We start from the raw sequence: 257838 nt of genomic DNA on the forward strand, positions 1-257838 counted from the left end.
AGGTTAGATGCTTTTTAAGACGCCCTAAGGATAAGAATATAGTCATAATTTCATTGTAAAAAAACTTCATCCTGTTTCATATACTGCAAGTGAGATTTATAGTATGTGCACAGGAACTAACACTCAGACGGATGTAGAGGCTTGCTCAACAAGCTCAATCTTTTCACAGTGGCGAACCGTCAGGGCCTTCAAGGTATTTAGAGAATACCCTGGAACACTCAGATAAAACAAACAAAAATTCGATTTAATTATATAAATAAAATGTAATAAAATGTATATAAAATGAATAAATGAGAATCGTATCTGTGTGTTGATCTGTAATATTACAGTGTTACGTTGATTTGTTTGTCCTTCTCGGACCATGCACTACGCATTTCAGTGGTTTTGTGTTAGAAAAGAAAGCAACCAATCAAATCTTGTTCTGGGTCTCTGGGTAGAATATCCTTCAACTAAGGTATTCTACATCCTTGATCGAATTCCCTGGCCGTTGCACTGAATGAGAGCGTATGTTTGGACTGACAGTTTGATCAACCAATCATATATTGATTTGTAGCCAATGGGCGTGTTCTTTCAGAGTTTCCCTCGGTCCCAGGGTATTCTAGAACAGTGATTCTCAAACCTTTTTTCAATAATGTACCCCCTTTGGAAAAAAAATTCAGCCAAGTACCCCCTGATGAGCGCAAAAAAAATGCCTGTATAAAGAGGTACAGTACAGCTCTGCACCATCAGTGTCTGATTTATTAAAACAACAACCTTGTAACTGAGAAACACTTAAATGCTACATTTCAAATGTTTACAATCCATCACTAAATTCATGGCAAACCAATTTTAACATCATGCAATAACACTCAGACGACATTAGTTGCATTGAACTGATCTTTTAATAAGTTGTACTTACAATGTAGTGAGAAACATGGGGGTGTGCTTCACTGAGGATCTTTGTCATTCTGACAGGGAGGCAAACTGCAGTTATTATTATTGTGGGTTTTCTCCGGAAGTTTTTCCTTGTACGATGTGAGGGTCTAAGGACAGAGGGTGTCATATTGTCATACTGATATTCTGTACAAACTGTGAAGTCCACTGAGACAAATAACATTTGTGATATTGGGATATATAAATAAACATTGATTGATTGATATTATACTTCGTGTTTTGAAATATGTGTAACTCTAGTCTATTAATATAAAACCCACACTGCTCAAACTTCGTTACTTTTCCTAAAATTGGTATACTTTTTTCTATTAACATAAAATAAATCTCATGTACCCGCTGCAGTACTCCAACGTACCCCTAGGGGTCCGCGTACCCCCATTTGAGAACCACTGCTCTAGAAGGCCCGCTAGTTAACTGGCTCGAGACAGAGGATAGATGAATGCGACGAAGCAATTAATGCCGTTTTATTGTTTTTAACGTTGAAATGACAAGTGCAGCAGGTGAAGATGAAGTTGTTGCGGAATTGTTGTGAGTACCCTTTTCAAGACGACAATTCAATGAAAAGGATAGACACGGTTCGCCACTGTCTTTTCACCACCAAGTCGTTGATATTTGTTGTTTCTGTAAAATGTGTTTAATAAAACATTTATTGAATACTTATGTTCAGCATATTTTAATTAAGTATTCCTACAAAGATATTTCAACCAAACTACATTTACATTGTAATCATACAGTATGAATGGATGCTAGCAAACGATATGTTAACACAAAACACAACAACTCGCCGATGCAAGTCTGACCTTTACAGCTTTTACCACAACATAACCACCACATTGCTCATGCATTGGCATTAAACACTATTGGATATAAATCTTGATCAGCAGAATGATCCATGGACTGTTTCCTACAGGGGAACAGGGTTGATATTGTGGGAAATGCATTGTATGTCCACAGTAGAATCAACAATGTTCAGACAAATGCAAATTCATTCCTCAGGAATTTGTATTTATGCGAGAGAAGAACATTTGGAATCCTTTTTTTCCTAATAGTACGTTTCGCTGTCTGTTTCAATCAGTAACATTTCTCTGGCTTTTTGCACACAATAATTAATCTATCAGCAGGGGTTTGCAAGTACAGCTGCTCAAAGTCATTCACTTCTCTGTTAAATCAATAGCTGCAAGCTTTACTTAAACTTCAAGCGTTTTGAACTGGCAGGCTTGCTTGATTGTGTGAAGTGTTTGCTGGAAAATCCACTCCGAAGCCCCAATCAGCCCAATTCACAACCAAACCTAACCTTTAGAGCTATCCCACATGTGCTTTTTGATAGGCCCTATTTTTTACAGCAGACGTTATGACTTATCGTAGAAGAACAGGGGGAACCAATAATCTTAACGATGACGCTGTTCTATTTAAGTGTCCCAGTAAGCTGTAGTAGTTAGGAAGCACACACAATACCTGGACCCTGGAACTGTGCCAACTAATTGGAATTCAGCCATCGTTAATTTAATTATCCCCAACTGTGCTTTTCCTACTGTAACTTGTCAAATTGTCTGCTGTGTAAAAGGCATAATTTTGTAGTTCCTCTAAAATCCAAGTGCAGTGGAGTCAAGAGCAACAATTGCAAATCAAAAGGTGCTCTTGACATCAAAACACTGAGGCAGACTTGGCATTCCAATTGTTGATAAGCACCCTAAAACATTAGCCACATAAGCTAGCTAACTACCTAATGTTGAAGCTAAATATCAAAGTTTACACTGTATTTTTGTGACAATAGGACCTCAACCATTCGGTATGATATAACATTTCTGATGTCTGACGGCCCGTCCAGGCGTCCACACAGCGCCGTGCGTTGAAGCTTCAACGCTTCTGCCCGTTCACTTTGAATGGGGTGACGTCATGATTCGCCAAACTGCATTGTGGGAGCGTCGCTACGCGTTGCTCGCATTGCTCCCCTCAAAAGTTGAGCAATGTTCAACCTTTGAAGCTTGGGCGGAAGCGTCAGCCTATCAAAACATATGCCATTACAAGCTCTAGCTAGCCAATCAAACCGCGTGCTTGTGTGTCTGGGGCGGGAGATTCATGTGATTGGTTGTTGGTCGAGTTTCAGACACGCCCGCCGGCAAGCTTCATCGCACGCCACTGTGTGGACGGGCCGTAAGAGCTACCTGTCATTCTGCTCTACAAGTATATCTGTACAGCCGCTTGTCACAGATCCTACTTTTCAAAATAATGAATCAGTAGCTGTAAAAGCATGAGTAGTAGACATTGGGGTGACCACAATTATTATAATTGTTATATTTGATGTATTTTAAAGAAAACATTTAGAGACCATAGTGTTCAAATGACGAAAGGAAAGTGTGTTTAGTTAGTGAGTCCCCCGGCTCAATTGGAAGTATCATACATATTTTCTTTAACCTCCATTATCCAGCATGGTGACTTGACCTTATGGTGTGAGGTTACATTAGGTTTCTATTTTCTGCTGTGTGGGAGCCTAAGGTCTTAAGGTCAAAAGTGAAAGGAAATAATCAATGTCTAAATTGAGACGCAGTTGGGGAGGGGATGACCTGTAGTGGCAAAAGAGGATGTAGGGTAATATTAATGGCATTATTGATAAACCCAGTCATCTTGAAAGAAAGACACTTAAATCCAAACCGGGAGTCACACAGACTGTACATTTCTTAGATTAATAGTCTTGAAGTATATTTTGCTTTCTCAAACATTTAAACTTTAAAAATGAGAGTCTGATTAAAGATGAAACATATTTGTTATGTTAACTCATTCCCCATGTAACCATATCCTATTAATATAATCACTTTCAAACCCACAGCTGAATTATTTTTGCTTTGACCTATCAAACCACTGATGTGGTTAAAAGGTGAGTTAAACCACCACCTCTGAGATAAAATTCAAAACCAATAGGGGCTGATCCCATTCATATCCATTATGCTCTGAACTGGGTCGATAGTGACAAGGTCTGCAGCTCATCGCTCTGAGGCTGACAGCAGGGGAAGCCCTAATCTATGGGGAAATAGTTGGCCACCAGCGCAGGCTGATGAGGCACATATAAATGAAACATGGATGTTTATCAAGCTGGCCAAGATTTATTTAGATTTGTGTGTGATTAAGTGTTTGATGTTACTCTTTGAACACAATGTGAGCCAGGGGTTTATCAGATGGGAGGGGTTTGTGTGTCTGTGTGCGTGTGTTTGCGTGTGTTTGCATGTATGCATGTCTACTTGTGTGTGTGATAATGTGAATATGCGTTGTCTTTTTTCCCCCTCCATGGCGTTTGAAACACATTTTTTTTCCTTATTTAAACCATGTTGCTTTGGTACCCCCTGAGCTTTCAAACCCCTCGGTGGTCTATATGGCCTAGTTTTTGAATTTCCTGCTGCACACAGAGGCACACAAACAACCGGCACACATACAATGCACTGTCAGCCCCACTTGCAGAGCACAGAAACGGCAATACAGACCTTGTAGGTGAATCGACAAAACATGTATGAAGGAGCTTTTTTCGTTTTTAATTCTTCAGAGGAAGAAAAGCATCTGAGGAGGGAAAGGGAGGAGATGAGGAGAGAGGAAGAGGAGGAGAGGGGAAGAGAAGGTGGAAGAGGAGGGGAAGACAGAGTCTAATAATGTGTCACAGTATATGGAACCCAGCCAAAACACACGCTGTGAATAATCTGTGGTGGTTTTTTGCTGAGCCGGTTGTTGTAGCATTAAAAATATAATGCCAAATATGTCCCAGTGTCTGGCTTGCCTTAATGATGGCAGCCCAGGGGATGGGTAATTAAGAAAAAGGAAGAGAAGTTTCCCTCTATAGTTTTCCAATGGGGCTTATTTAGTGTTACTTAGTAGGATATTCACACTTTGACAAACTAAGGACTATGCAGAACAGAAAAATGGTGATCTGTTCAAAATTGCATATGAGCCATTCAACATGCCAGTTCATGTAACGTAAGTGCAAACTCTACTTTTTTCCATTTATAAAAATAGATTCTACCAATCTCTTAGGTCTGCACCAGCTTTATACAGTTAAGCACATGGACTGCCTGCATTGCAGAGCCTGCATAAAAACATAGACAACGAATTTCCTCTTATTATTTGGGTGAGTCATGAAGGCGAATACAGATGGACAGATGGATACAGATAGAACAGCAGGTGCATAGCAATCAGATTCATCACCTTGAAATCCAGGTTTAAACCAAAATCTACTGAAGTGTTGAGTCCCAGAGAGCCTTAACTAAACCGCTCTGAAGCCAACATAGTTTTCACAAAGAAAGTCTGAAACTTTAAATCCAGAAATAAAGGCTTTATGATATTCACTCCTGCCCTTCCTTTTGACTTCCTCTGTCTGCCCTTTGCAATGAAACATGAAAATGATCTGATTGATTAACCAATTATCTAACTGACCAATTGACTTATTGATTCATATACAGGCAAGTATCTTTTGACCGGTTGTCTCTTTTAGTGAACAGTTTCATGTGGTAAACATAGATATGTATACCACACAATGCACAGATCAATATTTCAACTTATCACAAAAAAACACTCCAAAGAACCTACATCCATAAACTGACGGATGCACAGAGATACACAAGTACAAAGATGACACACACAAATACACACACATTTCAACCCACATGCTCTGTAAATAGAGAGCAGGATGTTGCAGACATTTGGGTGCATGAACAAACAAGAGATGCTCCTAGAAAGAGAGAGGGAGAGCAGGGATGGATATGAAAAAAGGGGTAGAGAGACAGAGAGGACGAAGACAGAGAGAGAGATAAAAGGAGAGCTAGGGGTAGGTGGACAGATGAAGTGGTGACTCAGGAATGAGATATGAAAAGAAAAAATTCAGCACTTGGAATTATTCTTCTTCCTCCTCCGTTTTCCTCTTTTCCTCTTGCTGCAAAGATAGCACAAGACGGACACGGATCTCACCCTGACCTTTGCCCTTTTTCTACTCACTTCATCCATCTTCTCTCCTCTTTCTCCTGTAGTATATTGTTCTATTGTGTCAGGCCGGAGAATGTTGAGAAGCCTGACACCACTAAGTTGTGAGTCGCTGCATTTACCAAGCCGTCAAGATGGCCGGTAATGAAAAAGATGATATTCAGGAGTGGGACAAGAACCGTCGGCCTGCAGGATGTGTTTGAAAGTGGAATTACAAAAACAATAAAATAAAAATAAAATACCTATGTGGTTGGTATTGTGGCCTTACGTAAAAAAATATATGGTTATTTGTTATCCATCCATCCATCTTCTCCCGCTTATCCGTGGTCGGGTCGCGGGGGTAGCAGTTCCAGCAGAGAGCCCCAAACTTTCTTTTCCCTGGCGACATCAACCAGCTCTGACTGGGGGATCCCAAGGCGCTCCCAGGCCAGCGAAGAGATATAATCCCTCCACCTGGTCCTAGGTCTACCCCTTGGTCTCTTCCCAGCTGGACGTGCCTGGAACACCTCCCTAGGGAGGCGCCCAGGTGGCATCCTAACTAGGTGCCCGAACCACCTCAACTGGCTTCTTTCGACGCGAAGGAGGAGCGGCTCAACTCCGAGTCCCTCCCTGATGACCGAACTTCTCACCTTATCTCTAAGGGAGACACCAGCCACCCGGCGGAGGAAACCCATCTCGGCCGCTTGTATCCGTTATTTTTATTATGTTATTTGTTAATTAAATATTAAAACTACGCATTTTTCTTACCTTTTTAACTCCACAAGTATCACCTGTCTCATATTTGAGTTTAACTTTTCAGACATCCTTGTTTTACATTACATATAGATGTTGCCTACAGTATTTTATCATACAAAGTTTTGTAAGTGTAATTGGTTTTAACGCACACACAGATATACCGTACTTGACATATATCATGTTTGTTTGCATTTATATTTTCTCTGTCTGTCTTTCTTATAATATAGTAGAAGGGTTTCCTTCATGGTAATAATATAGCCGAGGTGGTAAGCCCCCCAGATGTAAACTTATCTCAATTTAAGTAGTCCTAAACAACTGCCCCTGCATTAAAAAAACATGACATTTGTTGTATAAAAGAGCACATCTGGTCGTACTACTGTACTACTGATTAAAGGCTTTAATCCAAAAAGTGTGTTCATTTCTAAAAACATGTCCAAATAATGGTCTTAGTTTAGACAAATGTGGCCCAATAGGCCTACTGCCTTAAAAAGAAACCTTATAAGCATATGTGTATTCAGTCACTCGTTTGTAGCAATCCATTTATCGAAAGGAATCTTGAATTTGTGGTTTTCACCAAATGAATGTGGATGATAAACACTGCAAATGCTGCGAGTCTCTAGATATGCCCGCGCCACCAGAGGTACTGTAAGTCTGGCTGGGAGCCAAAAAGTCTCCGGTCATCTTTTGAAAGCATCTTTGAGGATGCTTCTTTGTAAAGCATCATTGTAAATGTTGTTTGCAGTTATCATCCTGTCTCCTTCTTTTTGGCATTTTCATGTTCAAATGATCTTCAAGCCGCCTAAAACATCTGAAAGACATGCAGTGCATTTATTGTATAATACATCAGTGTGTGTGGCAGCAGGACCCCCGTCTTGCTTGTGGCTGTTAGCCTCAGGACATGTTGACTATATAGGAATTATAGTATTGTATTGCAACCATAAACCTTTGAGAGTTTCTGTAACATTGGGATTTTTCATGAATTAATGTGGTATAATTCATTTTACATAGGTCCTTTGTGTTTCATATTATGACCTAGTTGAATAACTTTTAAGTTTTGGATTGTTTAATTCAATTCTCTAAATCTGTCTACACCCCTGCTCTCCATCCCTCTCTTTTTTCTCTCTCTCCCTCCCCCCTCCCCTCTTCCCCTCCTCCGGAGCTTATCTCGGTGCGCATCGTCAGCATCAGTTTGAAGTCAAATCTGACAGCCGCTGCCTTGTCTTTTTCCGTCTCGTTCAATGGTGGTCATCTCGGCGCGTTTAAGAGGTACAGTCCCGGATTAGTGGGATAAATGTGTGTAATTATTGATGTACTTTTTGGGTGGTTGACCTCGATTGCCGCCCGGGATGTTGAGAGGCTGACGTGCTTTCTCTCAATGTGGTCTTACCTTTTCCTTTTGCAGTTCAGTCGGGACTGTGGGAGCGCGTCTGATCGCTGCCTTCAACTTGGGGTGAAGAAAGACAGGGAAACTCCTCGGGATTCTCCGTACACCGAGCTCTGATCCGTACATTCTGGTGAGCACACTTTTACCGAAATGTTACCTTGATTTTGTTTAATCATTTGGCAATCTCCGGGAAACGGTAAAGTGTCCCATGTGGCTTTGTTTTAATGATTTGAAACGGGCGTGTACAAAATACCCGGGCACTTTTGTCTTCTTTTAAATCACACTCAAAATAGCGTTACATGATTTGTTTGCTCATGAAAGCCCGGAGCTGAAAGAAAGCCCGCGTGGTGGCGAAGCTTTCTCGCTCCTCTCTTTAAAATGTTAGCCCATGGCAGCGAAGTTCGTGTTTATTATGCATGGTAATTAAACATGGCCATTTGTGACAATTATCAGTCAGTATTCCTACCACGAAGGGTGAATTGAGTAAAGTAGAGCCGGGCCGGGGTGAGGGAGTTGAGGAGAGATTATAGGAGTGAGGGGTGTGAGAAGAAAGACACATTTGAGGAATCCCTCAGGGAAGCTCGGCTCCCCTTATTTTACGAGGGGTTTTATTACTCTTTTATTTCTCTTCAATTATGTCTGATATCGTTCTTAATCCTCTACTTGATATGCTATTATTATCATTTCCATTACTCCCCATCATATTTATAGTGTTACTGACATCCTACAGTACTGCTGGCTGTGCTGTAGGCAGAAATCTATGGGGCCATTTGATGCTTTTATTGTCCTGTTTATCAATTAAGCTTGTCTATAATGGAGATATCACACTTCCTCCAACATAAAACATTACTCTCCCACACACCATCCGTTAGCATCTCACCTCCCACATAGCCACACTTGCTGTCCACAGCCGATTATCTGGTTATGTGCCACCATTTGCACTAATAGAGAGTCCCTATTTAATGTAATGACAAGTCGATCAGACAGCACACAACAGAGAGCTGCTTTAAGGCTGATAAGCAGTGTCATCAAGGGCAGATTGAGGCTCTGTTAAGAAACAGAGGACATGAGAAAGTGCTTGTGGAGGTTGTCTGAGTAGTTTGCTGATGTGTTTTATTGTCCATGTACAGTATGGGGCTGTCATTGTGAAGCATGTACCCAGGAGTGTGTGTGTGTGTGTGTGTGTGTGTGTGTGTGTGTGTGTGTGTGTGTGTGTGTGTGTGTGTGTGTGTGTGTGTGTGTGTGTGTGTGTGTGTGTGTGTGTGTGTGTGTGTGTGTGTGTGTGTGTGTGTGTGTGTGTGTGTGTGTGTGTGTGTGTGTGTGTGTGTGTGTGTGTGTGTGTGTGTGTGTGTGTGTGTGTGTGTGTGAGAGCTTTGCTCAGTCATGTGTATGCAAGTAAAGAATAAGTGAGCAGAAAGAAAAGAGGGACAGAGAGAGGGAGAGGGAGAGATTATGCTAACTCAAAGTATTGGAGGAAGAGGAAAACCCATGTAAGCAGTTTTTCTTTTAGCTTATATATTTATATATTTAGCTGTCAGGGCCTTCACTGATACACAGTAAGTTCTCCAGGCTTTAACATGCTTGTCACCAGTCTGAGATTTATATAAAAGAAGGCCGATACTTTTTTTTTGTTTAGCGATGTGACTGTAAGACAAACAAGGGGAGGCTAAGGGATGACCTAACAAGACCAGCTTCTTACAAGAAGTGTAAATGAGACTGTCTCATAACCCAGGTATCTTCCTGTACAACAGCAGGTCCCTCATGCCGCACTGTTTCTCTCCTCGGTTTTTCAGTGGCCCAAAAAGCTAAAGGTGAGAGTGGAGGAGAATATGATCACAAAAGCAGAATTTATCTCATGTTTCTAGCTATATTAAATGTAAACGTAGCTATATAACAAAGGAAATGTATTTCAAATGAAGAGTGCCCTGTGTCTTCCCATCTCAATTTACCTGCTCTTCTCTCTTCAGAAGGGTTTCAGTCTGCCATTCTCACAAATGCTATTGTAGAGATTTGCATCTCATTGTTGGCATGGCCAGGCAATCATGCAACAAAGTAATTATTTAGCCTAGACGACCCCATCAGTTTTTCGTCAGGTGAAAATTAGGTGATGTCTTATCAGATGATGTGCTGACATGGTGTCGCTGATGGCAGTCAAGATCATGATGACAGTGATCTGGCTCTTAAAAATCTGATTATCACATAAACTGATAAGGGACACTACATCATAATGATAATGATGTAATAATGTTGATGATAAAACATTACTGTAGTCTGGAGCAAGGTGCTGTATCTTACACCAGAACAATATCAAAAGGACTTCATTTCCCAGAATGCTCTTCACTATAAGAGCTGCATGACTTATATTGAAACAGAGGCAAACACCGGGTTAAGGGGCTTTTGCAAGAAAGTAGACACGTTGAGTATCTTTTGACAGCATGAAAGAATGAATCAACTTGTATTTGGTGTTGTTGTTGAGATGGTGGGCTGGCAGCATCATCACAGTCTTAAGAACATGACAGTCCGTGAAAAATGGTAGCGGAATACAAAGCCAATCCTGATTTTTCCATGTGACAGATTGTGTGTGTGTTTGTGTATCTGTGTGTTTCTTTCCTCCGATTTTTATTTGTTCTCTCGGACGCACACTTACAAAATCACACATGTACTCATTATTTTTTTAAGGTGACAAATTGTTCAACATATTCTCAAAATACCAAAATCACATTAGTGCAGGCCTGCAGTTACACTACTTACTCAGGTGAAACCCTATTGTGTCTTGTAGGTATCCATCCCTTCTGTCAAGCAGTACACGGCCTTGGGCTTACAAATATCTGACTACATACACATACTCGCAGACACACACAGTTTGAGAGGGACAGCCCTGGTGAGCTGGTATCAAACCTAAGAGCTGGTGTTAACGAGGTTGAAGTTAGTTAGGATTTTAGCTGCGCCTCAACCTCCTAAGACCCTTTCTAAATCTGATTCATCCCAAAATGAGATGTTTTTCCAAGAGAGGGAGATGAAAACATTCTATCTCTCTTTCTCTCTCCCTCCCTTCTTTCCTTGCCAAATACAGTTGAGCTCACTCCCCCCCTCCCTTTCTATTACTCTCATACTCTCCCACACTATCTGTTTCACACCCCGTTCCTCCCTCCCGTTCTCTCACATCTCTCTCTTCTCTCCTCCCCTGGCACCTCGATGTGTTTCTCTTTAATTGAGATGCATTTCAATGTGGTGCAAATTAGCTTTCGACAGCTACAGTCTAAACTTGCAACCTGTGCGTGTGTGTGTGCCCAATGCATGTGTGTGCTTGTGTAATCTATATATGTGTGTGTATGTGCCCGTGTGTGTGAAAAGAATTCCCACAGTTGAAAGTAAAGGCGCTACCCTCCTGTTCATTTCTTCAACGCGTCTTCCGATGCCTCCTCTCTCCCACAAACTTACATTTTTAGTACAGCATTAATAACATTCACTTTTTTGGACTTAGTTTGTGTCTCTTGACTGGAGGAATTTACTTGGCCCCCCTTTTCAGGATTTGAATTCAGATCTGTGCCTCTGAGAGATGACAATGCGTGGCAGCTCATTAGGGAGAGGGCCGGAAATCAGGAGGGTCAGGGGTTTTCTAAAGACATGATTCTGTTATGCTTGTCTTCCTCAGCTGATCTGATCTGGTTCTATTTAGCTAAAGGGGAAACGCTGGCTGGTGATATTATGTATACTTACTGCGCATGGTGAGGTCAAATCATGCTTTGAGAGTAAATAACTTCCTATTGATGGGTTCAAATGGGTTTTCTCCTTTTTTCTAAATTAAAACTCAAATTAGAAAACAGGTTTCTAACCTACTGTAGGGGTAACTCTGAATGATATTAAGCAAGAGATAGGATCAAACTATACTTAAAAAAAGGTGTGCTATAAAACTATTTCTGACTTTCAGCTTATCTTTGCTTTTATGTTAAATGCTGCATTTTTCTATTTGCCCCTGACAGAGATTATTCTTTGGTTAAAATGTCCAACAAATGTAAGGGATTATCTTGAAAATAAATACATCTGAGTTTCTTGAAGTATGTTTCGCCATGAGGTCTCCAGCATGTGCGTATGTATGTGTGCTTAAGTTTGGACATGGCATGGTGCACTTTTTGCCGCTTTGTCTGTGAGTGCGTATGTATGTGCACATGTATGAATGTGTGAATGTATGAATTTGTGCATGTGAGCGAGCGAGCAGTCGTTAGGGAGAGTGATGCTGACAGTGGGGTGACCTTGGGGCTCCCAGTCTTACTCCTGTCGATGAAGGGGATGACTTAGTGTCTCCCTCCCCACCCATGATGGCTCATTTATTATCATTAGGCACACAGTCAAAAGATGCTGCTCAGGCCCTCAAAACCGAGTGGTGTGTGTGTGTGTGTGTGTGTGTGTGTGTGTGTGTGTGTGTGTGTGTGTGTGTGTGTGTGTGTGTGTGTGTGTGTGTGTGTGTGTGTGTGTGTGTGTGTGTGTGTGTGTGTGTGTGTGTGTGTGTGTGTGTGTGTGTGTGTGTGTGTGTGTGTGTGTGTGTGTGTGTGTGTGTGTGTGTGTGTGTGTGTGTGTGTGTGTGTGTGTGTGTGTGTGTGTGTGTGTGTGACTGGTAGTGAGAGACAGCAAAGGAAGTCTTATCTCTAGTGATAAGTGCTGCACATCTGAGCATGTGTCTGTCATCCAGTGTTTGTCACAGGTGTGTCTGTCTTTGTGTTATCTTCTGAACACGGGTTTATCCATTTCTTGACGCATTGCCCATCAGTCCACATCTGCCTGCTTACCACGCAACATAAATAACAGTTTGTGCGATAACCCTAACCTTACGTCACCTCAGCAAGCCAGTGAGCAACATCAGTGGTATATGGGTACATCAGGGCTGCCTCTGTGCTATCGTTTCTCAGCGTGATGGATGGAGACTTCTGCAGGCCAGTCAATACCCAATCTGAGCCCCACTGTCCTGATTTAAGATACAGCAGCACCCAGGTGACACACTCAGAGGCACGCCACTTTAATCACTCTGAGCATCAACTCTGCACTGCCAAGATTGGTGTGTGTGTGTGTGTGTGTGTGTGTGTGTGTGTGTGTGTGTGTGTGTGTGTGTGTGTGTGTGTGTGTGTGTGTGTGTGTGTGTGTGTGTGTGTGTGTGTGTGTGTGTGTGTGTGTGTGTGTGTGTGTGTGTGTGTGTGTGTGTGTGTGTGTGTGTGTGTGTGTGTGTGTGTGTGTGTGTGTGTGTGTGTGTGTGTGTGTGTGTGTTTGTATTAGTATCTCACTCAGTCAAGAACTGCTGTAATCACACGGCGATCGCCAAGTGCCTGCACTTCTGACAGAGTTAACATTTCTTTGGAATTTAAAGGGAGTAACATAAATAACGTCCACAGGGGGGATTTGTGCTACGTGTAGCTTGAACGGTAACAAAATACTTACATACAGTAAAGAGCTGTCTCCAAGGGAATGAAAATTGTATGAAGCTAAAAGGAATTTTCTCATTCAGTAACCGTGCCTTCTAGAAAACATGTTATATACTTGTAATTGCTTTGACAAATGGAGGTAATGTAATTCTGCCTGGATTGGATTCAGGTTTTTTTTTCCAATCTATGAAGAGAGGAAAGAAGGGGGGTGATTTGCCATACCAAGCATATAGGACTCTAGAGTGGGATTTGTGTCCTGTGTCTCACATTTTATATGTTTAGACTGCAAGGTCACTTCGTTAAAGAGAGGGAAATGTTGTGGTATTCTTAAAAACATTTATTCTGTCAGCATTAGGGCTGCTCGATTATGGCAAATATCTTAATCTCAATTATTTGGCTCAATAATTGTAATTGCGAAAAACATCCATTTATTGGAGAAAAAAATGTGAACAGTATGTTTTTAACAGTTGATTACCCTGAACTTTAAAGGTGACATGTCATGCTTTTCCGATTATTGCCCGTCCCCTTGTGTGTTATGAAGGTTTGTATGCATGTAAACGGTCTGCAGAGTCAAAACCCTCAAAGTACACCATGTAGCGAGTAAAACTCTAAAACAGAAAATACCTCCCCAAAACGCATCGTTGGAGATACGTCACTGTCCATTTGATTCTTCCGGGTACATCATGATGTCATGTCGTCCCCGGAACAAAATGGACTAATCCGTGGAGCCGTTACGTTACGTCCGCGGAGCCGTTACGTTAAGCCCCCGCTGATTGGTCCAAATTGACCAATCCACGGACTTCCTCACACACTCAGTGCAGGCAGCTCTGCTGATTTCTCCTCCCTGGCTGCAGGCTGATAACAGACAGTTGGGATCGCGGCGAAATTCTCTCTGAAGACCCATTCTCACAGCGTTTATCAACCTTTTGCTTACTCAATATCAAGCCACACTTATTGTTTTTACTTCAGCTGTGACTTTGTGTGTGCTCAGGATGAGTTTGGCTATGTTTCGCTGTGTATCGCTAAACAAGGAAACAACACCTCCACGGAGCTCAGCGCGATTCCCAACGTCCCGACTGGTCCCGACCAATCGGAGCACACTGGGCTCACAGGGAGGGGGGGGCAAGAGCGGCAACGAGCCGTTTAGTGGAGAGAGTGAATACACATACTTTACAGAGATGCTGAATGCGAAACCAATGTGAGTTTGGAAAATTGCACAGTATAAATCTATTCTAGTAGACCACAACAATGGAATTATGATCAGTGGAAATGGCCATGACATGGGACCTTTAAGTATAATTCAACTGAAAAACCAAAAAAAAAAGTAATACAAAAATTATCGTTTTATGTCAATTACGTTGTTTTCGTAATCGTTGCAAGCCATAATCGTAATCACGATTTTAAAATACGATTAATTGAGCAGCCCTAGTCAGCATTATGTTGTATGTCATCCTTATTGTTGTTCTGTTGTTTTTATGTTACATGTGTAACTAATGTCCTGCAGGTCACCCTTGAAAAAGAGATCTTTTGATCTCAAGGGGCTTCACCTGGGGAGTATACTACGAAGCAGGATTTTCGCTTAGCCGGCTAAATTCAGGGGAAACTCCGGCTTTCCGGTCCTACGAAGCTGGTTCTCTTTTTAGCAGGCTAGATCTCCATGGTAATATATGCTTAGCGGCTAACCTGGTCGGGACCAGGTTAGGTTGCAGGCTAAGAGCTCAACTCAGTGAAAGCACCGCCTGCTGACCAATCAGAGCTCAGTGTGCGGAGTTTAAAGCGATCAAGTCATATTACAGGAGAAAGGAAATACAGAAAAGCTGCCGTTGCAGGAAAGACGGCCGGCAAAAATTACCGACTGTGTGAACGTGAACATCAATAGAATATCACCTCCATCTTCAGAGCAATCTGACTGTTATAACATTAGCGTTAAGAAAGCTTACTTAAATATCGGCCACAACATAAGTAACCGGATCAGAGTACATTAAGTACAGTCCGCGGCATATCACTTCATAATGTATCATATATCTCCTTATCTGAGTCAGCTGAGCCGTATCTGGCCGTGCAACACTCACAGTGTCACATACTGTATGCAGAAGTATTATTTTAAGCAACACATAAGTTGACGAAACACTCGAGACAAATGTAATTAAAGTCAGATCGTGTTTTAGACGGGGCAGTGATATCATAAACCTGTTAATGTACGCATTCAAACACTTTTTCTTTTGCCAGCTGTATTCACCTTGCAGGTGCAGCTATGTGGCTTTTATCCTGGATAAAGTGTTTAAGTCATGGATGTTTAAAGTTTAACTTCTTCATTTTTGACTAGTATTAAAGTTCACTTTTCATTCAGGAAGTATGACGCTGCGCTGTCAGTACGCTTCTCCATGTTTGTGATTGGTCGAATGCTCCAGATACCACCCCTTTCATGTGAACGCGCACCTAACTAGATAGGACACGGCTGGCTTGAGCGATCCACTTGATAACCAGCGTCGTAGTACAGTTTAGTGAGAGCGCGTATGTTTTGGATTAGGCCAACCGGCTAACTCAAACATATCCAGGTTAGGTTGAACCAGCTTCGTAGTATAGGCCCCTGGTTAAATAAAGGCTACAAACAAACAAATATTCACATTTTCCTTTCATTTCCTTCCTTTGCCTTAGCAAAACCTTTTAAAAATATGTAACATCTCCCTGCTGCTTGAGTTTATGAGCGCATCATGCAGGAGAGAACGCTTCAGCGTGTGCAGTAATCAAGGGAAGATTGTGTTTGTATGAGTGAACGGTGGGATATCGCTACTTTATCAGAGAGTAATCTGTTTGCACTGGTTCAAATTGTTCCCTCTTGACATGTCATCATTCACATACATGCACAACAAATACATACTTGTGTACACAGAGACACACTTGCACACACACACACGCATCCACAGCCCCTCCCCACCAGCCCCTCCGCTTTGGCTGTTAGTCTAATTTATGAGGTGCCGTTAATTTGGCCTAAACGTTCGTAGCGAGACCTCCCTCCTCTCTCATCCCTTCATCCCTGCATCCCTCCTTCTCATCCTGTCTCTCATCAGTCACTCGGCCGAGTAAATCAGAGGGGTGGTATTGCACAGCAGGCAATAGATAGACTGGACACCTTGAATAATATACCGCTGTCCTTCCCCCTCCCTCCCTATCTGTCGAACTCTCTCCATCTCTCTTGCTCCTCTCCTCTCATCTCATCTTTAACTCTTTTAGTTTAGCCTCTTCCTCATTACTATCACCACTTCTTCTCTCACCTCTGCTGTTCTTGTTTCCTGTGCAGCTTCTCTCCACCCTTCTCCTGTTGCCCCACCCACTGTCTGCTTACTTCTGTCCTTTGCCTCTCATCCTCCACCCTCCTGCTTCACTCTTTTACCTTGCTCATCATTGCCTCCTCCCCCGTTCTTCTGTTCTCATGTTAGGTGTACATTTAGAACAGAAGGCATGAGGGGATGCTGTTGTGTGTGTGTGTGTGTGTGTGTGTGTGTGTGTGTGTGTGTGTGTGTGTGTGTGTGTGTGTGTGTGTGTGTGTGTGTGTGTGTGTGTGTGTGTGTGTGTGTGTGTGTGTGTGTGTGTGTGTGTGTGTGTGTGGTGTGTGTGTGTGTGTGTGTGTGTGTGTGTGTGTGTGTGTGTGTGTGTGTGTGTGTGTGTGTGTGTGTGTGAGTGAGTGAGTGAGAGAGAAAAAGTCTACATGAAAGCTTCTCAGAGTCCCCATACAGTGCTCAGATGGGGCTCAAAGCCTTGGTTTTCATCCACATTTAGGATTCGCATAGCATCAGATACACACACTTAGATATAATATTCACACACACTCACGTGCCTTTCCACACATGAATTCACACATCAACACATGCCCTCCCCCCCTTTTCCCCTCATTATCTTCTTAATTTACTTTCTTTTTCTCCCTACGTTTTCTCTTTTTGTGTCTCACTCTCTCTTAAATACACACAAACAGACACTATAGGGTCCGGCTGAGGGTGAATCTTCTCGAAGTGAACAGGAAGAGCATCAGGCATCTGAGACTCCCCAATCGCTTTACGCCACATTGTTCTTCTCTAATTCCATACACTTGGGAGTCACTCTGAGCTTTATGCACTGACTGCCCGGCACACCTATACATCACTGTCCATCTCTCCACCTCTTTCTCTTGTCTGTTGCTGTCTCTTTTCCATCCTCCACCAGGCTCTAAATCATTCTGGGTTTCATGTCTATTTATTTTTCTTCTTTTCCTTCTTAAGTCACATCTTTCCTAGTGTCAGTCTCTCTCGCACACCCATCTACGGCCCCCTCTCTGTCGCTCTCCTCTCTCCTCTTCAAATTCCCATAGCGCAAAGGGCTTAGCTCCCTCTCAATAAATGTAACAACATCTAGTAGTCTCTTGTTCTCTACCATATACCCCCCCCCCTCCTTCCCCATATCTACCCCCCCCCTCTCTGTCACTTCTCCCTCTCTCAGCGGGCTTTGTACTAGTGCACACTTACAGCAGTCACAAGATAAAGCATGCTACCTCTGCCCTATCCCTCTGAGTATTATATAAAAACCACTGTGGTTTCATTAGGCAAGAACACCTTTAAACACTGCCTCATTCTATATAAAGATCAGACTCTCTTTAAAGCAAAACTTTGAATTAATTAGAATATAAATCGGCCAGAAATGAGATTTTCAAGGGTGATAATGATTTAAGAGTTTTCATAACATAAACACTCGTTTAAACATAGTAAGATATCATTATCCCAGCAAAATTGGAAACAAACTAAAAAAGTACCAAACTTACTTTCCTAACTACTTCAGGAGAACAAAGCATTTTCCTGATGTGAAATATATTCCAACCTTTTACACTTTCCAAAATGTCATTTCAATACAGAAAAGTTTGCCTCAGTGACTGCATCTCTGAGAATCAACTTTTTCTAAAAGGAAAATGTTTCTTAAACCTCTCTGTTCTCTAAATTGTAAAATTATATTTAAACTCGCTGTAATATATTTTGACAACAATACTTACCATCAAAATCAAAAGGAAAATTCAAAGATCCCTCAAATGTAACTCATAGTGAAGATATAACATGTTCTCACAGTCATTCTAACCAGCACATTTCAGTGGGAAAAAATTGTAAACATAATACCGTTTTGCAAAACTGAATTGAAAATGTTTTATGCTGCAGTAATTAAAAATAATTTCTTCAAGAAAATAAAATGACAATGTTTTTGATCCAATGTTATATTTTCTCTTTTTACCAATTCCTTCCAATTAGAAAGGAATCGTATTAAGTTGGATAGGTGATTGGACAAAACTATTGATAATACAAATATATATATATTTAGATATGCTGTAAGAAAGCATGGGTTAAAAAGATAAAATAGACATTGAAACAGTGATAACAAATTTGAACAGAATAGCCGTTTAGAAGGTTTTATACTGTTTAAAGGAAAGTTTTAGTGGGAGCTGTTAACTTGTAGGATATATTGCGCACTCGTCCTGACTTGTGAAATGTAATTCACCAATAAATGCATTCAGGTCATGTTCTTTTGGATCAGCAGCATAAATCAGGACTTATATGCTTCTGACAATACTGGCAGCCTGCTAAAACACTCAGGTATGAGCAGAATGATGAAATGTTATTATATAAAAGATTTTTCTAACTTGATTTTGAGGGATCACTGGACACACTCATTGTTTCATTCAAAAATGTAGGACATGTATAATAAATGTGATAATACATGGATGTAAACCTGTAAAGAAAACCTCAATACTACCCACACACCATCAGGGATACGACTTAAAGAGATCAAATTCAATGATGGACGGACATGGAACTAGCAAATCAACTAGGAATTTGGTGATTTTTTTTGTGTGTGAATCCATTATGTGGCTGTATCTGTGAGATCTCTGGGACACAGGCCAAGTGTCTCTGGCTGAGCCATCTCCATTCGTGTGTCTGTTCAGTCAGCCACACAGAAGACAGATAGAACCACCAGTCTGCTCACCCCTCCAGTTGCACCGATGTAATCAGACCTCAGCAGTCATAAACCAACGGCAACGGACACTGTGCCCGGCCCGCTGTCACACACACCCACACACACACTCACACACACCCACACACAGAAACACAATCCTACAAACACCGATACTCTAAATGAAGTGTAGACTTGTGCAAATGGACAGAGTACTATGTGTAAACTGGCACAAATGCAAACACAAATATGAGAGGTAGGACTATCACATTGGCTCGCACATGCATAACTGTATATGCTGACACATACATGCACACACTCACATGTTAAAGTGAGGTGTTATGTGCTGAGTGGTTGTCCTCTTTAAATTGAGGCTTTTTGCCCAACATGCCCCCATTTGCCTTAGCAGGAAGGATGTCTTCTGGCTCAGGGGGGGATCTTCATGGTGTTGCTCATCCTGCCACCATTAAGTGTGTGTGTGTGTGTGTGTGTGTGTGTGTGTGTGTGTGTGTGTGTGTGTGTGTGTGTGTGTGTGTGTGTGTGTGTGTGTGTGTGTGTGTGTGTGTGTGTGTGTGTGTGTGTGTGTGTGTGTGTGTGTGTGTGTGTGTGTGTGTGTGTGTGTGTGTGTGTGTGTGTGTTGTGTGTGAGTTATGTGAAAGCTTGTGTCTTTATCTCCCTCCCTCACTGTCTCTTCCCTTCCATCACTCTTTTATCACCTCCATCAGTGTCTGTTTCACCCCTCACCGCCGCCTGTGTCTCGGGCCATTTTGTGTCTGTTTGTCTTTTTGTTATCTTGTATCTTTTGTTCTCCTCCTCTACAAACTAACAGTGTCTCCCTCTCCGGTCTTCCCGTCTTTCTTCACCCTCTCTCTCCAGCTTTGTGGTGTGAACGATGGTGGATGACTGTGCTTTAGGAGATTTACTGCTGGATCCTGTCTCTGTCAGGTGTCGAGACCAAAAGAAAGCGATCAAGGAGGCGAGAGAGGGAGAAGCAGACGGAAGATAGAGCAGTACACAGGGAGATGGCGGAGGGAGAAAGGGGAAGCAAATGGAATGGTAGAATGGGGTCGAAAGAAAGGGGTGAGAAAGAGAATATTATGTATGAGAACATCGAACGAAGTAGAGAAACAAACATTTGAACGGGGTATCTGAACAGTCTCTGAATATAGTTTGACGGAATAGCTATATGTTCAGATATAACTATTTTCTCTCATACTCTCTTTTTCAGTTTCTCACCCAAACATAGACACTATTATTACAGACTAACAAACTCAGACAGGCACAGAAACAAGTAAGTGAACTCATGCTGTCAGTTCCAGGGGAAACTCACATTCACACTGACCAGAAACCATTTTGCCTGCCATGGTAAATGTGAAGATTTGCAGATCTCACATTCTGCTTTAACCTGTTAATCCCCAAAGCCCCCGCCGATGGGGCTTTTTCTTTTCTTCTTCACGAAACTGTGTCTCAGGGCTTCTTAAAATGTCTCACAAGAAGCGTCTAAACGAACCCTGAGCGAAAAAATTCTAACGCAGTTAGCACAGAACAGGTATAAATCGATCAATATACTTATCCGATATGCACAAACAAGCTTTGCTAGCAAGCTGAGATTCCACAGATTATAGAAATATAAGTATCATCACTGAGAAATTAGAACTCGCGACAGGGGAAGAAAAACTAGACCACACACGACGTAGCTTTAGGTAGCAAAAAACTGAGATATGCTCACCTTTTGCTGTTATTCTGATCAAAAGTTGTGTTCAATGGCATTAAAACGAGAAAAACGCGGCTGAAGGTTAATCCATAGGTTAATCCAATGTGTCTGTCACTTTGAAAAATGATTGATAATCCATAATTCCATTTTTATGTAAAAAACTGAGTTTTCATATTAGCTGCTAATGATAGCGTCCTAGTGTATGACAGCTTCCTGTTTTGGGTATTCTGGCTACGCGTCACTCTCACTCCTTATTTGGTAAAGTGTGTGTGTATGTGGAACTTCCCCTCGATTCCATTGGTTCTAACGGTTAAAAAGAGATGTCAATCATCAAAATCGACCAAGGGGGGCCAGAGATAGGTCAAATCCACCCAAATGACCCCATAAGTGTTTTTTTGTTGCTAAATCTCTCTAAAAAGGTACATTTTCACATGTTTTGCATCAATCTTGATACAGGGTACTTATTATTGTCATGATCTGTCTGTGTTGTGTTTTGTCTTGTCTAGATCTGTCTTTGGTTTCCTGTCTGTGTGTTCCCTCCTACCTGATTACCTGATTGTGTTCACCTTGTGCCCCTGTGTTTTCTCCTCCCTCCTCACCTGTGTCTTGTTTGTTTCATTAGTCCTGTGTGCATTTAGGTTCTGCGTTTTCTGTTTGTCTTTGTGAGATCCTTGTTTGTTTTTGAATGTGTTCACGGGGAAGAGCTCTGTATTTTTCTTGTAACCTTCAAATAAAGGTATTTCCTGTTAAATCTGCATTTGGGTCCTGCCTGCTTCGCTCAACCCTGACAATTATATGTTATAGTTTGGATTCCTAAAGCTTTTAGTCTACTATCCCATCATTCAAGGGTGGTTTTCACTATAAGTAATGTTTTTTCTTTGGAAGGACACACTATTTCTTACTATGTTCAATCTGAATTTACTTTAAAATAAAAACAATATATATTGATTCTGACTCTTCTACATCCGACTCACAGGTTTATCATTGCTTTGAGAAAAAAGATTATTAATTTACCCCTTTTAGAAGTGAAGTTATGGTCATTTGTTCTGGGAATGTCATTTTCGAGCCTGAGACCTGGAAAACAGGCTCAGGGCTTAACAGGTTAAACCCAACTCTCCCAACGGTTAAACTCTGGGGGTCTTGTGAGGGGTTAAAGTTGCGGCGGAAGGGTCAATGTGAATGTGTTTAACCCACTAAGAGTCCATTCGCAGTCTTTAATGGCTCCCAAGAGGAAACGCACACATACATCCTCAAAGATCAGGCTGACTGCCTCAGCAGAGAACATATATTCATAGCATACAGACGCACATTTCCCTTACTGTGCTGCTGAGGGCTATCCGTACTTTGCGTTTATGCTCTAATTCGAACACAATAGGTCGATGTAATTTAAATTAAATGTATTCCTAGATACAGGGAAACTAATTTGCCAACAAATCGACTCATACAGACAACAGACATTACATTAAAAGTTCACAAGAAATACTTACAACAAATAAATAATGAATACAAACGGAAATAATAACGCTTCCGATGTCAAAAATAATTTCACGTTTTCTACAGATGCAGGGATATTTGTGAGGATAACCTTTATAGAACCAAATCAGAATGAACCGTTTCGCAACTTACTCTTGATTTTACTAGTGGTGTTGGTAAATACTATTGTGACTGTTGACATAGATTCTAGGCTACAATTTATTGGACTAGATTATTAAAACAAATACATATTTCAATATAGTGGAGAGTGGACTATGTGCTACTAAAGGTATTCATTCACCATAGTGAATGGTTACAAAATAAGCATCATGTGGCTACAACATATTAAATCAATAACATTTGAAGATCCAGTTTGTCACATACAACTTCCATATTATTTGAATACAACATACATTAATTCCACTTGCAGATTCATGTTAATATTGAACTGCATATATCTATATTAGCTGTGTTATCAAGAATTTGCTCATAAGGCACAACTGCTCCACATCCTGTACGGCCAAAAATAGCCCTGCATCCAAACAACACATGGGGCTGGTGTGGGCGTGAGGCTGCAGGTACTGGAGAGAAGTTGAGATACAAACCAGGAAGTCACACAACACAACACAACACACCACACTGCAGAGCACTTTATACTCCTTTGAGGGAGGACTTTACAACTTTGTAAAGTTATCATATTAGCAATAACTTGCCCCTCCTTCTAGACGCTTTTATTGTAAACAGCTAAAATAGCATGTTGCTACATAGCACAACGCTTTAAACACTCTTCATTAATCACAGTCACAAAACATACATTTATGATGTGACTGCAACAGACTTGAAAAGTGACTTTTAATATTCAAATGTTGCCCTCTGATCACAACAGGTTGAATTTATCGTCAGGCTTTTACACTCTGGCGCTGGTGGTCAGGTTCACACTATGTTGGGGTGTCAGTGACAGCGTTGCTGGCAGCAGTGCCGGCACAAACCAGACACCTCATGTTGTTAAAACATGACTCATCTTCAGAATGCTCCTACTTTCAATGAACACTATTTAAATTAATAACAATTGATTTATTTAGACATTATTAAGGTTTGTGTTGACAATGTGCAAATAGAAAGTTGACCTCAAAACTCACTATATCAGTATAGGATTCAGAGCAATTTTGTTTATTTTAGTTGAAAAGAAAAAAAGAAAACGCCTGTTTTCAATCCGATTAGACCTCCAATGTTTTTGTGTGAAACTTAAATATCTTAGTCAATTAATTAATATCTGATCTTCAAACTGTCCATCCATCCATCTTCTCCCACTTATCCGTGGTCGGGTCGCGGGGGTAGCAGTTCCAGCAGAGAGCCCCAAACTTTCTTTTCCCTGGCGACATCAACCAGCTCTGACTGGGGGATCCCAAGGCGCTCCCAGGCCAGCGAAGAGATATAATCCCTCCACCTGGGGGGGGTCTACCCCTTGGTCTCTTCCCAGCTGGACGTGCCTGGAACACCTCCCAAGGGAGGCGCCCAGGTGGCATCCTAACTAGGTGCCCGAACCACCTCAACTGGCTTCTTTCGACGCGAAGGAGGAGCGGCTCAACTCCGAGTCCCTCCCTGATGACCGAACTCCTCACCTTATCCCTAAGGGAGACACCAGCCACCCGGCGGAGGAAACCCATCTCGGCCGCTTGTATCCGCGATCTCGTTCTTTCGGTCATGACCCATCCTTCATGACCATAGGTGAGGGTAGGAACGAAAATGGCCCGGTAGACAGAGAGCTTTGCCTTCTGGCTCAGCTCCCTTTTCGTCACAACGGTGCGGTAAAGCGACTGCAGAACTGTCGTTTATTTTTATTTTCCATTCCATTTTATTAAGTCTTACAGTTAATTAATATTTTGTTTTGCTTTTAATAAAATATTTGTGATTAGTGGACCAAACGTTTGCTCTAAAATATTATATATTTAATTCAACCCATAGAACTTAAATGTTGTCATTGTACTTCAACGTTTTGCGTCCCTATTGCAATAAACAGAAGAAGATTAATATTTAGTTTAATAATCTTTATGAATGAATTTTCTCCCAAGGACAGCCAAACAAAAACACATTTAAACACAGAGATGTTCAACATAAAAACATGGTAAACACGTGTGCATGCATGAATGGCCGCATTATTTGCCTTGGAGAGAACCTAAGATGTATTGAGAGCAGAGAAGGAGATGGTTTGAGGCACCAATCTGTCAGAGAAAAAGAGGAGAGAAGGACAGGAGTTGTTGAGAGAGGGGGGGGGGGGATTGACAAACTGCATGTGGATGTACAGACAAGGGCTGTGAGACAGAAAAATAAAGAGACAAAGGGGGGAAGCGTCAGAGCAGACTAGAGACAGAGAGGAGACAGGAAGAGGAAGTGAAAGACAGCCAGCCTGAGTGCAGTCCTGAGAGGGAGAGTGTGTGGGTGAATGTGAGAGCAACGCTGGCTAACTCGTCTGTCAATCTGAGTCTGTGATTGACACCTCGGGGTCTGGCGCTCCTCTCTTAGCCCACTGGCCCTTCCTGTCAGGATGTAGGGCACAGGGTCAAACACACACACACACACACACACACACACACACACACACACACACACACACACACACACACACACACACACAGATAATTATACCTACTGTGAGTTTTGTGACACACACACATTCTTGCATTATAGAAAATATAATGTATGTGTGCATATGTGCCTAGGAGTGTCCCATTGTAACTACGATAACACACACACACACACACACACACACACACACACACACACACACACACACACACACACACACACACACACACACACACACACACACACATTAACAGCAGAGACAGATGGAGGCGGGGCCGTTAGAGGAGAGGTCTCCTGTGGGGTACACTATTGCTGACTCGACCGCAACCTTTGACATTTGACCTTTGACCTTTACACTGTCAGCAATACATTTCCTCACTGCACCTTTCTTTCACATCGGACTGTCTGTGTTTGGGTGTGAGTGTTCAACTGGTTATTGTGTTAACTCGTTAGATCTGCTTACGCATTTACTTTGATTACCTCCTTCTTTTGCAGATGTGCGAGAGACTTTGAGACAGCAAACTGTGTTGAGTCAGTGCTTGAACGGGATGCGTGCGTGCGTGCGCATATCTCAACTTTGAAATTAGAACAGGAGTTAGTTTTTCCAATACTCAATCCATAAAGAACATAATGTCCACAGTGCAAGACAACGTATGCTCAAGTTAAATAATGGTTTTGAATTAGTTCTGAAATTGCATTATATTTGAATATCATTTACCGTGTCCTTGAAGGCGCACTGTAATTGTTTTTTTTCTTTCAGTTACTGTTTTTCTCACAGTTTGAAAGTCAAGTGAAATGTTCTTTTATGCTTGCATGTAGTTACAAATATCCATTGAAAGACATGATCAAAACCAAAGGACACATTTGTGCATATTAAATGAGATAATGTTTTGCATAAAATACTGCTATAAATAAAATAAAACCAGAAGCCTTTATATTCATGACTTTTCAAAAACATGTTTAGGTTTATTTCAATGTGAATAAGTCCAGAGAATGTTTTCTCTTAAAAACTCATCATGGATAGGTTTTACAACTAAGTGTTAAAGATAATATTGACCTGCTAAGACCTTTTTGCATTTAACCACACATATTACCCATTTTTATAATCAACACAGCTTATCAACTGCATTATTAGTGAAAGACAACATATCTGCCCAAGCAGCTTTCTTTAATGGATGGAGATGTGATGTGTTCTTACATTACATGTTGTATTCATCAGCATGTCTTTTTTTCACATATCACACGCGCGTGCGCACACACACACACACACACACACACACACACACACACACACACACACACACACGAACGCTAATGAGAGGGGGTGTGTGTGTGTGTGTGTGTGTGTGTGTGTGTGTGTGTGTGTGTGTGTGTGTGTGTGTGTGTGTGTGTGTGTGTGTGTGTGTGTGTGTGTGTGTGTGTGTGTGTGTGTGTGTGTGTGTGTGTGTGTGTGTGTGTGTGTGTGTGTGTGTGTGTGTGTGTGTGTGTGTGTGTGTGTGTGTGTACCAGTAGGGGTTTGTGACTAATGGGGTCATTATTTATGCTGAGTCAGGATTACCGCTGATTGCAATGGTTGGATACCGACCTAACGAGTACACACCTCACATGTGCGTGCACACACAAATTCCCTCTCTCTCTCTCTCTCTCTCTCTCTCTCTCTCTCTCTCTCTCTCTCTCTCTCTCTCTCTCTCTCTCTCTCTCTCGCACACACACACACATTTTCATTTCTTTCAGGCTCTCATAGGTGCACTTATGCACATAAACCTCCAACCTCAGCTAATAAACATACTCACCCAAACTTCCCTCTCTTACTCACACACATGCTCACATCGCCACACACGAGCTCGATATACCCAGGCAGGTGGCAGGTGCATTCATTTTGTTTTTTTTGACAGTTTTACAAATGATCTTTACACAGACAAACTGCTACATACTGTACATTAACATACAGTATACATAACACATTTACCAGACAGAAAACGGTTTGGTAAGAAACAGCTGTGAGAAAGAATTGACTCCATTAAGAGCGGCCAGGAACATTTCCCATGCTCACTCCAGCTGTGTTGCAAGCATTACATCAGACCAAACCTTTGAAAAAAACTAGGTCTTGAATAGTTAAGAGAACATGTGACATTATTCTTTTACTATAAAAAGGAATGAACAAATGGCAGAATATTAGTCTGACTTTAAAGGGAACCATAGAAAGAGTTTCCTGTTTACATTGCATGGCAGCAGGGATCTCTCATATCATGAATCAAACAACAAACAAACATATCAAGCAACAATGGCAGCATTGAGGTTAGCATCGATTCTGCTAGCACCAGCTATTACAGACTGCAGACTATTCTCTACAGGGAGAAATTAACTGCACTTAAGGTTTTTCTCAATGGAAACTATCTTCGTGTTCTTCTCCTGAGTGGCTTCAGAAGGAGTTTGATTGACAAAAGTTTAATACAATCACCTGCCAAGTACCTTTTACACTGCATTCCCTTCTCCAAAACAGTAAAAAAACAAACAATGACTGCTTCTCAGATGGTTTTGTGTACAAGCCATCTGGTGCGTAAGTAGTCTACTGTGACTGGAAGAGTCAAGTAAAACAAAAAAAAACCCTGACAGTTTCAACCTACCTTACAAACTGCCAGGCATGTATGGTGTAGCAAAAACATGTTGTTATTATCATCAAGGGACATGTAGAATTCAGTATTTGAGAGCATGTCTTCATATTTGCAGCCTCTGCGGCTTCAATTATGACCATTCTTGTATTTTAGCCATGATAGCATGATAACAGTTATTTAAATGTGTCTGCCCATTACTTTGTTTCTGGCTGAAATATCTAGCTACTATTACAACAACAACAACAACAACAACAACAACAACAACTGTTAAATGGATTGTCATTAAATGTGATACAGATATTCATGTTCCTCAGGGGATGAATTCTGCTGACTTTGGTGATTGCCTCTCTATTCTTCTACCTTCACTTTCAGCATATGCAGCAAACTATATTTTAACATCTGCAGGATGAACAGGCACACAGACATTTACAGACATTGATGGTACCTGAATGATGCCTGCTAATGACTTCTGGTGATCCACCGACTTAAAGCGCCACCAGTAGGTTGATATTTGTGGTTTGCAGTTTCTCAATCAATCAATCAACAACTTTATTAATCCTGCAAGGGGCAATTGGTTATGAGCAGCAGCTTATGTCATGTACACAGGAAGAAAACACACAGATACACCCGGGAGCACAGATGTGGATCATTCCAATTTACACAATAAATAGTTCAAAGCATCACAATAATAAATAAATAAATAATCAGGTTAAAAAAGCCTTTCAAGAAAAGTTTGAGTGCAGAGGGGATGAATGATTTTGAAAAGCGATTTGTCTTTAGAGCAGGGAGAGCATATCTACGCCCTGATGGCAACAGATGAAATTCATCTGCAAGAACATGATCTGGAGAGGCCAGAATGCTCTCTGCTTTCCGCAGAATCTGTTGGTTGCAAAACGAGTTTAAGTCTCTCTGTTTCACTCTGATGACCTTCGTGCAGGTTTTAACAACGTTGTTTACGCTGTTCCTGTCTTTCAGTGTAAGGCTATGGAACCAGCAGATAAAAGAAAAACAAATAAGGCTCTCAATGAATGCTTGGTAAAAACGACAAAGAATGAAAGGCCTGACAGAGAAAGAGTTCAGTTTGCGAAGAAGGTGCATTCTCTGTTGACCCCACTCTATCAATAGGTCAGAGTGTGTCCAGTTCCTGTGTAAGTCTCCAAAAAAATGGTTCACAATGAGCCTTACAGCCTCAAAGAGATAGCATCAATGTGTTGACGCTTATCTTTTGTTTCTCTTTCTGTTGCAGCATAAGTGAGTGTAAAAACAAGATTGCTAAAATTCTCTTTTTAATGTGAAAAACTAAAATGTATATACATTTTTTAGTTACAGTTTTGCCTGGTAGCATTGATTTAGCCAACACACTTTTGTCGAACAATAACAGGATATTATATCACAATCTATATTTTCAAACTTCAACTATTGCTGACCTTTGCCACTGTCTCTGAGGTCTGAGTTAATCATCCCTGCCTTCACCTTTGGGAAACACAGAGCTCAGGGAGTCTCAAGTGCTTTGCTGGTGATAAAAGTACAGATAGCACAGCTTTGAACACAGACTAAATGTCAGCTTCGTTATTTCCCTGCCTTAATATCACGGATAAACAAAATATTCACAGCCAGGTCATTCCGAACATTCAACACCCCGATAAGACATATGCTTTTTGCGTTGTTGCCCACAGGTGGCAACATCTGGTGTGTTTGTCCTCATTAAGTACCTCCAAGGAATGTCACACATATGTTTGAACCCTGAGCTGATGATTATATCCGTTTTAAGTGCAATACGTTGTGAGAGTAATCCATGTGATTGACACAAATAGTAATAAGGATTGGAGCAGCATGTGTTTAAATTGTTGGCTTTCATGGTGCTACAATATGCCTATATATTTATTTAGCTGTGAACCATCTTTTTGTGTCTCGTATTGTTTAATACTCTATAGCACACGAAATACACACACAAATATATATTTATTCTCAATAACAACTCTGCATTGTAGCCCCGGGTTTTAATCAAATCATGAGTGTGTGTGTGTCTGTGTGTGTGTGTGGCTCTATGTGCAATGTGACAGTATTCATTGTTCCTGAAAGCTACTGATAGTTTCTAAATCAAGTCTTTTATGAAGTTCTGCTGCTCTGGGCAGACCATTAACATTTCATGTCACCCTGGCTCACTCTCTTTTCACTCCTATGGGCATTGGGCAGAACTTCCCTCTTTGAATAATCCCTGCTGCAGTCTGCAAATCAATCCACCGTGGCCATGCTTTGTTCTTTGAGATCTTATATTAATTTATTTTTGAATTGTTGTTGTTTAATAAGTTAATATTCAGCTGGTAACCTTGACCCTGAGATTAGCCTTTACATATGAACCTAGCCATTTGAAATGCTCCTTTTCTTAATTCTGATATTTCTTTTTAAATCAGAGTATGTCCGTAGGTAGAGCGTTTTCTCATAAGTTTCATCACTTTGCCAACGTAATGGTCTCTTTCTCCCGCGATGTCCTCACTCTCTTAACATTCACCACTCACTTGTCAGATCAGAAGCGCAGCTTGCCTTAAGTATCGGGATTCAGCGTGTAAGCTCATCTCATTATCCCCGTTTGTGTGTGTGGATGCGTGTGTGTAAGGGTGTGTGTGTGTGTGTTTGTCTGCTTCATGTATGAGTGTATAACTAACTGTGAGAGTGTGAGTGAGTGATGGGTGTGTAAGCCCCCCTCTCTCGCGCTCTGTTTGAAATAAAGCGACAGATAATCGCAGGGCTCTGGCGAAGCGAGCTCATCTGAGCGCCAATCGATACGGGTGCCATAGCTTCAAAGCAACCCTTCAAAGAGGGGAGGAATAGCCATATGCTACACGTGCGTGTGTGTGTGTGTGTGTGTGTGTGTGTGTGTGTGTGTGTGTGTGTGTGTGTGTGTGTGTGTGTGTGTGTGTGTGTGTGTGTGTGTGTGTGTGTGTGTGTGTGTGTGTGTGTGTGTGTGTGTGTGTGTGTGAGACTCTCTTCCACCAAATGAAAACTGTTTTCATCTGCACAAACATCATGATATCACAGTTGACATGTGAATTGCTTGTGATGCAACTGATGTCGCTATTTAAATTGGACAAAATCATTGTTTTGTTAGCTGGTAATCTCCTGATATTATGGCTCTGTCATCTTTTATTCAGCAAACCGGCAGCAGCTGTGGCCTTTGTTGAGAAAATGGGCTGGGAGGAGACACAGACACATACTGTGACTCACACACACATACACTGAGAGAGAGTTTAAAGACCGGGAGATAGTGTGAGTGAAGCAGGGAATAGACTGTACAGTGTACCGAGAGACAGTGGGAACCGAATGCGTGCAGGAACGAAGGAGTGTGAGGACGGTAGAATGATGGGGTGATAAAGGAAGGAGGTGTACGAAGACGTGTTTGTATGAGAGACGAAGGGAGAGGGGGAGAGAGAGAACCTCGGAAACGTGCTGTGTTTAGCGGTGACATCTCACCTTCATCAAAGTGAAAATGAGAATGTATTTTTGACTCGTCGGTGTAAGAAAACTTGTCGGGAAGTTCGTGCTTGAGCCGGAGTGTGATGGAATATATGTTACTGCGTGTGCACAACTGCAAACGTGTGATTGTATGAAGTGTGCAACTCTTGTGAGAGTGTGTGTTTGCATACATGTTTGTGTCAGCATGTTTAATTAGCTGAGATGAGCAGGTGTAAACCAGTATTTAATGACAGTGACTTCATTATATCCACATGAGCTTCTTGTGCTGGTAAACACACCTCAAACAAAGCTTTACATTTTCAACATAATCCTGTTTGTGTGTGTTTGAGAGAGAGAGAGGCAGTGGGTTTTACATGTTTTACTAAAAAGAAAAAGAAGGCGTGTAAAGTAAGTGGACACAAGTATCACACACGTTGCCGTTCGCCACTCAAACACTCATTTAGTTTGCAAATGGAGCCATTACTAATGAATCACAAGCTGCTTTAGAGCAGGCTGAGCACACAGTAATGGTTTGGCCATTCTCCAGAATACAGACACTACACAAACACACTTACAGTCACACACACACACACACACACACACACACACACACACACACGCACACGCACGCGCACACGCACACACACACGCACACGCACACGCACACGCACACGCACACACACACACACACACACACACACACACACACACTGACAGAGATTGAGAGTGAGTGTCCAAAAGCCCCAATTACCTTCACATCCAATGTAAGAGAACGAGTTGGGGAGCTAATTACAAGTCCCACACATGTAACTGGGACACACACACACACACACACACACACACACACACACACACACACACACGCACACACATTTTGGCAGACAATATGTCACCAGTAATAGCAATGTTTTTGTTTGTGATTGTTACTGTTTACAACGAGCTCATTATGGGAAATATGTCATTGTATTATTACCATAAGTCATGATTACAACCCCTGAGACCAACAATCTTTATTATACCATCAATAAGGCTGTGTAATTGAGTAATTACAGCTTTAGGCAGATTGATTTACACTTCAGTACTCTGATGGGGTTGAATGAGAGCAAATCATATTAGATACCTCCTACAGTATGCACCATATTGTCATTCCATAAAAGGAATACATGTTTTTTTATTTATCATTCAAGTACTATCAATCTGTTTCCCATGGTGGGTTGCCAAGACATAAATAATGTTGATTCTCTGTCTCTCCCACTCCCTCTCTATCTGGTGAGTGAGTGAAATGGCAGTGATTGGAAAGAGTAATTGGACGTAATGAGTGTGTCAACTGCCTGCTTCTTTCTCTCTTCATTAAACACGACTGGATTAGATTTACTGCACTGGCTTACTCTAACAATTTAAAGACTCCATCAGTAGGCTACTTCTCACATACAAGCACTTTCACATTTCAACACACACACACACACACACACACACACACACACACACACACACACACACACACACACACACACACACACACGGATTGGCTTAGCTCAGTAGATCAATGGCCTCCTGGTCAATGTCTCCTTTGGGAGGGTAATCTATCTGCTCCTCACTAATGAAACACTCTGATAGCAGTGTGTGTGTGTGTGTGTGTGTGTGTGTGTGTGTGTGTGTGTGTGTGTGTGTGTGTGTGTGTGTGTGTGTGTGTGTGTGTGTGTGTGTGTGTGTGTGTGTGTGTGTGTGTGTGTGTGTGTGTGTGTGTGTGTGTGTGTGTGTGTGTGTGTGTGTTGGAGTTTTAATTTCTTTGTGCATTCACGGGTGTCAGATCTTGTCTAGAACATATGGATATAGTGTCTTGTTATTTGTTCTTAGCTTAATTACAGACTTAATCTAAATGTTGTTCAAGCCACACATTTACACAGCAAGATAACTTGGATTTGTAATATGCCCCTATGATCATTTTAAAAAAGAATTACCATTATGTAAATAATAATGAAATAGCACCTAATATAAAGATGCTTCCACAACTACAAAAATAATCCCATGGTACAATAAAAGGTGGTGATGACACAGATGTGTAAGATTGTCTAATTTGCCTGTCAAAAACTTTTTTAATCCTAACACTTTTTTATCTGTCAGCACTCCCCTCAATTGATTGAGAGATTCTCTGAAATAGTTTTACCAAAGTATTGTTATAGTCAAGACTAATTGTCTTTGACAGGTGAGGTGTTGGTGAGGATGTTGCTGCTGTTTCATCTCTTTTTTTGTTGAAGAATGCATTCTGAAGCTCCATGCTTAAATACCAATACCGAATGTGCACAGCTAGTGAGAGTGCAACAACCCAACATGATCCCTCAAAGGCAATACATTAATTAATGGCTGTCCTAAAGTGCTAACAAAAAGCGAAAATATCAATGTCTTGAACACCATGGTGGCCTGGTTCAGACGCTTGTGTGACCAGTTTAATGCAGGCCATGGATCTTGTTCATTTTTATCTACAATTATTTTCTGTATCTCATGCCCCTTGCTATTGCCATTTTCAATTACTTTATCTCTTATGTCCCTGAAAAAAATGCCTAAATATAGTATATGCAAATAGTATTCCGAGTATTCTGAGATTTAAACAATATGTAAAATAATGCATTCATTCCCATTACCACACCAAATACATTAGCTGTATATTGTATACCTTTTATTATATCTCTAAAAGTTGTGCCACAAAATAAATCCTCAGAAGAATTCACCTGGTAACATTTTGGGGACGGCCTCCTTCATCCTGCAATTTTTTTCCATTTAAAAACCTTTTGGTTGCTTGGCCTTTACTTAAATTTAGAGTGTATTTAAGTTCAAGTAAAATATCCAAATGTTATCTTGGGGAGCTTTTCAGAAACCAAGTTGAGTGATCATTGCTTTTCATGTAAGCTCAACCTCCACAATATGTCTGACAGCATTTTACATCTGCCAATCAAAAAGCACTTAAATTCTTTCTGACAGTGTGTTATGGGTGTGTGTTACTGTTAGGGTATGTGTACGTTGTTCAATCAAAACTAATTCATACATTGTCCTTATCAAGCGTGTTTATAGTTGTCCTGAATGAACGGCCACACGAGAGGGCAGGGTGAAAAGCCGGCAGTTATCCAGAAAGGGCAGAGGTGTGATATCTGTTAAACACACGGATAATGGTAAACAGTGTCGCCTGGAAGACATTCATAGTGTTGCAGTGACAAAAAATGACTAATAGAGAGAGTTGTAACCATGGCTCTTTTCTCACCTGTGCAGAGTTGTCCAATCAGGGCGTGGAGTGGGTGTGAATGACAGTTTTGGAAAGAAATCAAAGTAGTTGGACACAGCCCCCACCTTTTTGACACTGAATAGAGATGTCGGGGGAGGGGTGTCAGAAGTTATTCGACCATCCGACAAGCCCTTCTGATGAGCATACTGGCAGCTTCAGGGTGTTTGCATTGTCTCGTTCCAAGGCCGCCTATATCGCAGCCAGGAGAGCATAGTAGTGTGAAGTACAGTATAGGTCACTGGTTGGCAAGGGATACAAACCCAGTACAATCTCCCCACTTCCTGCTCCGCTCGATTGGGGTCTGATAAAGTCTGGTGCTGCAGAGTTAAAGGAGGAGAGGAATAAATATTGAAAAGGTTCCAGAGATTCAGCAAATCCATGAGGGCTATTTCGAGAATGTTTTTTTCCCTGGTTTGTTTATTTAAACTCTGCAAGTTCTCTCTTAAACAGCCCACTCAAAAGCAGATTTAAGAGCAGCCTCTTTTATGATTTGTTTTTAAATGATGAAACTGTCAAATGGTATTCAGTGCAGCAGAAAGTGCTTCGCTTTGCTTCCTCTTGTAGATCTACTGCACATTTCCATTCAAAGCTGTCAACAACCACCTGGACTGGCTTAAAATTATGAACAAATACACATTTCGGTCCATTTCATGAATGTTTACTGTATAAAATATGAATGGTTGCAATTTAATTTTTTTATTAATTGATACACTAATCTTAGCTCATTTAATTTGCATTGAGCAATAAGTCAATGTATTTCTTTGACTACTGTCATTATATAAAATGTTTGAATGTATTTTTTGGAAGTCTAAATCTGTGAAGGAATGACTTGGGAATGATATTACACCTTTTATTCTATCTAATAATAGAATAGAAGAAAATAGAATGTTTTTTGTTTTCACCCTGCTGAACGGCCTGTGTAGTAATAGTGGTACTTCTATGGGCAAAGAGGAAAGACATTGCAGCTAAAAGCGCATCATGCCTGTGTGTGAGATGACATCAACTCTAGAACTTTGAAATCTCTTTTGTTTTACCTCGCACATTCTACTGTGAAGTGTTCCGCTACTGCTCTCAACGGTAAACTAATCTGAATCTCTTTTCTCTCTTTTCCTCTCGTTCCTCTCCTCTGTCTCTCCCCTTCTTTCGCTCCTTCTCTTTGCAGTTTGACGTGTTGAAGTGCTTCTTAAGGTAAGAGAGAGTGTCATTTCATGTTTTCCCTCTCTTGTTCTTTCTTTCTCTGATTTTCTTCCCATAAAACACAGCATGCCATCAGAACTTGGCACAGCATGTGTATCACGGAACAATCTGCGTCCTCAAAATGTATTTGGCTCAGGATCCTGCTCACTGAAACACAATAACATTGTGTTAAAATAACAAAGAGACACTCTGGGTAACACTCCCACTGCACTCCCCTGGTAAAGCCATGATCACAAATGCACAGGACTGAACCAGCAGCCATTAGGAGAATCTATATGGGTCTAATACAGCATATGTGATACATTTACATCCTTCTATTAGTTATTAAATGCTCTAAATCAGTAAGATATATAAAGCGCTGTGTAGTCATTCTGCGCAGTACACACAAAGAGTAATAATATACAGTAAATCCTCTTCCACGCTGCCTTGGAAGTGAATCATCCTGTCACAAGCTGTTAGTCATAACCGGGTCTGTTTGCAAAAAAAAAAAAAAGGGTAAAAAAACAACGTGCTTTATAGTTTTTAAAAGGCAATGCCACGGTTATTGTTTATTTGTGGATTACAGGTTTTAGCCTTATTATATCTCAAACATATTACTTTCAGACTCGGGTGCTCTGTAATAATATCAGCAGACTCACAATACTTCTCAGAAGAAAATGAAATGTGCTACAGCCGTACAACTTGGTCTGACCTTGTGTTTGGCATGCAGTTATTATCTGACTGCAGTGTATCAGTGTGAGCATGGGCACATCTTGTGAGTGCATGCAGTGCTTTTATTTTTTATATAATCTTTGTGATTTGATAAGAAATATTTTTCATTTTAGAGCTCAGTGGCTCAGTTTTGGCTATCGTGCTGTGAAAAACATTAAATAACCCCTAATTTGTATAATTTCCTCCATGGAGCTTTTAAAAACAGCTGTAAATAAACATGTTTTGTTTTTGATTTTTATATGATTGTTTTTGACAAAATAAATAAAATACAAAACATTATGTTTTAAAGGCCTTCCACCTCCATGATACAAGAACGCCTAAAACAGACAGCATAACAACAACCTGAAATATGATAGAAGACAACACTATCGGAAATGTGGACCCACGGCCCTATCAGGAAGTTGCCATCAGAAACAATGACCGACTGTTTTGGAAGTAATATGGTCTGTGTTTACATTAGCAAGCTAATTTAAAATAGTCCTGTGTGACACGAAAAAAAAAGGGGAAAATCGTGTTGGTGAACACGAATCAATAGATTACATTTCGTGACTATAACACGAAATGCCGTGAGACTGGGTTGGACATACTGGTTAAGTTGTGTTTGTGCTAGCTTGGTGCAGGGGATAGACATGTGATGTTAGTTTCGGCAACAACAACAAAAAATGATCTGACTGAATAATTTCACAGTTGTCTTGTGTACATATTGTGTGTTCTTAGCTTTCTATGCTAACGCTAACAGTATCGCCATAGTTCTGACTGAGTTGAGGGCTAGCCTCTACTGGAGAGAGTATGTGTACAAAAGCAGGAAATAAAAAAAGGAACTCACCTTGTGGTAAACCCACAAGAAAAAAAGCATTTGAGCTCCATACTGTTTCAGAAAAATTCTTGATGTTGTTTGGAACATGATATGGCTTTTAATCACGGAAGCATTTAGCTTTATCTCCGGTAGAAATCTGAGCAGGCATTAGCTCCCCCTCCTCCTCTTTTTTTTTTTTTTCAAGCTAAGGTCCCCGAACCTGCAGTTCTCTAATGGCGTATTTCCACTACAGCGCGGTTTAAGCGTGCCGTGCCGTGCCCGGCCCGTTTTTGGTTGCGTTTCCACTAGGTTTAGTTCCGGCTAGCGGTTACTTTTTCACAGTTTTCTGGCTCTCCAAAATCGAGGTTCTTTGTTCTTTGCTCTGAGTATGCTAAACTAGTGAGAGAATCGCTGGCAACTACAACAAAATGAACATATTTTACTGTGATTTAATTGTAATACACGTTTCAAAATAATGCCGAAGTAACAACATACTGATACCAGTTAGTAAAAACCATGAATTAATGCTTTGACAAGTCTGCATACAGACGGCAGGCGAAAAACTTTTAAAATGCGTGTTTTCTGAATGGAGATTGGCTAAGCTAACGCAGTATATGCTCCGACCGTCCACACTCACAACAACGGCCTATACAGACATAAATAAACCAGCGACTGCATTTGCCCTCACACAGACAGTGTGTGGTTTGTACTTATTTAACTTGTCTACTTTCTGAACAGATATAAGGAGTTGTGAGCTCTGAGGGCTAACAGCTAACGGCTGATGTTGGTTTTCTGTTTCGCATTGAAGATGACGTCACGGGTTATTTTGAATTGTTATAGTTTACTGTATAGTTATAACTGCATACATTCATAAACAAAATTAATATAAGTTTGCTACAGCAATTCAAAACGTTTGGCACAAAAAGATTGTTAATCTTGCATTTTAATATGAAATCCTGCCACATATCAATTTAGCTGTGATACTGTAATTATAGCTGAATTTAGTCCAAATCACCCACACCTACCTCAGAACCAAGGATTAGTAGAAAAGGATGCCAAAGAAGTTAAAACATAAAAGTGCACCACAATTGTATCTGCAAGGCTTTTACCAAACACATGCCATGCTAATGTGCCCCTTATGGTTCGCTTTAGTGCCCAAGGTTGTGCTTCAGATTTAAAAATGTCTTTGATCTATGTGTGCTTGTTTGCCAGTGTGTATGCGTGAGCATGCGTCTACAGTCTCTGTCTCCTTCCTTGTGTTTGTCTGCTTCCTAGTGTTTGGAGTAGGCTCGGTGGGACTGTGTGTAGAGCCTCATTAGTGGCTAAGGTTTGGCTGGCCGTTGCTGCTGGAGACTTACTCGGGGGCACAAAGTCATATGTTACTCTATTGCTGGCCCATCTGCCACGTTGGCTCTATTGAGAATCTAACTTTTGTTTCTGTGCATGTGCATTTCTGTTAGCAGTGGTTGAAGGTTACTCAGTACATTTAAATGTATCTACCTATAGTTATGATGTACTTATTGTACGACCTTGAGCATCAAAGCAAAATGATATGTTATTATTTAAAGAGCCTGTGACACCATCCCAACAACTGTTGTGCAATGAAATATTGGGCTACTAGTAATCTCGAACCGTCAGTTTAAAAAAGAAAAAGCGATACCGTTTCGTTAAATATCAATAATTTCGAACATCGCGGGGAAATTCCTTCACTCATTTTGAAGTTTTGGGGGAAGCCGGAAGTGACGTCAATGCGGGAACGCTTCGAGAGCCAAACACGGACAAAGTGTGTTGTGTCATGCGTAGAAATGGTGAATTACTGAGTTTAGGCACGTTACTAACGTTTTAATGAAGTTGACTACAGTATATTCATATGTGTCAGTGCTTTCATGTCAATTCGGCGACATAAACATAGATGATCGTGGTGAAGATGATGATTACATTAGGATTAAAAATCGGGAGTGAGAGCTGCTGAATTTCCTCCCGTCGGATGTGATATAAAAACAAATCGATTATTTTTGTGGTTATAAACTCAAGTGGATGAAACTACATTTATTAGTGCTTTCATGTCAATTCGGCGAACATATGATACATTAAATGATGAGTGAGGATGATGATTAAAAATCGTTTGTTTGAGCCGGTCTGCATTTACTGATGAGAAAACAAACCCATGCTTTTTGTAGTTGTAGTAGTACACCAACGTGGATTAAACGTGTGGTTTTTTACCACAATGTTGGGGAAATTAATGGATAAAATGCACGGATTATTATTATTATTCCCACTCCGATCGGGACACTAGGTCCACCGTTTCCCCGCAGCGAGGCTCCCCCCGTTGACAGTTTACGTGGGCTGGGTGCAGTGGCGGACTGGCCATCGGGACGAATCCCGATGGGCCGGTACCGAAGTGGGCCGGTCGGATAAGTAACTAGCACATCCCCCATAGGCGGCGCGTGAGGCTCAGGTTTGAGAAGGCTAAATAACTTCTTTTACCTGACGCTGCCCGCCTCCGGTGGTGAGATTAACTCAGTGTGCGGAGTTTAAATCTCTCAAGTCATATTACAGGATAAAGAAAATACAGTTTAAACTGCCGTATGCAGAGAAGACGCCGACGTGTCGCACTTATCATTCATATTACATCATCAATCAGATCATCGATCATATAATATCATAATATATCATATATTTCCTTATCTGAGTCAGCTTCTCCAGCCTCATCTGGCCGTGCAACACTCACAGTGTCACAGACTGGATGCAGAAGTATTATTTAACACATTATGTTGACGAAACACTCGAGACAAATGTAATTAAAGTCAGATCCACTCGTGTACTAGACGTGAACTCACGTCTAGTACGTGAACTCAGCTGGAGAGAGAAACCCTGGCTTGATTTACCGAGTTGATAACCAGCGTCGTAGGACCGCTTAGCGAGATCTCGTTTGTTAGTTTGTTGTTAGTTTGTTTGTTACTCAAACATATCCAGGGTCTGTTGAACTGGCTTCGTAGTACAGGGCACAGGTGGCTAGCAGCGCTAATGTCAAAGACACAGACATTATACATTATATTTGTATTTTACATCCCCCGCTCCCCCCGTTGACAATTTACTAGCGGTACCGAAGTGGGCCGGTCGAGAGTCCCGGGATGATTTTTAGTCCCATTCCACCACTGGCTACATGACCATATGATCGCCCATATTGACGCACCTCATTCCTAAACTTCTAACAGATACTACAACATAAACCGATCCTTCAGCCTCATATGAGCTCTCAGACACGTTCAACATTAACCTGTCATCGCTGTCTGAGCTTGCTGCTGTGTGCACCATCGTGCGTTTACATCTGACTGTATATATATAAAGGTTTACATGCAGATGCTGGGATCCTGGACGGTGCAGCTGGAGCGCTGTGCCCGCAATGACGTCACCCATCATTTGGCGGGACTTGAAGAATCCGCGAGAAAATCCAGAAAATTGTCAACATTGAAGGCAGATTAATGGTTATCAAAGTACAAATATCCAAAATCAGTTCAGTAACGGTTTTCAAGGGGACAATATGTACTCAAATTGATGGGTTTGGATGATGGGGGAAAACCGTGTCACAGGCTCTTTAAGTCAATAGAGTAGTGCAGTGATGATGTATTTTTGTAGGCCGACCCGGAAGTAAGCTGCGCAAGGGTTCCCTCGACAAAAAAGCAACGGGATTTCTCCATAGGATTTTGGAATATTGTAAAAAATCTGATCTGTGGAAAAGAAACCTGTTTGATAAATGCACGTTTTGTTCAGCTGGATAATCTCCACATGTCTACCCTACTTTGATCATTTTCTAATCATATATCTAATCGCCAGAAGCAAAATGCTAACGTTATTGTTACGTTGAGTGAAGCAGGCAGGACCCAAATGCAGAAAATACCTTTATTTCAAGGATATGGCACACGGACAATCAGAACACTCCCCGGTGAACACTGTCACAGACAAACGACGAACCAACACTGAACACAGGAAGAGACAAGACTAAATACAGGGAGGGGTAATCACAAGACAAGAAACAGTCGGGCAGGGGAGGAGAAACACAAGGGCCACAGGTGAACACAATCAGACAACTAGGGACACCAGGGAAACTAACGACAGGAGGAAAAACACAGGGAAAAGGACCAGACAATATACCAACAGGAAAACATGACATGGAGAACAGCAAAACACCCAAAACAAGACATACAAAACGTGACAAAACACAATAATCGTAACAGAACCCCCCCCTCAAGGGACGGATTCCAGACGTCCCTAAAACACCAAAACAGTCCATTAAACGTCCAAAAAAAAACGTCCAGCAGGGTGGGTGGAGGGGGACCGAAGGAGGGACACAAAACTAGGGCCACCAGGGTGGGTGGAGGGGGTCAGGAGGACGGGTTTGGGCTGACAACCCAGGAGCACAGCGGAGGACCCGGAAGGGATCTCGGGCGGACGGCCCGGGGGCAAGGCAGAAGCCGAGAAGGGGGACCCGGGCGGACGGCCCGGGGGCAAGACAGAGTCCAAGGTGGGGGTTATGGAGGGCCGAACTCAGGGGGCCAAGCATGAGGGTGTGGACCACGGCCGGAAAAGTCAGGGGGCCGAGCATGAGGGTGAGGGCCGCGGCCGGGAAAGTCCCCCAGCGGAACCTCCAACGGCACTTCAGTAGGGACTTGAATTGGGACTGGAGAGGGAACTCGAGAGGGGACTCGAGGGGACTCGAGAGATGACTTGAAAGGAAACTGGAGAGGGGACTCGAGAGGGAACTTGAGATGGGACGAGAGTTGGGATTTGAGAAGTGACTAAAGGAGGGACTAGAGATGGGACTAGAGGAGGGACTTGAGAAAGGACTTGAGAAAGGAATTGAGTAGGGACTAGAGAAGGGACTTGAGATGGGACTAGAGTTGGTACCTGAGAAGTGACTAGAGAAGTGACTAGAGGTGGGACTGGAGAAGGGACTAGAGATGGGACTAGAGAAGTGACCTGAGGAGGGACTAGGGAAGGGACTAGAGGGGGAACTCGAGAAGAGACTAGAGAGGGGACCAGAGAAGGGACTAGAGAAGGGACTTGAGTTAGGACTTGAGAAAAGACTAGAGAAGGGACAAGAGATGACTATGGCAGCTGGGGCCAGAGCTGGGTCTGGAACCATGGCCGCTGGGGCCGGAATTGGGGCCGGGACCATGGCTGCTGGGGCCAGAACTAGGTCTGGAACCATGGCTGCTGGGGCCAGAACTGGGTCTGGAACCATGGCTGCTGGGGCCGGAATTGAAGCCAGAATCATGGCTGTAAGGTCCGGTTCTGGAGCCGGAAACATAGCTGAATGGGCCGGCTCTGGAGCCGGAATTGAAGCCAGAATCATGGCTTTAAGGTCCGGTTCTGAAGCCAGAAACATGGCTGCTGGGGCTAGGACCGGAGCCGGAACCATGGCTGCAGGTGCTGGAATCCTGGCCTTGCGTTTCCTTCCATGCTGCCTTGAAGCCTTGTGGAGGCTCAGAGGTCCTCCAAAAGCCAGACGAGACCCAGCGAAAGGGTCCTTGAAAGGAGCCTTGTTGGGAACTGTGGCCGGCAGGGGGCTAGCATGCCAGGAAACAGGTTTGACCTCAAAGCTACCGAAAAAGTCCTCCACCCACTCGGGAAATAACTCCTTTAACCAGGGCCTTGAGGTTACTTCTAGGCGTACCGTTGAGATAATTGACTGCCTCTCTTCACTACTGGAGGCATATCGACAGTCGATTTTAAAGCACATTAGGTTGTACGTCACCTCGTACAGGCTGTCTGCTGGGTCCATCTTTTGGTTGGTTCGTTCTGTTACGGTGAGTGAAGCAGGCAGGACCCAAATGCAGAAAAAACTGAAAATACCTTTATTTCAAGGATATGGCACACGGACAATCAGAACACTCCCCGGTGAACACAGACAAACGACGAACCAACACTGAACACAGGAAGAGACAAGACTAAATACAGGGAGGGGTAATCACAAGACGAGAAACAGCCGGGCAGGGGAGGAGAAACACAAGGGCCACAGGTGAACACAATCAGACAACTAGACACACCAGGGAAACTAACGACAGGAGGAAACACACAGGGAAAAGGACCAGACAATATACCAAGAGGAAAACATGACATGGAGAACAGCAAAACACCCAAAACAAGACATACAAAACGTGACATAACACAATAATCGTAACAGTTATGCTATAAACGAACTATAGCCGGGTACAGCAGGGCTGTACGACTTCAACGTCACGCCAACTTAAGATCGATATTAAAAGACACAGATTCTAAATTGTACAAGTTGAAGCCTTTGTTTTTACAGTTTGCAAGAGCGCAGGTACTTGCTTTCAAGCAGAAAAGGGGCAAACAAACTTAGCGGGAGTGTTTACGTGTTCCGCGTAATGACGTACAACGTCCTCGACAACCTCTGTAGTCCTATTCAGCCACTTGTTAACAACCATCGTTTTTCAGACACATAAACTCTTCAAAAATCACCAGTGGGGCCACTGCTGATGTATTTAATGTGGTAGAAAAAACATGTGATCTGTGTCTTAAATTTGTGTCAACCACAGACCTTATTTAGAGCTATTTTCCAAAAACTAGTTAAAAAAAAACATTGACTCTGAGACGAGGGAACCGGAAGTGGTAAAAATGCTAACTCACTTCCGGGTTTTAGGACTCATTCCTGCACCACTCGATAACCTTTATCCAGTGCTACACAGTATTTAAAGCAGGTAAAATTGGCTCCACCTAGACCAACTTGTTTAACAAAAGTTTGGATGGCAAGATTCAAAAATAAAAATAGACATGGATAGGCATAGGCATAATAACCTCTATAACAACTGGCTTACTGCATAATGTCCCTGGTTGTGTTCAACAGCTCTAAACAACCTAAGTTGTGTAATGTGTTGTGTTTGTGATAAAACGTGTTTAAAGCCTTAGCTTTAATAGCTCCGCTCAGCAGGAAAAAGGTTAATTATCACATCCTGTTACAGACAGACAGGACACCTCATCCTGTCAATCACACACACACCCACACGCACACACACACTGAACCACACAAACAAGCCGACCATCCAACAAACTGTGTGTGTATCTGTCATATAAAGATGTAATCTAGCATCTGTTCGTCCTCATTTGCCTCATCACTCGGTTGGGGCCATCATTCATTTTTTCTCATATCACTTCCTCCTACCTCCCTCCCTCCTCCTCTGCCACCACACATATTCACAATATGACAGGACGGAGTCCTCTTGGATCACGTATCTTTACTTTGATAAAATGTGTGGATTACGAAGGTTTATCACCTTGAAAAATGGGCCGCAATTGAAAAATGAAACGACAGACACGTGGACAGAGGTGTTCAGTGGGTGTGAAGCAGTAAACCACAGAACATGATTGTTGTTGTGCTCCTACAATTGAGAGCTGGGACAAAAACTGACAACTCAAAAGCAACCATTAAGAAGTAGTGGGATTTATTTTTCTTTAAAAATGAACAGCTCCACTTTAGATCACAAATCCTTCCAACAATATCTCTGCACTTTCTCATGTCATCCACTCGACACTTCTATCTACTTTATCTTTCTCCTCAAACACTCCCATCTTCTTCTTCCACTCCAACACTTCTCAGTGTCTCTTTTTTCCCTTACCCTCCTTTTTTGCACACATTCACCTCCTCCCTCTCTCTCCATCCTCAATTCATTGTAAGTCTAGACAGCTTCAGGAGCAGGTGCTGATGCTGGGAGAGGTGGGGAAAATGGGGTGAGAAGGAGGGAGGAAAGGAGCCAAGGGGATAAGGAAGACTAAGAGAGAACCGAGAGAGATTAATAGATCAAGCGGGGAGGCATATGATGAAAGTTTAGAAGAGTATGGAAAGGAAAGGAAATGAAAAGAAAGGAGAGGGATGGGTCAGGTTTAGGTAGGATTGGAGAAGAGAGAAGGGAGGGGGGGATATATGGGAAAGAGGAGATCTGAGTAAATCAGGTAGGTGCTCTGCTGAGGGGAGAGATTCAGAAGAGGCTATTTTAATGCAGGGTAGAAATCAGGTGCTGGAGGTGGGGAGAGAAGAAGAAAGGGGAGGTGATGGGAGTTTTGGAGGAAGGAGGTAAAGAGAGAAAAAAGACTGAAGAAGGGAGGGGAAGTCAAGATGCAGGGGAGGAGAAAAGGGGGAAAAGCTTCAAGAAAATGTGGGGGCTAAGTGAGAAAGAGAAGGAAGCAGAAGGATGGATAGATGTATGGGCAGAGCATGTTTAGGAGAGGGGATAGGAACAGTGTTGTTGAGCTTTTACGGGAGGACGCCCGGCTGCAAGGAAGTGAGGTGGGTAATAAGGCCATAGCTCATTCCTGTGGAGCAGCCTCTATCCTATTAGTGACTACCTCTCACTGGATGACTTATATGCACCTGGTTTTTCAGCAGCAGGATGACGGCAGATGCTTGGGAAGAAACAAACACACACACACGTGCACATTCATACAGACACCGGGCCGATGATAGGAGAGCTCTGCTCCTGTTTCCTCATGTGAACAGAGAATGGCATCAGTGACAGAGAAACCAACAGCTTACAGCAAATTGTCAGATAAAAGAAGATACTAAGTGTTTACGTCAATTAAGTAGTCACAGTACTGCTAATTACTCAACCGCAAAAGCAATTGGTTGCACGTTACATTACATTTCTTACTTAGCCTATAGCTCCCTCAAAGATGCCTGTAAAGAATGTTTAAAGCATCCATAGGAAAACATCACATCTGTATTTAATATGTACTGACCAACACCTAGCTCAGGGGTATCCAACCTTTTTGACTAAAAGAGCCATTTTGCCACCTTTTCCACCAATTTTTTTAGTCTGGAGCCGCAAAACGTATTTGATAGCTTGATAGCTTATAAAGTTGTATATATTGTTATATCATAGACAAAAACTACAGTTTTTTTAGTTTACTGTACCTCTAATAATAAACAAATAACTCTTCTAAGGAGAATCCAAAAAATATATACAGGCCAACTTTAAAATAAATTACATACAGCACTTGGGGAGTCCTCTGCACATTTGAAGAAAAATAAATCAAATTAAAATGTGCCCACTTTGAATTGAATAAAACATATAGCTGCACCCTAAAAAGAGTGAACTGATTGAATAATGACTAAAGATCGTCAGCTGTCTTACTCTTCCGTGTTTTTTCTCCCATATATGTAAAGGCTGCAGCGCCTTTGACAACTTCTCTCCACATATCAAACATAACTCAGATAACTCTGTCCACGCAGAATTAAATCCTCTGTGTTCCTCCGATACTTTTATTTTCTTTGATTTATCCATCGAGCCGGGGGTCAGGTTATTCGCCTGCAAGAAAAAGCGCTGGTGCGGGACCGTAGCAGGATATGACGCATATTTTAGTTGACCTAATTAAAACCGTTTTGTTTTTTATTTATGTGTCACAGTATCACCTCAAAATACAAGATAAGAAACATTTTCAACCGTGCAACAAGATATAAATAGTCCTACAAATATATATATTTTTTATTTCCTTAGTCTAAGCTCAAGGGAGCCAGAGCAGAGGGCTTAAAGAGCTGCATGCGGCTCGGGAGCCGCGGGTTGCCGATCCCTGACCTAGCTCAATGTTAGCCCTCAACTCAGTCAGAACTATGGCGATACTCTTAGCGTTAGCATAGAAATCTAAGAACACACAATATAAGCCTTAGCAGGCATAACTATCAACAGAATAGCGTTGCCAGGCAACAGCTTGGGTTCATGTTCATTTACAAACTCTTCAACTAGAACCCATTTAAAAACATTTTAGAAGGCCTCACAAAATACTTTAATGTAAATTTAAATTTAAATGTGAAGGAATATGTGTATAACAAAATACATCCGTCATAAACAATACCGGAAACAGACGTATTGCCTATATATGGGACATTTCGAGCGTCATTACGATACACCCACTGAACTGATTACCCAAGATCCTCAGCTATGGTTGAAGCTCGGTGATTGGATGTTTTAGCCGCAATGCATGTTAGGATATGGTGTTTATGCGATATGAAATCCGAAAACATTTAAAAAAAGAAAATAATACTTTATACTTTCTCTTTGAAAGTCATCACATAACGGAATTGTAATACACGGTTTGGCTACATTAAATATTACACATCTGCCGTAGTTCAATTCAGAACATGTGACACGTTGTTAATACCGAACAGACAGACCGCTGTCAAGGACTTATTATAAAACGGACAAGTCAAATCAAGCAATCTGATTGGTTCTTAGCCGTGATATACTGAGCGTATACCACGGGTAGAATTGTAAGTTACTTTTCACAACAAGTCAGTATCCCTCCGCGCCTGAGAAAAACAGTATACAGTTGGGCTGAAAAGCAAACTGCATGCAGTTTGCTTTTCAAACTGGAACAAGAAAGCAGCGGAGAAGTAACGGGGCAGAAACCCTCCTTTTTACGCAGCGGTCCAGACATAGAAATCAAACGGCAAAACATATTCAGTGTGCAGTTCCTTTGGCATTAGGGCAGGGATATCTAGATACTTTCCAAGGTTTGACATAATGAATTGTGCTACTTTTAAAGCAAGCAACGTTGTTTTCAAATCTGTAATCAAAGAGGTCCGCAAAAACGCTATCGACCAACCAGTTTTTTTTATTTGACTTCCGTTACGAAACAAATTTACAAAGCATAAGATGGAAACATTTAAGATTAACTTCGACCTCCGGGGGGGTCTTACTATGGAGGAGTGGATTGAGGAGTGCCTATCTCCAGAAAAAAAAGCACCTAAACTACGACATGCAGAGCTACGTGAAGAGCAGGTAGACCAACTGGAAAAGTACCACCATTCAAAAGCTTTCTGATGCGGGTCTTGAAACAAAGCAGAGAAATTGACCGTTAGTGGCCACAGGTGCGAAAGCTCTCTCCAGAGCTACTGGAAGCCCAATCTCGGGGACCGGAGAAAGTGGAGCAATATTCTCGCCACGCCAAGCAACAGCCTAGAACATGGGTTGGCAACAGGAGGCCCGCGGGCCATTGTTGGCCCGCCAGCAATAATATGTGGCCCGTAATTTTGAGAATCAAAAATAAAATATTATTTTGAGATTTTTTTTTTTTTTTTTTTAACAACATAGGACCGAGAGTCGCACATCAGGGTTTCCGTTACCCGGTAATTACCGGTTTTTATCTGGTAAAATTAATTAAAACCCGGTAAATTCAAAACCTGCTGGTCAAAATGTCTGGTAATAATTAGGGATGCTCCGATCGATCGGCCGCAGGTCATTATCGGCCGATATTCACTCTTAATAGTTTGATCGGTGCTCTCTATAAAGGCCGATCAGGAGAGCTGGATCTGATCGATATGGACAGAAACGCGAGTGAAGTATAACCGGACCCGAGAGAGAGATCAGATCAGCTGCTGCATAATCACCTGAATCCCCGCCCACTGTTGAGCGCGCTGCATGAGAAACTGACGGGCTGTCAGGAGAGAGAGGGAGGGAGAGAGGAAAAGAGAGGATCCGTTTCTCCCGTGTTATTATCCAAAGTTAATGTAAACTTTTGAATAATGTACTTCATCTACAAGTAGTTTGTTTGAATGTAATCATTTTGTTGTTTGTGGAACAATTCTTCTTATTATTATTGAAACATGACCGGTAAGTTTCAAATTTGTCCGTTAAAATCAATTCTGTCCCGACATATCCGCTTACATTCATAATGTCAGCGGAGGGAGGGGAAGCGGCGCTGTGGAAGAGCAGAGCGCGAGGAAGAGCTGTCATCTTCCCTTTACAAGCTTCAAACATGTATTTATCGAGTGATTTTGGAAATAAAAGTTCCATATTCTGAAAGCCAAGACTTTGTTTATTTAAAATCAAACAAAACATCCGAACCCCGAAAAACTAGTTTTTTATGCAAATCCACGTTTATTTTGAAATGAGCTGTTGCGACTTCCGACTGATTTCGATAGAGCGGGTCACATGTGGCAAATGTGTGGTTGGGGGGAACCAGGTCAATTAAAGTACTTATTTAACTATTAAATACATTGAGTTTGAGTAAAATACTTGGTTACTGATTCATTTAGGTTATAATATATTAAATTGCAAGGCAAAACATGCTGTAATTGATTTATTTTGTCCTTTGATATTTTTTAAAGGTTTTCAACCTGAAAGAATCCTAATGTGTCCTTGAAAAGTTGAAATAAAGAAAAGGAAAAAGGATTCCAGTTGTCCATGTGTCCTCTGTTACCCCTCAAGCCTCTCAAATGGGCAAACACTCAAATAAATGCCAAACACACAGAGAACTTGACAATACTTATCAGAATAAAAGTATGTTAAATAACACTGCTACCTATTAATAACTCTACTTTACTCAGTGGAGGCTCGTCCATTGAGGAAAGGGAGGACCATCCTCCCTACAATTTCAGAGAAAGATTTACTTTGAAGAGAACAATAAATACAAAGATAAGTCAGTTAAAATACAGATAATAGCCCTGGCTTTGGGACTGAAATGGGGCGAGAGAGGACGAGCCTCCCTTTGGGTGGGTCTAGCCAGAGGCTCTGGATTGGGCGCCTATATCATCAGTGAACCAATCAACGGATCTGACTGCGCATCTAGAGTATTGATGGGGAGGGTTATCAGCGATATCAGAGTTTTTTCTGAACCGGGGAACAGGGGCGCTGCACCCTCTTACCAAAATCAATTCCTTGAATTAGGCTTTGATTATGTTCTGGCCCGCCATCTTGCGGCTCAGCAAAAAATTGGCCCAAGGCCAAATTTACTTGCCTACCCCTGGCCTAGAACAACCTCAACCTGTACAAGTAACCACGTAAGCCATGCTACTGATGCTGGACAGTTTTTCAGTGGCTGCACCTCCGCTTCGCGTCGGGCCGAACCACGCCCCTTAGCTGTGATATAATGAGCATATACCATGGCCTGTCGTGAGCTATTGCTTAATTGACCGTTGTTAAGGACGCTCACATCTTCAGAAAGAAGTCCGGTCGATTTAACTGTATACAGTTGGGCCGAAAAGCAAACTGCATGCAGTTTGCTTTTCGAACTGGGACAAGAAAAACAGCGGAGAAGTAACGGGGCAGAAACCCTCCTTTTTACGCAACGGTCCAGACATAGACATCAAACGGCGACACATATTCAGTTGCCAGTTACTTTGTCATCATTAGGGCAGAGATATCTAGATACTTTCCAAGGTTTGACATAATGAATTGTGCTACTTTTAAAGCAAGGAGCGATGTTTTCAAATCTGTAATCAAAAAGCTCCTCAAAAACGCAAGCAGTTCCTACCGTTGGCTTTTCAAACTGACAAGACAAGAGACGCCCTAACTGTTTTTAAAATGTAACAGTTTGAAAAGCAAGCAAACTGTCTGATTGTCTTTAGTTTTCCGCTGTCGTGTGATAGCAACATGGAGGATTTTAACATTAATTTTAATATATTTGGAGAGCACAGTAATTTGGAGGAATGATTAGTGGCTGATGAGTCCCCAGTGAAGAAAAGAAAAAGACAAGAGGGACAAGAAAACAGCGGAGAAGTAACGGGCAGAAACCCTCCTTTGTACGCAGCGGTCCAGACATAGACATCAAACGGCAACACATATTCAGTGTGCAGTTACTTTGGCATTAAGGCAGGGATATCTAGATACTTTCCAAGGTTTGACATAATGAATTGTGCTACTTTTAAAGCAAGCAGCGATGTTTTCAAATCTGTAGTCAAAAAGCTCCTCAAAAACTCTATCGAAGCAGTTCCTGCCGTTGCTACGTTAGTTCTTCAAACGGTAACAACGGACTATTGTTCTTAGCGGATGCATGTCAATTTAAATCAATACAACTATTTTTTAAATCAATAAAATCATTTTCTAAATCCATAAAAAGCATTTCAATTAATATTGGGAGTCATAACGTTACTTTTGTTGAGAATGTGGCCATGTAATAAGCGGGATAATGTGCAGCGACTTGGTCATTATGGGGAAAAGAACACCGACAGGTTGATCAGGAGCCCGACGCGAAGCGGAGGGATCTAGATCAGCATGCACATTATCCCTTACATAGAGCCCTGATGAGAAGACGTTTGGACAAACTGGAAGAACTGCCACCGAAACTGAATACGTGACATGAATCATAAATATATCAGCAATTAAACAACATATTCAATTTCTCTTCACAATACGTCTCCTTGCAGTATCAATAGTAATTCGGCTGACTTTTATATTTGATCCAATTGGAAGATAGGCTTCAGTTTACACCATAACGTTGCACAGCTGATATACTGTACAGGGACTTGTAGTTTTTAAAGATATTACTGATTTTCTTTGAATATAAGAATATAAATACTGAGTTCAGAGAATAGTCAGGGGTTTTGGGTGATGGGAGACACATCTTTGGAATCAGAATTTCAATAGCTTACCATTAAATGATGGATATACCTTTCTGTCTGCAAATCAGATATTAACGTGTTGAAGTAAAACATGTGAAATAATAGCAATATCCTGTAAAATGATGTGAAAACATGAATAAAACTACACATCTTCAGATGTTATACATACGTGTCCTACACTAATAATAAAAAGTTATTATGGCATTGTATGCTGTGTGTATTATTTCACAAAAAAGTTAATAGTAATATTATGTTTGATATTATGTGTTATTAACTAGACCACTGGGTCATGTTAACACCAGCTTTTCTGTCGGTTTGGTGTTACAAATATCAAAAAAATATGTGTGGATAACAAAATACATCTGTCATAAACTAAAATGGAAACTTATACTGGAAAGTATAATTTATTGTGTTAACACTTTAAACTTGACAGTTTTTTTAACCCGTGTGTTTTTAACCCGCTAGTGGTTAAAGCACGTTATTGAATTTTGTTGAATAATGTTACAGTATATTTGATTAAAAAATATTAAGAGTACATACAACATAGGGGGAAAGTAGAAGGTCAATGATAGAAATATAGAATAGAAAAAATCAAGAAGATACTGTAAGTCTTTTATTAGACGCTTTTATCCAAAGCGACTTACATACATTCAGTACTGTGGACAATCCCCACAGGAGCAATTTGGGGTGAAGTGTCTTGCCCAGGGACACAACGACATGCTGACTGCAGTGGTATTCGAACTTGAACATCTTGAAATCTTGAAAGGGATGTGCAAAATAGCCATTATATACAGTCTTTAATGAACTATTAGTAGAGAATAACAAGTAATGAATATACTTTATAGGGATCTGCAGATAAATGTTTAGTCTTTTCAAGCACAAACTATCAAATATCTCGCCTGATTCTTGGCACTTGACGGGTGGGGGGGGGTTGGACTTGACAGAGCTTGAGGACTAATCACAGGGTTTGTAAAGCAAGGTGGATGTTGTAGTCCCAAACGATAGCTGAGGATTATGTATAGTGTAGTGTCTTGGGCCATCCTAAACTCCGAAAAACTATTTGTTTCTCCGAATCGAAGGGGAAAAACACAAAAGCATTGTACACAATTTAAACCAATCAATGTTGTGTAATTAACAAGGATAATCTGGTGTTTTTAATTGATGAGTACTACAGATATCACTGTAAAATAATTTGACAATGAGGGGAATACTTCCGGTTTTACTATGAAAACTTCGAGACCGGAAATACTGTTTTCACCCCAAGCTGTTGCCTGGCAACGCAATTATGTTGATAGTTATGGCTGATAAGGCTTATCACTTATTGGCTTATTACTTATTACTGTTTTTATATTTTAAACCCCAAACCGATGGAAAAATCCAACAGCAACGAAAAGACATTCATAACATAACCCCGCGCCCTAGTTAATAGACAAAATAATTTCATACATAATATTGTTAACGACTTTATTTTGAAATTCAGTTCCTGACGGACGGCAAAAAAGCCAGAAATTATAGAATTAAACAAATATATAAAAACAAGGATTAATTGTGTGTTATTGTTGAGTAAATAACAGTCTATTATTTATAAAAGAATAACAAATAAGAAGGAAAAAAAGATTTAAAAAATACATATTTCAGTATTCTGAGCCCGATTTATTTTCCTCACGGACGGCAAAAAAAGTCCGACATTATAGAATTTAAAATAAAAACAATAATCGTGGCTTGATATTGAGTAAGAACATGTTTTTATGAACCCCACAGCTTCCGGTCTTCCATGACCCGACCGGACAAAAAGACGTGGTGCAGGCACGAAACATACTACCAATAAAAGATTTGAAAAATACATTGCTTTTAAAATAGTTCTGTGTGACACGACAAAAAGGGGAAAATTGTGTTGGTGAACACGAATCAATAGATTACATTTCGTGACTATAACACGAAATGCCGTGAGACTGGGTTGGTCTGTCAGCTGAACACAGAGAGTGTACACTGATGTAAGCCTGTCGCTAATAGCAAAAAAGCTAACGGAGCATTACTGTGATTAGTACAGTTACTGTTTTGTATTTACTGAATCCCTTACAACAACAAAACAAGTTTACTTTAACTTGGTAGCAAGAAATGTATCACTCACTGTCCAACATTCGTGCGGAAATAGTTTAGGGAAAGGCAACAACAACCATACCAGCATGTGAACCAGAGACCATGATTTAATATACATTATAAGCTCACTCTGCCGGTTCAAGATGAGATTTATATTCACCAGCACCTCTGGATAGACTCCAAGCATGGAAACAGATCATCTTCTGTTCAGCTAACAACCTTGTTCACTTAAAGTGGGTGTCTGAGTGCTGTATAATCAGTTACTCCAGGGAATTTTTGTAATTGCAAGATATTTAACAAAATCCCCTTCTTTCTTCCAAGGGTTTGACATTTGAACCAGTCCCCACTATTGTACCTTATAAACACTCCTAACTCCTTTGAATTATTCTAAAATGGTGCCATTGTGTCAGAACAATCAAACCAAAGAGGTCTGCTGAACATTTAAAAATAATTAGCATTTTAACAGAAATGGGGAAAAAGAACAGTCTCATTGAACAGTTCCGCAGAAAAGCAACCAGGAAAAAGAGACAGCAGAGACAGAGAGGATTGGTACTTTACAACAAAAAAATAATAATAATTGCCTTGATACTACACACATACATACATACACACACACACACACACACACACACACACACACACACACACACACACACACACACACACACACACAGAGACTGTTAAAACATATTTTCAATCCCATCGTGTCCTTCAAAGTAAAAGTTCATTTGTGTTGTTATAATTTACCATCTCCATGGTGACATTTTCTCCCGAGAATGAAGGGTGACCCCGTCAGACTCCTCACCCGCTGAGTCCAACAAACCCAAGGAATAATGGTTTAGAAAAAGGGGATATAAGAATCTTTTCCAATCATTTTCTGACATTTTAATTACATTTATGCATATTCTTTCCCTGTGAAGAATTTGGGGCAGTGGCTGCAGAGAGAGGGGGAAGAGAAAAAAAGAGAGAGAAAATGGGTCACTTTGGCACAGGGACTGAGAGGCTTCATTTGGAAACCCGTTGCTGTCGTTCTGTGGCCGATTCTAATTCTGCTCCAGCATTCCCATGGTGCACTCGTGGGATTCCAATATCAGCGTGACACCTGTGACCTCGTCAAAAGCAAGAAATAAGCAGGTGTCAGGTCATGCTGGCCTCACCCGCCGCCACCTCTGTGACAGTCAGCCACCTTTCTCTATTTATTCTGCCTATATTAACATTCGCCTTCAGAGAAAAATGTCAGGTATTTTTAATTCAGAACTGTGCATGTTCTTAGTGAGAAAAGCTGAACACATTATCTTTGCCATTGAGAGAATAAGGATGTTAGCACTGAGAGAATTTGATGTTAACTGTGCAAGGAAATTAGATGACTTTGTAATTTTGCCTTTAAAAGATGATAGTTGAGCAGATAGAAGAGGGCAACACTCTCTCAGTGTCTCCACTTTAGAATCTTTCTCCCTCTTATATCTCATTTACCCTTTCTCATTTGCTATAATTCTCCTTATCTTCCTCTCTCTTCCTCACGCCCAAACACGTTCATTTTTCTTCCCTCCCCTCTGTGTTGTAGACACTTTCTTTCACTTTTTCCCTCTCTCCGTCAACTGTTCTCTTGGCCTGGAGCACAGTAGCGTCTAATATGTCTTAAAAAGTAGGACAGCACTGAGTAATTTGTTGCACCTACCAAATGATAATTCCGAATTGTCTCCATATATCCATGACTGCGGGGCCACCCCAAGCACACAATAGCATCTGCTTCTCAAGAGAACAGTCATCGGGATTTTTTTTTGTGCATTTTCGTGAATTGTACTGTTAAATGGAATTTGAATAAATAGGATTATATCACAAAGACATGACACCGTTTCACAGCGGGCTGCTTGTGTCCTTTGTGTAAGTGGCATCATTACACTTAGAATTGGCTGTGTTGTAGATTGCTTACAGCCACACTCTGCTGCAGCTTTTTCTTCCTTCCAGTAAGCATGAAGAGAAAACTTCCTTACATTTCAACCCTTTCCACTGTGCTGTTTCGGAGCGGTATAGGCAGCAGGAAGTGGTTTGGCAGAGAAGAACACTTCATGGCATCCATGTAATCGTTAAAGTGATTTACTGAAAGACCTTGAAACTTCAGGGACATTCTAACAATTGTACACATGAAGGTCATTTTACTAGCCTTAAGTACTACTTAGCCTGAAACATTGTTGTGTAATATCTTCTATGGGGTTGAAACTTCTCAGTGAAAAAAACCATAGTGATGTCGTCAGTGTTATCTCGGCTTGCACTGGGAGACTAGAAAGTTTGTAAGTTTGGACGCCTCGGGACGTAGAGTTTAAAGGACGTAGGCGTTTGTCAGACATGGAGCATGGATGCTGTCTATGCATCGTCGGGATTGTCTGACAGAGCCTGACCCATACTAGAGACTACAAGTCATGATGTCTCCCCCACTTTTGTCTTTAACAAGTTGCTAACTTGCGATGCTAAATCAGTGAACTACTTGTAATGTTGTTCTAGAATTTAAAACATGGGCATTTAAAGCTGCAGTTATTATTATTTTTGCCTGCGTGAGGACAAACACAAAATGTACAACAAAGATGATTTAGTGGATTTTCAGAACACACAGGATGTTTTGCTTTACCCTTGTATTTATGTTATTACCATCTCTAATGCCATTGTGTGCAGGGCTCGGAGTGTGCAGTGAGTTTTCTTGACAAATCTGAAAACTGCTGTCTGATGCTGCTGGACACACAACTCATAACTAACGTCTAAACTTGAATTCAGCATACATAAGTTTGAGAAACCGGCTCGAGATACACTTTTTGTTATATTCCATGGAATGCTCTTAACATCCCGATAGCAATGAATATCTTAAGTGCTTTGACAAAAAATCCATAACAAAATGTCATCTATGGAAGCCGTGGTGCTGTAAAAAGCACGACCAATCATCTGAGCCGGCCCGGCTAAAATAACTGGATGGCCTACCTGCCTGTCAGCCTTCCATCTGTGCACAAACTTACCTCGTGCCCTCATTGGTCATGTGCGCGTTCGTGTGTGTTGGAGGAGGGGCTCTGTAAGGAAGTGGCAGATTTGTTCCGGCTGTGTATTTTCAAATTCTAGCCACTCGAGCTGGTTTCTCCAAAATTACCTACCCCACCTTTAAGTTGTGCATTTCTGACAATGCATATCTAATTGTTCTTTTTCCCATGTGTGCTTTGAATAAATGTCTGCTGGAGAATGCCAATAAAGGCATAAGATTTCAGTCAAACTTTTAACTCCAGAAAAGTTGGGCTGCATTTGTTGAATCAAGACATGAATGCACACTAGAGCATTGTAATCTGACTTGATTAAAAAATGCCAGACGAAGCTGTACTTATCCTGCATTAGGTTTTAAGAGGAGCTAATTTGTATGTAGTTTAGGATTCAAGTGTGATATCTCTACAATGCGTCTCTTCTCTGTCTCCAAGTTATCTTGTCATTACACATACTGGTTGGTGGATGAGCACTTAGAGACCAACAATATAATAATCCTATTTCTATTTTATGAGGCTCAAGTGCAGCAGGTGCTTTTTAAGCTAAGTAAAATTAGGCAGACATTTCTGCATCATGTATCTTCCAGAAATTCTTCATCATCCTTTTGCGGGTTGCCTATCCTTCTCTGTAAACTCTTAAATGTCAGACACACACACACACACATACAAGTTGTAAACAAGTTCAAGTTGTTTACGCAAAATTGTGTTATGTCGCTCTGAGGGTCTCTGCTGCCAACTTGACCTGCAATAACCTCCTTAACATTTGGAGAAGACTTCATACACACCTCAAAAGAGTAAACATGTTTACAAAGTTACATTTTGCATATATTTTCTCTAGAAAATCTAACTAATATGAGAAAAATGATTCTGAAACACATGTGATGGTGCAGTTTGAGGAGGGTTGTGTCTAGCGATAACATTTGTAGGTAATAATGTCAGTGTTATGCATTGCCCTGCTATGACACTACAGTAGGGCTCATGAGATGGACCTCCGATACCCACTCTACTGCCCTGCTTACACACTTGCCTTGATGTTGAGTCCACTTGACAGGAACCTAAGAAGAGTGTTTCACACATGCTGAGTGAAGCTTAACCAAAGTAAACCACCGAGCTGCCCTGGTTAGGATTGGACATCAACAAATTATCTGGGCCATTGCTGTGCAGATAAATGCAGAAATAGTTTGGTTCATGGAGAGAAAAGGGGATGTGAAAGCACTTTAGTGACCTAAATAATATGCTGCTTTCCCCTGAATTATTTTCACCACTGGCAAAAACCTTTAAGGTGATGTCCAGACGGAGCAGCTGGAGTTGAATTCCCTTCAAATTACTCAACATTTGACTCTCACCGAAAAGTCATTTCAGCTATCAACATGAAAAGGATTCAAAGGCTGCTCTGAAGGGCTCCCATGGGAGTCCTCACAGAGATTCAAAGCAGCTAAAAGGGCTTGCAGAAAGACTCCCACCATGGGTGCCACTTTGCCACACATTCAGGGAAGACTGCAGTAATGCCGTGTCCACCGAAAATAGGACAAACATAACTTGTCCTAGCTTATTGTGCAAGACCTGTAAGCTGAAATTGCTTGCACCAACATGAGCTTTCCAAATGATCTAGTTTCCAAACTCTTCCTCTGCCGAGGCTGCCGAGGCTTTAATTACTTCTGCTGGGCCAGCGCAGGTGAAGCACATTCTCACTAACAAGGTGGTTTACAACGAGGGAGCACTGAAACCCAACAGAAAACAACATGATGGAGAGAAAAACTGGTGCCCACAATAGAGAGCAACTGATGCTTATAATAACCCCCCACCCAACTGATTTCACCAGCCATTGTCAGATTGTTACAGACGGAACATGGAACAAGTGGAGAGGAATCCATGGAAAATAAAGTGTGCTCTAGTTTTCACACATAGTGGACACACATATGCCACGGTGTGCATATGTGCATGCCTGGGTAGCACTAAAATATGTCTGATGTTAGGAACACAAAGTCTTCAAATGGCTTCTCATTATGTGAGATTATGTAAGCCATTATGACCTGAACACATGTTAAGATGTCAAGGGTCATACCAGCAATTACAAATAAATAAGTTATCATTTATAATTAAAGAACTCATGATCTTCACATCATCAGATGCTGCAGTTAATGTATTCTGCCATCATCTGATGTGTCTGCCCTTATTCAGTAAGTCGGTCAGCAGCACAAACACAGGAGTGGTTTAACAGCACAGACTAGTGGTGACTCTTTGTTATGGCTTCTCTCTCCACAATCACAACATTCTATTGTTAACATCTCAGTCCATTTCTCTGAAAAATCATGCTTGCAACTTGTTTGATCCAAAGTGTGTTACACTGTAAATCAGGCCTAACAAACAAGAATCAAGGATAGGATTTTACAATTACAAACATTTATAAACCGTATACTGCGGTGGCTATTTTAAAGCACTACTTTAGAAAGTTATTTGTCCAATGCCTCAAAGTTCAACAGTGGATGGATTTCATTACAAAAATAACTGCAAGTGCCCATGATCCTTTGAGACTCATCCACCAGCTAAATTATATTTTGCTCTGACTTCGTGCACGCTGCTGCACATAGATGGCAAAAGAATTCTGGTTGACAGCTCTGGGTCATTGCAGTCACAAATCATGGAGTGTGTGTGTGTGTGTGTGTGTGTGTGTGTGTGTGTGTGTGTGTGTGTGTGTGTGTGTGTGTGTGTGTGTGTGTGTGTGTGTGTGTGTGTGTGTGTGTGTGTGTGTGTGTGTGTGTGTGTGTGTGTGTGTGTGTGTGTGTGTGTGTGTGTGTGTGTGTGTGTGTGTGTGTGTGTGTGTGTGTGTGTGTGTGTGTGTGTGTGTGTGTGTGTGTGTGTGTGTGTGTGTGTGTGTGTAGGTTCTCTCTTTGCTTACGTTTCACACACCTCTGTGCTAGTATTTACACATGTGTCCTAATGCAACCTCCTTGATCTGTGGGAGTGTGTACTTTTCATACTGAGGTGTTGAATGCTTTTTTCCTACTCCGACTTTTCAGCCCCTCACAGCACGTATGGCTTGTATGTAGCTGGTATAAAAACCTTTAAAGACCCCAACATAGAAGTTGAGCTGGGGCTGTCTTTTGGACCAATCGTGCTTTTTGGAACAATAACCGCCCATTAATTATTTTTATGTCATAGCAATAAGTTTGACATTTCTAGTTATTGCACAGACACACTGATGCACAGGCAAATTCAAACAGAAGACAAAGGGTACTTAGTTGAAACCCAGGGTCGGCTTTAAGAGTATTAAGTTCTGAAAGGCTAAGGCTCTGCTCCTAATCCGTTTCCCACTTTTCCTCTTCTCTTCCCCATCCCTGTTTGCGCTCTCTGTATCCCTCCTTCTTTCTTTCAGGAGAATTCTGGGGAGATTTCTTACTCTTTCAATCCCCAAGTATGGAGCAGCCCAGTGGACCTGTGCACTAAAACAGGTACGTACTGAAAATCACAATGACCTTCAAACAAACACATGTGCACACATACATCCTCTTTCCCCCCTGCTGTCAAAAGCAAATTTGTTCTGGGCCACAATGGTGTATGATGTATGTAGTTAAAAGGCTGTGCCATGTCCACTGAGTAAGAGAGAGGGTGGAATCCTGCTTCTGAGAAAGAGAGTGAAGAAAGCACACAGAAAGACTTTTCCTGAGGGACGGAAAGAACTTAAGAGACTGTCGAGAGGATGGAAGTTTAACCAAAAATCACCTCCCCACAAGAGTGGCAAATATGCAGTGGACAGACTTGAGGAGGGACATGCAAAGAGACAGACCGGCAGACAGGACAAGACAGAGCGACGATCCCCAGCTGTTTTTAAAACACTGCCTCTGATACATTATTGAATATGCAGCTCTCCAACGCATCGCTGAGCTTTCCTCTCATGTTAGTTCACATAGCGTCACCATTCTAAATATAAAGCATTCGCTCAACCCCCTTCGGTTTGTTAAAAGATGCAGGGGCTGCACGTTGGCTGTGTGTGTTGCACCGAGTGGCACTTTCCTTTTCTGAAGCTGGCTGGAGTTTTGTGATGAGTTTGTGTGACTCATTTTTGTAGCAAGCCGTTGCAGACTTAAAAGAAGTTAAAAAAATAGATTTCATCCACATCTTTGAAAGTATTCTTAGATGATGCACAGAGTATACTGAGCCAAGTGAAGTGCTTCACTGGGAGTTGCATGTACTGTACACTGAAGGAAGTGAGATGTTGTCGAGGGGATTGATTTTAAATCAGACAGCATGTGGAACACTGCAGGTTTACGACGATTGAGTGCAGCAATATCTTTATTTGAATAACTCAAATATATCACATTTCATACCTCTTGTCCTCTCCATTTAAAAAGTTGGATTTGGATGGATTTTCTAAGGTCACTGTCCTAAGACTTTTGAAGGTGGAGTACCAGGTCTAACCTACAGGTGGCAGCAGAGCAACATACCCAGCAGGCATGTTTCTAAAGCAGACTTTACTGGCCCATTTTACCAGCAATGTAGGTCTCCCTTCATTTATATGTCATCAATGGCAGGTTGTCAAGCAAATGGTTCTTCCTGGCCATGATAAACTATGGAAAAATCAATATGGTATATTTGTGTTGATAGATCAAGAACTTACATGAAAAATGGTGTCCTTTCCTTTTTCAGCTCCCACTTTCAAACTTCATGTTCCAGGATGAACCATGAGCAAAGGTAAGAAACTCGTCTTCAACTTTTACCTAAGCGATAAGTCAAATGTAACCTTAAATATATGCCTGTTTGAGTTTCACTGGACACATGAGTGTGTAAAGATTCAGGTCTTACTCTATTTGCGAGGACGCGTGGACATATGGGCCCAAATGCTGCTGCATGTATAAGCAGTTGTATGAATGTTTGAAGGTGTGAGTATTTTCTGACAGATGTTGTAACAACATGATTAGCCCTCTGGCTGCCAGTAGCTCTGTGTGAGGTTGCTATAGTGACTGTGGGCTGAATGTTGGGGAGGCCAGAGTGGAATATGAGGGTGCCGAAGATGAGGAGAGGGGGTGGAATAGCAAATGAAGTGTCTGGTGCCTCCGGCCTGTGTGTGACTGCGTGTTTTTATTTCCGTGTTCAGGAGTGGGTGCATTCATGAGATGTTTATGCCTGCCTGTTTGTGTATTTCTATAAAGAGCACAGCATTGAAGAGACTCTCGTCTGTGTAATTGGGAATTTGATCAAGATAACTCGCTCACAGATTTATAATCACACACATACAAAAACGTGTTCAGTCTGTGTAGGAGCCACAGAGACAGGGTACCTGTGATGGCTGGAGCGTAGGTTGAGGGTAAGCTGCTCTGCTTCACAGACCAGCACCACGAGTTGAGCACTTTGTGTCACTTATCACTTAAATTCCCACGTCAACGGACCTTTTATTCAAATTGTTAAAAAATAAATGCCCGCTGCTTTTGAGAGCACAGGGCTCTAAAACGGTGTCATTTCAAGCACCATGCGGCTTTAAGAACATGGCTCAAGTTCAGTTTGCCTGTGTGGAAGTGCTTATAGGTAGGGTCACAACTCCCACAAGGCATTGTCTGATAAACCTGAGGGGTTTTAAGACTACCTTTTCTTTTGTTAAGTACCAGACAGTTTAAAAACCTACGCCGCTAAAAAGTTCAGTTTTAAGGGGTCACTTGCACATGCTGCCAAAGTTAGGAGCTCTTATGGCATTCTTTGTGTAGTATTCTGAAACGGTATTCTAGTTTTTCTCTCTTGAATCCAAATATAAAATCTCGATTCCTAACTCTGTGGAAGTTCATTGAATATTTATTACGTAAGACATCGTTAGGCCAGGAATTGCTGTTACTCTAAAGTCAAAGTTGGTGGCCAATTGTAACTGAGTAAATGCTGCAAATAATGTAACTGTGACAAGTTTACAACATAACAGAGGTACAAGAGGCACAATACTGGTGATATGTATATTCTGTTTTCTGAGGGGCAGGAATGTTGTTTTTCTTGTCTTTGGTAATTTTTTTGATTAGGTTTATTTATTAATGTTGTGTTAAAACCAACCCAGTCTCATAAAAAAACGTGTAATAACTACGTTGGTCCACAACGTAGGACGTAGTATTTCTACGAAAACGCCTCTGAAATTGTAAAATGCCTACGTTTTTTTTCACCATTCATTCCAATGGCTGGCGTCTATGTCACGTGATCTTCACATTTCTCCCTGCAGAAAAAAAAAACATGGCCGACATTCGTTTTATTCTCGGTGGAAAATGCCTATTTTAAGGTTAGTTTGGCGATTAAAATGCCCTTTGATGTCATTTGATGCGAGAAATATGAGTTGTTATTTCAGATTATGTGTGCAGTGGATGTACATGATCTTTAGTTTGCTAGTTATTACGAAGATTACTTCAAGAAATTGTGTCTATACAACGTTTTCATTGTTACCAAGGTGGTTGCTAGGGACGCTGCTATCGATATTATTTCTGTTATGTTGGGTAAAATGGTGTTATCTTTATTGCTACCCCCTTCCCCGTCAATGTATAGTGTTGGTCCACAGTGCAAACGTATCTAAAATTGTGGCATAGTGTGGTGCCGAGAGATGGGAGTCGGAGGCGGGGTATCAAAGGTACAAGCTAGACTTTTATTTAGCATCTCAAAACACATGTAAACAGCTTCATGCCCGGGAAGCAAAGACCGGCGGAGACAGGAAGTCCGGCTCACTAAAATGTCTGTGCAGAACAATACTATACTATACAATACTATGTTTGATTAATAAACACAAGTTGGAGTCCGTCAGGACCGAGGGTCGGAGCAGCTAATTTTCTTTACAGAATATTACACCCGGAAGTAAGTATTCTCTCCGCTTCGCTTGACAAACCCCGTGATAGTCCTCAAGCTCTGTGATTGGAGAGTGTGCAGAGCGTCGAACAGCACTTGAAATGGGATGGAACCACGGCAGACTGTCCAAAACTGGATTTGAACGGGTCCACCGCGTCCCCCTCCTCCCCCCCTCCCCCACCCCGTCCAGCTGGTCTTATGTCTGTGACTCCTCCTGTTGTTCATTGATGAGCCTGAAACATGCACTTGTCAAGGTTCAGAGGCACATTGTGCAAATATGGCAGTATCAATCAATCAATCAATCAATGTTTATTTATATAGCGCAATATCACAAATGTTACATTTGTCTCAGTGGTCTTCACAGTGTGTACAGAATATCAGTATGACAATACGACACCCTCTGTCCTTAGACCCTCACATCGTACAAGGAAAAACTTCCAAAGAAAACCCAGTTTAAAGGGAAAAATGGGAGAAACCTCAAGGAGAGCCACAGAGGAGGGATCCCTCTCCCAGGACGGACAGACGTGCAATAGATGCCGTGTGTAAATTGAAAAGATAATACATTTGCAACATAGGTAGTCCAGATGTTTGGAAATGCATGTGTGTATAATAGGAAGATGAATCCACGAGGATATCCATCCAGGACTTATGATCCAGGATCACAGCCACGACTCAAGATCCAGCGCTCGCGATCCAGGACACAGGACCGCAGGATCATCCATGACTCCGGATCCCAGCGTATATAGACACCAAAAGAAAGACATTTGGGGAAGCTGGGTTAATCGGAACATGAGAGTACACAGGTATAGACAGAGAGAAGGAAGAAGTAAGATGACCCCCGACAAACTAAGCCTATATCAGCAAAACTAGGGGCTGAATCTAATCAGCCCTAACTATAAGCTTTATCAAAAAGGAAGGTCTTAAGCGCACTCTTAAAAACGGATAGGGTGTCTGCCGCCCGAACACAAACTGGAAGCTGATTCCACAAATGTGGAGCTTGATAAGAAAAGGCTCTGGCTCCCATTGTACTTTTAGAGATTCTAGGAACAACCAACAACCCTGCATTCTTGGAACGCAATGCCCTAGTAGGACAGTAGGGTATAATGAGTTATTTAAGGTAAGATGGCGCCTGCCCATTAAGGGCTTTGTAGGCGAGAAGAAGAATTTTAAATTCTATCCTGTGTTCTATAGGGAGCCAGTGTAAGGCAGCCAGAACAGGAGTAATGTGGTCCCTTTTCCTAACTCTGGTTAGTACACGAGCTGCAGCATTTTGAATCAGCTGAAGCGACTTGATTGACTTCTTGGTACTCCCTGATAATAAAGAGTTACAATAATCCAGCCTAGAAGTAACAAATGCATGGACTAGTTTCTCTGCATCGTTTTGAGGCAAGATATGCCTGATTTTTGCAATGTTACGTAGATGGAAGTAGGCGGTCCTTGAAATTGATTTTATGTGGGCGTTAAAGGATAAATCCTGATCAAATATAACACCAAGATTCCTTACAGTCTCACTGGAGGCCAAATTAATGTCATCCATAGTTAGTATATCTTTAGATAATTTGTTTCGTAGATTCTTCGGGCCAAGTACAATAACTTCAGTTTTGGTCGTGTTTAACATCAAAAAGTTTAAGGTCATCCACGTTTTTAAGTCCTTAAGGCAGTCTTGAATTTTATTTAGATGATTAATTTCATCAGGCTTGATTGATAAATATAGTTGAGTATCATCCGCATAACAATGAAAGTTTACAGAATGATTCCTTATAATATTGCCTAACGGAAGCATATATAATGTGAACAAAATAGGTCCGAGCACTGAGCCCTGTGGCACTCCATGGCTAACTTTGGTTTGCGTGGAAGATTCATCGTTAACACGTACAAACTGAGAGCGTTCAGATAGATAGGACCTAAACCAGCCTAAAGCAGTTCCCTGTATGCCAACTAAGTGCTCTAGTCTTTGCAATAGGATATCATGGTCGATAGTATCAAATGCAGCACTGAGATCGAGCAAAACAAGAATAGAGACAAGTCCCTTGTCTGAGGCTATTAGAATATCATTTGTGACTTTAACCAGAGCTGTCTCTGTGCTATGATGTGTTCTAAAGCCAGACTGAAAGTCTTCAAATAAATCATTGTTTTTTAAGTAATCACACAACTGTTTTGCGACCGCTTTCTCAAGAATTTTTGAGAGGAACGGAAGATTAGAAATAGGTCTATAGTTGGCTAAAACCTCTGGATCGAGGTTGTGCTTTTTAAGAAGCAGTTTTATCACTGCTACTTTGAATGATTGTGGAACATAGCCTGATAATAAAGACATATTCATAATATTTAATAAAGAAGTGCTAATTAATGGAAAAACTTCCTTCAACAGCTTAGTTGGAATTGGGTCTAACATGCACATTGATGGTTTAGAAGAGAGAATCATTGAATTTAATTGTTCAAGGCTTATGGCTGAAAAGCATTCTAGTTTCCTATCTAGTGTAATATTAGAACTTACGTTTCCGGGAGCTGTTGATAACACTATACTGGTCAAAGGCAAGAGGTCATTAATTTTGTTTCTAAGAGTAACAATTTTATCGTTAAAAAAGCACATAAAATCATTGCTACCGAGTGCTATGGGAATAGAAGGCTCAATGGAGCTGTGGCTCTCTGTCAGCCTGGCTACAGTGCTGAAAAGAAATCTTGCATTATTCTTATTCTCATCTATTAATGAAGAGTAGTAGGCTGCTCTCGCTTTACGCAGTGCTTTCTTATATTCATTGAGAGTAATATGCCAAATTAAACGAGATTCTTCAAGTTTAGTGGAACGCCATATCCTTTCAAGTTGTCTAGACTTTTGCTTTATTTTGCGGGTTTCGGCATTATGCCATGGAGCTAATCTATGTTGTTTTATTTTCTTCTTTTTCAAAGGAGCAACAGAGTCTAATTTTATTCGCAGCGCATCTATAGCACTATCAACAACATGATCAATTTGGGGTGGTGTACATTTTGTATAAGTTTCCTCCCCTACATGCAGACATGCTATCGAGTTAAGTATTGGTGGAATCTCTTCCTTAAATGTGGCTATAGCACTAACAGATAGGTTTCTGCTGCAAGAGCTTTTGACTAATGCTTTGTAGTCTAGTAACAGTACTTCAAAAGTTACTAAGAAATGGTAGCCATCGATCATCTTAAGATAAGATATACTTTATTGATCCCAAGTTGGAAACATTTGCGTTACATCAGCATGTGTATAGTTGTAAATATGCAGTGGTGTTTATTTGTAAATCATTTAGTATAATCACACAAATTCTGTGTTTTATTTTTAATAATTCTGTGTTCTTTATTTATTGATTGTTCAATACCTGACAAGGTCGGAGATGAAAAACTTTGGTCACAGGTTCCTCAACAGTGCATCACAAGACATCTTTCAATATGTGTACCTCCACCATTAAATTGTCATATTCTGCACATTTCTTATACTATCTACATACATCTTATAAGAGTATAATACATATGTATAATATCAGTTAAAATAAGTGCTTCAACATAGTTAACATTGCTGGAGGTATGCACAAATATTGATAGATGTCTTGTAATGCACTGTTGAGGAACCTGCGACCCAAGTTTTTCATTCATTGCATAACTACACCATAGTTGTGTAGGCCTATATGATATGTCAATAAACCTTAGAAAATCTTGAAATCTTGAAAGGGATGTGCAAAATAGTCATTATATACAGTCTTTACTTAACTATTAGTAGATAATAACGAGTAATGAACATACTTTATAGGGATTCTATTAATATCTAATAATAAAAATAATGAAATTCAATAACATGCTTTAACCACTAGGTGTCCCTTTATATCAGCTGTGCACCTTTATGGTGTAAATACAGCCTATCTACCAATTGGATCAAATATAAAAGTCCGCCGAATTAGTGTTGATACTGCAAGGAGACGTATTGTGTGAAAAGAAATGTAAGATGTTGTTTAATTGTTGATATATTTATGATCCACGTCACGTTTCCAGTGTTGGCGGCAGTTCCTCATGTTTGTCTAGAAGTCTTCTCATCAGGGCTCTATAAATACCGAACTACGGCAGATATGTAATATTTAATGCAGCCGAACCGTGTATTACAATGCAGTTATGTGATGACTTTCAAAGAGAAAAGCAAGTACACTCGGAATAAAGTGTTTTCGGTCTGTTTCGGGTATTTGTTAATGACGATGTGATGTGAGATGTGAGACTGGAATTGCACAGGGGAAAATAACGATTCTGCACCATTTTAGATGCGGAATTTGTTAAACTAATACGTTTGCGCTGTGGACCAACACTATACTTTGACGGGGAAGGGGGTAGCAATAAAGATAACACCATTAAACAGTTACACAACATAACATAAATAATATCGATAGCAGCGTCCCAAGCTACCACCTTGGTAACAATGAAAACGTTGTATAGACACCATCATGTACATCCACTGCACACATAATCTGAAATAACAACTCATATTTCTCGCATCAAATGACATCAAAACACATTTTAATGGCCAAACTAACTTTAAATAGGCATTTTACACCGAGAATAAAACGAAGTTCGGCCATGGTTTTTTTTTTCTGCAGGGAGAAATGTGAAGATCACGTGACATAGAAGCCAGCCATTGGAATGAATGGTGAAAAAAACGTAGGGATCTTACAATTGCAGAGGCGTTTTCGTAGAAATACTACGTCCTACGTTGTGGACCAACGTAGTTATTACACGTTTTTTTGTGAGACTGGGTTGGTTAAAACTGTATGTTGTATTGTTTTGGTTAAATGGGCATATATATATATATATATGTATACGTATATAAAATCAATAAAAATGATTATATATGTATACATATATATATATATGTATACGTATTTTCTTATTAGTTGTGTTTTGTGTGGGTGAGCGTGTGTGCGTATTTTTAGGGTACACTTTTCTGATCTATTTCCTTCCTTCCTGAGAATTCATTATAAGAAAGGTACGAAAATGCAAATGTTAAATGTTAATGAAAATATGAAAGACTAGGAGACAGGATCATTAAAGAAATATGTGACCGGGTGTATTACAATTTCAATATGTTAATCACTAAGGTGAAAAACATCCCATCAGAGCTCTGAATTAGTTAATGTGTTCCTGGGGGTCCCACCTTAAGTGAACCAATATGATTTTACGTAACAATTTAAAGCAACCCTGAGGCTCTGCTACCAGCACACTGCCCACTGTCCTCTTGTCCTTCTGTATCTCCTGAGTGTGCAACCTGCTGTGTATAATAGTCATGGTGTGAACTATAATGCGCTGTACCATACAGGGCTGGCTTCACACAGGGATTACACCTAGATGATTCTTCAATAGAGAATTTAGTCTCGGATAGCCGAGCCTTAATCCGCGCCTGTGGAAGCGAACCACAGTGCTGTGGAGCTGTGGCCAGATATGACAGAGAACAGAGAGCAGCCAGATTAGTTCATACTAGGAAGACGGCTGAGCTTGAAGCCGCCTGACAGAGCGTCTCTTGACAGCTCCTCCCAAATCTCTCTACTGTCTCTAATGTAGTCTGAGGGAAACATTGTTCCTCTCTCTGTCTTTTGAGCTGTATTTTCTTTCCCTCGCTCTGTCCCTTTCTCTCTGTGTGAGGTGGGTGCGAGTCATAGAGAGAAAGAGAGTGTGTGTCTTATCGCTTCATTAGCCTGTAGACTTCTGGGTCATTCGTAGCCCTGCTCCCATTGTCTCAGAGGCTCTAATTACCCTCACGTGAGTCACGTCTGATAATTAGGACGGTCCGAGCAGGACACACACACACTGTTGGCGCTTACACATTTGGCACATATGCACACATACACACATCAGTCATTAGTGGAGAGCCTAACATGCAGTAAAGTGCTAATGGGATTATCATTGCTGAGGGTCCCTCTCATCAACCTCTTACTCCTCTCTATATTCATCGTAAGCACAATTCTGAGACACATAAAAGAACCAATTATTTCGATACGATATCTTCCCTTCTCTCTTTCTTTCTTTCTCTTCTTTCTCAATCTATTACTCATAATGTGCTCAATTGGTATATCAACATCAGAGGTACCATGTTGTTAAAACCAACTCAATGGTGCATCTTGTTGACCTGGGGTTTAAGCAACTGACCATGTAATTCTGATGTCTGTAGCTTGGTAACTTTATTGCGTGTCTCTCTCCTCATTTCAAATCTTATTTTTTCAATTTTTCATTTTTAATAATCATCTAGTGAACACTTCGAGGATCTTGAGCCCGCAGGTTGGAAACCGGAGTCAAATTATAACTAATTATAAACACTCTGCTTTGGAAATATGGTGTTGAAAGCTGGACATTAGAGAATTGAGCAAAAAATGTGTTTGGTATGCATTTAGGTTTTTCGTATAGTCACCATTTTAGCTTTTCTAGACTAACAGCTAGTCAATGATCCTTGCTAAATAGAAAACATTAAAATAAATTAAGGACCAAAAATTAAGCTTGTGATCTGCTGTTCTGCTCTTTTATCCTTTCGATGCTCTTGCATAATCACTTCTCTCCATCAATTCAATCTATGCCTCTCTCCATCGCGGAACACATTTCATCAGCTCATTTAAAACTAATATCAACCATAACCATTCCATTTTCACTGTGTTTATTCTTTCGACGGAAATGGTAATGGAGATATTGACAGCAGAGTGCATAGTGATTCTGTCCAGGCCATTGTGTTGAGTGGTTCGATGGAGAAAAGTGGATGACTGGAGGGCTGTCTATGGTATTACATATAGTATGGAAGGCATGGGAAAGAGAGGCCCTCTGAAAGCCAAAAGCTTAAATACCATGCCTCACATATACAGACGTGAAGAGACACCACTCTCTCTCTCTCTCTCTCTCTCTCTCTCTCTCTCTCTCTCTCTCTCTCTCTCTCTCTTTCTCCCTCACACACACACACACACACACACACACACACACACACACACACACACACACACACACACTGATGCACACAGAGGCAGTGGATTAGGATGGGGATTATGGATGCATAGCTGTAAAACAGGCAGAGACAGATCAGTGGCATACTTCATAAACACTCACATGCTGGATGTGTAGAGTCACATGGATTTATTCTGAGGTGGATGGTATGATGACATAGGTCCATGTGTCGTGATTGAGCACTATTCAAGCTTAAATAGAAAGACAGCAATGAAGTTTTTGGCAATCAATAATTGAACAGGAATGGCAGGAACTGAAAGCTACGGAGATGTGATGTCTGGATTAAAAAGCTTTTTATAAAGTTCAAAGTAAAGAATTACTATTTTCTACTGAATGACCTGCAGAGAGAGAATCTCTTGAGAATAAGGACAATACCATTTTTGTTTTATATCCAATAATCTACCATAACATACAATTAAAGACAACCTTGCAATTTGGCCTAGCAAAAATGTCTTAACCACAAAACCTCCAAAACGCAGGTAATGTACGCAAATAAAACCACCAGTTTAAATAGGTGGAGCCTTGTGAGTGTGTTAAGAACTTCTATTCTTTATCTCCAATGACAGATGTACATCAATGGCAAACTTTAGAGACCAGAGAGGTTTCCCAGCTCATTAGCAAGACACAAAGTACCGCAGAGTTTGATGGGATTTGTTGTTACTAGTTTTTTTGTATTCAGTCAAGTAAAATGATGACCCGATTATAGCACTGGATTAAAATTCAAGGGTTTCCTAAAATTTCTAGAGCTTGTAATGAAGGCAAAATTAATCAGTGCATTAAGTGTCATACCTAAACAATCTATTATAATAGAAGTGATTTCCTTTGCATATAAGGTAGCGCTACTCAAACTCATGGTGGCGTTAGAGGAAAAGTGATAGCTTGGCCGCTGCCTTTGGCAGATCACAACAGCTGAGATCGACCCTGTTTGAAAAGAGAAGGTATCTTTCACTTTTGCAGACAAGCGATTTGGAATGAACTTCATTTAAGGTGGAATCGACATTTTGTCATGAATAGGAAACAATGGAGGGTTTCATTATGTACTTATGTGCTTCAGGAAACAAAATGTTTATCAAGAATATAGATGAGGCTACATTATCCATGTTGTAACCCTGTGTATGTATTCATTGTACAGCTCACCTAAATAAAAATACAGTTATGATAAGATTACTGGTATCTACACGTAACCACATATTTTCAGTTTCATGTGCTGTTGATTTGAGGAAGCTGACAAATCTCAATTTTAAAAATTCAACAGCAATTTGTCATTCGTGTGGACCACTTACCGGTACTCTGAATAATCCGCAGTAACTGTAACAGTTTTCAATTTCTCTAGTCGGTAGTAATGGAAGTTCATTTAGTAGAAATGAGAATTGACTAAAGTCACTGATCAGTCTTTAATACTCAGTGTTCCAACACTCCCTGGAAAATATTAATTAATTCTACAGCTTTTACTGAGAAATAGTTAAATATCCACCTCTAATTTTCATAAGAGCTTTCTGCCATCAATGTGGCCAGATTAGCATCCATAATGGCTAGGACTTTCTAACTAACCGTAACCCATATTGTAAAAGCTGAATGCGGTGGACACATATACATGAGAAAATACAAGGGAAGAGTTCACTTCTCTAACTCCCACCTCGCTAATTCAAACAAATTGCCCCTGTTGATGAAAGCAATGCACCGCTGTGAATCTGAGCGGATGTATTGTAGTATATACGCCCTGCTGTGTTGTCTTGGTGATAAAATGTCAACTGATGCTTTAATGTCCGACATTGTCATATAATGTTTCAAAACCTTGTCACAGCTTGGACCCTCACTGCTCATACATGATGGAGTGCTAGTCATATGCTGACTGAGCGCCTCAATCTGTGGCGACCGCGATTCGGCCTGCTGCATCAGGCATGTCTCGGTCACCAGACATCTGTCATCAGCACGCAGCTCACTGGAGGTCTGTGGCTCCCCGTGCTCCCATCTTCTCTCCAACTGTCAAATATAATCATCAATCTCTTCTTCCCTTCCTTTAATATTCACTCTGCATATTCCTGTTCGGCCTCCTCAAACCTCTCCTCCTCCTCCACATTTCTGCTCCGTTTTTCCAGTACGCTGAAACATATAACCAGCAATTTGCGAATCTCTCCCACTATGACACACACATACACACACACATGCAGAGGCATCCAGACCGCGAGAGCTGCTGTGGTGTATAATGACAGATAATTGGCTATTGTGGGTTCGCCCTCGGCAGCAGGAACCAATCACAGTGACAGCCACTTCTCCATGACCCGTGTGTGTTTGTGAGAGTGTGTGTGTGTGCATGAGCATGACTATCTGAATGTGTGTGACGCACTGATTTTCTCTGTCTGCCTTTGTTGCTCTGTGTATAGATGTGATTGCCAGTCAAGCACTTTGAATATGTTACTGACAGCCCTCTTTGTAGTTTAGATCACTGTCATTGTTGCATTTATGTAAACATAAATAAGCTATTCACAAATATGGTATGTATTTGTTTCTGTGCACACACATAGAATATGAAAATCTATCACGTTCTGTGTGTATGCTAGACATTTCTACCGATTGCACTTCCTTATTAGGCTTGCACACAGGTATAACCTCAGTAAAATGTCCTTGTTTTTGAAAGATTACCACTTAGTGCTCCCCGTTTTACATTCTCAGGGTTTATGTACGCCGAGAGGATCCACAGACCCAAACAATGCAGCCTTGCTGTTCTCCACTAATGTGATAGTTGCTTAGCTCGACATTCGTCACTCATTTTGATGGACTCCGCAGCCCTGGTTAATGGTCTGCCTGCTCGCCATTTGTATGGAACCTGTTGACTCCAACTGCTCTAAATGGATCATATCTTTTTTTTTTTTCTTTCTGTAAAATAATCCTGATCTGTAGCCGCATCAGCAACAGCCTTTAAAATAACAGCCCGGTGCAAATGAAGGATGTCTCCCCCAAGCTCACCCTCTGTCTCTGCTTTTTCATTCTTCCCCTTTATCATTCCCTCATTTATCCCTTGCTTCTGTATTCAGTCTATCTTTCTGTGCCACTTCCTCTTCTCTTGCTGTTTTTCCCTCGTCCTTTCTCTCTCCTTGTTTGCCCCGATTCTCATTTCCGTTCTTTCAATTGTGGGGAGTGATCATCCAAGCCATGCATACAGACTAAATGAGATCTCTGTGCATGTAATGTGTGTGTGCAGCTTTGTAAATATCATCTTTTCTGTCTTGCTAATACGTGCTACCATAAAAAACGTGCATATTTGCGTGCGGGTGTAAACATTTAGTTGTGTACTTCATCATACTAGCCAGCTCAATGTTCCCGAAGACAATTTCCTCGCTGTGAAAAGAGCAGGCGGGATGTTCATCATTCTATATTCCCTTCTTAGTGTTCAATAAAAAGCTTCTTTAGGACTGCTAGGCTGCACGCTCTTTATTCTTTATTTGTTGTCCTGTCACTCACTCATTTTCACCCTTTCTGACTCTGCACACACACTCCTGCTTTTTCATGAAACCCTGCGGGTCTGTCTCCTGTGCATGACACAGTGTGTATCCCAGCATGTTCCCATAGTGTTTATTTGTAATGCTGCTTAACATTCTGAGCATATAGCATATAATTCAGCCTAGCTGAACTGATTTGCATTGTGTTAGTGAACATCAGTTGATGTGATGGAGATTTCTCTACAGTAATATGAAGATACAAATGTATTTTGAACGCACATCAATGATAATTTCACGCTTACAAATGCTCAGAATTTCATTTTTATTATAAAGACTTAGCCAGGTGGGGATTGCTATTGTTACGGCTAAAATCAACATGATTACAAGAAGAGAAGAAACGACTCAATCTGAGACTTAATTCACCTGAATAGCAAATAAACTATGAAAGGAAGGTTAGAAGTGAAGCTAATCCGGCTTTTAAAAAATGTTGTTATCTGTGTCTATCCTCAGATATTTTACTGAAGATTTAGGATTTAGCTTTCTAAATGGGCATAAAAAACCAACCAGCAGCCTCTCCCTCACTCTGATTGCGCCCTCCTTGTTAACTAAATTAGTGTCTCCCTATGAAATGACGGTTGTAATTTTGCAGGTGCAACTAGGGAAGGTGCCATCTCTAATAACAGCCGAAGCACTAATGGTAAGCAGCCCACTGCAGCACTTGCATGTCTGGGAAACGAACAAATGATTGGAGAACTGGCAGAATCCAAGTCAGTGCCTAAAGGAAGGAAGGGATAATGATGTGGTGTGTGTGTGTGTGTGTGTGTGTGTGTGTGTGTGTGTGTGTGTGTGTGTGTGTGTGTGTGTGTGTGTGTGTGTGTGTGTGTGTGTGTGTGTGTGTGTGTGTGTGTGTGTGTGTGTGTGTGTGTGTGTGTGTGTGTGTGTGTGTGTGTGTGTGTGTGTGTGTGTGTGTGTGTGTGTGTGTGTGTGTGTGTGTGTGTGTGTGTGTGTGTGTGTGTGTGTGTGTGTGTGTGTAATGCATCCATGTGTATATGTGTGTGCAGTCATATCACCTAAGAGAAAGGGTGTGTGTGTCTATAATAAAGTCATCAATCTTTGAAGCTGGAGGAATGTTTTTCTCTGTACATTATGTGTGTGTGTGTGTGTGTGTGTGTGTGTGTGTGTGTGTGTGTGTGTGTGTGTGTGTGTGTGTGTGTGTGTGTGTGTGTGTGTGTGTGTGTGTGTGTGTGTGTGTGTGTGTGTGTGTGTGTGTGTGTGTGTGTGTGTGTGTGTGTGTGTGTGTGTGTGTGTGTGTGTGTGTGTGAGTGAGCAAGTGGGAGGCACTGTGGCTCTCTATGATGCTGAGATTAGAGGCAATTATTGAAATGTCATGGCTTTAATGGGCCGCCGCTCTGAACCCCTCTCATAAGTCATGAGTTGAACTTTCAACGTGATGAAATAAGGACCTGTGTGCTGAGTCTTTCTGTTTTAAAAATGTTTTCACTTCAGATGATATTTTGAACTGTTATCCCACTTTCATTTTGCACAGTAGAATATCAGCACCCTGATATTAAAGAGAATTTTTATTATTAGTAAGCCTGCTAATTGTGTCCCTTATTGATCTACTTCCGCAGATAATACCCGGCTAAAGTGTTATTTCATTCATCCCTTATTATAGAAGATAAGAATATGTTTTTGTTTTTAATAATAAGATTATATCATTTTTTATTAATTATTCTGTATGCATTTGAAATATATGAACACAAAATGAACTATTTTTCATTTCTTCTTGAACTGTCATAGTTTATTCCCCTCGTTTCAATTATTGAGTGAAGTGCTTTTTTTTGTGAACAGTGAACATGTTGTTCAATTAACCTTCTTTTTGTGCAGGCGAACGCCATTTATAGTTATAACAAGGAAAAAATAGAAAGGTCATGAAGGTTTTCCAGTTTCAAGGCACAAGCTTTGTACGGGTTACCAACATTTTCCATTTTAAAATTGCATGCTAAGGGGTTTACAAACAAAGAAATAGTGGACATTATGTTTAGAACATTTGATCATTTAAGGCCCATATATGTATTGCTGTGTGATATATAAATCAAATGACTTACTATATTAATTTAAAAATAATTAAATCGATAAGTTAGCTGGATATAGTATATGTAAGGCATGTACTCTTAATATTCATTTCTAATGCTTCAGCCTGGAGTATCTTATTAAGCCTACATGCTAACCCTGTTATCTCCAATTAAGTAGAGAGGCAGTTTAAACTTGTCCCTCGCCCAAGTTTCTGATTAATTCAGGCTTCAAGAAACACTGAAGTGTTGGGCTTGGTTAGTGACAGTACATAAAGTATGCCGTGGAATGGCAGAGTTCATGCATGACTTAAAAAAACATTGAAAACTGATAAATTAGTAGGTTGACAGCACAGTGCATTATGCCTGTAGGGAGTGTGTGAACCAGAGTGAACATGTGTGTGGACAGTTGTGTGATTTCACATACAGAAAGCATCCATGCATTCACACGCATTGAATTTTCAACCCTTGTAGTATATCCATACATATTTATCAGTGGACAACTTGAATATTTAATCGAAAGCTGCGAGTGTAGATATATGTCAACAGAAAGAGTGAGGGTGTGAAGCCACAAAACAAAAACAACCACATCCTATGCAGCGAGATTTGCAAAACAGGACATATTTATTTAAAATCTCTACCTAAACTGAAAACATAGTGCTTTTTACGCCCCTTCGCAAGTGCATTGAGCGCGCGTGTGTGTGTGTGTGTGTGTGTGTGTGTGTGTGTGTGTGTGTGTGTGTGTGTGTGTGTGTGTGTGTGTGTGTGTGTGTGTGTGTGTGTGTGTGTGTGTGTGTGTGTGTGTGTGTGTGTGTGTGTGTGTGTGTGTGTGTGTGTGTGTGTGTGTGTGTATAGAGAGGATGATGCTATGTCATGAGGCCCATCAAATACAGCCCTAGATTCTATTTTAGCCGCTGAAGTTTTCTCGATAGCAAACCCCTTATCGCTTATGTGCTTTTAAGTGTCTGTGTGTGTGTGTGTGTGTGTGTGTGTGTGTGTGTGTGTGTGTGTGTGTGTGTGTGTGTGTGTGTGTGTGTGTGTGTGTGTGTGTGTGTGTGTGTGTGTGTGTGTGTGTGTGTGTGTGTGTGTGTGTGTGTGTGTGTGTGTGTGTGTGTGTGTGTGTGTGTGTGTGTGGCTGTGTGTGTGTGTGTGTGTGTGTGGCTGTGAGTGTGTGCACAACACATTCCTGTCTCTGGTGTGTGTCGGTGAGGGCTGGTGTGTGTGTGTGTGTGTGTGTGTGTGTGTGTGTGTGTGTGTGTGTGTGTGTGTGTGTGTGTGTGTGTGTGTGTGTGTGTGTGTGTGTGTGTGTGTGTGTGTGTGTGTGTGTGTGTGTGTGTGTGTGTGTGTGTGTGTGTGTGTGTGTGTGTGTGTGTGTGTGTGTGTGTGTGTGCAGCCTGAGGTTGTGTGTTTTATACTCACTGAGCTGAGGAGTTTCTGCAACAAAAGCACGTTTACACCCCTCTATCTACTTTACATTGCACTGATGGGAATCTGCTGCAACACTGATTGTGTTTGGTGTTCTAGGTCAGCACACTCAGATAAGTTAGTGTGCAGGTGAATATGTGTGCATGTGTATTTGTGTGTGTGTTTGGGTAGTTGGTGCAAGAATGTGTTTAAAGACTGAAAGTTGGTGTTAAAGCATATTTTCTGTCCTTTGTTCCTTTTTTGACACCTATTCATTCCTGACTTGTTTAAACATCAGACATGCATCATACCTAAAGCAGCTTTTGCCTTGTTTGAAATTGACAGACACCCATTTTCTTGAACCTCATGTGCTGTCATGCACATTTATTCCAGTGATATACCTACATGTATTATGTGATGATGCAAGAAATATTTATAAATGATCAATGATAAGAATAACATGTGAACACTGTAATGTTTGAAATGTCAACAAGGCTCATGAAGTATAGAAATACACACACCTTAAGCTCAATCACTTGCATGCATCTCTTGCATAATCATGTTGAGTGTCTTAAAGGCTCCAAGCAGTTCCATCTGGTAAGACAGAACGTTTCAGAATAAAATTACTCTTTTAGTGCCTTAGAACATATTCTGCAAAAAGAATAGTTCAATATGTCCTTATGGTGGACCTTTTAAAATGAACCATGAATTATTTGTATTCATACTGAGTACAATTTGGAAACTGTTAGTCTATAAAACAAGAGATGTTTAAGCAGTAGGCCTATCCCACTAAATCAAAGAGCTGCTCATCACTGAAGATATTGGATCGTCTTCACTTGATAAACCCCAACATCAGAGCCATTTAGTCTGTCAACAGAGATGTAATCCTGAATTGAGTTTCAATTTCAACAAAATATTTTTATTTTGTACTTTTACACATTCACTTTAGTTCTAGCAACATTTTATTTTTCCTATAAAATATACAGAACACATATTGAAAAGTTAATAGAGCAGTTAACCAAATCTTACTTGTATGACTTTATAACCTATGTTCATCAATCCACCTCGTCCCCAATCGTCTATCGGGACGAGTTCATGTTCTATCGGAGGGAATGATGTAGACCACAACCCTTTGGCCACTCTAGATTGCTCCACGCTGCGTTTGGACACCACACAAATAATGTCGCAGGCATGACGCGCGGCGCCTACAGCTTTACATCTGACCAACTTCACTCCAGCCACCATACCGAGGGATTTATACTCAGTTATACTCACCGGGTAGGAAATTATTGGAGCGAGAGATAGAGCGAGAGAGGGAGGGAGAGAGAGAGAGAGAGGACAACAGACGCACGGTGCTGGATTATTTGGGCAGAGCGGCTGCAGCCACGGTGGATGTTACACAGGCAGACGACAGACGGAGAGCTTGAATCTATTCAGACAGCGAGTTTTTCCAACGACGGCGCCGGGCAGGATGCTGATATGGTGAGCGCGTCTCCGGTTATTTTATGTGTAGTTTTGTTGTTGTTGACAAGCACAACAGAGCGCTAACTTCCTATGATCATGTATTCCAGTGCAAAGTGCCTCCACGCATCTGCGTTTATCCGATCAGATGTGTCTATGTACGCGAGTTTGTACTCCGGTGTCAAACACATATGACTGACACTTTATATCTGCCTTGTCTTTCCTTACCCAGCATGACCTGTTCGTTGTTTTTTTTTGCGCTGTTTCAGGTGGTTGCCTTGCCTTTGAATTAGCACTCGTGGAAAATCGCTGTGACATGTCTATGATATTTAGGACTTGAAGCGTGTCGGGGCAGTCAATAGAGAGTTCATATTGATTATAGCCTAATCAATAGGGTTTATTATTATCTGCCATGCCATCATGATGCTGTTTCTATCGGAGTTTACAGCACAATATGTCTGTGATCCACTTCTTAATTTCCTGTGGTGTCATGTTAATATGACCATACAGTAACAGTTTTGTCCATGTTATTGCACTGAATCCTTAACAATTTGACTCTGAGGTTATTACAGTTATTTTCGCTACAGGGCGGCTCTTGAAATTAGTTTTTTAATGCTGATGAGAGATTAAGAAGGCTGTAAACCGCTTGGTTTTCACTGGGGTTTGGTGCTCCCCCTCAAAACAAGCTCAGAGGTATTTTTCACAACTGAACCGATGTCACCAGCACAAAGCAGACTGGGTGGAGGTTTAAAGGTGTATGCAGACATAAAGCAATAGGATTTGTTAATGGCTGTCAGTCACTTCAACCTGCTTTGAATGGGGCTGTCTGTGAGTGTATGCAAATCTCCATGAACACTTTAGACTCCAATAGGCCACAGTGATTATATGGGTGGATTTCTGTGGGTTGTACTACCAGTTTCTACCCAATCCATTTGGACCCATTTGAGAGATGTTATTGGAAGTATAACATTTGTCATTGATTACCATTTAACATTTTTCAATCTACTGTATGTTGTCTACTTTCACCTGAGAGAGGTAATGATTGAATATGGGTTGTGACATTGACATTTCTCTTCCTGCCACTGGATAACTCAACCACTGCAATGTGCTGTAATGTGCTGTAATGTGCTGTAATGGCTGTGTGTGTACATGTGTTTGGCAGTAGTCAGCAGTCTTGCTCTAACACTGTCTATGGCAGCATTACAGACCTCACTAGCTAACAAATCAATCGTGCAGTTACTTTTACAATGCAATTACGTTTGAGTAAGTGAGAGGTTGACACAAGTATACTGTATATGGAAATCGAGCAAGAATTGTACCTTTATGTGCTTCCCTGATATTCCTAAGTATGCAAACAGTTTGTATGCTAAATACCTCTATATGAAGGGAAGCTATGCCATACTATATATATATGTCTCCAGAATTGGACATCTGCATGGTCACTTGAATTACCAAAGTGATTGATCCACATTGAGAATATTGGTATGGTGCATTGTCTTTGTGATACATTTAAGAGAGGATAATGGTTAAATAAGCTAGTTATTTTCAAAAATACCATTGAATGTTGTTGACGATCACAAAATACTTCTGCCACACTCTGTTGATAAGTTTGGGTACATCAAGCAAGTGTACTGCGACCTGTTTTACGACCATAGCCTGCTGCTCTCAGGTCACATGCCAGTCTGTGGTTCTGTGCTTTATCTCAACTGATCTTCCACTGTGTTAATGTGTGTTTGTGTGTTGTGTATTTGCGTGCTACTGCAGCTGTTCCTCCTCTCATAGAGATTAAGTTTCACAAGATGTGATGGATGCCAGTGTCTGCAGAGCCAGAAGTGTGTGTGTGTGTGTGTTTTTGTGTGCATTTGTTTATCAGCGCATTTCTGCATGTCTGTATAGCACTGTGCCTGTGCGCATATATTTTGGAAATGTCTATGTCATTGCCCTGAGGGTTGGGTCACGTTAGGAGAGGTGATGTTAAGGTCAGGGATGTTATGAATTTGGTTGGTAATTATAGAGACTGCGCCTTCAGTTCCCACAGACCAGGCCAACGCAGTCTAAACTAGGAAGACATGAGCAGGTCAACAACTTTTCCTGCAACAAAAAATAACTTGAATATGAAAAACATCTCATTCTCAAAACAGAAAAGTTTGCTCTTTTTTTGTCTCATACATTTGTCTAATGTATGGCCTGATCACACAGGGGAGTGGAAAACAACCCTAATTGTTCTTTATTTAGTGCGGCGATTGCAGTTTTGACGGTAATTTCTCAAGTCTCAAACTGTATATGTTAACGTTTTCAAAAGGCTATTTTGAGAGACAGCCTTCTGGTGAAACAGGTTGTAACAGTGAGAGTGTGCGGGCGGGAGGCTCCTGGTTAAGATACAGTTAGCCAACATCCAGCTGTGTTGGAAACGTGATAGGCAGTATAGCTTAGACGAGAGCAGGAGATGGACCAGCAGCTGAGAGAAGGAGGAGGCACACAGCGATTCTATTGATTTACCTGGCAGTAGGAAGGGACAGCTTTCAATCCATCTCGCCTCATCCCTATCATCTGTCCGTTAGATCTCTGTGTCTCAGCCTTCCTATCCTTTTCTCTGTCTGACTTTTAGATGGCCCCTTGCTCTCACTTTCCCATACTTCCCCAACGGCCGGCCTAATCAATAGTGTGTATTTCTGTCATCTCGCTGTTTGATTTGTGTGTTCATGTTACGCCTTTTTATCACTTTTTCTTTGCCTGCCACTGCCTTTTTCTCCTTTGTCACTCGACTCTCATTTGCTTTCTCTTTGTGTTTCATATATCTATCAGGCAATCCCACCCACATACAAGCTGTGAATTGGTAATTAATAGCTAAAAATTATTCACCTGTGGTGATGAGCATATGGTGAGAATATATTAAAAATGTAACTTAAGACTTCCCTCACTTCACATGTGTGCGTCCGTGTGTGCGTGCGTGTGTAGAGCTAGGCATAAGATATGGGGTATGTGTAAAGAGAAACAGATACAATAGGACAGATTCAGAGAGGGAGTGATAAATAAAAATAAAAATAAAGACACACAATGACAGAGGGAGACACTCTGAAGGAGCCAGGCCCAACCACAACAATTACATTTTCCAACCACGCTTACACAAACTCACACACACACTGACAGTCAGACACACAATCCGAGCCAAACTTGTTAAGACTTCAAATTAAGCTGTGTATAAGTGTTTCCCTCCTACTCTTACTTTCTTCGTCATATTTTGTGTCTTCTTCCCATTGTCCCTGCCCTCCTACCTCTCTTATCATCTTCTCCCTCTCTCTCCTCTCACCCAGGCTATGCTCCCTTCTCCCCCATCTTCTATCCCCATGGCACGCATGATGTTTTGACATAGCAAAACCTGTGCCAAACCACAAAGCCTTATTTTCTCTCTGCAGTTCTTTCTCCTGCTCTTTCTGACTCCCTCTCTTTTTCACTTCTTCTATCTGTCTCCCCCCTCCCTCTCTCCCCCCCCCCCCACCTTACTTTACAGTTTAATCTGCAGCGGGGGCTTAGTAGCACGGCTGCAGGACTTCCACATCACTTCTTTCTCTCTGCCAGAGGATTTGCTGCTGTTTACAGCCGTTCTCTTTTGGTCCTCTCTAACCTAGGTCCTCTGTTCTCTCCGTTGACTCAAACTATTTATGTCTTTGATAATGTATTCATTTTTATGAGAGGCCGTCTAGCTCACAACTCATACTTGGTCTTACAAACAATATCAGAATCTCACATGTACACCACCAGATTCTTTCACACACAGTATCATACCGTCTTTAATGTACTGTCATTCCTTCCTTCATTTACTATCATACTATCATACATAAATAACTATTCTCTCTCACACACAAAAACTAAATCTCTTAAACGCACCATCATACTCTCGTACACACACCACTATCGTCTTTCACAAACAACTATAATCTAATAGAACATTATAATAGTGTATGTGAAAGAGGATAGTAGTATGTGTGTAATCGGTAAACAATGTATGACAGAATAATAACCTATATAAGAGGGAATAGTATTTCATGTTAATAACAATAGTCATATATGTAAAACAGAATAGCAGTGAATGAAAGGCCGCATAATAGCTTATATAAGAGGTAATAATAGTTCATGTGAATGACTATATAGGTATGTGTATAAAACAGAATGATAGGGTGTGTGCATAAGAATAGTTATGTGTGTGAGAGAGTATGATTGAAAATTCTCAGTTCCTGATTGGCTCTACGTTTTTCGTTTGACGGACACCGCCCAAGAAAGGCAGTAGAATGCTACTAATTTTCCCTATGCAACCTGAAGAGTAAAAGGGTCAAGTCCGTCAGAAAGCAATGACTGTAACGGCCCGTCCACACGGCGGCGTGCGTTGAAGCTTCAACGCTTCTGCTCGGACACTTTGAATGGGATGACGTCACGTTTTGCCGAACTGCATTGTGGGAGCGTCGCTACGCGTTGCTCGCTGCAAAAGTTGAGCAATGTTCAACTTTTGAAGCTTCAACGGAAGCGTCAGCCAATCAAAACATATGCCAGTACAAGCTAGCCAATCAAACCGCATGCTTGTGTGTCCGGGGCGGGAGATTCATGTGATTGGTTGTTGGTCAAGTTTCAGACACGCCCGCCGGCAAGCTTCAACGCACGCCGCTGTGTGGACGGGCCGTAAGTGTAAGCCTTACACTTCAGGGCTCAATGCTAACTTTTAAAAGTGGTTGCCAGGCTGGCAACCAGGCATCAGCTTTTGGTTGCTAAAACTGAAAATAAATTGTAGTCACCTTATATTTGAAATAATTAAGATACTATACAGTTATACATCAATTTAATAATGAAAATGTGACACAAAAGAATGTTCAAATGCTTTACAATAAGTAATTAACACAATTATTTGAAACCTATTTGGTAGTAAACTTGTCCATCCTCAATTGCTGGTATACTAAATACCAGTAGTGCAGCTGTTGTCATGTTCTTCACAGATCCCTCAAAAATGAATTGAGCAAGTCACTAGTTTCGTCATCCGTTGTCTCCCTTTCAAATGTGGGTTTTCTTGACCTTTGTGCTGATCCCCACCATAGATCCATTGGTCCTTCAGCATTGAAGTCTTGATTGTGGTTCTTTCATTGGCCAGACTAATACATTTCTAATGTTAAATAAATGAAAACCATTCACAGTTAAGAATTAGATATTAATTATTAATGCTGTAAATTACCTTTAATATGTCTAACTATATTTAAAATGTGTTACCTTTTTATAGAAGTGATTATATTTGTATGCCAATATTTTCCTATTGTAAAGTTTCGTTTAGCACTTTTATTTTGGTAGTAATAAGATCGGGACTCTTATTTTGAAGGAACTTTTACCAGAAGTGAATTCACAACAGAGCAGAATGTACATATATATTTCGCCACCCAAGACTTTAGACATTTCCTCTTTGCTTTCATTCGGGTTCATCTTGCGCTTTATCAGTTGAATCACTTTGAACATTCCTTTGAGAAGTTGAGATGTTGGCTGCACTTTTTACCCCACAGTCAAAGAACTTAATTTGCTTCGCCATTTTTTGTAAAACAAACACACGGCGCACCCATGGATGTATAATAAGAACTGGATACAGCGTGGAAGGCGGGGCCTCATTCATTCCTATGAGAGTTGCTCATTGGCGCATGGATGACAAAATGGCCCAACTTTTGAGAGAGTGAAATGTCACAGATTACCCAGCATGCCTGAGAAGTACCCGTATGTGCGCTCATAGAGCATGCGCAACTTTAACCACGCCGCCCAAAAGGCTTGTTCACATCAAGTAGGTCAATTTGCGTATACGTAACAGCACCGCGCATTCTGGATTGTTATGATGGATTTGATATTAACGAATAACGAGGCGGCCGCGGCAGTTAGCGGCTAGTGGCTAGCTAGTGTAATGTCCGAGCCATTAGTAATTATGCTAATGTACACATCAATCGTTATGTACTTTTATATTACGCTGATGTAACAGGATCTAGTGATGGTTTTGTTCAGCATTGCCAGCTTCACTGTTGAGCTTTATGTTGTGCCCAGCATTCTCTTGTGCTCTGAAATCAAAATATGGATAAGCATAAAACAACACTAAAATAAATACTACAATACAACTTGTTATTTGACACACACAATGTTGTTCATTTGTGTGTATAAATATACAACACAGGCTATATACATGTATATATATATAAGTATAATTAATACAACTGTTAATTTGATTAGAGCTTTGACACATATATCTTTATTTATATATGTATAAGTATGACGACTTCCTCGGGCGATATCATATAGTATAGCTAATTAATCTGGGTCAAAACGTGTTGTGCCCACATGCAAAGGTTGTAAACTCTGGCTTATCCCTGCATGGTATTATAGTAATAGCAAACAGCAACGTTCAACTCCTTTAATGGTATATTGCAATTGCAATAAGAAGCTACAGGGACGTTAATCTACGTCGGTAATATTAACTTTATTTAATACAAGATTTACATCATACAGCCCATGTAGTATAATATTTTACAAATGATGAATTACACCAAACATGTGCAATATATCCATTATTACAGCTCCGTGGGATGGCAGTAAGGCGATATGGTCCGTTCTTATTGTGCATCCATGGGTAAAGGTAAAACTCGTGTAGTGTGCTGAACACGTAACATGAACGTGCCGGGCGGCGCGGTCTCGTGGGTTAGATGCGCGTTCATAATGCACAGGGAAATAACTCTCAGAATAACATTATTAGCACATTTTTACAACTTGAGGAACGAATGTTTTTAATAAGGGCTATACAAGTGTTCAAACTGGGTAGTTTATTTAGTTTAAAAAAAATTATCCAACGATTTACAGACCACTCTTTCCCCATGTAAGTCAATGGGAAAAAGTGTTTCCGGGCCTGGCAACCAAACGGAAGTGTAGTACCACCGTTTGGCCGCCAAGAATATTTTCATCTGAGTCCGGTGCACTTCCTGGGGGCTTGGCCGCACCATATAGATAAACACTAGATGACTCTCCCGTGCTGCTGGCCAATGGAGACCGACGTTGCCACATGGCGGCCATCTTGCCACAGGCAGCTCGCTCATTCATAACATTATGTCTATGGTGCACTATTGAAATAACCGTAGATTGCTCCATTTTCAAACAATTTTCAAACGGTTTGGTTTGTTATAAACATCAAAGATGTAGTTATGAAACTGCATACTTATAATTATAGTCATGAACTTTTTTTTTTCAACATGCCTTGTTGTCTCCTGTATCATAGCCATGCTAATAACGTTTATAATAAACTAAACCGTTTGTAAATCAGTCAAGAATTCAGCGAGTTAAGAGTATTTTTGTGCAGATCACTCACCTTACAACAGCTGTAGCAGTAGTTGTTGACTGTGGCAAGATGGCCGCCAGTGAGCTACGCTGGCGACTCCCCCTTGAGCTATCTTGTGTTTATATTATGGCTGTCAAGTTAACGCGTTAATAACGCATTAACGCCACTAATTATTTTAACGCGATTAACGCATGTGTATTTTTGGTCCTCGGCCGCCCTGTAGTTTCAGAGCGCATCGAGTTTAAAATACCATCTACAAGCTGATGCTGACAGCCCCGCTCCTGCCGTCCGCTTGCGGCAGACCACACTTCCACGCTCACCGGCAGGCACCGACTGGCCATCGGGAGGACCGGGAGGGTGTGTGTGTGTGGCGCGAGAGAGAGACCTTACGTGTATTGTTGTTGTTAGCATCTGGTGCTAGCTAGCTGCGCTAACGGATATAAGGAGCTGTTTCAATGAAAACAGAGGAGCGACATTTCGCCGACAACTGCGCCGAGCACTTGACTTTATGCAGGAAGCCAGACAGTGGGACATTGTACGAAACGTCAGCACACTCAGCACGGATAGTGCACGCAACATGATTGCAGCGTCCAGGCAGCTCCAGTTCGAGCACATGCCTTGAGTTGCACATAGCACACACACACACACACACACACACACACACACACACACACACACACACACACACTGTATTGTATTATGTTGAATTGAGGCGACTATTTTTAATGTTCAGAGGTTGTTGTGTTTAATATTCATGAGAATATTTGTCATTGTTCAAATGATAATAGACATTTGCATAAAGCATATTTGTCCACTCATATGTTGATAAGAGTATTAAAAACATGAAAAATATTCCTCTAAGGTACATTTAGAACAGATAAAAAATGTGCGATTAATTTGCGATTAATCGCGATTAACTATGGACAATCATGCGATTAATCGCGATTAAATATTTTAATCGACTGACAGCCCTAGTTTATATATATCTATGGGGCGCACCGCCCACAAGAGTGTTTAAACGTGCATCGCTTTCTAGCTCTGTAATCACACCAATGCCCGTGCAACTTAAGTATCAGGTTCCGACTGGTCACAACAATAATTAAATATCACTCTTAATACAACAAATATTTAACATTGATCTATTTTGGGGTGCACATTTAGCTGTTTGCTCTCCTTATTTCTTTATGTTAAAAACTGGTTGCCACTGATAGCAACCAAAGGCCAAGAAATGGTTGACATTTTTTCTGGATGGTTGCCAATGGCAACCTGGCAACCGTTACTATCGAGCCCTGCACTTACACTGTAAGGATTAGTAACATGTATTGTGTTTATGTGATGACATTTGGAGATGTTTAACCCTTAAGTGTCCCTTAAAAAAAAACGTATTTGTTCCTAAGACCATAAAATGCCACCTTCACAAAAATTGCTATAAAAATATGATATATTAATATTTATTTCCACCTTAAAAGAGTCAATCTTTTAAAACCACTCCAGCCTGACTAAAATGAATAATACAAGATCATTTTGAATCATTTCTGCTGCTGCCAGGATGGCTCGATTGATGTCCACAGGACGTAGGTGTTGTAATGGGAAATGTCAACCAGGTTGTGGAAGAGGGCAAGTGGCCAGCGATTTGTTCTCCTCCTGCAGGAGTAGGTGGCAAAAACCTAAAAAAACATAAAACAAGACAATTTGAATAAATGATTCCAAGCATTTTCTCTCATGATGCAAATATTAATTATTTTATAGGAAAATGCTCATTTGAAAAAAACCTACATATATTTCAGGCAAGAATATAAGAGTAAGAATACATGTGTGCCTACCTTATCAAGGTTGTCGACACCTCTTTTGCATCGGTTGTAGTCTTTGATTATGACTGGCTTTCTCTTAATTTCGTCGCTTACGTCTGGACTGTGGTGTTTCGTGCTTAGAAGCAGCACATTCCTGCCCCGTCGAGGGATGTAAGAGACCAGTGTGTGGGTCTTCGTAAAGCCAAAGGTGGAGGAGAGGATCGCTCTCGCTCTTGCCTGGAGCAAAATAGGGGAAGCTCAGGCTTGTTTCGGCTAATTGTGCCAACCAGGGCCAGTTTTCTCCTGAGCAGCTCCTCAGCCAGTGCGAAGGACGTGAACAAATTGTCACAGGTAATGATGTGTCCCTGGAGCCCCTCTGTCATCTCCAGGACCACCCTCATCCCCTGGTTGACTTCAGGACGACTGCCAGCTGCTTTGCCTGTATACACCTGCAATCGGGATAGCATGTCGTCGAACCGCAGTGTTCGGCTGAGTTGGTGAAACCTCTTGTGGGACATCGTGGCTTGGAAAATGCTCCGTCCCGATTTCTCACTCCAGAGGCTGACGGTACGTCCACACAGCAGCTTTTCAAAAATCTTGAAAATCTTGGAGCTGGGCGTGTCTGACAGCTTGGGGATTTTTTGCGAGCAATGCGACCAACAACCAATCACATGAATCTCCCGGCCCCGACATACAAGGCAAAAAACCCCGGGGATTTTATGCGAGCAATATATATATATATATATAAACTCCCCAAACAGGCGAAAACCTACCAGTTTCACCCACTGTCTCTGTCACCTCCCTCCATGCCTGGTTCCTCCGGTTTGTATCCCGTTAATAGTTCTGGTCGTAAAGAACCGGGTGATTTGCTACCGTAATTTCTCGTTTGGAATATGAGGAAATGAACTGCGGTCTGGTTCTCCCTGCTTACACGCGGTTTGATTGGCTAGCGCTTCTACTGTCAGATTTGCATAAACGTGTTTGATTGGCTGGCGCTTCCAGCTCAGCTTCAAAAGTTGAACATTGCTCAACTTTTGAATCCTGGAGATCCTGGACATCCTGGAAGTCTTTGCTTCGCTCCCCCACAATGCAGTTCGGCGAAAAGCGAGGCAAAGTGACGTCATCCCCATTCAAAGTCAATGGGCAGAGAAGCGGTGGAAGTTTCTTCTGAAGCTGCTGTGTGGACGTACCGTGAGGGTCGATTCATTTTTTTACCTGAACACAGGCCAAAAATGTGCAGCCCCACGTAAGCCTGCAGTTCCTCTGTGTCCATATCTCGCCACTCTGCAATTGACCGTCTCCCATGCAGGTTTGTCATGGACACAATATGCTGCAGGATGTCATCTGTCAGCAGCAGTGCAAAGCTGGATGCTGGGTCACTGATTCGAGCGAAAGCATAGTGTGTTGGTCCCGGGATCAAACTTCTGGCTGCTGGGACGTAGCAGAGCGTCTCAGTGTTTGTGGGAGACCAAAACACTTTACCATTTCTGCAGCTGCTTCCTCCAACTCCCCTCCGCTCTCAGTTTCAGATGAGTCTGAGTTGGACTCTAGCTGGTCTGTTCCCACCTCTGAGGCGTCCTCCGTGGACTCTGAGGCCTCTTCTGTGTCAGCCTCAGAGTCCACGGAGCAGGATGAGGAGCCATCCTCGCAATCAGAGTGCATGATGATGTCCAGAGCTTCCTGTGTGCTGTAATGCCTTGCCATCTCCAAAAAGACTACTCCTGCACTGATAGTAATACTTATAACCATGGCTGCAGTGCACCTGTATAAACAACCTGAGCTAGAACCAAAACAAAGTCCAATTTTGTTTTGGTTCTCGCAACTCATTGTTTTTATTATTGAATTAGATTATTACACAGTGTGGCCTTCTAAGAGAAAAGTATTTTTAAGTTGGACACACACACAAACACGCGCACACACACACGCACACACTTACCATTATCCAACATCAAAAGTGACACACATATATGGACATCAGAAATTGGCTTAAAAGGTCTAAGGATTTATTAAAACGAAATAGCGATGAAAGAACTGCAGCCGATGGTGCTGCTGGCGACCCTGCACCTGCCGTTGCAGCAGTACGCCTTAATGTCACAAGCTTGACCTCGGCAAACACCAGGGCTGAATTAGCGAGCCCAATCCTTGACTTATCAAAGCGGCCGCCACCAACGCTGTCCTCCGAGGCACAGCTCCTTGTGCCCCTACCATCACCACCTGCGTTGCCACACCCTGTACCACACCCGCCAGCATCCTCCTCTTCCGTGCCGGTGCCTCCACTACAGATGCTACCTTGCAGCACATCAACAGATACTATTGGGCCAGCAACCGCTCAAAGACCAACAGCCCCAGATGATCTTGGGTTTAATAAACCCAACCAGGTGAAACTGGATCGTTATCCAGGGAGATTGTTTTCAGGAAAGAAGCGCACTTTTGCCACTGCATGGTACAACAACAGACCATGGCTTGAATATTCGTTAAAAGCAGACGCAGCCTTTTGTTTCCCCTGTAGACAGTTTAAAGTAAATATGTCTTCATCTGATGCGGCTTTTGGTTTTTGTGAACTGGAAACACGCATTACAGACTGATAAAGGACTGCTAAGGCATGCCGCATCAAAATAACACATTTCATGTGAGAGTTTGTGGAGAGAGAGACAGATACGCGAGGAAACAAATAAGGAAATTAGTACTTTGGTGCAGATCAGCTGGCACGGAACCGTTATTACGTGTCAGCTGTCGTTGATATTATAGCTTTTTTAGCTGTCAACCAACTCCCTCTCAGAGGTGACCACGATTCACTCCACAGCATGTCCGAGTCAGGCAGTGGGCTCTTCCTATCACTGTTTGAGTATACGCTGCACAAAGATGCAGAGTTGGCCAAAATAATGTTCTAAGTTAGCTCGGCTGAACGAAAGGATGCACCTGCAGTGCATAGGAAAATAAACCATGCCCAAGGCGGGCTAAACAGTTCATCGTCTCCGTCTCTACTATTTCTCTCCGAGTGCAACGATGAGGAAGCTGCCATCCTTAACCAGTGTGCCTTGCTTGTGATTTACCAATGTATGAGCTGCCACGCACACAATGTTTCAAAAGTGGCTTCTATGTTGCCCTTTATAGAGTGGCGAAGTCACGCCCATCTACTTCTGGTCCATGGGACCTTATTTCGAAAAAATTATGTATTGAAGTCAATGGAGAGAGAAAACTTATCTTTCGATCCCGTTTGAATTTTGCCACGAATTACACATGATGTTTGTCAATCTTAAAAAATCATTTCCATGTCAAAAAAGTCACAGTTTTTCGTAAAACTGTTGAAATATAAGACTATGAAAAATACGCAACTAGAAAGACTACAAATCCCAGAGTCGCGTAAGTGATGTCATAACTGATGTCACAATATTTTTCCTCCGCTAAATATAAGAGATAGATAAGATCACTTTAACAAGATGCCTGTGTGCTTAGTACCAGGTTGTTATCATACCAGCAATGGGTCTTGCTCGTTCTTTCGCTTCCCATCTGATGAAAGGACCAGGAGTGGCTGGATCAAGTTAGCTACCTAGCTAGTAGCAAGCACGTTAGTTAGCATTACAGCCTTAGCCTTGTCATTTGTATTAGCCTTAACATGAAGTAACATTAAGTAACCCAAAATGTTAAACAGTGTCAGGGTTGAGAGAGGCAAGCAGGACCCAAATGCAGATTAACAGAAAATGTTCTGTTAATCTGTTTCTGTTTTCTGTTAATTCTGTTAATGTTCTGTTAGGAAGAGTTCTGTTCTCTTCCCAGTGAACACAGTCCAACAACAACAAGGAACTAACAAAGACTAACAGAAAACACAGAACCTAAATGCACACACGACTAGGACAGCCCAGGAGCACAGCGGAGGACCCGGAAGGGGTCTCGGGCGGACGGCCTGGGGGCAAGGCAGAGTTCAAAAAGGGGGACTCGGGCGGACGGCCCGGGGGCAAGGCAGAGTTCAAAAAGGGGGACTCGGGCGACGGCCCGGGGGCAAGGCAGAGTTCAAGGATGGAGACTCGGGCGGACGGCCCGGGGGCCAGGCATAGTTCAAAAAGGGGGACTCGGGCGGACGGCCCAGGGGCAAGGCAGAGTTCAAGGATGGAGACTCGGGCGGACGGCCCGGGGGCAAGGCAGAGTCCAAGGTGGGGGACTCGGGCGGACGGCCCGGGGGCAAGGCAGAGTCCAAGGTGGGGGACTCGGGCGGACGGCCCGGGGGCAAGGCAGAATCCAAGGAAGAGTCAGGGGGCCGGGCCCGAGGGCAAAGACCACGGCTCTCAGGGGGCCGGGCTCGAGGGCGAAGACCAGACAGCTCCGGAGGCCGGGCAGGACCCGGTGTCGGCCGGACAGGAACCGGAGCCGGTGGGACAGGCTTCGGCAGGATCCCCCACGGAAGAGGACCAGGAGTTAGCAGGACCCCGGCGAGACAGGTGACAGCGGGACCTCCAACGGAACAAGACATGGGATTGGCAGGACCCCCGGCAGAAGAGTCGTCGGCGGGACCCCAACGGGACAGGACACAGGGTTGGCAGGACCCCCGGCAGTAGAGTATTCGGCAGGACCCCCAACGGGACAGGACATGGAGCTGGCAGGAACCCCAGCGGAACCTCCAACGGCACAGGACATAGGGTTGGCAGGACCCCCGGCAGAAGAGTCGTCGGGTGGGACTAGAGAAGTGACTAGAGGAGGGACTTGAGAAGGGACTAGAGATGGAACTTGAGAGGTGACTCGAGAGGTGACTCGAGAGGGAGCTGGAGGGGTGACTTGAGAGGGGACTCAAGAGGGAACTCGAGAGGACACTCGAGAGGAGACTTGAGAGGGAACTCGAGAGGTAACTTGAGAGGGAACTCGAGAGGGAAGTCGAGAGGTTACTTGAAAGGAGGCTTGAGAGGGGACTCGAGAGGTGACTTGAGAGGGGACTCGAGAGGTTACTTGAGAGTGGACTCGAGAGGGAACTCGAGAGGTGACTTGAGAGGTAACTCGAGAGGTGACTTGAGAGGTGACTTGAAAGGAGGCTTGAGAGGGAACTCGAGAGGAGACTTGAGAGGGAACTCGAGGGGGGACTTGAGAGGGAACTCGAGGGGGGACTTGAGAGGAGACTCGAGAGGTGACTTGAAAGGGGACTCGAGAGGGAACTTGAGAGGGGACTCGAGAGGGAGCTGGAGATGTGGCTTGAGAGGGGACTTGAGAGGGGACTTGAGAGGGGACTTGAGACGGTCGGTTCGCCAACAGAACACGGGGGGCTGGAGTCGGCCGGAATGCCGACAGGGCATGGGGAGCTGGCGTCGGCCGGTACGCCGACAGGACACGGGGAGCTGGCGTCGGCCGGAGACGAGGGACTGGAGTCGAAACCATGGCTGCTGGGGCCAGGACTGAGGCTGGAACCATGGCTGCTGGGGCCGGAACCATGGCTGCTGGGGCCAGAATTGGGGCTGGAACCATAGCTGCTGGGGCCGGAACCATGGCTGCTAGGGCCGGAACCATGGCTGCTGGGGCCAGTACTGGAGCCGGAACCATGGCTGCTGGGGCCAGTACTGGAGCCGGAACCATGGCTGCTGGGGCCAGAACTGGGGCTGGAACCATGGCTGCTGGGGTCAAGGTTTAAAGACAGAACTCTTCCCAGTGAACACAGTCCAACAACAACAAGGAACTAACAAAGACTAACAGAAAACACAGAACCTAAATGCACACATGACTAATCAAACAAACAAGAGACAGGTGAGGAGGGAGGAGAAAACACAGGGACAACAGGTGAACACAATCGGGTAATCAGGGAGGGAAAACAGACAGAAACCAACAGGCAAAATAGGAGGTGAACACTTTTCAAAATAAAACAGGAAACCAAAGACAGAAAAAGACAAGACAAAACACAACACAGACAGATCGTGACAAAGAGTAAGAGTAGTAGTCATATTTCGTGAACCCTTTGAAGAGTACCGTCATACCGGTGTGATCATTCTATAATACACCATTTAAGCCCCAATGTCCAAAATGTTAAACAGAGTAGTAGTCATATTTCGTGAACCCTTTGAAGAGTACTACTACAGTCACACCGGTGTGATCATTCTACACCAGAAATGCTAACGCTAACGCTACATTAGCATCCGTGATCTTTTCTACTTCATGCTATCTGCACAAATGGTTGACATTAAAAAGATCAGGCAGTTCAGAGAGAATCAAAGGAAGGCAGGCAGGCAGGCAGGCAGGCAGGCAGGCAGGCAGGCAGGCAGGCAGGCAGGCAGGCAGCTTTGCATGACATTCTTCTGGACGTGTTTCATTGTGGTGATAGTGAGGGTAGTTAATCCCTTGTCTAGCAAGACAGTAGTGACGGCCATCTTGGTGACGTGTGTTGTTGTGCAAGACCAGCGATGTAGTTTATTGACCGTTTCACACAAAAAAATGTGTTACTTCACAGTTTTACGACACTTTTTTTTTTTTTACTGGCAAAATTATCTTTTAAATTGACAAACATCATATGTGTAATTTGTGGCACAATTCAAACGGGATCGAAAGATAATCTTTCTCTCTCCATTGACTTCAATACATAATTTTTCAGAAATAAGGTCCCATGGAGGTCCACCGGAAGGGGAGGGACTTCGCCACTCTATTTGTGTATGTATTTGCGATAAGTGTGCGTCTTTACGCAATGCTGTTGGCCTTGCTGTTTGATATATATTGTGCCGCAGGCCCGCAGCACATGACGGTTTTGTGTGCCCTCCCATGAAAATCATATGCCCTCCCTTTAGATTTGTTCTGGTGCTGGGTCTGCACCTATTGTGTAAGTACATATAAGCAGGTCACACAGTATGATCACAAATAGATAAACTCTGTTAAAAATCAGTTTTTATTTTATTTATTTGTATTGTACCATACAGGCTGCATATGTGTTCTCAGCCTTGGAGAAACTTGACATGTTTTGGTATGTATCTGAACCTCTCTTTAGTGGTTTAATAAAACAGATATTTCAACGTGTGCCTACTTTGTTCATGTGCTGTTGAGGTTAATTTCAGTAGTTGTGTGCTATAATGTATTTACAAAGTGTGAAGAGGAGGCAACTTTAGAATAGGGAACCTGTTCAGGTCAATTAGAGTCAAACTACTAGCTTATTGGTTATGAACAAGACTTCACTTTAAAATAGGTAACATATTCTTCGATAGAAATACCTAATTTTGAGTTATTTAGACTTAATGAAGACTTATAGTTTCATATCTTGTTGTTACATAAGGATAGATCAAATTTGTTAAGTGTTATTATGGGAGCATTACTATTCTTGTGGTACTACTGCCTTATTAGGCCCATATTGAGCATATTAAGACCAAACAACCTCCTTACTTGCAATAAATAAGCACCAAGTAGAGGGTTATTGACTCAACTAATGGCCTATTACTTGTAGAATATGGTCATGTAGAATAAGGCATTAATACGTGTTTTATAATGACTAATGACCAATATACTGCTAATATGCATGTTAATTAACAACTAGTTGATGGTGAATTTGTGTACCTTAAAGGGGACCTATCATGCAAAATGCACTGTTGTACGTCTTTTCTACATGAATATGTGTCCCCGGTGTGTCAGGGAACTCACCAAGTGTCAGAAAACACAACCCTCTCTCTTTTCCTCCATACCCACATCTCTAAAAATGGGGCTGCAACGCATCTGATACAGACTGTATGGGCAACTCTCCACCTATCAGGGGAAGGAGAGGTTGCGTGGCATGGTAACAGCATGGTAACAGCATGGTAACATGACACTCGTGCCTCGCCCCCCTCCTTTGCAGGGGGGCGTGGTCAGCTGCAGCTCATTTGCCACAGAATCAGCTCTTGTGAAGACAGGGCTGGAATAGAGCAAATAGAGCGAAATGAGGCATGGCTAAAATGCATGATCTGTTTGGTATTTTGAAAAAAAAACTTCACAGACATGTTTTGTATAGGTATGGCCAGGGCCGGCCCTCGGCATAGGCAGTATAGGTGAATGCTAAGGGCGCATCAACCCATAGGGGGCGCCGAAAATTGAAAAAGAAAAAAAAGTTAGAAATAAAAAAATATATATATATTTATATAACACAATTTCCCGATTTTGGATCAACAAAGTACATCTTATTATCTTATACTAACAGAACTAAGCCTATATTGCGTACAGCACCCATAAACTATGGCACACACCCCCCCCCCCCAAAATCAAGTTGAACTGCCCCAGTCCCAGTAAAAACCAAAGGTTTATGTGAAATTGTTCTTTTTTTGAAATAATGGTTTTAGTGTGCAATTATAGGTTTTAATTTTGTATTTGTATTCATTTAAAATAAATCAAACTCTCAAAAAACATACACAGCTTCTGTGTGCTTTTATTAACATTGAAATGTACTGTGTTAGCGGCCGCGAGGGTGAGAGCTTTAGAGAGCTCTCCTGAAAGACTGAGAGGCTCTGATAACCTCAGCTCAGTGAGGTAAAGGCACACCTTTATATGATCATTATAGTTATAAAAAAATAAGAGAACAACAGGTATAAAATACTGCCAGTACAAAAAAGTTGTTATTAATAAACAAGAATACAGTTTGAAAGGGGAGTGATTTGTAAAATATCCATAAAGAAAAAGAAAATCTGCTTACAGTTCTGTTTCATATGGGTGTTGAGAGATGTATCCATAGATCTCCTAATGTTGCTCTCAAAGTGCACCAGATTGATGCTTTTAACTTCAATATAAAAAAAAGTCTTCCCGGGGGTGAATGCCCCCGGACCCCCCTAGAGGAGCCCCCCCCCCCACTTAAATCATGTTCAAATGGATAGGAAACTAAATACAGTTGCACACATCTTGTGTCAATATCTTTGTTTTTGTGGTCATGCCACAACCATGCACGTGCGAATCATAGTGAGTGTCTGCATTTGGGGGGGGGGGGGGGGGCGCCAGCTAAAATCTTGCCTAGGGCGGCAAATTGGTCAGGGCCGGCCCTGGGTATGGCCCTACTATATATTATTCAAATATAACATGATAGGTCCACTTTAATATAAAGTGTTAACAAAAGTTCTTATTGCAGCTCAAATTTAGCTAGCAGTGCTCTGAGCAGCTTCAGGCTTTGTTTTCAAGGCTGTAAACCAGTCAAGGAATGAATATTTAAACTGGCTTCCTGTTGGATCAACCTGACTTCCTTTTAAAGTATACCCTCTCACAACCAGTACAATGTCCTCTCACATAAACTCATAAGCTCTCAAAAACACAAGCATTGTCTTTCACATACACTATCATTCTCTCTCACACACACACACACACACACGCACACACACACACACACACACACACACACACACACACACACACACACACACACACTACTATACCCTCATACATACTACAATTCCTCTCTCACATACAGTACACTATGATTCTCTCTCACACACACTACTATACCCTCAATACATACTACAATTCCTCTCTCACATACACTATCATTCTTTCTCACACACAAAGTTTTCTATCTTGCATACACTACTAGAGTATTATATTGTAGTATGATATTGTCTCTAAGTGGGAATAATAGTGTTTCTAAGAAAGTACAGTTTGGTATGTAAGTAAGTTTCATTTATGGCCCAGACAAAAGTGTGTGAAAGAGAGTATGATTGTGCGTGTAAAAGTGTTTAGCTATATGTATAAAAGAGTTGAATGGTGTATGTGAGATTCTGATATTGTTTGTAAGACCAAGTATGAGTTGTGAGCTAGACGGCCTCTCATACATTTTCGTTTCCTTTAGTTTTGGATTCACCCTCTTCACCCATCTTCTTACAGTATGCCCTCTCTTATCTCGTTCCTTCTCCACACACTGCTGCCTCTGTGACACGTGTTTGCATTACATCTGATTATTCACTCCTTTAATCACTGTCCCATCGACGCAGCAGTAAAACTGAGCTGATGTCTGTGAAATCGCTGTCATGGGTTGGTTTTTTCCACTGCGTGCAGATCCAAAGATAGGGCTCGCAGACAGTGTTTGCTCCATTTCTGAAGCGACAGGATATGTAACTTTATTCACTTCAATTGGCAGTCATCCCAAACTTTTGGGCTAAATCAATGGCGCAGGCGGTCACTGTTCGGGAATTTCCCATAGATGACGTGTCAGTCAAATGTCAAGGGCTGCCCTTTTTGTAGAATTCTGTTGAAAAGATGTCTGTAGGTGGAGCTCATCGACTTTATTCAGTTGTGAACTCCTTGAAACTCTTTTGCTGGCTCTGGAGAAGGATCTGTCAGTGCATTTGTTTTCCTTGGATAGAGCAAGACCACTCAAGGTGTTAAGAACAATAAATGCAAGAGCCTTTCATCTGAACCCAGAATGAGTCACTATATGTCATATCATTCAATAATGGAGTAGAAAAACAGACATTTATATAAACAGATACATTTTTCAAGCTAAAACGAGGCATTTTCCAGTCCATTATATGAGTCAAGAGGGTTTGCTCTTTATTCTCTGTGGGAGTCTTTACCATGGCAGAGCTTCAGTCCTTGGCCCAGTCTCACAACCTCTCCATATACAACACCATGGCCAAGCACAAACTGGACGCTTTAAAATGCCTCCGACCACACATTAACTATTTTAGTCTCTCACAGATTCTTATTTTTCTGCCTGTCAAGGATTAGTCCTCACCACTGTTTGTCTGTAGATTTGTAATTACTTTGATTGTCTGTTTTGTTTGTTTTTGCCTATTGAATCAGGATAAGACTGTTGAGCTGAGCTTTCTCTTTTGTGCCTTCATTCATCCTTCATCCTGTTGTTATTCGTTTCCCCTGTCCTTCTCTCTGGAGGGCTGAGAGCCCAACACAAATCCCATTTATTGTTGTTCGTGTTCAGGAATTATGTTCTGCATCCACATTTCCCTCAGCCTCCCTAAAGCACCTGGGATTAAATGACGTGTGATGAGTGTGATGGTGTGTGTGTGTGTGTGTGTGTGTGTGTGTGTGTGTGTGTGTGTGTGTGTGTGTGTGTGTGTGTGTGTGTGTGTGTGTGTGTGTGTGTGTGTGTGTGTGTGTGTGTGTGTGTGTGTGTGTGTGTGTGTGTGTGTGTGTGCGTGTGCGTGCATGTGTGTGTGTGGAGTTTTTCTCAGCCTTTACTGTTAGTCTTGATCGTGCGAAGACTTCCTGTGTGTAATGGCCACAGTGAAGACAGACCTCCAACCTAAAGGTTTGCCGGATTTGAGTATAGCTGTGTCGATTTGGCATTTGCGAGCGCTTGTGTGTCTAAAATTCCCTTGCCTTACATAAGACCATCCCTGTGCATGCGCACATGTGTGTGTGTGCATGATGAATAATCTCTTTACAAGCACCAAACATTTGAAATGACTAGATATGCTCTGTCCTTAGATGACTGGATGCCACGGGCTTGAATACAAATTCACCAATCTGACCTGAAAAATGTCCTTCTGTATCTGGTCGATTCAGTGTATGTGTTTTATGTATTTGACTCTGAGAAATGCACGTGTCGGCGTGTGTTAGCGCACATACATTGTTTGTTACTTTGTTCAACATAGAGCAGGTCCGCTCTGGAAAATGTGTAACGTTGTTCGTCTCTTTGTGGAAACTTGGTGGTAATGCAGTGGTTAATGCATACAAATGTAAAGTGTAGTTATATCTTAAGACAAGGCAATGCATTATATATAAACATACCAACAGACAGTCTTTGCATACTGAGCCCATCCTTCACCTTGTTAACTTGCACTATGAAATAATTTCCTTTCCTCTCTAATGTATCCCAAACCCCTTACTCTGCTATTCCACAACTACTCCATTCCTGGATGGCCTTTAGACACAGGAAGTGCCTTAGCAGGTCTCTCAATATTGCAATATTAAATTAGACCTGTCATTTAATACATCCCCTGGTGTAGAGATTGGCATCATTTTCCCCGAGCATCCTCTGAATCTCCCGGCCAAAGCAAAGAGACACCTAACCAACTACCGGCCTCCCCCGTGCCTTTCATAAGAAGCTCCTGTAATAGGTTTATTGAAAATAACAAGGTTGTCTTCTAGAGTTACAGACGGGCTCTGCTCCTGTCTCGGCATTAACATCAATAAACTGTGGAGTGTCTTTCAATGGACCTGTGTTCTTTTTTTACTTCTTTCTGATGCATGCAGAATACATCTTGACGCTGAGGTTGGTGTCACAGTGTCTCTGTGTCTTCCTTTTGATCATTTACCATTTTTTAAATCTAAGAAAGGAAGTAAGTAAATAGCAAACAAAAACAAAATGAAGAAAAAAAGGAAAGGAATTGTGCTGCCAGGATAAAAAAAAAACGTAGTTCATACTTATTTCAAGTTATAACACGCAACAAATTCCTCTACATCAGCTCTAGCTCTTTGTTTTGCTGTTCAAACCCCCAACACTGAACATTTAATTTGTTTATAAAACAAAGTCTTTGCTTTTATGTGAGACATTTAAGGAGACACAGTGAGAGCCTAATAAGCAGCTTCTGTTCATCAAATAAGTGAATTATATAAATGTAATTGGCCCTCAGTTGTGCTAGCAGTTTGTTTCTTTTGAGTGACACCCTGATATATAAGTCAGGTTCAGAATTCAGTCACAGCACTGATTGATCCCCTTCCCTCGTCTCCGCTCTGCCACCTACTGACCCGAAAACTGTCTGTTGCTCCCCAGTGAACGTGTGCATGTGTGCGAGGGTGTTTTTTCTTTCTTCCGTATGTGTGTTTATGCAGGCTTCTGTGTTGTCTCCATTTTTCAAAGAAAGGCAGACATAGGCCAGTGTCAAAACCATGACATGTGCACAGAGTTAAAGGCACTAAAACACAGGATTATAACGTAATCTGACATTTCTTGGCTGATATGATGATTCACCGATTAGAAAACATTCTGCCATGCCAGCAGTGTGTGTGTGTGTGTGTGTGTGTGTGTGTGTGTGTGTGTGTGTGTGTGTGTGTGTGTGTGTGTGTGTGTGTGTGTGTGTGTGTGTGTGTGTGTGTGTGTGTGTGTGTGTGTGTGTGTGTGTGTGTGTGTGTGTGTGTGTGTGTGTGTGTGTGTGTGTGTGTGTGTGTGTGTGTGTGTGTGTGTGTGTGTGTGTGTGTGTGTGAGACATAATGACAGATAAAGTGTTTGTGTGTGCAGGAAAGCTTAACGTATGCCACATGAAAACGAACAATCGTCCGAATGAAAAATGCAAAGCTACTACTTTCTGATTAAAATTCTACAAACCCTCCATATTGGCTACACAAACTCTATCACTCTCACACACACACGCATAAAAAACACCAGGCAGTGTATGATAAGCTTGCTTACCCTAAATGGACTGACCCACTCATGTATGCACACAAGTACACACAACCACACAAGGAGCATACATCAAGCTCGCTCAACAAATTGGCGGCCCAGCGCACACATACACTGCAACACAGCGATATTTTGTCCTTGTTGTGGCGTGTGCTCATTGTAAGCAGCCTAGCCATGCCGCTCTGCTTTCCTCATAGACTATTTAGCTGGTCCTCAACTGCGCTGGGTGGCAGCCAGTAAAATGGTGGCGCTCATTGTGGAAGGCTGCTGGCTGGCATTGATTTGTCCCAGCAGGTCTCTGAGGATACACACTGTTGCCCTGCCATCAGGCCCGGGGAAGAGGACTGACTGTGTGTGTGTGTGTGTGTGTGTGTGTGTGTGTGTGTGTGTGTGTGTGTGTGTGTGTGTGTGTGTGTGTGTGTGTGTGTGTGTGTGTGTGTGTGTGTGTGTGTGTGTGTGTGTGTGTGTGTGTGTGTGTGTGTGTGTGTGTGTGTGTGTGTGTGTGTGTGTGTGTGTGTGTGTGTGTGTGTGTGTGTGTGTGTGTGTGTGTGTGTGTGTGTGTGTGTGTGTGTGTGTGTGTCAGATATAAAGAGAGGGGGCTGTGAAGTGCATGGTGTGTACAGTGGTGCAATGTGTGATAACTGCTTTTCCAGTAAAAATCCTGCTCTGCTTTAACTATAAGCCGAACTGTTTAAACTCTTTTGGGAAAACTATGGAAAGGTCTAAAGCAATCAATTAGCCGTACTGCTTTTGATGTGATTTGTTGTGTTTACCAATAGTGAGAGTGGAAAAAAATGGTACAGAAAGAGAGTGCTATTTTCTGGAATACTCCATATTGCTCTGTCATCTATCCTTGTTTTTCACTCATTTTTTCCCACAGTTCAATTTCTCAGACAAGCTTTGAAAAACCCACACAAAGAGAAGCTAGCATCGGACTATAAATAATGCAACGACACAGATTGGGGTCAAATGCTTTAGATTCCACAACACATATGTACCAGCGCCTGAATGGGAACTCAAGCGCACACATAGGGAATCACTTTATACATTGTTTTTCATTTTCTCCTGTAAGCTATTTGTATTTCCTCGTGAGCAGTCATTGCGTTAATTAACACTCATCACGCCGTGTCACATTTAGAAGCATACTCTTATTGACACACTTTCTACTGTATATACACACAGGCTGTTTACTGCCTTGATGTCCCTCGATGACATGGCGTGACAAACGAGTCTGTTCAGAACACATTTTGGTCTCGTTGCATCTCCCCCCCACCACCATCCTTTCCCCTCTCCTTTTTCGTAACTCTGACAAGGGCAACTCAGTCATCCTCTCCATCCACATCTCCTATCCATCAACACACTGCCATAACCTGCCGCTGCTCCGTGATAGATTACTTTTCATCTGCTGATGTATCGTCCCATCAGACTCTGAGGAAGTGACAGATTAGATCATTATATCCATTTATGATTATGACTCTTGTTTTTTAATAAATATATTAGTGTTTATCTGAGGCAAGTTTGTATTTTGTTATATAAGAGCCATATTTTATTGTTTACTTCCAAGAAGGGAAGGAGTACTTTGGTCTTTATAAAGAGTGTCTTTGGAAGAGATGTCCAGTGCACAAGAAACATTTCTTTATGGAGAAGCAACGGAATTATAATTATAATAATAACTTCATTCATACAGCATTTTTCAAAACAATGTCACAAAGTGCTTTACATGGATTTCGAACAAGCTGTTCAGGCGGAAACAAAGCATGCGGACAAAAACTCCCAAAACCCACCCAATACAAAATACAGCATTTCAACAATATAATTGAACACATTTGCATGACCTTACAATGTATCCACCAGCTGAGTCAAACATGAGTGCAACATGGTGAGTGAGGAGAGACATTCTGTCCCTTTGATTCATAAAGACACTGACATTTGAGATTAATCATTATTTGTATGAAGGAATACAACACATATATGATTTAAATCTATTACACAGTTGCAGTTATGTACAGTATGTTCCAACTAGATGCCTCATCTTCTTCATTCAGCAATTGCAGTGTTCAGTTAATACAAGTTTTGTACCAAAAATCGAAGCTACATTGCAAACGATTGTTCATCGGCTGGATGCTAGATGATGACATTTGCTAAATTTGAAGGGCATTTCCTATACCCATAATTGATTTTAATGAAGACAACATATTTTGAAAAAACATACATATTTTGATTTACGTTTTATGATTGGCTGTGTGACCACCTTCTCCTTTAATAGAATATGTTTGTTTTACTTCAGTCCTTCATTGATTATAATCCCAATGACACAAAACATTATATTTGCCAACTTGGACAGAGCAATATTGTTTTAATGAACAAGTGGTGAACCGCACTGACATGCATTCATTGCTAATCCTATGATGAGAAACTGATGTAATGGATGCAAAAGACTTGCATTAGATAAGCTGAATCGTTCATTGTTGCCATGAAGTATTCTAATCTCTTGCGTGGTATAGATTACATTGGTATGATGGCATGCTGTAAAAGGCTTTGAATTGTTTATATTGATTCATATCTTTGGTCTCCTGATATATGTGGCTTTAGTAACCGCTCTGCAAAAATGTGTATCTTGAACGACCATGAGCTGCACATCAAACAGCTGACTCTCTAGCCTCAAGGTGCAGCATTTTAAAATATCTCGATGCAGCTGCTGCATGTTATGAAGTGATCCCTCATCGCTAACCCTGGAAAAAACAAGCACTGAAAATGCGACAAATGTAACGTCTTATAGCTTCAGTTTCAGCACATTATTGGATGAAACATAAGCCCTATTTTCTTAAGCTATACCTGAAATTAATTCCACAAGAAATGCACGGCTCAACCAGTCAAAGCGATTAAGCTGTCGTTCTTCTGTGGTAATAGTTTATAGAGTGGAGAGTATTTACAGTACATGTGTTGTGTGTTTCACTGCTGGTATAATTCAGCCTATAGGCTTTCTCCCTGACCCCTGACTCCTAAATCCCCTCCAATGGTGAAGTGTCATGCTATAAAGCACGTCATTAAGCATCAGTGAAACACAGAAACGAGGACACCCTCTGATAGACAGCGGCTTCTCCACATCAATCTTTCTCTTACATGTGTGTGTGGTACCACTATGCAACATTACAGCCTTTCTCATCATAGAAGTATCTTGTTATGGCCAACTAAGAAGATAGGTCTACTGCACTGCATGTCACATATCAGTCTGTGTACGTGTGTGTGAGAGTATGAAGGGTTGTGTGTGAGAGAAAGCTCCCCATGGGGCCCCTTCTCCTCCTCAGTATTCTCTCCGTGGCCCCCAGTCCCCCCTACTGTAAGACAGGCTCCGCCTTCAGATCAAACTGAGTCTCACACACACACACACACACACACACACACACACACACACACACACAGGGAGAATCTCACAATGTTCTGTATGTCTAGTGCCTTCTCAAGTTCGCCCCATTCATTCAAGTACTTTATTTAAGTCCAATGTTAAGGTACTTGTTATTAACTTCAGTAGTTCTAGTTCATACTACTCTAAACGTTATTACATTTCAGAGGGAATACCTGCAAATTAACTTTTTGGGTCTTGTGCAGGAAGCAACAAAGGAAAGAATGTTTTTTTTATTTTTGTTTCGATCCTCGATTGAAATGAGCTGCACATCAAACAGCTGACAGTTACCAAGACAACATAGAAAATCTGAATTGACTTATCTTTTTTTTTTCTTAACAGAAAATATCAAAAAAAGTTGAGCTAATGTTGCTCTATGAGGCCCATAGCTGTAGACATGTAACACGGTGGATCCTAGTTGCAACGTTATGAGTCCAACTGAACCATGAACCAAAACAAAAATCTAAAAAAGTATACATTAGTATAAATGAGTAAATTATACACAGTAGCATCTTCACACTTGTTTTTTTTTTACAGATTAAACAAACTAGACATAATATCTAAAGTGGTGAGTTCAAGAGGCAATGGTAGGTGGATTTAATACAGACATCAATCTATTCATATACCTCTACACCAGAAAATAAAAACATCTCCTATTGCTTTAAGTAAAATCTCAAGAACCACTGTGCTCTCTCTGAAAAATATTCTACCTTTATTCTCTATTTCACTTCTCTCTGAAAAGTCTAAACATATTTGCACTAATTTACATCACTAATAGATTAATCTCTGACATATTTGTTTGAAAATCAGTTTAACGCTACAGTAGTCCAATTGATGGACACTCAAAAAAGCGTCCTGCTGTTATATAAAATGCTGCAGTCTGATGGAGCTCTGATAGACGCTACCAGAACTTTTTTAGCTGTTTGGGAAATCATGTCAGCCTCTCCATCTCTTTTTCCTGTCATGTCTTTCTCACCCTGTCTCCCTTCTCAGTTTTTTTTTTCAAACACACACATCCTCAAACAGCACACACACACACACACACACACACACACACACACACACACACACACACACACTTCAGATTCAAACTTCCTTCCTCAATGACATCATTGATTTTGTGGTGCCCCCAGCAGCAGCGAGCCTCGTAAGTGTGGAGTCGCTGGCTCTAGTGTGCGGATGTCTGATTTGATTCACCCTGACAACCAAGGACCATTTGGGAGCCCTGTAACCACGGCAACTCCCATCACAACATTCTGGGTGGTTGGTTGACGGGGCCAGTCAGGGCCGGTGTTCCTTGCATCCATTTTTAATGACCAATGTACTTAGTCGTTCTTCCTGGGCCTGTCTCCCTGCGGTCCCATCTCCAAGAAGGAGAGGCAGCCGCACTTGGTGGAAAAAGCCCCCATTATATATTTATTGTCCCCAGTCTTAATTACAGAGCCAGAGGGGAAGTGGGTTTAGCTCTCTCTCTCTCTCTCTCTCTCTCTCTCTCTCTCTCTCTCTCTCTCTCTCTCTCTCTCTCTCTCTCTCTCTCTCTCCTCCTCTCTGTCATGTGTCTCTTTTTTAACTCGGAGGGATGAGACCTTCTCTTTCCTTCTGTCTCTATCCTCTCCTTTTTCACCCCAGCTTTCAGTTCTCTGTCCTTCTATGACATGCAACTTCATATTTTATTTAAAGTAACCACCAATGGAAAAGGTTGTGTGTACACTGTGTGGCAGCAAATGGATATATGTGAAGATATATCTACGTGTCACATACGTAGATATATCTTCACATATTCATACTTTCACTCAGAAACCTCATTCCAACTTTAAAATGTCACATCTTTCTGACATTATTCGTGTAACACAACTTTTAAATCTGATTCTTACTTGTACAGATATTAAACATTGTTCAGACCTTGGTAAAGAGGCCTTCTTCAGATTTTAGAGTGCGTGATGTCACAGCTAGAGTGGAGGACAGATTTAATTGTGCCTTCATATTTTCTTTTAAACCTGCCATAATTCCCAAACCCTACATTCCTGAGACATAATTTGTCATGAAAAACGTAGGAAAACATCTCGTAGCTTGAAAGATAAAAAAAATGAAGCAAAATAATTAAGCAAAATGCCTCTTGAGGGTATGAAGTGACAAAAACTTTCAACATGTCTCCATTAAAACCCATTGTAAATTCAGCCTCACCTTTCCCCACCACAGCAGCCGCACACCTTTAGTTAATCTGCCAAAAAGGCCATATTATTAACCCGAAAGTACACAAAAAGTACACTTCAGATGCTCAAGTTCCTTGACATGCTTCACGCTTTGAAATGTCACCGTTATCTGTTACGGTTCTTCAACAAAACGTTCACATGTAACAGGTTTATCTCTCATTCAGAACAATGAAAATGCTTTCCTCTCACTAATCACCATGGAAACCTTTGATCTCTGGACACGTCGTTAGCTCAAATATAAACACCTGTGTCATGGAACACGATGATGTCATAACTCCAATTGACATAATTAGAGCAGCAGACTAATGACGTGGTTGTCACTACCCGATATGCATTGCGCATGTGCGAGATGGTCCGCCATATTGGACAACTCCGTACGGCAACCCAAATAGGACACTTGACATAGTGGCGTTTGGCAAAGCACAAAAAAAAACGAGAGAGATGAGTTATTGTTATTACAACGTGAGTTATAGTTATAACAACGTGATTTCACTATTATTTAACAACTCTTTTTATTGGGTTCTTTTATTTGGGGTTAAGTACATTGTCAGAATAAGTGAGAAATTGATTTAACTTCTGTTAGACAGCTATCATACTGAATAAATATTTACTGTGAATGCATGCAAAAATGTATGGCATTAATAATGTATATATAATTACATTAACTGTGAATGTCTTTCATTTAATTTAAAATTAAATAAAATTTAACAAAGGGAGAAGGGGTCGGATTAAATAAGTGCAAACTTCTTCCGACCCCTTTTCGGACGTGTAATTAGCTAAAGATTTGTTGTTTATTGATATCAGACAATGATACTACAGATTATTCAATTATTAATTAAATATTTCGTTTTGTTATTGCATTCATTTTTTTCATTATAGTACTGTATCATATATGTATCATCTTTTGTTTCATTTGTATTTTCTTTGGTTTTACACGCTCGAAAAAATAAATAAAAAATAAACTAAACTAAAATGACATAAAAGATTTTCCATAAAAATGTTGATTCAAGAACAAATCTCTGTTATTAGATCAGTAATCACCTTTAGACATGTATTCTCTCAAATTGTTGTAAAATACAAAAGTCTTCATTCTGTCAGATGCAATGCAAATCGTGCATCCGTTTAAGTTTAAAACTTGTGCATGCGCAAAGCATATTTGCATATTGGTCAGCCGTCTAGATGTCAAGTGTCCTATGTGATTGCCTTACGGAGTTGTCCAATATGGCGGACCATCTCGCACATGCGCAATGCAGATGGGGCAGGGATGCAGATCGGGTAGTGACAGTGGTCACTGGAGTTTAACAGACTGTCTCAGCCTATTATTTTCCGTCTGATGGAGACTTCATACTGACTTCAACATGTTCCACATATTTTAGACATTATTGGTGACGTATGCTTTTAGTTCTAAAGTTAAAATATTCTGCTGCTTTTTCATGCATTTAGACTTTTATTTTCTTGTTCTTATTTCAAATTCAAGTCCCCTCTATTCATGAACCCTTTAAAGTACTCAGCCACACCACTTATATACCACGTGCGACTGTCAGTTAATCTTTCAAATACAAGGTTGCTTGTTTGATTCAAGCTCTTGTAGTCAATATTTCAAGGTTTTTATCCCTAACATTTTATCAACTAACTAATGACACACACTCAGAGGATCTTTATAAACGTTTTAAGTATTGCACATCTTTAAACATGACTCTTATAAATCACTTTTGAAACCAGCGATGCACTACAGTGTCAGCTTTTCTAAAATAGAAACTTCAATGTTCACATCTTTCTAAATGTTTCTACTTTTCAATTACCTACAAATAATCCTAATAATAATACCATTTTCAATCTTCCAACTGTTCATATTTTTTGGTCAATTAAAGGTGGGGTAGGTAATTTTGGAGAAACCAGCTCGAGTGGCTAGAATTTGAAAATACACAGCCGGAAAAAATCTGCCACTTCCTTACAGAGCCCCTCCTCGAACACACACGAACGCTCACATGACCAATGAGGGCACAAGATAAGTTTGTGCACATGGAAGGCTGACAGGCAGGTAGGCCATCCAGTTACTTTAGCCGGGCCGGCTAAAATGATTGGTCGTGCTTTCTACAGTACTACTGCTTCCACAGATGACATTTTGTTATGGATTTTTTGTCAAAGCACTTTGATATTCATTGCTATCGGGATGTTAAGAGCATTCCATGGAATATAACAAAAAGTGTATCTCGAGCCGGTTTCTCAAATTTACCTACCCCACCTTTAACAAACCTGTTACAAATGTGTTGTTCAACAAATTTGAGCCTTGCCACATTTATTTGATCACCATGGAAACCTTTGATCTCTGGACACATCGTTAGCTCAAATATAAACACCTGTGTCATGGAACACGATGATGTTATAACTCCAACTGACATGCTCAGAGCAACAGACTTCAGATAATGGTTAATGGTCCTGCCCTCAACAGCTCTACGTCAATTGTGGGGTGTCGTCATCTGCCGTTTCCATGGAAACGCATCCCTCGCCATAAAACACGATGTCGCTGTAACTCCAATGGACACGGTCCGATCGCCCCCCAAACTTCGCTTGTATATCACCGGTCCATGCCTCAACAGCTTTACGCCAAATCTGAGATCTCACCATAGGCTGTTGCCATGGAAACGCATCCCTCGTCATAATACACGATGTTGCTGTAGCTCCAATTAGGGCTGTGCAATTAATCGTATTTTAATCGCGATTACGATGATGCTTTGCGACGATTATGAAAACAGCATAATTGACAAAATACGATTATTTTGCTGGGTGCGCTTTCGCCCCTCCCTAAAAGCCCACTCGGCCACGTGGGAGTGACATGTGTTGTGAGTGTTCAGCGCGAGCGAAGATGTCAGAACAAGAGCAGCAACTCGTTAAAAAGAAGGGTAAAACTATTTCCACTAAGTACTTTGCCATTACGTTTCACATAGCTAAAGATATGTGCCCAGTTAGCACTGTTAGCAACCAGGGCTTTAAGCAACTTGTCAACACGTTGGACAAGCGTTACGCGATGCCGTCTCGGTATTATTTCAGCAGGTCTGCGCTGCCTGCACTATATGACAAATGCCGTGGGGAAGTTGAGAGAGATGTGGCTTCAGCTGACTACTTTGCGACCACAACGGACCTATGGTCTAGCCCTGGGGTGCCCAACCAGTCGATCGCGAGATGTGTCTAAAAATAGAACAACAATATTCTTTTTATCGTTTTATCGTTAATGTCCTGTAAAATAATCTTCCTGTGCCAGAATAATGCACTTGAACGCATCAAAGCTTTGTGATTGGCCGGCGTCACCCCATGTGTCGGGGCGTGGCTGAGGGTCTTCAGTACAGGTGGCTTGTCACCTGCCTGCGCTCATCTCTGAAACCAGACCATGTAAACAGGCTGGTGTTTCTTGCAAAAAATCTTTAAGAGATGACATGAGCAGCCCTACCAGCATTTGCCATGGTGGCCTAAACATTTTTATTTGGTCTTAAATTGTAGTTCAACATTTATTTCCTGTTACTTCTGGACCATGACGGTTGGCCAGCCTTCAACGTTTAACTGAGTGGAATATGTTGAATATGTTTTACCAAAATGTTGGCTATATGTTAAGGAGTTTTCAGTAGGTTGTGACAGTGCACTGCATCATATTTGATTTAATTTATTTTGGTCTAATTTATTTTTATTTATCATATTAATAATATATGTTTAGTAAGGTTTTGGAAGTGCGCTCCAACATATTTGTTGATCTTGTTTATTGGTAAAATATTATTTGTTTTAAAGTTCAATAAATGGTCAATGAATAATCGTCAAAATAATCGTGATATCAATTATTGACCCAAATAATCGTGATTATGATTTTTGCCATAATCGCACAGCCCTAGCTCCAATGGACACGGTCCGGTCGTCCCACAATCTTCACCGGTATATATCACCTCTCCATGCCTCAACAGCTCTACGTCAAATCTGACATCTCACCATATGCCGTTTCCATGGAAACGCATCCCTCGCCATAAAACACGATGTTGTCGTAACGCCTATGAAAAGGGTCAAAACAGCACCACACTTCAGATAATGGTTAACGGTCCAGCCCTCAACAGCTCTACGTCAATTATGGGGTTTCATCATATGCCGTTTCCATGGAAAACCCTCCCTCGCCATAAAAGACGATGTCGCTATAATTCCTATGAAAATGTTCAAAAAGTGCTCAAACTTCAGTTCACGTGTGCTAACAGTCCAGCCGTGAAGACATCTACGGGACAGTTTTGAGATTTCTTCAAATGCTGTTGCCATGGTAACATAATGATCGCCATGAAACACGGTTTTCTCATAACTTCAGTGGAAATGCTCCAAATGGCCCAAAACTTCACAGGTTTGGTAACGATGCAGCCATCAACACATCTAAGCGTATTATGGGATGTCATCAAATGCCGTTGGCATGGCGACAGATCATTCACCATCAAGTTAGTTCAAAAGTTTTCAGTTTAAATATTCTGCTGCTTTTCGAGGCCTTTTTACTTTATTTTCTTCTCTCGTCATCACACATTCAAGCCCCCAGTGGTCATGTATAATTTCAATCTAAATTCTTCACTTTCTTCTTACACATTACATTTCAGCATAGCAGTTTAGCGTCAGCTTTTCAGTATAAACCATTCCCACGAGCAATTTCTTCAGGAATTGCATTCTCTAGTTATGATAGTTATGGTTGATTATACACTTGGCAAGGATTCTGCTGTATGTTGCCATGCACTGCAGGAAACATTGCAGTCATACAAAAATCCATGTCTAGTGTTTGCGTCTTTGCATTTCCCTGCATGTTATTTTGAGTCATTCTCATGTACCCCCATTCCTCTGCTGGCCAAAATCAATTTGAGGAGAAAGGTTGTGTAACCCCATCCTTTTTCTCTGAGCCATTGTTAACATGACATTGGAGAAGATTGATCAAGAAATGTATTTTTGGCTCGATTGTCCACCGCCTCCCCTCTGACCTTCAAGAGCTCGCATATTTTTTTTCATCAACTATTTTTTTTTAGTTGACTTGTCAAATTCTTTTTGGCTCCATTCATGTGTTGTTACAAATGCTTCTTACTTTTGCAGTTTTCAATAGATTGTGGTAAGGTTATTTTTTTCAGCTTGCACTTGAACAGATGAAAAGAAGTGATGAGGCTTTGCTTTAATTTGCCCATGTGAAATCACCTTGAAGGAGGTGTGAAAGAAGTGTGGCTTCTTACATTCCCACAGAGCCCGTCTTTATCTGGCATACGTCAGGAGTCCTTTTCGTGCTCAGTGGAGAGGAAAGTGTTTTTCTTTCACAATTGGAAGGCCATCATTTGACTTGTGGTGCACTGTGGAATTCAATGAATGCATGAAGCAGGGTTTATGAACGGCTGCGTGGTTCATCCTCATTCCTCTCCTCCTCCTCTGACAAAGAAAACAGGAGGTCCAATCAGACACCGCGGGGCATTGTATGTGTTTGTGGCTGTTTATGTGAACGGGTGCATGCTTACTTCTTGCTTAAGAGCTCTGCTAAATGCATTCCTGTCAGGGGAAAATGAGGAAGGGAAAGGGATTCACTGCCTATTCCACACTGATGAGCCCCTACCTATTGAAGCCCCAGTCAAGAATGTTTAAGATAGAAAATGATGTGGGAGATGGGTTATAACTGGAGCACTGTGTGGATAAAAGGTACAGTTATTGAAGGTTTAGCATGCTTCTGGTCTATAGGAAATCCATATTTTATTTGACGTGAGAGCCGCTCAAGGCCTGTAAATTATTACTGGTGTATTCCACCTGCCTGTGGAGGTCACCCAGCCAGCTGGATCGGTAGGTGTGTGCGTGCGTGTGCGTCTATGTCAGCACACATGTTCGTCCCGGTGTGTGTCCAGCCCTGCAGCCCACAGTAGTATGTGCAGCATGTCACACCATAACCATACTGCAGGCTCATCCATCCATAGCTCTATCCTTCCCTTCATCCACCCATGTACTAAAACACATTACAGAGATGACTGCCTCCGATGTGCCACTTTCCCCCAGCACTAAAGGCTTTCTACTGTATGCCGCTGGAGGCAGGGTGTATCATGGTCACAATAAGAAACACAAATACACATGCAAGCGCACATGCGCAACCATAGCAGAGTATAAGTGCAGTTTTTATATTGTTATTTTACTCCAAAGCCTTTTACTCCAGTCCATTTTATGTAGTATTTTACTACATTATAGTTCAAATTTCCCAGCAGACTGAAATATGTAGAGCCACCTTGTCGATTCAAAACATTTAAATACACTTTTAACATTAACACATCAACAACTTAGCACTATAATGCGGATCATTATTCTCAATGAATGCACTTGGGCTGCAATTAATAATTATTTTCCTTTTCAAATTAATCTGCAAGTTATTTCCATTGTTTATGATTTTGTGGATCATCAAGAGAAAAGTGACAAATGTTCTACACAATTTGCCACAGGGGACATCTTTAAGTTGATTCTTTTTTCTTAGCCAACAGTCCAGGACATCCTCACCTTTTAAGAAGCTGCATGTTATCAAACTCCCTCATTTATAACATGTTTATTGAAAACAGACTTGAAAATGATTAAGGTACATTTTACTGCAGATCTTATCTTGTTTTTTCTACTTACTTACAATAGCTTGCCTTAGAGCCCTAGTTACAGTGAAATCATAACTTCACTCTCTCTCCTTCTCCCCACCCATCCTTTTTTTTATTCTACCATTCAGCTTCCGCCTCCCTCTCTTTAACCTTTTTGCCCCTCAGCTGGTGCTCATATCTCATCTTCCTCTCACTTCTCCCCTCCCTCCCTCTGCAGTCCTGCTGCTATCTTTACAAACCTCTCACTAATGCACCGCTCAATTAGCCTTCTATGAGGTTTTCAACTAAGGGCTGGGTAAATAGGTAATTACATGTTGTCATCCCCCCACCTCCTGCTAATCCACTCAACTCCACTCCTCTCAGTGTACCTCCCTCCTGCGCTCTCTCTCCCTCTACCTCTTGCTCTCTCAATATCATGGATGGCTGCTAGAGATGGTCCAATAGAGGCCCAGCGTGGGCCTGTTTGTCACAGTTGGCTTAACCCTTCGATTGGCCACATTCAGCACTTAGTGCACAGTTTTCACATTTTTCAGCCTGCACTTCAGCTATGTTACCCAGGACACTTTGTCATCAGAATGGGAAAACTGAAACCACCCACTGGCCAAGTGCTGATGAAGTCATGGCTGCTTAAAGAGATGTTAAACAGGTCTTTGATCACTTTGGCGGCTTAGTCAGAGAACGTCAGACAAAAAGGTGAAGTGAAAGGTGGAAAGAAGTAGTGGGAGAGATGTTTACTTTCTGTGTAACCGACACAATCAGAGATCAGCTATTGATGCAATCAAATTGCATTCTACAGTCTACAGGCAGTCAGTGAGTCGATGGAATGTTTTATTGTGCCATTGTCTGCTGAGGCCAAAAAAAGAAACAAAATATTTATCAGCTTTACCGCTGCTGAAGTAAATTGATGCAAGCGGTTGTCTTTGGGTTGTTCTCATCCTGTTAAATCAACAATAGCAATGTTTACCATGATAGATACAAGTCTATTCAACATAATCTATTCAGGCAGCCTCACAAATGCTGCCATTGTCAAGGTCTGTCCATTTATTATTCAGCAATGTCTTAACAATGTGGATTTTCATCTTTTATGTGTTGGGACCAGGCTGCTTTCATGTGACTTGCTGCTGAAAAAGAAAGGCTTCTTGGACTGAAAAGGTTTTATTCAAACATCAAGGAAAAATAACAGAGAGAGAAACAGAGTAATGCCTGCAAAGTGAACTTTGAAATCAAAATTAATTATGTATTCTGGATGGTAATGGAAGCTGGACTCACTATCTAAGATGACTAGACCTCGGCTATGGTATAAAGCATTGGTGAATTTCCTATTCTGAATTCAAGGTAATGTAATAACACGCCAACACAGGATATTTGATTGACTTTCCAGTCCCTCATATTCAGGAGAGAAACAAGATAAAGGTATGACAAAAAGTATGAAAATAAATAACTGTTTGTAAGGCCTTTGGAGATAGGACGGAAGACTGTGAAATAGACATACAGAGGAACTGATTTGTGGGAAAACAGAGGTAGAAAAAAGGGTGAGTCAGGCTGAAGGGAGGAATAAATGAAAGTGAATGGGAGAAAGGGATGGGAGATGGAGTGTTTGGGGAACCAGAGGAAGTGATGTGTTGAGCACAGATATACGGCCCTAATCTCAATCAATCACATTTTCCCTTCCTCTCCTCTCAGTTGGTCTTATTGATTTCTTGTTTCAGCCAGTGTCCTAAAAGCCCGACTCAAATGAATACTCAGAATATTTGGGACTCCATCTACCTCCGAAAACTACTTTTTGGTCATTTATTCTCACAGCTAAGGTGAGTCTTCAGCAAACGATGTAGCAGCCCTTTCTCCTGCAATGCCCTTTCATATAAACTACATTTATTGGTTGTGTTTCGGGGAGAAACTAGTGCTGGCCAAATTACACTAAGCACCCATTCATGAAATTGTTTTATAACTTAGGACTAGCTGGAGTCAAAGTGTCAAATAGGAAGTGCACATCTCTAATAATGAAATAGTACAGTTTAAAGTAAGGACGAGCAAGTTGAGGTGGAGAAAGTCCTTGCTAACAGAACTATATGCCACATTGTATGCCCTTCTTCAGTCTAGAAGCCATATCAGTCCTTTCGTCATCAGTTCATTAGTTCGAATTTGGTCGAAAGTTTGAAACTCATGAACCCTGGAACATAAATCTATTTCAAAGTTATGCGTATGTTTTGTTATAGGGCACTCTCATTGCCACGCCCCGCCGATTTCCAAGAACAAACACACCTATACACACCAACAGACTTGACCTCCATGTCGAATCGCATTCTTCTAAGGCTGCCAATTTGTAGGAAAATGTTTGTTATTCGACTGAGTGAAAAAAGCTGATAATTAGAAATAAAAAGCCAAAGTGAATAGGTGCGTTTTCAGGGCTTTTTTGAAGGATGCGACTGGGGAAGGAGTTCCAGAGGGAGGGGGAGTTCATTGAAAGGCTTTTTCTTTAATGAATGGAAGTTGTAGCATTTTGATATGGACATGTATCTTTAGAAAATACTGCTGATGAATATTTCAGTTGTTCACCTACACAAAGCCAGCATTTGATTCACTTTCATACAAAAAAAAGAAGTGGTTCAACAAAGAAAATGTCATGTCAACACACACAAATATAGAGTATACAGTGGTTGGTCTTGGGGGCTAAAAGTAGGCGAGTCATCTTTACAGGTACAGTAAAACCTCTTATCACAGCATGATGCCCTCAGCTGTCCCTACAGACACCGAGATGTGTGGCTTTAAAGATCAGAAATGTTCTTGAAAACATGTACAGGGGTTCTTTACCGAGTGTGTTTGTGGCGGGGGAGATGACAAATCACTGGTAATCTACGAGCTTGTGTGTGTGTGTGTGTGTGTGTGTGTGTGTGTGTGTGTGTGTGTGTGTGTGTGTGTGTGTGTGTGTGTGTGTGTGTGTGTGTGTGTGTGTGTGTGTGTGTGTGTGTGTGTGTGTGTGTGTGTGTGTGTGTGTGTGTGTGTGTGCGTGTGCGCGCGTGCGTGCGTGTGTGTACAGTAGACACGATTTCAATAGTCATATACATCAAACAAACCCTTTCCCTTTAAGCACATATGAGCTATGTTTTGTTTGTTTTGCTATTGGACGTTTTATATTGCTGGCAAGATCTTATTTTCATATTGCTTGTTTTCTATCTGTCGCGAGTGTGCAGCATCTTCAACTTCTTTGGTTGCTCCGATAGATAATCAAAGTGTGTAGTTGAAAATGAATAAAGAGGAAAGACTGTGTTTAGGAAAATGTACAGAAAACACTAGCCTTGTTTCTGAAACACTCAAGTGTTCCAGTGCTCCCTTACAAGATGGTTACAAAAGACAGCACTCTGAAAAATGGGACATGATGGCAATACATATTTGTCTTTATTTGTCTTTATTAGGATCCCCATTAGCACTAGCATGAGCATTGGCTATTCTTCCTGGGGTCCTCACACACTCAAAACATACATAAACATACATACAACAAAATTAAAACAAAACAAAACAGCTCATCATTTCATGCAATTTACAGTGAAATGAAGTGAAAACTAAAATGGTCATCCAATACTGTAAGGGCAACAGCTTTCAAAATAAATGAAAAAAAACATTTATCCTCTGGTCAAGATTGAGTAACATGCTGTGATACCAAGAGTCCTTTCAAACACTAGGACTGGCCAAAGAGAAACATTTTACAACTCTGACTTCTTAAAAAAACGAGACAATAAAAAGACATCTCGTAGACTTGTATTAAACACATCTATTTCCTTGGCAATGTAAGTCTGCCTAAACGCATCAATGTTTTAGGAAACTTTTACAACTGAAGCTTACGACCATCCTCTGTGGAAAAGAAGGAGGATGCAAAATGTGCTTTTTCCATTCAGCTTATCTTGTTTTATTCGTGTAGCGCTATGATGCAACAAATACAAATAGTCTCTCCATTGACATTTCTGTCAGTGTGCCACTGTTTCAACAGGCCAAATGGAATAAGTTAATTAGTATGTCTAATTACATTTGGTGGCTCAGCTTTGGGAATATCAAATCAAATTAGGATAGTCATTGTTCTTTTTTTCATGGCACACAGTTTGCCTTAAGCGATGCTTTTTAGGATCTGTCTTTTGTTTTTGTCTCTATCCTTCTTAACGTCCCTTCGAGCTGTACTGCACCTTCGCTTTGTAGTCTACCCTCAACTCTCTCTCATCACCACCCACACTTCCTCTTTTTTATTTCATTGCATTTTTGGATCTTATTCTTTTATTTTTACATTTCTTTTTTCAAGTCTTCCCCAACTAGAAACTTCAGCTCCATGTCCTGATAATTTGTTTGTCTCTTGCGCTCAGTGTGAAATGATAATGTAATAACTACCAGCAAATGTATATGTGTTAAAAATAAAATTACCCTCTTTATGGTTAAAAAATAAATAAGCTGTTAATCCGATAAACCTCCCATTAAAGCAATGACCATTTATAATAAATATTGCTTTTAACGTTGCCTCTTTATGATGTAATCATCGGTTTTAAGCATTATGAATATATTTAAGGGGATAACTATTACATTATTAGTGCCAAAAATGTCTTTAAGTCCCACTTACCAACTTTTCTGCCTCTCATTTCTTCCTCTGTTTCATCATCTTCCTCCTTCCTCATCTTCATCCCCATTGACATGCGTCCTTCTGTCTGTCATGTGAAAAAACATAAGCCAGTCTGTCACTGTTTGCGTCTGTCTTTGTTCTGTCAGAATCTATCTCAGAGATAAGTGTGACTGATCGCTGCAGGCCCGGCCAGACAGACGGTGTATAATTGAGTGATAGGGACTAATGTAAGTGAATGGCTTAGAGCGACAGTGATCCACAGCAGTGGCAGAAACGCAGGCTCCGAGGAAGGCTTTCTGTTAGGCCCGCCGTAATACCAGCAACAACAGCCACCAAGATAACAATCTGGTGACTACCTGGCTGTGTCTGTGTGTGTGTGTTTCAGGTTAACTTATTTTTCTCTTCTTTCCATCCTGTGTCTCTTTTTCTTTTCTGCTTAATTGCTCTATTTTCCACTCTACTTCCTTTCTCCCCACTACACACACCTTTAGCTCATCCCTTTCTCTCCCCGTTATCTTAGCCTTTTAATTAATGTGACATGCTGTGAAGTGAGATACTAAATAATGCAGGCTTTTCCAGTGACATTGAAACAGGCATAGTTATTAGTGGCCACACACACATTCCCACACACAAACACACTCACCAACAAACCAGGATAGATGCCATTTTAAACAGTAACCTACCTTTAATAGGGATATATATTTTGCAGCACAAATGTGGCTTATTAGAGGAGTATGACAATAATGGTCCCTTGGAGAACTGATAGTACCTGTATGCAATCGAAACAGCATTACTATTAGCCTACAGTAAAATGTACAGTACAATAGTAGGGTAAATAAGTAAAACAAAATGAAAATATATTGATTAAAAAGACCAGCGAACTTGTTAAATACTACTAAAGTAAAACTCTCTGATATAAAAGATCTTTAAATAATAATAAAATAAGAAAGAAAATAAGTAAGTTAAAGTTGGTGATTGCCCCTTGAAACCTAAAATCTAAATATAACTGAGGTCTAATATCCAGAACTAAATAAAACATGAAACTGTAATTTCCCTGTGTTTTGGATGGGTGCACAAGCTACAGTAAACTGCATGGCTGGGTTCCCATATCTACTGTGGCGGTGTAAATCACAGTGCACAGGACTTCATTTGTGCAGGGAGAGATCTAGGTTATCCCAAAGCAATTGTTTCAGACCAAACCAAGTGGAAAATCCAGTGTGGGTTTAGTTGTTTGCTGCCTTGGCTGCAGGGATGTTAGAGTTTGTCCCCCCCCCCCCCCCCCTTGCCTTTTTTAATCCGATGGCTTGTTCAGGAGTGGAGAGGATTAAGACTGCTGCTGATGATGACTCTGTCCAGTTTTGGAAAGCCCACAAACACATGCACGAATGCATAACACAGGACCACACAGCTGCAACATGGATACTCACGCTGGAGCAGCACAGGCAGTCAGCGGGAATATTCACATGCATGCTCATACAGAGGCATCACCATATGCATGAGCTAGCCCATATGCACGCACATACAGTGTCACTCCCCACATTAATTCATGCAAAGACGCACGTTACACATGTAAGCATCGTCTCTCTTTGCCCCTGCTCATTTTCACCGTCTCTCACTCATTGCTGTCAGTCTCTGGACAGCAGCAGTGTTCTGCCATGTCCCATTGTGCCATGTGATTTGAGCTGTGAGATTTCAGACACAGAGTGACGCCTGTCTCTTCTAATGCCAGACCTAACACCAGGCACTGCAGATGGCAGAGAGACAGCTGGACGGAAAGAGTTACAGAGAGAGAAAGTGAAAATGCAAAGAATATGACTGCTAGAAAGAGAGACATAAGGAAGAAATATTGTGAATATTTAGGAAACCAAAAACAGCAAAAAGTTACAAGAGACGGAGACAGGGGACAGAATAGCTAGCGATAGAGAGTCCAAAAATGAACGGAAGTAAGGATGAAGCGATAGAGACATTGAGCTGTATGTTGACCCAACACTGTTTGCAACGTAGCCAGTTGATCAGTCTCCTCCCACTTTAATCTCTCCGTCGGCCATCAATCCCTTGTTCAATCTTCTCCACCCCTCCATGTTAAAGCCATTCTTTCCTTTTCAGTAATATGAAATCATGCCGCTTTGACGTACATTTGAAAGAAATCCTGTATTGAAGTCTGCTTCAGAGATGTGTAGGGCACAAACTAAAGCCGGAAAAAAAATGAATCAGTTGCTTGCTCGGAGATAAAAAGTGAACTTTCGAAGCTGACTGATGTTTTAAAGCTAAATGTTTGCCATAAGTTGAAATTCATCAGCTACTTTGTGAACTCTTTTTTACACACACACACCAAAATACACCTCCGGCAATGAGTGTATGGTCCTAATGAAGCGAGAAGAGGAGAGGCAGCTGCATAACTGGAGTGTAAAGCCTAGAGGGAATCACACACTTCAAGTGTGTGTCTGTTTGTGTGTGTGTGTGTATGTGTGTGCGCACGGACTATATTATATCTGAAACTCTCTCATTTGGACGTGTTTAATGACTGCATTTCTTTTAACCTCCTTTCTCTCTCCAGGTTGTGAGGGCCTGTTTCTATCGTCTTGTTGTTCAGTGAGGCAGTGAGCTCACGGTGGAAACAGCATGCATGTGACGACATATCCCATGATGCACTCGGCCAGTCCAGGCCTGCTCCTCCTCAGCTTCCTCTTCCTCGCTGATGCCGACTGTGAGTCTTTCCCCACTCAGTTCCATGCACTTATTTTCTCTCACATGCCTACCCCCAGATATAGACACACAAAAAGAAAAACTGTTACATATGCATTCAATACCTTTAGAATCCACATGTACACAGGCACACTGAGTCGTACAATGACCTGATTTTCTCCTACAAACCACTCCACTCTTGATATAATATCGCTGTGTAAGTAAGTGCGTGAGTGTGTGTATGTTTGCAGGTTTGATATGAGGCCAGCTGTTTTTGTCCATCCAGTATTACTTGGATGGCTTGGCATGGATAGACAGTCCACATATGGCAAATCAGATTGTGTGTGTGTCTGATTTATGTCTCAGAAACATGAACATTAGTATTCTAGTTATGAGTTGTATGCTGGTTTTAATTAGGACATTCATATTTACTGATGAAATATTCCCTCTTTCCAACCCTTAAAGGGTGACGTCTTGATGTTGTTTGTCCAACCAACATTAAAACAAATCAAACAATATTTGCTATAAAAGAAGGATATCAAAACTGGAAGGCTGAAAAGGTTGGATTTCTGCTGTTTCTAAACCATCACGTTCAGCTTCCCCAAGAAAATATGTTATCTGTGTGAAGCCAGCATTTGATGAAAGAGATACTCCAAAAACATGACCATTTCTTGGAGCGAGATTTGCAAAACTATTTATTTAAAATCTCTACCTAAACTGAAAACATAGTGCTTTTTACGCCCCTTCGCAAGTGCAATGAGTGTGTGTGTGTGTGTGTGTGTGTGTGTGTGTGTGTGTGTGTGTGTGTGTGTGTGTGTGTGTGTGTGTGTGTGTGTGTGTGTGTGTGTGTGTGTGTGTGTGTGTGTGTGTGTGTGTGTGTGTGTGTGTGTGTGTGTGTGTGTGTGTGTGTGTGTGTGTGTGTGTGTGTGTGTGTGTGTGTGTGTGTGTGTGTGTGTGTGTGTGTGTGTGTGTGTGTGTGTGTGTGTGCATAGTTAAAATGGGTGTCTACCTGTGTCTATGCCAGGCATGGTGTCAATTTGTCAGGTTTACAAATGCGGCTTTGAATCTCCCAGCAGCGGTGATGAAACTGCCTGATTTGGGGTAAGACTAAGGATAAAAGAAATGAAGACAGAAGGGGAGTTTGGAACTAAAACATGAGACGATCTGAAAAAGAATATTAAAAGAGAAAGAGGAGGTCATTCAAGCTCACCATCCAGACAGTTAACATCTGGGAGCAATCCTGTTGGAGGCCTCGGTAACAGTGGTGTCTAGTAGAATTGTATTTGCATATTTGTTTTTAAAGTGTGTGCTGGATAAGTATACATTTTGTTTTGGCAAGTATTGTAAAAATAATGTATGTCAACCAGATACATTTGCAGCATGTTTGGTACATTCTGTTGATTGGAAGGAAAATTCAGCATAGCTCTGGGCTTGTGGTTGTACGGTATGATGCTGGACATATATCATCGCCACGCTGTAACACACACACACATGTACGCTAGCACAGGCTTCAGGCAACCATTCCAGCCCTGCAATGTTTTAAAACTGCACTGTCACACAAACCCGAGTTATAGCACACACATCCACAAACCACTCTTGTTTTCCTTTCAGCCTCCTGCCCTCTTGTCCCCTGTGTGAGTTCCAGGGTCGGTCAGTAAAGGCCCAGTCATCCATCAAAACGATGATGCTCCTAGACTTTCACGATAGCAGTTAGGAGAGCAGCGTAGACTCGCAGAGGGTGGAAATGATTCCCACTTTGTTTCCTCTGTCTATATTTTTATTTTTCCCGTGCCCTCGTCTCATTCGCTGTGACTTTTTCCATTGCTCTTTTCTTGCTCGCTCTCTGGGTCCTCTCCGCACATCCATATAATCTGGTGAGAAAGGAGGGACAGAGGGCTTTATGGGGGTAAAGGGATGAAAGGCTGTTCCTTTCTCCTTTTATATCGGTGTGTATGACATAAAATGCCTCTTTTAATACCAACATTGGGACTAAGAGCTCTTGAATGTTAAGAGTTCAAACATAGGCTCCAGGACCCAGACATCTTTGCTGCTCGTTGACATGTATTGAAATGTTAAATGTACTCGCAAAATTGCTTTTATGTGTGCTTATCTTTCCTCCAACTCAGTGCCAAAGAAATGGAATACATTTCAAGCATTATAGGGTTTTTACAAAATAGAGGCATCATTTTATTTTCCTCCTCTACTGTATGTCTGGAAAGAGGCATTATTTTGTATTCAACCATAAACACACATGCTTGTGTACACAACTTACAAACATACACACTAGGGCTGCACGATATATCGATAATATGCGCGATATTCACATCGCAGGAAGTGCGATTTTTTTATTATTATTTTTGTGATATTAAGTAGGCAAATTAACTCAAACACGTCATGTTACAATTCTTTTCAAATCAAATCAAGTTTTATTTATATAGCACATTTATAAACGATTTTTGGTCGAGCCAAAGTGCTGTACATATAATAAAAATAGCCTACAGTAGAGACACTTTACAGCAAATACAACAACACAGATTGTTCAGAATATCAGTATGAGAAAAACGACACTCTATCCTTAGACCCTCACATCGTACAAGGAAAAACTTCCAGAGAAAACCCACAGTTTAAGGGGAACAATGGGAGAAACCTCAGGGAGAGCAACAGAGGAGGGATCCCTCTCCCAGGACGGACAGACGTGCAATAGATGCCGTGTGTAAATCGAAGAGATAATACATTTTACAGCATATAGACCGAATGTTAGGAAATGCATGTGTCTGTAATAAGAAGATGAATCCACGAGGATCCCTTTTGCTGCTTGCTACAAAAGGAAAACTCTCATGTCAGGGGTACTTGAGTGAGTGACATGCAGGCTCTGCATGCACAGCAAACCACCAATCACAATCAAATCTCCAAAGCAAACTGACCCGGTGATTAAAGGTAAAAACACTGAATAAAGTAGTTTCATGTGTTTCTCCAGGGCAGTTCGGCGCTGCTAACCGAGCTAGCTCAGCTTGTTGTTCTGATAACTTAAGATCCAGATGCCAGAAGATAAAATCCTTCATCCGGTTAAATATAGTTAAAAAAAGATCAATTGTATAGCATTAAAGTTCAAGAAAGGATGGTTTGCGGACAAAAAAAAACTGCCTTTTCTTCAATTCCTGTATTTGTACATCAATCAATCAATCAATGTTTATTTATATAGCCCAATATCACAAATGTTACATTTGTCTCAGTGGTCTTCACAGTGTGTACAGAATATCAGTATGACAATACGACACCCTCTGTCCTTAGACCCTCACATCGTACAAGGAAAAACTTCCGGAGAAAACCCACAGTTTAAAGGGAAAAATGGGAGAAACCTCAGGGAGAGCAACAGAGGAGGGATCCCTCTCCCAGGACGGACAGACGTGCAATAGATGCCGTGTGTAAATTGAAAAGATAATACATTTGCATTTGTACATATCGCAATATATATCGCAGGGGAAGAAAATATCGCAATGTCAGTTTTTTCCAATATCGTGCAGCCCTAATACACACATACAGTAAACACATAAGTAGACTGAGGGTATTAGGATGCAATCAGATGGAACAGTATCCCATGTGCATCGTTGGAAACCTTGCATGGCACTGCACCATATTCTGCACAAAAGTACGGCGTAACAATACAAGCCCACTGAGCTTTGCGTGTTTAAATGCACGTTTTTTTTTCAAATTCCTATTTTATTCCCCCCTGTGTCTCTGGCTCTCTCTCTCTCTCCCAACCATGTTTGTTTCTCAGTGTGTTTGTGTGCGCGTGCATGCATATGACATCTATCTGGTGGATTACGAGTAATGCCCTGATCCCGTCGCAAACTGGGCCACCGCTCCATGTACGCAGTGAGATTCCCTGTGAGAGAAACTGCATTTCCCGGCGTGTCATTCAGGGCCACTAGAAACAATGCAACAAAAGGGTTCACTTGACTCGTTTGCCCCAAAACCAACAAGCTGTCATCCTTCTCTTTGCAGCTTGGATGTATCAATACAGTACAAATTCCAGCTGATATACAACTCGTGTGTGTGTGTGTGTGTGTGTGTGTGTAACAGAACAGAACAAAAAAATATCCTTTTTCAGAGGCTACAGGAAGCAATGCTGAGTTGCAACCCAGTGCTTCAGTACATTTTGAAAATGACAGTGGTTTAGGATTCTACCCAAGGAGGCTCTTGGTAATGTGAAACTCTTTAGCTTCTGTTTGCATCACATCATTTATGTGTTGTGCAATTCTAAATGTCTTTTTCCACCAAGTCTAAGGAAAAAAAACTAAAACAGACACATCATTAAAATACTGTTTTTCCCAGTTTCTGTCAATGACATTTTCAAACATGACAAGGCACCAGGGCAGCATTGAAAGGACAGAACTTGCACATGTGGTGACTGATCGACCTGTCAGCATCCTACCATATTGCCAGCACTCCCATGGCCTTGAGGTTGACTGGAATCTGAGAGGTGGTTGGGTCAATCGCCCACCGCTACTTTTGCTTACTTTGGAAGCCCTTGAGTGAGGAATGGATCAGTAAGAGCTTTGACAGCAGCCTTCTTTGGTTACCTGGAAGTATGTCATTCAGCTTTTACCTTAGGTTCTAGGTTTAAAGGTCTAAGTTGCTATTAAAAAGCAACATGTTCTTCCACAACACGTGGCAGGCTTCTTTTTTGTAACAACCCCTGTACTTGTGGAAAATACTCATACTTTGCCTTTTTCGGCAAATGCATCATAAGTGTTTTAGGGTTATATAATTAAATCTGATCGAGATGTTCCTTTTCTACCTCTGATGGCATTGGTGATTCTATGGTAGACCCTTAGAAAGGCAGTGAAGCAGTTTGTTTTTGTAAGCAAGCATGTGTAATGCTTAGAGTAGACAAGAGAGTAGATTGCTATAAGTATCACGTTTGTGCATGCTTCATGGCTTCTTGTTGCTGATGGATGAGGCACTGTCAGGATTCACTGGCATGAGATGAAGAGGCATGGTCACAGAGGTAAAAGGTTTTGGCCCCTGAGGATAAGTTAAGGGGGAGAAACACAGTCAAGCAGTTATTTTCTTAGACGGATTGTGTTTATTTTCTGTGATTGATTGATATTGCCTGACTCACAGAAAGTGTGAAGAAAAGGCAAGATCGCGTCTGACATTATTGCACACAATGACAAAATGTCAACATCTGCTCTTGGCAGTTTAGATCACGATGGAGGCAATAGGGGATTGTTCCTGTAGACTGGGAAGTGATGATGAAATCACCAAAAGGTCCCAAAGTGTTGCACTGGTCAACATACGTAGGTCTTTAGGCAGGATTTCTAAACGTTTCTTTAAATCCATGGACAACGACTACAGACACTTTGAAATGGTGCCTCACATACAACAGCATATTATAGATAGTTCATTTTATTTTGAGACAAGCATCAACATTTAATATATAATATGCTATTTCGCTTAAATGTAGGGAATTCCTTGAGATTATTTAGATTGTTATATATGTCCCTTCAATATGAATCTTGAACTAGAAGCAGCTTAGTTTAGCTTACAGATACAGGGGGCAACTGCTTGCCTAGCTCTGTCCGAATTGTATCCATTACCATATGATTTCTCGTTTGTTTAAACTGAACGACTGGACAAAGAAAAAATAGTTTAAAATCAGCTTGTGATTTGTAAACAAATTAGATAAACTTGTAAAGTGTTATAGTTGCACAAAAACAATATTTGTAAATTGATGATATAAAGCTTTTATATGAAAAGGGAGGGGGCAGGTGATTCACTTTTCTTAATATCGGGGTCAGGTAAAAGATATATGTATATTCAATTAATTTTGTTTTCTCTGCCAATCAAATTATAAACAAGACATGTTCAGACATTGGAATGGTTAACATGGTTAAGCTTCAGTGGTGTTGTATAAGTAATATAAGAAATGAGCATAACATTTTTCACACAATTGTCCTTTAATTTCCTTATTTTTAATTAACTTCCCGTTTATTGTCAAATTAATCTAATTCATTATCTAAATAATTCATGCTGTCTTTCTAGAATACTTTATTGCTTTGTATTCAAATGTAGCTCCAGTTGTAATGTGCCAGCTTATACTCTGCTGGTAATGTAAATGCTTAATGACCTCTTTCCATCATCTGCAAATAACTCTCCATAGAAGGTGACAGAAATGGGTCACATAAAAAAATCAGAAGTCGTATACACAAAATCGAAATGCCAATCAAAGCTATGTTATAATGCCAACTGTTTTCGGCACGATTTAGGAGCAGTCTACTGTTGATAACCTGGGTAAAGGACACAGAATATACATTTAAATAATATTCTCATACTCAGTTCAGTACCAAAGTGAGCGTTTGTACTTGTGCAATATTATCTTCAAATGTCAATCCATGAGTGAGGCAAAAAAGGCAGAGAGAAGGAAAGTCCATGTTGATTTGAAAGAGAATGAAGCCGTCCAGCTGCTGAAGCTTCTCAGTGTTCCCAGCCCACAGCACTAAGGTTATTAGCAGCTAGCATAGCTGTGCGTCCATCCATGAGTAAAAGGATCTGACCAGCGTTAGCTTAGCATTAGCTTAGCAGGTGCACCCGTCTGTGAAGAGGCCTGGATAGCTTCAGCTTAGCTCTAACTTAGCAGAGCAGTGGTGTGTGAGTAATACACTGTGACCAGCACTGACAAAACCCTCTGTTCATCTTTATGGGAAGCCAGCCCTGACCCAGTAAAGTTGTGCACCCAGTGGATAGGCCATGTGTTTCTAATGATCTGTGTATAAAAGAAGACCCCATTTGATGAAATCCTCCCGTTGTGTTTCTGACAAATTAACCCTGATTAACTCGTCACTAGCCTGGCCCAGGGGCAGCTATGGTGGGTAAGTGGCATGCTAATTGGACATGCATCACTATCGGCAGTAAAAGTGCATCTTATTTGTTTCCCATTGCATCATTGTGAAAGTGATTCTTGGTGACGTCAGATTGAAGTTGTCCGTACAACTGCAGATCTATAATCATACAGAAAGTGACAAAGTATCATCAATAAGCATGCAATTGTATATAAGAGGAAATCTGTTTTTGACAGCAAAATAATACATACAGATTATAGAGACACTGATGCAGATGGACATTCATTAAACTTGATAAATCACCTAATCTCCAATGTGAAGTATTATCAAAAATAAAAAAACGAAGGAACTTAATCATGTAGAATCAAATGTCCCATGTTAAAATGACCCATTTTTCCAAATGTTTTGCCATTGACACTTATAAGAGCAGAATGATAACTGTCTCTCTGTGTTTATTGGCCCTATAGCAAACCAATTTCATTTACAGGACGAAAGCTAGCAGTTGATAATTGCTCAGCCTCTTAATATGTCTGTTTGATTATAATGTGTTTTAAGTTATGGTTCTGGCTAGCTGCCCACTCACACTCGAGGCTGACTATCATGGCCTCGGATCAGGCCCTGGTATTGGCCTCGTTCCTCGACGTGTCTGACAAGTGTCACGATATTCATGTTATGTCACGTTTTTATGTCTAGGTTTGGGTGTTTTCCTGTTCTCCCTGTCATGTTTTCCTCCTGGTTTATTGTCTGGTCCTTTTCCCTGTGTTTTTCCTCCTGTCGTTAGTTTCCCTGGTGTGTCTAGTTGTCTGATTGTGTTCACCTGTGGCCCTTGTGTTTCTCCTCCCCTGCCCGGCTGTTTCTCGTCTTGTGATTACCCCTCCCTGTATTTAGTGTTGTCTCTTCCTGTGTTCAGTGTTGGTTCATTGTTTGTCTTTCCCTTCATGTCACGCTCCATGTTTGTCCTTGAAGTTTGGTCCTGGATTATTTACTCGTGCTCCCCTGTTTTTTGGTAATGCTAACTTTGTCTCGTTTTCTTTTGTCATCGGCTTTTTTTTGTAAATTAAAGCTCGCTTTTTGTTAATACTGCTTTTGGGTCCTACCTTTTCCTCACACCCTGACAACAAGCCTGACTCAGTTCTCAGTTCTAACATCAGCAAACCGCCCACCACCCCACTATGCAGCTTGATCTTTCTCTGGCAAGGGCTGTAAATTACTCATTACGTGCTTAACTATCGACATGAACACACACACGTAGGCCTACGCAGGAAAATGTGAGGCGCAGGCACATATGCTTGGCAAGTTGTACCAACATCCGGAGCAGACCCTTCAGATGTGATAACAACTTACAAAACGCAGACATGAATACTCACATAAGCTGTTTATCCACACCAACACTTGTCCACGCCAACTCAGAAACACCCAGGATCATCTATGAAGGTGTCTGAAGGCGATGCGCTCTATATTTATCTCGTCATTCTATATTCTTTATCTGTGATTTTTAGCTGAGTATCATCCAGCATCTCAAAGCTTTCTTGCCTAATGTGTTACTTGTTACTTGTTACTTACTTTGTTCATGAGAACTCTTTAGTTCTCATGAACTAAATACAGATCGCGTTCACCGGAATAAATCCCTGGGGGTGGATTAGGCAAATGAAGCCGCTGACATCACTTCTTCTTCTTCTTCTGCTTTGGGTTTACTGGCAGGCCGCTGTCACTACCCGATCTGCAGTGCGCATGTGCGAGATGGTCCGCCATATTGGACAACTCCGGACGGCAACCCAAGTAGGACAATATTGACACAGTGGCTTTTGGCAAAGCTCAAAAGGAAAACTCGAGAGAGATGAGTTATTGTTATTACAACGTGACTTCACTATTATTTAACAACTCTTTTATTGGGTTCTTTTATTTGGGGTTAAGTACATTGTCAGAATAAGTGAGAAATGAATTTAACTTCTGTTAGACAGCCATATGCCATACATTTTTGCACACATTCACAGTAAATATGTATTCAGTATGATAGCTGTCTAACAGAAGTTAAATCCATTTCTCACTTATTCTGACAATGCCAAATAAAAGAACCCAATAAAAACAGTTGTTAAATAATAGTGAAGTCACGTTGTAATAACAATAACTTATCTCTCGAGTTTTCTTTTTGAGCTTTGCCAAAAGCCACTGTGTCAAGTGTCCTTCCTGAGTTGCCGTCCAGAGTTGTCAAATATGGCGGATCATCTCGCACATGCGCACTGCAGATCGGGCAGAGCTGCAGATCGGGTAGTGACAGCTAGTGATGGCGAGATGAAGCCTTATGAAGCTTTGAAGCTTTCCAGCCAATTGGTTCGCAAAAGGGTTCATCTCATGAGGCTTCATCATGGGCTTCATCTGAACACAAACCCCCCTGTTGGTCAAAGTGTGTAAAACAGGCAGATTGGACATCTCAACAGTGTGCTCTATCTCATACCGAGTTCCCAATGAGTAAAGCCTTAGAATAACTCTAAACAACGAACATTAAATCATATTTTCATGTTAACAATATTGTATTTATTACAGTTTAATGATTGTGATTGAAAAGCCTAAGGAGGCTGCTAAACATTGCAAAGAGGGATTTGTATTCCTTAATAATATTCGTAAACTTAACCATGTTGTAGCCTGAGAAAGGCTAAACCATATCAAAGAATACATTTATTAACTACATTATCTCATTTAGCTGTATCTTTTATAAACAACAAAAAAGACGTATTGTTCAGTCGTCATGAGCAGTTGACTCACAGGTCATGAGTCAACTGCTTTCCAGCTGAGCCACAGCACACACACTAAAGCTCCTTAAAAACACTGTAAGATATAGTATTCCTGTATTTATTGATGTTTTTATTCCTACATTTATTTATGCTTGTATCTATTTATACTTATCACATGTTCCGACCTCTATATGAGTGAGGGTCTGAGCTCTCTTGATTCCATCGTGTCACCGGGCCCGGGTACAGGAGGGGTAATACGGTTCTTATTATACATCCATGGGTATTATGAGCGTTGTGGTTCAACAGTTCAACCGATCTGAATTAGTGATGTGTCGGTCCCGAACGACGCGAGCCGGCTCTCGCCCGCGAACGAGCCGTTTTTTTGGTTTTTTTGCGGCTTGAAAGCACATTATGCAATGTGCAATGTGCACATTATCCCGCTTATTACACATTATCAACAAAGTAACGATATAACTCCCAATATTAATTGAAATGCTTTTATGGATTTAGAAAATTATTTTATTGATTTAAAAAATAGTTGTATTGATTTAAATTGACATGCATCCGCTAAGAAAAGTAGTCCGTTGTTACTCTTTGAACTAAGGTAACAACGGCAGGAACTGCTTTGATAGTGTTTTGAGGAGCTTTTTGATTACAGATTTGAAAACGTCGTTTCTTGCTTTAAAAGTAGCACAATTCATTATGTCAAACCTTGGAAAGTATCTCGATATCCCTGCCCTAATGCCAAAGGAACTGCACACTGAATATGTGTCGCCGTTTGATGTCTATGTCTGGACCGCTGCGTAAAAAGGAGGGTTTCTGCCCCATTACTTCTCTTCTTACTTCTATAAGGATAAAACACGGAGGACGGAGATCTATTTTTCTCCCCCTCTTCTGACAGCCCAGCAGCTGATGATCTCAAAGCACGCTCCCCTCTCCTGCAGGGGGGCGTGGTCAGCTGCAGCTCACAGAATCAGCCCCCTGCAAAAACAGCGCTGGAAAGAGCAAATGGAGCAAAATGATCTGTTTGGTATTTTGAAAAAAAAACTATATTTATATACTTTATATAGGTCGATACAGTAGCCCCTTTTTTTTAAATAGTTTTTATAGGTGTTGCTATCTGTTTTGCGTAGCGTGGTTCTACAAGCAAGTCAATGCATTCATTGGGTGGTATCAGAGAGTTACACGGGTCTGTAAATGCAATGAAAACAATTGGCCACAGCAAATCATTTATATTAAACATGTAATGTTTACTTTTGAATACTTTAGTACAAAGGTTGTTTTGAATAATTTAAGTGATGTACACATATAATTAGTCAAAACAGGGCTACATTTGATTTAATTAAAAGGTATAATATGTGGTAAACTGAAGAGCCGTTTGGGAGCCGAAAGAGCCGGTGTTGTGTCACATTATGCCTCCCCGTCATGAAATGCCGTAAGGTGTAAACCTATGGTGTAAACGTGTCATTTAGAAATGCGCGTTCCCCTGACAAGGGAGGCATTTCATGACGGGGAGGCATAATGTGACACAACACCGGCTCTTCTTGGTGAGCCGAGCCAAATGATCCGGCTCACCAAGAAGAGCCGGAATTCCCATCACTAATCTGAATCGCTTCGTGAAGCAGTCACGTGGTATCGACAGGCAGCGAGGCTTCGTTTGTCATCGGTGACGTCACTGGCCCAAAACGATACAAGCCTCGATACAGGCTTCACAAAAAGCTTCGGGGATTACTCGACACACGCTCCGAAGCCTCGGCGCAATACGTAACATCACTAGTGACAGCTGTCAACAGCCGCAAACAACTTCACAGCGTATACTGCCGCCCAAAGTCCCCGGCCGGAAGTCCCCGGAGTTAGGGACTGGCTACTGAAGCCTTCCGAGTAAATCGCCAGAACGCCGAGACCTCCTCATCTCCACCGCTCCCATGTTTTATTTTGTGTTGCCATAAGTTAGTCTCTCTGCATTTCTGCGCTGGGCTAATGCTAATGGTAATAATGCAATGCGAGGATAATAAAATGGCGGCTTCACAAAACTTGTTGGGAGTTCTACGGGGCGTGGTTTGCAATCCGCCCAGCCAATCAGACATAGGAACCTTTTTCTCCCACGAAAGTACCTGCAGTCTAGCAGGGACTGAAAAGGGGGTAAAAAGGTTCTCATGAACTAATTTAGTTCCTGGGGCTTTTTGGTGTGAACGCAAATATATCGTAGTTCTGGTGAACTATTGTGGGAAAAGTACTCCGGTGTGAACGCGGCTATTTTGTGCCACTGCATCCATTGTGTTTGTTGGCTTGCTTTGTTGGAATATCATGCTTAATGCTTTCTTGCATCATGGAAACGCCTTATTTATCACTTTTAACTTATATACTTTTTGACTTTTATAACTCAAGACGTGCATCTGTATTTACTCCCAAATATGTCTTTCATTCTTAAATCTATACATATGTTCCATCTTAATACACTATATTCGTAAATCATACTCCCTGAAGGTTTGTGCTAGCATCTGTTCTTACAAACTGGATCTCTATCGCTTTGTGCCTCTAGGTTAAGACAGCATCTGCCAGTGTGTCCCTGACACTTCCTACAAAGTGTCATTAGCTTCATGTTGCAATTTGTCTTCTTTTCTACTCCAGTGAACCTCAATAGCCCCGGTACAGTTTGCAATTTAATTTAACGAGGATTATCAAGAAAAACTGTTGCATTCATACTGTATAAATGCACTTTAGTCATATTTGGAATATACTGTGTGAATGAAAAAGTCCATACCATGTATGCAATCAATATTTTTTTCAACATGCCACAAGACAGACAGTCTTTGACCTTGGAATCAGAGTTTATCACACATCTTCAGCCGTGACTCAAAAGTGATCCGGAGAGAGGAGCTGACTTTGTAATCCCTGCCATCTGCTGTTTAGATCAGATCCACTGTATGGTGACCTTTACAGTATGTAGGCCACTCCATCCGACGCACAAACACACACACAAACCAAGAGGGAAAAGATTGGCACTGTCTAATTCCATCTTAATCTCTTTCTGCAGACCCACTCAGTAGAGTTTCTCCACATTTCCATCTTGGGTCATATTGAGGGGGATAAGGAAGGCTAAGGCGACATGCAAGAGCACCTAAGCATGAGACTGCTGCAAAGTGCCCACCCCAAGTTCTCATATTCATTTGTCCAAGTAAAAAATTGTTATCTTAGGTCCATGAAATAAATAAACCATCAGGCATCCCTTCCCCCACTAAAAGGGCTACAAATATTGAAGTGCCCTTTTGAGCTTGAGCCCTCCCTAACTTGGCCTAAATGTCAATGCTTAATCTGACCAAGCAGCAAAACCAAAAAGACCTGATGATGTTGGCAAAAGACACAACTGTTTGGATCCTAAATAGAGAGCAGATAAGTGGTAGGAGGATAGAATACGGAGGCAAACAGGGAGGATGGATTTGGAGAACAACATTTGGAGCAGGGGAAGGGAGACAAGGAGTAAAGAAAGGGAAGATGGGAGCCCATAGAGAGAGGGGAGGAGAAGAAATAAGAAGGAAGAGAAATTGTGAGAGCGAGTTGGGAGAAGTGTGGAGCATACGGTTGCACCCCCAACCCCTCCTCATTAAGTCAGTCAATGTGACAGGAAGACTTATGTAACACCCCAGAGATGGAGGGAGGAGAAGGAGAAAGAGTAACAAGGAAGAGGATGAAAGAAGGAGCAAGGAGAGCAGCTGTGACGGGGGAAAGAAGTGATTCAGTGGCAAAGAATTAGGCGCGGGTAGAAAGATAGGGGAAATATTAGAAAGAGAGAACATAAGACAATTAACAGGAGATATATAAAGAGAGGGATCGTGCTAGAAAGATGAAGAGTAGGGGGAAAGATAAAAAAAAAGCAATTGAAAGATCTACCGTGCCTTTTAGTATGGCTCTGCTAGCTTTAGACTTTTCATTTGTTTTGTAAGGGAGAGATTAGCAAGAGGATTAAGAGAGCGATTCTCCCACTCCTCATTCTTTCTGTTTCCCTCTCTCTTTTTTATATCACTCTTTTTCTCCCTCAGATGGGCACACGCACATTTGTCGACTCGCTCAAGCATCACACACACACACGAGACTGAGCGTGTAGAGTTTGGTGGCATGCATTTAGAAATCGTGTGCATCCAATTATTTAATGAATATATCAGGACTGCAATTGAGCATTATTTCCATTCTTAGATGATCATCCGTTTATCTATTTTCTGATTAATCAATGGGTCGTTTTGATGCAATCAGAAAAAAGTTACCAATTCCCAAAGCACCACCTGACATCTTCATTTTGTGGTCAACCAAATGCCCAAAAATATGTTACCTTTCATCGATAAATCACTCATCACAATTGTTGTCAGTAATTGTTTGTTCATCGACCATTCATTGAATCAAGTAATCCTTTAGGCGCTAGTACATATCTAACTCACGCAGGCATGCTGACTTATGTGCACAGTTTGTGTATATATACTTAAGTTGGCTTATGCATTTGCGAAAGTAAGCAGATGTAGAAATGCAAGCACACACACACATACACACACTACTCGATTCACTGAGGAGTATTTGGCAATGAGCCAGTGAGGTGTAGAGGTGATTGGGCAGCTTGGGGCTCTCCCACCATGTTTGCAGTACATCTGGCGCTTCCTCCCTCACTCTCGCTGACTTTCTCTCTCTCTCTCTCTCTCGCTCTCGCTCTCTCTCGCTCTCTCTCCACTTCTGCCGCTCATGCAGTCTCCTCCTTACCCATTCTGCTCTCCATCTGTCTCTCGCTAGTTCCCTTTATCTCCCTCACTCTTCTGTTCAGTACTCCTCGCTCTTTTAAACGCACACGCTTTCTCTCTTTTTCTCTCCTTCCCTCAAAAGCTTTGCCTTTCTCTCTCTCTCTCTCTCCCTCCCTCCTTTCAAACAGCAAAAAGCAATTTCTCTCCCTTTGTCCGGGCGGTTGGCAGTAAGCCCTTAAGTAGGGATTTTCTGGTTTGGCTGGAATGCCATTAGGTGAGCTGGTGGTGACGTGCCGTGACTGACGTGCCGAATCTTTTTGATGTTGTGATGTCACAATCCAGCGGAGGCAGTGGTTATGATATTGTTGGCGTCCCCGGAATGAGGGGCTTTAGTGGTCATGTCAGAAGTAAGTCTTCATAAATCCTTTATGGCACAGAAATATTAAGCTTCTTTGGTGTTTCAGGGACAGAGGGAAACACATGGAGGATACGCACACAGACACAAAGCCCACCGTACTACTGTACTCCGAGAGAGAGAGATATAGGTGCATGCATACTCCAAGAGTCCACACACACACACACACACACACACACACACACACACACCCCGGGTCTCAGATATCACTCAAATAGAGCTACACATACAGTGTGTAAAATACAGAACTAGTAGTATAATAAACTCACCCTTGGGGAATAACCCATTGGAGGAAATGTGAATGTATGTGTGAATGCTGGTCAGATTATTATGAAAGGTAATGTCAATCGCATTAGGACCATTGACACAAACGGCTACATTTTGGGTTGGAACTTCACTTAACTTTTGTTTACATCTTTTCACACAGCACCCCCCAAGTTTACACGAACCCCAGAAGATCAAACAGGAGTCCAGGGGGGAGTGTCCTCCTTTGTGTGCCAGGCCGCAGGGGATCCAGAGCCCAAGATTGTCTGGAACAAGAAAGGCAAAAAAGTCAGCAACCAGAGATTTGAGGTATGCTCCTCAGACACTAACGATGGAAGATTAATTTAGTCCTTTTGTATGATAAAAGCCTACCGTCCGCTTCTCATGCTGAAATCTGCATAGGGAAATAGGACTAGGTTCGTATTCAAATACTAAACCACAACTCAGGTTCACTGCAGGATGAATGTTCTCAGTGGTTTATTAATGTGTGTTAAATATTATTTGTTTGCCTTTCTAACCTTTAACTTATAGAAACACGTTTTAACTCAAGCAATAATATTGGCAACTTAAAATGGGAGCTATTTTGTAGATTATTGATTTAAGGGTGGGGAAACCGGCTCGAGATACACTTTTTGTTATATTCCTTGGAATGCTCTTAACATCCCGATAGCAATGAATATCTTAAGTGCTTTGACAAAAAATCCATAAAAAAATGTAATCTCTGGAAGCCGTAGTACTGTAAAAAGCATGCCTACCATCTGTGCACAAACTTATCTCGTGCCCTCATTGGTCATGTGCGCGTTCGTGTGTGTTGGAGGAGGGGCTCTGTGAGGAAGTGGCAGATTTTTTCCGGTTGCTTATTTTCAAATTCTAGCGCTCTCGAGCTGGTTTCTCCAAAATTACCTACCCCACCTTTAATTAATCAAAATAAAACAAAATGGAATAATAATTGCATTAATCAAAGAATAATTTAAAGGAATGGTTTGACATTTAGGAACAATTAGGAAATAAATGATATTCCTGAATAAAAAGGATTTTCCAGGTAAGGCAAGCTTTGCTTTTAATAAAGTAAGAAAACACAACTTACTTCATAAACTTGTTGTTCTAATTTAAAAAACAATATTTAATGTGTGTCTTTGAGAGTTGTATTTGCGCTAGAAGTTGTTTTGACCTTTAGACAAAACCATAACTGTAACTTTGAATTGAAGAGTGGAGTCAATCTTATCATCTAACTCCCTACAAGAAGGCAAATAAGCCTGATTCTCAAAATATGAAACTATTATTGTACTGATTGAGGAATCACTGAGAAGTAATTATTGGTGTCTCCTTGGGTTCTGAAAAGTAATTTCTCCAGCACAATTGCCAGATATTTCTAGTTGCAGCTTTCCGTTTGGGATTATTTGCTGCTTCCTTATCTAATGTGATAATAAACTTTTGGGTTGAGACTTGTCATTTGGTTCTGTGTAATTACTCACCAAAATAAATAATCTATTTATCAAATGATCCACTAATCAAACTAATCCTCGGATAAATCGATAATGAAAATAACAATACAACAATAACAATAACTGGTTGACTGTTTAAAATAAACGGCTAACTCATAGTCATGACCGAAAGAACGAGATCGCGGATACAAGCGGCCGAGATGGGTTTTCTCCGCCGGGTGGCTGGTGTCTCCCTTAGGGATAAGGTGAGAAGTTCAGTCATCAGGGAGGGACTCGGAGTCGAGCCGCTCCTCCTTCGCGTCGAAAGGAGCCAGTTGAGGTGGTTCGGGCACCTAGTTAGGATGCCACCTGGGCGCCTCCCTAGGGAGGTGTTCCAGGCACGTCCAGCTGGGAAGAGACCAAGGGGTAGACCTAGGACCAGGTGGAGGGATTATATATCTTCGCTGGCCTGGGAGCGCCTTGGGATCCCCCAGTCAGAGCTGGTTGATGTCGCCAGGGAAAAGGAAGTTTGGGGCTCTCTGCTGGAACTGCTACCCCCGCGACCCGACCACAGATAAGCGGGAGAAGATGGATGGATGGATGGCTAACTCATAGCCCATTTCAGAGCTTAGTTTTGGACAGATACTTCATTAATGGTAGCAGTTACCATCAGAGTGCCCACAGAGAGAAAGGTGTATGTTGGCACTGTATTTATTGCAATTCAATTTTACATTTAAGTCAATAATTGAAAAAAGGGTAACTTCCTTTTTTTGGGGGGAGTGGGCTTGAACACCTACCAGTTTGTTTATAAAATCAAAGTTGTACTGTTTAAGATTTGATCAGTTTATCTGCTTTTCTCCATTTGTACTGCAAAAGTTATTCAAGTGTGTGAAATGCTATCTGCTCCAACACTTTCATATGTCAGAGGATGCCTTGGGCTACAGTGTATGAGATTCTCATATGATCAGCCTTATTAGTTTCCCTGAAGGCTCTAACCTTTGAATTATTTCCCCTCCTCACAAGTCACTCAGATGGAGTTGTTGCATCAGTGCCCCCCCCCCCCCCCCACCAACTCATTGTCACCCTGAGCCCAAGGTGTTTTTTTTCACTTTAATAAGTCGAGTTTCCTCCCAGGTTTGAGTTCATCATGGCGTCCTCCTGTTTGTGATTAAATCTCTCGAGGAGATATTTTATTTTTAATCCAACCTATATAAGCTCAGAATGTTTTTTATTCCCCATTTCTGTCCTGCCGGCCTGGAGTTGTTGAGGGATTTCCTTTTATTGGATTTCAGTCATCAGAAACCTTCTCAGAATTCAGAATCTGATACATGCTTGTATTTAACTTATGCAAGAGCATTCAAAATGTCCAATCCCTTATTTGAGAAAATGTCATGTTATAACATATTACATAAACATCAAATATAATGATTTTTCACTATCTCTTCTCCATTTAAATACAACAAATTGTTAAACGTTTTCTTTCAGTGGACGGCTTTTCTGGGGCTGCCTGAAATCTTTTTTAAATTGTGTGTAATGAAGCTGCAAATACAGCTTTAAATACAACATTAACATATTGCTTATCAGTGTTACAGTAGTATTGGCAAACATTTTCCCATTTAAACATCCACTGAGATACTTTAGCATTCCTTAGAAGTTGTGTTTCTGGACACCTGATAAATGCAAGTCGAATATTCACTGTCTTTAAGATGTATTTATTTGGTCTCTAACATCTGATACATATTTGGTTCTGTAGCTATTAAATGCTCTATTATGTTCACCAGCTAGTTGCTAACATTGTATGTTGCCTTGCGTTAGAAAGTTTGTCTAAAGTGAGTTTTTAAACCTTTTCACTTTAAATAAAAGTGCCAGCGGTAAAAGTTAACCATAACTGGTGGTAAAACCAAAAGATAAGCTTAAAGATGTAATAAAAGGAGGTTACTGCAGATTCAGGTGATCGTTTTCTGTCGGTTAATCACTACAGTCTTATACAGTATGTTTTGATAAATTGTTAGATATGTTATATTGACTTTTTCAATGTCTTTTCTCACTAACAGGTAATAGAGTTTGACGACGGGTCCGGCTCGGTCCTAAGGATCCAGCCGCTAAGGACCCCGAGAGATGAGGCTATTTACGAATGTCACGCCTCTAACTCTGCAGGAGAAATCACTGCTTCAACCCGACTGAGTGTACTAAGAGGTCAGTGTGAACATCCATGCAAGCTGTGATTCATATCAGCTGTCAATCACATTGTTTCAATAGCTGCGAAGAAAACAACAAAAGATCATTCTTGGATGTAAATCATCAATCACATAAAAACATTGTCTTTTAACCCTTGTGTTGTGTTCGAAAGCTGTTTCCGTTCATGGTGTTCGCATGATTCATCTAAGTCCAAAACACTCAAAAATAATGACTATCATCCAATATTGTTTTAACTACATCATCACTAACTTATTATGCATTCACAACCTCACAATCCTGTTCCATTTTATTATTTATGGCCCCAAAACACATATTTTTAAGAAGAAAATGGGATTAAATTCACTCATTATATTCCCTATAGTGAAGAAAGTGGATAATTATGTTATCTGACTATAATAGACTAATATTAGAATACAATTTCCCCCCCAGATTTTTTTTACAACTTTATATTATTAACTATAGTTCCAATAAAAAGGTAGGTGTCCCTTGAAACGGGTCACGGGAGACCCCAACACAACATAAGGGTTAACAACAAGTGAACATCCCTGTGATGTTATAACTAGTCGGATTAAATATTAACTGAACAAATAAGGAAGGTGGTTTATATTAAGTTATACACATTTTCAAGCATGTTCTTCAAACTTAAATGGAGAAGAAGTCGAGGCTTTTTGGATGTTTTCTCAGATGTAGATATACAGTATGTATAGGCAAGTGTAAGCCTGGGTCCACTGCAGTAGATGGTTTTGTTAGTGTTAGTGGAGTCCATTAATGCAGATAGTGATGTTAGTCTTAGTGGAGTCCATTAGGAGAACATTATGTACCGGGAGTTTGAAGCTCAAGAGTGTCTTAGTGAGTGAAGCTGCTCAAGTGTGGATAATCACATCACCTGCCTTTACAGTACATGCTCATGGGGAAAGGACGTGCAGCCCATTGTTCTACCATCTCGTCTCCCTCTATCTCGCTCTTCCCCTCTTGTCTCTCTGAGGGGTAATAACATAGTCTACAGTTCTTCCTCTCCACTCTCTTCTCTTTCCATCTCGTCTGTCTGTGTTTTAGTCTCTAAAGTTCATTCCCTGTTACGCTTTATTTCACTCTACACTTTCTCTCTGACTTTTCATACACTTTGCTCCTTTTTTCTCCCTTTCTCTCTCACTCTTTATCTGGCTGTCTGTCTCTTTTTCTTTCGTTCCCCCTCCATATGCTCTTAGGTCCACTACACAGCAACCTCTAAATTATTCACATCAGTCCACTCTTTGCATCTTCTTTGCCGTTCCACTCCATCCATCCAGAATCGTTCCTGTCTCACGTGGTTGTCTTCGTGCTTGTACTGTGTGTATGTGTGTGCAACTGCATGTGCTCTTGCTTACAGTATGTGTCCCTGCATCTATTTTTGATTTTTCCTTCCTCCCTTGATGGAAGCTATGGGCTCGTGTCTAATCTTTATTGAAAACGTAACCATTCATGCACGCACACATAGGAAAAAAAACACACACAAACCTATCCTCAATCTTAGGCAGTCAGTCTTTATGTAGTGATTATCCTCTTTCTGCACCTCTGAGGAGTCATTGTGTTGTGGATGAATAAGAGGCCACCTGGGAGCTGCTAATAGCCCCTGATACACTGTCAGTGCAAATGTCAGTGGCAAAGTACACACACATGTGATACCACACACACCTATACGAACACACACATACACACACATATTCACCCAACACACCGAGTCTTGTCAGTCATGTCTCCTTGTCTCCTCTGGATCTGTAAAGACACCGCTCCACTGGCTGAGTGTCTGTCTGTCAGACAGGAGGATCCGGTGTTAAGGTCAGCCAGCTTAATTACTGAGGATAAGAACCGGGCTAATTGAAATCTTGGCTTCCAGTAAACGGCCGTGATTGACAATGTCTGAAATAATAATGAACTTGAGAGCAATTATATGCTAGGATCCAGTGTTCATTCCCATACTGTATAATTCATGGTTCGGTAAAAGTGAAGCGTGTGTCTGTTTGAATTAATGAATGAGTCTCGGAAAAAGTAATACAGTCTAAAAATTGCAAAGTGAAGTTGTAAAGTTCTTTTTAATCGACATAAAGTCTGAAGGGGCAAGAAACTTGAGTGCTCAGATTATCAGAGAAGCGAGAGTGTGTAGACAACTTTATTTTAAGATAAAAGAGTGTGAGTACAGTACGGTAATATAATTGAAAGTTGAACAACAAAGTGGGTACACAGTAGCTCAACAGATAATACTTGGATTAAAAACGACGTCTGTCTTCTCACAATGTAGCTGCGACAAGATATTGTGCAGCCTACAAAACAACCTAATGACGTAATGAGTCATACAAAATAACCAGCTAACTACACCAGCCGCAATGCCACATCGGTCCAGGGGACTTCTTCCTACACCGCCACTTCCTGCATCCTTGCTTCGACCACACCCATTTTTAACTTAATGACTTGTGACTGTGTCTTAACCAACTCTGACCTCAGACAGAAATATAAGCACCTGGAAAAGTACTCAAAACCGATTCTGTGGTATTTCCCGCTACAGTAGGAATCTGCAGGACCACATTTTGCCATAGTGACACTCAAACACATGCACACACACACAGACTCATAAGGTCAAAACTAGACCATTCACACACTGTAACAAACCGTGGCTCCACAAACTTGACCAGACTTAAATCAACAACAACATTTTTTACTATGTAATAATCACAACGTAATGTAACAGTTCGTAAGTGTTAATGTTATTGTATCTATAACGTAACCTGTTTGTCCCCTGAGTCCGTGATGAATGACAGAAACAGGTTTGTTTGCAGGTGCTGATATTACAAATGAGCTTCTAATACGGTCTTCCAGATTTCCAGATGACAAATCCAGTGAGCTATGTGTGTGGATTTCTTTTTGGGTCTTGTATAAAGAGGAAAGTGTTCACGCGGCAGTTCCCATGATTGGGAAACCGGGCATTTCTATGAGCTGTGAAATGATCTGGATCTCTCACAGTGGAAACACTGAAGTGGGAGCACATCCAAAGGAAACAGTGGGATGTGTGGAAGGCTCCGTCAACAAGGGAGTGTAGGGTTTCGCATCTGCTCTGACCTCAGGGGGTACTTTACTGTTCAGCAGTGCGCACACACACCCTGGAGCAGCTTTGTCCCAAACACACGTTGGTGTTGCTTACACCTGTCCCCATGATGGATGGGGGGGAGCTGGTTACAGTGTGCATGCATCAACGTGTGTGTGCATCAGCCCATTCAATCAGCCCTCAAACATTTGTCCTTATATTTACTTCACAGCTTGTCAGCTTTAAATGAAAGAACCTTGTCGTATTTTTTAGCACCCTCATGAAAGTATGTGCGTTCTCCGTCTGTGCTTTTGGTTACCTTGTTACAGGTTCTTGCACACACCTCTACTTACACATCCACATCGGCAACTCTCGTTTTTTCTGTGCCGGTGAGTGGTTGTAGAAGAGGGGCCGAGAGAGATGCATGATCTCAGGGAGTAGCATTCTAACTGTGCATCCTCAACGTTCGGTGCAATGTCCCACCCCAGGTAGATGAAATAGAATGCGTTATTCCTGCCTACGAGGGGCTGGCTTTGAAGTAAGCGTTTGCATAATGAAAGCGGAGAGAGTCAGCATTGTTATGCTGTATGGGTCCCTTGTGTTCTCTCTCCCTTTCTGTCTGTTTTTCCTCTTCCCCACTCCCTTGTTCTCTCTCGATTTTCCTCTCTGTCACTCTTTTTTTGTCTCACTGAATTTCATTCTAACTCTCACTTTTGCCCTCTTTTACCACCCGCCCACACAGACACAGTAGTACACACAAACACCTTCTGATCTTGTTCTCTTGGTTTATTATGTCCATGTTTCCGTTTGTCGGCCGTTCTGATTGATTGAAACCAAAGCTGTTAAAAGGCCACACGCGCACTCGCAAAGCCAGTGTCTCACGACCCGTCGGCTATGGTTCGATGGGCAAGTACCATAATTAGCATCTCTTTGGCAAGGTTCAGCGCTAGGATTTCCCGTTAATGAGGCTCTGTGTGGTTGAGAGGGATAAAGTCACAAGGGATTCTTGGTTTTTTTTAAATGGGAGAAAATAGACTGCCTTCCAGATCAAATGCAAACACATGCAGGAACGTACGCTCCTTGCTCATCTGTCTTTTCACCATGTCTATCTTTATCCACGTTATTATGGATGACTCATGAATCTGACATTTTACCCCTCAGTTATAAAGTGTAGCGGTGAACAAAGTAAAGAATTATTTGTATCTAATGTATTTGCTTTTAACACGTTTGATTCCAAGGGTGAATACTGTTTTTTCCACCTAAATAAAGTGTAGGTGCCTTTGACCCCCCCACTCCTCGAGGTGATGTCCCCTCCTCTTCCCTAAGTCTTCTCCTTCAGTTGAATGAAGTTGGCTTAAAGGTCCCATGTCATGCTTTTCCGGTTATTACCCGTCCCCTTGTGTGTTATGAAGGTTTGTATGCATGTAAACGGTCTGCAGAGTCACAAACCCTCAAAGTACACCCTGTAGCGAGTAAAACTCTAACACAGAAAAGACCTGTCTATGCTGCCCCAGAACGCCTCGTTGGAGATTTCTCTTTTTCTTCCTGGGTATGGTGACATGCCCATACGTATGGAGCTCCTCACACACACACACATGCCTCACACACACACACTCTCTCTGCGGCAAAACTGTGACGCGCTGGGGGGGGGGGGTGCTAGTGGTGCCTCGCAGCGGCGAAACTAACTGTGGCGCGCTTACAATGTAGGTGCGCCGCGTTTGGGGGTGCGGGTGCTAGTGGAGCCTCGTAGATTGGGGTGCTGCAGCCCCCTCAGCATCCCCCCCTTCCCGCGTCCATTCGCGATGTCTCGCAATGTCCCGCCAACACCCAGACCCCACGCAGCATTCTCATCTGTTTGTCATTACTGGTGTCATTTTCTGGCTGCTAACGCCATTGTAACACATAATCAATGATGTTCCGCTGTAACGGTGGACTCATCAGAACAGAGTGGGCGAGCTGACCAATCAGAGCACAGTGGGCTCATAGGGAGGGGGGGCAGGAGCTCCAACAAGCTGTTTAGGACAGAGAGTGAATACACATACTATAACCAATGTGAGTTTGGAAAATTGCACAATATAAATCTATTCTAGTGGACCTCAACAATGGAATTATGATCAGTAGAAATGGCCATGACATGGGACCTTTATGCTTTGATTTGTGTTATCTCAGTGAAAGGACTCATCATGTTGGATCTAATTGCCTCCGATGTCTATGAATTCACATTTGATTTGCCAATCCCAAAAGGGTGCAAGTCCCAGTGGATGCCTAATTATTTGATTCTCCTATTTGATTCATGCAAAGTGCTTCCGGAGAGGGTTATGTGCAACAGACTGAGCAGCAGGACAAAAAGTTTAGCTCAAACTGAGTCCCAGCAGAATAGAGAGTATTTGAGTTTCCATTTATTTATATTTGAAGAGCCATTGCCTGAAGCTTTTTGAAGATAGTTTGTCATGGGGGAATGAAATGTTACTTATTATATTTGACCTTATTATGTATTCCTCAAAAGTCTTGCCTCCAGGCTCCTGGCCAGTTGGAAAAATATTTTGGCTCCAATTTGAATCTATTTTTGACCAGCCAGTTTCCTTTTTCACTCTGGACGAGTGCCTCAACCTGCTCGGTGTCAATTCAGAGCTGAAGGCAGTTGTGTATTAAGAATCATGTTTTGTCTTGTTTCGAACAGTCTATCTGCTTTAGGGACATGTCAGAAAACTCACTGCAATTAATTTGACATGTTGGGAAGATAGTAGAGAAACTGATACTGCTCTAATATGAATGTTAAATATGAAGCTACAGCCAGCAGCAATTCTACAGCTGGCCTGGCTACATCTGACAGTATCAACATCCACCAAACATACAATCATGCACATAAATAAACCCACTGTAAAAGAAGCAAAACCTTAAGATTGACAGGTTCAGCCTCATGGATATGTGTCACATATACGTTGTACGAAAGACTACTGTAACAATATAATATTGTATATCATATAAAGAAAAAACGTCCTGTTTCTAATCCATTCAAAATAACACATTTGAAATGTATATTTCCTGCTTTGTTTAACTTGTGTATTTCATCCTTGTAGAGGACCAGCTGCCCTCAGGGTTCCCCACCATTGACATGGGTCCCCAGCTGAAAGTGGTTGAGCGTTCTCGAACCGCCACTATGCTCTGTGCTGCTAGCGGTAACCCTGACCCAGAAATTACCTGGTTCAAAGATTTCCTGCCAGTCAACACGTCCAATAACAACGGACGAATCAAGCAGCTCCGCTCAGGTAAACAATTGTTTTAATCCTCCATTCTTTCCCTTGTCCTCAATCCCACGCTTTTATTTCTATTTAAGGTTTGTTCCCTACCCCTCTTCTAATATCCGCTCCTCGTTTCTTTTTCCCCCTACCCGTTTTGTTATGTTCTGTTCCTACTAAGTGTCTGTTATTCTTGCCCCCGTTCACCCCTTTTCTTATTGCTGTTCCCACTCCTCCTGCCGTGGTTACTGGCTGTGTTTCTCTGCTGCTGTGGTATGAGTTGACTGTGTGTGGTTGCCAACTTTTCTAAACTCTTCAAAGCCTTAAACAGTAAACTCCCAACTTCTCTCTGCTTTTCTCAAACCTCTGAGGTCTTCCCGTGCAAATCACCATCACGAAGGGTTTCATTGTTCACTTAGTGCAAACGTTATGAAATATTTGTAACATCACGCATCAGTGCGCACCATGTCTCTAGTCATAATAAATGTTCTCTACTGACTGAATTTGCAAGGTAAAACCCAGATGTTGGTGGCTTGCACTGAAGGAATGTCCTCTCTCAGATGGCTCACTGCTGTGACTAAACCAACAAATAACCTTTTGTTTTTCCTCATATTATGGAAATACGTGTGTCTTTTGTGAGTGTGAAATTGACTCACGGACATTGCATTTTATTTTGAGTAAATACATTGAGAGAATTTGTAAAACTCAAAGACAGGAGAACTGGGGAAAATACACAGAGAATAAATTGTTTTCCAGTCCAGGCACTCAATCTCAATCGGCGTTTCTATAGCCACAGTAGTGTGTAAAATCCCAACTTGTCTTAGAAAATGCCCCCCCCCCCCCCCCCCTCAGTCCTCCTTCTGCTTCCAGGGACCCTCTGGACCCAAAAACCTTTCTTGTGATTGGACACCCAACTCTCTGGCTTCATTATGGATAACAACCTTTCTGCTTCTCTCCCAAATTGTTTTTGTTTTAGTTCTCTGGCTCAACTCCCTGCTCAAACTCCCATTGTAACCTGTATTTAATCAAATAAAATATATAAAAGTAAAAGCATTTACAGAATTGTTAAACCTTAAAATGTCAAATATTTGTCATGTTAGCTTTGCTTCTTCTATATGATGATTACAACGTACTTTTACAAAAACAAAGTTTGTGTAGATAATCAATATTTGGCTTCTTCTTGGAGTTCCAGTGCTTTTTCAAGGTGTTTCTAAGTCAACTCCTCTGTGTAATCAATGGTCCGATTATAATGCCATGTCTATGCTGTTTCTTTTCTCTTTATATCTTTTTAACTACAGAGTCCTTTGGTAAGTGCTTCTGTTCCGAGGCCCACACCCTCACTGTCCACTTTTCTATATACTGTTCACTAATGCTGCTTCTGTTGCTGCTGCTGCTCACCTTTACAATACTGAAGTGTAATTCAAATGCATGGCATGCATTTAACTAACAGTCACACACAGAGATATAATGAGCACAGATGCACACACACTCTGCAGTCACCCATACATCATTTTGGATACAGACACATACTATAGATGCTATGAATTGATACAGAATAAATCAAATACACATGCATAAACACATATCTACACATATATATTACTAAATATACATGAATATACTCACACATATCTCTGTCACCCTAGAGGTAGCTGGCCTCACCCTCACCTGTGCACCTGCAGCCTTTCCACACCCAAATAATTACAATAACTTTCTCCTCACACTCACCTATTTACTTTTCCACTTATTAAATTATTCTCCCTCTCACTCACTCACTCACTCTGTCATTCACTCACCCACTTACTCTCTCCACTGTGCTGTATAGAGTTACAAGTCAATAAGCCATCAGCTGTGGATGGCTATTAGGTAGGCCTCTGGTGGAGCCACTGTAAGAAATCAATGGGACCAGGTTACAGACTTCTAGACGTTGCCTGTACAGTTAGTATGTATATATACCTGGTTACTACAGCTAAGAGGTAGTGAATGGACACGCAGTTTGAACATCCCCATAATAGAGTCAGACAAATAATGTAATGTAAAAAAATCCATTCTTCAATACCTTTTCACGCTCATATAAATCGTTTTTTTACATTAATGATTTAGATTTTGCAACAAAGTGCTGTGTTTTGCATTTCTTTGTTTACACTCACAGGTGATTTCCTTAATTATCTATTATTCTATTATGTGAGATCACACCTCTACAACTTAAACAAATATGTATTTATTTGTATTATTATTATTATTTATTTATTTTTGATTAGTGAAAAGAAATCAGCTATATTAGCATTGTAATAGTCAATTCATTGTTTAAAGTTCATTTAACAGTCTCTGGTTCTTTCTCCCTAAATGTGAGGATTTACTACATCAGTTTGTACCATTTTAAACTGAATATCTGAGAGTTCCATGGCTTTGGGATATTTTATAGGCTTAATTATTAGTTGATTAACCTGTCTAGTATATTAATCCCAAATCAAATCAATTATTAGTTGCACCCCACCCCTCTTCCAGTCAATGTATGTTGGCACCTCTCAAAGTATGTCGTTGGTGGTCGGTTTGAGATGTTAGGTCTAGAAATACAATATAACTCTTTGAGGGGTTGAGACATCAACTTGACATTTACCGTTGATTTTTTTAGATTGTTGAAAATGTGCCTGATGTCAGACTCTGTTTTAAGATAAAAAAAATCAATCCGAGTATATATTTGTACACAGTGAAAGTATTGGAGGGTGGATTATTTTCCTTCAGAGACAGATATTTAATGTATTTACTAAGGATATTACGAGCAGGATTACGCCTGCTTTTGATCTATGTGGAGGTTAAGTCTCAGGGCAGTTAAGTGTACTCAGAGTCTCAGTCCACCTCTAATAGACCCAGATGAGTGCAGTGCAGACACTACCCTACAGCCACTTCTGCCCCTGCTGCAAGTCAATGAAGTCAAATCAATAACCCATCTCCTTATAGCTCTGTCACTGTCTGTCACTCTGTCTATCTAGTCTCTGCCTTTCTCTTCTCAGGCTAATTCTGTCTTTATTTATTCTGTCTTTTTCTCTATGCCTCTCTCTTCCTCTCACTCTCTTAAGGAGCTATATTTTGAGTCTTCCTCTCTAATTTGATTCTTCTCCTTTCCAAGTTACCTCCCCAAGTCCCTCCCTTCCTTATCCCCTGCTCCTCCTGTGGTACTAACATTTTCTTCTTCTTCTCCTTCTCTAATCTCGTGCATTCATTGCCCACTCAGGTGGCACGCCCATACGAGGTAAGACTGCTGGGAGGACCAACATGACACAGTGGCCTGATTCCTTTTCCACCCCCGGTTACTACTTCACTTGCAGATCTGAAAAAAGCAGCTCTGGGTGGATTAATCAATACATGTTCAGTCCCAAAGACTGGTAACGCTCCTCCAGCTGCATCAGATCTGCAGTAGGTGCAAGAGGGGAGAAATTGGAATTGAGCAAGCAATTCATTATACTCTGACTTTTAATCACCTCTCTTCATCTCATCTCAGCCTCAACAGTCACTCTATAATACAAAAAGTCCATCGCTTCCTTCCTCACCATATTGTGGTCTTTCTTTTGTATCCACCAGTTTAACATCATTCAGCTCTTCACGTCTACTTTGTTTTCAGTCTAAAGCGTGATTTGTTCACAACTTGTATTTATTTGTAGTTGATTAGACTTAGGTGACAAAACGTACTATCATTTTACCTTTTTTGTGACCTGATTTCCTTTCTTTTTTCTTTTTTTTTGCCGGTGGGTCTTGACCGACCTAACCTCTCTTCCTTGTCTCTATTTGCCCAATCAAACGTCCCAGCTGTTATTCGCTCAGCCTGAAAAGTCCAGATGGCAAAGACTTAGACACACGCACATGTAAACACACACACACACACACACACACACACACACTTTTCTCCATGATCTTTACCATTACTTTCTCTTTTCTCTCTCATTACCGATAAAAAGCCCCAAACAACCACTTTTTTTATAAAGTTTTTCTGGGCGCTTTTTTGCCTTACCACCCCATCTTTAAAGAACCTCTGGTTTACTTTTTTGACAGTTTTTCTGTTTCCAGGGAGCGAGAAAGCGTCGATCCCTTCCCAAGGCTTTGCGTATGTCGTTCCTTTTTTTCAATCTGTGGCCTTGATGGAGGTCAATTGGTGTCTTTACCTCCTTATTGGGTGTGCTTTTAAAATGACTTCACACTCCTGATCCCATTGGTGGATCTGTAAGGGTTTGGGATATTTTCTTGACATGGCAATACCGTTGTCATATTTGACCCATGAAAACTGAAACATGATTTGCTCCCTGATAACTCAATCTTGATTTCCAGCAAAGATTTTTTTTTTTAACTGTATTGGTGACTGGATTTCTCCACATTTGAGTTGCTTGGTTTGTTGCTTTCTGCCTTGCATGAAGACTACATTCTCGGTTTTTCTAGGCTTTGTATCAGTGTTTGTTTTGTTTTTTTATTCCTTTTTTGTTTTCTTCCCATTTCTTAATCAGGAAGCTGACCCTTGTTTTGGGCAGATTCTTGCTGACAGTGGTAGAAACTTGTTAATAGATCTTGCCCCATTTTTATCCCTGTGTTCAGCTTGTTTTTGCTGAAAATGGTCTCAGATTCATTTACACTTTATGTAGTTGTTACCATTTCTATGTTGGTGTATTTATGGACTATACCCAATTATCTGATGTCTTCCACATTTGTGTAATTGCTCTTTGTTCCTCACTATCTTTCTGTGTGACTCCCTCTCCGCTCTCTCTATATTCTACTCTTCCATCTCTCAATGAATCCAGGTGCCCTCCAGATAGAGATGAGTGAGGAGTCCGACCAGGGGAAGTACGAGTGTGTTGCCACCAACAGCGATGGGACACGCTATTCCACACCAGCTAACCTCTATGTCCGAGGTAAGAGGGAATACAAAACCAGAGTAGAGCACTTACATTTAACGATTGGTGTATGCTCAGATTATGACATCTATTCTTAGAAGATATTTATATATTTTTAACATAAATGTCTTCTGCTAGCAATGTGCATTTATCATATTAATGTGATATGACGCTATTAAACCTTCTGTGTTAAAGAAATTCTTAGCCGTCGAGTCATAAAACTGGATGATTTTAAATAAGATTTCCTTTACATCAGCTCAGAAGGTTTCACTCGGGCTATTAATCTCTCCGCCCTCTCTTCTTAGCCTTTAGACCTCAGAGAAAATAACAAATCATTGTCTGGTTAAGACTTGTGTTTCTCCCCAAATCTGACAGGCATCTCTGCACCTCGGGCACTGTCTCCTTCAACAAACTCACATTCACACACATTCCCACCCAATGTTTGAGTCTTGGAGACATTTTTATTCCTGTGGCCTTTTGCTCTGTTGTCTGCCCACCCCAGAAAAAATAAATAAAAATAAAGGCTTTAAAGAGCGTAGCATGCTTTTCTGACTCCAACATTGCTCCTAGGGATACGAAGCAAAATCACACACGACTGGAAGCACACACAGCTATGCTAGACCAAAAGAAAATATATAAACACACGTTTATACACACACAAACGGCGCAGAGGCAGTGATGTGCGTCTAACAGTGCTTGCAGGGCCAGTAAAATCGTGCAGTGCTGCTCAGTGAGTGTTTGACAAGCAGTCTATGGAGACAGCCGGCTGTGGAGGCTGCTTTAAAAACAGGCTTTCACCGGCCATCTACGGACTCTGTTGTCTCTCTTTGCTCTCCTCTTCTCCTTCTTTCTTGCTGTGTGTTATCTCTCTTTCTATTGCCATGCTCCTTTGTCTAACTGGTTTTTCTCTGTCTCCCGTTTCTTCTCTTATATTTTCTGTTTTCCTTTCTCTACTCCTCCCGCCGTGCTCTGTCCTCCCTCCCTCTGCAGAGCTGCGAGAAGGTTGGTACAGTAACAACTGTGTGGCTTTTTCAGTCTCTCCCGAGTATATTCTCCTTTCTTCCAATAAACTGCCATTCGTGTTTGTGTGTTTTCGGCTGTTTTATGTGCGGTACTGAAGGTTTGAGCCCGCCTGTACAGTTCAGTCCTTTGAGAAATACTGTACCCTGTGTTCCTCTTTTCTCCGTGTGTTTGCTGTGAGATTGTATTTTTTTGGGAGTATCTTTTGTGTTTCAGTTCATAAAATATTGAATGGAGCACACCTAAAAACACCATGAATAAAACATTTTCATATCACATGCACCCTAGTGGTGATGTACGAGACTGTCTGAATGCTTGCAGTCTTTTTTGAATGCCATAAAACTTCATCTAAGAGAACATGGAACAAAAAAATAAAACCCATTCACTGGAAACACACTGATGTTCTTCACTTTACTGAGCAACACAGTCATGCATTTCTAATGGCCTCTCTTCTCCTGCCTTCCTGCTTCCATTGCTGCCTGGTCCAGTGCGTCGTGTCCCCCCTCGCTTCTCCATCCCCCCAGCGGACAGCGAGATCATGCCAGGTGGGAACATCAACATCACCTGTGTGGCCGTGGGCTCCCCCATGCCGTATGTGAAGTGGATGCTGGGAGCAGAAGATCTGACGCCTGAGGATGACATGCCCATCGGCCGCAACGTCCTGGAGCTGACCGACGTGCGCCAGTCCAACAATTACACATGCGTCGCCATGTCGACACTTGGCGTGATTGAGGCGGTGGCACAGATTATTGTGAAAGGTTTGTGGATTCATCAGCATGTACATGAGGTGTGAGGAGAAGAAAGCATGCGAGCAAGAGATGATTTGACCTTGCCTGCAGTGACAGCAGAGTGTTTTTAAGAGGACAACATCACAGTGAAGGTTGTCTTCTATGATGAGCATTTGGAAAAAATAGATCGCCATAGAATTTAAAAAAAGCTTGAAATTGGTTAATCCCTTTGCTTTACAAAAATGAGCATTAAGAAACATATTATAAAATGGCATTTAAAAACACTCATTTAAACACTCAAAAGAAAAAAGGTTTTACCCTGAAGTATGTCTTGCTTTATCACAGCAGTTCCCTCCTGACACTTTTGCAACACTAGCCTTTTTATGTCTGAATTTGAATGTTTCTTGAAAGAGAAGAAAAAGCTTGATTATTTTTTGTTAACCAGATAATGTTAATGGAATCTGTCAAAACTTTGTTTTCTATGGGGACTTGTTTCAGTAACTAACAAAATGATCATAACATTTGTAATTAATTTAAGTGAGTAATTATTCAGGCGGTTTAATCGCTGTAGAGAATATCTGAATTGTTTAACTCTTGGATATTTAGGTTGTCTCATGGTCTCATCCCTTACATTTTTTAAACAGCAGATTACATTTTTTTGTTTTACAATTTCAAAGTGATGTTATGAATATATTCAACAGTCTCTTATTTCTCTCTCTCCCTTTCAGCTCTGCCGAAGGCCCCTGGTAACCCTGTGGTGACGGAGAGAACTGCAACAAGCATCACACTCACCTGGGATTCTGGGAACCCTGAGCCTGTCTCCTACTACATCATACAGGTGTGAAACAGACACAGAAGCACTACTGCATGTGCACACAGGCTTTCTGAGACGCAGACCTTAAGATGAACTACATTTGTGTGTGAAAATGGACTATAGATATATATGTATATACTGTATATATATATATATATAAATATACATTTCTCGGCAGGTCAGGGTTTGATATGCTATATATATGTATTTGTTTTCTTTTGTAAAAGTAGGCTACTGCAGCTTGAAATCATTATGTTATCTTCCTCTGCTCTCTCTCTCTCTCCCTCTCTTGTTTCCTCAGCACCGTGCCAAAGGCTCTGACGACCCCTACAAAGAGATTGATGGCATCGCCACAACGCGCTACAGCGTGGGCGGTCTCAGCCCCTACTCCCACTACGACTTTCGGGTGGCGGCTGTCAACACCATCGGCCAGGGCCCCTCCAGCGAGGTGGTGGAGGCTCGCACAGCCGAGCAGGCCCCCTCCTCACCGCCCCGACAGGTCAGGGTTTGATTGCCTTTTCAACAGCAATAATGTACCAATCATTTGAGAGGAAAGTATAATGTGTGCCCTTTTGGGTCCAGTACGGAAAAAGGTTAATTGTTTTAATCTATTGTTATTGTTTCTTTTAGCAGATCGAAAGCGTTGTCATTATACAGCACAGTTCAATTAGCTGCCTATTATTTTAACAGTCCTACCAGTGTGTTATAGAAATGTTTTTTCAATATGTTTTCAACTTTCAAACACTAGACTTAATTAGCCTTTAGTTCTTTAAAAAATGAATCCCACATCTTCAACAAGGTTTGCTGTAGTTTAATTAGAGTACACTTTAAACCAGCACTGCCTTGTTGAACCTCTCTCTGTTTGCCTTGCAGGTCAGAGGTCGTATGCTGAGCACCACAACAGCAATCATCCACTGGGATGAACCAGAGGAGCCTAACGGACAGGTGGTGGGCTACAGAGTCTACTACACCTCTGACAACACGCTGCTTGTCAACCAGGTACCTGTTTATAAATCACTCCTGACAAGTTGTGTTGTCTGCACTTGTCTAATTCACAAGTGTGCATCAGTGTGTCTACTTGCTCTCATGCTTTGTGTTTTGTGTTGTGCAGTGGGAGAAGCAGATGGTGCGCAGCGCCAACTTCATCACCATCCAGAGCTTGACTCCTAACAAGACTTATTACATCAGAGTGATGGCCTTCACCTCTGTAGGAGACGGACCTCTGTCCCAGGACCTGCAGATTATAGCCAAGACTGGAGGTAAGAGACAGGAGGAAATAGAGCGATGTATCATGCTATGCTGAAAACACTCATTCAAGCCAAGAATTCTGTACAATTAGAGAGTGAGTCACAGGAGTCTTTCTCCAGAAATAAAAAAACATGTGGATTATTAGTCAAAGTCTTTGTGGGGATTATTACAAAACTGCACTAAATACATTTATGTAGCTCAGTAATCTCCCACTTTATATTAGGCTACATACTGTATATTTATTTAGAGATTTTGGAGTCAATTATTTGTACAATCACTCACTGTATGGATGTGGCTCAGGAGGTATGCGGTTTGTTCCCCAGTCCACATGTCAAAGCCTCAACCCTAAATTGCTCCCCAGGGCCATCAGTGTGTGATTGTGTGTGAATGATAATTAGATTACATTCTGATACAAGATTTGGCAGCGGCCATCAGTGTCTAATCGGTGTGTGAATGGGTATCTGTTTTTTTTTATTATTTTTGTTTAAATGTTAACATGTTATATGTTAAAAGCTTTGTAAAGCACATTGTATTTTAGTTATTATTGTGATTATTAATATGATTATTATCTTCACTTATAATCTGCAATCCTGTCTTTCCTCCACTCTGTAGTTCCATCCCAACCATCAGATTTTAAGGGTGAGGCCAAGTCTGAGACCAGTATCCAGCTGTCGTGGGTGGCCCCACCCCAGGGTGGCCCCGACAACCAGATCACAGGATATGAGCTGGTGTACCGACGAGCTGACGACACAGAGGAGGTGAGATAAGAGAGAGAGAGACACAGATTGGTAGCTGAGAGGACTGTGTTGCTGAGCTAATACATTCATGGATGGTTGGCTGCATGATAACAAATGAAAGGAAGGGTGTATGAATAGATGGATGGGCAGGCAAACAGCAGATAAATTGTATAAATATTTATAGTTACATTAATAAAGGATGCTTTTTTTCTACCACCCTGTAGAAATAGTAAATACGACCGGTTTTGTTTGTTTTTCTCACAACCTGATATCTCCCATTGTCCCATTGTCCTTTCAGAAGAAAGTAAGCTTTGAGCCTGTCACCTCCTACCTGTTGAAGAACCTGAAGCCTTTCTCCACCTACACCTTCCAGCTGGCTGCAAAGAGCAAGCATGGAATTGGGGCGTACACGAACGAAGTGTCCATCGACACACCGCAGACGCGTAGGTCCAACCACAAATACAGCTGTGTGTGTGTGTGTGTGTGTGTGTGTGTGTGTGTGTGTGTGTGTGTGTGTGTGTGTGTGTGTGTGTGTGTGTGTGTGTGTGTGTGTGTGTGTGTGTGTGTGTGTGTGTGTGTGTGTGTGTGTGTGTGTGTGTGTGTGTGTGTGTGTGTGTGTGTGTGTGTGTGTGTGTGTGTGTGTGTGTGTGTGTGTGTGTGTGTGTGTGTGTGTGTGTGTGTGTGTGTGTGTGTGTGTGTGTGTGTGTTGTTCTTGAGTGCTTGAGAGAGGGAGAGAGAGAGGCTTCAATTTTGACAATGCAAAAATAAAAAACGGACACAAAAACTGAACAACAAATTTCTGAAATGCCAGATCTAATCACCAAAGAACAGTATTTGATAAGACATTTGGCAGTTCGGCACTTTTTATGCATTGTCAAAAAGGGGCCGATATGAATCCAGACCTTAACTGACCTCAGATTTGATATTTCAACAAATATATCATCGAATAAATACCAGAAGTGTATCCCACATTAAATATTTCAGCCAAAATAGTACTTGCTTATCGATAATTGACCAAGTAAACTATACTGAATTTGTTGGCTACCAATCTGAGGTCTGTAAGAGAATGAGTAAGAACAAGGCAAAAAGACAGAGGTTTGTAGATAGAGATGAGAACTCCCTCATGGATCACAGAGGCTTGGGTAGGCTGTAAGGACAAGTAAGTTATGGGCAGGTATGTTTGTGTGTTGAAGCTCTATTCAGTGTTTTTGTGTTGCATCTCTTTTAAGTCATTCACTCGTTTTCATGAATTCAACATTTCTACCAAACAGAAATTGACACCCATCATTCAGTATCTTTGTTCGGCCATCTTGCTTTCTAGTCACAGGTTCATTTTCTCATAAGAACTTTTTGTTCTCCAGTGTTTTGTTTTCATTTTATGTTTTTTTGTCTTTTGTTCTTTGTCTCTCGTCAATTTCATCCCCATTCCTTCACGGCAAACCTCACTTCATCACCTCTCCATCCACCAATTACAACTACACACACAACCAAATCACATTTACCCAAACAACCCCTACTGTGGTTCCTCAAAACTGGCCGATCAGTTCCTTCGGCACCTCCCCAGGACATCACATGCACCAGTCCCAGTTCTACCAGCATCTTGGTAAGTTGGGCCCCGCCTCTCCTGGAGTTTCAGAACGGTGTCATTACCGGATACTCCATCCAGTACTCCACTACCGAGGGCAACAAAATGTCTAAAAGAGTTGATGGAGTTCATCCGGAAAGTTCTTCGTATCTACTGGAAAACCTAGAGAAATGGACTGAGTATGGCATTACTGTACGGGCTCTGACGGAAGCCGGGGAAGGACCAGAGAGTTTACAGCTGCTTATCCGCACCGAGGACGATGGTATGTTCCCAAATAAACCCCATGCCTGTCTTAAGATGGTCCGCCCCACTAACAATGGCTACCTCACTAACATAGCAATAATGATTTCAAAGCGCCCTAAACTAACAGCAAGCTTCTTTCACTGGCCATTAAAGGCACTTTGTCTATCCTTGAGCTGAAATCTAAATGGATGATGCATTTAGGAACCACTGTCAGATCTTCCAGTTTTGAAAACCTCTCCTTTATTCCTGCATACCCGCCAGAAACCTCCAACATCCGGAAACCTCCTCCTGCTTCTCCCTCTCCTCTGCTTTCTCTTGTCAAAAGCCACCCTTTTTTCTCCAGCAGACCTTTTTATCCTCAACCAGCGTTTTTCTTCTGCTCTTTTCCCTTTCTTATAAAATAACCTTTTTGGGGGGGAAAGGAATTGATGGGATTTCCCCTTGTATCTTCCACTAACAACACCAGAGCAAACCCTTTGGCTGTAGCTGTACCTTTTCCCCACCTTGGCTTTTCTAACTGACTGTCAGCTCCTCCAATCCCTCTCCAATTATTGAAATATCTTTATGCAATATTTTATTGTGTTTTATTGTGTCTTTTTTTAATATTCAGAATTTTTTTTGTAAATCATATTCTTTCATACTCCCAATGCCTCCATTTTTCCAGTTTGGAGACGATATGTATTTATATTTCTCTTTGGGAGATAGTTCTTGGCAGCATGAGAGAGGTTTTTCTTGATAACAGTATTTGCTCTTTTCAGCTTGCCACTGTTTATCTGCCTACTGTATGGCAACAAATCCTTTTCTATCTGCCATTCTTATCTTTTTATACATTTGCTTCTTATCGTCCACTGCTTTTTTCCTCCATGTTTTTCTCAAGCACTCGTTTTTTTTTACTATTTTGACTTTTTCCCAGATATCATGGCAGTTTTACACTTTTTTGGAGTGGTTGTATTTTTACATTTTTTTAGCTTTAGGTTTTTTTCATCTACCCCTAAAACCAATATATGTTTTATTATAAAAACTAAAGACCTTAACTTGAGAGGTTTGAGTGCACATCATCTGTGACCCTTGACCTCTATAAATGCATTTATAGTTCCAAGTGGTCCTCCGCGAGGGGTGGAGGCAGAGACTGTGAACGCCTCGGCCGTTAGAGTGAAATGGCGAGCACCAGCGGCCGAACGGCAGCACGGTCAGGTCCGAGGATACCAAGTCCACTATGTGAGGATGAACAACGGAGAACCTCAGGGTCAGCCGTTCATCAAGGACATCCTCATAGAGGACTCTCAGGTAACACTAACGCCTTATGATCTAATGAACTGTTATAGGAATGTTTTAAGAATGCTTAAAACCAATATTTTAAATGAGCCCACTTTTTTAAATACAGTCATATTAATTATAGATGATCATATTAAGTTCAAAGTTAAACATTAAAGCCATACAACGTTTTAAGCTCCCTCAGCATTTTCGTTAGCATGGATATTGAGCAAGAATAAAATCCTCTATCTATATAAAGAAAGTACAAAGAAAGTTGTATTATTTATTAGTTGTAATAGATATATTTATATATTTGTATTATTATATATTTAGTAATTACAACAGAGAAGTTATTGGTGATGAAGAATTATACAAAATTAACTGACAAATTAAGTAGAAACCATCTATAAAAAACATTTTGACGTCCCAGGAAATACTTTATGCTTATTTGCCTTCCTGCAGAGAGTTTAAATGTATACTTCGATGACAGCAAATATTTTGCATTTGACTCGAGTGTTCGGTCATTTAGATCATATCCCGAATACTAATTGTTACTCTTTTTTTCTTCTATTTCTCTCCTCCCTACATCATTCAGTGGGAATATGATGACTCAGCTGAATATGTGAGTAAAACAATCTTTAAGTCTATTATTTAATAGTTGATAACAACAAAGCACAGATAGTAGATGAGTCATATTTATGAGATTTTAGATTAAAAACCTCCTACGTCCAGAGCGAGGGCTTACAATCGAGCACAAGGCCCCTTTTTTCATTTCTGCAGTGTGTGTTCTGCAGGATTTTTAATAAAGGACCCTGGAAAAATAAGTGATGATATGAGTCATCTGTGGGGTATTGCCAAAATACCAAGGTATTAATGCTTTCCCGAGGCCAAAAAAAGAAGAAAATATAGTTGTTTAGTGCTTAGATGGAGACCAGACTAAATGAGTTTTGAATGTGTTAAATCACATTTTGTGTTGCTTGTGAACTTCATTTTAAGCTCTGAAGGTATAATTTAATAAAGCTGTTTTGATCACAAATCAACTCTACATTTGGAGAAAACAATGTGTTTATTGGATTCCCTGGCCTGTAGTGATGGTGGTTTAGAAAAGAGCTAAATATATCTGCCTACAAAGATACAGACAAAGAGGATAGAATTGTTTCTTTTACCAGTTTGACCCAGACTTTTTCTTAAATTGAAGCCCTGCTCCTTGTTCTGAGGGCACAGAGAAATAGGCTTTTGAAGCTGACAGTGCTTTTTGTTTCTCTGCAGGAGGTGATTCTTGGACACCTGAAGGCAGACACAGCCTACTCTGTATCAGTGGGGGCTTACACTGCTAAGGGTGATGGCGCTCGCAGCAAACCTGTTACTGTCTGTAGCGCCCTGCCATGTAAGTGTGTCAACACCAACTCTTACACAAACGTACAGACAGGCTTGGAGCTAGAATCAGCACTCACATAACTTGTAATGATCTTTGAGAATAAAGCTTCACTAACGGTCATTAGAGCCCATTAAATCATTGAATTGTTATATTTCTCACTCTGTAACACCTTTATATGCCAAAATGAAGCCAGTCATTTGTTGCCGCCACATTAATCATATTTTGCAGTTTTGCTTGAGGTTATGAATAATGTGATGCGCAATTATCCTCTAATTATCTTTTCATCATTCTCTCTCTTCTGCTCTTCCCTCTTTCTAGTGCCTGAAAAACCCAAATTGACGGTGAGTGCCACTGATTCAGGTACTGCTTTGCTTCAGTGGTACCCGCCTCCCAACCAGCCCACCCCTCTCCTCGGGTACCGCCTCACCTTCGGCCGCATCGATGTCCTTCCCTTCACGGTGGTGGAGTTCCCGACCAAGGAGAACAGCTACACCGCCCAGGACATCCACAAGGGAGCTAACTATGTGTTCAGACTCTCCTCCCGTAACAAAGTGGGCTACGGAGAGGAGGCTCTAAAGGAGTTGACTACTCCGGAAGACGCCCCAAGTGGATACCCAGAAAATATCATCCTGGAGGAGGCTTTTGCCACCTCACTCCGACTGGCATGGAAATCAGTCCCACTCATTGAGCAAAATGGGAAAATCATGAAGTACTCGGTGCTGTTCAAGGATATAAACAGTCGAGGGAACGCCTCAGAAGTTGTGGTGCCCAATCCAGGGTTGAGTGTTTTGTTCGAGGGTCTGAGTGCCGACACTGTGTATGATGTCAGGTTGTGCGCGTTCACAGCTGTTGGCCCTGGGCCGTACAGCCCCAGCGTTCAGTTTAGGACGCAGCGGCTAGACCAAGGTAGGACTCCCTTTCTAACAACCCATCATCATTGCTCGGGAAGTGCTTCCTAACAGCACATTTGTGCATACAGTACATTGTACACACTAAAACTCCACTTGCACACAAACACTGGTGACATCATCCTAAGTGTCATGTTCTCGTTGTCTTGTCACTGTAGTCTTAGACCCAACGTCCTTTTCCTTAACAAGGTAAGAGTCCCTGTCCAGTCACACTCGCTGTGGGTTGATCAGAGCAGATAGCTATCTTGAGATTAGTACTAGAGAAGGAACACAGGTAAGGCTTTCATTCTGGTTCAGTAGAGAGATGAATTGAACATTGAATCATATTAATAGTTTATTTCTTTCTCTACCTTAGTTTTTGCCACCAACTTCAAAGTGAAGGCTGCCATGAAGAACTCTGTTCTGCTGTCCTGGGAGATCCGAGACAAGAACCCTTCCCAGCCATTTACTGTGAGTAGATGTACTTTTTATCATATTAAATGTAGTAAAAAAAAAACTGATTTCAAATAGGACAGGTTTCAAATGATGTACAAACAAATGCCTGTGTTAGGTTGCCTGAAAACAAACTAAACATGTTCTGATTGATAATGATTAAGTCTGAGGCTTTTGATCTAAAATAAATAGAGATGTTTACAAGACTACAGGCAAAAGCATGGAGACTTTGTACTAAAGTATATTCAAATGTGAAAATAAAACAGCTACATTAAAAATGAATAGCCTCCTCGGGGCTGTTTGAGAACTTACAAAGTGTGTAACCCTATGTTGTGTTTAATTTAACTCTCAAACGATGTGACCTACCTTGTGTCCAGATCCTGTATGGAAAGGGCGAGTCTGTGGAAGTGGATGGGAAGCTGACCCAGAAGCTGATCACTGGCTTGGAACCAGACACGCAGTACTCCTTTTTACTCACTAACCGGGCCAACAGTGCGGGGGGGCTGCAGCACCGCGTCACCGTCACCACCGCCCCAGACATCCTGAAAACCAAACCTATGGTGGTGGGAAAGACCAACGCTGACGGCATGGTGACAGTGCAGCTGCCCACTGTGCAGACCACCTCCAAAGTCAGGTAGTGATGATGAATGAGAGTAAGAGAGTGAGAGGGGAAATTATTTATAATGATTAAATGGGAGTATTATTTAATAGTAGGCATTGCAGAATATACTCCAATTTCACTTGTTCCTCCTACTGCTGCTTTTCATTTATTGGTCCATCGCAGGGGATTTCTCTGAGCTGGCAGCAAAGCAAGTCTGAGAACTCCCACAACAGGCCAAATGAAAGCACAAAGCTGATAATCTCATCTCTCTTTTTTATAACCAATAACAAATATAGATATCACGTGGAAGCAGTCCTTGAGTCTTACAGCACAACCTGATTCCCTCCACTGCTACAGAACATGTTCTGAAAGCCACTTTCCTGCAGGTTGTTCCCGTACATCAGAAGTGTTCGGGGGATTCTTGTAGTCCCAAACAGCATTTTGCTCTTTCACTCTTTACAGAAACAAGAGTCCCCTTTCAGATGCCTTGATTCAAGATAGTAAAACACACTGTAAAAAACATCTGCAAACACTTTTTTTATTTGGTGAAGATGATCATATTGACCTAAATGTATTACCTCCCAAATTTGCCAAAAAATGCCATATTATTTTATATATATTTTTAAGCACAATTCATTTAATCTTGCTTGCATTACAGCTATAACAAACATACATAAATAAGCTTCTTTACTGTACCACTCGACGTAGTAGCATAGTCACTGCAGTGAGTCATCTGAGGACACATACGAGTTTGGTGTCAGTGCCCTCATCGCTTGGCGTCTGCTTATGTTCTGACTTCTTTCCCCGACCCTAGTGGTATTATTGTTCAGACATGGCCCTCTGTTCCAAAAACAGCCACACTGTTTAGATTTAGAGTGTGGTGTCACAGCTGCTGCTCTTGCTGCATTATATACTGTATTAATGATACAATACTCCCTTTGAAGCATATTATTTTGGGAACCGTCTGTATTCACTTTCCTTCTGAGAGTTAGACAGCTAAATCAATTCCACTCTCATGTGTGTCAGTAAGTTTGAAGATTAGATAAGATAAACCCTTATGGATCCCCAGTGAGTAAATGTGTTCTTGCAGCAAAAGGACAGCAATAAGAAGATCAATAGAGAAGTAAAATTAATACATAATAAGAGGTTTATACATCTCAAATGAGAATAAAAAGAAACTGTGATAAAGAAAACGAAAATACAAAATAGACATCTGTGGTTTTCATGGAAAAGTGACAGTTTTGTACAGTAAATATGAGACTGTCCTTAAACCTGAACCTGCTGTGTTTTAGGGGTTACTATGTGGTGGTGGTGCCGCTGAAGAAGCAGAGAGCAGGGAAGTTCCTGAATCCCTGGGAGGAGCCCGACCAGATGAACCTGGATGAGGTGAGACATGCAGCAGACAGGAGGTTATTTTAATAAACAGCTAAATAATTATCATATTAAAGAACCTATTATAAGGTAATGATGATTATGACATTGTTGACTTATGCCTTGTTGGTGTTGGATTTGATGTGCCAGCTATGGACAGGTCAATACCATTAAGCCTTAGTTGTTTTTTTGTATGCGTGTGTAAATGAAGTCTATTTGTACATTTGCTTGCAACATTTGAATTTTCCAGTCACCAACAGGACACCAGAGAATAATGCTGAGTTTACTGGCAGGATTTTTTCCACTCTATTTATCAGATCATTTGTGTCTTATTATGCAAAGGTGGATGACCTGGCCATCCATTGTTCTGTTTAATCCAAACAATACTTTCGCATAATATTTTCCATCTAATTTCACTTCCTGTTTTTTTCTAAAGACTTCCTCGCTCCATTACGCTGTTATGAAAGCACATTCATGTTTCAATAGAGGTCTTATGTGTCGGACTGTCTCAATAGATAAATGCAATCGCTATTTAGTTGATGATGAAGGCATTTGTGCTAAGGTGATAAAGCTCTTTACAGCCCATTGTTCCTCCACTGATGAGGCTTTTTGTGTGAGGTGAAATTGCTAAAATTGTAATTTTTTGCACATGTTTTTTTTAGTATATAAACACTTGTGTTATTTCCCCATTTTCTGTCATTTATCACCTTGTTGTTAAACTTTCAAAGTTTGTATCAATTATCTTGACTTCATCCCTCTCCTCTGTTTAACCCTGTCTTCCCATTTAGCTCCTGAAAGAGATCAACAGGACCAGTGTCAGTCGAGCCCTCCGCATCCGCAGACAGGCTGGCCAATCAGAACCTAGAGCTTATGTCAGTGCTCATTTTAAGACCCTCCCCCTGGAGTTCACACTAGGAGATGGCCGAAACTACGGTGACTTCCGCAACCGGCCACTGCAGAACGGACAGGAATATGTTTTCTTTGTGCTTGCGCTGCTCGACCTCTCTGAGAACGTGAGTGAAAACACAACCCCCACCCCCCCCCCCCGCAGTTCAATCATCTAAATGCAGTTTTTTATAAATGCAATTTTATTAACGCATAAAACCATGCTTTCCTCCAGACTATGTACTCCACCAGCCCCTATTCGGATCCTGTGACCTCATCGGATGTGGACCCTCAGCCAATCGTTGACGAGGAAGAGGGTCTACTGTGGGTGGTTGGGCCTGTGTTGGCTGTCATCTTCATCGTCTGCATCGTCATCGCCATACTCCTCTTCAAGAGGTAAAGACAGCATCAGGGAGGAAGGAAGATGTAAAACATGGTTTAATAAATTATTGTGACTGATGAGAGAAGGAGCAATGGAATTCAAAAGAGACAGGGTGAAGGATTCAATGTTCTTGTGAATACGAGATAAGACAAATAATTACAAAGTTAGCTTATGTCTTCAAGGGCAACAGATACTCTACTGGGATTTACTTGTTTTTGGCTCCTCTGTGTATTCAACAAAAAATATTAAAATATTTTTGGGTAACGAATATATGTTTTATTAATATTTTTAATATATTCATTACCTGTAGTTAGACTGTTCCATCTTAATCAGCAGTTTGTGAATCACCTTCGACAGAATAAGGTCCTGAACAAATAATGATCTCTCAGACAGGCGCGCACAACGTATTATCCTTCCCTAAACTGAAGTTGTCTGGAATATTGCTTTAGGCAGAGTTGTTCAAAGTCTGACAGTGTGGGCCCCCAATGAGATAAAAAAATAAGACAAGTGTGCCCCCCAACACCTCCAGTCTACTCTAATCTCAAAAGGTATTGACTCGGATACATTGACAAGGTTCATATTCATTTATTTGTATCACTATTCTTGTTAGTCTTCCTTCAAACCCCCTTAGAAACCTCTGCTTTAATGGGTAAATAGTTTGAACCTACACCTAAACTATCGGCAAAACATTTAGATTTACCTCAGAATCGAGGCGAGACTGAACAAAGCCCAGCTGTTTCATTATGTGTTTCCACTATTTATGAAACAAACATTAAGGTTTATTTATTGCTTGCCTGCGTTGCTGCAGGCGACACAATTAACTTCCCTATCGGTTTGTTTACTAATTGTTACGTGCATTTAATTGCATGTTTCTTTAATCATTTGTTCTTAAAATCTGTGTACAGGGAGCAAATTGTGCTCACAAACAGATAGGGGGAAATACCATTAGCACTCATTAGCGTTATTCATGATAATCATCTGTTCTGCGGGATGGAGCTTTGTTACTGCACATGAATAATTGCTGTGCAAAAGTATTAACCTTTATGGTAATATTCTAAAGTTCATAAGCCCTAAAGTGTAAACAGTCCTTAATGTCTCAGGAGTGGCTGAGCTGCAACATATTATTAGTATGCTACATTATAAAGTAGATGTCACAGTAATAGGGTGTGTAAATATGTATGCAGTGTTTTATGAAATCAGAGGAAGAGTTTTTGTCATTTAGGTTTGCTGTCATCTCTGTCTATATGAGGTGCGATTCATGTATCTAACATTGTAACATGAAAGTGATGAGTTTTAATGAGAGAACGATGAGATCAGCCTCAGTCCCTGATTGTTTTCTGATTGGACACTAATGTTATTCATCCTTGTCTGTCCTTTTATCTCCTCTTCTCCCTGTTTGGATCCAGCAAACCTGACAGGTAAACAAACACTGCCTATTACCATTTCCTCTGTCCTACAGGGGTGTTTTCCTTGAAAGGCCTTTGCAAAGAATGCTTTGGATAATGGATCCCAGTAGAGTCAGGATTACCTTGATGTTTCTTTGATGATTTTATAGTTACCTGCACTGAATAAAAAGAAATAAGGCATAAAAGCAACAATTATTCCGAGTAAAAGATGTAGACAAATGCTCTCCCGGAGTTTGTTCATGTCGGTGATTTTAGCATAAAAAGAAATAATCAAGTAGATGTTACTTTTAATTCCTGGGAGTGTGTGTGTATGTGTGAACAAAAGTATCTTCCTCCTTTAAGCAAAGTAATAGTCATATGAAAAAGCAGCCACACTAAACCAGCAGTCAACTAGAGCTTAGGCTAAGTTGATACGGAAACGTTCTGAGAATCAGTTACTCCAATATTTCTGGAAAAGACACAAATCCCCCAATAATTTGAGGTTATGTGTAAGATTACAATAAGATGTTATGCAGTGAAAGGTTTCAATTCATCAGCTTGAGGTACATGTTAATGCTGCGTGTTGATCTGTTTTCCAGGAAAAGGGCCGAGGCTGAAGGCAGGAAAGCCAGTTTCCCCTGCAGCAAAGCCATGTCGTCCCACAATCCCACTGATCCTGTGGAGCTACGCAGAATCAACTTCCAGACTCCAGGTACACTAGAGACATCTCTATACACATACTGACACTGGTTGGAGATAGATGTGTGACATATTAGTTGTTTTTATAAGATTAACTGTGGTGTTGTTTCCCTTTTCAGCCTACCGTGTATCAGTGTACCGCGGTTATCGCCGTTTGTCAAGTTAGTTGGTCTTAGTCCGCTATAGATCATAGATCTTCTTTCTGCTGTCATTGTTTTCCATATTACCGTATTCATATTATTTATTTCAATCTATCTCTACTTTCTTTCTTTCTTTCTTTTCTACTTTCTGTCCCATGTTCAGGCTAACTAACCTTCCATCCCATATAGGATGAAGCTGCTTGAATTGACAACATTTCATCAAAATGCCTCTGGAATATTTCTTTTTGAAACCCTAAAAAGATCTTCATGCTAAATGTTTAACCGCCTGTGTCACAGTCTTTTTTTGTCTTCACCAGCAGTGTGCATTCACTCTGAGGACATGTTATTGTGCCTCAGTAACTTTCAGAACACGCACATTGTTCTCTCTGTCCGCCCGGAGAGAAAATGGTCACTTAACACAAAAAAACACCTCCATTTGCTTCCTCCGCTGACTGTGGACAGAACACTAAACAACACCACCTCTGAGAATCCTTGCTCTTAACATTTTCCTCCCCAAACTTTTGTTGTACATGTATCTGAAAGGCCTCTTTTTCTTTTTTTCTGCACGGCAGGCATGGCAAGTCACCCGCCTGTCCCCATCTCTGAGCTGGCAGATCACACTGAGCGCCTCAAGGCAAACGACAATCTCAAGTTCTCCCAAGAGTACGAGGTAGGAATGCTGATTATGTGTCCCTGAATATCTTTCAACTTGGTGAATTCATCTGGTTTTGATGCTATCAAACACATATTTATTGTTGACTCTGCATATTTTATAAGCTCAGTTTGCCAGCGCTGTAGATTGAGCCTCATGCAGTGTCCAAAGTTAAGATGCACTTTGATTCATCCTCATTGAACGATACAAGATAACACACATTTTCCTTTCCTTGTCGGTATCTTTACAAATATAAGGGGGAAATTGAAATTGCAGGCTCAAAGAGAGTTTGCTTTCAGCCAGATGGTTATCTAGTGCTTATTTCTACGCTCTGGTAGAGGAAGAGGGGCAATAGAGATAGAAATAAAGAGTTTGCTTTGGAGAGAGAACACTCACCAAGAGATACATGAAGTCAGTGTTCTCTATTAAAAAAATTATTTCTGATTAGTTCTCTTCAACTTTTCGCACAGTTAATTTGGGACAAAACGGCATGTACTTAGAGACAACAACGTGCCTGAACTTGGTGTGCTGAACTGCTGGACTAAATAACAAAAACACTTCAGTAGCATATTACCCAACATGCTGACTGTGTAGCAAATGGTACTGGCATTGCATTGAACCCCACAGGGAGCTACTAAAAGGGTTCAAATGTTTTATTTTTGCAATAAAATCTAATCATTTTAGACCGACGGACACATTATGCAGGGGAGAAAGGATGTTTTTAGGGAGAAAAGGATAAAGGAGGGTGGAAGAGACAGTGAGGGAGATCTGTATGTAATTGTGGTGTGAGTTGAACCACTCTGTTGAGCCCCGCATTCTCTCTGCATGACTGTGTGCTTTGTTCGGTGCTGAACCCTCAACGAGGGAACGAGAGAGATGGATGGAGGAAGCACTGAGGGAGAGAGAGAGGCCAGAAATGATTGCGGTGTAATAATCAGACACACATGATGTTGGGCAGTGCGCGGAAAGCAGTCTCAAACACACACATACACGCATTCACTCAACCAGTACCACTCTGGTCCATTTTTCCCTAACCAAACCATAATTATGTGTCGTAAAATATTCACAATTGCTAAATTGCTCTGGCTCTCTCCTCTTCGTCCCTCTCCATTGACAGCCCAATAATGACCTCATGTCTGCTTCTTCCAGCTAACAGCGATGGTTACACTGTAATTATCCTCCAGGAACTTAATGTGTTGGTCTAACACAGCCATCCTTTCTCTCCCAGAGGAATTTATTGTGCTTTTATCATCTTTCTCTGGTAGAGAAAGCGGAAAGTCCCTACATCGCTGGTGTTTCTTGAAATGGGATATCATATTTGCCGACATTCCTGTTCAAGTTCAGTAATACCTTGTTAATGTTCAATTTGTACTTGGTTTCTGATGCTGTGATTTTTTGCTGCAGCAACATTGGACAATGTGCGTGTGAGCTTAAAGTTGCTTCTGGCTTTTCTCGATGCCATTATCTGAATTTCAAGGGAGATTTTAAGAAATAACAAAGTCTTTGCAGTTATGCATTTAGCATAAGCACGATATTATAACAGTATTCAATTAAATATACCAGAGGTTAACGGTGGTACTTTCCGTTATATACAGTAGTGTTGATGTTTCCTATTTGTTCTTTGACCTTGTCTTTTGTGTGTTGTAGTCCATCGACCCCTGGTCAGCAGTTCACATGGGAGAACTCCAACTTGGAGGTCAACAAACCAAAGAACCGCTATGCTAACGTCATTGCCTATGATCACTCCAGAGTCATACTCTCCAGCATTGAGGGTAAGAAACAGGTCATTATTAGGAAGTGACAGCATGTTGGCCTTTTTAAACAGGCGTTTGGAGGTTTATGACTTGGTTTCAGGATTCATATTGGGCCAAAGGTTTAGACTGGGCATGAAGTTGTGATAGGGTTGGAAACAGAGGCTATGGATTACATTTGTTCAATGAAAGTGTGTGTGTGTGTGTGTGTGTGTGTGTGTGTGTGTGTGTGTGTGTGTGTGTGTGTGTGTGTGTGTGTGTGTGTGTGTGTGTGTGTGTGTGTGTGTGTGTGTGTGTGTGTGTGTGTGTGTGTGCGTGTGCGTGTGCGTGTGCGTGTGCGAAAGCTGCAATCCATGACGGATGCGATATTAATAGCCCAAAGATGCATTTCATTGCCATTTCTCATTTTCACACAAAGGGCTTTAACTCCATCAGCCATAAACCATAAAAATATCATTTCAGGATAGCAATTGCCACCACATCATATATTTGATGCGGTCTCTCACCATTGTAATGTTAATGGAGATAAATGAGCTCACATTTTATTAATAATGTATTCACTAATATATTTTCACGGTATGCCCATTCGTCTAAATTTGGTCTTTTAAAACAAAACAAAACTCTCAGTCTTGCTCTCAGTGTGCGTTTTGATGCGCACTCACCCACCTCAGCTCGGAAAGACCTGAGGCAGAGAAACTGGCAGCTCGAAAGTGGAGAGAGGGAGGCAGTGGGAGGCCAAGCCCAAACAGATGAGCCTTATCTGGGCAGAGCATGTGTGAGCAGTCCTTCCACCCCCGTCTGTCCTGGAGCCCTGGCTGTCTATCTTTCTTTCAGTTTAGAAAACACATATACTCTTGAGCATGTCACACACAACCCACACTCACGTATACACACACTTTTCCATAGATTTAAAACACATGCCCAGGATTTGCACAAGCAAAGATATGCACTTTTGCTCCCAGTCTCCTGCTGCATGAACACACACTCTCTGCCAAGCCAGGGTGACCACCAAGAGACTGGAAGTGTGTGTGTGTGTGTGTGTGTGTGTGTGTGTGTGTGTGTGTGTGTGTGTGTGTGTGTGTGTGTGTGTGTGTGTGTGTGTGTGTGTGTGTGTGTGTGTGTGTGTGTGTGTGTGTGTGTGTGTGTGTGTGTGTGTGTGTGTGTGTGTGTGTGTGTGTGTGTGTGTGTGTGTGTGTGTGTGTGTGTGTGTGTGTGTGTGTGTGTGTGTGTGTGTGTGTGTGTGTGTGTGTGTGTGCGTGTGTGTTATCTGCACAGTGCTTCTGCTGTAGTCCCTTGCAATAAAGTTGTAGCACATCAAAGCATTAAGCAAAGCTGTCTTTTATAGACTGAGGTTGATAAACATATGTTAGAAGCTCGTCTTACCGTCTGTCCTCATCCCATTTAGAATAAATTGTGTAAAAACCCTGTTCTCCTTTGTCATTTAAGTGTCTGCTTGTTTGTGTGTGTGTGAGGCATGTGTGTGTGAGGTGTGTGTGTGTGAGACGTGGGGTTTTTGACTTTGGGACTGAATCGTGCTCTTACAATAGGCTGCAAGAGAAAAGATGAGCTGCATGAGTTTCTTCCTGTCGGGATTCTACTGTTTGCTCATTGACTTCTATCTTTTTAAGTGTAAACTGCTATTAGACGATTCAAAAGGAGTTTTGTGTCCCACTTCAGCAGAATCGGGTCACGGCTGAATGCACGCGTACACGTCTGTGTGTATGCCTGTGTGTGTACATTGGTGTTGTGGTGTATGTGTGCATGTTTGAGCTGTGACTCAGTGATTTTTGGGATTATGGTATTAGGCCCCAGATGAGTAGGACTGATCCTAAATCAAACACACACAGATGGTCTCTCACATCACACACACACTCACACACACTTATACACAATCCCTTCCAGGACAAGCAGTGTCAGCTGAGTCTTACACAGAGACGGCCTTACAGTCATATTGCCATTCAAAGCGACACATCCAGAGTGTAGTCAGATTAGGCCCATGATCGTTTTAGCATGTATTATAAAACAAGACGGCTGAACAATCCAACACCAAAGGACGCTTGGCCCTGTGGAAACATTAATCTCCCCGCCATGACCTCAGATGGTCTGTACCTTTTATTACTGAGACATAAACCTGATTTCATTGCAGCAGACTTTAAGCAATCCATATAGTTTATTTCACCGTAAATCATAGTAAGAATCGGGTTCAACTGTAAAGGAAATTACACAGACAGATACGATCTTCATGTAATCAGTGCAGAGACATTCCACCCTGATGCCATTCATAATACATATGATGCATTGGAAAGACATTTGATGTATATTTCAGCATCAGTGGCATCAACTTCACACACCTGTTCCCCTGTTTATTCTCTTCAACCTTCATCACAATTCATTCAACTTCTCACCTTGCAGTGCACACATCATTTGTTTCAACATTCTCCCTAACTTCAACTTTGTCTTCATTACGCAGGTGTCCCCGGCAGTGACTACATCAATGCTAACTATATTGATGGCTACCGCCGACAGAATGCCTATATTGCCACCCAGGGGTCCCTACCTGAGACTTTTGGGGATTTCTGGAGGTTGGTCTGGGAGCAGCACACAGCGAACATTATAATGATGACCAAGCTGGAAGAGAAATCACGGGTAAGAAATAAAGGGATGGAATAACATGGGAATATGGGACAGCAAGGACAGGGGTAGCACAGCACTGCACCACCACAATATTGATTTTCGAGAGAAGAAAAAGGGATGTAATAAAAAAGAATCAGGCAGAATAGGGAGGAGCAGGAGAAGATAGGTCAGTCTGGAAATTGGGTAAATGTTAGGATGCAATATTAAGTAGGTTTTTCTCTTGTCGAATGGTTTGGTAGGATTTGCACAGATAGCATAGAACACAAGACATTGTGGAATACATTGGGAAAAATTGAGAGACATAAGGAAGCATTTGTGTTGGGTATGGTGAGGTAATTTGGTATACAGTATATAAGGTAATAATACATGTACTAGGTTAAGGTCAATAAATATAAGAGTTTCCTCGAGTCATCATGTACTATTACCAGTTCAGGTTAGCTACACACTGGATAAAGCAATTAGAATCTGTATATTAATGATGTCCGAAGAAAAATGTTTTAAGCAAAAACTGTGAAGTGAAACATTATTTGAACACTACATATGTTTTAAATAAATGCCAAAGACCTCAAAAGGAGTACTCCTACTGCATTTTTTAAATCCTGACAAGCGTGGCACACCTTTTCTATCCTCGGTATGTGCCAGTGTACATCAGCAGGCAAGTTGCTTAGGTAGGCTACATGCTGTTCATGTAATCCATTATTTATTTGCCGCATTCTGCTTTTCAGATGATTGAGGAAGTGTCAGCAGTGACATGTAGTGTGAAGTGCAGCCGGACATCCCACAGTCAGCACAGTAAAGGGGGAAGAAGGTGCAGTGTCGAGTAAGACTGTTAGCGTGAGATAGGATTGATGGTCATTCAGAAAGGAAAGCGAAAAGTATGTTAAAATGAGGACTTGGGTACAGAAGGGTAAGATAATGTGTGTAAGAGAACAGGATGGGTTGTGGAAGAAGTAGAAGTCAGCTTGATTTAGTAGAATAGAGGTGAGAAGACACGGTCATAAAAGTTCAATTACAGTAAAGTAAGAGAAATAGAGAACAGTTAGGTTAAAGTTGAATAAGGCTAGAATATCGGATTGGATATGGTTGATTTGAGAGCAGTGAGGAGGAATGAGGCACGGCAGGACATTACACTTTTTTAAGATATGGAAGGAACAGGATAACCAAGAAAAGGAGCAAGACAAAAGACAAGGACGTGCCATAAAGTACAGAAAATAACCTTATTAAATAAACCAAAAAGCAACCGATACGATGACCAACCTTAAAGTGCAGTGGTAAAGTAAGAAATTAAATCCGTCATGTAGGTGGCATGTAGTTAATCAAAATAGAGTATAGTACAATATAATGGATTAGAATGGTGAGCAAGACCTAGGGGGATTACAAGAAGAATTAGATAGGGGTAGGTAATGAATTAGAAAATCATTTAGCTCGAAGGAATTGTTCTGTTGTTAACAGAATATACACTTGAGTAAAAATGCAATGTAATGAGCACGTCATGTTAGAATAAAATGAACAAGAATGGCTTGAGGTGTGAATCATGATTAAACTCTAAGCAATTATGTCCAGAGCCGTGTTCGGAAAATGATCCTTTCCTCTCCTCTGTGCTTCGTTTCCTACTAACCTGTGTCTTGTGTTCAACTCTGTTTCCTTTTCAACCTTTCCCAACTGTCTCTGTTGTGTCTGTTTGACCCTCAGATGCCCTCTTATTTCTTCTCTAAGGCAAGACCTCTCTTTCTTTCCTTTGCTAATCCCTTTTGAAATGCAACCTCACCTCACATGGTTTTCTCCTTACCTTTTATCCCTTTTCAGTGCCCTTTTCTCTGATGTGTTCTACCCTTGTTCTCCTAATGCCAATGTTTTAGTAGGAATGCAGGATTGTTTTCAACTCACCTAAAGGCACTCATAGTTAACTTGGTCCGAGATGTAGTTTATTGTAACCCACTCCAGGTCAAAAACAGTGCACATTAGTGTCTTCAGTTTGCATGATCACATGCCACTGTGTTTCTGTCTGTTGGCTATGCAGGATAGGATTTAGCTATTGAAGAAAGACTCGGTACATAATGAAGGACTGCAAATCACCTAATTGTAAGCTGTTGGCTGCCACTTGTCACGATCACAGGTACAGATCAGAACCCAATAGCACGACTCAGATACAACCAGTGTAGAGCAATGTTCAGTTTATTCAGGTCAGGGACAGGCAGGGTCAAAACCAGGAAATCCGTCAGACAGGCAACCAAAACCAGACAGGGAGCAGGCAGGAACTCAAGATCCGTAAACAGGCGGGCAGGACAATAATCTAGGCTAGAGCACAACACTCACTGGAGAGCTTGGCGGAAACGTCAAGACAATCTGGCAAAGGACAAGTGATAGTGAGGTGGTATAAATACTGTGGAGTGATGAGGGATTGAGTAACAGGTGAGGGGAAGGGCTGAGGAGACCAGGTGAGGGGAGGGAGCTGATCACAAGGGCCTGGAGGAAGGCGGGATCTGAAATGACAGGAGAGTTTAGATGAGCCACCAAACAAACAATAATAGAAGTGTCTAACTTGTGACACCACTGCCTCATAAATATGATTCATCTTTAGTTTGTGAATGACTGCTAAGCTTTAAATTCTCTCAATTCAATAAGGTAGTTACAACATGACGCAACGGCAGAAGCAGCCAATTTAACTGTATTTAACTGTTTATTATAAGCCCCCTACTACTATATCTACGGTTTGAGCGAGGAGTGAGCTGCTTGTTGGAGAAAATGATTTAATCTAATTTAACACCTCTCAACATTACGCGATTATGTGTTCACGCATTACAGAACAACAGAGATGATCACAGATGGTCCCACAGTGGGAATCTTGCCAGTATCCTTCCTTTTAGCACCAATCAAACCACACAAGAGCACGGCAGTTTTCCTTTAAGCAAATATACCGATGAATAATAAAGTCTTCACAACAGGCATTTACTGCGATCCTGTCAGTGTTTGGCAGGGTTTGGCCCCCCTACGTGGACAACCGTCCCTGTCCCCATAGTGTCTCGAGGTCTGGTGGGAAAACAACAGTTGAAAAGCTGTAATTACAGGCTGAACGTCCGGGGCCAAAACGCATAATCCCAAGTCTGGAGCAGTGGAATGCAGAGCGAGCTGAGCTGAGCTCCCTGCTGTCTTTGATGTGAGGACTGGAGGGATCAGCACATAACGTTTGGTTTGGCCTGATTCTGCCAAGGCCCTCCTCTGGGATATTTTCCTGTCTTTTCTGTGGTCTCCGAGGCTGAGGCGAAGAACTACAAATATGGCTGATTTATTCAAGGGAATCCTAGGTGTCTTGGTGGTCATGGAATCTGGGATTTGTTGTGCAGGAAGTATTTTTGTAGGGATGTGTGAGGTTGGAATGTAGTTTGATGTACAGCATAAAATATGTGAGGGCTCAGCTTGAGGTGTCAGTGGATTTTTCCAGCTCTGTGTTGGCTATATGTGAGAGCCCACCAACATATGGCATTCTCATGGAGTACAGCTCTCTAGTATTTAAAGCACAACGTATGCAGGACTCTCTCCCCTGCCTCTCTGTCTGTCACTCTTCACCCCACAAACTTACTAAAACCGCTGGGTTGTCGCAAAATGCAAAACATTTCCAAACATTACTATCTGAGTTTGCAGAAACTCTAACCGATAAGCTTCAAAACTCCCTTCCTTTTTGCCTCTGTACACAAGAACACAAACCAAAGTCAGCTATATTTCTTTCTTTTCCTTTTACAAACATGTGTACAGGCATATACAAACTGCTCTGCATCTCTCACAGCTGCTTACCTCTTCCCCTTGTAGGTGAAGTGTGATCAGTACTGGCCAACGCGGGGCACAGAGACCTACGGCCTCATCCAGGTCACTTTGCTGGACACAGTGGAGCTGGCCACCTACTCTGTCAGGACCTTCGCTCTCTACAAGGTAACATGACATGTGCAGTGTAATGGGGTTGTGTGTGTATTGATCTGTTGACATATTCATGCCTACTAGTTTGTGTGTTTGTGCTTTATGCTTTGGCCATGTCACAGTTTGTACATAACTATGCAGCTGCCTTTGTGACCCAGCATGGAGAACGACCACATTTTGTTTTAATGTTTCATACAATATTGATTTCCAATGAGATTAAAGCAATGCATCTCTCATGTCACCTACAATGGACCCCCTGTCAGCTTCAATAAACTAACTACTTTGTTCACATATACATGTTAGCCATGAGTTACTGTTGTACATTTGAAAGGATTAGTCTTGGGATCTTTTATATTATTCTTGTTGTCAACAAATAGCAGAAAAAACCAAGGCAAAGCCCAAAAGCCAAAAACCAACAATGAATTGATCCTTCTTACAAGTATTGGTCGTGTAGCTAAAGCCGGATACACTGCAGCTTATTCCTCTGTGCCGCAGACCTCTATTACTGCTCAGAAAGTATTACAAGCCACACTGTTGTGTTCTGTGTGATTCTTATTACCAAGAACATGGGCTCCACTTGCTTGGAACAATCTTCAGCAAGAATTGAAACTGAGCAATCGCATTCCTCTGCATGTTTTTAAAGCTAGGCTAAATGAAGTGCTCGTTGATACAATGGGCACTTGTAAATGTATCCTGTAAATATAATGTATGATGTCCTTTATTGTTTCATGTGGAACCTATATGCTGCAGGTCTCCCTTGAAAAAGAGATCTTTGATCTCAATGGGACCAATCTGATTAAATAAAGGTTTGAAATGGGCACTGTGGTTTTTAGTCAGTGCTCACACACTCATTCGGCCACCAAAAGTGTATTAATACATGACTATTAATACCTCAAGAAATAAACTATTGTTTTGGCAATGTTTTCCTGCTGTTAAGGGAAATAACTTTGCCTTTTCCTCTTATTCGAGTCCTGTTTTTCATAATCAACATTCCTAGTAGGAACAAATGTGCCTAGAGCTGAGTACCACAGACAGGGTAGGGAGGCTGAAAAGTACTGAAAGACATTGTGGGTTTTTTTTTTTTTATCAGACACTATATATTTGTGAACAACAACATAAATATAGAGTTATTCCAGCTTTATCTTAAACGTTTTTGACAGAGCGGCTCCAATGAGAAGCGTGAGGTTCGTCACTTCCAGTTTACCGCCTGGCCAGACCACGGGGTACCTGAACATCCCACCCCCTTCCTGGCCTTCCTACGCAGGGTCAAGGCCTGCAACCCACCAGATGCGGGTCCCATGGTCGTCCACTGCAGGTGTGTGTGTGCGTGCGTGCGTGCGTGCGTGCGTGCGTGCGTGCGTGTTTATCAGTGCTTGTGTTTTTCTAATTACTAACTTTAAAAAATCTTTTACTGTACTAAAAGCATTCTTAAAATCCCCAAGAAAAGTGGTCCATGACCACAAATAAATTCCATTTGGTCCTTGATTGTGTGTGTGTGTGTGTGTGGGCTTTCATGAAACACTTATGTGTTATTTTGGGTTTTACTTAGCAATGTCATTCTTTCTTATCCCCAGGAGTCTGTGAAATTCAAAAAGAGTCCAAGAACACTTGTATACAATCATTCATAGGTCCTGAGCTGAAATGAGATTGACCTGCCATTATGAAAACCCCAAACCATCCTCAGTGGCTTAGACACCCACATTCCGCACTTAACAACCTCACTTTACAACAACAGCGGCCGCCATGCTTACCCTCTTTTCCATAAGTAGCTTTTAGTGTTCGCTATTTACAGTTTAAGCTGGTGGTAGATCTGGGTTCATGAGTTTATATTCAAATGAGCTGCCATCTCAGCAGCAGCAGGAGGCTCACATGCTGGTTGGAGAAATAAATCTGTCAACCTGTCATTGCATTCTCGGCACAATGTTGATCTTCAGAGCTCGGCCCAAGTCCTGCTTGCTCTACCAGGGAGTGAAGAAGAGAAGATAGTGGGTAGCAGAGGGAGAGAATATGGAGCAGAAGCTCTTGGGAGGGAGCATTAGTGAGGTAAAGATGGTGGAAGGAGAAAAAGAGAGTGAAGAAAGGGGGATGGAGGAATGATTGAGAGGGAGAGTTGGCTCCTGGGAGTTAAAGGAGGAGATATGTGCAGCATGAGAGAGAAGGTGAGGTCAAATCCAGGACAGTGAATGGAAATGATGAATTAAAGAAAGGGAAAGGTGGAGAGAAAATGGCGTCTAAAAAAAAATGCGAGAGTGAAAACGTGGTGGGGCAGGTGTGAGAGTGTTGTAAGGGTACTTGGAGAGAAGATAAAGAGAGATGAGGCTCGGGGTGGAGGGGAGGGGGTTGAAAAGGTTGGCAGGAGAGGAGCTCTTCCTAATCTTCCGTAGCAGTCAGATGGAGTATCTAACAGGATTATCAGTCAAGTTTAATTATCCCGGAAAGACTCCATCATAATGTGCCTTAACATATGAACCAGCCTCTATATCAAACAATGGACCACATCTCATTTCACCTGAACAACACGTCCAAGCCAGCGTGCACATACACACTGATATTCATTTAACCATATAAAGAGGTTTTTATTCGCTTGCAGGAAGTTGCTTGGTCAGGCTGTTTCAACATTTAGGGACTTGCACAGCATAAATGTGAAGTGTTTAGGTGGGCAGCTAAATGTATTATATTTCTGGATTGTATGTCGATAGGAGAGGATATCTACCTAATGCCAGTCAGACGGTGATGCTGACTCATCGCTGATGTCAGTTTTTACATCCTTTGTTGGAAATATTGCTTGCTGGCATCTTTGTGATACTTAGTAGATTTAGGCACAGTATGTTATTGCTTTTGCAATATGCAACAGGACTAGATTTGGACCGAATTTGAAGGCATAGCACTAACAATGTATCTCCCATAGGTTGTTGAGAGTATAGCATCACCATGTGTTCCCTGTTTTTCTCCCTCCCTCGTTTTGGCTCAGTGCTGGAGTGGGTCGCACAGGTTGCTTCATAGTAATCGACGGCATGGCCGAGAGGATCAAGCATGAGAAGACCCTCGACATCTACGGCCATGTCACGCTGATGCGCTCCCAGAGGAACTACATGGTCCAGACGGAGGATCAGTACATCTTCATTCATGACGCATTGCTGGAGGCCGTGACCTGCGGGAACACGGAGGTCCCGGCCAGGAACCTGTACTCCTACATCCAGAGGCTGACGCAGATCGAACCAGGAGAGAATGTCACCGGCATGGAGGTGGAGTTCAAGGTGAGCACTCATCAACATGTCTTTGAAAGTTGTCAAATTTGGTCCAACTGATTTATGATGGTTCATAAAACCGATTAAAAATTACGATGTGACACTCCACTGGTCTCTAGAGAGAGAGTCAGCTTTGTCTTGCCCCTCACTACATATAAGGCCAAACAAAGGGTAAAGCTGCACTATAGCTCCACTGAATTTAGTTCTGTCGATATTCAGTCCTTTCTCACACTTAAGAATAAACCAGGGTCTACAGATGGGCTCTCTTCATGCTGGTAGACTGTGTTTGATATATAAAACATCAAAGGCATGAATATGGGGTTTGAAGTGTGGTCTGGATACTGAAAAACAAGGTGTGGAGGTTGTTAATGGGATAGTTTTGTTTTGAAGGGGGGTTTTATGAGGTACTTATCCATAGTCAGTGTTTTACCTACAGTAGAAGGCTGTCGGCGAGCCACCGGTTTGGAAAATGCTACACAGAAGCAAGCAATCTACTGATGTGTGTGGATATGTTTTGGACACCTAAAACAAAGGCCCACCTAAAAGATAGATATCATTTTGAGTATATACTGTATGCTGTATTTAGAATATTTGTATCGCTTGATCTCACCGTCAGACAGCCCTTCCTGACTGGGAACTGAAGCCATAATCTATGCTCTCTTCAAAGCCACCAGACTACATTGACGTTTGGTGATTTGGTTAGATCAGATTCACCCAAGTGTAGTAAAAGTACGTTTTTTGATAATGGAGTTTTTTATTTTATTTACACATGTGTGTTTCCTACTGGGAGGAGTCAAAAAGGCCTTTTTGCTGGACATGTTCACATGAGAAGGTGGTTCTCTCAGTTTGAGAGCAAGCTTCTCCACAGGGACATACAGTATTTATGAACCTGCAGTTCCTGACCTTGATAGTCACTGAGCGCCTTTCCCAGGGCTGTTAGCATTCCCCCTCTGAGAGTTTCATATACCCAGGATGGATAGTTGGATTTGAAGGGGATTATGGGATTGCACCGTTTGAATCTAAGGTAAGAGAGTTCTACTGAGGATTTAAGAGAGCATAGTCGTTTTGGACATGTGATGGCTACAGAAATACTTAATTATGTAGGGCAGGAAGTCGCAGTTTAAAATAAAATGACATACGGCTGCTTTCAAGCATTTAGGAAGCTGATAAGAATTTAAAGTGAGAACACAGAACACATTCATCGATACACAAGCAAGAAGAGTGAGTGCAACAAGGGAGTGTTATTGAGTAGTGGTATTTTCACTTTATTCTGTGATATTTACCTCTCGCCAGACGAGTTTTCAGCAGAACTGTCTGGTTTTGCTGGGTGAATAGAATATTTAGCCATACAGACATATATTGAAAGCAGGTGGATTTTATTTTCCTGGAATGGCTTATGTCTGCTCTGACGCTCAGAGGGCAAAGTAAACACAAAGCCACTCTGGCCAGATCTCCTTCATCCTTTGCTCTGGCTTTCCTGTTCTAATGGCAGCAGTCTCCTCCGAAAGACAATGAACTGTGGGCTGAACTGTTTGTTCAGCTTTATATTGTTCTCACACATGAGCCAGTGGTGTCCCAGTCATTAGCATACATTTACATTTACAAGACAGAAACTGAACTTTCCAACCTCATCAACCAAACACCAAATGGATGGAATTTCTCACGGAGGAGCAGTGTGTTCCTCAAATAAAAGAAAGTTAAAGCATGTGTGAGAAAATAACAATTTTAAGCTTTTTTGGCAGCTTTTGGTAATCCAGCACTCTATTACTGTAGACACGCTGTTTTTGTTTCCCTTCGCTGAGAGTTTGCTATGGAGGTTAAAGAGGTTGCCAGCAGGGCATGATTTCATCCAAGTTTAACAGATGGTGAATATAATGGCCATGTGTAAAAGCAACACAAATGTTTTGTCTGTGCCAGACTTTATTGATAAGATTCAGCCAAATTGAAATAAAATCAAATGAAGAATTACTATTGTTGGCACTGGAACCTTCGGTACAGACTACCAAAATGAACTGGTGAACTTGTGGTTTCTCTGGGATTTTCCAGCTTGGTCTGTCTGTAAGTAAATAGGTTTCTGCTGTTTCTCCCACAGCGCTCCGGTAGCCAGCGATGGTCGAGGCTCAGTTCATGAGACCCCATTGTTTCCCCCTGCGAGTCTGCGGTTTCCTTGCTGCCTATTCCCTGTTGTTCTGTCTTTCCTTTTAAGCCATGTCATCCAATGGTCGAGTGTGAGCGAGAGTGTAGAGTGTGTGCTAACGTCTGGCTGTCTGCACGTATCCATACAAATGTGTGTGTTCCAGTGTGTGTCCCTTCGCTAGTGAAGGATAAACTGTGGTTCACATATGTGTGTTGAGACAGTGTGGGGCCTTGTGATTTCCTGCCCTTCTTCCTCCTCTAGTTCATTTTATTATATTTTCTTCTCCCAATCCTTACCGCTTCCATGGTCCCCCTATATTGCCCCTCTTTTGTTTATTCAATGAAAGACGTCTGACTAAGTATCCTCAGGCCTGCCAAGTCAAGCTGATTTTCTAATCTCACTTGTCCAGTATGCCTGCGGGAAACAGGGCTTGTGCTAAATACATCTGAATCCTCAAATTTGTTTGAACTTTCCTCCTTCCTTTAATTCATCCTTCCTTGTTTCCATTGTTCCCCATATTGCTTTTCTTGTTTTCTACCAATACTACACGACTTCTGAGGTCAATATCAAGGTACCTGTGAAAGTTTCTTCATATGTCAGTCAATTTTATATTGTAAAATATTGATTTTGTTTCAGCGTCTGGCCAGTGCCAAGGCCCACACATCTCGGTTTGTGAGTGCCAACCTGCCATGCAACAAGTTCAAGAACCGGCTGGTGAACATCATGCCCTACGAGACCACACGTGTGTGTCTGCAGCCAATCAGAGGAGTGGAGGGATCTGACTACATCAACGCCAGCTTCATCGACGGATACAGGTCAGAATAAACTGATCCGAACTATTGTTTCCAATGTTACTGTTGACTTTTATTTCAGGCATGGCATTAGTTTATTCAGTTACGGTTATCAGTGTTTTGTCAAATCTTCCCCACAATATGTATTTAATAGTATTTAATTTACCTATTTGTGTTTTTAGGCAGCAGAAGGCCTACATAGCAACCCAAGGCCCGCTGGCTGAGACCACAGAGGACTACTGGAGGATGCTGTGGGAACACAACTCCACCATCGTTGTCATGCTAACCAAACTGAGAGAAATGGGACGGGTACGAATACTAATGCAAATACACAGACACACATTATTGTGTAATCAAGTATACAGGGAACAGTTGTTAGGGTGGATTTAATAGCCAGCTATTTTTATACATACATCTGAAAATAATAAAAAATTATAGTCATAACTATTAAAAACAGCATATGGAGCATTAAAAATGCAAGCAACACAGTGATGGAGTGTGAAAGAGATAATTGTCTGAGTTATATCTCATGGACATCATATCTCATCTGGCACAAGACTATCTCCAAGTGAATAATGAATTTCAGTCAGGAAGACATTTTCATGACGAAGTATCCAGAAATTGTTCCTCATGTGAATGAAGTGAATCCCTCAGACATGATGTACAGCTCTGAAGGTTAGTCTCTGTGCTGTCCTCCTGCAGGAGAAATGTCACCAGTACTGGCCCGCAGAGCGCTCCGCCAGGTACCAGTACTTTGTGGTGGATCCCATGGCTGAGTACAACATGCCCCAGTACATCCTCCGAGAGTTCAAAGTCACTGACGCCAGGGTAAGTCATTGGTTTGTCTGTGTTCATGTGGGTAAAAGACATCATGTGTACTGCTTTTACATTATTTCTGTGATTCAAAATAATCAAACTCATTCTCTTCCTCCAGGACGGCCAATCGCGGACAGTTCGTCAGTTCCAGTTTACTGATTGGCCAGAGCAAGGAGTGCCAAAGTCAGGGGAGGGATTCATTGATTTCATTGGCCAGGTGCACAAAACTAAAGAACAGTTTGGTCAGGATGGGCCAATTACTGTGCACTGCAGGTAAGACCCATTCCTCGTATTAACCCCTTTATTTTATACACAGATCAAGGAGTGACAAATTAAAGAAAAAACCTAATTTATTAACGGGAGTAACATAACAAATGCTGAGAAGAATGAAAATAACATGAATTATCTCACATAACTGACTTTTTATGCCTGAGAAAGCACCTTTTACTACTATCATAAAAGCACCAAATGAGGGATCATATGTTTTAAAGATTGGTTTTCATGTTTTCAGTTGAGCTCAGAGATTTGTGGTGGCCTAAGATCTTACTAAGATACTCAGTGCTGTTTTTTTACTTTAATCTATCACCCATATGTACATGTGATCACTGTAGTATTTATCTGAATGACGTCACTGCTAACATAGCCATTGAGAGGAACATCTACAGTATATAGGATTGTGAACATGGCACTTCGGTCTATTATGCATGACTACAGGTTTAACAGTTCCAAATATATCCAGCTCTCAATATGTTTCCATCTGTCCGCCCACAGTGCTGGAGTAGGGAGGACCGGTGTTTTCATCACCCTCAGCATCGTGCTGGAGAGGATGAGGTACGAGGGGGTGGTGGACATTTTCCAGACAGTCAAGATGCTGCGCACCCAGAGACCAGCCACCGTTCAGACAGAGGTGAGCTCCCACGCTGTTATCCTTCTGTTTCCCTGCTACATCATGCCCATTTTCTCTTCTTTTTTTCTGTCACTGACTTTACATTATTCTTCCTCCCTCCAGGACCAGTACCAGTTCTGCTACCGGGCCAGTCTGGAGTACCTGGGAAGCTTTGATCACTATGCAACATAAACCCGAGTGGTCATCTCTCACATGCCACATCCCACCCAGTGCACTTTTCTTAGGTCACATGCGGCCTGATTTAATGCACTAGGCTGCGATGTGTCTATGAAGATTTTTGCCACCACATGCAGAGTGAAGGGGGACCATCGGCTTATCCCGTACCCAGAAACAGCACCTCTTACTGAGCCATAGCAACCTGCTTGACAAGGGTGTTTCCTTGCACCCTCAGCCCAAACACACCCATTGGTCAGTCTGAAGAAGCAACTTCAACCACTGTTCCAATCAGAATACTTGATCAAATATTTTTTTCTATTTGTTTCAGTGCTTATGTGAGCACCCAGATTGCTTTACATTGTTTGGGTGTGGAACTCTCACCTCGTCCACCACCAGTGTAGCATCACCAACCTAAATATAGGAACCGGCTACAGTATTTAGCTGTCACAGGAAATTTAGATTTTTCTATTTTGAGGACTGTCTAGAGGGAGTCTACAAATCCATGTTATGGAAGCCTTGTGGACTGAATGAACTGGGACTTTTGAGCACCAGAGAATTGTCAACAGGAGACTGAAAACACAGAGCACACAGAATTAAAAAGACAAAGAACACACATCCCAAAAAGAGGCACCAAGAAGTGTTTTTTTCTGTTTTGTTTTGGAAACAGACTCTTGTTTCTTTTGAATGAAAAAGAAGATATTTCTACCATACAGTAATAAAAACCACCAGTTCAACCTTATGCTTCACGGTTAAAGATAAGGGAAACTTGAAAGCGGTTTAAAATGCATACCACAAAGTAAAAAGTTGATTTAGTTTTTTAGAAAAATATATAGATATGTGACTATGTTGGGTTGTTTTTTTTACTTTATGGCACGTTTTTGTTTTGTTTTTACAGATTTCTGAATTTGTCCCCACTGACCATACGAAAGCAAAGTTGTATTTCTTTATCTGTGTAATCCAATGAGCTGTAGCTTTTTTTAAGTGATACAGTACTGTTTTAAAGTGTACAATCAAAACTAGTGTGGAAAATGTTCACAATTCTATGGAAACACCACCATTGAGTGTCACTCCTGTATTCTCTACCCACTTTTGACCACACACGCGTTTCGCATGCACACGGGACTCTCAACCTCATTTCTATCTGGCCTGTGGTGTCAGAGAAGAATTCCCAGGGGCCGACAGAGGTGCAACATTAACCCTGCTGATGCCAGGACGTCCCGAGGATAAACTCGCCAAGTTGTTCTGTGTGCACGTTCAGAGGAAGCCAGATAGAACTACAGAGAGTATGCACAGAAAGAATAGTATTAAAAAGTATTTATGTGTCCAAATAAGCTTCACAAAGATTTCTCAAGCAGGGAGCACGAAAGGGATGTAGAATAATGGGGGCGGGGTCTAAGGGGGGGGGGGCTCAGGGAAGGAACAATTTTCTCACTGGAATGCTCACCTATGATTTTTCTCTCTGTCTGATTCAGTGTGCAATAAGTAGATGTATTATATATTTTTGTGTCAAGTCACTAACTGCAGTTATATGCCATTATGATGACGATGATATTGATGATGGTGCATCATTTTCGAGACACAAAGATGTTACGCTTGATATGATTCTCGCCACCGTTTAAATGTGTCCAAACAGAGGGTCCACCACTGACCTCTTAGGAAGTAGATCTTTTATTATGTCACAACTCCAGTAGATGATGTCATCCTTCTGTGTGTCACGGCAACCAACGAATGATCGAACTCATACTTCAAACAGCATCTAATAAGTATTTTGATTTTAGATTTATAGTGCCTTATATTACACGCCTATTTTGATAAAGTTACTTTAAAGGGTTTGTTTGTGTACTTTATGTATGTATGCTCGTGCGTATGTGACCTGAATGTCGGTGTATATTATTTTGTTATGTTACAGTGTGTCAAAGTGTGATCTGTTGTTGGCTGTGAAATGTTGTGTGGAAGGCTCTGTGTGGGCTGGATAGTTGTACTAATCAATTTCAACCCAGCAACAATAATATCATATCTCTTCAAATCTGAAAGAATATCTTACATGAGACTTAACTAAAGACAATGTGGTTTCAAAATAGGTTATGAGCAGGATGATCATTTTGATCATGACCATACTGGCGACTTTGGCACCGACTGTGAGCTGGCTCAGAGAAGTCATACTTCCTCCGCTATTTAGAAATCTATAAAAAGCTGAAAGGCAGTGGCAATCTTTGTCAGTTTGGAGAAAAGGTTAAATAACAAGATTTCACCCTATCCCACCGAAGCCCTAAACTTACAATGAGTCAAACTGCGCAGCTTTTTTCCTCATCCTGATGTATACAGTTATATATTCCTTTAATGACAAAGGCTGAAAGAAGATCAGGTGCTACATCTCCAACAACACAAAACCCACATCATCTTCTTTTTTTTGTATGCTCTTTAACGCTTCACCATATAGGCTAAGAGATCGCTGACATTTTTTCACCCTCTTAAAGTAACCCTGTTGTTGTTTTGTATGCATGGTACCACTTTTGAGATGCCCCTTTGGTCACACCTGTTATGGGAAGACTTGCACTTTCTCTCTTTGTACTATGCACTAATACTAGTATCCTATTATCTCTGAAAGCCCCTCCCCCCTCCCAAAGGAGTTTTACTTGAACTCAGTAAAGATGGACCCTGTAATGCTCACATGGTTGTGTATATGTAAATAACACAAATCACAGAGAGTAATTGAATATTGCATAAATTAATTAATAAATAGATAATGAATAAAGTGAAGAGTGAATAAGAATGTATCAGATAGTGATATATTAAAAGGATGCACCTGAAATCACAGTTTATGGCACAGCAGTATGTGTGATACATCACATTGTGGATTTGTTGTAACACAAAAGAGAAGTTTCACAAAGAAGTGTTCTATTTTATCCCCTCCCCCAAATGTATCATGTAGATGGATAAAACTGGAGTTTATAAATTGTATAAAAACGAAAATATGGTGTGTTACTTGGACCAATTACCTCTAATTGGTCTGTAAATGTAAACTTATTTTTTTGTTTTGTTTTCTGCTCCGAGTCAACAAGTGCTTTTTATTTTTCTTACAATGGTTCTCGGAGCGCGTGAAAACCGAAAAACAGTTCTGTTTGGATTTCTGTTCTCTGTCGACACAAGTTTCATTTGTTACAAATAAACTCAAGTGAAATAACTGCTACTGCTGTCGTTTTTAATAATAAAACGTCTAAAAATGTGTTAGAATAATGAAAATCCCAAAACAGAAGATTCTATAATTATGTTAAAAAATAAAATAAAAATGTAAAGCAGACTATTGGCTTCTACTTCAACGATTTATCGATCAAATTAGGGCAAGAATTGTATTTGTTATGTTGTTTAAAAGGATAACAAAATATAATGTATCTTATATATATATATATATATATATATATATGTATATTATAGTGTACATACATATATCAAAACTGACTAGCTTAGACTTTAAACTTGCTGGAGATCCATCAAAAATGAAAAACAAGCCTTTTTTGTATTTGTGTGAAAGTATGTAAGATAAAATGCCATACTGAAGTCACATTATAGAATATCAAAGAAATCATAAAAGGTCATAATACAGAATGTCACAAAATATGTCATGACATATTGTAGTATTTATTTTGTCATGAAAATGTCATTAAAAGTCATGTCAATATGTCATTAAAAAAGGTGGCTAATGGAGAAGAACCTTCCTTTGTGAAAACATCTGTACGTTGATTTGTTTATTTTATAAGTATAGAAAGGAAAGGAATTTCTCTTCGGCAGCTTTGTGTGTTTTTACCTCCTGTAAAAGTGCAGTTTCAGTGGTTCAGTTAAGAACGAGAATGAAAATGTTACTAAAAATACCTGCTCTATTTGTCTCTCATTTTATTCCAGCATCATCCAGTGTTTTTTCTGAAACGTTTTGTTGGCAGTGTAATGAGCGTTCCAGCCTCACAGGGCTACTTGCATCGCTAACAACTTGTAGTCTTGATGAATCCATATTGGAAAACAGATGGAGGCTCCAGTCTGCAGTGAGTGGACAGTTGCTGCTGAAAGGGCCTTTCTCATTCATGTATGTCTTGTCATCGTAAAGGCTCAGCAAATGATCTTCCAACGCCTCATCCAGAGAGCTTCTTGCTTCTGGGCTTCGAGCAGAGCGTTTCAAATCAGTCGTCTACTCCCTGTTGAAGCTTCTGAAGCTCTGTTGCCATGAGCTCAGTTCTCAACAGTTCCTCCAGACTGTTTTCACTTTCAGAGCAATAAGCTTTGCAACTTTGTTTCAATCATGATCCAATGCTGCTTCATTCTGTATGAAGTAGGCCTACTCAGGAAACGCATCCTTTTTGTTGAAGCTCAGGGACAAACGTTGCTTTTGTGATAGACACATAGAGCAAATTACGTTTTACGGTCCTGAATTACAATTTAAATGAGAAACAAATCACTTTGAGTAGAGAATGATAATAGCAGGCAAAGTAAAGCAGCCATATTCAACCTCCTGTTCTAAATACTGCATTGTTGCACATACAATTACACAGACAAAGCTTTGCTAAGAAAAATGCTTCACTAGATAAATCGTTGTATTGCAATAAGAGCTACAGAAAAGACTGCAAGTGGTGAGAGAAGTATTCACTTTGTTATTTAATTGTTCTCACTAATACCGCAGTATTGCTACTCTGTTAAAAGGTGATACATTCCAAAACCAAGTATTAGCAATAACATGTGATTGAAGTATCCAGAATACATGTCACATTTCAGAATACTGTATTTGATATTATTATCATTAATGCATACCTCACTTTAATAGGGCCGCTATTAATTAAGTTAATTTATTTTTGACATACTGCTGGCTGGGTAGCTTGTGGTAATCTTAACTTAATCTATTATTCATCAATGAATGTGTCCCCCCTTATATAAAAAATTACATTTTTGATAAGGTTCCCTCCTATATAAAATGTAAATGTTTGTACATAATAATTGTTGTGTTGTTTCCAAGGAAGAGGTAGTCACCCTAGAATCTACAATATAGGCATTTATTTCCCCACTTTGTTTGTCTTTGCTTGTGTTCTAAATTGTTGTTCAGTGTTGAAACATTCATTAGCTAACAATGACCAAATTACAATTTGAAATGGAAGACCTTTAATGTTCTATTAATATAAAGTGAGGTCCAGTTACCAGTTACTCTATGAAACAACTGGTAGTTATGAGTCCTTTTTACTCAAGCACATTTTGAAGCCCATACTTTTTTACTTTTACTTCAGTAAAGAAGTGGTCAGTACTTCTACCAAGGTATTTTTAAACATGAGTATCCGTACTTCTACTTAAGTAAAGGATGTGTGTACTTTTGCCATCTCTGCTTCAATAGAAGTTTCTTAAAAGTATAGTAATGTTATTGTAATTGAAGGCACGTCGAGGCAATGCTCACAATAAACGACTTGAAAATCATTTATCTGCTTTTAGGGGAATACAATCTTCTCTGTGGCGACGTGTTTGTTTTGCATTTTCCTCAAGAACCATTTATTCCTTTGGCTTCTACATCACAGTCTGAAGCAGGCTGTGACGTGGTCTCCATGGGAGTACAACACTTTTTGCAGCCTCGCCATGACTACTTAAGATACCTCCTGGATTTCACTTCCTGCCAGGCTCCTGCAAATCAGCTGGAAACAATATGCCTTATATCCTTAGGTCCAAGGCAGACGTTTACTGGTAGCTCTGATCACGGAGTTTTATTTATTTTATTATCATCTTTCATTCACTTTTCAAACTTATTTTATCCTTAACATGATCTACATCTATAATGGATAAAATGTCACAATTTATTGTTAAAATATATTGTTCCAATTTCCATTATAAGCATCTCATTTTGTATAACCGAAATGTATTTAGAGACACAAACCACCTTTTTCACAGCTGCTGCAATGCAAAGGCCCCCTTAGTGGAAATAAGTTGACAATTTCATAAGAAAACATAACATAAGTCATTTTTTATTTATTTTCCTTACAGCAGTTAGCAATATTTTAACTATAGCAAGCCAAAAATAAATACAAATTTAAATTATTTCAACAATGTGTTTCATTTAACAGAGCAACAGTAGCATTTCACGTTAATAGTGCACAGAATCCAATCCCAAGGCATGGCTTCCCGTCTGAACCCGTCCCTTTATGAAGGGTTTAAAATGTTGTCAATTCTATATTTTGCTTATCCATTTCATAATTTGTCCATAACGATGAAAAACAGACAGAGGGGAAGCCATTGTAGTGTCACTGGCCTCCAGCAGGAGCAGTTAGGAGACGATGTTTAACATGCGATCAGAAACAGTGAGACATGAGGAAAATACAAGCAAAGTGCATAACTATTCAAAACAATAATAACATAACCGCAAAAAGCTACCATCGGCAGGCTATTTAGAAAAACCTCACATTTAAATTGTTCATGTACAAAGAAAAAAAGTGTCATTTATTTCCAAAAAGGGTGATGTGACAATTGTAAGTCACGTTTATTTTCCCTGACGGATGTGAAAGCAATAGGCAACTGAGGCGACAATGTCCTCTGTTATCCTGTTCTATGAGAGTCCAGCTGCCCCATCACCAACGTATAATGTACAAGCAAGTTATCATCCATCTCACACAAATCTCCCATAACGTTGATTCCTCTGTTCCTCTAGTTGTTTGGGCATTTAGTTGAGATGAAAGTCCAAAATACCAACACGCAAGCATCCACACACACACGCAAGCATCCACACACACACACGCAAGCATCTCCACACACACACACACACACACACACACACACACACACGTAATTCAGAGCATTCATTTGTCATCGATCCTTCTCCATGACTTCATTTCCCTTTGTGGCTGCGCTGCTCCCATGTGCTTTTGGCAGTTGTACGGAGGCCTGGCAGGGCCACATAGTCTTTCTGGAAACGTGAATTAGGCGTTCTTTGTCTTTTCCTCTCCCCCTGCGTGGTGAAGAAGGCGTCCTGGAAACGCATGCTTGAGGCCGTGGACTGCAAAAATGAGACATGAGAAAACACCGCATGAGTAAGCAAGAAATCCCTCCAGGTGGGAGATAAATTCTAACCATGTCAAACGTGTGCTTTACAGTTTCTGCTGCCCAGTAAGTCTAATACTTACAAGTCTACGTTTCACCTTTTTAGGCAGGTCTTCGTTTAAGGTATAGACATCTTCTCTTTTTGCCAGCACCTGAGAACCGTCCTCAAATTCCACCTGAACATAAAGGGAAAAGATCACCAGCTCTTTACACATTAATATGATAGGAGCGCAACTATTTAGCGCAATTTCTTTTTTGCAATATATGTACAAAGCATAAGGCTAGAAAATCATTTTCAAAATGTAATATTTGTATTGTAATTAATTTATCTCTGAAAAGGATGTTTGAATTAAACATCAATCAACCATAGTGCAAACTCAACACTGTCTATTAAAGTGTGTATCAGGTCTCAAGGAAGTAAACATAATACCAAAGAGAGAAAGTCTGTATCAGACTTCTTATCTAAGAACACTGAGGCGCGGCACTGCACGCGACTCGGGATCGGGAGAGAATGTTTGTTTGTTTTCTAAGTCATTCATTCATTACACGTTTGTTTTGCCAAGTTTTTCTTTCGTCAAGTGTGCTGTGTTGTTTTGTTTGTTTTTTATGGAGCCTGGCAAGCTCACATAAGTGAACAATAAGGCAAGATGACGATGGGGAAGAGGACTGCTGTGCTGCTTTTGCTAATGCTAATAACATCTAGCATTCGCTGTTTACAAAGCGAAGCCAACGCCGGGATAGCCGTGGGAAGCGAGCAGATGCTGCGGCCCTATGACAGGGAATGTCTGCTGTCCTTACGGAGAAGAGCCGCCCCGGAACCGGGCCTGCTGGACTATGTCCCGGAGGAGCTGCTAAAACGGCCGCGGAAACGAGGGAGGAGAGGCGGCATTAAACATCGACTCCGCCGGAGATGCAATAAGCCGCCGTTACCATCAATACTCTTCAGCAACGTCCGTTCCCTTAGAAATAAGGTGGAGGAGCTACGCCTCAACACTAGGATTTTAAACGAATACCGTGAGTCATGCATGATGATCTTCACTGAGACCTGGCTTCAGGAAGACTTCCCAGACTCATTGGTTCAGGTACAGGGCTTTTCAAACGTTCGTATGGACAGGAACAGTAACTCGGGGAAAGTGAGGGGGGGAGGCATTTGTGTTTATATAAAGGAGTCTTGGTGCAGCAATTACACAACAAAAGACACTGTGTGCACTCCCGATATCGAACTCTTATGCCTAAATCTGAGACCATTTTACCTACCTAGAGACTATGGGAACATTTTTATCTGTGCTGTTTACATCCCACCCAATGGTAACGCATCAAAGGCTGCCTCACGTGTAGCGGACTGCGTGCACGAGCAGTTAAAGAACAAACCTGATGCACCTATATTTGTTATTGGAGATTTTAATCACTGTAAGCTAGAACCAGCACTTCCGGGATTCCAGCAATACGTAAAAAAATGGCACCCGGAAAAATAACATACTGGACAAATGTTATGGCAACATCAAAGATGCGTATGCTGCTCGGATTAGACCCCCCCCCCCTTTCAAATTCGGACCATAACACCGTCCAGCTAATCCCCACCTTTAAGGCTGCCATCAAGAGAAGTAAACCTGTCTCTAAAACTGTCAGTCTATGGCAGGATGAGCATAAAGAAAAGCTAAGTGGCTGCTTCCTGGCCACAGATTGGGAAGTATTCTACCAGGACAATGACACCGATACCATCGCTGAGACCATCACAGACTACATTCATTTCTGTGTCGATACTGTTGTGCCAAAAAAGACCATTAGGATATATCCAAACAATAAAGACTACATCTCATCGGATATTAAACAGTGTATCCGACGAAGAAATATCGCTTTTCAAAAGAACGATGCTATACAACTGAGATCAGCTCAAAGAGAACTAAAGGGGAAACTTAAAGAAGCCCGAGAGCAACATAGTCTGAGTGTCCGAGAGGCTTTCTCAACCAAGAACTCGAAAGAACTGTGGGACTCTGTGAAAGAAATTACAAATATGAACTCCGGCAAGAGGGAGATGCATGTTCTGGATGAGCTTAACAAAGCAAATGAACTCAACAATTTCTACAAACGTTTTGATATTAATTCTGCTTCCAACATTGATGCATGTAATAACTTGTCAACCTCTTTAACCTGTGACCCAATACACAATAGAAGAAGAATAATAATTGATGATACTGCTGTGGCCAGGGTTTTCAAACAACTGCATACTAAGAAGGCCAGTGGGCCAGACGGTATTTCGGCACTCCTGCTGAAAACGTTTGCAGACGAGCTCACCCCTGCCTGGAGTCCATTATTCCAGCTCTCTGCTGACTCGGGAAGCATCCCTCAAATATGGAAGAAAGCTGTCATCATACCAGTTGCAAAAAAACCATGCCCACATGACAACAACGACTTCAGACCAGTGGCTTTGACCTCAATAGTTATGAAGTCACTGGAACGGATTATTGTAGGGAACTTGCGAACTGAGGTGCAACACCTCTTGGACCCCTACCAGTTTGCGTACAGCGATGGTAGAGGTACAGATGATGCTCTGACCTCTACAACTCACTTTATTCTAAAACACCTGGAAAACCCTTTAGCTTATGCTAGATTAATGTTCATGGACTTTAGCTCAGCTTTTAATACTATTCTTCCCCAAATCATGTTAAAAAAGCTCAAACAGATGGATGTGAACCCTTACTTGATCAGATGGTACCACTCCTTCCTAACTGAAAGACAGCAGCAGGTGAAAGTGAACTCGACCCTCTCTGACACACAGGTCATAAGCACAGGGGCACCGCAAGGCTGCGTTAGCTCGCCTCTTCTCTTCACACAAATGAGTGTAGGAGTCAGCACACACACAACCACATTATAAAGTTCTCTGATGACACAGCCATACTTAGTCTACTGACTAGAGACTCAGACATTTCTCTTTATAAACTTGAGATTGAAGAGGTTGTGAAGTGGTGTGAGGCGCACAACCTGGTGTTACATGTTAAAAAAACAAAGGAAATGATCTTTGACCCCAAGTCAGTAGGTGATCACAGCCCCGTCCTTATCAACAGGGAGGGAGTTGAGCAGGTTACACGTTTTAAATATTTGGGGATTTATTTTGATGCTCAGTTAGGCTGGGCCCATCAGGTGGATCAGGTATGCTCAAAGATAAGCCAGCGCCTGTATTTCCTGCGTCGGCTCAGGGTTCATGGAGTGGATAAATGCATCATGTTAATGTTCTACAGGGCAGCAATTGAGTCTATTATTCGTTATGGCATCACAACATGGTTTGGTAACTTGTCAGTTAAATCTAAATCACAACTCCAGAGCTTGATAAAAAGGGCTGGAAAAATAATTGGCATGCTTCCACCATCCTCTCTTCAGGAGATATTTGAGGAGATGGTGAGAAAGCAAGGCCGTAAAATCACATGCGACCCCAAACACATCCTGTATAGAGAGTTTGAGTTGCTGCCCTCGGGCAGAAGGTATATATTACCAAACTGTAAACTGAACAGGTATAAGTTTTCCTTTGTTCCGCTGTCAATCAAGCTGCTGAACAGTCATAAATAACTGTGATTATGCTGTGTTAGGAGTTGTTGGAAGGTGCAATGTTTACAGTGTAGTTTGTGCAATCGAGAAGGTTAAATAGGGAAAGTGCATTGTGTGTAAATATGGACACAATAGGGATATGTGCAATTTGACGGACACTATGCATAGGTGAAATAGGGAAAGTGCAATATTGATTTGTGTATGAATACAATAGGGGAAAGTGCAATATTTGATTTATGTATAAATACAATAGGGAAAAGTGCAATATTTGATTATGTACAGTATGAATGCAATAGGGAAAGTGCAATTTGATTATGTATGTGCAATAGGGAAAGTTCGGTACCTGTATGTTTCTTGTTGTTTCTTTGCCATGTGATATATGTGATCTCTGTTCTGTATCTATGACTGATTGACCTGAATGTTTTTTATGTGTATTATCTCGATGCCCAAGACAAATTTCTCCTAAGGGAGACAATAAAACTCTATCTAATCTAATCTAATACAATATCATAAATTGAAAGTCATTAAAAACCAATATTAAAACTTTTAATGGATCAGAATTTTTGTATTCTCAATGATGAAACAAATAGCTTTTACTAGATTTTTAATAGAAGCCATTTCCATGTTACCACCGCTCTCAAAACAAATGTTTTCTGCTAAAGGTATTAAGGTTTTTCATCGCTGTGCGCCTTGAAGTAAAACTATATCCTACCTAGACACACCTTGACACTGGAAAGTTCTTGTTAAGCTTTTTTATACAAATCTAACGCATCTTTTACTGAGTTTGTGCGTCACAGATGCATTTGTGCATAACTAATGGTTGACGCCCAGCTTGACTAAATAAAGCCTTAAGTGGAAGCTGCATGACTTAGCCTGGTGAATATTTCAGTGAGTTTGAATAATGCAGATTGTCACCTCCTTCTCGTCCTCCTCTTATCGCTCTCTCCATCTGCCTCCACTGTGTCTGAATAGCTTTTGCTTCCAATACATCTCTATTCATCCTCCTCCAACTCATCTCCACGCCACTTAAATGTCCTCTTTCTTAACACGATTTTTTTCTCTCCTCTCGGGACCTTGACAACGTCAGAGAATTCACCATGACTCTGATGTTGAGGGAGTTCAACAGGTTTACCGCCGTCTCGCTTTGACCCACAGCTTAGCTTGCAATTTAATTCAACTTTCATAGAAAAATTATTAAATCTGCAAAACCGGGTCAAACATCGCTCTCATACATTTGTTATTTGTCATTATTGTGTGTTTCTGCAGTGCAGTGTGAGTGAGTGAGTGAATGAGTGAGTGTGTGAGTGTGTGTACCTGATACATGTAGGATACGTTGGATCCAAGGTATTTGGCACCATAGAACAGCCCATCGGGCCACTTCACTTGAACAGCTTCCCCAACTTCAGGAGGGCCCAAGTTCATACAATCTCTGCTCTAAAGATACAAGGGGATAATGGTGGTTCTGTGTAAGAGTGTGCGAGTCAAAAAGCTCTCAAAAAAGGAGAAAAGTCACTTAAATGTAATGTTTGATGAAATAAAAAGGGCTCTTCATTGTGTGTTCAATAGTTACATGTATGGTTAGACTTGATTCTGGCTTCTAACCTGAATATTGGTAAAACGAATGTATAGGCAATAGTTACAACATCTTATTTTTCACACGTGTGTATAATCTAAATATATAGGCAAACAATATCAAATATCACTTTTTCTTTTTTAAAGACTGTTGTCCAGCCTCTCATACAGACTGTTTTCACACTACAACACTTCCTTATCTACATGCTGCATTTATTTTAGATTTTCACATTCATCATATTGCTTTCTGGTTAAAAGATTTAACAACAACTAAAATCTTAAATTTGAATAGTCTATGTTTCAAACATGTAGCTTACAACATGATAAAGATATGAAATGTTGACAAAATATTTAATTTCATTATCGTCTCCAAATTTAAAAAAATGTTTTTTACAAGAATTAAAAGGATTGTACAATTTGCTGCACATCTGAGGAAGACTTGGTCAATCGAGGCTGGGGCTCAGTATTTAATGACATTAGGAGAACCTGTAACACACAGATGTTACAGCTCACCCAGTGAGCCTCAATCATTATTATAATCACTTAAGCAAATCAATGAATTACAACTCGACACGAACGGTCATATCAGTGATAATGTGGTGTTACCCGACAACCTGGCAGTCCCTTTTATTTTTAATTTGATTGGCCTTTGTCAGACATCCATGTCGTTTCATAGCAATTGCAGAAAAGGTTCATAGTGACACACTTTACAGTAAGACATTTAAACAAGATTATATGTAATCCCTTGTGCAATTTAGAGAACCAATAATCCTGCTTGAAAAAAAAGAAGCTCCTTTCAAATGAGAGGGTTTTAATATCGGATATGGCCTCATCCAACTGGGAGATGACCTCTTGAGCGGGCCGCTAATTAAACATATCCTCACCACTATATCCTCAGGGTACGTATCGTTGGAGAAGGAGCCGTCGTCGAACATGACCTCGTAGAACATCTGGGAGGTGATCTGCGTGACCTTTGAGCTGTAGTAGCGCAGGTTTTTATGTTTGGAGATCACCGTCTGGCCCAGAGAGATGGACGCTTGGCATGCCCGCTGCTTCTGGTACAGACAGAGAGCAATTAGAGCAATGTAGGACAACAATACAGTAGCTTTTCAAACTAAAACTCCTAGAGTAGTACATCATTATTATTTCGTTTTTTTAACATTTGTTTAACTACAAACACTTTTTTTCTTATATAAAATAGCATCTAGCCATGCAGATAGTTCTGATTGTTCATGGTCGAGAAATCTCAGTGATTCTGCCACTCATTCTGAAAAATGACAAATACGATTCTAAAATTGGAGTCTTTCCAGAAACATATTACTCATTAAAATGTGAGTAGCATTCACAGTCCCATCTGACAGCAATAAAGTGTTGTTTGTAATGTTGTAATGATTTAGAAAATATATTGCACTAGAACCAATAACACCTATTTTCTTTAATTTCGTTACAGTATAGTATCATCGTTTTCCAAGTGCAACACACTGCCATGTCCATTCTCCCTTAGCAAGACCTGGTTCATAACACCTCTGGAAAACGCCTGTCCTATTACTTACAGCTGACGAACTGCGCAACTGATGTCTATGGCAGGTGATTGACACGACATATGGCCAATCATCAGGCTCCAAGATGACCCCAGCAGCATGGGCACAGGTCACATGAAAGGAGGTGGGACACCGGCCACATGAGCACTGGATGCAAGCACCTGCCTTCCTTCTCCCCACGCATCGCTTACGACAATAGATGCACTTCTGTAGACACACACCGGAGAAAACTATCAACACCAACGCCTCACCCTTAGCAGTATGTCACATTAATACTCAGAAAATACAAAGTCAGTTAAAAGTAGGGTTTTGCACCATTTGGTAATTGAACGGTTCAAATAAATGTTCTTGTTAGATAATAATGAAGATATATGATGAAAATAGCATTATTTCTTCATAGAGAAACTTCAGTTTAGTATAAATGTTGAATAATACATTGTATACACTGAACCGTGTAGTATGTTAAATGCAGCACATCAAATATGCATGAATGTAGAATAAAATTAGTATAAGACCATCCAACATATCTTCCGCTTCTTTGTAATCTTTCCTGGCAAAATGGCAAACATCAAGAGAAATTGTCATCGAGTATCTTTATTACCCGAAGGAAACCAAGTGTAGCCTTGGAAAGCAGTAAAAAGCATTGAAGCAATTTAAAATCTGAATTTCAATTTGAGAGACCTTGAATGTGCTCAAGAAAAAGTGAGTGAAAGACAAAAGGCTGCCAAGTGAACCAGAGCAGGGTTGTTCCATGAAGCTCGAACATAATTTAGAAACAGTATGTCCTCGAAATCAACTTTTTTGTAAAACTACACTGTTATTGGATACGGTGGAGTAAACAAAACTAAGACACAAAAGAATATAATGGGGCCAGTCAACATAAACATGTTATTTTTCCTCTACAACACAAGGAAACCCTCTAAATGGTCCAATCAGATGACATCATTTGAGGTTTCCCCAACAAACCAGTGCAGCAATGCCTGTGTTGGTGCTTTTCCCCTCCATTGGAGTGCACAGTGAAGGGTGAAATACACACACATATCCTGCACCGAACACTGCCATGCCTAAATGCACAAACACACTCGCACCTACATTTTTAAGACTACCCCTCGGTTTTCTGCCCCCTCTCCTCTGCTCCCACAAATCCTCATCTCATCCACTAAAGGGAAAGAATGACGACATCCTCCCATTATATTCCTACTCGTACCCATTCCTCTTTCACCCCTTTTGCATCCCATCTCACTCCATTTCCTCCACTCTCCTCCTAATAAAACATCCATCTACGCTCTCGTTTTCGCTTCGCTGCCCTGTTTTCTTCTCTCTGGTGCGGCTTCACATCTCTTTGAAGGTAATTTATTCATTAATGTAATTCCTTAGGAATCCATACTGAAATATCCACACATGCTGGCAGATAATAAGCCTGTGGATAGACAAACTCCTTAGAGGATGTTCCTCAGCGGAAAGTGGGAATTACCTGGTTTGTAAATATGAAGTAAAGCCTATAAAAAGAGTCTCATGATATACTGTCATATCAATATCTTATCATCTTCATGGAAGAACACGATGTGTCTAAACAGCATGTGTGGGAGTATGGACATGTTTCATTCTTAAATAGGAACTGATGTTTAAATTCTCTAGTGCATATCTGGGAAATATGCATCGCCCCAGGTGAAAGAGCATAGCCTTTGTTGGATAGATAAGGAGGTGATGCTGTGCCAATGCTAAACTTTTCTTAAAAGTCTCTGTTCTTAAAAACAAGTAATATTTGATAACTATGTAGATCGTCTCCGTACAGGCACTGTTCTCTCTGAAATGTAATATTTGTTGTGTGTAATTGTACCTTGTGAAAAACTCAATAAAAGAAAGTAATAAAAGAAAAAAGAGTCTCTGTTCTTATCAGCTAAGCCTCTGAAATAAGTGCCCTTTGTTCATTCCTTTGAAATATCAATATCTGATCTAATTAGTTGACCTATGCAGCATTAATTAAATGTAACCTCTATAGCGGAGCTGGCTTCTCCTTTACAATTATCAGCTTAGCCTACTTTAATCAGATATCACTTGAGGATCAGGGGGTATTGTGTAATGAGCGGTCATCTTCCAAACTTAAAAAGGCAATGGTTAATTTAAAATGGCTGGTGAAAATAAGTCATTGTATCCCTTTTGTATTAGTATTAATGAAGCCTCTATTGCTGCACAGTTCTTTCTGTTGTATTAATGGAGCATCTTTTGTTTCACAGTTTCTGAACTAAGGCACTTTTTTCTCAGTGCTTTTCTTGGTGACTAACATGGCCTACATTTCATAAACCCCTTTCCCATATCTCGTCCATTATGGACAACATTGTGGTGCTGATGAACTGGCCTGACCGTCTCGTCCACCTATCGGGGCCAGCATGACAAGATCCAGACTGGCATGCCACACAACCTGTGTTAACTGAGGGACGTGAGTGTGTGAGTATATTTATGAACATATATCGGTGGGAAACAACTATTGTAAATAGTGTTCACTTTGTGTGAAAACATAAAGTACTTTAATACATTGATGACGGCATAGTTTTATGTTTCAATGTGTGTGTGTTTGTGTGAGCCTAACCCACTTTACCCCATGCCTGTGCCCTCTCCGGGGTGTATTTGGGAGCCTGTGTTGAGCCATGCGTTAAGAACATTCCCACAGTAAATTATGAATGTGTTCAGTCTGGGATTGTGTGTGTGCCATATTCAATTATAAATGTACCAGGCAGCTGCTGGGGCATCGGGTCCAATGAGAACTCGTGGCTCACGGAGCCAACATACAAATGATGAAGTGGACAAAAGAAAAAAGGTAAAAGACCAAGAATATCTCTTAATTTAAATGTAAATGAAGATACCAACCTGTCTTTCTGTTACATTATGTGCAATTGTTTATTCAAGCATGCTGTGGAGTTTATCATGTGTTTACCTTCATTTAGATGTCAGAGTTTGTTGAAAAGAGGGCCATCCGTTTTATCAACAAATGCATGCGTCTGTCCAAAAGGTGCTTGTATCAGCGTATTCATTATTGAAAATTGGCAGGTACTTTTAGCTGCATTGGTAGAAAGTGTATAATCTGTGGTGTCAAGCTACAATTGGCACTGCTGCAAACTTTATATAATCAAACAGCTAAAGGAACGAAGCATTGGCAAAAGAAAGAATTCTAGTCATTACAATATCTGGAACATTTTGGCAATCATCAGGGTAATGTCACAGGCATTTTATGAGCGCCTGCCCTTTCCTGTCTGGACTCCACTTTTAATTTTGTTCAGATTTTAGCCCCTGGGTATGGATTCTGACACTTTGTGGTCTGTGCTCTCATATTCAAAATGAGCCTCATATCTTTGTGGCATGAGCAGATATGAACCATATCTCTGTGCTGTGGGTAACTTCTCCCAGTGTAAATGCAGTCGTATCTTTTCAACTATTTTCGGGGATGCACTCATGTTACCGTTATTTTAGGAACACCTTGGAAAATGTAGGAGGTATTTTAATATCAATTTGAATTATTTTACACTCCATTAGTTTAAATTAGGACAATAAAAAGAAGGTGAGAAAAAGGGGATCCGCTTCCTCGACTAACCCCTCTCCACCAGGATACACACTGCCAATGAGTTTTGACTGGAAGGGTTGATTACTAGAGACCTTTAAGCATAATGTAGCACAGATGAATGGCACCACAAACTAAATTCGCCATGGCAATTATTATTACAGGTGAATCAACACCTCTAAAACAGTCAGGCAGGCAACCAAGTTGACAGTTACAAAACCTTGATGATCAAATGCAGCAAATATTAATAAGGTCTAAATGTCTGTGTCAGTTGCTGTCGATGAATTCAGCTGCAAGGTTGTCACATGTATGTCTGCTTGGCATAACGTTACTCAGTCATGGTTTCGGGTACGGTATTGCAAGCCCAGAGGCCTGTTGTGTGTGTGGGTTTTGGTGTGTTTGAAGTAAGCAGTAACGTTAAAGTTGTGAAGTAGCAGGGGCACTGTGTTTGTAGCCTTTATTTAACCAGGTGAAAGCCCCTTGAGATCAAAAATGCCCATCTAATTGTCGGTAAATCAATGCTACTACATTCCAAGTCCCAACCCGTGCCTTGATCAATCATATACGATTCTTTAAAAAGTTTTCATTTACATGCTATACTTTTTGCTGAAACAATAAAGTAAGCAGGGAATGGGCAGGCCGCTTTGGTCTCTGTTATCCATCTTGCGCTCGGTGTTCCTCTCCAACACTGTGGTTTCTGCTGAGCTATCATGGTGCCTGCAGCAGAGAGCTAACTATAGTGGCAACATGTCAGGTCTGCTGAGACACACTCCAGCTCTCATTAAGCAACGCACGCATACACACAAATGCATGCACTAAGACACAGGCAGACGGACACACAACCCCGCATGTAAAGACAAACGCCCACACACAGACAGCCCTACATACACAAACCCCCCCCCCCACCCACCAGTGGTTAATTATCTAGCTTTGATTGCGGGCATGTTCTTCTCACATTGTTAATTAGAACTCTGAACACTTCATTAATTGGACTGAGCCAGTCCTCAAGGACCTGGGGAATTCCAGCACTGCATGAGTGTGTGTGTGTGTGTGCGTGCGTGCGTGCGTGCGTGCGTGCGTGCGTGCGTGTCCTCACCAGTTTAAATCGCTGCATGGGGATCCTACTGGTGTCAATAGGACTCCTCTTGGCTTCGTCTCTGAACCTTGCCTCTGGTAGTGCCACCGCACACATCACATGAGCCCATCTATATACATACACAATAACAAATTAATACATCATGATGATTAAGAAGCACAGACAATTCTCTGGGTGAGCTCTGGAGATCAGAGATGAGCTAATCTGAGAACAAAAGCCTGTCTCACTTGTCGTTTTTGGTTTTCTTCAGAGCTCCACCTCGGAGGTTACAGAGACAGCATTCCTGAAAAAACATAAACGGGAGTCAGAGAGGCAGAAAAGGTGTCATTTCACACAGCAATACCATTACACATGTTTACATACAACACCTGCATTGTGTGGGGAAATAGGTCAAATTGTTGTGAAGTCTTCTGAGAAACAAAAAGGCATTTACAATGCGACTGCGGAACGGATATATTTTCCAGTGTGTTCATCTTCTAAGTCAAGCAAGGTAATGCACACCAAGTAATGAAACCATAAAGTAACTTCACTTGTTCACTAAGCAACATCGTTTTTTTTAGAGGAACACTGAGGCTTATATCAGAGTCCGTCTATCAAGCCTACATTCAAGATGTTGGTCTTTTTGATCAATGCTGCTCTAAAATAGCAATGCCCCTATTAGGAATGTGCGTATAACTACATTCCATCTACAACTACAATTGTCACACAAAGAGAAAAATGATCTTACTGCAGTAAAGCTGCCTTCTGTACAGCGATCACATGACCACTGTTCACCGACATCATCTTCGGCAACACCGTAGCAACCTAAAGGAGGAAGAGATGGATAACAATAATTGGTAAAGATATAACTGAACAATTTCAATCTTTATCACTGACTCAAATACCGCCAAACCGGGTGGCATGGTTTGAAAAAAACCATAAAGAACACAGCAGGTGTGAGAGATAATGGTAAATCGCTACCATAGAACAGAATTAAGTGCCATGAACAATTTGTTCCCAATGATTTTCAACAGAATGGTGGAATTGTATCGTGCAGAAACGCACAGTATTGCAGAAACAGTGTAAATGGAGAGAGCGTGTGTGTCTGTGTGTAAGGGAATGGTTGTGGTTAAGCCAGAAATGCAGACAACAAAAGAGGAAGAGTTACATCTATACATCTTTGTTTAGAAATGCATCTGTTAGTGTGTTCATCTGTGTATCAAAAAGCACTTTGTGGAAAGCCAGACTTGCACTGGCGTGACAGTGTGCCTTGGTTTCAGACCCTTTGTCACCCCAGAAACCCCAACACATACACAGTAGTATGAATCAGCAACATTTAGTAAATATGTGTGCCTTTCTTAGTTCTCGTCTGTGCTCTTGGTGTGGCAGAGGATCAGAAATGTTTTATAAAAAACAAACACTTGTGGCTTCAAACTAAAAAACATTTTGACTTTATAAGCAAGACAAATGGAATTCTGTTCAAAGCCGACAGCTGGTTAAACTCCATTCCTAGAGGTTTTAGACACATACGCTGGGGGGATTGTTTCATTTGTAAGAAACACTTAAAGTCTGTTTATGTGTATGTTTCAGTTCTTTCCCTCCACTATCCATCACCAAACCAAACATCAAATCTAAGCTCACCTCTCTTCCTTTCGCAAGTTCAAATAACAGTAGGGGGTGGGCAGCTACATCAACTTGTACTTACCGTCGGTTCTCCAAACTAAACGTGTGGCTTTTTCATCCGTTTCAAATGACATACTCTTCAGCTCCTGACCCCACACTGCTTTACCACACACACACACACACACACACACACACACACACACACACACACACACACACACACACACACACACACACACACACACACACACACACACACACACACACACACACACACACACACACACACACACACACACACACACACACACACACACACACACACACACACACACACACACACACACACAACACACACACACACACACACACACACACACACACACACACACACACACACACACACACACACACACACACACACACACACACACACACACACACACACACACACACACACACACACACACACACACACACACACACACACCGCCTAGAGCCTCCAAAGTAAAAAGTGAGGTAGGATCAACACTACAGGCCGGAAAGTATAAGGGTTTGAAAGTGACTGGGAGAAGAAAAGTCATTTTAAAGCTGTGGATTCCCCGACAGTGTGTGAGACCTTAAAAGTGTGCTTGTGTGTGCCTGCATGCGCATATCTGTGTGTGTCTGTAGAAAAGACCGGCTGAAAGCTTAAGATATTGGGAACATGTGCATGGCTTGAGAAAGAGTCCTAGGGCTGTTTCAGTGTGTGAATGTGGGATTAAGATAATGTACCGAGTATTGCGGTCCAGCGGAACAGAAAGGCTCTGGGTTTTTTTTTTGGTTTTTTTAAAGAGTGTGTTTGTGAGGCCTTGTTACACTGGCTTGGGGCTTTTGGACAGGAAGTATGTGTGGTGAAGACAGAGGAATCAAACTCATTCGGCTGACGGGGGAAATAAAATACTCCCAACCACAGAGAGAGAGAGAGAGAGAGAGAGAGAGAGAGAGGGAAACAGAGAGCGGATGGAACATTGAAACAGGACTCAAACCTGACGACCCTATCACAATGACATCAGAAAAACAAGCACAGAATATAAAAACAAACAATGCAGTTTGGTGAGGTATCTACAACACCAGTATCAACCTTCACACACACTATCTACACGTTAATACATACTTGCGTGGACTTGCAGGCAACAGCCCTGGCAGTAGAGCAGAGGGGAGGTGGCGTCTTCCTGCAGCAGAGGGTTTGTGGGAGTTGGGGGGCAGTTCTGCTCCCGGAAAGAAAAGCAGATCTCTGGGATAAGGGGCTTGGTTCTTCTGAGACCACCACAGGGATGTGTGTGTCCCTCCATTGGAGAAGAGGGTGTGGGGGTGTCCTTGGCTGTGAGAGGTGTGTCGTCCTCTGCTTTGTCTTCAACCTTAAAAACAATTTGAATGATTTTCATGTTCTTCTTAAGAGGTGGTTAATAAAATATTTCCCCACTAATTTGCTTTATAATTAAGGTTGCCGCTCTGGATGGCATTTTAGCCCGTGGCAAATTACAAGAGCTGGTTCTGTAATAAGACAATGATAAGCTGCAGGAAAACCACATTCATCACAAGCGGGATTAGTATTATTTTCAATATTTATTTTATTCGCCTGTAATTATTCAGCTTTAATTATTTGCAGAGACAGCTGCAAACCACTTAACTATTACTGAGGCTTTGCTTTCTTAATAAAACAAAGGCCATCGTGTCTTCAACAGTTTTATATCCAACTACTAACACAGGTTATATTTGAGTTGAACTCTGCTTTACCTGATAATAGGGCATGAAGAGTGTGCACACGGCACAGTGGGGCTGCATGGTGGCTGCATGAGCATTGTACTCCCTCTCTGATGTGAAGCATCTCTTCTTGTTCTGCCACAGGTAGATGAGGGGCTTCGCCCACGCCTCCATTTCCTGCTGCTCCTCCTCCTCCTCCTCCTCCTCCTCCTCCTCTTCCTCTTCCTCTTCCTCCTCTGCCAAGCTTGCTTCAGGGGGCTCTAAGTGGAGACAAAACAAAGCTACAACATGGAGAGCACTTATCTATTCCACTGTAACCTTTTTTTATACTATGGCCCAGATGATGATGATTCATAAACTATAGAGTGCATATCTCTTGTCTGGTAGTATGTTAATTAAGCCTGTTCTCAATCAGAAACAACTGTGTGCCCTAAATATCAAAAACATAATATGCATTCGGCGCACAACAGACTTTAGCACTATACTGTATACCAAAGCTAATTCCTGGTATGTGTGAACCTACTTCGTAATAAATCTTATTCTGAATAATAGATTTGCTGCGGCATTAACACCAACTCATGCGGTCCAGCATTAGCTGTATGGTTATACCAAATGGCCAATATTTGTGAACTTTAACACTCCGATGTAAAACAAGTACACTTTTTATTACACGATTATTTGCTCAGGCGTCTTTATTCTTTTGAGGGACTGAGCCTAGTGCTGGAGCTTGTTGCGGGAAGCACGCTATCAAGTTCCCAACAGAGTTGCTAAAACGAGCATCAATGTAGTCAGCTGTTACCCCCAACCGCCCGGGAGTTTGTGTAAGTGCTTGTGTTTCGTTTTTGTACCCTTAACTTTCAACAAAAGTATTTTTCGGCACCCATCCCCATGGCAGAGAGAGAAAGCAACGTTTACTGTACTCTCTCACCGACTTACTGGTTACGTGACTGGCCAACGAAATACGACATTGGGCTGCGTTTCTCAAAATGTTTGTCGGTTTCAAATGTTCTGCCGCACACCGCTGCATTGTTCCAGAATTCCCAGCCCGAATTCACTTCCCACTCTCACATGACTGGAAGGATGTGTGTTTTCGCCAAACCGCCTGATTTGGTGTAAAGTCAGATCTAATCTATCCAGTGGTGACAATCCTCAAGTGACATGAAAACTATTTGCAATGAATAGAGAGGCCTGCCAGTTTATACAATTACCAAAAATGATTAAGAGCTCTCATCATCATGAAATAGGCTCCTCACAGCCATGGTCATTTCATGGTAATTTCTCAGGGATAAACAACTAAAATGCCTCCTGAATTATTCATCCCTTTCACAGCCATAGAAATAATGAATGTGACTGTGTGCGTGTGTGTGCGCTAGTAGTTGTTAATTGAGGCTCCTCCCACCCACCCTGTTAAAACAAATAGAGTATCTATCTCTAGGTATTTTTACTGTGGTAAGCCTGAGTTACATCCGTTTAGTTTATGTGTGCATTGACGTCAGTCAAATCATTTTGGGAAACATAAAATGAGAAAAGGGAGAAGTGACCTCAGAGTGGAATGAAATGATGGTTATAAAAAGCTACGCTGTGGGAAAAAACTAATGTTACCTGAAGTGTTGATTACTATGTCAAAGTTTGTTTTAACGGTAATAAAACAGCAAAGTGAATTCCAGTCCTCTCTTGGCTTATAGCATGAACATGTGTCACTCCCTGAATGTTGGGAGAGTTTTTTTAAGGCGCGTGCGTGCGTGTGTGTGTGTGTGTGTGTTCCCACCATCATCACTGGCATCCTGTGGTTTGACAGCCCTCGCCATGGGTTTCCTGAGTGGGTGACGCCAGCTCTTCGTGGTCCTCTTCACCGACAGGGCAGGGTACTGGCAGGAACAGGCATCAGTGAAAGGCATTAGAGTGCAAATAAAATGTATTTCTTTCAAACTTCAGCTAAAGACTGAATGTGTATGACTGTGTGTAAAAGAGCACTCACTGCACAAACCTCCCCAGGTTCCAGGCCTGATTCATCACACTCGCAGTTACTTGTATCATTTTCCTCCTCTTCCTCTTCTTCTTCTTCTTCTTCTTGTTCCTCCTCATCAGATGAGTCACTACTGCTCTCTCCCTTCACACTACATTGCTGCTCCATCTCTTCGCCATCAGATCCCCTTTCATCCATGTCAGACACCACATCCTGTTCACCTCCTGCCATATTCAGAGGTGTAACAGCAGTATTGGAGTGAAGACTCTCCTCTGTGTCCCTATGTCTCCCCAGCTCCCTGCACAAGGAGAGGGCGTCAGACCCATCTGTGTCCCCTCGGTGGAGCTCATAATCCCCACAGAGGCCCAGGGACTCAACAGCACCAACTGAAACTAGTGAGGTGGGCTCGAGCTGGGCCCAGGTGAGAGGCCCCCCTTCCTCTTCCTGGTTCTCAGACTCACGTAGGTCTTGTTCTGTGACCTCCAGGTCTGTGACTTCTTTGCACTGAGGTTCGGTCCACATGGTGTAAGGCAGCGGGTCGTGGGTGAAGTCAGAAGGGAGTTCTGGGTGCAGACTCTGGATGAGTACTGCAGGACCCTGGGAATTTAAGTTTTTCCAAATACTGCTGGAGAAAGGTTTGGGTTCCATGTATGAGTTCTCAAAAGTACAATGGGAAGGGGAGTATGTGGTGTGGTGGTGCAGCTGTAGTGCCGAGTCACCTTGAGTGCATAATGGCGTATGGGGGTTATAGTTTGAGGTACCAGTTAAAAAAGGCAGACCATTGTTCAGACTGAATGCATTGTCCCTATGAGCCGGGTGCTGTGAAGTTTCTTTGCTTGCCAACTCTAATAGGCTGTACTGCTGCTCTGTTTGAGGTGCATTGCTCTTAACTAGCTGGAGAGGGGAAGCATCAGTTCGTCCAGTGGGAACATTTTCCAGCTCCTGTTCCGCAGCAATTCCTGACGCTTTTAGCTTTTCATGGACAACACCAGATGTTATGTTGTGCATAGCATTGGTAGTTAAATGAGCCGCGTCTCCTTTTGAACCAGACACTGCTGCCCCTTTACAGCTATATGAAGACTCTGACTTCCACTTGTTGGCACGTTCTACAGAAAGAGGTTCTTTTGACATCTTTAAGTTGCTTTTTAACTCCTGTTTGGCTCCATTTGAGGACAGAGAGCTAGTTAGCGTCTCCCTATGAAGCACAGGTGCAACCTGGTGACTGCCTGATGTAGCTTTGGGGACATTGGTTAGCCCATACTCAGCCGGGGTGAGGGAGGGCATCTCTTGGATCAGTACAGGTGGCAAAGGGCAGATTCCAACCGTATCCGCTGGCTCCAGAGTGAGTTGTGGCATATCTACTGCATTCCTCTGCAGCAGAGGAGGGCAACGATTTCCCTTGGTGATGTTTTTCTCCAAATTGCAATTTTGTCCTGAAGGGGAAAAGGAGCAACATGATGTGCTACTACCCCCCTCTACTGGCTCAGATTTAAGATCGTAAAGTGCTTTTGTAGTGGAGTGTGGATTGGTATGTTTGGTATCAACAATTGTGTTTATTTTCTCTGCTTTAGCGATGTTGTTAGTGTAATTCTCAGTACCTGTGTCCATGCTAGTGTCAGTGTTTGGTGACAGCCTTAAAGTGTCTTCTGCACATGAGAAACTCGATGTTTGAGAGTTATAGTCAGGCGGACACGAGCTCATCTCAGTCTCAGCAGAGTTGGTTTTTGTGTTGGAGGACGAGCTGAGTGTTTGAGCCTCCAGGGGAGAGACCCTGATACAGCAGTCCTGAGAAGGTGAGAGGTCTTGTGGTTCAGGAGAGCAACACCGTGGCTCATTAGTTCCCAGATGCATCGGCGTATCCCCAGGCCCTTGTCTGAGTCCATCGGGAGTCCTTCTCGTGACCCCTGACCCTGAGAGGTGTTGAGGGTCAGTGTGAGTGACCGTCTCTGCCTTTAGGTCATTCTTCACTGGTGCAGCAGGAGAGGGAATGGGGTTGCAGTAAGAGTTATTCGAAAGACTTAAACTATTACTCTCTACACGATTTACCTTGACCACACACATCTGTCTGCAAGGACCTGTTGAGGATAAGGAAACATTAATATAATGTACCACAAGGTAAACAGCAACATAAGCACGCGGTCAAGCTGTTTAAATCACACCCACGCATACAGTATACTTGATGTCTCTTACCAGAGAGCTGAAAAGGGTTCTGGTTCTGTTTGTGCTTTGACTCGGCTTCCATTTTCTTCTCTTTTTCCTCCTCTTCCTTGCAGCTTGTCCCCGCAGCAGACTTTCGCACCTTGGGCCCAGTCGGACTCCCCAGGCCTTTCCTCTTGCTGCTGGTCAGCGCTGTGCTGCCATCCAGGGCAATGGGCTCCTCAGTGGTTCTGAGGCGCTTGGATCGCATACGAGAGTGGGTGCTGCTGTGAGGAAGGAGTGAGATAAAAGAAGATTGAAGCCCAAAATTAAGGAAACAAATGTGGAAGTTTGTGACTTTATTATGTGTGCCAAATGCCATTGTCTCTTCACTATCCAATGCACTAGGGCCACAATTACAGGCATCATCACAGACTGATGTCTCTCCAAATGTTGCATTGGACAAAAACGAAATGGGATCTTTATTAACAATGATGAGGACTGTGTATGATTTCAACAATATGATGTCATCAATATACAAACAGCACCACTTGTACTCCCACCATCAGCTGCAATAGACTCTTCTCTTTAACCGAATTGCATGGAAAGCAGAAGAAACTGTGTTGGAATATGAATACAGTACCCTTTATTCAAAGTAGCTTTGTTCTTGCGCCTCCTCTGCAACCAGCTGTGCAGCTCCGGTGTTGTACTGGGAGTGGCGAGTATGTGATCAAGAGGTGCAGAATCTTTGCCCACCATCCAGTTGGCGTAGCGGTCCGGTTGAAACTGTTTCACAAACGGTTCCATGGATATTTTTACCATGTCCTTGCTACAAGTGCACTGGAAGAAAAAGATGAGTATGAATATTCTGTCTGCTTTGGAAAAACATAAAGAGGCATTGCAGTGCAAACACAATTATAATCGATTCTGTTTGATACTGTATGACTATGATTTTTAAGCATGAATTGAATTGTATTCTGTGGCACTTTGTTGGATGTTCCAAAGACTTGAAGCATGTGCATGAATGTTACCTGTGTGGCTACTTTGCCATAGTCTATCCAACGCAGAGTGGCGAAGTTGGTGGACTCCGCACAGTTGAAGCCATGATTGAAGCCAGCATGGTAGCCATAAGGGAAGGTGATCATGAACTCTCCAGCTTCCTGAGTAATCTGGCAATTTATTATAAACATAGGGGAAGAGATTGGTTTGAAAGAGTAAAAGAAATGTGAACTCTCCTCCCAATTTCTTTTCTAAATCAGAAAGTAAAAGAGAATGAATTAAATCCTTTAATAAGTTACTGCAGATTTCTACATTTCAGAATGAGCACTGCTAATTTCACTGGCATGAAAAGCCATCTCAATAAAGTTGGTAAATAAAGGGCGTATAAAAGGCAAGAAGAGTCATTTTTCAAAGGGGATGAGGGCCTACCTTATCAAAGGGAATGCCATACTTCTTCAGTATGGAAGGGGAGATTAGAGTCATCTTGTGACGAAGAAAAGCCTCACACCCCTTGAAGCTGTTAGGAAAGAAACCTGACAAAAATGTGCACAAACACAACATTAACATAGAGTGTAAGCCAGCGGAGAAACATGTATAACATGCATAATAAAAAGCTTGACTAAAAAGTGTTTCTGTGGTCACCTTTTCGACCTTTACAGATCTAATTAACAGATTACATTTACAATGAATCTGGGTAAATCACAAAAGCAGCATATTTTCAGAATATGTCACCATGAAAAGTTTCTCTTTCTATACCTAACCATTAACATTAAAATAAAAGTGTACACTTGTTTTAACATGTATTTATATATAGTTCCTTTTATATAGGATTCTACTGTAATTTGTATCATTAGTTTTACATTTGTGGATTTCCATTTATCCAGAGAAGTAATCAGCATTGCAATCTTAGACCTAATAGCCCATTTTAAATTGAAATTCAAACACTTTAATAATGACTAAGTTGTCAAATTAATCTTATGCATTACGGTTTATTTAGTCTACTTACAATATGGATTTTTCTAAAGAGGTTTGTCACTACATTAAACCTCCTTTTGCATTTACATTTCTACTAATAGCAGTTTTTGCACGTAAGTATTCCGAGCTCATTAGCATGCGGCATCCTTAGCTTTTCCATTACCACTATTGTCATCTCATTTCAGAATTGAATTGATGTGCTGTTCTTTGTTGTTAAATGCAGACCTGGTTCTGAATGCTGCATCATTATTTAATAACCGTTTAATTATTTCTCCCGCCTTAATTCATATGTAGAATACAAAGAGAATATAAATGATTATTGTACCTGTAGCCAGACGCTCCAGTCTCTTCCCGTGCTCAGGGGGGATTGCATACCTATTAGAGATAAGAGATAAATATGAAGCAGACAGAAATAGTAGGTGAAATTCTCCACATGCATTCTTCATTATGCCTAAACTGTATAATACAAGTTTTCAAGCAAAGCCTTTACAACTTCAAGACTGCCATCAAGTGGTGGATGAGCGAATAATTGTAAGAAGGCTGATGGGACAGAAAAGTTGTTATGTCTTATTGGAAAAGTGTATTCAGGTGCACAGTATAAACCCTTCAATTACCTTGGCAACTTCTGAGCCTGAACATTTAAAAGGTTACCTATTATGCAAAATCCACTTTTTCATGTTTTTTTATACATAAACATGTGTCCCCTCTGTGTAAAGAGATTCTGAAAGTTTCAGGAAAAAAGATTCGCTCACTTTTTGTCCTGATCCATTTCTATAATATGTCTATATATGCGTCCTTGCGGTGCTTTGGACTCTTTTCGGCCGTATGACATGGGGACTCAGCGGTGACGTGCTAAGTCACAGGCTCATCTACAGCTGCTGCTGGATATAAGTTCACTGGCAGCAAGTAACCCTATTCCGCCTATTCCCCACTTCCTAAGAAGTAGTAGTACAAATTCTTTACCAGGCGGGATGTTGCCCAAATATCATCGGAGGAAGAAAGGAAGGAGAGGAGGCGTTCAACGCAGACTGAGGACAAACGAGCTAGACAACCGACGCCGGCTCCCCCCGCTCACAACTATCCTTCTCTCCAATGTTCAATCCCTACGGAACAAATTGGACGAATTGGAGGCTTGTGCTAAATTCAAGCGAGATTACAGGGACGCGTGTCTGCTGGCATTCACTGAGACGTGGCTGAAAGCCTCGGACAGCAACGAGGACCTACACATCAGCGGTTTTGGGTACCCTGTTTGGATGGACCGGTCGCCTGTCATAAAAAACAAATCCTGCGGGGGTGGAGTATGCTTTTATATCAACAAAAGGTACTGTAATTCCTTCACAGTTCGGGAGGAAATATGTACTCCGGATCTTGAACTGTTATCCATTTCGCTTCGCCCCTTCTACTTGCCTAGAGAGTTCCCCCAGCTGTTTTTCACTATTGTTTACATTCACCCACGGGCAAACACCTCAGCAGCCACTCAGCTGATTGAGGAAGTTACTAACAGACTGGACTCCCTCTCCCCCGATGCTCCTACATTTATTTTAGGAGATTTTAATCACTGTCAGGTGCATAAGACCTTAAAAACATACGAGCAGTATGTCACATGTCCTACAACTTTAAATAAAACCACTATTGACTTATGTTACGGCACGGTGCCTGGTGCGTTCAAGTCCCTGACCATGCCCCCTTTTGGAGCTTCATACCACACGAGCGTTCTTCTGGTGCCGATCTACAAACCCATCTGCAGAAAACAAGTGTGCACAAAAAAAACTGAAATGTTGGACAGAGGAAAGCATTGCCACCTTACTTGTTTGGACTACACGGATTGGGATGCGTTTTATAGCTCATGCTCTGATCTCAATGAACTGACGTCAACTGCCTCATCCTACATATCATTTTGTGTGGAGTCTAACATTCCTTGTAAAGACATTACAGTCTTCCCTAATAATAAGCCGTGGGTCACGAAGGAACTAAAGAGTGTTATAAATAGAAAGAAACGTATATTTTATACTGGAAACAGTCAGGACAACAACAAAAATTAACAGAGAATTAAGAAATGAGATAAGAAAAGCTAAAATAGCTTATAGGGATAAGGTGGAACTCAAATACAGCAGTGGAGATCTTCGGGAAGCCTGGAGGGGAATCAAATCAATGTCCTCCATCTCCCAGGGTAACAACAATGACAGGGCTAGGAATACCATTAGCATTGAGGGAACAAATGAGGCAGACCTCCCCAATGCTTTTAACATTTTTATTCTCGATTCGAGAAAAATGATTTCTCCATAAACACTGCAACCAGTCTCTCTCACCTATCTCAGAAATAGTCATTGAACAGGATGATGTTAGGAATCTCTTAAAACGAGTCAATATTAGGAAGGCCCCCGCGCCTGACCATATTTGTGGGCGTACACTCCAGTATTGTGCTAGCGAACTCTGTGGTGTTTTCCAGCATATATTCCAATTGTCACTTGAGAATAGCAAAATTCCAGATATGTGGAAATCCTCAACTGTAATTCCCATCCCTAAGAAGCCTCATCCTAAAGTCCTAAACGACTTCAGACCGGTGGCTTTAACGTCATTGGTAATGAAAATGTTTGAAAAAATTGTAAACGGCCTTGACATGTAAGTAGTAGGCAGGGAGAGGCGTCGAGGATGCAAAGCTTTTTATACTGCACACCCTCCACAAACACCTTGAAGAGCCACAAGCCCATGCCAGGCTTTTGTTTGCTGACTTTTCTTCAGCATTTAACACAATGCAGCCGCATCTCCTGGTAGAGAGCCTATTATGTCATTTTAAACTGCCCGATCAACTTGTTTTATGGATTTTAAACTTTCTAACTAATAGAGAGCAGAAGGTGTCTGTCAATGGACGCCTCTCTGACTCTGTCATCACTTCCACGGGCTCGCCTCAAGGATGCGTTCTTTCGCCCCTACTTTTTATAATGCACACACTGATAAATGCAGGAGCATGCAAGACAATAGCTACTTGGTTACATTCTCTGATGATACCGCCCTCTTGTCCCTCCTTAGCGGCTCAGAATCAGGCCACGAGTGTGCTCTTGCCGATTTTATTTCCTGGTGCGATGACAGTTTTCTGGATTTAAATGTCTCCAAAACCCAGGAATTGATCATTGATTTTAGACGTCATAAGGATGTTTCTAAGGAGTGCATCATACACAATGACAAGGTAGAAATTGTCACATCATACAAATACTTGGGCACCATTTTCGATGACCACCTCAAATTTGATGTGAATACTGAGTGTATTTTGAAGCGGGGTCAACAGAGAATGCACCTTCTTCGCAAACTGAACTCTTTCTCTGTCAGGCCTTTCATTCTTTGTCGTTTTTACCAAGCATTCACTGAGAGCCTTATTTGTTTTTCTTTTATCTGCTGGTTCCATAGCCTTACACTGAAAGACAGGGACAGCCTGAACAGCATTGTTAAAAAAGATCATCGGCGATGCTTTGAACTATTTATAATGTAAATTAGAATTATCTACATCTGTGCTCCCGGGTGTATCTGTGTGTTTTCTTCCTGTATGTTCCTGCCTGTGTACATGACATAAGCTGCTGCTCATAACCAATTGCCCCTTGCAGGATTAATAAAGTTGTTGATTGATTGATTGATTGATTATAAAAACCGGTCTGTAAATGAGCTGATCAGATTTTGGCCACTTTAAGATGTCATGATTGTTTGGCTTGTGTAACCATTAGCCAATAACCAACCAAGGTAACCCCCCCCCCCTTATCACCTGAATCTCCTCCTAGAGCACCATTGTGTTATTTTTAACCAAATCTCTCTCAGAGGGGCGTGGCTCCTTATTTTCATCTAAAGTAACAGACAGAATCAGCACTTTTGAAACAGGGCTGAAACAGAGGGGATTATGGGATGCTACAATGCTCGATCTGTTTGGTGTTTGGAGCCAAACACTTCAGAGACATGTTTTGTATATATCTGAGACCTATAATAAATTGATGGAAAAAAATTATAATAGGGGAGCTTTAAAAGTGAATGCATTTGGTCTTTGATTCTGTTAACACCGTTTAAAAATACGGAGTCGAATTCAATTTCTAAAAAAAAAAAAAAAACTATTGCTGTAAGTTAAGCGTTAATCTTGTTTGGCCTTATCCTGCATTATTTCTTATGCTACACTGCTGACGCAATTGAATTGAAACTATTCCCGATGTTCCCGGTGACAAACCCGGCTCCTGACTGAACTCCCACAAGGTTTGACGAGGCGCTCCATTCGACTAGCAGCATCTGCCCTCAGGTCTGTGGCATTTCTATCATATCATATCACCTGTCAGCTTAACAGAGCAGTGAGAGGGAGAGCCATCCTCAGGTGGAGGTGACATGGCAGGTGGGGGGGGGGGGGGGTAGGGGTTTGAGAAGAGGTGAGGGAGGTGCATCTTAAAGCTGCTCCACTCCAGGGAAGAGATGTCAAAATAAAAGCATGATGAAAGAGTCTACCCCTGTGTGTGAGAGTGTGTTAGATTATAAGGGTGTGCGTGCGTGCGTGCGTGCGTGCGTGCGTGCGTGCGTGCGTGCGTGCGTGCCTGTGACACTGATCCCTGTGGGTTGCAGGGCTCACTGCTCTAATGAGCAGAACTCCCTTCAGGGCAAGAGGAGAGGAGAGAGAAATGGAGCAAGCCAAGCTGACAAAGAAATAAAAATAAACCTACATTTTGATCTACCTGCATTCTTCACTTCAACTTTATCATTTTAACCCGACACTTCTTAAAACCCAGCTTCTCTTCTATAAAAACATGCAAGAGCTTGAACAAATAAACGTTTCTGTTTTCTGTGACAAGGCGTTTATTTCGGCACCTACTTTTTGTTTTGATCTTAATCCTTTTTTTAGATCATCACATTTTAGTTGACTAGGAATATTGGCATTTGAATTTAATTTAAGTCAAATAAATCCTATACCATTTCCTTATAGTATCCTTTTGGATAATTGTAGCTCAAGTTTAAGGACTGAAAATTGAGACATCGAAATAGAGATGGACTGAGTGCTGTGCCGAAAAAATGACAGAGGAAGGGTAAAATAATAGTTTGCATTAACTCAGTTACACCACTTGCTCTGGTCAGTACAGTATTATAATATCCAACAAGATATTATGGAAAATTCAAAGTGTGTAAATCTACCCAAAAGAGTAACTTAACACTTGAGTGACTTCTTTAGTTAGTTAATTATGTGTTGCAATCAGCTTTTACCTATTACACTAATTATTGATGAATTGTCTCAGAGTATCTCTGTCCTCTAGAGCAGTGGTTCCCAACCTGGGGGGTGCCAAAGATCGCAGGGGGGGCGCCAGTCCAAATATCATATTTAGACTTTTTTCTTTTACATATTATTGTAACTCAATACATGATTGTTACCAAGAGCCTTGTCTCTTCATTACAATACAACTAATTATTGATTAATTAATTTGAATAAAAAGTCAAGTTAGTAGCTATTAAAGGCATAAAAATACAAAAATGTATACATTTTTCTTTGATAGAAATGTTTCTTCTGCTCGTAAAGTGTCCAAACCGGGCTTGTCTGGATAAGCGCATTTTTTAAAACATAGTCATTGTCCATGCCGGTTTCAGTTGGATTATTTGTCACAGTTGCTCCGATCAGATCGGTCTCCTCCATTTTGTAGATATTTACGACTTTTGAATCCACATAAACACATCGGCAAAATCCGGCTTACTTGGAGCATGTGTTTTAAACAGTTTAATCCCTTTGTGAATTGTTTCCACTTGCGGCGTCCTTTCATTTCTTCATACAGCGGGAATCCAAATGAATTCATCCTGAGTCCAATAACCATCAAAGTCACTCCAATAGTGCTCCTTAATTACGCTTTCATCCTCCTTTAACAAAATACTTCACATTCATCCAGTTTGTGACAGTAGTTGTAGCATTTTTGAGACTTTTAAACTTTAATTACCGCTGTTGCGTTGCGCAGAACAATATGCATCCAAAACATTAACAACGTTTTTTGGTTTTTCGGAAAACCAAAAAACCGACATTATTCAGTTTTTAAACCAAAATGGGAAAACATATAAATCAACGTTTTGGTTTTGTTTGTATGATTTACGGATAATCCAGTGAATGCTGGGAAAACGAGGAGAAGGCGCATTATGAAGGAGATGTCCGGTCGCCAGGGTGTGTGTGTGTGTGTGTGTGTGTGTGTGTGTGTGAGACTGGCATTTGTTTTCAGAAGATATTATGATAGTGTCGTTCGTTCCGGTGCACTCCGACAGCATTTAAGGCCCTGTCACACTGTCCCGAAATTGACACCCGATGGACACACGATAAAGGAAATGTTCAAATTCGGCTGTGATCGTAGCAACATCGGGCCATTCGTGAGGGCATCTAAGCCATCGTATGACCGCCGGTGGAGTTTCTCAGGCTCCGGCAGCAACTTCGTGAGCGGCAACTTCGTAAGGCACTCGTGAGGGCATCTTGCCAAACGTGTCATCTTCGGTGCATTCACCCTCACTCTGATCGGGGTGAATGCCCGATGGCACCGAGGATAACAAGATGCCCTCACGATGGCCTTACGAAGGGCAAAATTGACACACGAATTCAACACGAAAATGAACCTTCGCAAGGTCCTTCGGCAATTTTTTGGCATGCCAAAGATTTTGCCTCCGCTCACGAAGTTGCTGCCGGAGCCTGAGAAACTCCGCCAGCGGTCATACGATGGCTTAAGATGCCCTCACGAATGGCCCGATGTTGCTACGATCACAGCCGAATTTGAACATTTCCTTTATCGTGTGTCCATCGGGTTGTTTTATTGCACAACAAAATCATGTAAATATATTATGTAAATAACCCAATTTGTGTTCTGTGAAACTAAAAAGGATATAATATATTATTTTGAAGGACAGTTGACAGGAAATTGTTGTTGTTATGGAAACAACATTACGGAGAAAACGTAATATTTTCTACATATAAAGACGGATAAAGTAAAGAACAAAGTCTGAAGATATCAGTACAGTATCATAGTACTTTAACATAATTGTTTTTGGTACTTTCGTTGCAGTTGTATGTCTTAAATGTAATGTAAATGTTGCCTTCGTGTGTGGTTCGGGGCCATCTTCGTGCGAAATTCACAATTCCATATTCGTGTGTGCATCGGGTGTCAATTTCGGGACAGTGTGACAGGGCCTTTAGCACTACATCGAGATTAAGAATAAAGATTAAACTTCTTTTGGGAACACCCGTATATACCTATGGAGTTAGCCAGATGTGTGTAAATTACTGTTCATGGTCATTTGAAAACAAATGCCGGTGTCGGACAGACACAAACACACCGAACACACTGAGCTGAGCTGAGCAGAGCACATACACACACCAGTGGCGAACCGTCAGGGCCTTCAAGGTATTCAGAGAATACCCTGGAACACTCAGATAAAACAAACAAATCTATTTAATTATATAAATAAAATGTATATAAAATGAATAAATGAGAATCGTATCTGTGTGTTGATCTGTAATATTACAGTGTTACGTTGATTTGTTTGTCCTTCTCGGACCATGCACTACGCATTTCAGTGGTTTTGTGTTAGAAAAGAAAGCAACCAATCAGATCTTGTTCTGGGTCTCTGGGTAGAATATCCTTCAACCAAGGTATTCTACATCCTTGATCGATCCTGGCCGTTGCACTGAATGAGAGTGTACGTTTGGACTGACAGTTTGATCAACCAATCATATATTGATTTGTAGCCAATGGGCGTATTCTTTCAGAGTTTCCCTCGGTCCCAGGGTGCTCTAGAAGGCCCGGTAGTTCACTGGCTCAAGACAGAGGATCTAGAATGAATGCGACGAAGCAATTCATGCCGTTTTATTGTTTTTAACGTTGAAATGAAAAGTGCAACAGGTGAAGATGAAGTTGTTGCGGAATTGTTGTGAGTACCCTTTTCAAGACGACAATTCAGTGAAAAGACGGACATTATTATGCCGCGGAGGGGGGGAGGGGCGGTGGCGGCGGGGGTGTGTGTGTCTACAGAAGGTCCAGTTGAGATAGACACAGTTCGCCACTGACACACACACATCATGCGCCTTGGTGACCGGACATCTCCTTTATAAAACTAATAAATGTGTGTGTAGAGATGCGTGTAGAGATGTGTGTAGAGGTGTGTGTGGTTAACACGTAACAGCCTGCAGTCACTCGCTGTTCTGATGAAGGTAAACACAGCGAAGGCGGTGCGTAAAAAGGCACATCTTTACCCGCTGGTGCTGCACTTCTCAGAGGCGGAGTATACGTCCCGCTGCCTCTTGATGCTGTAGTGAAAGATTAACTAGGCTACTGGATTAAATAATATCACTGGTATAGGTGCGAAAATGAAACACTTTTTGAAAAAAATATTATGATAAAATATTTTTATATATTTATAATTCTGCAAATATTACGATAAATTCACAGCTATTTGGGAACCCCTACTCTAGAGCTTCCAAAGACAGTTCAAATGGAGTGGGGAAAAAAGTTAGTCTGCAGCTTAGCTACATCAAGTACAAATAAGTTGGCAATCAGAAACAATGTATAGTGAATGGTAACTGGTTAAGATTAGAAATGTGTCCATTTCTCACAGTGGCCATTGCGTAAACCAAACCATATATAGACCTATAGTCTGATGATGGCTAAATGCGTGTAGCCATTTTTTCCAATGCGTAGAAAAGTGGATGTGAACATAAAAGTGTCACTAATGGTACTACTAGTGGTACTAAAGTATGTGTCTTACTTAGTATGTGTCGCAACTAGTAAGACACATACTTTAGTGAATATTATACAGTTGGTTTCCATTGAGTGTTAAAAGTATTTTTCAGGCAATCTTTCATTGCTTCTTTGTGCGTTTACCCCCTGTCCCATACTAACCATGACTTGGGCTCTCCAAAGTGGAGGTAGTTGATGCTGTACAGGTCCATATCCTCAGTGTGCCACGAGAATGTGGTCTTCCACATGCCAAAGTATAGGTATGGAGTGTTCACCCCCTGGATGGACACACCGCAGTCCTCCTCGATAACATCCAGGATAGAGTTGAGGTGGCCAACGTTCCACTCTTCCACATCCTGGGAGATTAGAAACAATTGGATGTCATAAGTGGATCTAGCATCTTAGTATTGTGGTTGACAATGACATTTTTAAATCCAATCAGCTACATTAAGGAAGATTTTACTCATTGTGCCACCAGTTAGCCAGCTGTCAAATCCCCTATCACTATTATGTGGATGAGCTTCAGTGGCCTACTTTATCAAAGCTGGGAATGTGTTGCTTTCAGTCAATACATCTTTGTGTCCCAAATTTAGATTTTTCTTTTGTCCTTAAAATGACTCCAAAAACCTGTTTTCCAAAGACCAAACTGCTAGATTTAGGTAAAAGTAATATGATATAAAGTCCACCAAAGTCATTTCTACCGTTTGATAAAGACACAGAGATTAACACATGTATTAAAATATGTGAATAAAAACAGGGAAATCAACAAAAGAAGAAGAAGGCTCATCTACCTCATCATAGAGACTGCCACTGACATCAGCACCATATATGGGTGAGACAAAAGTCAGGTTCTTCCAGTATTTCCTCTCCAGATCTTCATAATTCAGGTAGCGTGGTGTACAGTACCTGTGGAGGAGAAATAAATAACAATTGGTAAGGTAAACTACATTGCAGCTAAATGTAGAACCTTAGCACTTTTAAATCATTTATCCAAATCCCATCTTTAAATAAGATTTGGGATTAGGAAAACTAGCATTAGAAATGTACACATGGCTTACTATCTCTTTACCAATTTTCAGACTTTTTTGTTAGATAAGCGGTAAAATTCTAATTATTATTTTAATATGAACAGTTAGGTTTTCTTTAAATTAGGTCAAATAGGGCAGCAGCATTACTTCCTAGATAAAATGTATGTATTTAGTACTCACATGTCACTGTTGGCCAACCGCCTGAACTCCTGCACGCTAAGAGGCTTCTTCTGGATATTGTATTGAGTGAAGAGCCCTGACTGGCCAGCCATCATCTGCTGGATGGGAGCATCAATCATGAGATCATCTATGTCATCATAGGTACGACGGGGCTTCCAGCCTTTAGGAGGAATCACCTGGGGGACAAACAGAAGAGGAGAAGTTTGGAAAACAAAACAGGAGTGGAGTAACCGAGTACAAATAGGGTCTTGCTGTTAGAGGAACACATTAGAGGAAACTTTGACACACCAACTAAGTGGACATCATGAATTCCATAACTCACAGACAAGACAAAACTTATGTTGAAACTGTTTCCAAGTTGAAATTTGAAAAAAGGCTCCCTACCTTAGCCAGACCTGCGCGATGTGCACCCTGAGACTCCATATAAACCAGGTACTGGTTGAAGTCTTTGAACTCCTCCATGGTGGGCCTGAACGTCATGATTTTGCAGGTGGGGTTCGCTGGGGTAAACACCTCTGCCCCCGCCATCCTGCTGCCTCACCAGATATAACCTGGAAAAATAAAATAAAGACACCAATTTAAATGTGCTCAAAGGGTATAATAATAATAATAATTACCAATTTCCAGATGTAAATATAGCCAAAAAGTAATTTGTGTTTGCTTAATTTGTCAATAAGTTGTTAAGTCGATGGTCATTGTGTTTTTGCATTTAACTGCTCCCAATCAGCTATTTTTCCTTACATTTTTGTGATACCGATTGAAGATATAACTCAATTTAAGACTTAGTACACATTGTATAGACCATTACAAAATATAAACCACTTAATGTGATTTACAGGCTGTAAGAAATATTAACGTGTGGTTCAAATGTACAGATGTAAAACTTGACTAGAAGGCAGTGGTTTATGATCACCGCTAGATGGAGGTAGAGATTCAACGAATGTCGATTTGGCCCTATGATCTTTTCTAACAACCCAATTCAGATGTTTGTCCCATACACCCATCCCACTCCCAACTCTGACTTTATTGTTCATCAGACAAAGGATCACATTGCCCGAGTCATGATATTGTGATTTTCAACCATATATTTCTTCATAAAGCTACTTCACTGCAAACCATATTGAAATGGCATTCAGCCCGATTATGTAACAGACAATTGCAAGCTTAAACAAGTTTGTGTAATAAATCAGCAACAGTGTTCAGACACTATGTGTTTACAACCTTACTCCTGTTTTAAGTACTAAAACAAACATTTCAAAACACGGATAACCTAAATCGTGCTTATTCTGCCTACTATTAATTGAAATCAACACATTAGAACACTGGGATAAATAAATATCCCCCGAGTTGTGGTTTCGCTTTAAAAACTGGATTTGCGTCTATGGCTTGGCTGAGCTTTGTTGTCTGTCAAGCCAGCTAACTAGCCAACTAGCCTACGTTTTGTTATGATGCAAAGTAACGGCTGAACAACTAGCACAGCTAGCTTGCTTATATTAAGACGTTATAATAATTTGGCACTCTGATTTGTACGTTGTGAATTGATTCATGGTACCGGACTATAAAGCACTTGCAGCTAGCAGGTGGAAAATAAATGCATATGTAGCCGTTTAGCTAACCTAGCTAGCACCCCAGCTAACTCCTTAATGCACAAGTGAATGGGGTTTAAATGCCCCTCGCAAGGTGGCTGCAGAGAGGCCCGTAGCTCCTTCGCTCTGTGACTTTGTGTGATACTGAGGATTTACAATGATCTTTTGTATCGTGTATACATTATTGTATCGATCCTGAAAGACCTCTGACAATAGACATGGGAACAATGAGAAACATAGTCCGAGATGTCCACTGGCATGAACGCGTGCCAACTTCTTAGGCTGGCAACGCTAACGGTTAGCTGTTGATATGTAGCTTAGCTAATTTTGCACTAGAGTCACATAATGCAGCACACCGATTGCTGTCTAACTGGATCAAAGCTAGCTTACATGCATCGTTTTTCGCTGGTATATCACATGTTGTTTCAATAAAAGCAAAGAGTATTTTACCTTGATTTAGAAACACAGCGCCGTGTTGTTATCTCTTCCTTGTCCGTCCAGCTGATTCACATGACAGCTGCTGGTGCTGCTGCTGCTTGCATTGAGATTAAACCATGTTGAAGACGGTCTATACTCCACAAATGCGTGTCAGTATGCTAACGTGATCCACCGAGATGAGAGGCAGACCGTGGTGGGGTGGATTTATCCATGCACTGTGAGATCTGCGAATTAGCAGGAGAGTGGAAGAACTGCAGCTCAGCCAATGTTGTGTGAACCTGTTCAACAATGTTGTCTTACAGACTTGGCCATCATTCAAAGGAGTAGTTATAAAAGAAAAACATATGGAATTTCTGGTTAAAAATTTGATTTTTTTTTAAGCAAACACTTTATACTTAAATGCAAATATCTTAAGGTTAAGCCATCACTGGATGGAAGAACGAACTTAAAGGTCCCCAATTATACTGTTTTTCATCAATAGGTCTCAGATATATACAAAACATGTCTCTGAAGTGTTTGGCTCCAAACAGATCATGCATTGTAGCATCCCATAATCCCCTCTGTTTCAGCCCTGTTTCAAAAGTGCTGATTCTGTCTTTTACTTTAGATGAAAATAAGGAGCCACTCCCAACGCCCCCTATTTGGTTAAAAATAACACTATTTGGTGCTCTAGGAGGAGATGCAGGTGATAAGGTGGGGGGGGGGGGGGGGGGTTACTTTGGTTGGTTATTGGCTAATGGTTACACAAGCCAAAAAATCGTTATGACATCATAAAGTGGCCAAAATCTGATCAGCTCATTTTCAGACAGGTTTTTATAGAAATGGATCAGGACAAAAAGTGAGCAAATATTTTTTCCTGAAACTTTCAGAATCTCCTTACACAGAGAGGACACATGTTTATGTATAAAATACATGAAAAGTGGATTTTGCATAATAGGTGACCTTTAAAATATTTGCAGTCTCTTCATTACATAAAGGAGATAAACATCCAGAAATTATTCTCATTATTTGACTTATTCGTGTTACTTGAATAGACCCGTACTGTGTTGTTAATAATTGTTTGTTTTGTAATTTTTATTTGTGTAATATGTATTCTGCTTAGTTTGATTTTATATATACTTTATTTGCTTTATTGTTTGATTTTTGGTATTTGTAATTTGTATTGTTGTGTTCTGTTTGGTTTTATTTTATCTATGCTGTATTTGCACCATTCAATGTTATTGCCTGAAAATAAGTGCCTTAAAGGTTTGTAAATGACTCGTGATTAATAACGTTTTTTATTTAATGAAGGAAAAACACAGTCAATGTTAGTGGAAATTGCATTGCATCTCCAGCGTTAACTCTTTTTTTGCACATCAAATGTATTATTTGTCTTGATTTGTTTATGTTATTTTGTGTATACTCTTGCATAAAGATTAATTGTTTGCATTTGTTGATTGAAACAGTTTTTTTTTTAAACAACTTTGATTTACTTGTACTTATTAAAGAATAACATTCAGATTACATAACATATATATATACAGGAATAAATAAAAAATATAAAAGCTGAGAATAAAACAGAACATAATTGATTGGTTGATTGATTGGTTGATTGATTGGTTGATTGATTGATTGATTGATTGATTGATTGATTGATTGATTGATTGATTGATTGATTGCAATCTTTTTTTAACTATATAGTTAAAGAAAGGCAACAATTGAAATTAAGCTACATGGACTTGAGTGCTACTAGATGTAATGGTTTTAAAATTGTAGTCACATTATTGGAAATTAGTGTTCTTGTTTATTACATTTCTTTGTGCACGCTATTTTTCAGAACATTTATAAGTTATACTTTTCAAAAGTGGTGGGGACAAAATTGGCCATTTTCTTGAAAACAATGTCCTTTTGCCTAAATCTGGGGATCTTTATGTGGAAGCTAATGAATGACTAGTCTAGGCTATGACGATAAGAGCCTATATCCGTCCAACTCTAACTTTGCAGAACTCATTGCTGTATGGTAGTGATGGCGAGATGAAGCCTTATGAAGCTATGAAGCTTTGAAGCTTTCCAGCCAATTGGTTCTCAAAAGGGTTCATCTCATGAGGCTTCATCTGAACCCCCCTGTTGGTCAAAGTCTGTAAAACAGGCAGAAATCTGAACAGTGTGATTTTTCTGTGAGTTCCCAATGAATAAAGCCTTAGAATAACTCTAAACAATGAACATAAAATCATATTTTCATGTAATACATTTGTATGAATATTATATATATATATATATATACCTGCCCAGTTATTCAAATTAATATTGAAGTAATCAAATTAGTAATCTGATACTTGATAGCCACGAATACAAAATACGTAAAAAATGATATCACCTATGATATAGTCAGACACTAACATAATTTGTTCAAAACTAGCTTTAATTGCTCCTTAGAATGTACTTTTCCTCTGTGGTTTTCTTTGCAACACATTTTTGTATTGTAATGCCACTCGTATGTTGTTGATTTGTGTATTGCAAGGTGACATTGAATGTTTTGAAAGGTGCCCTCAAAAATAATGTATTATTGTTATGGTATCTGTGCCTCTCACACTGTTAATGTTCTTTTTTTCCCGACAAGGTTCAACCTGGTGTCAATAGGGAAGATCTGCACGGTTCTCTACAGCCCATGTTCAGCAGAACAGGTGGTGCCGCTGCCTGGTTTGGAACCCTCACTAACTTTGTCCAGGGTGGTCGTACTCCCACCAAAATCACACTGGTGTTTGCTGTCCCCCTCTAGTTTGTGCACACAACAGCATTTTACTCTGGGCTCATTTTACTTCCTGGCAATGCCAAATCCCTGCTTTTATATGTTCAAGTCTTTCAACTACGGGGGACAGGGAAAAAATCATAGGGGTAAACAAATTAAATAAAAATACTAATAATAAAATACAATTTAAATTACAACAACAAATAATAATAGATTCAATAATTATAATTCAAATAAAAAAGGTGATATAAATTCGTAAAAAATTATAATGACAATAAAAAAATTACAAGTAAAAATACAATGAATAAATAAATCAAATACAAAAATGATATCAATGCATAAACAATGAATAATTAAATAAAAATGTATATTGATAAAATATTAATAATATTTAAATAAATAAGAATAAAAATAAGAATAATAAAACAATACAAACAATTATAATAAAAAAAGAAAGAACAAAATGGAATAAATACAAAAAAACAATAATGAAATAAAATAAAATACAATTATATAAATACATTAATTTGTTTTATAATAAAACAAATTAAGATCCACGCTCCGAAGCCTCAGCGCATTACGTAGAATCACTCCTGTAGGGGTGATGAAGGAGTGATGAAGGAGTGGCACCACCGAGTGCAGTGACACTAAGTAACCTGCGTGGGGCGCTAATAACTTTCTGCAAACATGGCTGCCCAGGATGAACTCAGTAAGTTTCTCTCTGCGTTTTTGGTGATTCATTTCTCCTTAAGTGTCGTATTTGTTGTTTTTAAAAAAAGTGTGAATACTTGGCCTGCTTCATTCTAGCGAGTGGGATGTTTTTTACACTGACAAAAAAGCGTATTTGAGTAAAAAATGGTGAAGGAACGAGAGCTAGCTACTCAGCTATAGCTAGAATGCTAACGTCAGTAGGCCGTGTGCCCAGTCATGCTCAAAATGAATCTATCACGCAGTTTATTAATATATTTCTATTCATCAAGCTTCTGAAGTGTTGGTTTTTCAAAGGGAGTGTTAAGAGCATTTAGGATGATGTAGCAGAGTGTCGGTGGTAGTGTAAAGCAAGTGGTAAAGCGTCAAAATGACATGAAATGCGTTGATAGTCTGTCAGTTGTTAGCTGGCTGGTGAACCATGCTAGGAGAAAGAAGGCAGGGCTGCTGATGGTTTCAACACATCAGCAGCTGACGAGATGAGCTTTTAAGCAAAACAGGGACTGTCTGTTTTTACTTCACTGTTTTAATATTGTGTGATGTACTGCCTCGGTGCCTCTCTTTGAAGTTAAAGGTCGCACATACTGGTTGTGCCTGTGGTTGCTACTCCCAATAGGTGATCCTTCCATATTTGAATGGAAAGCTGATGTCAAATTAACTGCTCCCATGTTCTGTGTTTTATCGGGGGTTATGTATATGTATGTAATACCACTCGTACAATTTTAAATATAAGAGTTGATCAAAATGTTTCTCCTGGGGTATATCATGTAACTCATTAAAAACAGAAATCAAATATTAAAATTAACAATTTTTTTCAAAAAACAAAAGTTAAGTAATAGCTGACTGCAAACCAGAGCTGTTTTGGATGATTGTACTTTAAGATACCAAGGTGTATGGTTTGTATATTGAGGTATGATATGTGGTTTTGTTAAACTGCTGTATATTTTAATACATTTTTGCATGGTCAAATCTAGAGACATGAATAGCTGTAAACTCTTTGTGAAGCACATCAATGTTGTGCTCAGTATTGGAATCAAGGTTCATTGTATCATCTCTAACAAATAAAATACATTTGATTCAAATGTATTTCTTTTGTTTTAGATCAACTGGAACGGGTGTTCCTTCGCCTGGGCCATGCAGAAACGGATGACCAACTACAGGACATTATCTCAAAGTTCCTACCCCCTGTGCTCCTCAAACTCTCCAGCGTTCAGGAGGGTGTGCGAAAGAAAGTAAGACGGGTGTCTATCTGTGCCTAAAGAGATTACAATGACTCATGAGTGTGTGCTCTGTATATACCATAGACTGTATATGGTATATACACATCATAACAATTTCAATTAGATTCAGCCTAAAGCCATGAGAACCTACACCTCACATATTGGTTTATTTTTACAGAAACATAAGAAACATACAACTTCAATTGCATAGATACAGACATACTACCTCCTGATTCAAGATGCCTGTAAGGAACCTGGATTTTCTTAATTGTTTTGCTTGTGTGTATTTATGCATTTGTTTATTAAATGTCCAAATTACTTTGTCTTTTGGTTGACAGGTAATGGAGTTGTTGGTCCACTTGAACAAGAGGATAAAAAGCCGACCTAAGATTCAGCTACCTGTAGAAACACTGTTGGTGCAGTACCAAGATCCCTCAGCGGCCTCCTTCGTGACGGTAAGAATAAAATATTTACAACCCTGTTTTTAATTTAGCCAGAAGTTTTATTTATTTTTTACTACATTTATGCTTAACCTTGCCTGAAAAACGTCAAACGCGTCATATTACGTCACATGGGGGAGCAACTTTCTCGGACTCGTTCTCTGTCCATTTCACGGTAGTAGTTGGTAGTTGGTTTGAGCGGTTGTGATTTAGTGAGCTTGTATTTTTTCGATAATTTTACATTGCATTTCACCATTTTTAATCATGGTGAGCTGGAGTTTGTGCAGGTTGCACAAACTCCAGCCTGTCAGGACATCGAGTCCACAGTTTCCCTAACAGGAAAAGGACCGGAGCTAGCTTTCGTTCCTGGGTGCGTCGTGCATCCACCTCCCTGCAACACATACTCTCCACAGCTGAGGCCATGGGCTGGCATTTCCCACACAAGCACCTATCAGACAAAACGTATTACATCTCTCTCCCCCCCTTTGCTGCTCTCTCTCTCTCCCCCCTTCACTCCTCTCTCTCTCCCCTCCGGTACAGCACCGTAAGACGTAGTGTGGAGTTGCATTAGGTAACGCGAGATACAGCTGATACTTTCGCATTAGTTTCTGTTATGGATCAGTATCAACAGTCCTGCCAGTAACGTTACTATATTATCAATACTACTTTAGTTATAGCCTGATATATGATATCTAACTTTACAATGTTGTGATGTGACCGACGTTAGCTAACATTAACTGTAGCTAACGTCGGTCACTCACCAAGACAGCTGCCCAGTTCTCCACACACCACAGCTCCATTTCTCTCCGATGGCCGTTATTTCTTCTAATCCTTGGCTGCTCCTGGTCTCATGGCCGACTAGCAGGCTCATAATTATAAGGTTGTGGTCCGTCATATGCATATAAATATACATGTTCAACCTCTTCTGTGTCAAAACTAGCATTGTGATCCATGTTTATGAATACGTTAGACTGGCCGCTCTCCCTGATGTGACGTGGTGGTCTTTTTTTTTTATGCGGAAGTAAAAATGTCTTACAAAAACGACGCTAGATGTCACTGTAGTGTATATTTATGTATATCTTTTAGAAAATCTAGTGTATACATCATTTTCCTACACATTTGTTCACTGGGGTCTCTAGCCTGCAAGTTGCTCTTTAAATATACACTGCTCTTAATCCAATCAAGAAGTCGCTCTTGTGTAGGTATAATGCAATCTCTATTGAGAGTATAGTGCAAAAAGTAGTTCTGAATGTTTTCAGGTAAGTTAAATAAAAAAGAAGTTACACTAATTCATATTTACCTGTTACTTTCCTGAGTGGTGCAAAATATAAAATGAGCTGTTTTCATGTGTTGGGAGAAAGGAGGTGCCTTTGTGAAAATAGTTAGTGTGGAATATTCATCACAGCAGAATTTAGTAGTAGTTGGAAAAAAAACTATTTATATTTAGTACAAGTAGTTACTTGAGATAGGAGTGATGATTGTTGTTTTTGTGGATATTTTAGAATTTCACCATCATCTACATCAAATTGGGCTACCCACGGCTGGAGGTGGGAAAACAGTGTGAGCTGGCCCCCACCCTTCTCACTGCCATGGAGGGCAAGCCACAGCCACAGCAGGACAGGTGAGGGGACAAATACACTCTATGATGCACAGCAATATTTACTATCATCACAAAATCGACCCAAAAAAAAGCATGTTCTTTAGTTACACTTGAGTTGTGCTTGATTTCTACATGAATATAATCAAACACACATACTGCCTCAGTCCTTTTTATCTGGGGCTGACTATCTGTTCTTTGTCAAATGTAATATCATTTTACTTCACACTCTATTTCTTTCTTCTCTTAGCCTGATGCACCTGCTGATCCCCACCCTTTACCATATGAAGTATCCTGCCGGCATCTCCAAGGTTGCGACTCCATTTAACTTAACTGAGAGGCCAAAGACAGTGCAGCTGCTGCTGGAGTTCATGTTGGATGTTTTACTGATGCCTTACGGGTGAGTTTATACTATGTGTTTGAGCATTGCTAGGTTATATAGCCCTACTCAAAGCATTTGAACCAGAATGTTGACTGGTTCTCTCTTTCTGGCACCTCTAGTTTTGTGCTGAATGAATCCCCGACTCGCCCTGCTCCACCCTCCCAAGGAAGCCCTGCAGAGGTCGCTGCAGGTGGGCAGGGTCTCCCCCAGCCCCCCCCTGGGATGAGTGTCTATGCTGCCAAGAGGGTGATTGGAGAGGCCCAGTGGAGCGCTGAGCAGCTAGAGCAGGTACAATAACTGAGTTTGGGCAGGTTTTATATGTCTATGCTTTTTAAATGGCTAGGCTAGGGCCATGTTTGAAAATAACAGACAATAAAATTATTAAAATAACATGTCTAACTATTGAGACTAAGTTTGACAATAAACAGAAGAACAAAACTAAACACTTGAGACAAAGGCTGTATTATACCACAATATTATAGTCTTAATAAGCACACATTTTGTGAAACTAGACAATGCAGACCAGCATGCACTGACGTACATGTAGTTGATAAGTGGTTGCCATATTTGACAGAATTGCTATGTTTCCTTATTATCCTGTTTCTGTTTTACCAGTGTAAGCTTGGCATAGTGAAGTTCATGGAGGCGCAGCAAGTCCCAGAGGTGGAGTCGGTGGTGCACCTGGTGGTGGCGTCCAGCGACACCCGGCACGGTGTGGCCACTGCTGCTGACCTGGAGATGAAGAGCAAACAGAGGTAGGTGGAGCAGCTTGAGTCATTTCCTGTTTACAGTTTACAAATTATAAATTATAAAGTTATTCACATGTTCTCACTGACTGGAATTAGAATAAAATACTGAAAGTACAAACTTGTATTCATGTACTTCTTCGTGTGTTATCCTCCAGCATCGTTGATTGGAACAATCCTCTAATTATCAACAAGATGTACAAGGTGTATCTGGGGGATGTTCCTCTCAAAACAAAGGTTTGTAAAACTGACATTGTTCTTACAAAACTAACCTGTGATTAAAATATATATATATTATGTATATAATACTCTTCTTTATGTGCACTAGGGAGGCAATTTGAAGCAAGAGCTGAAACACGAGCCAGTGAGCACGAGAGTCAAGCTGAAGATCCTGCCACATCTCTTACGATCACGCTTGGCTGCAGAGTGCTTTCCAGCTAACATCCAGGTAGGCTCTTTGACCCGACTGAGGTGGAGTCTCAACTGTTCAAAGAAAGTCTGTTGATAGGCTTTTCCTTTCCTCTGTAGGTTGTGTATGATGGTCTGTTTGGGGCCAGCACCAACAACAAGCTGCTCTCTCTCACCTTGCAGTTTGTCCATCACATCTGCATGATGTAAGAAAAGTGTACTTTCTAGATGCATCCATATTTAATTTCTTATTAAAAAGTGTTTTTGTTAGCATTTGAAAGATAGTAATTGGCTTTTTCATGTTTTTTTCAGATGTCCTGACACTAATAAACCTTTGGGATTAATGCTGCTTAATGGTCTCACAAAGCTCATCAATGAATACAAGGAGGTAAAACTACAAATGACACACATTTAACTGCATTTCATGTTCCATTATCTAAATATACCTACTTATAACTCATGTGCCCTTGCAGGATCCTAAATTACTATGCGTTGCCTACTCTGCTGTTGGAAAGCTTTCAAGGTATATTGAAATAACATCGTTCTTTTTGCTTACATTGCCAGCTTGGTGTAGGATTTTGAAATAAAATGCAAATCTGCATTTTGTCTCTCTCCTCTAGCCGCATGCCACAGCTGTTCACAAAGGACATCGCACTGGTTCAGCAGTTTTTTGAGTCCATGTGCAAGGTAGGTTAAACATCTGTAAAGATCTCTGTCTAAATAATTCATCAAAGTTCATTTTCTTCGCTTTAATTCTAAGAAGAGCACGACAATGTATCTGATATTGATATTTCCAAATTCCATTGTTGTCTCTAGGAGGAGTCTGATGTCCGTCTTGCCATCCAGGAAGCGTTGTCCATGATGGTCGGAGCTTACGCCAACCTGCAGGGGGCTCTGCTGAACCTGATGGAGGCGCTGGTGGCTGCTTACATTGGAAAGGTGAGTCTTTGCAGGCAAAACAGATATTTGGTTTATATGACGCATGGATTTATTAATGTTGACTAGCTATGGAGGTAACTACGTGAGGCAAATCATAACTCTTGATTATTCTTTCTGTGGCAGCCGGAGGTGCAAGTTCGCCAGGTGGCCATGAAGTTTGCCAGCACAGTGTTTGCTGCGGATCACGTGCCAACAAGATACTTGCTGCTGCTGGCTGCTGGAGACCCGTAAGTGGATAAAACACAGAAACACTAACAAACTGTCAGCCTTTCTGTCAGTCATTCATAATGTTCACATTCAAATTCTAAATCTACCTACAGATGCTGTGAATTCATTCTGTTTAAACTCACTATTTCTGCACGGTTGAAGTTTACTCTACACCTATTACTTTTGATACAATATGAATAGAATTGGATTACAGTGTTTCCTGCCATGGATTGTTTCCAATTCTGTCATCCAAACCTTTCGATTTGTAGCAAAGTTCACAAGTCAAAATATATTGAAAAAAATAGATATAATCAACAAATATTCTTTCTTAATCTATATTTTTTTGGTTATTAGTGTTTGGAAAACCACATTTTCCAGCATTCAAAATACGGTTTCATCTTTTTTCCGCACACAAAAGGAGGCGCACGCCTGTATTAACAGGGTGGCGTAGAAGCAATCTAACGGCACAATAAATCACATTTATATAAACACCGTTGTGATATGGCATCATAAAATATGATGTTTCACTTAAAAAGCTCCAATAAGAGCTTTGATTAACAATAAAAGAAGACATTTGGTACAGCCCTCGCACACACAAAAGAAACCAAGCAACATGGAAGATGGTTAAAGCTTGAATGAGGCTGTTAATGGTTTACTTTCCTGAGTGGTGCAGAATATAACACGAGCTGTTTTCCTGTGTTAGGAGAGAGGAGGTGTCTGCAGAGGCCAAGAAGGTGCTGAGAGCTTTTCCTACCAAGAGCTCAGAGAAGGAGGGACCAAAGCCAATGCCCTCTTTTCCTGACATGGTGGCATATGTCCAGGAGAAGGTGAATCTTTGGGCCTATTTTTCATTGATTCACGTAAAACACCCACTTTTGCTAAAACTAATTCTTAATCTCAAACCTTTTTATCTGGTCATTATCAGGCTGCTCAGAGGATGAAGACTCCAGCTAAGTACACTGTTGGAACGTACACTATCCCTTTCAACCCATCTGCATTTGGGGAGGTACATATTAATTGGGAATCATGCCTATGACATTCATAAATTGTAACATGGCTTTGCAAACTCAGAGTGTATATTAGTTATTTTGCTGCAGGCACCTTACTACCCCCTGTCTTCTCAGATCGTGCTCTACCTGAGGATGTGTTTGGCGCACAGTGCCGGGGTCAGGCCCATCTCCACACGTCCGGCAGACATGCAGGATGATGCTCCAGCCATCGGACGCTACGTCCACACACTGCTGTCCTCTGAGTCTCAGTCAAAGGGTTCTGAGGCGAGCCCTGTTCATGTCTACATGGATCTGCTGCAGCAGCTGCTGTCTGCTGTGGGGGGTGAGACAAGTGAACCTGCCATTACCATTAGTAAAGGAAGCCCTAGTTTTGTTGATTATTCAAAGTGATTAAGTCTATCATTATATTCTTTATTTATTCATCTCTGTGGTGCAGTGTTGTGATTAAGAGAATCATTGACATGACAGTCATCGTTGGAAACTCTGTTGTTTATTGCATCTGCTTTACTAACCCAACAGGAATCCCAGTGATGTACTGTCTGCTGGAGGTGGTGTCTGTCTGCCCTGAGAAACTGGCTCACAGATTCATAGAGAAAATCGACTGGATTAAAGTGAGTATTTCATTTATGTTTTATTTAGACGTAGGGTAAGGGCAATTCTACATTGAGATGTGTGGTGCTCTACTCCATCAGTGAGACAAATATCAGCACTACTGAACAAGTAGTCCTATCACTTGGCTGTCCTGTGTTCAGCCTAACTCACATTTCTCCACTGAGTGCATTCAGCTGTAATGTGTTCTCCTCCAGAGTCTGATGAACACCAATAAGGAGGACATGAGGGAGCTGGCAGCCCAGCTGTACGCTGTGGTGGTCTCCACCATGACTGGCAGCGAGCTGCAGACGGCTGTGCACAACCTGCTCAAAATCACTAAAGACAACCACGTATGGCGCTTTGTCTCTTCGGAGCACTTAGCAATTCAAGAGTGTGCATTTGGTACTTTGTGTTAATGTTAATTGCTTTTGTTGAACCACAGAGTCCTGAGACTCAGCATGGCGCCGTCTTGGCTCTGGGCTACATGGTGGGACGCTACATGAGCAAAAAGAAAGCCGGGGACTCGACGCACAACATGGAGCAGCAAATGTGCATCACCTCCCAAGGAGATGATGAACTCGTTGCCATGGCCACCAAGACAATTGGTAAGCTTTTTTTCTCAACATTTTCCTCCAGTTTAGGCTTCGCTTAGACTGTTGGACTGCAATTAAATGATGTGAAAATGCTATTTACTTGCCTAGATTGTGATGGGGTGTATATCACAATCTAGGTGTTGTACTTTATTTCCATCCAATCAATTGCTGTCTATATGGTCCACCTAGGTTCCTTCCTGGACAGCAGCAGTGCTCTGCTGGCGGTAGCAGCGTGTACAGCTCTGGGGGAAATCGGCCGTAACGGCGCCCTGCTGATCCCTGATGATGGAGCCGGCTTCACCAAACTGTCGGCCATGGAAAACCTGCTGGCTCGCATCCCCTCTGGCAAGGAGAGCTCAAAGGTAACCAGGGACTGCCCCAAAGGAAGGGGTTACTCAGATATTTTGTCCAGGGACCATCAGTATGCATTCATGTGTTAATCATGCCTCAGATCTTCACATATCAAATGAACCTTAATTATCTTGCTTGTATCCACGTGGTCCAGATGAAGGAGAGATCAATCCAGACCTTGGGCTACCTTCCTGTGGGAGATGGAGACTTCCCTTACCAAAAGAAGCTGCTGCAGGGTCTCATGGACTCTGTAGAGGTATGAAACATATTGACTGACAATACCACTAACAGTAGTAATGCAGGGCTTTACAAAGACGACCCCAAAAGTAATTGTAACGCAATGTTTTAAAAGTGCTAGTGTTAATAGGCTCAAACTACCTGATGTTTGTAATAAACGTGTATTATTTTGACCTAATGTTTTCTGATTCTGAAAACTTGTTAGATTTCTCAAACTGATGAATCAGGCCTTCAAGTGTTGGCAGAAGTGCTGTTTTTTGCACTCTGGTATTTTGGATATGTATCAACATGGTGCGCATTCAAAGCTGTTGTTGGGTGTGTCTAATTGGTGACAATATCTCTCACATCTTCTTTCTAAAGGCCAAACAGGTGGAGCTGCAGTTTACGGTGGGAGAGGCGATAACCAGCGTTGCCATCGGCACCAGCTCTGGAGCTGCCAGAGACCCATGGACCTGCACCGAGGAAGAGTACAACCCCCCACAGAGTGAGTGCTTTCTGTTTCACTCCTCAATGCTGCTCTATTCTGTTCACATGTATTTCATTCCCTCCTCAGCTGCTCTTCCTAAGGTTTTTAAAGGTAAAGGTTTGAGGACAGAGGGGGGAAAAAACGGTTCAGATTGTAAATATATAAATAAATTGACTTTAATTGTACTTGTTTGTACAGTTTGGAGTGCAACTCTAAACATCTTTAAGAACTAATGGATCATTTCTCAAGCACTTACGACACATGTTCTAGATCTTCAAGTGAGCAGGTTTGTCGGGCCTGCCTTGTGTCGATCAGCTTTTTATATTTTGCGGCGGCGGCCTCCTACAGCTTCAATTGTATTCAATGGGGATGGGAATATGTCCCTCAACAACATTTCTACTCTTCCTTTCCCCGTTAGACGTGAAAAATAATGACGTGGTTCCGTGGGTCCTGAAATCCGTCCTGGCCCGGTACATACCGAGCCAGAACCCCCACGTCCGACAGGCAGCCTGCATATGGCTGCTCTCCATGGTCAAGAAACTCGGCCAGCACAAGGAAATCACGGTGGGTACAACTATATTCCTCTGAACTGTGTTCCTGTTTCTCCCTAGACTTAAAGAAAAGAGGAAAAACACATCAACAAACATTATTATTATTTATTTATTTTCTATTATTCTTTATCTTTTCTTCTTTCCCTCCTATTAGAAGTTTCTCATTGTAATGAGGTCACATCTCAGGCCATTATGATTATAGTGTGCTATTCTTATACATTTTCTCTGTGCTTTTATTGAACTAATTGGTATGTGAGCTGAGATATACATAGATATCTTGCTACATGATTAAGGTGACATTGTCACCCATGGAGAGATGTGTTATATGCGCAATACCTAGTCTGCACACATTGGAGTAGGTATGCGGTTGTATGTATGTTATGTCTGAATGTTTACAAATATTACAATAAAACGATATTAAAAAAAACATAGATTTATGCTTATAAAAGTCTGCCTTGGCGTGCATGTCAAGTCCCTTTTTTTGTTTGTAGTACTAATATGTGTGCCTTCACTCCGACAGTCCCATTTGAAGGAGATTCAGGTGGCGTTCATCTCTGTTCTCTCCGACCCTGACGGTAAGAAGACACTTCTAACAATGACGATCTGTTCATTACTTCCAGGGCTTTTTGAATATGCCCGTCCAACATTACAAAACAAATGCTCTATCCTTCCCGGTTCTTCATCATCACTTTTTTGAACTTCTTCTTTCCTTATGTGATCTAGACTTGAGTCAGGATGTGGCGTCTAAAGGTCTGGGCCTCGTCTACGAGATGGGAGGAGAGGCTGACCAGCAGGAACTGGTTTCTACCCTGGTGGAAACACTCATGACCGGCAAAAGGTGAGTGGGTAGTTAAATAATGAAGAAGAAATCAAACAAGAGAAAAGATTCACAGGATTGTTTTCCTATGTTTGCAACAGAGTGAAACACGCAGTTTCAGAAGATACAGAGGTGTTCCAGGGAGAAGGCTTGGGGAAGACCCCTGATGGGTGAGTCATGTGTCACCAATATTAGAATGAGTTTTTGCTGTCCAAATGTACTGATAAACGCTAACAACTCTTTGTGTGAAATTGACATCAATCTCTCACTTGCAGTCACGGCCTGACAACATACAAGGAGCTCTGCTCATTGGCCAGCGACCTGAACCAACCAGATCTGGTCTACAAGTTCATGAACCTGGCCAATCATCATGCCATGTGGAACTCCCGCAAGGTATCATCCTCTTTCCCCGTCCAATACATGCACTATTTTCCTAACTATCTGCGGTTGTCTCATTCCTCTTTCTTTCCGACCTCTCCTCCTTTCAGGGAGCAGCGTTTGGTTTCAACATGATCGCGTCTAAGGCAGGCGAGCAGCTGGCCCCCTTCCTGCCCCAGATCGTGCCCCGCCTGTACCGCTACCAGTTTGACCCCAACCTGAACATCCGTCAGGCCATGACCAGCATCTGGGACGCCTTGGTCACCGATAAGACCCTGGTAGGAGTTTAATGTTGTTCAACACACACACACGTAAATAGATACTCATGGATGTAGACATAGATGTTAACTATGTAGTTGGCAGTATTGTGAGCATGTCTGTTTGTTCTGTTTCAGGTGGATAAGTATCTTCAGGAGATCCTGCAGGACGTCATTTCCAACTTGACTAGTAACACCTGGAGAGTGCGCGAGTCCAGGTACATTATAAATACATTGAACTGCAAACCCCTGGAAATGAAGATTAGTTAGACTGTTTTATGTTCTCTCCTAATTGTATTTATTGGATTTACTTTTTGTAATATATTTTTTGATAAAAGATAAAGATTCCAAAAGTATTTATTTTTGTTTCAAACTTGGTGAGTAGGTTGATATGGGCCCCACAGTATTAGTACAGGAACTAGGTATTCTAACTGACATATATCAGAGTATAACAGTTGAAGTGTTTTAAAAGCTGGGTTAGTTAGATATGTTAATGTTGTGTTTTGCTGCTCACATTATTATACTGTAGGTAAGGACCTTAAAGGCCTTCGCTGTAATACAAAATCTGTTTCCGATTCATTGATTTTCCATCAGCTGCCTGGCCCTGAACGACCTGATTCGTGGCCGCCAAGCTGAAGACCTCATTGATCACCTGGCAGAAATCTGGGAAACGCTGTTCAGAGTCCTGGACGACATCAAGGTGAGCGGGAAATGATCTCAATCAATGTTGCTGTTATTCACCAAGAGCATCACATGGAACCCGTTAAAGATAGCTGCCATCGTGTCGAGCAGACCTTGCTGTTGTTAATAATGTATCGTCATGTTTCAGGAATCTGTGAGGAAGGCAGCAGACATGACCCTGAAGACCCTCAGTAAGGTAAAGCTGTTTAGCACTATAATGGGCTTTGTGTTTATATTTGTAATTGTTTGTGTACACATGCATGACCCGGGCTGTCTCCCTGTGTCCAGGTGTGTACTCGTATGTGTGAGTCTACAGGCTCCGCAGCCCAGAGGACTGTGGCGGTGATGTTGCCCACCCTGCTGGAGAAAGGCATCGTCAGCAGTGTCTCCGAGGTCCGCTCTCTAAGGTAACGCCTCCCTCCATAACTGTTGTCTTTGTTTCTGCTGTGTGGCCTTCCTCTTACTTTGCTTATATTGATGCAACTTATGCTGTATGTAAAAACAAAGTTGTATTGATTTTTTTTAGAGCATGACAGTTTAAGTTCAAAGTAGATTTTAAGTTATTGAAGTCCTTTTCAATCCAAATCCCCGATGCACCAAATGTTTTCTATGTCAGTGTTGAGCAGTAACGGCCCGTCCACACAGCGGCGTGCGTTGACGCTTCACCATTCTCTTTGAATGGGGTGACGTCACTTTTCGCCGAACTGCATCGTGGGAAGCGACGCGGAGCGTTGCTGGCGTGGCTCGCTGCAAAAGTTGAGCAATGTTCAACTTTTGGCTCCTCGGCAGAAGCGTCAGCCAATCGAATCATATGCCAGTACAAGCTCTAGCCAATCAAACCGCTGCTTGTGTGTCAGGGGCGGGAGATTCATGTGATTGGTTGTTGGTCGAGTTTCAGACACGCTCGCCGGCAAGCGTCAACGCACGCCGCTTTGTGGACGGGCCGTAAGAAGCTTTTATCTGTCTGTACGTCGCTACATTAGCAGGTTGCCATTTCGAGCCATAGCTTAGTCTGCCTCTTTCTCTCTAAACCCATCCGTTGTATTCCCTCCCAGTATCCAGACCCTGGTGAAGATCAGTAAGACGGCCGGTGCCAGACTAAAGCCCCACGCTGCCCGGCTGATCCCCGCCCTGCTGGAGGCCCTCAGCACCCTGGAGCCGCAGGTCCTCAACTACCTCAGTCTCAGAGCCACAGAGCAAGAAAAGGTAACCACAGTCTTCTACTGCGTCTTTACCAAAAGTATGGCAACCAGATCATGTACGCTTTATCACCGGTAAGACTCCACATGCTCATGAGTTGTGTTCTTCTGCCTCTCTAGAGTGCCATGGACGCTGCCAGGCTGAGTGCCGCCAAGTCCTCTCCAATGATGGAGACCGTTAACATGGTAAGAAGAAAACACTATATAACTAGGGGTTGAAAATGAAACATTTTATTGATACCAATGGGATTATGGACTGAACTGTCTGACTCTGTATTTATTCCCCTATTGATTCCTGATCAATATATTTGAAGTGAGAAGCATTTACTTTCATTTAGAACAATTTGGAGCTGTATTTCAAATATCATACTTAATGACAAAAACATCATAAATACTGAGTTTAACCTTCTTGACCTTTAGTGGTTTTATTCCCAGTTTCAAGGTGTAACAGGAAAGAAAGTAAGATTGACAAAACATGGCAAAAAAAAACCAAGGTCTGTTGTGTTAAGATCCGTCTTGTGTCCCTGTCCTCAGTGTCTGCAGCACCTCGATGTCTCCGTGCTGGGAGAGCTGGTTCCCAGGCTCTGTGAGCTGCTCAAGAGTGGAGTAGGCTTGGGCACCAAGGTACACACACTTCTGTAGTCACTCATTTGCAGATTGTCTTTAAAGAGTTTATACTTGATTTATTTGAACCCACCTGTTATAAATGCAGTGTATTGAGACACCGGTTTATGTTTGTTTTCTATTTTCGACACAGGGTGGCTGTGCTAGTGTCATAGTTTCACTCTCAGTGCAGTGCCCCCAGGACCTCACCCCATACTCGGGTAAAGCACAATTGAACTTGTGTTGTTTAATGTGTTTCTATTTAGTGCAAGTGAATGAATGAACCATCTATTTGTTATTGGCAGGTAAACTGATGAGTGCCCTGTTGAACGGTATCCATGACAGGAGCACTGTGGTACAGAAAGCATTTGCCTTTGCTTTGGGACATCTTGTCAGGGTAAGCACCACTTCTGATAAGTAATCCTATTATGTCATCACACCAAAGGTTGACTTGGTAAGCATGTGTTGTTTCTATGTTTTATTATAGACAGCCAAAGACACGAGCATTGAGAAACTACTACTGAAGCTCAACGGCTGGTACTTGGAGAAAGAAGGTAAAACAGCAGAAAATCTTTCTTCAAAAGATAATGATTCTGTTTGTGTATTAAACCAAACGGTAACTTTCCGCTCTCTTCTACTCTTTCTCTCTCCCAGAGCCGGTGTACAAGTCATCGAGTGCGTTGACCATGCACGCCATCAGCCACTACAGTCCTGACGTGCTGAAGGGCCACGCAGGAGTGGCCCTGCCGCTGGCCTTCCTGGGGATGCATCAGGCCCCGGGGCCCGATGAGGAGGGGGAGAGCCACGACGCCACGCTGTGGGCCGAGGTGTGGCAGGAGAATGTCCCCGGTGAGGAACACTCAAACACTAAAGATGTTTTTTTATACAATTGATAAACAGAAGAAAAAACAAATACTTTTTATGACATTTTGAAATATTGGCACTAACAGTCCAATCAACATCTATATTTGTCTTTGTAATAAGCTTCTTTTATTTCTTTGATTCTAGGGAGCTTCGGAGGTATCAGACTCTACATGACCGAGCTCATTGCTATTACCCAGAAGGCCCTGCAATCCCAGTCCTGGAAGATGAAGGCTCAGGGTGCAGCTGCCATGGCCACCGTTGCCAAGGAACAGACAGGCTCATTGGTTGCCCCCCACCTTGGCATGGTGCTCACAGCTTTAATTCAGGGACTGTCCGGACGCACATGGGCTGGCAAGGTAACGGCTGTCAATACAACAGTACCACAAAAAGTAAGAGATTTTTGTTACAAATGTACTTTTGTTTTGTTTCTTTTTTGTCTTTCTTGATTTAGGAGGAGCTTTTGAAAGCCATTGGATCAGTTGTCTCCAAATGCAGGTGAGAGTCCTTGCATAACTTTATCCTCTTTAATTACCAGTTTTATTTTATGTGCAATATTAACTAGGGGTGTCATGATTCTCCAACTATTTAATTTAACTTTCAATTTGGTGAATTGTTGATTATTCTATCGATCTCGAGGACCAAAATTAAGCTCTAATTCCGATAAATGTTCAATTGCCAGACAGAATGATCACACCCCTTTTTAATTTCATACTGAATCTCCTCCATTGTTCCCATGGCGTTCAGCCCTGAGCTGAAGAAGCCTTTCGCAGGCCAGCCCACCATCTCTGAGGTGCTGGAGGTTGTGTTGAAGGAGTGTCGTAAGGAGAGTCTGGTGTACAAAATGGCCGCTCTGCGCTGCGCCGGAGACGTGCTCCACAGCAGCGAGGAGGACCGCTTCAGCGACATGGCGGAGATCATCATCCCTCTGATCAAAAAGGTGAAATCACATCTACTCATCTGATAGTGCCTGTTATTATAGTGCCATATTTTAAGATGGCACTACATTTTCTACGAGTTCTCTTAACCTGTGTTTTAATGTATCTCCTTGATTTCCAACAGAACTGCCCAGAGAGCGGCCGTGCTTCACTGAGGTCTCGGGAGGATGATGATGATAAAGATGTGAAGGAGAAGGAGCTGCAGACTGAAGCTCTGCTCTGTGCTTTTGAGTGTCTGGGAAAGGCTTGGCCCAGAAACCCTCAGACTCAGGGTGAGTCTCAGCCTCGACTGGATCAAAGATCCACATGTTGTTACTTCTGTATGGTGGACACTTATTGAGCACTACGTGGGCAAGATTTAAAGCTGAGAAAAGAAGCGGAATCCATACTTGTAAGATAAGAAGTACTTTGTTGATCCCAATTTGCACGGCAGTGGCTCAGTCAGTAGGGGCTTGGAGTGGGAGCTGTAGGGTCGCCGGTTCAAGTCCCCGACCAGACCAAAATATGGAGTGTGGACTGCTACTTGGAGAGGTACCAGGTCACCTCCTGCCCTGCCGTGGTGCCCTTGAGCAAGGCACCAGACACCCCCCTTCCCCCCTCACTCCCATTGCTCCCCGGGTGCTGTGCAATAACTGCCCACTGCTCCTAATACTCGACTCCTGGTACTGGGATGGGTTAAAAGCAGAGAACACATGTCACTGTGTGCTGTGTGCTCTGCATGTGAGACCATTAAAGAGGGGTTCATCCCTCCCAGTTCTATTCTATAAAGAGAAATGGACAGCCAATATGTCTTACCTTTTCAGAGACTCAGCACTGCATTCTCAGGGGCTCAGATCAGTGGCAGAACCGTTATGATATAGTTATATAATGTCTGTGTGCAGCTCGCTTCCAGGTGGAGGTGTGCAGTCTGATGTGTGAGAAGCTGAAGCTGAGCACCTGGAAGGTCCAGCTTGGTGTTCTGCAGTCCATGAAGGCTTTCTTCAAGGGGTAGGTGCCAGACAAACAAACCGTTTCCTGTAATTGTTCAGAGTAATAAAACTTGAACAAATCAAGCAGATCAAAGAGTGTTCATAATAAACATTTCGAACTTAAGTTTATGACTGTTTTTTCTCTGTAGGTTGTTGCTGCTGGAGAAGGGGAGTGAAGACCCTAATGCATTGTCTCAGATCCTCACGGAGACATGTGCTGCTCTCACTCACCCTTTAGGTAAGAGACTCCCAATGTCAGGGTATTTGTATATGAGTCTTTGACTCAGCACTTCATCACCATGTTTGTGTTGTGTTTCTGCCCAGAAAACAAAAGTTACTCCTCCGTGAGGACAGAGGCCTTGTCCGTTGTGGATCTGATCGTGAAGAGAACTGGAGGTATGTTTTTACTCCTGAGATTTTCATAAAGCGTATTGCTGTTTATTTGTATTTGAAAACTAAAACTTGAACCCAGTTTTTCTTCAGGGGTAGAGGTTCTCTTCTAATCTATCTATACCATTTTTTTGTATTGCATCATATGTCAGGAAGAAACGTAACCTTGGCGTCTGATTCGTGCAAAAGGAATACCTCAGGAACATTTGCCATGATACTTTAATCCTACATACGCTTAATTTACTTAAAGCTTTACTTTTATGTAGGGTTTTAAAATATATATGAGTGTCTTCTCCTAACTGAGAACAGTTTAAGTCCGGAGCATCAACCTTAGTTATTAATCAAAACAATAATAACACATACATTAATTAATATGTAAAACAATGGATAAATGTGTATTTCAGCATGACAAATATGTAGATACTCCTAAATCAATTGATACGTGTAAAACAAAATGTATTATAAGGGAATATTGTAGTCCCTATAAACTTTAAATCTCACTATAACTCAGGATCGGCTGTAACTCCCTGTAGGAATGTTACAGCACCGTATCAAACTGATTCCATAAAGAGCCCAGAAGGATAACTGTAAATATGCCTTATTATAGGTTCCCTTTTTAGAAATATCACAGAGATAAAATGCTGTTAGGTCATATAACATTTACCAAGTACAATGTATTACAAATCTGTTTTATAGGATTAGATTTATGGTAGGAAAAAACAAGTCCTAAGTGTCACTGATGACATTCTCCTGTGTGTCTTCCAGAGAGCGATCAGTGGGACTGTGTGTGTGTGAAGACCCGGGAGCAGCTGCAGCGCTCCCTCTCCACGATGCAGGCCGACAGCAGGCCGGACCTGAAGGATAAGGCCCAGGAGCTGCGCAGGCATATCCAGAGCCAACCCTGAGTGTGTGTGTGCGCGCGCACACACACTCTCACACACACACACAGCCCACCATGCCAGAAACACGCAGTCACAGAATCAAGCATCAACCCCTTTTTACTTTATCAGTGAAACAAATCAACGACTGCATCCGAGTGACCTCTTTGATATAGATAGCTTCTCACCTACATGTCCTGCCCATATCACCTGTGAGCTTTGACACACTGATTCACATTGATTGGCTGATCAAGCTTGATGTTGGTCTCACAGTGAGAGGAGGTGAAAGGTGAGGTTATTATTGTAACATGTCAAGTTTTTATTTAGTTCATTTAAATGGACAGTAACATAATAATAAATGCTATATAAACCAATGTGTTGGGTTTGTGGATGCTGTATATCTATAGCCCCAAAATGGGGACTTTTACTACTGTTGTGGGTTTGCCTACTTATTAAATATCAGAACAGCAGGTGGTCCAGCTTGGCTAACTCAGGTTTAAAGTTTCACTCGTACGGGGTGTGGACTCTTCCTCTCTGTTAGTTACAGCTGCTGAGATGTAGTAGAATAGCCGAGTCATTGAAGATCTGTCTCCTGTAAATGATGTACTTCCTGTTTGCAAAGTGAACGAACGAGACAACAGCCAATTTTGTGAAGTCTTGAGAATAATAAAAGAACCTGCTGTAAAGTTGAACGTGATGCTATAGCTGTTTGAATTTGTCCCTGATCAAATAAAAAGACCTCGACTATTTGGACATGTGACTTTCTTTTGCTTTCATTCAGATTGATACATGTATGTCTTTGCAGTTCTATGGTTCAGTTACATTCATCCAATCTCACATTTGGTGCCGGGTGCTTAACCCTATTTAGTTTTCGCTGTGGAAGGATTCAAGCATATTTGCACCACCCCCAGAAATTGATGTCACAATAAAACAGTTTTAAGACATCTCATGTAATTTCAGTTATTTCACACTATTACTTACAGAATAATGGTATCAGTTCAACACGTGCCTTGCTATCTTCCAGTTTCTTAAACGACCAGCAGGGGGCACCAGCATTTTACCTCTAATGCTAACGAACCATTTCTCGAACTCCCCTACTCGACTCCTATCCTCGATACTTAGTCCCGCCCACAGGAGATGCGAGCCGAGGAGGGGAATCAGCAGGCGGTTAGAGAAATGAGAACTCCTCTCCTCTGAGCGGTCATTTTAAAGAGACGTCCATTAATGATGACAGGAGGCACAGCAGCCCTCTGTCTGATGGACAGATGTGTTCATGACCACTTTATATATTTACTTTTAATTCATTCACAGTGCGGTATAATGAGACAATAACAGGCTACAGATGCGGACACACACACACCCCCTCTCCGGTCGATACAATGAGGAATATAAATTACGGGCCAAAAGTTTTATTTACAAGTATTAAAAGTAAGCAGAGGACACCAAACCAACTGAGACCTGTCTGTCCGCTGCATCTACGCACACACTTGACTGTACCACACACACCTACACACTGTACCACACACCTTCACCACACAGCCGTTGTGTATTTTATTATGTGAAGCACTAAATGGTTTTAGAAAAATATCGACTCTTTGTATGTAGAGGCCTGTTATACTGAGTGATATATATTATACACACTGCTCTGCTTTCTGCACGGACCTCACAGCTGTTCTCTCTGGAAACATCGCGTCGATGAAAGCAGTTAATAAAATAATATCCAGGGGATGCATGCAGAGCTGTCATTGGCTGAGATAAGTCCGGCCGTGGTCACGACTCTTTGAAACATCTCTGTTGCCGGAAATGCATCCACGAAGGAGCCGTGGAGGACCCATTAGTGTATCCTCGGTTAGAGCTCCTCCAGAGAGCCTCCTCGACGCTCGATCCTCGAAGTGCATTTAGATAAATGAGATGTCCTTCAACATGGCGCCCTGAAATTCATTTCCGGGTCACTACCGGAGGACCGAGGGGGATTTGATGAAATGAGAAAGGGCCTTGGTGTATTTGGTGCATACATAAACACAGTAAAAGATCAATTGCAATAAAACAATGAACAATTTTAAAGATAACTAATTCAAATCCACACATTGGCTTTTAGTTATCTAACATTTAAGGCTGATTCAAGACATGGCAATGTAAAAAACAGTCTTTAATATTTGACCTGCTTTATTTAGTAAAAAATATGGACGTTCAGCTGCATATAAAACTGATAATGTGTGGCAGAAGGGTATGAAACAGAGGAGACAGGATAGTTGAGAAAGAAAGACATTTACAGTTAAAAAGGTTAAAAACAAAGATGTGAAGTCGTATAAACAACTCTTAAGATTAGGAGAGCAATGCGTGGCAGAGGAAATGGTATACACAGACCATGACAGAAGTCATTGGCAGATACATTGTTATGTGATTTGGCTTCGGAAGAAGAATATGTTCAGATATTTCAGTGCCATGATTAGCTGATGAGCGGTTTGTTCCTCTTGTCCTTTTGACGCGCCTTGTCTTGTGCTTTATGGGGAAGGTTGACGTCATTCTGGCTGAGCGCAGTCCGAGAAACTGCAGACATGCCGTCAACAAACTTAGTCTTGAAGAGGACGTTGGCGTTGGTAAACATGCCGTCCTTTAGGGACACCACCACAAACTGCAGGGAGAAAATGTACAATCATCAGATTATTGTTGATTGTATTGGCTCCAACACTGTGGAACTCTCTTCCTATAGACATCCGCTCTGCAGTCCCTGTAGAAGCTTTTTTTAAAACGACTGAAGACCTACCTTTTCACATTGGCTTTTATTTCTATTTGAAATGTGTGTGATGTGTTCTGTTATTATGTTTGTTCCTTTCAGAGGCCTGTACTACGAAGCAGGATTTTCGCTTACCCGGCTAACTTCAGGGAAAACTCGGGGTTTCCGGTCCTACGACGCTGGTTCTCTTTTTAGCGGGCTAGATCTCCATGGTAACTTGCTGAGCGGCTAACCTGGTCGGGACCAGGTTAGGTTGCAGGCTAAGAGCTCAACTCAGTGAAAGCACCGGCTGCTGACCAATCAGAGCTCAGTGTGCGGAGTTTAAAGCGATCAAGTCATATTACAGGAGAAAGGAAATACAGAAAAGCTGCCGTTGCAGGAAAGACGGCCGGCAAAAATCAACCCACTGTGTGAACGTGAAAATTAATAAAATATCAAATCTTATTTATATAGCACATTTATAAACGATTTTTGGTCGAGCCAAAGTGCTGTACATATAATAAAAATAGCCTACAGTAGAGACACTTTACAGCAAATACAACAGCACAGATTGTTCAGAATATCAGTACTAATCACCTCCCATCTTCAGAGCAATCTGACTGTTATAACATTAGCGTTAAGAAAGCTTACTTAAATATCTGCCACAAGATAAGTAACCGGATCAAAGTAACATGACGTACAGTCTGCGGCACTGAGTGCAGACGTCGATGTGTCCCATTATCATTCATCATAATGTACCATATCTCCTTATCTGAGTCAGCTGAGCCGTATCTGGCCGTGCAACACTCAGTGTCACATACTGTATGCAGAAGTATTATTTTAAGCAACACATTAAGTTGACGAAACACTTGAGTCAAATGTAATTAAAGTCAGATCCACTCGTGTTTTAGACGGGGCAGTGATATCATAAACCTGTTAATGTACGCATTCAAACACTTTTTCTTTTGCCAGCTGTATTCACCTTGCAGGTGCAGCTCTGTGGCTTTGATCCTGGATAAAGTGTTTAAGTCATGGATGTTTAAAGTTTAACTTCTTCATATTTGACTAGTATTAAAGTTCACTTTTCATTCAGGAAGTATGACGCTGCGCTGTCAGTACGCTTCTCCATGTTTGTGATTGGTCGAATGCTCCAAATACCACCCCTTTCATGTGACTAGATAGGACACGGCTGGCTTGAGCGATCCACTTGATAACCAGCGTCGTAGTACAGTTTAGCGAGAGCGCGTATGTTTTGGATTAGGCCAACCAGCTAACTCAAACATATCCAGGTTAGGTTGAACCGGCTTCGTAGTACAGGCCTCTGGAGTCCACGTGGTCTTTGTTTTGTTTTTATGTTGACCTAACATTTCTGCGTCATGTGGTTATTGTATTCATGTTTCTGTCGTCTTAATTCTAACTTTGGTCCTTACTTGTGAAGCACTTTGTGAATTATATTTCTGTGAAAGGTGCTATAATAAATAAACGTATTATTATTATTAACTAGAACCAACCAACACACTATTTACTGTAATACTTTAACACAATATAATTTGCTTAACTGTATTCAGAGGTTGTTGGAAATTCATATTTTTTGTGTTTACCTGTGAGTGTCTAAAATGTGATCGCAGCATCTGCCCGATGTTCTGTGTGTGTGAGAGATCCAGGGCAGCGTCCACCTCGTCTAAGATGTAGATGGGAGCCGGTTTGAACAGCAGCATGGCCAGGATGAGAGACAGCGCCACCAGAGATCTGAAAACAGAGTGGGCCATTACTCAAAGTGACTTCCTTTTCACCATGGAACCCTTTATATCCATACCTGTAATACTTTAATAGATACTTGAATTGTGACTGCATTAGAGAACTGTCGCTGACCTTTGCCCCCCGCTGAGCTCGGTGAGGTTTTCCTTCCAGGTGTTGCCCAAGGCCACCTTGAACTCAAGACCTTCCAATACCCCCCCGCTCTGGGCAGGAGCCAGCTTAGCAGTGGCCCCCGGCAGCAGGGTGGAGAAAATAGAGCCAAAGTCCTTGTTTACCTGCAAAGGAGGGGGAACATTTCAAATGACGGTAGAAAAACAGCAAAACAGTGAGGCGGAAAAAAACGTCAACATGATTCAATACAACAATAACACCGTTCAGTTTCAGATATGAAAGACTCATTCTAAAACATAAAGTGATGTATAATGTACAGCAATTAATAACCTCTGAAATGTCCCAGTGGACCAATTAGAATCGAGTATCCAACTAAGCTGTGTAACAATGCAGTCTAATAACTAGGTGTAACTAAGAAACGGGCACCCCCATGTTTATTGTCTCGTAATACACAACATCAAAAGACAAATGAAAGAGCAAGAAACGGAAATGAAGGGGAACAATTTAAGTGATGCAGGATGTATCGCGGACAGACACATTCTGACTATAGAGCCAAGGTCTTGAGGATTTGACTCATAAAAGAGATCTACAATTGAAGGGTCAGAAGTACTCCGTTTTATGTTGCATTAACAAAAGCCTTTTTAGTCTCAGGAGTTTATAAACTGCAAGTTATGAACTTCAGTTTTAAATATAAAATGTTACACAGGTATCCGATCAGTATTGGTTATGAAAGGCAGGTAATAAAGAGTTATTAATGTGAGCTAAAGCCATATTGTGATCCGTGGAAGAAGCAGAAAAGAGAGCAGACCTTCTGCCATGCCACGCTGAGAGCCTCGTTCTTCTTCTGGTCCAGCTCCTCGATCGTCTGCAAGATTTTGGCTTTGTCGTTCTCCACGATCCTCTTCTTCTTCATGAGGTCATTGTACTGCAAGAGGGGAGACGTGTCGGTTAGATGTATGACCTTCTTATCTGCAATGGTAGCTTTTGCATTTGTTGACATAACAATATCCTGAAGTGTTTTCCCCCACCCTCTCCTCGGCCTCGTTCAGCATGTTCATAGCCCTCTTGTTGACGTTTCTCTCCAGCTTGCTGGTGGTCTCCTCCAGCTTCTTCAGCCGCTGACCCGCCTCTTTGGGGTTGTTGGTCTTAAAGTCATACGAGGTGTTGGGCTGGCCGAAGAACTGACGCTCCGACCGGATCCAGTCATGTTCCTCCAGCATCCGAGTCACCTGGAGGGAGAACGTACGATGAGGGTGAGACACAAGACAAGATGGAACACTCAGGGTCCCATCCTGGAATTGTACTGTGGGAAGAGATTGAGTTTCTCTCTCTCTCTGTGTGTGTGTGTGTGTGCGTGCGTGCGTGTGTGTGTGTGTACCTTGTCAGCAGCTTCCTGGCTGTCTTTGCGGTGCTTGCTAATGTTGTGTTCCTGTTCCTTGATCTTCAGCTGGACTTCATTGTTCTGCTCTCTTATTTTATTGGCCTCTGAGCTCTTACCCTGGAACAATCAATTGGATACAAATGATCAAACAAGTTGCAGTAGACATTTAAGAAAGTGAAAAAGATGACTGAGGAAACTGAATCTGTAATAAAAAAGACATTCTGTCTCCCAATGAAACACGTGTAAGCTTCTCAAATGAGGCACTAAGGGAAACTAAGTGTAATCACCTTGAGCTCTTTGTCCTGAGCCATGATGCCTTCCTTCTGTCGGGCCAGCTCCTCCTGGGCCGTACGCACTGCCTCCTGCGCGGCAACAGGAGATCAGGTTACAGAGGGAAAGGAAATCACATGAGTAGTTGAGTGCCTACTTGATGAATTATTTACAAGATATTGGATTGTAATCATAAACGGTTACCTAAACAGACATTTTATTTGCCTTCATCACTCTTCTGAACATTAATCCAGAGAACATGTACATACCTTGTTCTGTGACACGGTGCAGGCCATGCTGTCGATCTGCTCCTGGGTGGCCTTAGTGGCTTCATCTACAGCCTGGATCTGCTGCTCGTACCCAGCCTGCTCCCTGCGCAGCTCCTCCAGCTCCAGAGCCACGGACTCGGACTCCTGCACACATCAGCAAGAGGAGACAAGTCAGTGCGTGGATTCACGGTCACATCGCTGTTAGAGACGGCATGGAGCGAGCTACTGACCTGCTGCTTCTGCTTCAGCTTCTTGTTGAAGGTGTCAGCTTTGGCCTTGGCAGCATTGAGGTTCTGCTGAGCGGCTTTCAGCTCCTTCTCCCTCTCGGCCCCAGCATTCTTCATCTTGTTCTCCAGCACCTTGTACTTCTCTTCAGCCCGTTTCTGAACATCCTTGGTGACACGCAGAGTCTCCTCACTCTCCTCTGTTTAAGCAAACGATGACAAAAAACACAATGAAACAAAAAGGACATTAAAGCAGGATCTATGTATTGTTTTAGTTTCAATTTCCTATTAGACCCTTCCCAGATATAATGAATATCTGTGTACAGTATATTTGTTGTATTTAGTTGTTTTAAACTGTGTAGATGTTAGCAGTCTTACCGATGGCCTTGCGCAGCCGCTCCAGCTCCTCCTGCTGCTGGTGGAAGGAGCTCTGCTGCAGCTTGGTCTGCAGGATCTGCTCCTCCTCCACCTTCAGCTCATACTGCTGCTTCAGATGTCGGTACCTGGAGGGACAACAGGCAGTGAATAAAATGGAAGACACGTGGCCCTGAGTTGCAGGATTTATTTAGCGCACAATAGACGACGCCTCGGATACGTTTCCCCCCTTGTAAGTGTACAATCCAGTTGTCAGCTCTATCTGGTGAACAAACTAATTCAAAGGTTGACGTAGTTTCTACATTTCATAACTTATCTGCCTGGACTAAGATGTAGCTGAGCCGACTCATTGTTTACTAGCTCTAATCAGACTCATTTCATACGGTCACGTGAGCCTGCTTACTTCTCTGCAGTTCCCTTCAGGCTGGCCAGTTGTCGTTCAATGTCCTGAAGCTGGGCCTCGTTTTCATTCAAGTTGTCCCGAACCTCCTTCAGTTCCTGGAGGCTGGTCAGAACAGACGCTGACTGGGAGCGAGAGCCTGGAAGGGCAAAGAAGCAGGGGGAAGAGTCCATTGCGCTGTTTTATGAGTCATTCCAGCCAAAACTGTTATTCCAGGTCTGATGTTCCAAAGCAAACATGACTGTAAGCAATACACAAAACATTAAGATGTCAAGGATACTTTTCGTAACTGCACATGACACTATCTAGTATATGACACCGCCTTGTTCTCACCTCCACTCAGAGTTCCCTGTGGGTCGAAGATGTCCCCTCCGAGAGTGACAGTCTTGGTCATCACCTGCTTATCAAAAGCCACTCTCTTAGCGTCGTCCAGGGAGTCGCACACCAGAGTGGAGCCGAAGACGTACTCCATGGCCTTCCGCAGGTCTGACTCGTAGCCCACCAGGGACAGGGCGGTGTGGACGTTGTCCTTTCCGACCTGACAGAATGGGGACAGAGACGAGTTAGGGCGGGTAGTCATGTTTATTCCATCTTAAAAGCAGGTGGAGTGCATGTCTCTCACCAGGCTCTTGGCGGCGTTCACCACTCTGTCGTTGAGTGTCTTGGCTGAGATCTTGTTCAGGGGAATGATGGTGTACCTCCGCTGCAGCTCCCCCTTCTCCAACAGCTTTCTACCTGTCACCTGGGAAAGGACAAAAACCACACACCAACTCAGGTGAATATGAAATAATATAAACCCGTATTTGCACTGAAATAATATCCCCACTAACACACATACCTCTGTGTCAACAATAATGTTATAGAGCCGTCCTCCTGCCACCACCTCCAGTCCCGTTGCGTAGGAGACGTCCCGCACGGTGATTAGGTTAGCTAGCAGCCCCTTCACTTTGCTGCGGTCCCAGCCTCGCTCTGGGTCCCTATAGAGAAGCAGAAAACACATCAAATACTTAATGAACGTTAAAAGCTCAAACTCTTATCCGGGCCCACGCTACATGGACGTGGCAAGTACTTGAATTTGCTCATATTTTTGGTAAAGTGTTCCTCTTAAAGTAGTGTGATAAAAATAAGCATTGAATCATCTTGTTTGGTCATCTCATTAAACTGTAGGTATTTGCTTTGAAACATCACGAAAGTTGAGTTTCTCAGTAACGGTTTGTCAGTGCTAATAAATCATTTGGGAACAATTATTTTGCCCTAAAATTGGTTATTATCAGGAGGAAACAAAAGTAGGAACATATATTTTTTGTACAGTTAAATAGATAAGAAAATGCATCTGACAAATCCTTACTTGTAGTCGAAGCGCAAGTTGGGGAAGCGAGACATGAGTCTCTCGTAGGTCTCTTTAAGTTTAGCAACGTCTCTAGACATCTGCCTTCTTTTGTCCAGCAGATTCTCCTCTTTCCCCTCTGCATGAAGGCAGAAATGAAAGCAGTTAGCAAATGTTAGTGCAACATGTAAACACAATGAGTGTTAACTGTCATGAGTAGAAGGGGTAGCCTGTATGCACGGCTCTTCACACAATCACACAGTACCTTCATAGTTGAGTTTAGCTAGCTCAGCCTGTAGCTTCTCCCTGTTGCTTCTGATCGCCTGCAGGCTGTCCTGGTCCTTCTTGTAGCCACCGTCCATCTTTTTCACCTCCGCCTGTTTGGTCTTCAGCTCCGCCTGGGCATGCTTCAGGGTCATCTGGGCCTGGAGGAAACAAACAGACCGTTGAACAATCTTAGAAATCAACTGAAAAAGAATAAAATACTTTCTCAACACCAAACCGTTTTAGCTGGCCTGTGCTGAATTATTCATGCTAATAAGAAGTCTGTACTAAAAACGTACTGTCAAATATAAACAGAAACATCACTTCCCCAGGAGATACGATAAGGTTTGTCTTCCTCACCTGCTTGGCCTCAGTATCTGCTTTGCTCATGTCATTCTTGCAGGTCATCATCTGCCCGGCCAGTGTGGCCTCCTCTCCGTCCTCATTGGTGGAGAGGCCAGCGGACACCGCCCTGAAGTGCTGCTCAGCTGCCTCCAGGGCTGCACCGTCCTTCTGTCCCTCGTCCTGTAGTGTCTTAAGCTGCTCCGTCCATGTAGAAACCTCCTTTTCTTTTACCACAAGCATTTTCTTGTCCTAAGGATGAGGAAAACAACAGCTGATCAAGGTCCTGGAACCTTCACTTTTGCAGATAGCCTTTGTTGTAAGGGATGTCAACGTGCTAAAAGAAAAAACAACTCAAAGGAGCAAATACAAAATATAAATTGTCCCAGTACCTCATCCATACTCTTGACAAGTTCCTTCCTCTTCTTGGTTTCGTCTGTGACATTTTGTTTTTTCAGGTCGAGTGCACTCTGAGCTTTTGCATCCACACGCTGCATGTCAGCTAGAGTCTCTTCCAGGGTCTTCAATACCCCGTTCACCTCCTGCAAACAGAACATAAACATCAAATACAAAGCAATGACACAAGATACTTCTTCTGCATTAAGGTTGGATCAAAACATTAAAATACAAAAAATGCATTTTGATGAGCTACAGATCATTTTGAACACTTCTTTCATTACAGCTAAGAGGGTCACTCGGGAGAAAGGATTCAAAAGTTCAACAAATCTACTTAGGACTAATGTTGGAAATAGAATCAGTCTACCTGGTCTCTTTTCTTCTGCAGTTCATGAATCTGGGCGGAAAGCTCCTGGACTTTGCTCTCATTCTCAGCCATGCTTGCTTGCATCTTGGTGATGTTGTCCTGCATCACCTTCAGATTCTCGGCTGACTTCACCTTTGTTTCCTCGGCACACACAAACAGCCAGGCCACGTAGAGCCGGGACAGGTGCTGGATCTCACGCATGAGCTTCTGGTACTCCAAGTATGATGATCGCTCCTGCAGAGGGAGGAAGAGTTGGAAAAAAGAGAGAAATGGTGTTCATAAAAACATATTGTTTCCTAGATAATGCAACATGTGTTACATATTGATTTTGCAGTGAACCTACCTCTTGGAGTTTGTTCATGGTTGGAGTAATTTCCTCATCCAAAATCTTAAGAGTAAAGAAAGACGAAAAGAAAATTAGAAAAAAAAAAGGCTTTTTAATTTTTAATTGACATTGAAGCAGCTTCCCAGGGTGAACAGAGATAAATTGGTTAAAAATAAGTGTTAGTTTCTGACATACTGTCTGAATCTCCTTCAGCTTGGCCTCCTTCTTCTCAATGGTTTTCTGAGCGCCAAGCTTTTTGCATTCATACATCCTGGTTCCCGCTGCTTCTTCAATCATGGCAAGGATCTGAAAGCAAAAAGGGGTTATTGGACGAGTTGAAAAAAGGCAGGAAACGTGTATGGAATAGTACAGATGGTGAGATTGTTGACAACGTGTGCATGCTTTACCTCTGGTGGCTTCATGTTTAGAACTTTGGTGATCCTTCCCTACATTTTAGGAAACATCACATGATATGAAATACTGTAGGAGTGCTACAAAGTACGAACACGACCATGCTGCACAAGACTGACCTGCATGATGAGAAAATGTGGGTTGTTGACGTTGAGGCCAACAGAGCAGAACAAGTCCTGCACCCTGGTGTTGTTGGCATTGACTCCATTGATGAGGTACTTGTTCCTGCCACCAATTACCACCTTAAAAGGAAGATTTATGTCAAAGTTTAAGTGTTGGAGTTGTACACAATAACCTTGTTTAACCAATTAGAGAGCATTTTGTATCCATTTGTTTGCCAACCTGTCTGGTGATGGTGATCTCATCATGGGTTTCGAACCCCAGAGGACTCTGGCTTTTATTGGAGTTGTCAAAGGTAATAGACACAGTGGCCTTGGTGATGCCACCCTGTCCGTTCTTGTACACCAAGTCCTGGAGGTTGGAGGCTCGCACCTATCAAGTGAAAATGAAAGAAGAATTCTTGAGATTTTGTAGTACTACATAGAGAAAAAGAAAAAATGTAATTCTTACTTTTTAAATCAATATTTAAAAAGCAAACGGAGAAACACTAATATGATTTTTCTATGCAATGCATACCATTTGTATTTCTACATGTGTAGTTTTTGTATGTTCTTAATCTGTGAATTTTTGTATTTACACAGTTGTATCTTTACCCAAATATGTTTTATGTTTGCCATTTGTGTTTGCTGTAAAGCCTACTTTATTCTCGTAAATATATACATCGTAAAATTAGGACCACAGAAATATAAAAAAAAGATAGATACTTTATTTATCCCAAATTGGGAAATGATTTTGTCATTTTAACAGTCAATCTACAGGAATTACAAACTTAATTTAAAAAAATAGAATAAAATACCAATACACAAATATTTAAAAAACAATATATACATAGTAAAATATACACTAGAATAGTCTAATAATATACCAATCTACCGAACATACGACAAAGTACGGTAGCTTGAAATTAAAAGTAAATCCTACTTCCGCCAAACCAAACTCTAAAACAAGGCCAAGACTCAGACACATTTAGCACAGGACTTTGAATCTGATAGCACACTTACATGGCTGAGGTTGGTGATACCCAAAAGGAAACAAATAGAGTCCAAGATGTTGGACTTTCCGCTGCCATTGAGTCCTGTGATGGCGTTGAACAGCGGGTCAAAGCCGTTGATCTCCGTCCTCTGTGCGTAGGATTTGAATCCTTCAAGAATAATAGACTTGATGTGCATCTTGAGGCTTCAGTCCTCTTCCCGCACACTCTGGAGGAAAGATTTGAGGTTCTTTGAAAACCAAATCGGTAACTTAAAAGTTGAAGCACTAGGTAAATTGCCCAGTGTTTACAACCGTCAACATGAGAACTCGCTCCTCTCTCTTCTCACTTGAATTTTGGCGGCAGGTAAGACCCGCTAGGCTTTCCTCTCTGTGCCGGGGACGGGACGAAAACATACATAGATCATCTTTATACGCTTCGTGCACATTGTCGATGTATTAATCAATACATTCATATGACTAATTCGCAGTCCAAAAATAATATGCCAAGAACATACCTACATTTATATTTAAGTTTATTTTCGTCAGGCATATCTAAGGCTACTAAGTGTAAGTGCTCCGTGTTTTGTGTAGCAATGTTTTGGCGCCATCTGTAGGTAGTAAACTGAACCACAGGTAGAGGAAAAAATAATAGGTTCAAATTAATAGTATTGCTTTCAACTAACTAACCTAACCCAATTAAATTATGTGGGGCCTGTTGACATAATACATTTAATTAAAGTAAATGTTTTATGTCTTACCATAATGTATATAACACAGATTTATATATTAGTCATGTCTAACAATCCCAGTTTCTCGACAGAAGAAACGTGAGCAATTAATTCATATTTCTAAATATACAACTTTTAAACATGATTTGTATAAAATATTTAAAACTAAACATTTTCAAATGGGCTAAAGCGATAAGATTATTTAGATAATTTCAATATTTATGCAAACCTCAAAGATTTTTGTTTTTGTTATTCTTCTTTCCTGTCCCTATAGTCCTACATTTTATTTTCGATCAATTTTGGTTTCAATATGCCTGAGTGCATATACACAGTTTCATAGTTTTATAATAAAATCTGGGGGTATTATAGTGTATAACTAAACCCTTTACTTCTTTGTGGCCCAAATGTTTTAAAGATATGGTTCGATATGGAATAAACCAGGGGTGTCCCAACTACGGCCCAGGGGCCAAATGCGGCCCTGCAGGCCATTTTGAATCGGCCCTCAGCAAATTCAAAAAGTATAATGGAGTATGGCCCGAAAATGAAACTTGTGCTTGTCTTGTATTGTACTAGATGAAAACAGATATTACACAGTATTCAGAAGCCCTCTCTTCAAACAAATTCAGTCAATTAAAGTTGAAAAGTTGATAAGGAAAAATCCCAATAACTTATTTTCATTACACCCTTGAAATAAACCCTTCATATTTCCTCTATGCAATCTGAGGCTCCTGTTTTAAGGAATAAGCTGCTAACAAAATGAATGAAACCCTATGGAGAGCTGTGATGTAGGCTGCTGTTTTCCTTAAAGCTCAAGCATTACACATCATTTACCTACATTTGATTGATTTAGCTGACTTTTAACTTA

The 257838-nt window shown here is 41.4% G+C and overlaps 4 protein-coding genes across 10 annotated transcripts; 2 read left to right on the forward strand and 2 right to left on the reverse strand.

The window, feature by feature from the left end:
* The first annotated feature begins 7804 nt into the window (after nt 1-7804).
* Nucleotides 7805-186526, forward strand: ptprdb (protein tyrosine phosphatase receptor type Db). The gene is given in 46 exon segments (XM_034081469.2): nt 7805-7893; nt 8030-8141; nt 35673-35698; nt 60064-60139; nt 61335-61379; nt 120621-120770; nt 135892-136037; nt 139207-139348; nt 145490-145678; nt 146947-146955; nt 148884-148901; nt 150436-150546; nt 151519-151530; nt 152037-152306; nt 153005-153114; nt 153392-153589; nt 153964-154089; nt 154202-154349; nt 154951-155096; nt 155374-155518; nt 156620-156922; nt 157997-158190; nt 158753-158779; nt 159427-159544; nt 159854-160441; nt 160799-160893; nt 161253-161509; nt 162769-162862; nt 163636-163860; nt 163968-164128; nt 165521-165532; nt 166099-166211; nt 166318-166359; nt 166911-167008; nt 168638-168646; nt 168648-168762; nt 171212-171387; nt 175183-175302; nt 176448-176602; nt 178259-178544; nt 181309-181487; nt 181646-181772; nt 182166-182291; nt 182398-182552; nt 183051-183186; nt 183289-186526. Coding segments are annotated over 41 exon segments (5835 nt in total). The 5' UTR covers nt 7805-7893; nt 8030-8141; nt 35673-35698; nt 60064-60139; nt 61335-61379; nt 120621-120685; the 3' UTR covers nt 183358-186526.
* Nucleotides 186527-189303: 2777 nt separating this feature from the next.
* On the reverse strand, nt 189304-223345 carry LOC117445675 (lysine-specific demethylase 4C-like). 7 transcript variants are annotated; one of them, XM_034081498.2, is made up of 22 exons: nt 223086-223345; nt 221434-221600; nt 221050-221225; nt 220633-220747; nt 220004-220197; nt 211456-211505; nt 210585-210688; nt 210188-210325; nt 209800-209996; nt 209211-209440; nt 207033-209095; nt 206823-206922; nt 205088-205314; nt 204465-204708; nt 202434-202510; nt 201934-201989; nt 201707-201815; nt 197067-197261; nt 196398-196568; nt 195256-195375; nt 190482-190574; nt 189304-190354 (listed from the first exon to the last, which is right to left on the reverse strand). In XM_034081498.2, exons 2-22 carry the CDS (start codon nt 221575-221577, stop codon nt 190187-190189), a joined length of 4971 nt encoding a protein of 1656 aa, XP_033937389.1. In that variant the 5' UTR covers nt 221578-221600; nt 223086-223345; the 3' UTR covers nt 189304-190186. The 7 variants fall into 7 exon arrangements, with proteins under 7 accessions (XP_033937389.1, XP_033937397.1, XP_033937381.1 ...); XM_034081506.2 differs by having other exon boundaries at nt 207042-209095; nt 209211-209443; XM_034081490.2 differs by having other exon boundaries at nt 196398-196565; nt 209211-209443.
* A 3077-nt stretch (nt 223346-226422) lies between these two features.
* ecpas (Ecm29 proteasome adaptor and scaffold) lies at nt 226423-244970 on the forward strand. The gene is made up of 49 exons (XM_034081545.2): nt 226423-226510; nt 227611-227741; nt 228068-228184; nt 229672-229790; nt 230017-230166; nt 230268-230436; nt 230764-230903; nt 231053-231131; nt 231223-231342; nt 231423-231508; nt 231615-231690; nt 231776-231825; nt 231923-231989; nt 232119-232241; nt 232365-232468; nt 233152-233275; nt 233374-233454; nt 233573-233780; nt 233978-234069; nt 234265-234399; nt 234492-234654; nt 234832-235004; nt 235148-235249; nt 235591-235714; nt 236115-236260; nt 236768-236822; nt 236971-237085; nt 237166-237234; nt 237340-237457; nt 237553-237720; nt 237838-237917; nt 238294-238399; nt 238529-238576; nt 238669-238787; nt 239436-239586; nt 239700-239765; nt 240114-240203; nt 240337-240403; nt 240488-240579; nt 240670-240736; nt 240837-241031; nt 241191-241402; nt 241498-241541; nt 241791-241983; nt 242106-242253; nt 242863-242968; nt 243099-243187; nt 243274-243345; nt 244105-244970. The coding sequence occupies exons 1-49, from the start codon at nt 226489-226491 to the stop codon at nt 244242-244244; spliced, it is 5511 nt and encodes a 1836-aa protein (XP_033937436.1). The 5' UTR covers nt 226423-226488; the 3' UTR covers nt 244245-244970.
* Nucleotides 244971-246348: 1378 nt separating this feature from the next.
* smc2 (structural maintenance of chromosomes 2) lies at nt 246349-256607 on the reverse strand. The gene is made up of 25 exons (XM_034081557.2): nt 256275-256607; nt 255496-255645; nt 255273-255395; nt 255150-255188; nt 254938-255048; nt 254761-254805; nt 254418-254651; nt 254047-254196; nt 253673-253906; nt 253314-253473; nt 253070-253187; nt 252560-252698; nt 252344-252463; nt 252055-252259; nt 251725-251860; nt 251325-251449; nt 250953-251146; nt 250723-250866; nt 250471-250545; nt 250181-250300; nt 249831-250031; nt 249611-249727; nt 248806-248966; nt 248535-248682; nt 246349-246852 (listed from the first exon to the last, which is right to left on the reverse strand). Exons 1-25 carry the CDS (start codon nt 256440-256442, stop codon nt 246667-246669), a joined length of 3603 nt encoding a protein of 1200 aa, XP_033937448.1. The 5' UTR covers nt 256443-256607; the 3' UTR covers nt 246349-246666.
* Nucleotides 256608-257838: the final 1231 nt, after the last annotated feature.

The sequence above is a fragment of the Pseudochaenichthys georgianus genome, chromosome 1 (assembly GCF_902827115.2).
Source record: "Pseudochaenichthys georgianus chromosome 1, fPseGeo1.2, whole genome shotgun sequence".
NCBI lineage: Eukaryota > Metazoa > Chordata > Actinopteri > Perciformes > Channichthyidae > Pseudochaenichthys > Pseudochaenichthys georgianus.

What these genes read in the sequence shown, in the direction of transcription:
- ecpas (XM_034081545.2), top strand. Translation starts at nt 226,489, where the DNA reads ATGGCTGCCCAGGATGAACTCA. An exon ending in ACACTCATGACCGGCAAAAG is followed by an intron (nt 237,086 to 237,165) that starts GTGAGTGGGTAG and finishes TGTTTGCAACAG; the next exon opens with AGTGAAACACGCAGTTTCAG. An exon ending in CCCTGAAGACCCTCAGTAAG is followed by an intron (nt 238,577 to 238,668) that starts GTAAAGCTGTTT and finishes CCCTGTGTCCAG; the next exon opens with GTGTGTACTCGTATGTGTGA.
- LOC117445675 (XM_034081482.2), bottom strand. Translation starts at nt 221,577, where the DNA reads ATGGCGGGGGCAGAGGTGTTTACCCCAGCGAACCCCACCTGCAAAATC. An exon ending in ATCGCGCAGGTCTGGCTAAG is followed by an intron (nt 221,226 to 221,433) that starts GTAGGGAGCCTT and finishes TTTGTCCCCCAG; the next exon opens with GTGATTCCTCCTAAAGGCTG. An exon ending in AGTTGCGCAGTTCGTCAGCT is followed by an intron (nt 196,569 to 197,066) that starts GTAAGTAATAGG and finishes TGTCTGTACCAG; the next exon opens with AAGCAGCGGGCATGCCAAGC.
- smc2 (XM_034081557.2), bottom strand. Translation starts at nt 256,442, where the DNA reads ATGCACATCAAGTCTATTATTCTTGAAGGATTCAAATCCTACGCACAG. An exon ending in TAAACATGAAGCCACCAGAG is followed by an intron (nt 255,049 to 255,149) that starts GTAAAGCATGCA and finishes TTTTGCTTTCAG; the next exon opens with ATCCTTGCCATGATTGAAGA. An exon ending in AGCTAAACTCAACTATGAAG is followed by an intron (nt 253,188 to 253,313) that starts GTACTGTGTGAT and finishes GCCTTCATGCAG; the next exon opens with AGGGGAAAGAGGAGAATCTG.